The sequence below is a fragment of the Oncorhynchus keta genome, chromosome 11 (genome assembly GCF_023373465.1).
Source record: "Oncorhynchus keta strain PuntledgeMale-10-30-2019 chromosome 11, Oket_V2, whole genome shotgun sequence".
NCBI lineage: Eukaryota > Metazoa > Chordata > Actinopteri > Salmoniformes > Salmonidae > Oncorhynchus > Oncorhynchus keta.
Genome location: NC_068431.1, coordinates 36867239 through 37078149, shown reverse-complemented (window position 1 = coordinate 37078149; position 210911 = coordinate 36867239). Strand labels below are relative to the sequence as shown.

The 210911-nt window shown below is 42.3% G+C and overlaps 8 protein-coding genes and 1 pseudogene across 17 annotated transcripts in view; 6 read left to right on the top strand and 3 right to left on the bottom strand.

Moving 5' to 3' along the window:
• Nucleotides 1–3197: 3197 nt before the first annotated feature.
• Nucleotides 3198–8542, bottom strand: gltpd2b (glycolipid transfer protein domain containing 2b). Its single transcript, XM_035780446.2, has 4 exons — nucleotides 7866–8542; nucleotides 4362–4420; nucleotides 4021–4199; nucleotides 3198–3836 (listed from the first exon to the last, which is right to left on the bottom strand). Exons 1-4 carry the CDS (start codon nucleotides 7933–7935, stop codon nucleotides 3209–3211), a joined length of 936 nt encoding a protein of 311 aa, XP_035636339.1. The 5' UTR covers nucleotides 7936–8542; the 3' UTR covers nucleotides 3198–3208.
• Nucleotides 8543–18787: 10245 nt separating this feature from the next.
• LOC118390753 (acetylcholine receptor subunit epsilon-like) lies at nucleotides 18788–31415 on the top strand (annotated as a pseudogene).
• Nucleotides 31416–34179: 2764 nt separating this feature from the next.
• LOC118390166 (phospholipase D2-like) lies at nucleotides 34180–73290 on the top strand. 5 transcript variants are annotated; one of them, XM_035780442.2, is made up of 25 exons: nucleotides 34186–34331; nucleotides 34437–34515; nucleotides 38348–38501; nucleotides 38654–38784; nucleotides 38914–39056; nucleotides 39227–39320; nucleotides 39595–39660; nucleotides 39747–39805; nucleotides 39928–40173; nucleotides 41455–41598; nucleotides 41703–41786; nucleotides 42155–42233; nucleotides 42732–42842; nucleotides 43079–43288; nucleotides 43412–43595; nucleotides 43720–43838; nucleotides 53854–53970; nucleotides 54073–54177; nucleotides 54845–54933; nucleotides 55177–55290; nucleotides 63423–63469; nucleotides 65082–65216; nucleotides 68612–68765; nucleotides 69431–69548; nucleotides 69703–73290. In XM_035780442.2, exons 3-25 carry the CDS (start codon nucleotides 38360–38362, stop codon nucleotides 69925–69927), a joined length of 2916 nt encoding a protein of 971 aa, XP_035636335.1. In that variant the 5' UTR covers nucleotides 34186–34331; nucleotides 34437–34515; nucleotides 38348–38359; the 3' UTR covers nucleotides 69928–73290. The 5 variants fall into 5 exon arrangements, with proteins under 5 accessions (XP_035636334.1, XP_035636335.1, XP_035636337.1 ...); XM_035780441.2 differs by having other exon boundaries at nucleotides 34180–34515; XM_035780444.2 differs by lacking the exon at nucleotides 34437–34515.
• Nucleotides 73291–73419: 129 nt separating this feature from the next.
• LOC118390164 (misshapen-like kinase 1) lies at nucleotides 73420–137579 on the top strand. 6 transcript variants are annotated; one of them, XM_052457056.1, is made up of 32 exons: nucleotides 73420–74502; nucleotides 87200–87265; nucleotides 88670–88852; nucleotides 89051–89161; nucleotides 89316–89406; nucleotides 92468–92598; nucleotides 92679–92733; nucleotides 96297–96375; nucleotides 97937–98112; nucleotides 103362–103431; nucleotides 103627–103840; nucleotides 111689–111796; nucleotides 112404–112490; nucleotides 112889–113068; nucleotides 113362–113532; nucleotides 114104–114253; nucleotides 119317–119396; nucleotides 119895–119998; nucleotides 120133–120233; nucleotides 120559–120582; nucleotides 120723–120874; nucleotides 121794–121914; nucleotides 122095–122211; nucleotides 122310–122424; nucleotides 122711–122866; nucleotides 123010–123153; nucleotides 125149–125283; nucleotides 125463–125563; nucleotides 125720–125869; nucleotides 128269–128428; nucleotides 128520–128659; nucleotides 128758–137579. In XM_052457056.1, the coding sequence occupies exons 1-32, from the start codon at nucleotides 74446–74448 to the stop codon at nucleotides 128839–128841; spliced, it is 3813 nt and encodes a 1270-aa protein (XP_052313016.1). In that variant the 5' UTR covers nucleotides 73420–74445; the 3' UTR covers nucleotides 128842–137579. The 6 variants fall into 6 exon arrangements, with proteins under 6 accessions (XP_052313016.1, XP_052313013.1, XP_052313015.1 ...); XM_052457053.1 differs by having other exon boundaries at nucleotides 113996–114253; XM_052457057.1 differs by lacking the exon at nucleotides 73420–74502 and adding an exon at nucleotides 74900–75065 and having other exon boundaries at nucleotides 113996–114253.
• Nucleotides 137580–138336: 757 nt separating this feature from the next.
• LOC118390163 (guanine nucleotide-binding protein G(I)/G(S)/G(T) subunit beta-2) lies at nucleotides 138337–152798 on the bottom strand. Its single transcript, XM_035780432.2, has 10 exons — nucleotides 151984–152798; nucleotides 143518–143621; nucleotides 142860–142898; nucleotides 142514–142620; nucleotides 142320–142383; nucleotides 141743–141905; nucleotides 141226–141292; nucleotides 140225–140426; nucleotides 139800–140016; nucleotides 138337–139551 (listed from the first exon to the last, which is right to left on the bottom strand). The coding sequence occupies exons 2-10, from the start codon at nucleotides 143572–143574 to the stop codon at nucleotides 139445–139447; spliced, it is 1023 nt and encodes a 340-aa protein (XP_035636325.2). The 5' UTR covers nucleotides 143575–143621; nucleotides 151984–152798; the 3' UTR covers nucleotides 138337–139444.
• A 10622-nt stretch (nucleotides 152799–163420) lies between these two features.
• LOC118390162 (zinc finger protein 467-like) lies at nucleotides 163421–166336 on the top strand. The gene is made up of 2 exons (XM_035780430.2): nucleotides 163421–165387; nucleotides 165487–166336. The coding sequence occupies exons 1-2, from the start codon at nucleotides 164763–164765 to the stop codon at nucleotides 166224–166226; spliced, it is 1365 nt and encodes a 454-aa protein (XP_035636323.1). The 5' UTR covers nucleotides 163421–164762; the 3' UTR covers nucleotides 166227–166336.
• A 3197-nt stretch (nucleotides 166337–169533) lies between these two features.
• LOC118390161 (solute carrier family 12 member 9-like) lies at nucleotides 169534–179767 on the top strand. Its single transcript, XM_035780428.2, has 14 exons — nucleotides 169534–169850; nucleotides 170269–170532; nucleotides 170766–170900; nucleotides 171448–171585; nucleotides 171777–172076; nucleotides 172288–172395; nucleotides 172837–172948; nucleotides 174057–174214; nucleotides 174334–174416; nucleotides 174514–174638; nucleotides 174815–175007; nucleotides 176603–176777; nucleotides 177054–177200; nucleotides 177416–179767. The coding sequence occupies exons 2-14, from the start codon at nucleotides 170331–170333 to the stop codon at nucleotides 178264–178266; spliced, it is 2727 nt and encodes a 908-aa protein (XP_035636321.1). The 5' UTR covers nucleotides 169534–169850; nucleotides 170269–170330; the 3' UTR covers nucleotides 178267–179767.
• A 128-nt stretch (nucleotides 179768–179895) lies between these two features.
• On the bottom strand, nucleotides 179896–185101 carry LOC118390748 (inactive hydroxysteroid dehydrogenase-like protein 1). Its single transcript, XM_052457052.1, has 4 exons — nucleotides 184925–185101; nucleotides 184188–184234; nucleotides 183986–184061; nucleotides 179896–183867 (listed from the first exon to the last, which is right to left on the bottom strand). The coding sequence occupies exons 1-4, from the start codon at nucleotides 184989–184991 to the stop codon at nucleotides 183653–183655; spliced, it is 405 nt and encodes a 134-aa protein (XP_052313012.1). The 5' UTR covers nucleotides 184992–185101; the 3' UTR covers nucleotides 179896–183652.
• Nucleotides 185102–201932: 16831 nt separating this feature from the next.
• The window catches only part of LOC118390746 (retinal guanylyl cyclase 2-like), a 26290-nt gene continuing 17311 nt past the window's right edge, over nucleotides 201933–210911 (top strand). Inside the window, exons 1-11 of the mRNA XM_052457051.1 lie at nucleotides 201933–202969; nucleotides 203394–203692; nucleotides 204098–204467; nucleotides 204586–204664; nucleotides 204793–204907; nucleotides 205140–205259; nucleotides 205489–205572; nucleotides 205699–205875; nucleotides 205976–206132; nucleotides 206858–207007; nucleotides 207153–207301. Of these exons, the coding sequence (XP_052313011.1) occupies nucleotides 202159–202969; nucleotides 203394–203692; nucleotides 204098–204467; nucleotides 204586–204664; nucleotides 204793–204907; nucleotides 205140–205259; nucleotides 205489–205572; nucleotides 205699–205875; nucleotides 205976–206132; nucleotides 206858–207007; nucleotides 207153–207301 (2511 nt within the window). The 5' untranslated portion in view covers nucleotides 201933–202158. The remainder of the gene's footprint in view (nucleotides 202970–203393; nucleotides 203693–204097; nucleotides 204468–204585; nucleotides 204665–204792; nucleotides 204908–205139; nucleotides 205260–205488; nucleotides 205573–205698; nucleotides 205876–205975; nucleotides 206133–206857; nucleotides 207008–207152; nucleotides 207302–210911) is intronic.

The following is a 210911-nucleotide window of genomic DNA, read 5'->3' as shown; positions in this document are numbered from 1 at the left end:
GATACAAACTGGTTTTGTATAAAGTTGAATCTGCCCAATAGAGTGAGGCTCTGGGGAAGTAAGGGAGTCAAGCGGTGCCATCGGGCAGATGTTATGTAATCTTATGTAATTTTATTCACCATGACAATCCCTAGGCAGCTACTTCAACACTCATGTATCTTGCTTTCTGCTCTCCTCTGGCAGACTGCGGCCACCTTCCAAGCCTGATCTCTTGACTTGACATCTCGCCAAGTACCCCGAGCATAAATACCTTTCATGGAAGACTTTGGCCGGTACTGTAGATCACCTGCGTTACACTGTATAATATTAACCTCGAGACAAATCAACCAAAACCACTACATTTTTGCACTTTCTTCATAAGAAGTACAAGATACGTAAATGTGCTAGAGTCCGACAATCTGTTCTATGATTGGACAGCGCTTCGTGTTGTTAATATGGCATAGTGGTTCTGACGCATTCGCTCTGACCACTTTACAAGATTACTACAGAATTTGACTCTCTCTCCCTCCTCCAATCTATCCTTTTTGCGATTGGGATCCAGTGGAGGACAATAGGAAGAGAGAGCAATGATTACATAGCATTAGAGGCATTTGTGGGTTTAAATAGTGTGATCAAGTGTAACGCAAGCGGCTGATATACCAGGCACGCACCAGCTTTCCTGCTCTCTCACACATTAGGCTTGCATCCACCTGTGCTCATTAAAATGTTTATGGAACTCCATACTCAATGTCATGAATAATATATAAATATTGTATCTAACCATAACATTACTGTACGACAGAGGTTCATCTAACTCGTTTTTTTAAATGACAGTATATTAAAAAGATATATTTGTAGGTAAAAAAGTCATTGTAGTTTTCATTGAAATATCTCTTAAAATGGTGGCATTATGCCATTCGCAGCATGTATGTCCAAGTGAAGGGAGGGTAAATTCTTGTGGTGTAGAAGTGATTACGTCACAAATGTTCATATAAATGACTTTGCCACGAACTGTTATTAGCATTCGGGGTTCAGTGAAACTGATGTGCATATGTAGTACACTATGACCTCTGGTGGATATACTGTAGTACTGCAACATAAGATCAAAAGCCCCGGATATAACACGTTTGCCTGATGAATCTTAACAGAATTCTTCCGCTGCACTAGTTCGCTACAAAGTTCAGTCATGCTGCAAACACCGAGTTTCTAAAACCCAGAGGTGCAACATTGCGAAACTTCCGGGAACGCTTGTGAAACAGACCATGTCCGGGGTTTGAGAAGTAAAACATGATTCCTTAGTTGTTAATTTTCTCGAAATCTGAAGGCACAACCTAGATTTGAGCCAATGTCTTAAGCAGTTGAACACGTGTTTACTCCAACCTCGTGTTAGTGTCAAACTGACATTTTAATTTCTGTAAAAAACAACTGTATCTCGAAGGAGTGCCTTTGATTAGACGGCCTGGACTTGCGCAGTTCGGCGTGAGACGAACGTTAGGCCCGATGACATTGTCGCCATGACATCTTTGCTGCAATCATTGAAGTCATTTGTGTTGTTTTCAAAATGGAGCATGTTACAAAAAAAACAAAGTCATCAGCTAATGGATAATCTCTAAACAATCAGAGTATCAAAGCCAGACGAATTTTCAAAACGTTGCGCATGTGTTCTGGCTCTGGCCCAAACCATTGGTTTCTGGGACCAATCAGATGGTCTAGAACGGGGCCCACGGATCAATTTCCAACCAAATAAAATCATCAGTTTCTCTCAATGCACTCAATTAGCCCAGGTAAACTAACATATTTCAGGTTGGTAAATTAGTCTAGCCAGCTATCTAAACTTGTAGTAATCATGGTCGAATTACCAACTAGGGGGCCCCACTGGATTTTGTTAGTCACTAAGTCAGATATCATATATAAAATTTAAAAAACGCTATGACAAAATGTGTAGAATTGCAGGGAATTTGCTTTAAAAAAGAAATGTATCTCTGCCCCATGGCAAAATGTGTAGAATTGCAGGGAATTTGCTTTAAAACATCATTTTATCTCTGCCCCATGGCAAAATGTGTAGAATTGCAGGGAATTTGCTTTAAAACAAACTTTCTCTCCTCTAGCTGTTTTGCTCACACGCCCTAAGAAGATTTGACATAGGATCCCCCAAAAGGTTAGGGCTGTTTCTGACTGCATGTTTGGGAATGGATGTCGACACGCAGACCAGGGAGCCACTGCAGCACCCCATGATGAGTTCAGATGTTTTGTGGCCCCCACCCCCATAAAAGTCACCCATCCCTGGTCTAGAACGTATTTCCATTCTCAAAATTGTACGGGAGGTACTCAGATCCAGACTCAAAAATATTACTTCTGCAGTGTCAATTTTGTAGTAATGCATACGTACTTAAACCATAACTACAACAGTAGCTAAGATCAGTGAATCACTGCATTGTAAATGTCGTTTTGAGAACCCTGAATAAAGTCCATCTGATGTGTCCAGCAGCCCTAGAAGATCTTCACAAATGATCCCATATAAAATGATTTACATAATCACGATGTGGGGCATGGACAAAGTCCTTTGCCTTGTGATTGGCCTTTGATTCAATGATGGCAATGCTGAATTACACATCAACATACAACAACACACCAATCACTGACCTATGGAATTATATTGGCAACATCTTCAGAATTTACAACAATACATGATACGTTACTTGTTTTTCAACCAGTCTATGGTCTTCCAAAACCATAACAAGTCCAGTGCGTGATCTCACACAGACAAACAGGGACATAACAATGACTTATCAATTGTACAATGAAGACATTTAGCTTCAGTTGATTGTTTTCTCCAGCACTTTGGTCATATGGCCCCTAATACAAATTGGCCCTTTTGGTAAACTCTGTTGAGAGCACTCACTCATGATTATTTGAGCAGCTCATTGGTCTTGCACACATGTGAACTTTAACCTGATAAAAGATAGTACAGCATATGGAACAAGACACCAGGGGATAGACTGTAAGACCTAATTCATGCTATTATGCAAACCCGAACAGTAATGTGCTGGTTTTGCTATTCTATTTTCACATTGTCCTTACCAGTATAATTCCAACCATGACGGATACGTAACCTGGCCAGCACAGTACAGCTCAGCTCAGCCTGGCTCGGCTCAGTAGTGTGAAAAGAGTGTGACTGTAATGTCCAGATGTGGCTGGTCCCTCAGAAACAGCCCCCCCCCCTCTTCTCCTACGGCAGGTCCAGCATGCCATGCTCCTCCAGGACCCCCTGAGTTCTGTCATACACCTCTCCGATGGCCCGGACCACCCTGTTCAGCACCACGCTGGCCTCTTCCTGGTTCGTCACACACACCAGCCTGTAGAAGAAACTCCGCTCAGGCATGGCGATGAAGGCTATCTCCGCTGCCCTGCGTACAAACCAGGAGTGGTGGTGGGCCAGGGTGTGCTGATAAGCCTCACGGCAGAGCTCTGAGGGGCTCCGCAGCCGGCCGCCCACAGGCCCCTCCCCCAGCTTTTCCAGGAAGACCTGCAGCCACAACAGGGCCCGGTGCAGCCGGAGCAGAGTACGACACCCAGATTCTGTCATCTGCTGGAAGTCTACCAGGCCCCGGCTCAACTCAGTGTGGATCATAGAGCGCAAAGACAGGTAGGTACTGCTTGGTGCTGCCACTGAGGCCTCTGTCTCCTCCTGTCCACCACCATGCGCTCTGGTACCAGACACCAACCCCAAGGCTAGGCCCACTTCTCCCTCATCACTGCTACCTGCCTCCCGCAGGGTCAGGTCACGGATTATGGAAGTTTTGGCTTCAATCTCCTGAGATATGAGTCCAACCATCGGTCCAAGAGCCTCCATGAACCTGTCACAGAGGATGGAGCAGGAGGAGGAGAGAAGCAATCAACAACCACACAGAGCCCAAATAATCCACATCTCTGTTTAGAGTTCATTCAGCGGATGTGAATGTCCCTTCTATTCAGCCAGTGAGTGTATTGACTGGCTGGAGTCTGGTCTCTGTGTCTGCAAGTCCTGTTTGATGGGCTTACTTGATAAGCTCGTCCCAACTAGCCAGATAAGGCTGCAGCAGCACGTCGTTGGTGGGTGCCGGCGCAGCCAGCAGGTGAGACAACAGCTCCGACACCTGGAACTTCTGACCGGGACACACCTCCAGTATGGCCCCGTCCTCATCACTATCAGCCTCACTGCCATTGGACAGATGGCGAGGCTGGGCATGGGGGAAGAGGAGTGGGAAAGGGAGAGGAGAGGTTCATGTGAGTAAATTTGGTGGTCCCTATTAAGTTCATTCCAATAAAATCCAGCTGTGAAAATAGGTTTAGAATAAGGTTGTAATTGCATTTTACCATAGTTCTATCTCTTGTTGACTTACACTGTTTATCTGAATGTAACCTTTAAGACAAGAGTCCCACTGGTAATCCAAACTTCCTTCTGTAAAGAGAAAGAAAACTGCTAATAAGATACAATGTTTTCAAAGATCAGGGGAAAATGTGTTAACTCATCTCTATGTCAATAAAGTGGGAGGAGAGGTAGCTATGGTCTGCTAAAGAATGCACTCAGAAACATTACCAGCACTTTATTCTACTGCACTGTATCCACTGGCATGTACTTGGTATTTGTAACCAACTAGTACAAAATTGTGCCAATTTGTACATGTTTTGAATCCCAAAGAATCAAACATTTAATGTACATGTGTAGGTTATTACACGATAATGATCATTAACCATTATCATTAGTAATTTCTAAGTTAATACCTGGTCATTTTTTTACTCTAAAATAAAGTGCAAACAAAATATGTAATCCTTCAGAATAGTCACAAAACCTCACTCGGCTCTGTTAGACAGACATCATTTATAATCATTAAGTTATATGACAGTCCTTCTTTTAGAACATTCTACCAAGCTGTCACACACGGTCATGACCTCAGGGGCAAGGTGCGCCCAATGGGAGTAATAAAGGCTAATTAGATCACTCATGCATTCCATCTCATATCATGAGACTGACATCTATGATAATGGGAGATGCATGACAATAGGCTACCCTGTTGATTTAAATAACATACATCATACAATTGATTATTGCAAACTTGTGTATAACAAATGTTGAATTCACATACATCCTTGCAGCATAAACACACACCAGCAGTCAACTTCTTGTAAACGGAATGTTTCTTTCTCTATTTCAATACCTTTGTTGAGTGCATGTTTTCCTCACTGCAACTAAAGGTATAGTGCTTTATGAAGTTAGAAGAGAAGACAAGCTTGCCCTGATTATGGTGTAGAGTAGCAAGATGTGTTGGTATGTGGTATAGAGAGCAGCAGGGCCGGCTCCAGGCATAAGCGACATAAGCGGCAGTTTAGGGACCCGGCCACTAGGGGGCCCCCGACCCAAAAACGTATAATATAGTGCCTTCAGAAACTAGTCACACCCACTTTTCATTTTACACATTTTGTTGCCTTACAGCCTGAATTTCAAATGGATTATATTTAGATTGTGTCACTGATCTACACACAATAACCCATAATGTCTAAGTGGAATTGTTTCTAGAAATGTTTACAAATTAATAAAAAATGAAAAGCTGAAATTTCTTGTGTCAATAAGTATTCAACCCCTTTGTTATGGCAAGCCTAAATAAGTTCAGGAGTAAGAATGTGCTTAACACGTCACATTGCATGGACTCACTCTGTGTGCAATAATAGTGTCTGTACCACACACAAACAATTATCTGTACCTCAGTCAAGCAGTGAATTTCAAACACAGATTCAACCACAAAGACCAGGGAGGTTTTCCAATGGAAGGGCCCCTATTGGTAGATGGGTAAAAAAATAAGCTGATATTGAATATCCCTTTAAGCATGGTGAAGTTATTTTATTTTTTAATTTTTAATTTTACCCCCTTTTTCATGGTATCCAATTCTTAGTAGCTACTATCTTGTCTCATCGCTACAACTCCTGCACGGGCTCTGGAGAGACGACAGTTGAAAGTCATGCGTCCTCCGATACACAACCCAACCAAGCCGCACTGCTTCTTAACACAGCGCGCAACCAACCCGGAAGCCAGCCGCACCAATGTGTCGGAGGAAACACCGTGCCCAATTCAGTTGCCAGAGAGGAAGGAAACCACTCAGGGATTTTACCATGAGGCCAATGGTGATTTTAAAACGGTTACAGAGTTTAATGGCTGTGATAGAAGAGAACGGAGGATGGATCAACAACATTGTAGTTACTCCGCAATACTAACATAAATTATTTCAAACCTGCATCCTGTTTGCAATAAGGCACCAAAGTAATACTGCAAAGAATTGTCCTGCCATCAAAGCGTTATGTTTGGTGCAAATCCAACACTACGTCACTGAGTACCACTTAATATTTTCACGGATGGTGGTGGCTGCATCATGTTATGGGTATGCTCGTGATTGTTTGGATAGAAATAAACAGAATAGAGTTAAACACAGGCAAAATCATAGAGGAAAACTTGGTTCAGGCTGCTTTCCAGACACAGGGAGACAAATTCACATTTCATCAGGACAAGGCATAATAGACACTGGAGTTGCTTACCAAGACGACATTTAATGTTCCTGAGTCGCTTACAGTTTTGACTTAAATCAGTTTGAAAATCTATGGTAATGATCAACAACCAACTTAACAGAGCTTGAATAATTTTTTATAAAAATGGGCAAATATTGTACAATTCAAGTGTGCAAAGCTCTTAGAGACCCAGAAAGACTCACAGCTGTGATCACTGCCAAAGGTGATTGTAACATTTATTGACTCGAGGGGTTGAATACTTATCTAATCAAGATACATTCGTTTTTTTTCCATTAATAAAAAAAATACATTCTTCCACTTTGGCATTAGAGTATTTTATGTAGATCGTTGTCAAAAATGACAATTCAAATCAATTTTCATCTCACTTTGTAACACAACAAAATGTGGAAAAAGTCAAGGGGTGTGAATACTTTCTGAAGTTAGGAACTTGGTCGGGGTCTCAAACTTACTTTTGAGAGAATAGTAGAATACACAAGATGCTATTTTGAAATTTGCTTGTGCATCAGCAGTTTTTATCTGGTTTTGTCAGTCGCTGACAGTCACTCAATCAGCTTACAATTTTTAGATTGGGAAATTAATCTAACCAGCTATTATGGTCATAAATCAAATGGGCATGCAGGGCATGAGCCCAGGGGCCCTGACCTCCATTGATTTTGTTAGTTGCTCATCATTAACATGGTATACTTCTTGGCAAAATGTGTAGAATTGCAGACAATTTGCTGTAGAACTGGACATTCTCTCTGTCCCATGGAAAAATGAGTAGAATTGCAAGAAAGTTTTTATAAAATTGTTAAATGTCTCTCACCCCATGACATACTGTGCAGCATTACTGCAAACTTGATTTTAAACTGCAACAACTTGTCTACTCCCCATGGCAAAATGTGTAAAATTGAAGGAAATGTACTTTAAAACAAAACAAATCTATCTCCGCAGTCAAGAGGGGGACCACTCAAATGTTAGGAGGGCCACTCAAATGTTTTGCCCGTGAGGTGGGGGGCCCCCAACCAAATCACACTTAGGGCTCCTAAAAGGCTAGGGCCGGCCCTAGACCTTAGCCTAACCACAACAAGAGGAAAACAAACTTCTATAGATTCCCAGGTCAACAGACACCGTGTGATATTATTCTATATATTCAAACAAATGAGGCATGTGTAAATCAACAAAGCTACACTATATGGCTAACACATGGAATGTTTACTGTACAGGCCACATGCTCAGCCACTCAAAGACAGTCACATACTGCTAGCTCGAGTCACAGTAACACACATTCTCTAAAACACACACACAGCCTCCCCTCGGTGTTAGCTTGAGACAAATATGTTACTCACGGAGCCACATGGAGCCGAGGAAGAACAGTAGAACCACGATGGCCAAAGCCGCCTTGCCCTTTATCCCCATGCCGACTGCCTGTATGTGACTCAGCCTAGTCCTCTCTGTCCCCTCTCCCCCTTGATAAGCTACTATGTCTGCCAGCTTCTATCTATCCATACCGTTGCCTCTGCCTCGTGAGTGAGTTCTCTGGCCTTCTCTTCTTGAACGGCTCCCACTGTGTCTTTCTCAGTCTTTCTATTGACCCCTTTACCTCTGACCCACCCTGTCTTCCTAAGTCTGTCACCCTCCCCCTCTAACCACCAGACAAAAGTTGCTTTTGTCTCTGCTCTTGTGCCTCACTGCTTTAAGTGGCCACACCCATGACACTAATTCTATCAATCTTTAACTTTTAATCTTAAATTTTTGCTGTTGCAGTTCTCTCCTCTATTTCAAATTCAACTCTCTTGCTCCTGCTCTGCTCTGTCCGCTCTGTCTTTCTTTGACTTTGTTCCAGTCCTTCTTTCCTGGCTCCCTCTCTTTTGTTTACCAAACTGTTGATCTCTCTGTGTCAGTCTCCAACCTTGTTGCTCAATGGAAGGGTCCAGAGGTTAGCTGTGTTCAGTCAGCCACTGGCTGATTAAGCAAGCTGGTCTGTCCCACCGACCAACCCGACCGACAGTAACCCCCTCACTCTCTCCAAACTCATAATCTGTTCATTTTCGAAGCAATACCCATACTCCACACCATCTTATACAAACAAGACTTCTCTCATCACCCCCTTGAAAAAAAAATACAATCCCACTTCCAGGCTTGCCAAATTTCTAACAGCATACCAGTTAGCAATGAGCAATTGGCAGGCCTGCAGCCCTCCAAATTAATAACGGTGTGTGGTCAGGAGATTTGCTCAGCTGCTTTACTGGTGCGGCGTCAGCTACTAGATGCAAATGAACCCATCAGAGATGAAAATCCATCCATCAGAGATGCAAATCAGGTCATAAGTGGCAAACTCTGTTCAACTGCTGGTGGTAGGACTTGATGGTCATCTGCTTTAAGGCAAATCAGGTAGTCTAGCAGTTAGGGCATTGGGGCAGTAAGCGAAAGGTCGTTCTTTTGAATACCCAAGCCGACAATGTGAAAAATCTGTCGAAGGCACTTTACCCTAGTTTTCTCCAGGGGCGCCGTACTACTATGGCTGACCCTGTAAAACAACATTTCACCGCACATTTTGTTTTTTATTATTATTATTTATTTCACCTTTATTTAACCAGGTAGGCAAGTTGAGAACAAGTTCTCATTTACAATTGCGACCTGGCCAAGATAAAGCAAAGCAGTTCGACAAATACAACGACACAGAGTTACACATGGAGTAAAACAAACACAGTCAATATTACAGTAGAAACAAGTCTATATACGATGTGAGCAAATGAGGTGAGATAAGGGAGGTAAAGGCAAAAAAAAAGGCCATGGTGGCGAAGTAAATACAATATAGCAAGTAAAACACTGGAATTGTAGATTTGCAGTGGAAGAATGTGCAAAGTATAAATAAAAATAATGGGGTGCAAAGGAGCAAAATAAATACATAAAATAAATACAGAAGGGAAAGAGGTAGTTGTTTGGGCTAAATTATAGGTGGGCTATGTACAGGTGCAGTAATCTGTGAGCTGCTCTGACAGCTGGTGCTTAAAGCTAGTGAGGGAGATAAGTGTTTCCAGTTTCAGAGATTTTTGTAGTTCGTTCCAGTCATTGGCAGCAGAGAACTGGAAGGAGAGGCGGCCAAAGAAATAATTAGTTTTGGGGGTGACCAGAGAGATATACCTGCTGGAGCGCGTGCTACAGGTGGGTGATGCTATGGTGACCAGCGAGTTGAGATAAGGGGGGACTTTACCTAGCAGAGTCTTGTAGATGACATGGAGCCAGTGGGTTTGGCGACGAGTACGAAGCGAGGGCCAGCCAACGAGAGTGTACAGGTCGCAATGGTGGGTAGTATATGGGGCTTTGGTGACAAAACGGATGGCACTGTGATAGACTGCATCCAATTTGTTGAGTAGGGTATTGGAGGCTATTTTGTAAATGACATCGCCGAAGTCGAGGATTGGTAGGATGGTGAGTTTTACAAGGGTATGTTTGGCAGCATGAGTGAAGGATGCTTTGTTGCGAAATAGGAAGCCAATTCTAGATTTAACTTTGGATTGGAGATGTTTGATGTGGGTCTGGAAGGAGAGTTTACAGTCTTACTAGATATTTGTAGTTGTCCACGTATTCTAAGTCAGAGCCGTCAAGAGTAGTGATGTTGGACGGGCGGGCAGGTGCAGGCAGCGATCGGTTGAAGAGCATGCATTTAGTTTTACTTGTATTTAAGAGAAATTGGAGGCCACGGAAGGAGAGTAAGGCATTGAAGCTTGCCAGGAGGGTTGTTAACACAGTGTCCAAAGAAGGGCCTGAAGTATACAGAATGGTATCGTCTGCGTAGAGGTGGATCAGAGACTCACCGGCAGCAAGATCAACATCAATTATGTACACAGAGAAGAGAGTCGGTCCAAGAATTGAACCCTGTGGCACCCCCATAGAGACTGCCAGAGGTCTGGACAGCAGACCCTCCGATTTGATACACTGAACTCTATCAGAGAAGAAGTTGGAGAACCAGGCGAGGCAATCATTTGAAAAACCAAGGCTGTCGAGTCTGCCGATGAGGATGTGATGATTGACAGAGTCGAAAGACTTGGCCAGATCAATGATTACGGCTGCACAGTAATGTTTCTTATCGATGGCAGTTAAGATATCGTTTAGGACCTTGAGCGTGGCTGAGGTGCACCTATGACCAGCTCTGAAACCAGATTGCATAGCAGAGAAGGTATGGTGAGATTCGAAATGGTCGGTAATCTGTTTGTTGACTTGGCTTTCGAAGACCTTAGAAAGGCAGGGTAGGATAGATATAGGTCTGTAGCAGTTTGGGTCAAGAGTGTCCCCCCCTTTGAAGAGGGGGATGACCGCAGCTGCTTTCCAATCTTTGGGAATCTCAAACGACACGAAAGAGAAGTTGAACAGGCTAGTAATAGGGGTGGCAACAATTTCGGCAGATCATTTTAGAAAGAAAGGGTCCAGATTGTCTAGCCCGGCTGATTTGTAGGGGTCCCGATTTTGCAGCTCTTTCAGAACATCAGCTGACTGGATTTGGGAGAAGGAGAAATGGGGAAGGCTTGGGCGAGTTTCTGTGGGGGGTGCAGTGCTGTTGACCGGGATAGGGGTAGCCAGGTGGAAAGCATGGCCAGCCGTAGAAAAATGCTTATTGAAATTCTCCATTATAGTGGATTTATCAGTGGTGACAGTGTTTCCTACCTTCAGTGTGATGGGCAGCTGGGAGGAGGTGTTCTTATTCTCCATGGACTTTACAGTGTCCCAGAACTTTTTTGAGTTAGTGTTGCAGGAAGCAAATTTCTGCTTGAAAAAGCTTGCCTTGGCTTTTCTAACTGCCTGTGTATAATGGTTTCTAGCTTCCCTGAAAAGCTGCATATCACGGGGGCTGTTCGATGCTAATGCAGAACGCCATAGGATGTTTTTGTGTTGGTTAAGGGCAGTCAGGTCTGGGGAGAACCAAGGGCTATATCTGTTCCTGGTTCTAAGTTTCTTGAATGGGGCATGCTGATTTAAGATGGTTAGGAAGGCATTTAAATAAAATAACCAGGCATCCTCTACTGACGGGATGAGATCAATATCCTTCCAGGAAACCCCGGCCAGGTCGATTAGAAAGGCCTGCTCGCTGAAGTGTTTCAGGGAGCATTTGACAGTGATGAGTGGAGGTCGTTTGACCGCTGACCCATTACGGATGCAGGCAATGAGGCAGTGATCGCTGAGATCTTGGTTGAAGACAGCAGAGGTGTATTTAGAGGGCAAGTTGGTTAGGATGATATCTATGAGGGTGCCTGTGTTTATGGCTTTGGGGTGGTACCTGGTAGGTTCATTGATAATTTGTGTGAGATAGAGGGCATCAAGCTTAGATTGTAGGATGGCTGGGGTGTTAAGCATGTTCCAGTTTAGGTCGCCTAGCAGCACGAGCTCAGAAGATAGATGTAGGGCAATCAGTTCACATATGGTGTCCAGAGCACAGCTGGGGGCAGAGGGTGTTCTATAGCAGGCGGCAATGGAGAGAGACTTGTTTTTAGAGAGGTGGATTTTTAAAAGTAGAAGTTCAAATTGTTTGGGTACAGACCTGGATAGTAGAACAGAACTCTGCAGGCTATCTTTGCAGTAAATTGCAACATCGCCCCCTTTGACAGAGGAGGAGTAGGATAAGGCTAAAAGCAATGAGAATTGGTCGTCTAGAACGTCTGGAACAGAGAGTAAAAGGAGGTTTCTGGGGGCGATAATATAGTTTCAAGGCATAATGTACAGATAAAGGTATGGTAGGATGTGAATACAGTGGAGGTAAACCTAGGTATTGAGTGATGATGAGAGAGATATTGTCTCTAGAAACATAATTGAAACCAGGAGATGTCATCGCATGTGTGGGTGGTGGAACTAATAGGTTGGACAAGGTATAGTGAGCAGGACTAGAGGCTCTACAGTGAAATAAGCCAATAAACACTAACCAGAACAGCAATGGACAAGGCATATTGACATTAAGGAGAGGCATGCTTAGTCGAGTGATCAAAAGGGTCCAGTGAGTAGTGAGGTTGGTTGGGGTCACGGCGATTCAGACAGCTAGCCGGGCCATCGGTAGTTAGCTAGCATAGGATGGAGGTCTGTTTTTAGCCACCTCGTTTCCGTCGGTAGGATTAGTGGGGTTCCGTGTGATAGAGGATATCAATCCAATTCGCAAATTAAAAAAAACAAAACAGATATAGTTATAGAGGCCCAAGAAAATAGAAAAATATATATCCGGTGTATGTGACAAAAACATATCATAGCAAGCGCCATGCTTTTCATGCTGTGTAAGAGTCGGAGGAACACAACAACTGCAGAAGTCACAGTTCAGTAGATAAAGGTCAGGTCATGCTATGTTGTAAATATGTTGTTTGTTGTTCCTGTCTGTTGCTTATTTATCATCCAATGTGGACTGTATACTGTACATACTCTGACATGAGCCCAAATCAATACATTGCAAATAAAGGAAAGCCGCAGGTTCACTCAGATGTTTTCACTGTCATGGTGTTAACCAAAACCCACACAATAGGAGGTTCCTGCCATAGACGTTGTATATTGTATTGGATATTAACAGGAATTAATCTGTCCTAAATAATATTGCGTAAACATTTTCAGTCAACCTGCAGTAGGTTTTCCTGCAATTTATTGAATAGAGGAGTTTGTCAATGAATCTGCAAAGTCTTCCCTGCCCATTTATGTCAAAGGGAAGTGAAAAAATATCAAATATATGGAAGAGCGCAATCTGGTTCTCACAAAGAGAAGACTCTTTGCATCTGAAAGAAACATTTAGCTCTAAGCCCCTTATTCCGGAATCAGGTTTCGATGTCTTTATCCACCATTGTTGCAACAACAACAAAAATATTCCCTTTTCACCAACACTTCTGCTAAATGACAATTCTTCCATGGAATTTATGGTTTGCAAAAAAGGAATATGGCTAACCCGGATTTACATCAGCATAAAGGATGGTTGCATTACGTTGGCAAGACCCTGGCAAGACATTGCTAACTTGCTATTATCTTCTATTATTGAAAAAAACAAGAGAACTTGTATGATATATTGATCAGTAAACAGGGTTCTGTGTGGGTGGGGGGAGGGAATGTTGGGTATTTTATTTTATGCCTTGTCTTTAGTCCTAACCGTTGTCTCTTGTTTTCTTTACCATAAAACAAATACAAATGTAGCCACACAACATTTAAACAGTAGCAGTATTTGAAAAAGATCAAACAAACGTATAGTTCAGTTGGTAAAGCATGGCTTGCAATGCCAATATAGTGGGTTAGATTCCCGGGACCACCCATCTATAATGTAGGCATGTATGACTGTCAGTTGCTCTGGATAAAAGCATATGCTAAATATACAGTATTCTTATACAGTAGAAAAGCTCTTTCACCACACCATATTGCCTATGTGACTAGCAGCATAAATGTTGCTTCCTAGGTTGGTGATTGGCTGTAGACCAACAGTATCTTGAAGTATGTTGACGTCAGATATTACCCTGAAAAACCCTGATGACACATCATGTAGATATCTGAGATGCATATGAGATCTGAGATGCATGGGTTGATAAATTACTTGGGAATGGAGGAAATACTGTAGGTGTTCCATTATCACAATTACTGATCGACTTTGGTTATTTTCAGTGGCTGTGGTGCTGTTGAGGTGGAGGAGGGGCAGAGACATTGGACTCAAGACTGTGGACTAATCACATTCATGTGATCAGGGGGGGAGGGGTTCTGCATAATTGTGCTTTTGTTGGAGGAGAGAAAAGGGAAAGCAAGGGCATTCATTAGGGAACGATGTAAGGGGAGGAGGGGTTGGTCATGTGAAGCATTTAGCCTACTACTTACCCTAAAGGAAGACAGCAATTGAGATAAGCCTTAAGTGGTGATGGTGTGTGTGTGTGTGTGTGTGTGTGTGTGTGTGTGTGTGTGTGTGTGTGTGTGTGTGTGTGTGTGTGTGTGTGTGTGTGTGTGTGTGTGTGTGTGTGTCAGAGAGTGAGAAGATCAAAATGTTTTTATTTATAAAGCCCTTTTTTACATCAGCAGTTGTCACAAAATGCTTATACAGAAACCCAGCCTAGAGAGAGAGCGTGTGAGAGAGGGCAATCAAAGTTTAAATATATTTTAGGCTGTTCAAACATTGAAATGGGCAATGTTACATGGGACATGTGTCCTGCTCTATGGCTTTAATTTGTGTGAAGTCTGCCATTGACCGTACGATAGGTATCGGTCTCCCAGACACAGAGGTTCCGGTTACCTCAATGGAGCACATCTTGTCACATCTGCTCCTGCCACGCCCTCTAGTGCTCATCCGGTGTCTCCTTGACCTGCCGCCATTCCCCCAGTGCTCTCTCCCTCTCTCTGTGTGTGTGAGATTGTGTGGGAAGAGACAGGTGTGCTGGAGTCAGAGCAGATCCCCACCAGCTGAAACCTGTTCCATAATCAAGACCTCTACAAATACTCCGTCCTGCCACTTCCACACTGCCAGATCGTAATCTCTGCCCAGTCAGTCCATGTTTGATAACATCGTTATCAAATATCAACAACAATTGTATGCTGATATGATTGGATTCTTACCACTCCAAGCATTTTGCGTACATAGGCCATAACAGTGCGCAAATAGGCTGGGACTAGAAACCTGGCATTTCTAACACCAGGCAGGTAAATGTCTAATAGAAAAGAAGGGGCTTAGCTGTGGTAGGCACCGAAGGCTGGAAGTATCTTCATCCCTCCGTCCGTTCCCGTTTGTAAATTAGACTCATAAAAAGCTTCACAACAATGTTGCTAATAGTCCATGGAGATCCAAGGAATGAATGGTAAAATAGAAAATAGTAGAATAGAGAGAATACCGCTGCCAGACACTATCAGCAGAAGAGACTGCCGAGAGTAAGAGTGTAGCCTGTTTGCCAAATAGCCAGCGGAGAGAAAGGATATGACACACCATATAAAACACAAGTCACTGCACAGGTGTAACCCAAACAATAATACCTCATACAATAATAAGGATTATAGCGACTCATATGCAACAAACAATAAATAACACAGTCATCAACAAATGATTTGCAGCAGTCTATCTCCGTCCCTCCATCCATTCCCATTTGTAAATTAGCCCCACAAAAAGCTTCACAACAATGTTGACTCCATGGACATCCAAGGAATGAACGGTCCCAACAGGTTCCAAGCACTCCGAAAAACAAACAAGACATGCAGAGTTGCACATACAGTCAAATCTGCCGCGCCAACCTAGGGCTTTCACACACAGCCGGAAGAGCCATATTTACTTCATCCTTCCTGACAACTGGTGCACTCTTAAAGTGTCAGCGCACAGTGAAGGCTCCGTGCAGGATTTCTCCACAACTTAATTAGGGAAGGGGGGATTCATGGTAACACGTATGACAGGCACTGAAGTGCAATAGCCTAAGAAGTCATTAGATTAGCTTTTATAACACATAAACCAATATACATCTATACAGGTTTTAAAAAAATTAAATACAAGTCATCATGTATTACAATGAAATACTGAATGAATGCATAATTTCTAAATAATCCTTCATCTGTTAAAGGTAAATGAAAAGCCTACTAAAATGTGCAGTTTTGTCACACAACACAATGCCACAGATGTCTCAAGTTGAGGGAGAGTGCAATTGGCATGCTGAATGCAGGAATGTCCACCAAAGCTGTTGTCATGAATCTACACACAATACCTCACGATGACCAAGCAAAAACAGGTTTTTAGACATTTTTGCAAATCTATTAAACATAAAAAGTATTCAGACCCTTTACTCGGGACTTTGTTGAAGCAACTTTGACAGCGATTACAGCCCCGAGTCTTCTTTGATATGATGCTACAAGCTTGGCACACCTGTATTTGGGGAGTTTCTCCCATTCTTCTCTGCAGATCCTCTCAAGCTCTGTCAGGTTGGATGGGGAGCATCGTTGAACAGCTATTTCCAGGTCTCTCTAGAGATGTTACACAAACAACAAGTGTGCCGTTAAATTGGCAAAAAACACACACATTTCTCTCCACAGGGCCATAGGGTGAGACAGGGATGCAGCTTAAGCCCCACCCTCTTTAATATATTTATCAATGAATTGTTGAGGGCACTAAACAGTCTGCAGCACCCGACCTCACCCTAATAGAATCTGAAGTCAAATGTCTACTGTTTGCTGATGATCTGGTGCTTCTGTCACCAACTAAGGAGGGCCTACAGCAGCACCTAGCTCTTCTGCACAGATTCTTTCAGACCTGGGCCCTGACAGTAAATCTCAGTAAGACAAAAATAATGGTGTTCCAAAAAAAGGTCAAGTTGCCAGGACCACAAATACAAATTCCATCTAGATACCGTTGCCCTAGAGCACACACAAAAATGATACATACCTCTGCCTAGACATCAGCGCCACAGGTAACTCCCACAAAGCTGTGAATGAGCTGAGAGACAAGGCAAGAACGGCCTTCTATGCCATCAAAAGGAACATAAAATTCGACATACCAATTAGGATCTGGCTAAAAATACTTGAATCAGTTGTAGAACCCATTGGCCTTTATGGTTGTGAGGTCTGGGGTTAACCAAGAATTCACAAAATGGGACAAACACCAAATTGAGACTCTGCATGCAGAATTCTGCAAAAATATTCTCTGCATACAACTTAAAACACCAAATAATGCATGCAGAGCAGAATTAGGCCGATACTGACTAATTATCAAAATCCAGAAAAGAGCCGTTTAATTCCACAACCACCTAAAAGGAAGGCGTACCTTCCATAACAAAGCCATCACCATAGAGATGAACCTGGAGAAGATTCCCCGAAGCAAGCTGGTCCTGGGGCTCTGTTCAAAAACACAAACAGAACCCACAGAGACCCAGGACAGCAACATAACCAAATCATGAGAAAACAAAAAGTAATTACTTGACACATTGGAAAGAATTAACAAAATAACTGAGCAAACTAGAATGTTATTTGGCCCTAAAGAGAGAGTACACAGTGGCAGAAAACCTGACCACTGTGACTGACACAAAACGTAAGGAAAACTTTGACTATGTACAGACTCAGTGAGCATAACCTTGCTATTGCGAAAGGCCATTGTAGGCAGACCTGGCTCTCAAGAGAAGACAGGCTATGTGCCTACTGCCCACAAAATGAGCTGGAAACTGATCTGCACTTCCTAACCTCCTGCCAAATGTATGACCATATTAGAAACACATATTTCCCTCAGATTAAACAGGTCCACAAAGAATTCATAAAACAAACCCAATTTTGATAAACTCCCATATCTACTGGGTGAAATACCACAGTGTGCCATCACAGCAGCAAAGTGTGTGACCTGTTGCCACAAGGGCAACCAGTGAAGAACAAACACCATTGTAAATACAACCCATATTTATGTTTATTTATTTCCCTTTTGTACTTTAACTATTTCCACATCGTTACAACACTGTATATAGAAATAATGACATTTGAAATGTCTTTATTATTTTGTGACTTCTGTGAGTGTAATATTTACTGTTCAGTTTTATTGTTTATTTTCCTTTACTTGCTTTGGCAATGTTAACATATCTTTCCCATGCCAATAACGCCCTTGAATTGAATTGTTAAATCGGGTTCAAGTCTGGGCTCTGGCTGGGCCACTCAAGGACATTTAGAGACTTGTCCCGAAGCCACTCCTACATTGTCTTGGCTGTGTACTACCTGTTGGAAGGTGAACCATCACCCCAGTCTGAGGTCTTGAGCACTCTAGAGCAGGTTTTCATCAAGGATCTCTCTGTACTTTGCTCCATTCATCTTTCCCTCGATCCAGACTTGTCTCCCAGTCCCTGCTGCTGAAAAATATCCCCACAGCATGATGCTGCCACCACCATGCTTCACCGTAGGGATGATGCCATGTTTCCTCCAGACGTGACACTTGGCATTCAGGCCAAAGAGTTCAATCTTGTTTTCATCAGACCAGAGAATCTTGTTTCCCATGGTGTGAGAGTCCTTTAAGATGCCTTTTGGAAAAATCCAAGCAGGCTGTCATGTGCCTTTTACAAAGGGGTGGCTTCTGTCTGGCCACTCTACCATAAAAGCCTGATTGAAGCTCTTAAAGAGACAGTGTAAAATGTTAAATATAATACATCTCAATAGGTAGTGCTTTTACACAATGAAGAAACCTAAAATTCCACAAATGACTTTGTAATTTCCATGACAGGTTTTTGTATCAACATTTCAGCTTTGTACAATTAACAAATGTGTTTATGTAACAGTACAACTTTAAACCGTCCCCTCGCCCATACCCGGGCGCGAACCAGGGACCTTCTGCACACAACGACAACAGTCACCCTCGAAGCATCGTTACCCATCGCTCCTCAAAAGCCGCGGCCCTTGCAGAGCAAGGGGAACTACTACTTCGAGGTCTCAGAGCAAGTGACGTAACCGATTGAAACGCTATTTAGCGCACACCGCTAACTAAGCTAGCCGTTTCACATCCGTTACATTTACAGGGTTAAATATGAGTTTCTAGAGCACAACATGTGCTTCAAAAGTATCTAGAATTCATATAGCTCAATATGCTAGGCTATATCTCAATCAATACTTTGTTATTCTGGTGCGCTTAGATTTGATGTTTTACGATTGACTTTAAATTGGGAGCACCAGTGGTATCATTGAGCCCTGCACACACGTTTTCAGTTGTGTTTTCCGGCATATTGTTGGGCTACTCATAGTTTTAAACTCGCTGACATATCAAACAGAAACATCACCTTCATAATCGGTGTCATCACCACCCAATAGCATAATGATAATTATTATGGACGACCAGAATGTCGACAGAATTGAGCGGTTTCCGGCTGCTGTCTAACCCGAGCCGTGGGTGTAGCAACAGCAGGAGAAGCGAAGCGAGGGGTAGCGGGATAAGGCAGGCTACGAGACTTTCGGAAATAATAGCTTTCTCTTTCTTTAAGTTTGTACAATACTCAAATCTGGAACTGGAAGTAAAGATCGGTTAACTTTGCGATGGCAACGCACTCCCTTTGGACTTGTTTGGTTGCAACTGTAGGTTTACTCTGGGGTGTGACAGTACTGGGTAAGTGTTTATATTGATAGGTTTTTCTCACGGTCAGGAACACTGCTCTTGGCAGTTGCACCTCTCGATGTATACTATTCATCAGTGGTGTAAAGTACTTTAGTAAAAATAGTACTACTTACGTAGTTTTTTGGGGGTATCTGTACTTTACTATATTTTTGTCAACTTTTACTTCTACATTCCTAAAGAAAATAATGTACTTTTTACTCCATACATTTTTCCTGACACCCTCGTTACATTTTGAATGATTAAGAGGACAAGATAATGGTCCAATTCACGCACTTAACAAGAACGTCCCTGGTCATCTGTACTGCCTCTGATCTGGCTGATTCACTAAATACGTGTGTATGGTACGTGTGACATTTTAGTATGTAGTTCTGTCCTTGTCTATTCATGTTATGTAATCATGTCAAGTTTCATGTTTTATGTGGACTACAGGAAGTGTAGTTGCTACTTCCGCGACAGCATTATTTTTCTTTGTATCATTACGACACACATGTTGGTTCTATAGTTCCTGCGATGCAGGTGGCATTTTGTTTTTATAGGCGCTGCGAAAACGTTTAAAACATTGTTACAACTTTTGGTGTTAAAGGCGCTACATGGTCAACGTGATGTCTGCATTGGCCATGCAGGATTAATGGTGATATGGCCTCTGCAGAAGTTAAGGCATCCATACTTCTTGCGCTTCGCGGAACAACGCAGAGTTGTTGTGAAGGAAGTGAGTTTGTGTTTATAGAGGATCTCCCGCACTCGCATATCAACCCATTTTTTAAAATGCAGAGGAGCTGAAGGGGGCCCTCAGCATTATTACACATTTTGAGAGACGCATGGCTATGCGTTACGGAGCTCAATTTGGCCTCTGCGTGCCTCTGGAGGCTTCGCAATTGTCACACAATCCATATGGCGCCTCTGAACATTTTCGGATCCTGCATAAACGGTCTCTTATAGAGTTTACACATCCAATAAACTGCACCACACCACTAGTGATTCAGGATTCATCTCTATAGACATCCAGCGAATTACTGGCTAAACAAAATGACAAGACATTCTGAAATGTTGGAGTCCGTTTCCGGATGCTTGACACAGGAGCTCAGCCAAGATGGCACGTTGTAAAAAGGCTGCACCGTTTTCTCACCCGAGTCTCCTCATTGCCCCACAGCGAAATTATCCTACAGTTAGGCTATTGTTTACATGTGTATTTCACACTGTTGAGGTCAAACTCAGAGTATAATGCTTGTATGGATGTCAACTCCCAACACATATTAATGTCATCGTCATTAATCAACTGCATTACAGTTAAACTACTTTGACTACCACCACCTACTTCGGAATGCTAGCTATGCTACCCGTTTATATGAATAGAGCCAACTTCAAAATGTTATGCAGTGGAAACAGTCAAATGTATCCAAATCCTATTTTAGTGACCACATTGTGGGCCTGTTACAATACATCAATCATGACAGATTTGACAAATATCTGCTTTGTTAGATCAGATTAGTTGAATGTGCGCCAATCCAGCGTTCTTCAATGCCATGGTCTGCATTCCAATGACCTTTTTACAACATCTATCCCCATAACCTCCCAGATATCTTTCCAGGAGTTCAAACTCATTATCGTGTCTTTGAAATCCCTACACAAGGTATCATAAAGATGTTTTTATTTGTGAACCTGTTCGTCAGGGTTCTCCATGTTTGTTGTGAAGGAAGGGAATTTGTGTTTATACAGGATATACCTCCCCCACCTACTGAACACTAATCATGTCAATGCAGATCTATGCAGAGACCTCCTCATTGTTAAAACATGTGGGAGGCGTATGGCATCGCCACCACAAGCCTCTGGAGGCTCCGCAATTGCTTCACAATCTCCACCTGGAGCCTCTGATCCACATTGCCAGATCATCAAGCATAAATGGGCTTTTATGGTTGACACAGGGTGGCTCTAGCCTTGTGGGCGCCCTAAGTGAGATTTGGTTGGGGAGGATTTCGAACTTGTACCTTGTGTATTAATATCTAACGCTCAACTTCTAGCTGCAAGGGGCCCTAAGCGACTGCTTATGCCTGGAGCCAGCCGTGGGTTGACATGCCTAGATGTTAATCATGTAAATTGAAAATGGTTAATTGGGTGCTTTTAGCAAATCGGTCACTGATTATTCAAGTTCATTTGGCCTTTCAAGTGTTGAATCCTTTGAAATAGTATGCTTTATAGTCCCTATGGGTTGTATGCCATCCATATTTCATAATATCATGGTTCCCTTCCTTCCTTCCGCAGTGAGTTGTAATGAGGAATCAAAGCTGATTGGGGACCTGTTCAGAGGCTACAACAAGAGTATTTGTCCAGCAGTGCACCCCACAGACAAGGTGGAGGTGCAGGTCAAGCTGATTCTCACCAACATCATCTCCCTGGTGAGAGACAGACCACACCTGCTGCAGCATAACAATACAGCACACATACATTAGATGCCAGTACAAAAATGTATGCACTGTACTGTAAGTCACTCTGGATAAGAGCTTCTGCTAAAGGATTCAAATGTAAAACCAAACATATTACACACATCACACTGCTGCACCCCAACAACACAATACACATTCTGTATGGATGACATATACTGTCGGGGTGGCAGGGTAGCCTAGTGGTAAGAGCGTTGGACTAGTAACCAGAAGGTTGCAAGTTCAAATCCCAGAGCTGACAAGGTGCAAATCTGTCGTTCTGCCCCTGAACAGGAAGTTAACCCACTGTTCCTAGGATGTCATTGAAAATAATAATTTGTTCTTAACGTGCCTAGTTAAATAAAGGTTAAAAAACAGTTCTGCACTACAGTACTATCACATGTCAAACTGAAATAGACAAATGTCTTCATCAGACAATCATATTATCTCCTCTGAAAGGGAAGAGAAAGGGAAGAGACTAATGTCTGGATTGTGAGTGTTTCTCTCACCAATCTTATCAATTCATTTATCATTTATTTCTTGCACACTTTGACTAGATTCTGTTTTTTCCTTTCTCCTACTTTGAGTTTTTTCCATCTCAATGCTCTCTTCTCCCTCACTCGTCTGTTTTCTCCTCTGTTCCTCCCCCTCTCTTGTCTCTCCTCCCACAGCAATGGAATGTTATTCGCCTAGCCTGGAACACCTCTGTGTATTTTGGCATTGAAGTTATCCATGTGCCTTACAACACAGTATGGCTCCCTGAGATCGTCCTTGAGAACAAGTGAGCCAGTAGAGGGCTTTCATATTTTTCCTCATTCTGATTTCCCCCCCTTTTCTGGCTCTGTTTTGCTTGAACTCTCCTCATCGCACCCTACCCTTTCACCTCCTTTCTTCCCCTCCTCTCTTCCCCCTCTGCAGCATTGATGGCAAGTTTGATGTGGCCTACTATGCCAATGTGTTGATCTATTCCAGTAGCTACATGTACTGGCTGCCTCCAGCGATCTACCGCAGCACGTATAGAGATCACCTACTTCCCCTTTGACTACCAGAACTGCACCTTAGTCTTCAGGTCCCAGAGATACAGTGCAAATGAGTTTGAAATCATACTGGCTGTTGACGGAGAGACCAACAAGCCTATTGAGTGGGTGGACATTGATCCTGAGGCCTTCACTGGCAATACACACTAATGTTGCAACATCTTGTTTTTATGATTTTCCAAATCAAATCGTATTTGTCACATGCGCCAAATACAACGGGTGTAGACCTTACCGTGAAATGCTTACTTACAAGCCCTTAATTAACCAACAATGCAGTTATGAAAATATTTACTAAAAAAAAAAGTATGTTTGTGGTGGTAAATAGGATAGTCTTGAACTGTTTATTTTCCAGTGATTGCACGTTGGTCAATAGAACGGATGGTATAGGCGTTACACGCTCACCGATGAATTCTCACAAGGCACCCTGATCTGCGCCCCATGTATCTCCTTATTTTCTTCATGCGAATGACTAGGATTTGGGCCTTTATATATCCTTCACGTCAGATTATATAGCATTATATCCTTCACGTCAGACTCATTAAAGAAAAAGCTTTGTCTAGTTCGAGGTGAGTAATCGCTGTTCTGATATCCAGAAGCTCTTTTCGGTCATAAGAGACGGTAGCATCAACAAATAAGTTACAAACAATGCAGAAAAACACACAAAATTGCACAATTGGTTAGGAGCCTGTAAAACGGCAGGCATCTCCTCAGGCACCATTCTTTAAATAAATTATATTTCAAAATCTACCTCCCACCACTACTCAGGTCCTGCATGTGTGACACAAATACTGAATATACAACTTTGTAGTTTCTCAAAAGCAATATGTATGACTCCAACACCATAAAGTTTGCTGAGGACATGACGGTGGTAGGGCTGATCGGCGACGAGGCTGCCTATAGGGAGAATGTCAGACCTGGCAGTGTGGTGCCAGGACAACAACCTCTTCCTCAATGTCAGCAAGACAAAGGAGCTGATTGTGGAAAGGAGGTGCGAACATGCCACATCCACATTGGGGCTGTAGAGGAGCGGGTTGAAAGCTTCAAGTTCCTCGGTGTCCACATCACTAAGGAATTATCATGGTCCACTCACCAACACAGTCGTGAAGAGGGCATGACAATGCCTCTTCCCCCTCAGGAGGCTGAAAAGATTTGGCATGGTCCCTCAGATCTTCAGTTCTACAGCTACACCATTGAATGGCTGCATCACTGCTTGGTATGGTAACTGCATGGCATCTGATCTCAAGGCACTACAGAAGTTAGTGCATATGGCCCAGTATATCACTGGGGCCAAGCACCCTGCCATCCAGGACCTCTATACCAGGCGGTGTCAGAGGAAGGCCAAAAATTGTCAAAGACTCCTTCCAACCAAGCCACAGACTGTTCTCTCTTCTTCCGCATGACAAGCGGTACCAGTGCACCAAGTCTGGAACCAACAGAATCTAAACAGCTTCTAACCCCAAGCCATTAGACTGCTAATCAAATGGCTACCCTGACTACCTGTGCTGACTTTTTTTTTTTTTTTTTCTTCCGCATGACAAGCACTAAGTCTCTGCACTAACTCTCTTGCAGTGACTACACACACATACTGGACTCTACCCACACACTAACCCATACTTACGCTGACATCCCAACACACACACACACACACACACACACACACACATTCACACTCACCAAGTACGCTGCTGCCACTATTTATTTATCCTGTTGCCTAGTCACTTTACCTATATGTACATAGCTACCTCAATTACCCCGTACCCCTGCACACAGACTCGGTACTGGTACTCCTTGTGTAGAGCCATGTTATATTTACTCTTTATTGTTATTCACTGTGTATTTATTCCTCATGTCACTTTATATTTGACTTTCTTTTTCTAATCTGAAGTACATGGTTGGAAAAGGACCTGTAAATTAGCATTTCATTGTTAGTTGTGGTGGAATTATTCTACTCAAAGAGACTTAGATTTCCTCAAAACAATTGAACTTCATTATTTAATGACTGCAGTAATAGAACATTAACAATCACCCAATGTTGTAGTGTTAAAGCCCAAATAAACAGGATTCGGTTAGAACTATTTATAGTCTTTCTGAGTGTTTGTGACAAGGAACAGAAATTATACAAAGGTACATTGTGCTCTCATGCAACATACATCAAGATTTACATGGCGCTAAATATCTGTCTAGTTCATTTACTACTTGTTTATACAGAAATACTAATGCAACCTAGAATACTACATCCTTAAATAAACTGGACATTGGTTCTCCCTGTTACCAATAGACAGACACTAATCATGGAATGGAATGCAGTCTTTAGGTTCTCACCAAGCCATCGTAAATCTGAGGATTCTCTCTTCACACAGACACATGAGTCCTAAGAACCCTATTATGTTGCCTCTAGAAAAAAGACAATGTTTTTTAATATAGGAATACATTCTAATGTAAAAGTAATGTGATTAACTTAATGTTGTAATTCTAAGACATTGTCTAAACCTGTTGACGAAGCATGTGACATAACATTTGATTTGATTAACTGTAAACAATTGACAACCCATCAACAGGTCAAATCCTAATGAAATGGCTTCTATTGATCCCAGTGTGTCTGTTTCCACCCTGTTAGAGAACGTGGGCCATAAAGCACAGCCCAGCCAGGAAGCTGATCAACTCACGCTACACTCCTGATGACCTGGAGTACCAGGAGATCTCCTTCAACCTGGTCATCCAGAGAGAACCTCTATTCTACATCATCAACATCATCCTGCCCTGCTCACTCATCTCCCTGGTCGTCCTGGCCTACCTCCTACCTGCACAGGGTAGGTTGCAACACTGCTGCTGATTGGTCAGTGGTGTAACTTAAGGATACAGGAAGATGATACAGTATGCCATCAACAACTGATGTTAGCAGTTGTTCTGTTAGTGTTACAAGTGTTTTTTCCAATATTGACTATTAAATCAAATGATTTATATTTAAAGCAGCTATCAGCAGTTGAAACAGTAAAGCGTCCTCCCTGCTGTTTTGGAGCTGGAGCTGTCCAACAAAAGTTTTTTTTGCTCAGAACACTTGGTGGGCCAAATAAAACCATCTGTATATTATGTCTGTTGTCGTCTGATTATGGGAAAAGCACTGCACTCCCGTCTGTACCCATCTGATTCTCTGTTGTCCTCTTCATAGATTGGGGACAGAAGTTGACTGTGTCCATCTCTGTCCTGCTGGCTCAGACTGTCTTCCTATTTCTTATTGCACAGAAGGACCCTGAGACATCTCTCAATGTCCCACTCATTAGCAAGTGAGTTAGAATGTACCTGGGTGTGTTTGTATGAGGATTCTGTGTGAGAGACTCCATATAATAGTCACTGCATTCCTTTCTCAGCTTCAAATTCATGCCCTCATTAATGGGATTCTTCAGTCTCTTTCTTACTGCCTTCCTCCATACAATCCCCTCTACATCAACATCGGTCTGTTCTTCTCTTCCAGGTACCTGATCTTTGTCATGTCTGTGACCACACTCATCGCCACCAACCAAATCGTGGTGGGTACATCTCCCTCCGCAGTCCCAATACCCACACCATGTCCCACACAGCACGTATGTATACATTGAAACGCAAAATGATTTGTTTAACCACAAATGGGTGCTAAGTGGCATAACAAAATCCAGGTCCAGTACTTGTGTGGGTTTGAAAGTTAAATACTTTATTGCATAGGCCAAGTCATGATTAAAATACAGTGCATTCTGAAAGTATTCAGACCCCGTAACTTTTTCCACATTATACATTTATGGATTTTCTCCACAATGACAAAGCAAAACAGGTTTTTAGATTTCTTTGCCAATTTATTAAAAATAAAAACAAATACCTGATTTACATAAGTATTCTGACCCGAAATTGAGCTCAGGTGCATCCTGTTTCCATTGACAATTTGGAAAGGCATACACCTTTCTATATAAGATCCTTATAGCTCCAAGACAGGATTGTGTCTAGGCACAGACCTGGGGAAGGGTACCAAAAAATGGCTGCAGCATTGAAGAACACAGTGGCCTCCATCATTCTTAAATGGAAGAAGTTTGAAACCACCAAGACTTTTCCTACAGCTGGCCAAACTGAGCAACCCGGGGAGAAGGGCCAGGGAGGTGACCGAGAACCCAATGGTCACTCTGACAGAGCTCTGTGGCGATGGGAGAACCTTTCAGAAGGGCAACCATCTCTGCAGCACTCCACCAATCAGGCCTTTATGGTAGTGGCCAGACGGACGCCACTCGTTAGTAAAAGGCATATGACAGCCCGCTTGGAGTTTGCCAAAAGGCACCTAAAGGACTCTCAGAACATGAGAAACAAGATTCTCTGGTCTGATGAAACCAAGATTGAACCCTTAGGCCTGAATGCCAAGCATCACATCTGGAGGAAACCTGACACCATTCCTACGGTGAAGCGTGATAGTGGTAGCATCATGCTGTGAGGATGCTATTCAGCGGCAGGGACTGAGAGACCAGTCAGGATCGAGGGAAAGATGAATGGAGCAAAGTACAGAGATCCTTAATGAAAACCTGCTCTAGAGCGCTCAGGACCTCAGACTGGGGTGAAGGTTCACCTTCCAACAAGACAACGACCCTAAGCACACAGTCAAGGCAACGCAGGAGTGGCTTCGGGACAAGTCTCTGAATGTCCTTGATTGGCCCAGCCAGAGCCCTGACTTGAACCCGATCAATCTCTAGAGAGCCCTGAAAATAGCTGTGCAGCGACGCTCCCCATCCAACCTGACCAAGCTTTTGAGGCTCTGCAGAGAAGAATGGGAGAACCTACCCAAATAAAGGTGTACCAAGCTTGTAGTGTCAACCTACAAGAAGACTCAAGGTTGTAATGGCTGCCAAAGGGGCTTCAAAGTACTAAAGGGTCTGAATACTTATGTAAATGTGATATTTCAGGGTTTTTTTGTCAAAAAATCTGTTTTTGCTTTGTCATTATGGGGTAGTGTGTGTGTAGATTGAGGGGAAAAAATAATGTTATCCATTTTAGAATAAGGGTGTAACTTAACAAAATGTGGAAAAAGTCAAGGAGTCGGAATACTTTCTGAATGCACTGTATACCAACGCATATCGGCTAACAGTTGTTTGTTCACCCGTACCCAATTTCTAATAACCACCCGCAAACGCCGACTATGTGATAAAGTGAATCTTTCATCCGCAACCAACCCTAACCCCAAATATAGAAAATGCTCTGTCCAGTCAGATGGCAGAATCATTTTTTGACAGGCCTTTTTAGATTGGCATATGTTTCTGATAATAAGTTTCTACATTTTGGTAGGCTATTTGTTAATCCACTTGTGTATTATTAGATACAGGTGGCTTCTCTTCTGTACTTTGACCTAGAAGAGTAAATATACCCCATGCTCACCAGAATAAGTTGATAGAATGAATGCTTCAAATCAGTTGACATGGCAAAGCTCTCATCTCTGCTTCTCTCATGTGGCAAAGACATGTATTAGGGGCCAGGGAGAAGATGCAATAAAACAAATCTGTTTAAGGAAATGAAAAGCTGTTAAAACGACCCAACATGGTTGAAATACTATCAGCTTTTATGATTCTTATAAAGATAGCACCTTTACACACTGTTCTGGTCCTTCTATTAATTTTCAACTCCATTTCACAGCTTTTCTCTGACTGAATTAAACTCATATTGTCCCTTTTGCCTCAGTGCTTCAATGTTCAACTTTTTAAGCCTAAATTCCCAAAAGCATTTGACAATTGCCGTGTTATTAGCACGCTACAGTTGGGCCCTAAAGCTTCGGGTAAATACTAACGTCAGATAGAACAACCTTAGTGTCGCCTATAGATATGAATTGCACAAGAATTATACATTTTTTTGAATGCCTTGTTTTTTCTTTATTCAATACTATAACGAACCGATATGACAATAAGATCCTACTTTGTCAGAATGAATTTTACTTTTTTGTTTTAATCCACCTTTCCTCTCCCCTGTTTAGCTCTTCCTGGAGCTTGTTCCTCAATTCCTGGGCATGGCCCCTCTGGTGGATAATGCAGAGGCGGGAGTGAGGGAGCGACGGCGTAGCTCGTTCTTCGGCCTGATGCAGAGAGCGGAGGAGTATGTGCTGAAACAACCACGCAGCGAGATGGTGATTGACAAACAGAGAGGCATGGCCTCACACGATCATTTGGTAAGATTAGAGATACCGGTAGGGAGGGAAGAAAGGATAGCCCATGGGGGGGGGTACAACATTTGTTTTGGTGTTATGGAACCCATTAGCAGTTGTGCCAAACAACATTTGACACAGGTACGTGCACAGATGGGGCTCTACCTGTACAGAGCACATGCCCCTTTGCCCTTCCAGTCTCCAAAGTGCCCTTTTCAGTGGTGTTATAATTTCCCCCCAAATGTTTATTTTTTTAAATGTTAAAGTTCTGTCGTGGTTGTTCTGAACCTATTGTCAGCAAGTCCTCATTAAATGATCATCTATGCTTCAGAACCAACAAATTGCGCATCTTAATTGTTGCCCAATGACTTCATAAACTTTGGAGCATAAAGCAGGGCATGTTAGTGGTGCACGCGTCAGCTGGTTGTTCACCCGGCCGCAATTGCTAATAACACATCTACAACCACCCAACTATGTGTAATAAAGTGGAAATCTAAGAACCGACCCTAACCCGCAAATATAGAAAATGCATGGTAGGCTAGAGATGGCAGAATTTTTTGGGGGGGGGAGATCTTTTTTCCTGATTTTAGAGATGTTTCTGCTTCTAATTTCCAACATTATGGAAGGCTATTTGTTAGTCAACTTGTCTATCATTAGATACAGGTGGCTTCTCTTCTGTCATTATGTTGCCCGAAGAGTAAATAAACCCTTGCCAGAATGTTATAAATCGATAGAATGAATGCTTCAATCTAGTTGACTTCGGTAAAGTTCTCTCTGTCATCTCTGCTTCTTTCGTGGAGCAAAGAAGTTAAGAGATCTGGGAGAAAATGCAATAACTCAAAAATCAGGAAAGATTTTCTGTGCAACATTTCCAAATGACATCAGTTTACCCGGTTGTAAGGGAAGCTGTGAAAACGACCCAACATTTTTCTGATAAGATTTCATTTCGGCTTCGATGCATATATTGTGATTGAAATAATATCAGCTTTTATGATACTGATAAAGATAGGTACTGTTTATAGGTGCTAACTGTGCATTCACATTCTCTAAAGATGAAAAAAGATTTAGTTTCTATTTAACCCTTCTGAACAGTAGGCTTCAGTTCCCTCAACATTAACTTTTTCTGCCCGTTCCCAAATGCATTTGGCGATTGGCGTGTTGGCTATTTGGCGCGTGTACAGTTAGGCCTTAAAGTTTAGGCTAATGCACGAATGCAGATAGCCTAAAATAATGAAAGAAAAACCTCAATCTGTTTTTCGCTTTGTCATTATGGGGAATTGTGTGTAGATAATGAAAAATGTATATTTAATACATTTTAGAATACGGCTGTAATGTTACAAAATGTGGAAAAGGTCAAGGGGTCTGAATACTTCCCGACTGTACTGTACTGCTTACTTATTAGTCTTTTTGGCAGTAGATGACTGAAAATGGCATCGTCTTGATACCAGGTCCTCCTATTTGAAAAATATTTAAAACTGTTTTGTTTTACCCTAACCATTTCTTGTTACACGTGTGTATTCTATTTTTTGGTAAGCCATGTGACATGAACATGCCAAAATAAATAAACAGTTTGAGGCAAAGCAGTTGTGATTTAATTCAGTAAGTCTGCTGTGGGCTTTGCTTGGTTAGAACAAAATGAAGAAGCCAGATCTCAGTTTCAGCCCTCACACTGCCTTAGGATGAAGTGCAGGTCTCCTATACCCTATAGAATTCTTGTCTGTCTAGTATCTCACTGTATGGTGATGTATATGTGACACAGGTCTTTACTGATGGATATAATGCAATTTGTAATGTAAGAAGACCATAATACTCTCAGAATATTAGATTTAGCTAGTTACTTTATTTTACACACGATACATTTACATGTTTAATGAATTGTTCTGTTTAACTTGTACCAAATAATGATACAATGAACCAGACACTTAATTCAAAGTTAAACTGAGGCCTTGCTTTCCTTTCTGCCCAATTGGTGCCTCATTTATAAAATGTTATATAATTAAACAATTCATTTTTGTATACAATTAAAACACTTATGCTGCTGATGTTGGCATACACAAATCATCACGATCCACAATGTGTTTGTTTTACATTATGTCATTGGATATGGAGTTTTAGCATCAAGAGGATGTGTTGGATGGTACATAGTCAGCAAAAACATTGGAGATTCAAACCATTGCTGGAACGTACTGTGTTTTACTGTTAGTATTTTATGTTGTTATTAATACTGTGAAAATTAAATAAATACTTTTTTAAAATCAAAAGACTTGTGGTCATTGTTGAGAGGGTGCACATACAATATGTAGCTATTAAATCTTGAAATGGCCGTTTTTTAAATATAAGACAATGTTGAAGACTAAGGTTAATGCAGACCGCCTCAACACTGCGTGACTGATTTCCAAGGCTTCGCTAGAATCATTTGTCCAGCCCTTTGGGAACCCAAGCACAGTTTAATTTCCCAAGGATGATTAAATGGAGCGATAGCACAGCATGCTACCATGCAACAGAACAGTTTGAAGGCAGTTTTAATATTAAAGTCAAAGTAAACATTTCAACACCAGACAGCAGCAACAATTCCACATGCAAGTACGGCTGTATTGCTTCATTTAGTCTACTACTGTCATGGTTACATTTTTGTTTCACTGTAGAGTATTATTTAAACCTTTCGAGGCATATTAATGGGAAGCGGTGTCTGATCAAGGAGTGTAGTGTGTACGGTGCAAGTAGTCTACGTGTTTGCATATAGGGGTAGCCTACATTCTACTTGATCACCCCACTATAATTATGCTACTTTTGAGTGAATCAGAATCGGCTACACACCTTCAAGATCACATTTTGATGTTGCTTTGGGCAAGAAATTAGGTTTAATATAACAAAAGATTTTGTGGTCTTTCTATTGTGTCTATACATTTGTTTATGTATTTAGAATATTACAATGTAATTTGAGATTAAAATCTCTTTAGGTTCAACACAATTGACTGTTTCTACTGAGTGTAGAGGGTCTGACTCTGACCACTATGACTAGACAATGTCTGACTCTGACCACTATGACTAGACAATGTCTGACTCTGACCACTATGACTAGACAATGTCTGACTCTGACCACTATGACTAGACAAATGACCACTATGACTGACTCTGACCACTATGACTCGACAATGTCTGACTCTGACCACTATGACTAGACAATGTCTGACTCTGACCACTATGACTAGACAATGTCTGACTCTGACCACTATGACTAGACAATGTCTGACTCTGACCACTATGACTCGACAATGTCTGACTCTGACCACTATGACTAGACAATGTCTGACTCTGACCACTATGACTAGACAATGTCTGACTCTGACCACTATGACTCGACAATGTCTGACTCTGACCACTATGACTCGACAATGTCTGACTCTGACCACTATGACTAGACAATGTCTGACTCTGACCACTATGACTAGACAATGTCTGACTCTGACCACTATGACTCGACAATGTCTGACTCTGACCACTATGACTAGACAATGTCTGACTCTGACCACTATGACTAGACAATGTCTGACTCTGACCACTATGACTCGACAATGTCTGACTCTGACCACTATGACTAGACAATGTCTGACTCTGACCACTATGACTAGACAATGTCTGACTCTGACCACTATGACTAGACAATGTCTGACTCTGACCACTATGACTCGACAATGTCTGCTGACTCACCCAAAGATCTTCTTTGTCCTCAATTGGGAGAAAATAACATTTCAATTCAATGTCTGAGTTAATCTCTGTTCTTCAACTCCAGAGACTATGCCTCAGCACTGTGGAGTGTAAGCACTTGGACAACTCTATAACTTCTGTGTATCCATCCATGTCAATGTCAAAACTCTCATGCATGTGTTTAATTTGAAAGTGTGAGAGAGCTGATAATGAATCTAACATACAAACTTTGATACAACAAAACTGTTCTTGATTAAAAAAAGTGGCACATAGTGTATTTTAAACACTGACCCAATTCCCCTGCAGTAGGTACTACAAGGTCCAATTCAATTATCTCTGAGTGAAAACAAAGATATTACTACCCCAATATTGGAACCTCTCATAGACTTAAAAAGCAATAGGTAATCTTTAGGACGTGTTCCTCCACAGCTAGGAAGGGATTTACAGCAGCTGTAGGGGTATCTAGTCTCCTTAATCATTTTAAATGTAACCTTAATTTAACTAGGCAAGTCAGTTAAGAACAAATTCTTATTTACAATGACAGCCTACACCGGACACCGCTGGGCCAATTGTGCGCTGCCCTATGGGACTCCCAATCACAGTGATGCAGCCTGGATTTGAACCAGGGATTGCAGTGACACCTCTTGCACTGAGTGCCTTAGACTGCTGCACCACTCAGGAACCATGTGCTCCAAACATTCCTCTGGTTTGGCTTCTGGACCAAAGCCCCAGTTGAGACATGTCCCTTTTGTCTCAGTTCAACAGTACTCGTTCATTTTGTGTGAATGAGGAGGAGGAATGTCTTGAGCCAGCAAAACCAGATCTGCCAGAGCCAGCAAAACCAGATCTGCCAGAGCCAGCAAAACCAGACCTGCCAGAGCCCGCAAAACCAGACCTGCCAGAGCCAGCAAAACCAGATCTGCCAGAGCCAGCAAAACCAGATCTGCCAGAGCCAGCAAAACCAGATCTGCCAGAGCCAGCAAAACCAGACCTTCCATATCCAGCAAAACTAAATCTGCCATATCCAGCATATCTGGTTTGCAGCTGGTTACACTTCAAATAAAGTAATCTCTTCTATTGAGAAAATCTCAAGCAACAAAGACGTTTGACAATTAAAAACCAATGAAAATCATATAAACCAGACCAAACTCTTATAATTTAGTTGTTGATTGTTAGTTCTCAATTTTATATTTGAATTTTAATAGAAGAAATGTTTTGATTCCAGGCTGTATCACAACTGGCCGTAATTGGGAGTCCCATAGAGCTGCTCACCATTGGCCCAACGTCGTCTGGGTTTGGCCAGTGTAGGTCTTCATTGTAAATAAGAATTTGTTCTTAACTGACTTGCCTAGTTAAATAAAGGTTAACTACTGTTGTGCTGCTGACTGTACAATCCGTCTTCAACTGGAGTGCTGCTACCTGCTACGTCAGGCACTATGCGACATTTTCTTTGACAATGGAATAACTAGGTAATGTGAAAGAAAAGGGTATACGTTGTTGATACATTGATGCAATGTTTACCTGGACAAGTCATCGCGCACTATTGTATCATCAGACTATTTGTGCTTCTGTAGCGGATATTCTCGGTGAATGATTTCAGGAATATATCCTACCATGCAGCCGGAAGGAACATTTACATGTGCATGGTTTAGAGTAAGTACTGTATCGCTTTCCGTCTCTCTTTTACGTCAAAACTACTGATAAGTTTTCTAGGGCGAAGGGAGTAGGAAGAAAAACGAAGATCTTTTTGTTCAAGGATATGGAATTTGACCCTCGTCTTCCTGATCTTTTCTATGTGATGCTTTAGTAAGTAGCTACGCCTCTACTAAAACGAATATCCTCTTGTGATTCTATACCACTATAAAGGGAACTATCGTGATTTAGACAGTTTAAAACATCACGGATGCAGAATACTAATAAGGCCTATGCGACATTTTAACGGGATACTTTATTATAGTTTCAGATTGCCAATTCTGTCTGCGCCTTCGTTCTCCAACCTGGTATCATACACTAGAAGTAATATAGTAAATGAAAAGGATCGGCCACTCATTAGTATAATATGTTATGTTTGGTATGGTTACATAAGACCAAAGGTTACTTACAGGAGTAGTTCACTATTTTACAACTTGATGTTAAATGGTTCCTCACTCTAAAAGTAGTCTATGGGCCAGGGGAAACTGTATTCCATGGTTCAGTTCTTTAAACAGCCACTACAAACTTCAGCTAACTTTAGCCACCACAAGTTAATCAATTGAAGTGATGTGGGTATGTGAGTCAAATCGCCTTTAAGTAATATAAAACTAGTTGATTTCCAGTGTTTTGGACATTCTTATTTTTTTTAATAAACATGCTCATATGGCCCCATCACTTCCATTGATTGTTAGCTTGTGGCTAAGGTAAGCTGAAGTTTGTAGTGGCTTTTTAAATAACTGTACCGTGCAATCTACTCTCTCGGCCCATAGACTACTTTCAGGGTGGGGAACCCTCTAACATCAGTTTTCCTTAAGGCAAAAACAAAAGGAGGGTGATTGGGTGGGTGTATAACATGAATATCTAGCAACCCAAAGTTGCGTGTTCAAATCTCATCACAGACAACTTTAGTATTTTAAATAATTAGCAGCTTTGGAACTACTTACTACATTTTTGCAACTACATAGCATGTCAGGTTAAAGGGTAAGATGAGCTAACTCCTAACCTTAACCACAGCAACAACTAATTGGAATTCTTAACATATCATACATATTGCAAATTCATGTCATACGAATTGTAATTTGTAACATATACGGTGTCCACCCACTCTGCCCAGAGTTGGTGAAAATGTGCATTGGTGATGACATTTCACTTCCTTATGCTATTAAATAAATTTTACCAAGACAAATATGGTTCTAAATCTTTCAGTGGAGTTTTCTCAAACATATCACATTATATCGAAAAGTCAGATTTCATAACCTAATACATCTGCTAATTAGCACTGAGCTCTATTGAAAGAGTGGTGGAGTTCTCTCACCCGAAACTTATGAGGATTTAACATTTTGTGGTCATCGTCAACCAAGTTGTTCCGCGGGTCGCAAATAGCATAATTAGCATGACACGAGCTGAATTAAATTTTAAAAGGCTCTGTTGACATTTCAGAGATACCTTTGCTTTTGTAAGAAGTCTTGGAAAAAGAACAAAAATGTTGCATTAATATGAAGAGCATATACTAAAATATCAAAATACATGTTGTATCACAATCTATATCTATCTTACCTCTATTGATTTATGTCATCCTCATTTGAGAAGAAAGATGTTGAGTTCAATGGTGAGCCTGTCAGGTAACCTTCTTTCTCGGACAGCATCCAGCCTAGATGATGCAATACTATTTCTCCGATTTTTGCCACTTTGTCTCTGGTCTCCTTTGAGTTTAGTCACCCTATTGTTGACAATCCTACAAAGGTAAAAACGGCAGTAAGTTTTGAATGGATTATGATAGAGACATGAGGTTTGGACCATTGGTTTCTTAGGCCATTATCTACACAATTAACATATTATTTCACTCATTGGTCAAAATATGTTTTTGATTGTACACCTTATATCAGGGATCATCAACTAGATTCAGCTGCGGGCAGTTTATTTTTTCTTGAGCAGATGGTCAGAGGCCAAAACATAATTACAAATCATTTGTAGAATGCAAATTGACCACAAGAAACCAGACCAGATATAATATTTGATTGAAACATAATAATTTCAAACCTTGCTTACATTTATATACAATCATATATGCCTCTTTATTATGCGTGGCAATACATGAACAGATTTCCAAACTTAAAATCATTAGGAGCTGATTTCCTGGTGTTTTCAGTCTTATGTCCAACAATAAAAAATCTCAGAAAACTTGGGGGGCCAAATAAAACCTGGACCGCCAGTTGGGGAACCTGCTCTATATCATACAAAACGTGATGATAGAAATCCACAAATTAATACATACAATACGAAACGTAACATATGCTAATTTGAACGTCCCCGATTTTCATTTACTATGTTACGTCTACCCCTGAGTCCCACTCACATGCCAAGATGTTCCGTTTTTTCTAGAGCGCTTTGGAACTTATATTTAACTGCAGGGGGAATGGGTGGAGGCTATGGAAAATAGAATGATGGCTTCAGTGGGGAAATCTATAGTCGGCAATAGGCCTATCATTTTGTCATTTGAATGACTGACTGGCTAGACAGTAGATATTTTCTAGAGAAAGTGGATTATGGTGTAATAAATTAAGCAAATATCTGGCTGATTGTAGATTTTGATTACATGGTAGTTTGTTTTGCAATCATTTTGGAGCCACCAAATTGGCAGAAATCCATGGATTTAAATGCTTTTTGTGTTTCCTTGTGCTGTAAATGTTTTCTTTTTGTTGTTCTGCAATTGCCATTTATCCATAGATGCCAAGATGCTACCTAGAGAAAGCAATAGAGTGAACTTTGGGATTGTAATTTGCTGTGCAGTGTCCAGTGTGCACACTTAATAACATTTCTCCCCTCATGTTTTGGTGTGTTGACCCATCCACAATTCAGAAATGTTTCCCTCCAAATGAAAACAACAAATGTTTCTTTATCCATGACTCAGAATAAGCCTACAGCACAAACTCACCAATGGGTATAGATTTATGCTGGGAATTAGGAACCACTGTAGGGTGCCCTAGCGACAGTCCCTATGGTGAGACTTGTACAGCTTACTAGAATCTGTCCTGCATTACAGCAAAGGCAATGTAGATACAGTACCAAGACCACTGTCAGAGCTAGGCTGATACTCTGCATAGTAAGAGACGTGGAGACAGTGATGCACATTTTGTCAATGCATTGCTCTCTCTCTCTCGATTTTGTTTCACCTTGGACTTGGTTGCCCTGGAAACAAAATCTACTCATCCAATCAGATCCCTCTTCCCACACGCATTTGCACAGACCCTTCTCTCTCATTGTGTGTGCTCCCTCCAAGACTTCTTATGTGTCACACCGCTGATGATAAAACCAGGTATACACCACCAACACACGATTGTACTTTTTGATGCTGTTATCATGTCATTTGTTCCTCTTCAGATGGTGTGGTGGTGTGTGGTGTGTGTGATCGGTGTTATCTGGTTCACTGCAGTGTCTGAGGCACTTGAGAGGTCCCAGGATTATATTTAGACATGTGAAGCCCCAGTCTCTCCTAGTTCATAGATCAGTTCTCCCCACTATTTATAGTCATCTGTGTTAGGTGGCCTTTAATGTAATGTACTTCATAGATAACGTGTCTGAAAATATTCTCGGCCTTATTGACACAGGCCTGCAATTAGTCTGAATGGCTGTCATTGCATTGTACAGTTCCACTATTGTCAAGTATTTTCTATGTAATACAGTAAATTCAGCTAGATTAAGGTTTTTTTCTGGATACTATAGCGAGATGTTTGAAAGATTATGGTGATGGAATGTGATTCATATTTAGTGGATTTTTTCTTTGTGATGAAAGGGATAGAGCACAATGGCCAGTCCAGCACCAGCATGCTGCAATACCCCTCCATGTCCAGATGGGGGAGCGGCGGAGGCCCAAAAGACAAAGCACTTCATCACGGACGACTGTGAGCTGAGCAAGGAAGAGCTGGATGGCCTCATGAGGGAAGGAGGTGAGGACACAGACCCTAGTTGTTGATGTAGCCTATAATGTTTTATTCCCTCCATCCAAATACCTTTTACATCACATTAGACTGATAAGACTTCAGTAGTGGTATTGAATTATTCTGTAATAGATTGCCTGTGTCATCTGATCTCCCCACAGAGGAAAGTCGTCCCTTCCTGGTGGTCCATCATCTGCTTGATGTGAAGGAGGCAGGTGTGCCTGTGTTACTGCCTGGGACTCCAGTCATCTGCAGAGTGGACAGCACCGAGAGATACACTACGCGCTCCAAGGTGTGTGTGTGTGTACATAGTGTTTATTCATGCGTCTGTATATTATATGCACACCTGTACCTTTCCACATGAGCACATGTTTACATTATGTGTCGGCTACACAAGTCAATGGTATGTTTTCTCTTCCAGGTCCGTGTGTGCACTCTGTACACTGTGAAGCTGACCCATGGCAAGTTCACCTGGACGGTTAAAAGGAAGTACAAGCACTTCCAGGAGCTGCACCGTGACCTCTACAAGCACAAGATGATGGCCCACTTCCTGCCTCTGGGAAGGTCCGACTCAGAGCACCAATCAGAACTCAGACATGAAAATCAACCCATCATCTGTGCTAAGAATAATTTGTTTAGAGGGGATGTACTTCAAATCAGAGTGAAGGCCTGTTGTGATTTTGGTACGAGTTAAAGCAGTAAAACGTTTAGAATATTAAAATGTTTCTTTTTAGATTTGCAGCCCAGAGAGCGCAACTGAGGGCTATGACAGAGGAGATGCCAAGTCTACACGGGACTGAGAGGATGAGACGAACATCCAGCAAACCGGTATCACTCTTACAACCATGGAACCACACATACTGTATACAAAAAGACAGACACTGATAAACACCATGGTATACATGCAGACAGAGAGCCACACATCACTCAGTCTTACATCTACATAGTTGTAGATAATTCCGGCCACACAAAAAACGAGGGATCAATCTTGTGACTTTTTAAAATCATTATCAGGGGTTCTTCTGTCTATCTGACCATTTGATTTGTTGACATTTGATAATGTAGGTCCAGTCTGTTCTGATTTCTGATCTCTCTGTTATAGAAATACCTTGAGGAATACCTAAACGGCCTTCTGGAGAATTCCTTTTGTAAGAACTATCACGGCATGGTGAGTTAAGATGGCACACACATACACCAATTACCATTCATTGTCAAACAGTGATTATAGCGCATCCTATCTTGTTCTGATTCCAGCTGGAATTCCTTGATGTCAGTGCTCTCTCCTTTGTCAGTGAGCTTGGACCCAAAGGCCTGTAAGCACTATTAATAGTCTATGAGAGTGTGTGTGATGTTATATGAAAAAGAGACGGTGTTATTCAGTATATTTTAATGTGACTGATTCTATGTCTGTGTGAGTGATGTCATTGTGTTTCAGGGAGGGTTCCATCTTCAAAAGGTCAGGAGGTCACCGTATCCAGGGGTTGAACTGTATTGGTCATCACCAGTTCTGCTTTCGCTGGTCAAAGCGCTGGCTGGTGGTCAAGGACACCTTCCTGCTCTATATGAACCGGGAAAATGGGGTCGTCTGCTTCGTACTGGTCTTTGACCCGGAGTTCAAAGTTCAAGTGGGTCGTGCATATACTGACACCAAGTATGGGGTTTGCATTCAGAACTTCACCAGGTAAGTTCATAGTGGAATCCAAAATATGATTACTTTTTGACAGACACTCAAAAGTGTACCCTCAAATAGACACTTGTATTCCTAACTGTTTTTCTTATTTATGAGTCAATTCCTAGCTGTTTGTGTATTTGTGCGGGCAAGTATTGTCTCGCTGTGTAAACTCGTGTATGTGTATTCTCGGGATGGGCATTTGAAATTATTTCATTATTCAAATAATGCCATTATATTTTTTCGGATATCCGGATAGTCGAAATACATGTTTTTAAATAATTATGATAAATGTTTTACTTTAATGGAAACTCAAGAGAGAGAGAGTTGGTGCGCTGTGCACGGAGGGAGAGAGAAAATAGCCAAACCGACTAGTTGACAAACTATCTATCAGACCGTCTGGTATGGCCTGTCTTGACTACATCAAATTGTTGTGAAATAGCTAGCTACTGCAGCCAGATAAGTTAGCCAGCTAGCTAGCTAAAGTAGCAAAGCTAATAGAGGCTATTTTGCTGCACTCCCCAACAACTGTTGGGGAGTTGTCTACAACAACTCCATTCATATGAAACCACAGCCTACCTGTTGGTTCATCATTATAGCCTACTCCTTTTCATTTAGCCTTTTTATTTCCATAAGTTTAATTCCATTTTGCATTGGTTAGAAATCGCCCACTTCACTTGCTACACTTGGAGCCTCTGAATGTAGCTCCGCTTTGTTTGACTGACAATAACAACAAGCTACATGTGTGAAACCATAGACATTAAAACCAGTGTGAAACGTGTGTAAGCTACCGGTTTGTCTTTTTTATGCGGCACACTCATAAAATGGATGTTTTATTACCATTTTGGCTGTAATGGTCTATTCTTGTAGGCCGCCGAGTGGCGCAGCTGTCAAAGGCACTGCATCTCAGTGCTAGAGGTGTCACTATAGACCCTGGTTAGATCCCGAGCTGTATCACAACCGGCCATGATCGGGAGTCCCATAGGACGGCGCACAATTGGCCCAGCGTCGTCTGGGTTAGGGGAGGGTTTGGCTGGGAGAGGCCGTCATTGTAGAATAAGAATTTGTTCTTAACTGACTTGCCTAGTTAAATAAAGGTTAAATTTAAAAAAAGATTTTGCAATATCAGATCATTTAATTTTGAACAAAGCCTTAAAAAATAATAATAGACAAAGCCTTTTTATAAAAAATGATTACTCTCCCAAGTAATCGAATAATAACATCTGTTCGGATATTCAAATAACCGTGCCCATCCCTATTGTGTTCTTACATGAGTGTTTTTTCTGTGTGTAGGAATCTGGTCATCAAATGTAACAGCTACAGACAGGCTCACTGGTGGAGCCATGAGATCAATAGGCTGGCTGAGCCCTGTGAATTCCTCCAGGTCCAACGCTTTGGGGGCTTTGCCCCGCCACGGGAGAACACACTCACTAAATGGTCAGATGTTGCTTCCAATTAGATGATAATGTGGTATGTGTACATGCTGTATACACCCTTAACTTAAATGTAATGTCTCTGTTTATGAATTGGTCATATTAAAGGTATGTAAATGGAAGTGGCTACTTTGCAGACCTGGCTGATGCTCTGGAGCAGGCCAAGGAGGAGATCTTCATCACAGACTGGTGGTGAGAAGCAGAGCTAGCACCATATAAATATATTTGAACATTCTATTATTATACAGTGTATCTCTATGGCTAGTAAGCCTACTGTGTGTTCCAAGACTTGTACTGATGTAAGCACAGTGCTCTCCATAATTATAGAGAGTGGTTATCCAGAGCCATATACATTATACTGTAGAAAATGGCTCTGCCGTGAGCTAAATAAGAGCAGACAGCCAACAAAACAAGTATTTGATCTCAGTATCAACGGAGATCACTGTTTCCAACATGTATTAGGTTTGTTTCGAATTAGTCTGTAAATAGCAGGACACAGTGTAAATATGTACATGGTTAACATTGCATGGTGAATATGTCTTTCCCTCCCTCCCTCCCAGGCTCAGCCCAGAGGTTTTCCTGAAGAGGCCAGCTACAGACACATACTGGCGCCTGGACCAGATCCTCAAACGCAAAGCAGTACGAATCTACTTCCCAACTTTCTCCTTTTTAGTCTCCCTTTTACCTCTCCTCCCTCCTCTCCTCTGAATGCACTGAAGGTTAATCCCTCCTTTCCTCATCCTTTCCACCTTCTGTGTAGCCTGGCAAAAGCGTACCTCATGACCACACAGCTGTGACCCACTGGTCTGAAAAGGAGGCTGCCTGTTAATGAAATCTTGATTGGTTGGTTGGTTCTCTGGGATATATTTTTTTTTCCTGGGGGGGTTGAGATTGTTTGGTTTGAAAATCAAACAGTTGTAATGGAAGGGGGTGGCACTCTGGGGATGTGTGTGCCTGTGGGCGTTTGAGTGAGAAAGACACTGAGGAGACCCAACCAGTAACAGCACAGCCCCCTTCATTATCAACGCATCGTGCCGACAACATCAAAACAGCCTTTCCAGACTCTGAAGTCAGAAGGACTTTGGTATCAGCCAGACTACCTTCTGTGTATATCCATCCTTCCTTTTCTCTGTGCAGGAACAAGGTGTCAAAGTATGTGTGCTCCTGTACAAGGAGGTGGAAATGGCCCTGGGCATCAACAGTGGCCACAGCAAGAGGACACTGATGGACATGCACGCCAACATCAAGGTCTGTCTGAGACGCTCCAATCTCTGCTCTGCAGTCAGGTGGTGCTTTACACCTGAAAAACCAATCCACATAGCTGGCTCTTAGTCCTAACATTGTAGCACAGCGTCACACTAAACAGAGGAATCATACACATCCTCATGCTTTCATTACTATGTTATGTTAATCTGGGTATTTTAATTTAAATTCAAAACTTTATTAGATTTGTGTCCTTAGCTTCCCTAACATCTTCCTAATAGGTGATGCGACACCCCAACCACATGTCCGCGGTGGTGTTTCTGTGGGCCCATCATGAGAAGATGGTGGCCATTGACCAATCAGTGGCTTTTGTGGGAGGCTTGGACCTGGCCTTTGGGAGGTGGGACGACAGTCAGTACCGGTTGACTGATACGGAGACAACCAATCATATCTCTGAAGAAGAACCAAAAGCTCCACTGGCTGAGCCAGAAGTGAGACACCTCAAGACAAAGTCAAGATTATCTTGTGTTGTTCTGTTCTGGTAATCCATAGTTCAGTGTTACCTGGTGTTGAGCGGTGACTTCATTACCAGACTGTCCTACTTTGCCCCCTAGGCAGCTGATTCGGGTGACCAGGTGGATGGGTCAGACTTGGCCCAGGATCCAAAGCCTACAGAGCCAGAGGAGGTCAAGGAGGTCAACCATGTGGACCTGAAGAACAACACCCAGTTGTGGCTTGGCAAGGACTACAGCAACTTCATTAGGAAGGACTGGGTCCAACTGGACCGCCCATTCGAAGGTACAGTATGCACACACGATAGCTCAATTCATAACCCCCCCCTATTACTCCCGCACTCACTAACACACATGTACAACACACCCAAGAGGGCTCATTCTTAAATGTAAAGTCCTTTGTTCCCCAGACAACATTGACCGCACTGAGGTGCCCCGTATGCCGTGGCGTGACTTGTCTGCTGCACTCCACGGCAAAGCTGCCAGGGATGTGGCCCGCCACTTCATCCAGCGCTGGAACTTTGCCAAGGTCAGAACCCAAATAAGAGGTTCCTAAGGATCTTTCTTTCATGACTTTACTTTGATGTGCATTCAGAAAGTATTCAGACCCCTTGACCTTTTTCCACATTTTGTTATGTTACAGCCTTATTCTAAAATGGATTCAATTGTTTCCCCCCTCATCAATCTACACACAATACCCCATAATGACAAAGCAAAAACAGTTTGTCCCCCTTTGTCCCCCTTGTGATCTCCAATTGTCCCATCGCTGCAATTTCCGTAAAGACTCTGGAGAGGCAAAGGTTGAGAGCCATGTATCCTCCAAAACACAACTTTGCCAAGCCGCACTGCTCACTAAACCCAGATGCCAGCCACACCAATGTGTCGGAGGAAACAACGCACAACTGGCGACCGAAGTCAGCGTGCATGTGCCCGACCCACCACAAGGAGTCAATAGAGCACGATGGGACAAGGACATCCCTGCCAAACCCTCCCCTAACCCGGACGATGCTGGGCCAATTGTGCGCCGCCCTACTGGACTCCCAATCACGGCCAGTTGTGATTCAGCCTGGAATTGAACCAGGGTCTGTATTGACGCCTCTGAGATGCAGTGCCTAAGACCACTGCGTCACTCGGGAGCCCATCAAATGCCAGTCCTACATTTTCCAACAAAACATAGCTATCTACCTAACGTCACAGAGTTTCTAAACGCAGAGGCGCAACATCGCGAGACTTACGGGAACGCTTGCGAAACAATCAGACCAAGCCAGGGTTTGGGGTTTGAGAAGTCAATGAGAGAAGTGAAATATTCTTCCTTAGCAGTTTATTTTCTCGAAATCTAAAGGCACAACTGAGATTCCAGTAGTTGAACATTTTATTGTACCAATCTCGTGAAAGGGACAAACTGACATGTTTTCATTTGTCAAAAATAACTTTATCGAAGGAGTGCCCTTACAAAAAAGATTGCAGTTTTGAAACTGCAGTAAAATGCATTCGACTGTGGTATTTTGGACTGCAACGTTACTGCAGTAACAAAAAACCTGTTATTTGGACGCAGTAGTTGGGGCATTCTGCAGTTATACTGCACTCTTACTGCAATCTTTTTTCGTTCGGGTGCCTTCGATTTCACGGCCTGCAAATGCGTATTTCAGCGCTAGACCCGATGATGTGTTTCTACAACATGAGCATAGCTAGAAAACTTCGCCATGACGTCGCCTATAAGTGTGATCAGGGATTTCTATTGGAGAAGCAGTTTTAGCCTATCTTCATACTGTACTGTCTTTGCTAACGTACATCAGTTCAAAACCAACACCACATTTTGGGCAAACGGTCACGCTGTTACCTTAGAATGCAAACAATGGTCTTTTGCAACACTAGCTGGCTAGCTAATCCATAGTCCAAGCTAGCCATATTTCACTGAAACAAATGCACATGTATACAGTGCAGTTGGGCACTCCATTGTGCAAATGGATGCTTACTAGCATCAGAAAAACTCACCAGTTTCGAGTTTCTAGAATAGATTCCAATACCCACCTTCTCCTTTCTTCTTAACATTTTATCCAAATCTGTGCTGATCAACAGTGCCAAACGAACAACTCTGCCATTTGACCATCTTGATTTTATATGCAGATCTGATTTGGATGCTGGACAAGCCCATGTCCAGCATCTCTACCTGTGTGAAGCTAGCCACAATAGATGAATTTGCGGGTTGCATTCAAAATAAAAAAACAACTATTGAAAGTGAATTTAAACGGATACAAGTAGTGTAATCATGCCATATTTCGACTAGTTAATGCTAAACAATAACGGAATGTTATATAAATACAACAGAAGACAATCATTCAAATCGGTTGAAATTGCACTGGATGTATTAGACTTTAGAATTGCTTTGGGAGCATACTTACAGTTGAAGTCGGATGTTTACATACACTTAGGTTGGAGTCATTAACACTAGTTTTAGATCCACTCCACAAATTTCTTGTCAATTAGAGCTCCCCCTCTATACTGCCCCCGTTGGAGAAAGTGCGTGCCCATAGTAAACTGAATATTTGTTCCCAAAATTGCTAATATATGCATATAAAAATTATTATTGAATAGAAAACACTCTAAAGTTTCTAAAACCGTTAAAATTGTGTCTGTATGTAAAGCAGAACTCTCAGGGCAGCCTTTCTCCCAAACTCTCTCTTGTGAAGAGAAAAGTTGGGTCAACTTTGACGTCATGGCCCCCACCCTTCCCAGGCAGCTACCGATCCAGGAACAGTCTCTATCTCTTCAGCACGATGTCTGCTTTCAAATCATTGTGAGAATCCCACAATGAATCCCCCCTTAAAATATTTAGATGCACTATTGTAAAGTGGCTGTTCCACTGATGTCATAAAGTGAATGCACCATTTGTAAGTCGCCCGTTTGCTAAATGACTTAAATGTAAATGTAATGTAAAATGTTTGGCGGGCGAAATTGCTTGTGTCCCTCTGAAAAACATGCACTCTATTGCGCGCGGCCGATTTGGAGTACGTATTTTTCCATGATCCAGCATTTGAAGCCGGTTTGTCTGTTAGCGCTGCTCTTTGTTCTACATGCTAAAAACATCATCATAAAGCTTGATTTTGCACATCATTTGACCAGTTTAATCGACATATAATATGTAAATTGGAAGTTTTGATGCGCAAGAGTGCTGGACCAGAAGTCATTTTTGACGCATTTCAACTGAAGCTGTTAGCATATGCTAATACAGGGACACACAACCTGAAACCAAACGATGTATTGGGTAAGTATGACTCCTTCTACGTCTTCTGATGGAAGAACATCAAAGGTAAAGGAATATTTATGTGGTTATTTGGGGTTTCTGTGGACTCCAAACGTAGAGGAGACATACTGCTAATATCTGAGCGCCGACTCATAGTATAGCCCAGTGAACGATGTCTGTAACGTTAAAAATAAATGTAATACAGCGGTTGCATTAAGAAGAAGTGATATCTTTATAAATATATGTAGAACATGTATATTTAGTCATGTTTATTGCTTGTTATCTGACGTTATCTGTCGGAGCTATCATCATTTCTCCGGACATTTGAGTAGAATTTATTTTTTTGAAATGTCGTCAACTGAGATTTATGGATATAAATGGCATATTATTGAAAAAAAAAATGTACTGTGTAACATGTAATATTACTGTCATCTGATGAAGATTTTCAAAAGGTTAGTGAATTATTTATTTTTTAATCCTACTTTTAAATTTAATTTTTTCTGGGACAAAATGGCCGCCGCTTGCCTTTTGTTTCGGTGGTGATCTAATATAAATATGTGCTATGTTTTCGCCGTAAAACATTTTAGAAATCTGATAAAAATTATCTTTCATTTGAGCCATTGGACTTGTTAATGTGTGGAGGTTAAATATTTTTAGGAATATTTTTGCGTTCCATGTGCCACCTTCCAGCTGAACGTGGGGGGGGTGTTCCCAAATTGGAACCCTAGTCCCCTTCTGGTTAACAAACTATAGTTTTGGCAAGTCAGTTAGGACATCTACAATTTTTCCAACAATTGTTTACAGGCAGATTATTTAAATTATAATTCATTGTGTCACAATTCCAGTGGGTCAGAAGTTTACATACACACGTTGACTGTGCCTTTAAACAGCTTGGAAAATTCCAGAAAATTCCAGAAAATGACGTCATGGCTTAGAAGCTTCTGATGGGCTAATTGACATAATTTGAGTCAATTGGAGGTGTACCTGTGGATGTATTTCAAGACCTACCTTCAAACTCAGTGCCTCTTTGCTTGACATCATGGGAAAATCAAAAGAAATCAGCCAAAAAATTGTAGACCTCCACAAGTCTGGTTCATCCTTGGGAGCAATTTCCAAATGCATGAAGGTACCACGTTCATCTGTAATGACATCTGAAATGTCCACCGGTCTGATGAAACAAAAATAGAACTGTTTGGCCATAGTGACCATTGTTATGTTTGGAGGAAAAAGGGGGAGGCTTGTAAGCCGAAGAACACCATCCCAACCGTGAAGCACGGGGATGGCAGCATCATGTTGTGGGGGTGCTTTGCTGCAGGAAGGACTGGTGCACTTCACAAAATAGATGGCATCATGAGGAAGTAAAATTATGTGGATATATTAAAGCAACATCTCAAGACATCAGTCAGGAAGTTGAAGCTTCGTCGCAAATGGGTCTTCCAAATGGACAATGACCACAAGCATACTTCCAAAGTTGTGGAAAATGGCTTAAGGACAACAAAGTCAAGGTATTGGAGTGGCCATCACAAAGCCCTGACCTCATCCTATAGAACATTTGTGGGCAGAACTGAAAGTGTGTGCGAGCAAGGATGCCTCCAAACCTGACTCAGTTACACCAGCTCTGTCAAGAAGAATGGGCCACAATTCACCCAATTTATTGTGGGAAGCTTGTGGAAGGCTACCTGAAACGTTTGTCCCAGGTTAAACAATTTAAAGGCAATGCTACCATATACACATTGAGTGCATGTAAACTTCTGACCCACTGGGTGTGATGAAAGAAATAAATACTTCTCTCTACTATTATTCTGACATTTCACATTCTTAAAATAAAGTGGTGATCCTAACTGACCTAAGACAGGGAATTTTTACTAGTATTAAATGTCAGGAATTGTGAAAACATGAGTTTAAATGTATTTGCTAAGGTGTATGTAAATTTCCGACTTCAACTGTATATGCACTGTACAGCCTAACCCTATGGATGTTGCACTCACGTAATGGAGTATCCACCTACTCAGTGACCCTCACAGAACACAACCGTGTAGAGTTTACATCAAATATGAGTGTTTTCACTCTTATTGTGGGACTCTAAACATCAGTGTTTAGAATCTGATGATCAAATGAACCACATTAGCTCACCAGTCAACCTACTGACGCAGCTTTAAGTGTACATGGGAATATCTTTGTTTAGTCTCAATGGCTGAATTATACAACCGTCAATTACAACCGTCAATTACTTAAAACCGTTTTCCTTTACTGTGCTTTCAATGGGCATTGAGTCATTTTACAATGTAAGACTGTCACAGTCAATTGAGCTATTCATCTTCGGAAAACTGCAGACAATTACTGTTGACTGTCCATGGTAAATTCTAAACATAACTGATTTGAGCTATTAGAGGGCAGCAGACCAGGGTTTAAATCAGCAACCCTTGCAGGTATGCAAGCACACCATCTGTGCCATTAAGGCCAATACCTTTTGGCCAAATTTAAAGGTTAAAATAGCTAAATTCTTTCTTCACGTTGTTGAAATGTTGTATAATGCACCTTTTTAAAGCTGCAATATGTAATAAAAGTTAGTTATAGATCTGTCATTCTCATTAAAAGCAAGTCTAAGAAGCGGTAGATATGTTCTATGTGCGCTATTTCTATGCTTCCCATTTTGTTTTTGCGTCTTACTTTCAGGTTTGCACACCGGCTTCAAACAGCGGAAAAACTTTTTTTTCACAGCAGTTTAGATGGTACAATGATTCTCTACACTATACTTTCTTGTTTTGTCACAAACTGAAATTAGGCAAACTGTTAGAATTTTAGCAACCGGGAAAGGGTGGCGCGATTTCTACATAGTGCACCTCTAACAGAAAATCACCTTCCGGTGTAAAAACAATTGGAATTAAAAACAGATTCAGTTAAAGGAGAAGTAGGCATTGGTCTGAAGCTGAAAAAGAAAGGAAATTCACATGAGCAACACAATACCTACTCCACCCATGCTCTACCAAGGTTTTCCAGCACTTACCTTTGACCTACTACAGTAGCTATGTTTGTCTATACATACTACTTCAAACGATGTATATGCAGGTTGTTTAGGATTCAAACCTTCTCAAACAGCCTAATTCATACTCTTCAGAGGAATAATGAACTTTACAGTATCCTGCTATTAAAATAGTGTGTGTGTGTGTGTGTGTGTGTGTGTGTGTGTGTGTGTGTGTGTGTGTGTGTGTGTGTGTGTACCAGTCAAAAGTTTGGACACACCTACTCATTCCATTTTTTTATTTTTTTTAAACAACTATTTTATGCATTGTAGAATAATAGTAAAGATGTCAAAACTATGACACAACACATGGAATTATGTAGTAACCAAAAAAGTTTTAAACAAATGAAAATATATTTAAGATTCTTCAAATAGCCACCCTTTGCCTTGATGACAGCTTTGTACACTCTTGGCATTCTCACAACCAGCTTCATGAGGTAGTTACCTGGATTGCATTTCAAATAACAGGTGTGCCTTGTTAAGTTTAATTTGTGGAATTTCTTTCCTTCTTAATGCATTTGAGCCAATCAGATGTGTTGTGACAAGGTAGGGGTGGTATACAGAAGATGGCCCTATTTGGTAAAAGACCATGTCCATATTATGGCAAGAACAGCTCAAATAAGCAAAGAGAAACTACAGTCCATCATTACTATAAGACATGAAGGTCAGTCAATCTGGAAAATGAAACGCTATGATGAAACTGGCTCTCATGAGAACCACCACAGGAAAGGAAGATCCAGAGTTAGCTCTGCTGCAGAGGATAAGGTCATTAGAGTTACCAGCTTCAGAAATTGCAGCCCAAATAAATGCTTCACAAAGTTCAAGTAACAGACACATCTCAACATCAACTGTTCAGAGGAGACTGCGTGAAATCAGGCCTTCATGTTCGAATTGCTGCAAAGAAACCACTATTAAAGGACACCAATAAAAAGAAGATACTTGCTTGGGCCAAGAAACACGCGCAATGGAAATCTGTCCTTTTGGTCTGATGAGTCCAAATTTGAGATTTTGGTTCCAACCGCTGTGTCTTTGTGAGACGCAGAGTAGGTGAACGGATGATCTCCGCCTATGTGATTCCCACCGTGAAGCATGGAGGAGGAGGTGTGATGGTGTGGGGTGCTTTGCTGGTGACACTGTCTGATTTATTTAGAATTCAAGGCACACTTAACCAGCATGGCTACCACAGCATTCTGCAGCGATACGCCATCCCATCTGGTATGCGCTTAGTAAGACTTATCATTTGTTTTCAACAGGACAATGACCCAACACACCTCCAGGCTGTGTATGGCCTATTTGACCAAGAAGGAGAGTGATGGAGTGCTGCATTAGATGACCTGGCCCCCACAATTGCATGAACTCATCCCAATTGAGATGGTTTGAGATGAGTTGGACCGCAAAGTGAAAGAAAAGCAGCCAATAAAACAGGACCATGTTTGCAAAACATGTATTTGAGCTTATGTCAATATTACACAGGTACACTGACGGTAACAGAATTCAGGAATCGAGACAGGCTCTATAGACCTCTATATATGAGTGACTTTGACCCCACCACTTGTTATGTTGGGCACCTATTGACCAAAAAAACATGTTATGAAATATATATTTTTCTCAATGTTATGCATTGCTAAAATAAAGGTTTATGGAAATACAGGTAGGTACCACATTACTACAAGACAAACAGCTCGCTCAATCAAGCATGATGGTCGTTTTAAACGTGAGCTTGTCTGAGATGTCGGACTCAACGACAGTTGCTATCCATTGAAGCACTGCGATTGGTTGCCCAAAATTATGGGGCACGGCTTAGCAAAGGGTCAATTGCATGGCTTCAATATGGAAATATATTGTTAAACATAGCACTTTGAACCAGTGACGTCGGTGGCTGGGTGAGCACAGTTTTTTTTTTTTGAAACTTTTTTTTTTAACCTTTATTTAACCAGGCAAGTCAGTTAAGAACACATTCTCATTTTCAATGACGGCCTGGGAACAGTGGGTTAACTGCCTGTTCAGGGGCAGAACGACAGATTTGTACTTTGTCAGCTCGGGGGTTTGAACTCGCAACCTTCCGGTTACTAGTCCAACGCTCTAACCACTAGGCTACCCTGCCTGTTAATGATCAAAGCCAGATTTACTCACAAATAAACCTTGACGAAGCCCATGTTCACTATACAACACATGGCTCCAACAACCAGAGTGACATATGCTATTAACCGAAACTGGCAAACAATTTTCACCAAATGTAAATACCAATGTAGCCAAAATACACAAGTGACAGCCTCCGTTGATGGCATATTTCATATAATCTGACATAATTACAAACTGCTCAACTCAGCCATGTAGCATCCACAGTTACAACTGATATGTGGCACTAAAATAACAATATGGACAGATTTCATCGGAATAACTCGCAAAGCAAACTCCATAGCCTTTCACAATGGATTTACAAATCTTCCAATGTGCCGCGCTCGCAAATACACACACATATAGAAGTGTTAGAACGTTTATTATATATGAACAATCAAAATGACTGAAATGTAATTCTAGCTTGATATACAACATCCCTTTGGATGCATTTGATTTATTCTCATGATTCAACAGTAGCCCAACCCTCAAGGGAAAATGCATTAAGGCCTATGTTTACTTGTAAAGCCCGTTCGTCTGGTGAACCTCTCGTGACAGCGTTGTAGAAGTCACAGCAGAACCCCATGTCCGTTATTTTATTTTGAATGCACACACCAGGCCCACGGCCGTAGGGGAGGCCTCCTTCGATTCCATTTTCACACTGACACAAAAAGTCATACACAGCTAGCAGTTGGGGTGGTTGCCTTGCCTGTCATGAATAAAGTCAAATATTGTTTGCTGTATGTTGCCTCTGTCTGGTCTTAACTTTTATTATAGTTGACTTCCACTCCTCGAACCCTCCAAACAGCCGTTACATTACTCCAACTTGGAAAATAGTTTGAGGCGCAATGATGCAGTATGGTAGTGTCTATTTGTCATGTTGTAAAACAATGGCTAGCCGGAGCTCGTCTGAGCAGTCTGCTGTGAATGCCCTCGCCTGCTGGTAATTAATGCTGATTGTTTTTTTGGTTCTGCCCACTATAGTGCTGTCTGGGTAGAACATGATGTTGAGGCCCATTACTGTCTTAATTGTCACCACCACACACACGCGGACACAGTTGCTTCCATTGAAGGTATTTCTTTATGTGTGGTAATCCAAATGACTTGTGATTTTAATTGCAGATGCACGCACAACACTAAAAAAACACTGTAAACTCGGTCTCCAGCCAAATTGACATATTTTGTCGACGACTAAAAACACTCTAAACTAGAGTGGGCGGAGACAGAGTCGATGTCCCTTCAAACTCGCTGATTTGCTGGAAGGGCCTTTTTACACAGATTGTTTTGTCAATTACCAGTGACTGGAGTCAGGAAAGGCCGTGTGGGTCAAGGATTTCAATGGATTTCAATGGCTGGAAAGAAAGGCATGAGTACCTTGGCTCCGTTCCTGAGGTTTTGATGCATTTTAGCCAAATATTTTGATTTTGAGCATAAAAAAACACCAGAACCATTGAGAAAAAAACATAACATTGAATTGTTTTTTATTTGGCTTTTCATAACAGCTTTTTTATTAGATTGTCACGGGGTAAGCACTGCCTCCCCTGACCGCACATCACTGATTCACACTGATATAGGGGCTAGCTAGGCCTTCTGTAAATTGCATTATGTCTGAACCATGGACATGCCAAACTTTGTCAATTAGCAAGATTTAAATTCACCGTTAATAAGGCTTTAAAAGAGTTCATCATTAGAGTCAAATTCCTCACCACCCCCCAAAAAATTGTTTTAGATAGGCTATGTCTACAAAATGGGGGGAAACCAGTAATTGTTTGATGTTTCTAAATACGAGATTCACCGGCTGTGTCAGGGCTGGATAGGCTGCGCTTCCGCTCTCAAAATCCATGCCATTACCAACGGCATTACCTTTAAGACCTGTCTTTTGGTGGGTATTAAAACCTCCCTTTGGTGCTGCATGAAATGGTGACTTTTAGCTTGTCTTTAAGGACACACCTCATATTGTCACCCCTCCCACCTGATTTTAGACAGGTAAATTGCGGAACCTGGAGTAAGTGGTGGAAAATGCCAGTGCGAGAGTTTTTAAATGACGAGATTGCAAACTAACGTGCGTTTAACACTTGCGCCTCCTTAGCGCCAGCCGAAAAGAGCCTCTAGGGTTATGTGAGAGAGACATCTTATTGTCTTTGCTTTGTCTGCCTGCAGATCTTTAAGTACAAGAACATCCGAGGCAAGTTCTTCCCTTGCCTTCTGCCCAAGTCTCACAGTACTGCTGATACACTGCCATTCACTGTGCCTGGCTCCGGGAAGGCCTCTGTGCAGGTACACATTCTCACCCAGACACATACATGCTCACAGAGAAATGCCTGTCTTTTTACCACCAATTGTTCATTTATTTTCATTATTCTCCTCTCTTTCTCTCAGGTGTTGCGTTCTGTGGATCGCTGGTCAGCCGGCACTTGTGAGAGCTCTATCCTCAATGCCTACATTCATACCATCGAGAACAGCGAACACTACATCTACATCGAGGTAACTCTGCTACCAGCACATTACGTACATTACATACACATTATTTCATTGCACTCATTTACCAGACTCATAACCACACTACTTCTATGCCATATCCATCCTCTCTACCTGTTTGTTTTTTTGTTACGCAAGACAGTGCCCTGGCCTCCCCCACAGTCTTGAGACTGTCTGTACTGAAGTCAACAGCTCAAGGTTGAGATAATGACCACCCTCATGTGCCTCCACAGTCCACATGATCCTAGTGCTATCAAGTCCAATTGAAAGCATAGATTTTCAAATGAGATGAATAGTCCAATGAGGTGTTTGTTTTTAAATATGCAAATGAGATGAATAGTTCAATGATAAATATGCATTGTTTCCATATCTCTTTTAACTGGAAATGGTTGTTTTAATAATGGGACACAAGGGTTAGAAAGATGTATTTTCTCCCAACCTTGCTTTATTTCCCTGCCTATTCCTGTCTCTCTAACAGTGTCATGTGGGTTTTATTTGCTGTTCTATGTGAGCAGCTTGAAGTCTGAATGCTTTAAACAGCAATGTCCCTTCCTGGTCACAAGTCCAGCTCCCTACCCATCACACCCCACAGCATCAAACAGAGACCAGAGCCATATATGCACGGCTCTGACAGAGATTCCATCTGTCCCTCTCTCTACCTCTCTGCTCTCAGAACCAGTTCTTCATCAGCTGTGCTGACGGGAAAAACGTGCACAATGGCATTGGTGACGCGATCGTGAAGAGGATCCTACGTGCACACAGGTGTGGTTCTACCACCATGTCTGTCTGAGTTGAATCTGTCAACACAGCTTGGTTTACTGTATAACATGATATTACTGGACTGTTTTATACATGTTTGTCTGTTGATTATCTGTTTCTATAAGTAAAGTTAAATTATCATGATTCAATATTTTTTATGTTACAAATACATTGTTGCCAATAGTTTCTTTCTATATAACTCTCTCCTTTGCTACCCCATTCCATAACTCTCTTGTTGTTCCTCAGTGAGCAGAAGAAATACAGGGTGTTTGTGGTGGTGCCCCTGCTGCCTGGGTTTGAAGGAGACATCAGTGAGGGAGGTGGGAATGCCATCCAAGCTATACTACACTTCACTTACAGGTCAGAACCCTCCCTTATGGGCCTACGCACACACACACACACAGACACACACAGACACACACAGACACACACAGACACACAGACACACAGACACACAGAGTACCCAGAAAACTTAGGGTTGTATCATTCTCCCCCCCAAAAAATGTCATGAAATATCCTTGGAATGTTCTAACATTCACTAAAATATTGTGCACAACATCTGTAACAGCCACCACAGAACAGTCCCCTAAACATTCTCATTAGGTTTCCAGGTAATGTAATAACACAATGTACCAGTCATGTTTTCCGAGCAAACAAAATTGGTTCTGTGACATTCGTTAGGTTGCGGCAAATGTTCTCATTAGACAAAAACTGTCCAGTTGTGCTGAAGATCATACACTGAGTGTCCAAAACATTATGAACACCTGCTCTTTCCATGGCATAGACTGGCCAGGTGAAAGCTATGATTCCTTATTGATGTCACTTGTTAAATCCACTTCAATCAGTGTAATGAAGGGGAGGAGACAGATTGAAGAAGAATGTTTGAGCCTTGAGACAATTGAGACATGGATTGTGTACGTGTGCCATTCAGAGGGTGAATGGGTAAAACAAAAGATTTTAAGTGCCTTTTGAAAGGGATATGGTTGTAGATGCCAGGCGCACCAGTTTGTGTCAAGAACTGCAACGCTGCTGGGTTTTTTGTTTTTCACACAACAGTTTTCCATGCAACTCAATAATAGGAAGGCGTTCTTAATGTTTTGTACACTCAGTGTACAATACTTGTATAAAACATTCACCTGATGTTGCAAAAACGTTCCCAGAATACATTTTGTCTGTTCTTTCACTAGGTTGTGTGAACAGTCTGGTGGGGACATCCCAAAATATATGTTTCCAAAACACAAACAACTGGCCAGTTGTGTGGGTGATTGTACAATGTTTATTTTAGGGTGCACAGGACATTGCCTTAATGTTGACAGAACACCTGGTCTAAGTTCTTTGAAGGTTCCCAGAACATTTCATTAAGTTATGTGAGTTGTCTGGGATGTTGCAAGAAAATTATTTTGATATTCACGAAGGTTACATTCCCACAATGTTCCAAAATGTCCAAATAAGTCAGTTTTTACGATGTTCATAGCTCATTTTGTTAAGGTTTAACATAATATTCCATTGTTCACACAATATACATTTACCTCTTGGAGGTCTGCAGGACATTTCAAGAACATTTATAAAATGTTATATTTAAGTTTGATCTAATAATACCACAACATGCTCAGCATGCAAATGTGTAGCTCCTTAAAGCCGATTTGAATACATCCCCATTATGTTTCTCTCCAGATTTTATGGCAATTCGCATTTGAGGACTATATTGTAGGCAATGGCGTGTATTTATGGATGCCAAGGCAAGCCAGGCTTCCCCCACCAAAATATACCTTTTTTTTTTTTAATTAGTAAATAATAATAATTTTTTCTCTGTGTGTTTCATAATTTTCCTTCATTTTGCAAGAGGCTGAATGTATCTCACTAGAAAGCATCCAAGTGAGCGAAACTGTGCCCCTCTCTCTCTCTGATGCTGTCTGGTCCAAACGAGTATGACATTGAAGGCAAGGGAAGCCAGTGAGTATCTGGCTTCCTTTTGACAAAAAAAAGTGAATGGTCCTGGCGTACTGAAAAAAAAGTGTCAAGGAAAGCCAGCTTGGACTTGGTGTAACTGAGCATATGTCATTGACTGAACTTGAATTGTTGAATCTTGTTGTGTTGTTGTCCTCCGGTGGCTAGCCAGCTAGATAAAATTGTCCCTTTCCTAAGTTAGCCATGGATGGAGATGGGGATTTGGATGTGTGGTTTTACTTAATTCTCCGTATTGACCAATGATTATAACTGCAATTCTGATCCAACCATTAATTCATACATTGTTGTGCCCCTGGCCTGAGAGGATAGAAGTTCAATTTGTAGCTCGATGTAGATGGCTAATGTTGACTAGCTAATATTGACCATGAATGGAAGTTAGGCTAGCAAGCAAGCATTTTTGCCAGTGTTAGGGTCTAAATAAACACAGTAAAAACTCATGGAAGATTAGTAAATCTCAAACCAAGTTTATTCACCCACCGTGTCATACAGCTGCATGAGACAAAGACATATTCAAACAAGCACTGATATTTAACCCTTCCACCTGAATCTCCTCCTTACACCTCTGAACAGCCAATACACCTCTGTTGCTAGACAGAACTTTGATATCTGTTCTTCCTCACCTCATCTGACCTGACCTCGGCCCCAAATTCCTCACTCCTCCCCATAGGATCCCTGATGTCTAACAATAACATATTCTGACAGAATGCAAACGTTCTTCATCCCCCTCTCTGTGACATGAATAAGGATATTTCATATTTTCAAGTTTAGAAGTCAGAACCCTTCCCCAGATAGCCTAGGACAACAAAAACTAAAAGTGTGTACTATATGACAGTGATAGACTGTTTCTTCAACATAAGAGTGGAAGCCATCATCCATTGGCGTTTCTCTACAAGTAGGGTGTCAACATGTTTTTGTACTTGCACAAACTCACACGCACACATAAATCAGAACCATGGACGAGCCACATCATATTTAGCTTACGTTGATTGGACTGTTTTTGGTTTCTTTTTAGTTGTCACTGTATTAGACTAAGCAGAGGTGATTTGATGATGTTGAAATGGTGCTGGAATATTGGAGGCAGCTCCTGTTTTCTTTCCGTCTTGCGGTTAACTCTCTGTGGTTATAAATCAATAGTTGTTTAGTGGTCCGAAAATGTTGGAAGCATTAACTTGCTTGACCATGCTGTAGGTCATCTAACTGTCTGTTACTGTACATGAAATATGCTTTTGTGGACAGAGGTTGCTATCTGTTTTTGTGTTAAAACGAAGGTGTAGTTGAATTCTGCTACAGTGTCTTCTTATTGTCTCGACCTTTAGATCATGGTCGGAAGACATGAATTAACAGATTATAGAGCAAACAACCCAATTATCACAACACATAGCGTGGCAAGAAAAAGTATGTGAACTCTTTGGAAATACCTGGAGTTCTACATGAATTGATAATAAGATTTGATCTGATCATCTAGGTCACAACAATAGACACAGTCTGCTTAAACTAATAACACAAACAATTATACGTTTTCATGTCTTTATTGAACACACCGTGTAAACATTCACAGTGCAGGGTGGAAAAAGTATGTGAACCCTTGGATTTAATAACAGGTTGACCCTCCTTTGGCAGCAATAACCTCAACCAAATGTTTTCTGTAGTTGCGGATCAGACCTGCACAAAGGTCAGAAGGAATTTTGGACCATTCCTCTTTACAAAACAGTTTCAGTTCAGCATTCTTGGGATGTTTGGTGTGAACTGCTCTCTTGAGGTCATGCCACATCTCAATTGGGTTGAGGTCAGGACTCTGACTGGGCCACTCCAGAAGGCGTATTTTCCTCTGTTGAAGCCATTCTGTTGTTGATTTACTTCTGTGTTTTGTGTTGTTGTCCAGTTGCATCCCCCAATTTTTGTTGAGCTTCAATTGGCGGACAGATAGCCTTACATTCTCCTGCAAAATGTCTTGGTAAACTTGGGAATTAATTATTCCGTCGACGATAGTAAGCTGTCCAGGCTCTGAGGCAGCAAAGCAGCCCCAAACCATGATGCTCCCTCCACCATACTTTACAGTTGGGATGAGGTTTTGATGTTGGTGTGCTGTGCCTTTTTTTCTCCACACATACTGTTGTGTGTTCCTTCCAAACAACTCAACTTTAGTTTCATCTGTCCACAGAATATTTTGCCAGTAGCGCTGTGAAACATCCAGGTGCACTTTTGCAAACTTCAGAATGTTTTTTTGGACAGCAGTGGCTTCTTCCGTGGTGTCCTCCCATGAACACCATTCTTGTTTAGTGTTTTACCTAGCGTAGACTCGTCAACGGAGATGTTAGCATGTTCCAGAGATTTCTTTAAGTCTTTAGCTGACACTCTAGGAGTCTTCTTAACCTCATTGAGCATTCTGCGCTGTGCTCTTGTAGTCATCTTTGCAGGATGGCCACTCCTAGAGAGAGTAGCAACAGTGCAGAACTTTCTCTGTTTATAGACAATTTGTCTTATCGTGGACTGATGAGCATCAAGGCTTTTAGAGATACTTTTGTAACCCTTTCCAGCTTCATGCAAGTCAACAATTCTTAATCGTAGGTCTTCTGAGATTTATTTTGTTCCAGGCATGGTTCACATCAGGCAATGCTTCTTGTGAAACGCAAACTCAAATTTTGTGAGTGTTTTTTATCGGGCAAGGCGGCTCTAAATAGCATCTCATTGATTGGACTCCAGGTTAGTTGACTCCTGACTCCAATTAGCTTTTGGAGAAGTCATTAGCCTTGGGGTTCACATACTTTTTACAACCTACACTGTGAAGGTTTAAATTATGTATTCAATATAGACAAGAAAAATACAATAATTTGTGTGTTATTAGTTTAAGCACACAATGTTTGTCTTGTTGTGACTTCGATGAAGATCAAATTTGATGAGAAATGTATGCAGAAAGGTTTCACATACTTTTTCTTGCCACTGTAGGATCACTACAAGGTGATAGACACACTGCATTTTTTTATGCAGTGTGAACAGCATTCAATCATACTAACACAACCATATGTTTTACACTTGATATGTTGACAATCTGCACATGTGGGGTTTGAACCTGCAATGTTTGGTTCCCAAGGCAGGTCTTTTACGGCCCTCCATTTCCTATAGTCCATGATATGCTCCTTTGTCTTGCTCACATTGAGGGAGGGGTTGCCAGGTCTTTGTCTCATCGTCGTCAGTGATCAGGCCTACCACCGTTGTGTCGTTAGCAAACTTAATGATGGTGTTGGAGTGGTGTACGGCCACACATTCGTGGCTGAACAGGGAGTACTGGAGGGGACTAAGAATGAACCCATGAAGTCCACAATCCAGTTGCAGAGGGAAGTGTTCAGTCCCAGGGTCCTTAGTTTGGAGGTGTTGAACGCTGATCTGTAGTCAATGAACAGCATTCACATAGGTATTTCTCTTGTCCAGGTGGGAGAGGGCAGTGTGGAGTGTTATAGAGATTGCATAGACTGTGGATCTGTTGGGGTGGTATTCGAATTGAAGTGGGTCCAGGGTGTTGATGTGAGCCTTTCAAAGCATTTCATGGCTACAGATATGAGCGCTGTGGGGCGATACCTTGGCGTTCTTGGGCACAGGAACTATGGTGGACTGCTTGAAACATGTAGGTATAGATTCAAAGCGAGCATACAGTGGTTGCTCCACAAAGTTTTGAGATTATGCTGCGGTATTTAGAGGTAATTTGTGGTTTAGTATGGTACCCTGCATCACCACTTCATTTCTTCAGACCAGACCGCTCCACCACACTGGGTAGCACAGAGCAACACTCTAATAATGGCGCTGACTAGGGAATCGTTCCAGCTGTTCTTAGTGCCAGTCTGCACGTTCAAACTAAAACAATGTAACTAATAATGGCATCTTTATGCTTTCGTTAATAAAATAATGATAAAAATACTATTTCAAAATGCCAATGTTTATTTAGTTATGGGATCCATAACAAATTACTATGGGACTAAATATCACTGAATTACATAAATATCCTCCAATCCTCTATATGTCGGAGAGTCACGTCATGTTTATTTTTCGATATACTGTAGTCCTACCGTTAGCGACATGAGTCTAACTAGTGTTGAGTAATGTGCTGTTAAAAGTGGTGTAGGTCTTATTTATTTAAAGAGCCGATTGAAGTTAGAAGCAATAGGATACAACTATTTTAGCACTGTTTTGCACTGCTCTGAGAAAAGCATGGGGACTGGTCTTGATAAATTAATGAGATTTTTTATTTTGACAATTTCCATTTGGGTCTTGGTTAGACTACAATTAGGGTGTAGAAATGTTATGCTCTTAGTGTAACCTTTTATTTACCTAGGCAAGTCAGTTAAGAACAAATTATTATTTACAAGGACAGCCTACTCCTTCCTCCCCATCGGGTAATTGAACCCCGGTCTCCCGTGTACCCGCACGACACGGAGATTCTTTAGCTAAATAGCCAAGTAATGTAGCCTACTCCCGACCGTCATGTTATACAGCGCCATATTTTCCGTTCCACAGAGTTTTTAAAAATTTTCTTTAGAATAGAAACTCCATAATATTAATCAAATGAATTAAGCTACATTTCTTAAAATCCGTCCCATATACTAATTTAAAATAGTTTTTAAATTCTCTAGTACAGCCACTATTGAAGGCTATCAAATGCTTCTAAAAGATGCCCTCTGGTGGTCAAACTAGCACTAACAAGCATTAATGGTACCAGTGGTTGTCACTTAAATAACTTGCCATAGAATTCTGTGGCACCACGCAAACTATGCTGCAGTACGCTGCAACTTTAAGGACGAAGCACACAAGATCCTCCTGTGTAGTTCTGGGCTGATTCCTCACCATTCTCATGAACATTGCAACTCCACGAGGTGAGATCTTGCATGGAGCCCCAGGTCGAGGGAGATTGACAGTTCTTTTGTGTTTCTTCCATTTGCGAATAATCGCACCAACTGTTGTCACCTTCTCACCAAGCTGCTTGGCGATGGTCTTGTAGCCCATTCCAGCCTTGTGTAGGTCTACAATCTTGTCCCTGACATCCTCTGAGAGCTCTTTGGTCTTGACCATGGTGGAGAGTTTGGAATCTGATTGATTGATTACTTCTGTGGACGGGTGTCTTTTATACAGGTAACAAACTGAGATTAGGAGCACTCCCTTTAAGAGTGTTCTCCTAATCTCAGCTCATTACCTGTATAAAAGACACCTGGGAGCCAGAAATCTTTCTGATTGAGAGAGGGTCAAATACTTATTTACCTAATTTAAAATGCAAATCAATTTATAACATTTTTGACAAATGCGTTTTTCTGTTTTTTTGTTGTTGTTATTCTGTCTCACTGTTCAAATAAACCTACCATTAAAATTATAGACTGATAATTTCTTTGTCAGTGGGCAAACGTACAAAATCAGCAGGGGATCAAATACTTTTTTCCCTCACTCTATATTCCAATTGGCTTTCTTATGCTTTAAGGATGTACATATTTGTATGCTGAGAATGTTGTTGTAATAGTAGGTAAAAACTTAAATACAACATTTTCTAAATGTTCTTGAAACGTCCTGTGGACCTCCAAGAGGTAAATGCATTCGTGATCATCAATGGACTATTATTTTAAACTTTAAACAAATATGATATAAACGTCATAAAAACATACTTTTTGGGAAGTTGTGCAACATTGTGGGAATGTTCTGTGCAGCCTATATGAACATTGCAAGAATATTCTTGCAACATCCCAGACATCTCCCATAACTTAATTAAATGTTCTGGGAAACTAAAAACCTTAGACCAGGTGTTCTTTCAACATTTTTACAACATTCTAGGATTTTTCTGTGCAACCCAATTTTAACATTGTAATGAATGTCATCACAACTGAGCATATTTTCTGTTTTAGGAATGTGTCTCTTGTAATATACCCACACTGTACCCACACAACCAAATTAAATGTTCTGGGAACCATTTAAAGAACCCAGAACGGCTGTTCTGTCAACATTCTTGCAACAACAAAGGAATGTTTTGTGCACTATGATACAAACATTTTCTGAATGGACAGTTTTTTTTTTTGTTCCCAAAATGCTATCTAGTGTCATGTTACCACAACCTAAATAAATATTCTGGGAGCCTTTAAAGAACAGATGAAATGTGTGCTAGGAACATTCTTGCAACATCAGGTGAATATTTTTTGTACCCTAAATGAAACATTGTAGAATCAGCCACACAAGCTGGAAAGTTTTTGTGTTTTGGTAACATATATTTTGGGATGTCTCCACAATGTTTTCACCTGACTGTAAATGTGTTCTAAGAACGTTCTTGCAACATCAGGCAAACGTTTTATACACATTCTATAGTCATCAGTTTTGTGTTATGAGAACATTGCAGAACTTTCACAGAACCAATTTTGTTTTACTGCATAGACACTAAGACATAATCACTTAGGTCATACTGTATGATGTTAAAACATTTCATTTTGTAGTGATTTTGTTTTTTAGACAACTGAGATTGTTGTTTTGATGCTATAAGTAATATGTATTTGTCACAGGACCATGTGCCGTGGAGAGTACTCCATACTGATGAGATTGAGAGAACGTGAGTTTTCTTTCCAATTCAACCTAATATCTGTCATCTCTGATAACATTTCTGCTTGTCTTTTTCTCTTATGTTTGGCTTATCCTCCCGCTAACTGAAAACTCATAGGTACACTACATGGCCAAAAGTATGTGGACACCTGCTTGTCGAACATCTCATTCCAAAATCATGGGCATTAATATGAAGTTGGTCCCCCTTTTGCTGCTATAACAGCTTCCACTCTTCTGGGAAGGCTTTCCACTAGATGTTGGAACATTGCTGCGGGGACTTGCTTCCATTCAGCTACAAGAGCATTAGTGAGGTCGGGCACTGATGTTAAGCTCACAGTCGGCGTTCCAATTCATCCCAAAGGTGTTCGATGGGGTTGAAGTCTGTGCTGGCCAGTCAAGTTCTTCCACACCGATCTCAACAAAACCATTTCTATATGGACAGCATTATCATGCTGAAACAGGAAAGGGTCTTCCCCAAACCGTTGCCAAAAAGTTGGAAGCACAGAATTGTCTAGATCAGGGGTGGGCAACTCCAGTCCTCGAGGGCCTGATTGGTGTCACACCTTTTCTCTATCCCTAGCAAACACAGCTGATTAATCAAATTGCATTTTAACCTGAAGATCATGATTAGGTGATTATTGGAGTCACGTGTATTAGCTAGGGTAAAACTGTGACACCGAGGACTGGAATTGCCCACACCTGGTCTAGATGTTTCATTATTCGTCCTGCACCAAACTTTACAGTTGGCACTATGCATTCGGGCAGGTAGCGTTCTCCTGGCATCCGCCAAACCCAGATTCATCCATCGGACTGCCATATGGTGCATTGTGATTCATCACTCCAGAGAACGCGTTTCCACTCCTCCAGTCCAATGGCGATGAGCTTTACACCACTCAAGCCGACGCTCGGCATTGTGCATGATGATCTTAGGCTTGTTTGCGGCTGCTTGGCCATGGAAACCCATTTCATGAAGCTCCCGACGAACAGTTTTTGTGTTGACGTTGCTTCCAGAGGCAGTTTGGAACGCGGTAGTAAGTGTTGCAACCGAATGCAGACAATTTTTACGCACCACACGCTTCAGCACTCGGCAGTTCCGTTCTGTGACCTTGTGTGGCCTACCACTTCACGGCTGAGCCGTTGTTGCTCCTAGACATTTCCATTGCACAATAACAGCACTCACAGTTGACCGGGGCAGCTCTAGCAGGGCAGAAATTTGACGAACTGACTTGTTGAAAAGGGGTATTCTATGACGGTGCAACATTGAAAGGCACTGAGCTCTTCAGTATGGGCCATTTTACTGCCAAAGTTTATCTATGGAGATTGCATAGTTGTGTGCTTGATTTTTTTATACACCTGTCAGCAACAGATGTGGCTGAAATAGCGGATTCTACTAATTTTGAAGGGGTGACCACATTATTTTTGTGCATCTGCCTTTACTATCTATACTAACTATAGTATAGTTCTCCATTCTCCTCATACTTAATCAGTTCATCCTCTTTTCCGATAATGCCATGTGTCTTCTCATGTTTAAATTGTGCTCCCGTTTCCTTAGCGTTCATTTTTTCATTGGCTTCAGCTGTATGCCAGTGTGCCAACCAACCAGTGTGTCCCCCTCCCCCCAGTTGAGAACCAGTGGAGCAAGTACATCACCCTGTGTGGCCTGCGCACGCACTCCCAGATCTCCCAGTCCCTGGTCACAGAGCTCATCTACGTACACAGCAAGACCCTCATAGCTGATGACCGTCGCTACATCATCGGTGAGTCACCATCATCACAGCCATACTTGAGACAGATTCAGAGATGAGATGACACATAATTGTGTCTGGAATGGCACCTTATTCCTTATATAATGAAGTCATTTTGCTCTTGACAAAATGAGTGTACTAAATAGGGGTTAGGGTGCCATTTCCAATGCTGGCTGTGACTCATTGCTGGGATCAATCACAGGCTGCTAATTACTGCCTCTGCATAATAATCACAAGATGAAAAAACATGCTGCTATATATACATCCATCCTGGACTTAAGGGGAGGGTGAGGGAGGGGAACTTAAAAGGCACCACCCTCATTAAAGATTAATGCGATCTTTAATGATATCATTATACAATATGTTATGGTTTGTAGTAGGATGTTTATACACATACACTCCACACTGTGTAATGTCCCTCCCTTTTGTTCGCCACCCACTGAAACTCTTCATCTGGCATCCCACTGCTAAGCTAAGCTTCCCCTAAAGTAAATTGAATTAAATTGCCAAAATGATATAGCCTATTTAGCCTACTCCTATCTATACAGAAATAAATAGAATCATTCAAAAAAGGCTAGTACACCAGTAAGGATGATTTTGGAGGATCGGAGAATCATGAGCTTCTTAAAAATAAAAAGCTGTTGTTGTTTTAAATCGCATAGCCTGTCGGAAGGGCCTCTAATTTGGGCAGCGCATTTGGCAAATACCAAATAGATGATTATTGAATTGCGAATGTCAGTGAACGAGAAGCCCAGCCAGGCATATCGCAATATTTCAAATTACAATTGTGGGAAAACATAGTTTGGAAAACAAATGGCTATTCCTGTAAAGAGAAGACAATGAAAATACTCTCAATCTGTCTTTTAGTTATACAAATTCACAACTTAATTGAGCGAACATTAGCCTATCTTATTGCCAGCAGCGTAGCATCGGCCATATCCCCAGTGAGTGTGCATATTCACTGTCTTTATTATTGGGTTAGTGGCACTTTGTTTTTGGACAGTATTTGGTCTCTCCTTTTTGTTGGCCTATTAGAATGTTGCAGACAACATCATTTTTATTGATCTATTTGTCAGTTAGCAGATTATTGTATTTTAAAAGATTATACTTATGTCTCCAGTCAAATAAAGTACAGTAGAATTGCATGAAATGTGTTTATAAAAGGCCACATTTCTTCTGTGAAAAGAAATGGTAAGAAATATATATATTATAAACTGGGTGGTTTGAGCCCTGAATGCTGATTTGGCTGACAGCCGTGGTATATCAGACCGTATAAAACGGGTATGACAAAACATTTTCTTTTTACTGCTCTAATTACGTTGGTAACCAGTGTATAATAGCAATAAGGAATCTTGGGCGTTATAGGGCCAATATACCACGGCTAAGGTCTGTACCCAGGCACTCGGTTTTGCGTTGTGCCTAAGAACAGGCCTTAAACGTGGTATATTGGCAATATACTACACCTCCTCGGGCCTTATTACTTAAATATACCCTCGTCTAGGCCTATTCCCCACACGCTGCTTTGAACAGTCTTTTTGCGAACAGTGTTTGAGTTATATTATTTGGCTAAATTATGACTATCCAATCTGCTCATCACATTAGGAATAGTAGGCCATCTTACATAAGTCTGCAAATGTGATGATGCATGGAATGCTTTATTATAAAGGTGCATTTTTATGGTGAAAATTAGCTTCCCCAAACTTGAGACTCGTAGCGCATATGCACTGGAACAACCACGTCATTTCAACGTGGACAATGCGATTTCAACCTTTTATCAACCCACTCAAAAAGACAACCAGAAGTATGTTTAATTCCCAATGTACCTTTGTCACTATATGCTTTCAACCATCTAAAAGCACTACCAAATCCAATGGAAAAACAATGTTAGATTTTTGGTTTAGTTGTCATATAAATGTGTTATCACTGCACTTTCAACCATTTAAAAGCACAACAAAGTTCAAATTGGAAATCAGTGTCATATATTTTGTATTTATACAATAACTTTATGTATTATCACTCTGCTTCATCTAATAGCACCACCAAATGACCTGGATTGCAGTTGAAGTTACATTAAAAGTACATAGTGGATGTGATCAGTGCTGTTTGAGATTCTGTGCAGATTATAGCAATTGTTTCTGGAAGCTGTGCTGAATAATTTTCCCCCCATGTGAGCCAGTCCCCCAGCCATTTGAATTTCAGCCAATGAGCTTCCTTCAGCCCCTCACCATTTCCCCATATGTGACAGCAAAGTGCTATTTAACTACTGGCTAAAAGTATACAAAAGTACCGGGGCATCTCTTTAAAGAATAGGACTAGATAAAATAAAATAAAATGCACAAACGTTTTGAGTCGATTGCTATCCTTTAACATTTGCTCTGTTAAACCTACCCTTTGGAATTAGTTTAATTACAACAGTGAAGTTACATTTACATTTAGTTATTAAGAGACTTCTCTCACCTTATGACATCCAGTCATTCTAGTGCAATGAGAAGCACATTGGTAGTAGTCTGTGACAAATTGGGGAGCCAAAGTTACAGAAGGGCTGGGCTTTGTTAAAAGTGCCCTTGTTTGGGTGTAGGGCCTGGATGGAAGACCAAGCACCATGGTCGCAGATAGCTATAGATAATCAACTTTCCAGTAGGAGTTATAGTAAGAGATCTCTCAATAATCATTCTTGCAATAGCACATTGGTAGTAGTCTGTGACAAATCAAAGTTAAGAAGGGCTGGGCTTTGTTAAAATCCTGGATGGAAGACCAAACGGATAGCTATAGATAATCAACTTTCCAGTAGGAGGTGCTGCGCAGCCTATAGTTTTCTTCTGATAGTGGATATAATGTTGAAGATCTGACGTTGTTTCAAAGGTACAAACTAAACATATTTCATACAAGGTTTGTCTATGTTGAAAATGGGTTACCATGATAACATAATCCTGTGGTTGAAATTTCACCCTCAAAACAAGTTTACTTTGATTACTTTTTTCAAATCTAATGTATTTTCCAAGTAGATTTCATGTCACAATAGAGAGAGTAAATTACATTAAAACAAAGTTTATTCAACCACGTTGTGCCAAGTGGGATGTTCCATACTATGATATGATTACAATTACACTGGGACTGGGTAGGGTAATTATGGTGCTCCTCTCAGCTAGATAAGAGTCCTTGACACAGGAAAAGGGTTTTGTAAACAGTGTTTTTTGTTAACCTTCTATCTTCCCCAACTTGGTATTAAGAAAGTTTGCTGCTATCAACTCACATGCTTACAATAAAGTAAGTCGCTGCAGAATCTATGGCCAACATCACTGATATAAGTACTGTTACTACACTCTCCGGTTTGCTCTCTCTTTCTGGGTCTCTCTCTTTCCTCTCCGATTTCTATTCCCTACACTCTCTGTGCTCCCTCCATCCAGGCTCGGCCAACATCAATGACCGCAGTATGCTGGGCAGCCGGGACAGTGAGCTGGCTTTGCTGGTGGAGGATGAGGAGAGGGTCCCCTCCGTAATGGGAGGAGAGGAGTACCAGGCCGGACCCCTCACTTTAGCACTGCGCAAAGAGTGTTTCAGGTCAGGACTATGGAAAATATGACAGTAGGGTCGATACTCTTCTGCACTCTCTGGGATTTTACATTAAATTAGTTCACTGATAGAGGTTCACTGAGTTTGAGGGGTATATACATGATATAGCTGGGGTGAACCTGGATGTGTTTGGACTTGAAAGGGTTATCCCTTCTGCAGAAGTCAATCACTTCTCAGGAGATGAACAACTCCCACAGTCATTCTTATGTTAGTGAGGGAGGGGGTAACCAAGGTCCCTACACTGACATACTAATAACGCTGACTCCACTACTAGTAGATGGATCTATTGATTAGTAATTGTTGGCATTTGTGATGCCCTAAAACTGTCCCTTGGAGTCCTAGACAGAGTATGGATACACTTCACAGAGCTTGCCTGAAGCCTATTATGCCAGCAGAGCTATTAGTTTTGGCTCGAATCAGCAGCTACCAAGTATATCCTCTAGTTTCCAAGGGAACCATCTCAGATGACAATCGTGCGCAAGCGTGGTCTTCATTCTCTGTATGAAGGAATTCTGTTTTATTTTTTTAAATATGAATTTGTGCACCAACCTTCACTCAGCTACTGTATTACAAACTGTCACTCTATCAACAGTTTGAATGTGCAGTTAACGTAGCTGCTTGGCAGTAACTGACTCTGTGCATGTGCTTCCCAGGGTGCTTTTAGGAGCTGATTCTGACCCCAAGATCGATATTGATGACCCAATCAGCGACCGTTTTTTCTTGTTGGGATGGAACGCGGCGGCAAAACTGAATGCTAAGATTTATGGCAAGGTATACATGTAAATTAATACGACTAAAAGCTATGTTTGGATCTCTTTTTCATGTGCATCGTTATTAGTCTCTCTTTCCCTTTAACCTCCCTCCCTGTCCTCTGCTGCTCACCTTTCCCCTTGACTGTTACTTTCCTTCCCTTTACCTGGAACAGGTCTTCCGCTGCCTCCCCTGCAACTCTGTCCACAGCATGAGGGAGCTGAAGGAGCATTCAGGCCTGGAGCGCCTGTGTGACACAGACCCTCAGCAGGCTAAAGAGGAGCTGGAGGCCATCAGGGGGCTACTGGTCCACTTCCCCCTCAACTTCCTGTCAGAGGAGAGTCTGCTCCCCCCACTGGGCAGCAAAGAGGGCATGGCTCCTACGGGACTCTGGACATAAGAGTACCAGGCTACCAGCCACAAGAGCCAGGATGACACTGAAATATCCCAGTAAAGAAGGGGAGCGCTTTATAGATTTTATCATCTTTGCCAGATACCACTCCTTTATTAATAAAAAGATTGGAACAAAATGTATTCTAAACTGACCTAGCTCAAAAACACTAACTGATGTATCTTCGAAGAATGCAATTAGATGCAAGATATTTACATACTGTAGCTGTTGATACAGAGTGGATTTTAACTCTGTTAAAACGGTCAAACATTTCAAAACAAACCAGATGATAATGTATCCCAGGGTTCCCCAATTGGCGGCTCACAGGTCATTTTATTTGGCCCCCCATGTTTTCTGAGCAAATAAATAAATAAAAAATATATTTTTTGGGGGACACAAAAGACTGTAAAAACACCAGCAAATCAGCTCAGTGATTTTAATTTTGGAATCTGTTCCAAGGTATTCCCACGCATAATGGAGAGATATCCACAGTGTATAAAACATTAGGAACGCCTGCTCTTTCCATGACAGACTGACCAGGTGAAAGGCAGATTTAAAGGAGGATTTTTTAGCCTTGAGACAATTGAGACATAGATTGTGTGTACCATTCAGAGGAGGAATGGGCAACTGCCTTTGAACGGGGTATGATAGGGGCCAGGTGCACCGGTTTGAGTGTGTCAAGAACAGCAAAGCTGCTGGTTTTTTGATGTTCAACAGTTTCCTGTGTGTATCAATAATGGCGTCCAGCCAACTTGACACAACTGGGAAGCATTGGAGTCAACATGGGCCAGCATCCCTGTGGAACACTTTCGACACCTTGTAGAGTCCATGCCCCGATGAATTGAGGCTTTTCTGAGGGGCAAAAGGGGGTGCAACTCAATATTGGGAATGTGTTCCTAATGTTTTGTGCACTCAGTGAATGTGATTGTATACAAATGTAGGCAAGGTTTAAATTGATTATGTTTTTGTCTAATGTTATATCTGTTTGGGCATCTTGTGGTCAATTTGCTGTCTACAAATGATTTTGAATTATGTTCCGGCCCCCTGATCATCCACTCAAGAAAAGAACGGCCCGTGGCTGAATTTAGTTTATCCCTGATGTATACTAACGCATTTTAAGCCTTTCCTGTGCTCCAAGTGACTTTGAGACATGGCTATTTGAAGGATTACCACTGTTTTAATGTCACATGTACATTTTTATAAGGCTGAATCATTGCCACACTCAACTAACCAAATGTGTTTGTTAATATAATACTGAACCTGAGTATTTCTTTTTTTAAAGGTCTTAGGTACGAGTCTGCCAATACATAACATAACAGGAACAGAATGCCACTGTATGAGGCAGGAGGAGGAATGGAGATCAGAAGTCAAGAGTCTCAGATGATTTAGGAACATTGCGTACATTTATTGTTGCAAGGTTGTGGGTGGATAGCTCCTCTCTCTCTCTCTCTCAGCCTCTCTCTCCCCCTGCCTCTTTCTCTCTCTGCCTCTCGCTTCCACTCTCCATGCAGTGCCAGCAAATTTGTCAGAACATTTGTGGTTGTTATGGTGACGGTTATAAAGAGCTGACTAGATTGTGGCCGAAAGAGGAAAGGACAGATGAGCGATAGTCTGAATCAGACAGAGGTATATGACAAAATGGAAGACAAGGTGGCCTAGCAAATTCTGTAAAAGGAGGGTCATTGGATTTGCAAGATAGGCAATGACAAAAGAGGAAGACCAAGGACCATGAGGGGCATGGGGCGAATAGAGGGGAATGAGAGAAATATATTCAGGGGGTGCTCCTGGCGTGCTTTAATTGTTGAGTCTTTTTGTCGTCACCATGGCAACCAAGTGAATTAGGGTAGTGGGTTCGATTCCCGGGACCACCCATACGTAGAATGTATGCACACATGACTGTAAGTCGCTTTGGATAAAAGCGTCTGCTAAATGGCATATATTATTATTATTATTATTACCCTGTTGTCAGTGGTCCAGAACATTCCACTATATTTTGAAAAAGGGGAGCAAAGAAAAAAAATGTTTTTGTAAAGCACAGTTTCTAATCTTGGATGGAATGAGTCATTTTTTGACAGTTTTAATCAAGGAAAAGGTGACTAACTGAAATAGTAACATTTATTTAGTGATACTGCTTATACCACCACCACTACTACAGGTGCGTTTAGCAACTCGGATGTGTTTACATACACTAGCGTTGTTTTCAATTGCATTGGGTTGCACAAAAACAGTTGGTGGTAAGCCAGAAGTTAAATACAATTCCATTTCAACTTACTGTGGATATGTGTAGGATAGTTGGTAATTATTACAGGGGGAAATTGAGACAAAATATCTAAAGTGTTGTATTATTAAACAGACTTTCCATATGTGGGTCTGTTGTAGACCCACTTCCTCTCTGCTTACCTCATGTCAAAAGAAAAGTCCACCACAAATTATTCATTTTTTGTCCACATATGGAGCATGTGCAGGACTTTTTAATTTTGACATGAGGTAAGCAGAGAGGAAGTGGGTCTACAACAGACCCACATTTGGAAAGTCTGTTTAATAATACAACACTTTAGATATTTTGTCTCAAATCCCCCCTCTCATAATGACCAACTGTCGTGCCCACTGGCACAGTAAGTTGAACTGGAATTGTATTTAACTTCTGAATTCCCACATACTGTTTCTGTTAATTATATTCACCATACTACTTTATGTTGAAAGAAGGGGAGTTGTAGCTCTTTAACATTTGAATAACATTTATATGACTTTTAGTATTTTCTACTTATTTATGTACACCTAACTTTCACTGTATTTTAACATTTTAATGTGCATTAAATGTATGTATGCTTGCAACCTGGACTCAGGGGTAGACGTAACATAGTAATCGAAAATCTGGGATGCTCAAATTAGTATATTTTACATTTGGTATGGAATGCATTAATTTGTGGATGTCCATTTCATATGTTACGAATTCCAAGTTGTTGTGGCTAATGTTAGCTAAGTGGCACTCACCCTCCTTTCATATTTGCTTTATTAAGTTACATGTCTTATGTAACCATATTAAACATAACATATCCCATAGGGCTGCGCACAATTGGTCCCAGCATCGTCCGGGTTTGGCCGCAATTGTAAATAAGAATTTGTTCTTAACTGATTTGCCTAGTAAAATAAATGTTAAATTAAATTTAGAAAAATATACCAGTGCAACGAGTGTCCCGGATTTTCGTTTACTTTGTTACGTCTAGACTACGAGACCAGCCTGATCACTTAATTATTAGAATAACTAGGGTATAGTCGATAGGCTTTTATTTTTCAAAATTGTCATCTGTACGAATGTAGCTATCTTTTAACATTTAATAAATATTTTTACAAGTTGTAATGTGAACAGTATTAGTTAATTTGCCTCTGGTTTTTGAGTCATGTCAATCCATGTGTGATTGTCCCAGTCAGACAGGTAGGCTAGCCTACAGGCCAAGGCAGCTTCAGTAGTATGTATGTTTACTGATCATCTCTCAGGTAATTTGTCCCCGATGCAGTACCGTAGCACTCTTCGGGGTAGGGAGTGGGAAGAGAGAGAAAAAAAAGAGTAGAGAGGAAGGGTGTTGTGTGTGTGTATAGATGCACACTTGCTGTAAAGGGACGTCATAGCCGATCACACAGACGAACAGGGCTAACGTTACCAAAACATGGCGATGAAATAGTTTATGGACTATATGTCGGGGAATTACTTGGATGTTATCAACTATACTCTTAACTAAAGTATATATTTAGAAGTACGTAACCAGCTCAAATTCGTACAATTGGATCCGTACAGAAACTGCATTTTTCACCGTCGGTACAGGCAGTGTAAGGCGCGATCTGTGTCAACGCGAAAGGAGTGAAAGTTTGTGTTCAGATATCGAATGTCGGACATTCGACGTAGCTAGCTGGCTACATATGATCTACTGACCGCGCCATTTGCTTGCAACGTCATTTGTGGAACATTAAATCTCTGCAGGACGCGAATTACGGCCAGCAAGAATGCAAGCTTATTCAAAATAAATGTTATTTTTGATTTGTGCGTGGGTAGCTAGCTAGATAACGTTAACAGCTCTGCTGCAGACCACCTTCGTATTATTGCGCTGTTATTATTTAGCCAACAGCTAGCTACCTAGCCAGGTAACTTAGCTAGCTACTTATTCTAACTTTTGTTTAATCTCACAAACATAATTGTATTGTGTAGTTAAACATTCAAAGTATATGTAGATGACCACCTCGTTCGAATTGTCATGCAACATATACGTATTAATATTGCCAAAATGAACGCATAGAGTGCAGCACAATATTGGGTCTCTAACGCAATGGGACTAGCTTGCTAGCTAACTGCATTTCGCCTTGCCGATTTTGCGTCTGGTTGTTTATGTTAGCAAGTCAAGTCTCATAAGGTACCCCCATATCTGTCTGCACGGGACCTGACAGTGCAGGACACCGCTTAATTAAACATTGGGCCACCTGGATTTTCTACCCGCTGCTACTTTTTAAAACTAATTTACTACTTTTGCCAGTATGTCCGAAAACGCCCCCACACGAAGCTTGGATGACATCGACCTCGCAGCTTTGAGGGTAAGTACGGCGCGTGCCAGAGCTTCATTGATGATTGTCATTTTTGGAAACTTACACGAGTACTTTTCAGTTTTGATGAGCTTCCATCTAGCAAACGTTCTATTTAGGTTAAATGGCCAGTTGTGGGTAAAACATGTGTTTTAGCTTTGACTGACGATAATCTTATTAGCAAGCAAGCACTATTAGTATTTGCTGAGGGAGAGGCTGTACTGACACGCCTAGCGCCTAAACTGATGACGTTTGTCGCGCAGCAAGAGTTGAGTGGAGACGTACGGGTTCGGTCAGTCGTCTAAAACTGTCCACGCCAAACTTGGTGCAAAACCACGCCCACGAGAAATATAGCAACATTTAAAACCGCGCTGATTGGTCAGAGTTCGGTTGTTCACTGTGACGAGGTAAAGGCGCGCGAGAGACGGAGGAAGTAGAGACAGAATCCCCACCAAAACATTTCCAGCCTTACCTTGCTTTTCCCGAATTTGTGTAGGAAGTTGCATTGAACTATGTAGATTTTTTTTTGTGTGAGTGATTGCAGCCAGTCTTGGATAGTTGCGTTGTTTTTGGAGGTAGGTAAACTGTGCAGAGTTGTATTACATTTTTGTTATTTGAATGCTCTGCAGACAAGTGTTATCAATCAATCAAATGTATTTATAAAGCCCTTTTTACATCAGCCAATGTCACAAAGTGCTATACGGAAACCCAGCCTAAAACCGCAAGCAAATGCAGATGTAGAATCACATGTGTAGGACTTACTCCGTAGAATGCAGGAACCTATGAAGAAACCTAGAGAGGAACCAGGCTCTAAGGGGTGGCCAGTCCTCTTCTGGCTGTGCCGGGTGGAGATTATAACAGTACATGAAACTATCATTTTGAAAACAAAACATGAATTCTTTCAGTGAAATACGAGACCGTTACGTATTTTATCTAACAGGTGGCAACCCTAAGTCTAAATATTGCTATTATATTGCACAACCTTCAATGTTATGTCATAATTATGTAAAATTTGGGCCAATGAATTACGTTCTTTGTTAGTGTAACAGTATAACTTTAGACTGTCCCTTCGCCCATACCCGGGCGCGAACCAGGGACCCTCTGCACACATCAACAACAGTCACCAACGAAGCATCGTTACCCATCGCTCCACAAAAGCTGCGGCCCTTGCAGAGCAAGGGGAACTACTACTTCAAGGTCTCAGAGCAAGTGACGTCACCGATTGAAACGCTGTTTAGCGCGCACCGCTAACTAAGCTAGCCGTTTCACATCCGTTACATTAGGAAGAAATGGTCTTCACACAGTTCTCAATGAGCCAGGCGGTCCAAACTGCTGCATATATACCCTGACGCGAATGCGCTTTTGTTAAATCATCACCCGTTTGGCAAAGTAGGCTGCAATGCAGAACAAGATAGTTAATCTAGTAATATCATCAACCATGTGTAGTTAACTAGTGATTATGTTAAGATTGATTGTTTTTCATAAGATAAGTTTAATGCTAGCTAGCAACTTGGCTTGGCAACTTGGCTCCTTGCTGTACTCACGGAACAGATGTTCAGCCTGCCACGCAGTCTCCTCGTGGATTGCAATATAATCGACGTCCAATAATGCAGATTACCGATTGTTATGAAAACTTGAAATCGTCTCTAATTAATCGACCGTGCCGATTATTCGGTCGACCTCTACTCTCAACTGTTCTGAAACACATCAGTGCGCTGTTGAATTGGCGCCTTTTCCTAGAGCATGTTGCTTTGTGTATAATAACAAAGTTAACCAGTATATTGGTGTTGAGAACGATGCAGGGGAGGCAGCAGCAGAATGAGATGAGAACACAGCCCGTGCCTTATTTTCTAAGAAATGTGAGGAGAGAGGAAACCCAAACTTAATTAGGTCTATAATCCATAGCCTAACTGTTAAATGTGCCTGTTTATAAATCATCAATATATCTACAGAAATAAGACAACCTGCTTCTGTTGCCTGTTTGAGTATTTGTTTAATAGCCTACTGATTCCGTGAACACCAACCCTCACGCAATGACATATCAAGTAAACAAATTTTGATTAGCTGTGATAAAGGCTTTACACTTCTTTTTTTCATTAGAACAGACTCTGGTAATATTTATAATTTATTTAGTGTTTACACTTCCAAATTGTCAATTATTATAATAATAACACTCATTTTTCTTGATCTCATTATTATAATAATAATTGTCATTATCATTAGTAGGCTTAGTATAGAAGCCTTGTATAACCGCATTGAGCTGTAGGCCTAAGAGCACATCCTGTTTAGTCTTAATACCGTAACTTACTTAGGCCTTTATTTCAATACTTCTATAGGCTACTGTATCAATCAATCATTCATTCATTAATGTCATCACACAGCATTATGAGTCTTTCATGATTTGAAATGCAATCAAGCGTTTGTTTTAAAATAAAGCAAGCCTAGAATAATGAGCTTAAACAAGAATAAACCGTTCCATTTAGAAAATTGCATTCACGAATGAATGCTACTGTTTTAAGTCTGCTGTAATAAAGGCTTAACAAAAAAAATGTTACAACAGACTCTCTAGTATGCTTATACTTTATTTAGTGTTTACATTGTTCAAAACGATCAGAGAAATTATATTGTAATCTATACAGCACCTGTTTGACACACACAACATGCACACAGTGCTTGCTCCTTACCTTCTTTTTCTTGATCTCTAGTATTTTCCACAACTAGTCACATTTATTCCACACATCTGACTTTCCCTTTACCTCCTAAGCAACCTGTAAATATTCCCCTTTTTTTAGTTTATTTGTCATGTCCTCTGCATCCATTTGACTGTCACATTCAGAGTTTGTTATAACAAATTTATTGATGTAGGGCGATTTCGGGAGCCATCAGCCACTAAATAATATAATAATACCCGTAGGAAAGGTTTTCATCTTTAGCACACAATCTGTTGGTACTATACGATTAGAATGGTTCAAAATATATGTAAAATAGCACAATTTTAAAAATAAATGGCCCATGGAAACCAACTGAGGGTGGTCTATGGTGATAGGTGGGATGGGCTGAGAATGGCTAAGGGGTGGGGTTAAAGAGTTTATGTTTGGTAATTTATTATTATGTGATTGCTTTATATAAAAGTACCATGTACAGTACCAGTTAAAAGTTTAGACACACTTGCTCATTCAAGGGGTTTTCTTTATTTTTACTTTTTTTTTGCATTGTAGATTTAATAGTGACAATATCAAAACCATGAACTAACACACATGGAATCATGTAGTAAACAAAAAAGTGTTAAGAAAATGTAAATATATTCAGATTCTTCAAAGTAGCCACCCTTTGCCTTTGACAGCTTGGCATTCTTTGACAGCTTGACCACTTATTGGCTGCTTTTCCTTCATTCTGCGGTCCAACTCATCCCAAGCCATCTCATTTGGGTTGAGGTCGGGTGATTGTGGAAGCCAGGTCATCTGATGCAGCACTCCATCAATCTCCTTCTTGGTCAAATAGCCCTTACACAGCCTGGAGGTGTGTTGGGTTATTGTCCTGTTGAAAAACAAATGATGGTCCCACTAAGTGCAAACCAGATGGGATGGCGTATCGCTGCAGAGTGCTGTGGTAGCCATGCTGGTTAAGTGTGGCTTGAATTCTAAATAAGTAACCGACAGTGTCACCAGCAATGCACCTTGAGTGGAACAGCGGTCTAAGGCACTGCACCTCGGTGCGAGAGGCGTCACTACAGACCCTGGTTCGATTCCAGGCTGTATCAAAACCAGCCGTAATTGGGAGTCCCATAGGGCGGCTCACAATTGGCCCAGCATCGTCCGGCTTAGGGTTTGGCTGGGGTAGGCCGTTATGTAAATAAGAATCTGTTCTTAATTGACTTTCCAAGTAAAATAAAGGTTAAATAAAACCATCACACCTCCTACTCCATGCTTCACGATCGGAACCACACATGCAGAGATAATCCGTTCACCTGCTCTGCATCTCACAAAGACATGGCCGTGAGAACCAAAAATCTCAAATTTGGCGTCATCAGACCAAAGGACATATTTCCACTGGTCTAATGTTAGTTGCTCATGTTTCTTGGCCCAAGCAAGTCTCTTCTTCTTATTGGTGTTCTTTAGTAGTGGTTTCTTTGCAGCAATTTGACCATGAAGGCCTGATTCACGCAGTCTCCTCTGAACAGTTGATGTTGAGATGTATCTGTTACTTGAACTCTGAAGCATTTCTGCTGCATTCTGAGGTGCAGTTAACTCTAATGAACGTATCCTCTGCAGCAGAGCTAACCCTGGGTCTTCCTTTTCTGTGGTAGTGCTCATGAGAGCCAGTTTCATCATAGCGCTTGATGGTTTTTCGACTCCACTTGAAGAAACTTTCAAAGTTCTTGAAAGTTTCCTGATTAACTGACTTTCATCTCATGAAGTAATGACGAACTGTTGTTTCTGCTTATTTGAGCTGCTCTTGCCATAATATGGACTTAGTCCTATTTGGTAAAATACCATCTTCTGTATACCACCCCTACCTTGTCACAACACAACTGATTGGCTCAAACTTATTAAGAAGGAAAGAAATTCCACATTAAACTTTTAACAAGGCACACCTGTTAATTGAAATGCATTCCAGGTGAATACCTCATGAAGCTGGTTGAGAGAATGCCAAGAGTGTACAAAGCTGCCATCAAGGCAAAGGGTGGCTACTTTAAAGAATCTCAAATGTATTTCGATTTGTTTAACACTTTTTTTGCTTACTGCATGATTCCATACGTGTTATTTCATAGTTTTGATGTCGTCACTATTATTCTACAATGTAGAAAATAGTCAAAACAAAAACCCTTGAATGAGTAGGGGTGTCCAAACTTTTGACTGGTACTGGACATACATGGGCAATATTGATGGAACTTATTTGGCTGATATTGTGCTTTTCAATCAAATTCTGGCTACGGGTGGGATAATGTGGATTTGATTGGATAGAGTTTGAGCTGTCTGATAATTGAGATTTGTTTGACAGTATTTGGTGAAACGGGTGAAAAATACATGCACTTTCAGAATTGTTTGGCGACCTGCTTTTAGCTTACGATCAACCTGTTGGAGACCCCTGATCTAGCTTCTTCCATCTCCTTACTGCGGCAAGCAGGAGCGGAGTATACGCTGCCCCGTGTTGTTGGCTTGCAGCGCAAAATCTCCCCCATTGAGCAGGGTAGACTGGAACACGGTGACATCCAGATGGTTACCTACCAATAATATTACAAATGATTTATTGTGTAGGCTGCAATCCTACTCTAAATAAAACAAAGTGGGGTGGAACAAGTTGGACATGGTGACTAGGGCTGTTACGGTGACTTTATTATTATTATTGCGTGTCATGAAGGCAGTCAAATTCCGCGTGACTGTTTAGTCACGGTAATTAGGCTTCTCCAAGCTCTGATGCTGCTGATGGTCATTAGTAGCCTACCAAACGTGCTAACTGCTTGGTACTCAGCAAACCATGGTCTCTCTAACCTCTCTGACATCAATGCAAATGTAATCGAAAATCTAACCAAACACTTAATGAGAGCCCATGAGCTCATGTTGTGCAACATTTCAATAGGCTTTGCAATTGCTTGAGGCCTATTATATTTATTTCTCAACTTCCCTAATATTAAGCACATTGCTTATCTTTACAACAGCAGTATAGCCTACTTGACTGGCATGAAAATGAACCACAGGAAAAGTGTCCTCCATTCGCTATTGTAGTGCATAGATGTATTTTTTCCTCTGCCCCTGTTTTCGAGACAGGTGCATGATTAATGGTCCATTCTAAATCAAAACAAATTTCACACATTATTTAGTATATGTAAATACACGATTAAATCAAGAATAGTCTGATGGGTAACAATATTAGGCTATCACTTGTGAATTATACATAATCACTTGTGAATGGTGCCCCGCATAAGGCAAGAAACAATGCCTTTTTTGTGCAACTTTTTTAAATCATAGTCATGCACCTCATGTAGCCTCGTCCATACGCCTATATGTTTTGATAAGGTTTGTATCACAACTAAAGATGCCAAATAACTTCTTAATTTTAAGCACATTAAGCCACTTTACAACGGGTGTAGAGCCTAACTGGCATACATAAGTAGTGCGTGAGTTTCAAGTTTATAGAAGGTAATTTTCACCATAAAAATGCACCTTCATAAGCATAATCACATTTGCGGTCACTTCTGATAATGGTGTTTTCCCGCTAATGGAACATTTGTGCTTATAGCCTACTGCTGTGTGCAAATTGCTGCGCTTATAATGTGAAGAAATAAACTATTAGGTTATCAACATTGCATCAAACATTTTTGGGGATGCTAGTGGATGTATTCATTTGGGATCTATCGCATCCCACAACTGTCCCAGACTTTGTTTGGAATATTTCTTTGTTTGGAATACTTTTGTACTATGGGGATCTTAGTGCTTTTTCTGTTCGTTAGGCCGACTCATCTTGTTGGCTGAAAAAGTAAATGTGGACAGTTCTTCCAATATCTTCAATATGCACCTCGGAATTGGATAAGGACGTGCGCAGCTGCGTCGCCGATGTGTCTGTCTTCACTTGTAGCCTGTGAGAAAGACCTGATCACGTGATGAAGAGCCATGTGAGTGAGAGGTGCTTCGGAGCATGCAGCACCCAGAGAGGAGTGGGTGTTGTATGCTATAATTATTATATTTAGCCCAAGGGTACAACGGACACTAGCCGCAAAAGGCATGGATTTTTTTAGTGAGCATTACGGCCACACAAAGGGGATGCCGCCTGGAAATTCAAGGCATTATCAAGTGCTTGTCAAATTGGGAATGGGAGACTGATGAAGTGTGTACAGCCTGTGTAAAAAAAATATATATATATTTTTTGAAAAAATCAAAGCCGAGCTCATGCCTTTTCATGCAACTTTTTTCAAATCCTCATTAGTAGCATCATGCGGCCTTGCAATGTATTAAAAATCAAAACGATATAGCCCAACGTTTGTAGAACTGAAGTTAGATTGGTAATGTGAAATGAAGCATATAGGGTACCTATTTCTTTGTTAACCTCTCAACACAGAATAGCCGCACTCCCTCAAGTCATTTGGAGAAAATATCCTTTCTATTTTATTCAGCTTTGTTCAATTGTATTCTTCATACTATAAAATAATATATAACAATCCATGGAATTCTAAGCAAATCTTGTCTGCTTAGTGTAGCACACAGCCATATGGCATAGCTAGATCAGGACCTAGCTAGATCAGGACCTAACATAAGGACAACTCAGTGTGCTATTCTTTTCTTCTGAAATAGACTACATTTTCTTCATATCATGCTTCTTTATACCTGTCTAAAATAAATAAAGGCTTTATTGTGAAGGTGTAGGCTTTATTACATGGATTTATTATACTTTTTAAAACACTAAGATCCAACGGCTTTTACAATTAGAAGTTAAACATAAAGGATAAACAAATCCAGATTTTCAGTCGCTGACTTTCCAGGACCAGATACCTTTTAAGGTATCTGTAAAATGAGATGAATTTGTAATGTGGGCCATCATTTGAGGTTGGCCATTCTAATACCATGATCTGGTGTCAGTATATCATCAAACAAAGACTAAGGAGAATCTAACAGGGTGGAGTATAGTTTGATAAAGGGACATTTTAATATCTCTCACCAATACACTCTAGCAATTTCAGTACAACGAGTTACAGACCAGACCTCTCCAGGCAATGCTATTTAATTCTCCATTTTGAGAGAGGGCTCTAAGAGGGATGATTCACTTGAGCTTATTGTTTGATAGCTGTCCTTATAACACCCACTCTGCCTGCTGCACATTACACACACACATAAACACACGCATTCACATAGCAAGTAGAACCTACAGTAGGCTAGTAATAGTGCATGACTATGACTTCTCTTTATGCAGAAGACTCAGATTATACTGGTGTAGTTAGTAGAATAGGCTAAATTCTTCATGACCCAGCATCAGAAAATGTCAGGTGGTCTGACAAGTGTCAACACGCATTGAATCGACGCTTACCTTCAACTCCCAAATCTGTTCCTGGCTATTTGTTGACCGACCGGCCCCCTTACAGACACCGTTGTTGTGTTTCTTATTTGACGTTTTGGTAGTGCGAGTCTAAAGGCCTCATTATTTGTGGTTATGATGGGCTTACTTGTCCAGGGAGAGAGAGAGATGGTTTTCTCTAGGTAAGTACACAGACATTAGGGGAGTCTTCTGACGCACAAAGATCCAACAGCATTGTCAATGGATGGAGTTTGCACTTCTGCACCCAAGTTAAGTTGACGGAAGTGAAGTTACCAGTTGGTCCACAGTGTGTTGCTCTGTCTGTGATCAGTGTTGACAGTTTGTTGCTGGTACAGCCCTCTGCACTCCTTAGCTTTAATACAGCTCCACCCTCCCCCTCAATCTCTTTTTCTTCCCTCTCTTCTCACTCTGCGTTGGACGTGGGCGATGCTGCCATCTCTCTCTCCTCCCTCTGGATGATTGCATTAGCCTCCTCTATTCCATCGTTCCCTGTCATTTCATTCATTTCCTCTATTTTGAACACTTGTACTCAAGAGCTTTTACTCCAACCCTTTTGTCAGTCTGTTGATCCTGCTTCTCCTGCTCCTAGTGCTCCTCTTACACACAGCATGGATGCACTAATTGGACCGTTTGTCATTCCCACTCTTTATTTCATATTTTTCTCTCAAACCCTTAGCCCTAATGCTCGTATGTATGTATGTATGTATGTATGTATGTATGTATGTATGTATGTATGTATGTATGTATGTATGTATGTATGTATGTATGTATGTATGTATGTATGTATGTATGTATGTATGTATGTATGTATGTATGTATGTATGTATGTATGTATGTATGTATGTATGTATGTATGTATGTATGTATGTATGTATGTATGTATGTATGTATGTATGTATGTATGTATGTATGTATGTATGTATGTATGTATGTATGTATGCCTTATTCTCTTGTACACCTCTCTCACCTCTCCTTGTATGATTTCTCTCTGTTAATTAAAGACAAACACTGGAAAAAGTCAGGAATTGACAGACCCATTATTGAAACAATATGAAAGCAGGATGGTCACGCTGTACATTTCCAACCGAAACCAGCAGCAGGCCCACCGTCCAAAGATCCTACACAGGCCATATTGAATCACATGGTGAAAGTAGAACTGGGTGTTTCTCTCTTTTTTTTTTCCAGGGAAAAAAAGCAATGACTTATTTTAATATTTCGTTTGAAGTAGCCATAATGAACGTCACCTGTGGTTTTTATCTTATGGTGGGGAAATAAATAGAAAATTAAATTACTCCCTTCCCTATAACAATAGTTGGATGATGACTAGCTTTTATGTGGCTCAAAAGATCTCAATATCTCTCTGGCCTCCTTATTTGTGGGGTCAAGGCCTACAGTGCCTTCAAAAAGTATTCATACACCGTAAAACTCAATCATGTCATCATGAAGTGCTTTGAGAAGTTAGTCAAGGATCATATCACCTCCACCTTACCTGTCACCATAGACCTACTTCAATTTGCTTACCGCCCCAATAGATCCACAGACGATGCAATCGCCATCACACTGCACACTGCCCTGTCCCATCTGGACAAGAGGAATACCTATGTAAGAGTGCTGTTCATTGACTACAGCTCAGCATTCAACACCATAGTACCCTCCAACCTTATCATCAAGCTGGAGGCCCTGGGTCTCAACCCCACCCTGTGCAATTAGGTCCTGGACTTCCTGACGGGCCGCCCCCAGGTGGTGAAGGTAGGAAACATCTCCACTTCGCTGATCCTCAACACGGGCTCCACAAGGGTGTGTGCTCAGCTCCCTCCTGTACTCCTTGTTCACCAATGACTGCGTGGCCATGCACGCTTCCAACTCAATCATCAAGTTTGCAGACGACACAACAGTTGTAGGCTTGATTACCAACAACGACGAGACAGCCTACAGGGAGGAGGTGAGGGCACTCAGTGTGGTGTCAGCAAAACAACCTCTCACTCAATCTCAACAAAACAAAGGAGATGATTGTGGGCTTCAGGAAACAGCAGAGGGAGCACCCCCCTATCCATATCGATGGGACAGCAGTGGAGAAGGTGGACAATTTTGACTTCCTCTGCTTACGCACCACGGACAAACTGAAATGGTCCACACACAGAGACCATATGGCGAAGCAGGCACAACAGCGCCTCTTCCCTCATGAGGCTGAAGACATATGGCTTGTCACCTAAAACCCTCACAAACTTTTACAGATGCACAATTGAGAGCATCCTGTCGGGCTGTATCACCGCCTGGTACGGCAACTGTACCACCCACAACAGCAAGGCTCTCCAGGGGGTAGTGCGGTCTGCACAACGCATCACCGGGGCAAACTACCTGCCCTCCAGGACACCTACAACACCCGATGTCACAGGAAGGCCAAAATAATCATCAATGACAACAACCACCCAAGATACTGCTTGTTCACCCCGCTACCATCCAGAAGGCAAGGTCAATACAGGTACATCAAAGCTGGGACCGAGAGACTGAAAAACAGCTTCTATCTCAAGGCCACCAGACTTTTAAATATCCATCGCTAACACATACAGACTTGAAATCATTGGCCACTTTAATAAATGGATCTCTAGTCACTTTAATAATGTTTACATATCTTGCATTACTCATCTCATATGTGTATACTGTACTTTATACCATCTGTTGCATCTTGCCTGTGCCGATCTGTCATTGCTCATCCATATATTTACATGTTAATATTCAAATCCTTTACTTAGATTTGTGTGTTTATGTAGTTGTGGAATTGTTAGATTACGTTAGATATTGCTGCACTGTTGGAACTAGATGCACAAGCATTTCACTACACTCACAATAACATCTGCGAAACCATGTGTATGTGACCAATAAAATTGGATTTGATTTGATACCCCTTTACCTATTCCACATTTTGTTCTATTACAGCCGGAATCTATTTTATAAAATATATGTATTTTCTCTCACACATGTATACACAGTACCCCATAATGACAAAATGAGATATATTTGTAGATCTATTGAAATCTATTAAATGTTGGCAGCGATTGCAGCTGTGAGTCTTTCTGGGTAAGTCTCTAAGAGCTTTTCACACCTGGATTGTGCAACATTTAGCCATTTTTTTTATTACTCTTTTTTTTTTTTTAAATTCAAGCTCTGTCAAATTGGTTGTTGATCATTCCTAGACAACCATTTTCAAATCGTGCCATAGATTTACATCAAAACTGTGTTGTATTGGATTTGCCACAAACATAACACTTTGTATTCAGGACAAAAAGTTCATTGCTTTGATATGTTTTTTGCAGTATTACTTTGTGCCCTGTTGTAAACAGGATGCATGTTTTGGAATATTTTTATTATGTACAGGCTTCCCTTTCACTCTGTCAATTAGGTTAGTATTTTGGATTAACTACAATGTTGTTGATCAATCCTCAGTTTAAAGTCTGGAACTGTTTTAAAGTCACCATTGGCCTTACAATGAAGTCCCTGAGTGCTTTCCTTCCTCTCCAAAGGATGTATCTTTGTAGTGACTGGCTGTATTGATACGTCATCCAAAGTGTAATTAATAACTTTACCGTATTCAATGTCTTTTAAAAGTTCTTAGCCATCTACTAATAGGTGCCCTTCTTTGTGAGGCATTGGAAAATCTTACAGGTCTTTGTGGTTGAATCTTTATTTGAAATTCACTGCTCGACTGAGGGACCTTACAATTATCTGTATGTGTGGGGTACAGAGATGATTATGTTAACACTATTGTTGCACACAGTGAGTCCATGCAACTTATTATGTGACTTTTTAAGGACATTTTTACTCCTGAGCTTATTTAGGTTAGGTTGGCCCTCGCTACATATTCTTCGCCAGACCCACTGGCTCCAGGTCATCTACAAGTCCATGCTAGGTAAAGCTCCGCCTTATCTCGGTTCACTGGCCACGATGGCAACACCCATCCGTAGCACGCGCTCCAGCAGGTGTATCTCACTGATCGTCCCTAAAGCCAACACCTCATTTGGCCGCCTTTCGTTCCAGTTCTCTGCTGCCTGTGACTGGAACGAATTGCAAAAATCGCTGAAGTTGGAGACTTTTATCTCCCTCACCAACTTCAAACATCTGCTATCTGAGCAGCTAACCGATCGCTGCAGCTGTACATAGTCTATTGGTAAATAGCCCACCCATTTTCACCTACCTCATCCCCACACTGTTTTTATTTATTTACTTTTCTGCTCTTTTGCACACAATATCTCTACCTGTACATGACCATCTGATCATTTATCACTCCAGTGTTAATCTGCAAAATTGCAAATGAGAACTTGTTCTCAACTAGCCTACCTGGTTAAATAAAGGTGAAATAAATAAATAAAGGTTTGTCATAACAAAGAGGTTGAATACTTATTGACTCAAGACATTTCAGCTTTTCATTTTTTCTTAATTTGTTAAAATCGCAAAAAACATCATTCCACTTTGACTGCGTGTGTGTGTGTGGGCCAGTAACAAATCGCAATTGAATCCATTTTAAATTCAGGCTGTAACACATAGAGGTGTATGAATACTTTCTGAAAGCACTCCATGTGCTCACCATGTCTGTCTCGGCATCTTGTCTCCAAGTCTGTCTGGCCTGGTGGTCTGTTGTGTCTCTGTCTGACAATCTTAATGAATCTGTCCATCTTTTTTCCAGGACCCAGCAGGGATCTTTGAGCTGGTGGAGGTGGTTGGCAATGGGACCTATGGACAGGTGTACAAGGTAAGAAAAGACGTATGGATGGGGCTTGGATCAGCAATCCAGCGTAGTTGAGAGACACTGAACCACCGAGCCAATTTAAGCTTATATTGATGCTGTCTGAATGTCTCCCCTTATCAAACCCTTGTTGTGGTAGTAAGTCTGAGATTAGGCCAGATTAATGCAGCTGTGCTGGACCACGCTGAGGCTGTCAGTCTGAGGAGCCGAGAAGACTGGTAGTAGTAATAAGAAGATGGAGAGAACTGAAAAGTAGAGATTAAGAGAAAATGTGGTGAAACAACATACAGCATAATCACTCTCAAAACAGATTAAACCAGGGCAGAGTTCCTTTAACTATTAGAGAATTTTGCTCAAAGTTAAGATGTATTTTTAGAGCTGACATCTGCTGTGCTAGCCTTCAGTTTCTTGTTTTGATTGATTGACCAGTTAAGACAGGGGTTCTCAAACTTTTTGGGGCCTGGAACCCCTTTTGTGATAGCAAATTAATCATTGACCCCCCTCATAATCATAACACAACTCGAGTGAGCTAAAAATTGCATACAACAAGTTCTACTATGACTTTGGCAGGGCATGACCGGACAAACCAAGTCTCGGGCCCTTGGAAGGAACTTTTTTTAGCAACATTTTCGAAAATAGTATTTAGCCGTTTTCAAGATTTCCCCCTCCACCTGCAAACATTTTTAGGGGAATACAATAAGTATTAAGTAAAAAAAAAAAGGTGTAATTGGTGGAGTACTGTGAATACCAATATCCCTATGAGCCTCCCAGGCCCATTGCCCACCCAGGGTTAAGAGCATACATTTTGATTAAAGGAGCTATATGTCCTATTTTTGCATTTTAATTTCAGAAAATGTCCTTAATATACCTACAGTAATAGTGGAATGATGGTGTTTCACAATATTTCCCCCCCCAAAATGCTATTGGGTACACACATAATTGCATTCTAATGATGCATCCTTCTTATTGGTGTGTGTTTTCTAGCCCCAGTCAATTTGACAAAGAGACAGCCCATCTTTTGTTGACCAATAAGAAGGCTGCACCATTTTGTCTGTGCCCAAGAAGATTTTTTTGTGGAAAATAATCTGTGAAACACTATCAGTCCACTATTACTGTAGATATATTGAAGACATTTTCTGAAATTACAATGCAAAAATATGACATACTATCTTTAATATTATTATATTGTATTACAGCGTATATACTTATTCCATGGATCCCTTGGCCAAAATTAGTTTAATCTGTTAATTAGTTTAATCTGTTAGTAATATACATAAAAAAAGCAATGAAAAAAAAAATATATATATATTTATTTTGAGATCTGGCCGCGGACCTCCTGCAGTACCTCCGCAGACACCACTTTAAGAACCCCTGAGTTAAGATGATCAAGTCTACTCTGCCTTTATTCAGGGGCGTCATGTTAAGACGGGCCAGCTGGCTGCCATCAAGGTAATGGACGTGACAGAGGAAGAAGAGGAAGAGATCAAAGCTGAGATCAACATGCTGAAGAAGTACAGCCATCACCGCAATATTGCCACCTACTACGGAGCTTTCGTCAAGAAGAGCCCACCTGGACATGATGACCATCTCTGGGTCAGTGTGATGGTTGTGTTGTGGTGGTATAATCTGAGGGAGAGCTTCATTATTTAATGGGCTGTCTCTGATATCCATGAATGGCTTAATGCACAGAAACAATATTATGATTACTGCAGGCAGCATTATTTATTACAGTGAACATTGCAATATGTCTGTGTGTATTTATGCGTGCTAAATTCCGTCCTGTCTGTATAGCTGGTGATGGAGTTCTGTGGGGCGGGCTCTGTGACAGACCTAGTGAAGAACACCAAGGGTAACTCTCTGAAGGAGGACTGGATCGCTTACATCTGCAGAGAAATCCTCAGGGTGAGAAACCACACTGCACCCAACCGTAGAACCATTACACAGCAGTCTTTAGGCCAAGCACCCGCGTAAATACCTACAGTGGAAAAGCACCGTTAGACTCCCTCCAGAGGGCGTCGAACCCCTGACTGAACTCTGACCTCTCTTTGATACCCAGGGCCTCTCGCACCTCCACCAACACAAGGTCATCCACAGAGACATCAAGGGACAGAACGTGCTGCTGACGGAGAACGCAGAGGTCAAACTCGGTGAGAGGATGGATGCTAAACTGTTCATGTGCTTGCTCTTCTGCTTCCTGTGTGTTATCTACATGGTTTATATGTACAGTGTGTGGGCTTGTTGTGATGAATATGTAATCCTGAGCTCTATACTATCAATCTAGTTTGAGGAGTTAGTGAGGTAACTTTGGTCAACTCTGAGTTCAACTCAGGATAACCGGGACCACACAATTGGCTCACCTTTTAGCCAGGTACATTTCTATGGCAATGAATCCTTCAGATGTAATCTGGTCCGCGGCAGGCTAACTCAGGGCTAACTACATTTATACTGAATGTAGTGTCTGAGCAGCGAGTTAAGGACAAATTAAATCAGATTCCCTCCCTCTCAGATTACGTCATCATCCCCTTCACCTGAACAGCTTCTACCCCCAAGCCATAAGACTGATACGTAGTTAGGTACAGTAGTGCAAAAAAGTATTTAGTCAGCCACCAATTGTGCAAGTTCTACCACTTACAAAGATGAGAGGCCTGTAATTTTCATCATAGGTACACTTCAACTATGACAGACAAAATGAGAGAGAAAAAAATCCAGAAAATCACATTTTAGGATTTTTAATGAATTTATTTGCAAATTATGGTGGAAAATAAGTATTTGGTCAATAACAAAAGTTTATCTCAATACTTTGTTATATACCCTTTGTTGGCAATGACAGAGGTCAAATGTTTTCTGTAAGTCTTCACAAGGTTTTCACACACTGCTGCTGGTATTTTGGCCCATTCCTCCATGCAGATCTCATCTAGAGCAGTGATGTTTTGGGGCTGTTGCTGGGCAAGATGGACTTTCAACTCCCTCCAAAGATTTTCTATGGGGTGGAGATCTGGAGACTGGCTTGGCCACTCCAGGACCTTGAAATGCTTCTTACGAAGCCACTCCTTCGATGCCCGGTCGGTGTGTTTGGGATCATTGTCATGCTGAAAGACCCAGCCATGTTTCATCTTCAATGCCCTTGCTGATGGTAGGAGGTTTTCACTCAAAAGCTCACGATACATGGCCCCATTCATTCTTTCCTTTACACGGATCAGTCATCCTGGTCCCTTTGCAGAAAAACAGCCCCAAAGCATGATGTTTCCACCCCCATGCTTCACAGTAGGTATGGTGTTCTTTGGATGCAACTCAGCATTCTTTGTCCTCCAAACACGACGAGTTGAGTTTTTACCCAAAGATTATATTTTGGTTTCATCTGACCATATGACATTCTCCCAATCGTCTTCTGGATCATCCAAATGCTCTCTAGCAAACTTCAGACGGGCCTGGACATGTACTGGCTTAAGCAGGGGGACACGTCTGGCACTGCAGGATTTGAGTCCCTGGCGGTGTAGTGTGTGGTAGGCTTTGTTACTTTGGTCCCAGCTCTCTGCAGGTCATTCACTAGGTCCCCCCCGTGTGGTTCTGGGATTTTTGCTCACCGTTCTTGTGATCATTTTGACCCCACGTGAGATCTTGCGTGGAGCCCCAGATCGAGGGAGATTATCAGTGGTCTTGTATGTCTTCCATTTCCTAATAATTGCTCCCACAGTTGATTTCTTCAAACCAAGCTGCTTACCTATTGCAGATACAGTCTTCCCAGCCTGGTGCAGGTCTACAATTTTGTTTCTGGTGTCCTTTGACAGCTCTTTGGTCTTGGCCATAATGGAGTTTGGAGTGTGACTGTTTGAGGTTGTGGACAGGGGTCTTTTTATACTGATAACAAGTTCAAACAGGTGCCATTAATGCAGGTAACGAGTGGAGGACAGAGGAGCCTCTTAAATAAGTTACAGGTCTGTGAGAGCCAGAAATCTTGCTTGTTTGTAGGTGACTAATACTTATTTTCCACCATAATTTGCAAATAAATTCATTAAAAATCCTACAATGTGATTTTCTGGATTTTTGTCTTCTCATTTTGTCTGTCATAGTTGAAGTGTACCTATGAAGGAAATTACAGGCCTCTCATCTTTTTAAGTGGGAGAACTTGCACAATTGGTGGCTGACTAAATACTTTTTTGCCCCACTGTATATACTTACCAATAGCTACTCGCACAATCTACATTGACCCTTTTTGCACTCTTTTGACTCATCCAAAAGCTGTTGCAGTTTATCTATCCTATTGACTAGTCACTTTATACTCTTCTATATGTTCATGTCTACCTCAATAACCTTGTACCCCTGCACATTGACTTGGTACTGGTACCCTGTGTTTATGCCTTGTGTTATTATTTTTCTATTATTTCTCTTCTTCTCTCTGCATTGTTGGGAAGGGCCCGTAAGTAATTATTTCACTCTTAGTCTAGATATGTTGTTTACGAAGCATGTAACGAATACAATTTGATTACATTTTTATACATTTGATTTTGATTTGAGGAACACAACTGATTAAATATTTTATTAATCAAACGTGTTTTTGTGTGTAGAGAAATACCTATCACATTGCACATTTAGTAATGACAAATGCACGTCACGCACAGAAACTTTTGTTTGACTTAATACAATTATTTTATCAATAGGAGTGGGGAACAAGGTGCTCATATATTGATAACCACATCAAAACACACCAAAGTAATAAAATAAGGATGCAATTTCTAAAAGTTTCTTTCACACGATAGCCTGCTGAATTTGCAAGATACATTTTCTTTAAATATAAATGTGGCACTGACTCAATGAAGAGTTTGGCATTCAACTAGCCATGTGCGACATGCACACGCAGTTACAAGCCTGCTAGAGGCAGGCGGTCAAGCAATATCCACCGTTCTAGTACGGATGAAGCCTGAGCTGGAATGGGAAGCTAACTGAAGCTGGCTTTAGAAAACCCTGAGTAGATCTAGCTTGCAGGGGGTATACCCCTCTGCTCTTTGAGCCTGTAAGTTACCCTCCAGTGTGTGTTTACAGCAGCTTTCCTCAGTCTAAACATTGACTCACCCCCAGGCACTCTATGCATTTGTATTATTTCTTTATCTACAACTTAACTAAATCAAGACTTGAAGCAAAGTCAAAAAAGAGAATAGTTGCTAATATTCTACTATTAATACTGACTTCTGTCCTCTCCACTGTGGCCAGTGGACTTTGGGGTGAGTGCTCAGCTGGACAGAACTGTGGGGCGCAGGAACACCTTCATCGGTACGCCTTATTGGATGGCCCCTGAGGTCATCGCCTGTGACGAGAACCCTGACTCCACCTATGACTACAGGGTAATGACCCCTTTCCATCCTAAGGTGTGTCTATGTTTGTGTTTGAGTGTGGCTACTAATTCTCACTGGTGTGTCCACAGAGTGATATCTGGTCCCTGGGGATCACAGCCATAGAGACGGCAGAGGGGGCTCCTCGTAAGTACAGTACAGTGAGCCCACACACACATCTGACTCCACTTTATTACCCTATTCATCTTCATCACACACAACACACACACACACACACACACACAGCCACGAAACAGCTTTATCTCCAGCTCTCAAGAACACATTCCGCATAACATAAACCTGCAGTAGAGAGATTGAATAATCTTCCTCCTGTCTCATTACTGGCCCGTAAATCAAGCCCCGTGTTTAAGAGGTGGCTCATTCACCACTGTGCTGCTCATGTAAGATACGAGGTGGGGGGGGCTATTGATCTGTGGCGCTAGATTGCCTACTCTATATCAAATCGCAAAGCACTACTACAAGCACATACAGTGCCTTCAGAAAGTATTTGTACCCCTTGACTTATTCCACATTTTGTGTTAGACTGAAAATGTATCAAATATATTTATGTTCTCGCCCATCTACACACAATACCTCGTAATGACAGTGAAAATGTTTTTGGAAATTTTAGCTAATTTATTGAAATGAAATGCAGATATCTAATTTACATAATTATTCCCCTTTGCTATGACACTCCAAATTGAGCTTCGGTGCATCCAATTTCCTTTCATCTTCCTTGAGATGTGACTACAACTTCACCCACCTGTGCCAATTCAATTGTTTGGACATGATTTAGAAAGAAACACACCTGTCTATATAAGGTCCTACAGTTGACAGTGCATGTCAGAGCAGAGACTATACCATATACCAAGTTCAAGAAACTGTCTGTAGATCTCAGAGAGAATTGTGATGAGGCATATCTGGGGAAGGGTATAAAACAATTTCTGGAGTGCTGAAAATATCCAAGAGCAGAGTGGTCTCCATCATTGGGAAATTGAAAAAATATGGTACTACCAACACTGCCTAGAGCTGGCTGTCCAACCAAACTGCGCAACTGGACAAGAAGGAACTTAATAACCACTCTGACAGAACTACGGAGTTTTTGGGCTGAGATGGGAGAGCCTGCCAGAAGGACAACTGTCTCTACAGCATTTCACCAAGCTAGGCCCCACCCACTTGGGAGACTTGCCCACCCACTGGGGAGCAAGGCCCAGCATTTCAGAATTTGTTTTTCCCCACAAAATGGCTTTATTACAGACATGAATACTTGTCATTTTCATCAGCTGTCTGGGTGGCTGGTCTCAGACGATCCCGCAGGTGAAGAAGCCTGATGTGGAGTTCCTGGGCTGACGTGGTACATGTAGTCTACGGTTGTGATGCCGGTTGGATGTAATACCAAAATCTCTAAAACAATGTTGGAGGAGGCTTATGGAAGAGAAATTAACATGACATTTTCTGGCAACAGCTCTGGTGGTCATTCCTGCAGTCAGCATGCCAATTGCATGCTCCCTCAACTTGAGACATCTGTGGCATTGGGTTGTGTGACACAACTGCACATTTTAGAGTGGCCTTTTATTGCCCCCAGCACAAGGTACACCTGTGTAATGATCATGCTGTTTAATGAGCTTGATATGCCACATCAGTCAGGTGGATGGATTATCTTGGCAAAGGAGAAATGCTCACTATCTGGGATGTAAACTAATTTGTTCAGTATAATACATTTTGAATTCAGGCTGTAACACAACAAAATGTTGAATAATTCAAGGGGTATGAATACTTTCTAAAGGCACTGTATCACTGCACACTGCTCCCACTGTAGGCAGCTTTGAAGGGGGGGGGGGTGCCTAACTGAAGGAGTCTCTCTCAGAAGCCTGGTGCTCCTGCCGTTGCTGTACCCACCTAGTATGCGTGACATAGCCCATGGGTCGTTCAATGAAATTAGTGTTTTTTTGTGTCCCTTTTGATATTTTAAGAGTGTGCACAAATATTTCATTTTAAACGCCTGTGATATTAAATGAAGAGCCCTCTAATATGGAGCACATGAAAATGAAGACTTGCTAAAATGAAGCATTTTGACATAACCCTGTGTGAACACTTTGTGACTTCAAGGAAGATTTTAACCCATTTCCGTTTCACCATCATTGTAAAGCCCTAGTTATGTTGCATTGACAAGGTCATTTCTGGCAATTATTATTTATTTACTGTTATTATTGGTTCCTTTTAAGGTCAACCCTGTTAAGTGAACTGAATACAGTTTAATATGGTGAAACTATTCCTTAAAATATTTTTTTTAATCCAAACAGCATTTTAACATCTTATGCTCAAACCCTAGTGTAAAAGCAGGTGAGCTGGCTCTACTCTTTTTGACCAGGTTCTGGTGTTTTGTGGTGGAAAACTGAGCATGTCAAGCATAACCTGTCAGCCCTGTTATCCATAGCTAGACAGGCTAGAAATGTTTTGATTTCATTTATGAAGCTTGCATTCAATTTCCCCTCGCTGTTGCATACAAGCTTCCATTCCCCCTGTCTCAAGGGGATTTATGGCATATTTTTTTGTTTGTAATATCTTTTACCAGATCTAATGTGTTATTCTTCTACATTCATTTCACATTTCCACAAACTTCAAAGTGTTTCCTTTCAAATGGTATCAGGAATACGCATATCCTTGCTTCAGGTCCTGAGCTACAGGCAGTTAGATTTGGGTATGTCATTTTAGTCAAATATTTTTTTTTAAAAAGGGTCCGATCCCTAAATATAAATCGCCAACCCCGTTACTTTACTTGGCACTTAATAGGCACTTACTATAGTAATTTAGTTTATTTAACCTCTTGAGATGGGAAAACAAATTGGTGTGGTGTGCCGTCATTAATTATGCAACATGGACTTACATTCTCACTAATACTGTGTTAGTTTCTACTGGTTACTGTGGGATACTACTGGCTAATTGTCGTTTTTCAAAACCTTACCAAACCACCCTGTGGTCTGACATGAGCAGACTAGTTTCACTAATTTGAACAAACCGACATACATTCCAGATGTGCAAAACAGGTGAAACGTGCCCCCCGTCTGTCTGTACAGGTGTCAAATTTAAGTTCCCACAGATGCACATACAAAAAATATACAGCACAACCCTTATACATGTCGAGAGAAAGGAATGGCCAACTTAAACTGGTCATGTAATCATTGTGTCATCACAAGGTTCTGCAATAAAACCCACTGAATGCCTTGGGCAGTATCAGAAGTACTGCCAGTGTATGCATTCTAGAATGCATTTTATTGTTGAGCTGATAACCTAACCAGACAGGTTTTGCTAGCTACACTGGGAAGACAAGGAGTAACAGTGTTGCTCAAACAAGACAATGGGGCAATAGGTGTGAGGGAACAAAGAAAGGATAAGGATTGGGATTAGGAAGACCACAGATGTTGACTGGGAGTAGCTAGGCTATTAGTGTCACAATTCTCTGCATAGAATTATGTGCTCCATGACAAGTGTATACTGTATAGTAATATACTACTGGTATTTATACTGTATAGTAATATACTACTGGTATTTATACGGTATAGTAATACACTACTGGTATTTATATTGTATAGTAATATACTACTGGTATTTAAATTCCGTTTTGATTTAAATGCTTGGTAGGTATAATACCAATCCATAATACCTTTTCCCCATACCTCTCGCTCTCCCCCCTCTCTCTCCACCTCCAGCTCTGTGTGATATGCACCCAATGAGAGCTCTGTTCCTCATCCCGAGGAACCCCCCTCCCAAACTCAAGTCCAAGAAGTGGTGAGTGTGCTGTTTAGATTCTGCTGTTGTTTTTTCTGAAACGTCAGTTTTATTTTAGGACATAGCTATTGTGTCTTGACTCCCCTCATCCCTTCCTCTGCAGTGATTCCTTCCTTACCCTAGCCCTGCTGCGCTTTACGGAACTATTTACATCCAACACCAGCTGGCCATGGATTCCTTTCATACACTGTACTTCCCACTGGAAGTACAGAGATGTGAGAAATGTTATCACTCAGACTAAATCAACATTAGGACTGTAGTGGTCATGACATTTTCTCAGTTGGTTATTGTCATGCAAAAGCCTGCCAGTCTCACGGTAATTAACATAAACACGTTTAGTATTTCCAGGCCTCAACACATACAAGCCGCTCATTAAAACGTAGTATAATGGTATAATATATCAATTGAATGTACACCAACACAATAAATCCATGATTTCTTTTTATTCATGTCTAAAGAAACATTATGATATGAGGAAAATGTATTTCAGAAGAACAGAATATGAGTTGGCCTACTGTAGGCGTATGTTATTTGGCAATGCTCCTGCTTTAGGCTTGTTCATTTAGCTGACAAGCTATTCTTATGTCCCGTGGCATTATATTATTTTATTTTATAGTAAGAAGAATATAATTGAACTTAGCTGAATAAAGTAGAAAGGATATTTTTACCATTTACAGAGCAAGTGTGCATATGAAGTGGCTATGTTGAGCATAAAAGTGATACTTTGAAACAAGTCCTAGATTTAGAGTGAATTGTCAACTTTAGTTGTGAATGATACAGACCTTTTAGAATACCTTAGAAATCCAAACATATATGGGCTGCATGATGCTACTATAGGCTACTGATGGTTTGAGAAAGTAGCAAAAACAGCTTGCGCTCTCTGTTCCTTGCCTCATCAGTCAGTTAACATGACCTTCATGAATTCTGAAACCTTTATGTGCTTATTTTGATTACATACATGCTTCAAAATTCACAAAAGGATCTCATAGAACTCATCTAAGCCTGTGTTTACCACAGGCCTTATTTTTGGTGTTTATCCCCCCAAAAAATGATTATTTCGCCATTTTAATTCCCACATAGCAATGGCTGAACGAACCAGAGGAAACTCATTTACGTTTTTTTAGGACTACAAACTGTGGAGCTCTATTAGTCCAGTAGTCACCAACCGGTCGATATCCAAGGCATTCCAAGTTGATCACCAAACGTTTCTGTACAAAGCCCAATGATAAAAGCCTTGCGTTCCCATGAAAATACCAGTGAAAGATCTACCTAAAGGAGCACTGTTGTACATTGCCACTTTAAATGAATGGACACGGACTGTCTTTCTGTCTCTATTTCACTCTCCCACGCACACAGACCTTTCCTGTTCTTCTTCTCTTTTTCTGAACACTCTTCTTGGGATAGTTTTCATTCCCAATTACATGTGACCTACAGGAGATACCAGGCCTCCTAAAAGTCCCACTCACACCAGCTGTCCCATCTCTGTCCACCAAACAGATGTTACTCATTATCCTCCTCTGCCTCACCTGACTCTGACACTCATTACCCCCCCCCCCTTCAGGTCTAAGAAGTTTATAGATTTTATTGAGGGCTGCCTGGTGAAGACGTACACCAGCCGGCCGTCCACAGAGCAGCTCCTGAAGCACTCGTTCATCCGGGACCAGCCCACAGAGCGCCAAGTCCGCATCCAGCTCAAAGACCACATTGACCGCACACGCAAGAAGAGGGGAGAGAAAGGTGAGAGAGGGAAGGGCCGGCCTGAAACTGACTGAGGCCTCTGTAATTTGGGTTGAGCTATTTTGTGTTTTCCATATAATGGTTGTTGGAGACTGAGGGTGGGGTGTATTTTTGATTGGAGGGTGGGGGTGAGGTATATTATGGAGGGTGAGGTGTATTATGGTATGGAGGGTGAGAGTGGGGTATATTATGGAGGGTGAGGTGTATTATGGTATGTGGGGTATATTATGGAGGGTGAGGTGTATTATGGTATGTGGGGTATATTATGGTATGTGGGGTGTATTATGGTATGTGGGGTGTATTATGGTATGTGGGGTGTATTATGGTATGGAGGGTGGGGTGTATTATGGTATGGAGGGTGGGGTGTATTATGGTATGGAGGGTGGGGTGTATTATGGTATGGAGGGTGGGGTGTATTATGGTATGGAGGGTGGGGTGTATTATGGTATGGAGGGTGGGGTGTATTATGGTATGGAGGGTGAGGTGTATTATGGTATGGAGGGTGAGGTGTATTATGGTATGGAGGGTGGGGTGTATTATGGTATGGGGGTGGGGTGTATTATGGTATGGGGGTGGGGTGTATTATGGTATGGGGGTGGGGTGTATTATGGTATGGGGGGTGGGGTGTATTATGGTATGGGGGGTGAGGTGTATTATGGTATGGAGGGTGGGATGTATTGTGGTTTGGCGGGTGAGGGTGGGATGTATTGTGGTTTGGAGGGTGAGGGTGGGATGTATTGTGGTTTGGAGTGTGGGATGTATTGTGGTTTGGAGGGTGAGATGTATTGTGGTTTGGAGGGTGAGGGTGGGATGTATTTTGGTTTGGATGTATTATGGTATGGAGGGTGGGATGTATTATGTTATGGAGGGTGCGGTGTATTATGGGTGGGGGAGTGTGGGGTGTATTATGGTATGGAGGGTGGGGTGTATTATGGTATGGAGGGTGCGGTGTATTATGGTGTGGGGGTATGGAGTGTGGGGTGTATTATGGTATGGAGGGTGGGGTGTATTATGGAGGGTGGGGTGTATGGTATGGAGGGTGGGGTGTATTATGGTATGGAGGGTATTATGGATGGAGGGTGGGGTGTATTATGGTATGGAGGGTGGGGTGTATTATGGTATGGAGGGTATATTTATGGGGTGGGGTATATTATGGAGGGTGAGGGTGGGGTGTATTATGGTATGGGGTGGGTGGAGGTGTATTATGGTATGGAGGGTGGGGTGTATTATGGTATGGAGGGTGAGGGTGGGGTTGGTTTTGGGGGGGGGGGGTTGGTGTATTATGGTATGGAGGGTGGGGTGTATTATGGTATGGAGGGTGGGGTGTATTATGGTATGGAGGGTGAGGTGTATTATGGTATGGGGGTAAGGGTGTATTATGGTATGGAGGGTGGGGTGTATTATGGTATGGAGGGTGAGGTGTATTATGGTATGGAGGGTGGGGTGTATTATGATATGGAGGGTGAGGTGTATTATGGTATGGGGGTAAGGGTGTATTATGGTATGGAGGGTGGGGTGTATTATGGTATGGAGGGTGAGGTGTATTATGGTATGGAGGGTGAGGGTAGGATGTATTGTGGTTTGGGGGGTGAGGGTGGGATGTATTGTGGTTTGGAGGGTGAGGGTGGGATGTATTGTGGTTTGGAGGGTGAGGGTGGGATGTATTGTGGTTTGGAGGGTGAGGGTGGAATGTATTGTGGTTTGGAGGGTGAGGGTGGGATGTATTGTGGTTTGGAGGGTGAGGGTGGGATGTATTGTGGTTTGGAGGGTGAGGGTGGATGTATTATGGTTTGGAGGGTGAGGGTGGGATGTATTATGGTTTGGAGGGTGAGTGATGTATTATGGTTTGGAGGGTGGGGTGTATTATGGTTTGGAGGTGAGGGTGGATTATGGTTTGGAGGGTGAGGTGTATTATGGTTTTGGAGGGTGAGTGTATTATGGGATGGAGGGTTGTGGTATATTATGGAGGGTGAGGGTGGGATGTATTATGGTATGGAGGGTGAGGGGGATGTATTATGGTATGGAGGGTGGGGTGTATTATGGTATGGAGGGTGCAGTGTATTATGGTATGGGGGAGGGTGGGGTGTATTATGGTATGGAGGGTGGGGTGTATTATGGTATGGAGGGTGAGGTGTATTATGGTATGGAGGGTGGGGTGTATTATGGTATGGGGGTAAGGGTGGGGTGTATTATGGTATGGGGGTAAGGGTGGGGTGTATTATGGTATGGAGTAAGGGTGTATTATGGTATGGAGGGTGGGGTGTATTATGGTATGGAGGGTGAGGTGTATTATGGTATGGAGGGTGAGGTGTATTATGGTGTGGGGGTAAGTGTGGGGTATATTATGGTATGGAGGGTGGGGTGTATTATGATATGGAGGGTGAGGTGTATTATGGTATGGGGGTAAGGGTGTATTATGGTATGGAGGGTGGGGTGTATTATGGTATGGAGGGTGAGGTGTATTATGGTATGGAGGGTGAGGGTAGGATGTATTGTGGTTTGGGGGTGAGGGTGGGATGTATTGTGGTTTGGAGGGTGAGGGTGGAATGTATTGTGGTTTGGAGGGTGAGGGTGGAATGTATTGTGGTTTGGAGGGTGAGGGTGGGATGTATTATGGTTTGGAGGGTGAGTGAGGGTGGGATGTATTATGGTTTGGAGGCTGAGGTGTATTATGGTATGGAGGGTGAGGTGTATTATGGTATGGAGGGTGAAGTGTATTATGGTATGGAGGGTGGGGTGTATTATGGTATGGAGGGTGAGAGTGGGGTATATTATGGAGGGTGAGAGTGGGATGTATTATGGTATGGGGGGTGGGGTGTATTATGGTATGGAGGGTGGGGTGTATTATGGTATGGAGGGTGGGGTGTATTATGGTATGGAGGGTGGGGTGTATTATGGTATGGAGGGTGGGTGTATTATGGTATGGAGGGTGGGGTGTATTATGGTATGGAGGGTGGGGTGTATTATGGTATGGGGGTAAGGGTGGGGTGTATTATGGTATGGGGTTAAGGGTGGGGTGTATTATGGTATGGGGGTAAGGGTGGGGTGTATTATGGTATGGGGGTAAGGGTGGGGTGTATTATGATATGGGGGTAAGGGTGTATTATGGTATGGAGGGTGAGAGTGGGGTATATTATGGAGAGTGAGGGTGGGGTGTATTATGGTATGGAGGGTGGGGTGTATTATGGTATGGAGGGTGGGGGTGTATTATGGTATGGAGGTTAGGGTGTATTATGGAGGGTGGGGTGTATTATGGTATGGAGGGTGAGGTGTATTATGGTTTGGAGGGTGAGGGTGGGATGTATTGTGGTTTGGAGGGTGAGGGTGGGATGTATTGTGGTTTGGAGGGTGAGGGTGGGATGTATTGTGGTTTGGAGGGTGAGGGTGGGATGTATTGTGGTTTGGAGGGTGAGGGTGGATGTATTATGGTTTGGGGGTGAGACTGGGATGTATTATGGTATGGAGGGTGAGAGTGGGATGTATTATGGTTTGGAGGGTGAGGGTGGGATGTATTATGGTTTGGAGGGTGAGGGTGGGATGTATTATGGTTTGGAGGGTGAGGTGGGATGTATTATGGTTTGGAGGGTGAGAGTGGGATGTATTATGGTTTGGAGGGTGAGAGTGGGATGTATTATGGTATGGAGGGTGAGGGTGGGATGTATTATGGTTTGGAGGGTGAGGGTGGGATGTATTATGGTTTGGAGGGTGAGAGTGGGATGTATTATGGTTTGGAGGGTGAGGGTGGGATGTATTATGGTTTGGAGGGTGGGATGTATTATGGTCATTGTTTGCAGTACTATAGTGCATTCTGCAAAATATTTAGAGCCCTTCATTTTTTCCACATTTTGTTACGTTTCAGCCTTATTGTAAAATGGATCAAATATTTTTTTCCACTCATCAATCTACAAGCAATACCCCATAATGACAAGGAAAAAACTATATAATACATTATTTACCTAACTATTCAGACCCTTTGTTATGAGACTCGCAATTGAGCTCAGGTGCATCCTGTTTCCATTGATCATCCTTGAGATGTTTATACAACTTGATTGGAGTCCACTTGTGGTAAATTCCATTGATTGGACATGATTTGGAAAGGCACACACCTGTCTATATAAGGTCCCATAGTTGACAGTGCATGTCAGCAAAACACAAGTCGTGAGGTCAAAGGAATTGTCTGTAGAGCTCAGAGATAGGATTGTGCACAGTATAAAAACATTTCTGCAGCATTGAAAGTCCTTCAAGAACACAGTGGCTTCCCATCATTTTTAAATGGAAGAAGTTTGGAAACACCAAGACTCTTCCTAGGCCAGATGGAAGCCACTCCTCATTAAAAGGCACATGACAGCCTGCTTGGAGTTTGCCAAAATGCACCTAAAGGACTCTCAGACCATGTGAAACAAGATACTCTGGTCTGATGAAACCAAGATTGAGCTATTTGGCCTGAAAGCAAATTGTCACATCTGGAGGAAACCTGGCACCATCCCTACGGTGAAGCGTGGTGATGGCAGCATCATGCTGTGGGGATGTTTTTCAGCGGCAGGGACTGGGAGACCAGTCAGGATTGAGTGAAAGATGATTGGAGCAAAGTACAGAGATATCCTTGATGAAAACCTGCTCCAGAGCACTCAGGATCTCAGACTGTGGAAAAGGTCCACCTTCCAACAGGACAACGACCCTCAGCACACAGCCAAGACAATGCAGGAGTGGCTTCGGGACCCGTCTCTGAATGTCCTTGAGTGGCCCAACCAGAGCCTGGACTTGAACCCGATTGAACAGCACTGGAGAGACCTGAAAATAGCTCTGCAGCGACACTCCCCATCCAACCTGACAGAGCTTGAGAGGATTTGCAGAGAAGAATGGGAGAAACTCCCCAAATACAGGTGTGCCAAGCTTGTAGCGTCATAGCCAAGAAGACGCAATGCTATAATCGTTGCCAAAGGTGCTTCAACAACGTACTTAGTAAAGGGTATACTTACGTAAATGTGATATATTTCGGGTATTATAAAAAAAAAAAAAAATTGCAAACATTTCTAAAAACATGTTTTTGCTTTGTAATTATGGGGTATTGTGAGTAGATTGAGGCGAGGGGAAAACATGATTTAATCCATTATTGAATCATTTTGTAACGAATGTAAGAATGTAACGTAACAATATGGGAAAAATCAAGGGGTCTGAATACTTTCCGAATGCACTGTAGATGCTATGCGTTCTCACTTCTGTTCTCACTCTTACTGTCTTTGTTTCAGAGGAGACAGAGTATGAGTACAGTGGCAGTGATGAGGAGGATGAGAACCGTGGGGAAGACGGAGAGTCCAGGTAACACAACACTACCCCAACAACGTTACTACCCCAAGCAATACTGCAGTAATATAAGACCACATTGCCCTGAGATGAATGACACAATCTCCTGCTTCTCTACTATGATCTTTCCATCACCTCATCCTGCTATATGTCTCTGTCTCTCTGCATCGTCCTCTCTAACCCTTCCACCTCTCTCTCTCTGTCCTCTAGTACCTCCATTCTGAATGTGCCTGGTGAGTCGACGTTGAGGCGGGACTTCCTGCGTCTGCAGCAGGAGAACAAGGAGCGATCAGAGGCTCTGAAGAGACAGCAGGCCCAGCTGGCCGCCCAGCGCCGAGACCCAGAGGAACACAAAAGACAGCTGCTGCACGACCGACAGAAACGCATCGAGGAGCAGAAAGAACAGCGCCGCCGCCTGGAAGAGGTAATACACACAGGCCTTATATCAATTACATTTGCTCACCTCTTGCGCCCTCTCTCCTCCGTCCTCTCTCACCTCCTGCGCCCTCTCTCCTGCGCCCTCTCTCCTCCGTCCTCTCTCACCTCCTGCGCCCTCTCTCCTCCGTCCTCTCTCACCTCCTGTGCCCTCTCTCCTCCGTCCTCTCACCTCCTGCGCCCTCTTCTCCGTCCTCTCATCTCCTGCGCCCTCTCTCCTGCATCCTCTCTCACCTCCTGCGCCCTCTCTCCTGCATCCTCTCTCACCTCCTGCGCCCTCTCTCCTCCGTCCTCTCTCACCTCCTGCGCCCTCTCTCCTCCGTCCTCTCTCACCTCCTGCGCCCTCTCTCCTCCGTCCTCTCTCACCTCCTGCGCCCTCTCTCCTCCGTCCTCTCTCACCTCCTGCGCCCTCTCTCCTCCGTCTTCTCTCACCTCCTGCGCCCTCTCTCCTCCGTCCTCTCTCACCTCCTGCGCCCTCTCTCCTCCGTCCTCTCTCACCTCCTGCGCCCTCTCTCCTCCGTCCTCTCTCACCTCCTGCACCCTCTCTCCTCCGTCCTCTCTCACCTCCTGCGCCCTCTCTCCTCCGTCCTCTCATCTCCTGCGCCCTCTCTCCTCCGTCCTCTCTCACCTCCTGCGCCCTCTCTCCTGCATCCTCTCTCACCTCCTGCGCCCTCTCTCCTGCGTCCTCTCTCACCTCCTGCGCCCTCTCTCCTGCGTCCTCTCTCACCTCCTGCGCCCTCTCTCCTCCGTCCTCTCTCACCTCCTGCGCCCTCTCTCCTCCGTCCTCTCTCACCTCCTGCGCCTTCTCTCCTGCATCCTCTCTCACCTCCTGCGCCCTCTCTCCTGCATCCTCTCTCACCTCCTGCGCCCTCTCTCCAGCATCCTCTCTCACCTCCTGTGCCCTCTCTCCTGCATCCTCTCTCACCTCCTACGCCCTCTGTCCTCCGGCATCCTCTCTCACCTCCTGCGCCCTCTCTCCTCCTTTTGAAAAAGGTCAAAGTTAATCGAGGAGAGTTGGTGAGAAGAGGGAAAGTGGACAAATGCACTCGTATGAAATGACTTTTACAGGGGTGGATCCCAAAATAAATGTGTGAAGTGCTAAAAACTAATTTAGTTAGTTGTGCAAGACATTTTATCAATAAAAGGAGGCTATCGAGGAGGGTAGGACTGTCTTCTGTTTGTCTACTAACAAATTTACACACACCTCAACCACTTATCGGTTTCTGAGTCACGGAGGAGAGAGGACGGAGGACTGGCTTTTGCCCAAATGAGAGCACTCCACTGACACATGGTCACAAAAAACCACAGCCTTATCAACTGCGGCTAGTGTTCTTTAGCAGGTTCAAGTAAACCACAATTTTACCCTTTGAGGTAAAACCAGTGACCAACATGGTTCAGCTGACTTTATTCTAACTTACAGAGAATGAATCATCACAAGCTTTTATACAGCTATTTATGTCACCCCAAGTCTCTAAGGTTTTCACAGTAGCCAGGTTTACTGAGCTTGTACTAGGATGTTATGTATATTGCCAAAACACACTGTACAGTGTTTTTGAAGATGCCATAATACAGCAGGATATGAAGCTTGCTAATTTAGCAAGTTGGTACTGCCAGGTAGCCTTGTGGTTAGAGCGTTGGGCCAGTAACCGAAAGGTTGCTGGATCGAATCACTGAGCTGACAAGGTAAAAATCTGTCGTTCTGCCCCTGAACAAGGCAGTTAACCCACAGTCCCCCAGTAGGCCGTCATTGTAAATAAGAATTTGTTCTTAACTGACTTGCCTAGTTAAATAAAAGTTCAATTAAAAGGCTATCTATATTGCCATTTTTTTATTATAATTAATATTATAATAAATAATTGTACATAATTTCTGTGCCAACTAAAATAATTCAACTGGATTTAAATCTCAAATGTTTTTATTCACCACATGCAGTAGATGGGAATTGATTATCACAAGGTCAGGTATCAACTTTTCTTCAGGGAGAGAAAACATTTTTTTATCGCTGAATGTCCTCTGGAGATAGTTCATTAATTGGCAACAACAAAAGAGAAGAACAGCATCTTAAATGTAAAACATGTCGTTAGCAAGTTATATCTTGTTTTAATACAACAATGAGGAAGCCTCTCTTAAGGGAGATGTTTTAATAGGGAGGATGTATTGTCTTTTCAGAAGGCGGCTTAAATCTATTCAGGGCGATGCCAATTAAAGTGGTGCTCCAGAGCTGTTGTATAATTTCAGCCAGTAGTTTTGAAAGTAGTGCTCACAAACCAAAACGGATCCCTGAAAATTGTAGACAATTGTGTACTACGTCATGCAATTCGTATGATATGTTACGAATGGGAATTTGTACAAGTATGTTAAGAATTTGTAAGTGCTGAAGATCCCGGACTGCATCTTTAACCCTTTAGCCCTATTCTCAACTGGCTGGCAGAGCATGTTTTGACAATGGATTTCGAAGTGGATATGAAAAGAAACTTCACGTTAACTTAATTGGTCAACTCCCCCAGCCCCACTGCATCAAAAAAACATACTTTGTATATTTTTGGATTGCTGCAGTTCAGTGTTGTGGCACTGTAACTTTGCTCACTCGGGGCTGTAAGAACTCTGTCACAAAATATATGGGATAAGAGGCAGGAATTCAGTTGATGAGGGATTAATATTGCACCATTCCTGTTAGTAGAGACCTTGAAGAGTAGTCATATGAAAAGAAATTAAAATGTAAAAAGCCTAAAAAGTAAGAATTTTGTAAAAATGTGCTCAACCAGGCGGTTGTCACTATGTAATAAAAGAGAACTGCACTTTGTCATACATTATTATCTCAAAATGTCTGAATATGTGGGAAACAAGGTGGAAGAACCTGGATCATTTGAAATATAGAATTCCTTTGGAGGCACACTGTAACATACACAACCTGAAAACCCATTCATTTCAATGTAATTGAATATTGATGTTTGAACATAAATTACCATAATTTGTATTATTTTTTTATATAAATCCACATTTACCAAATCTTACCCATCTATAAACTCTATTTAAGCAGACCTAAAGTATGTTTTTTAAATATTGTTGAGATGAGTAAAATCAAATGTATTTTTATAGCCCTTCTTACATCAGCTGATGTCACAAAGTGCTCTACAAAAACCCAGCCTAAAACCCCAAACAGCAAGCAATACAGGTGTAGAAGCACGGTGGCTAGGAAAAACTCCCTAGAAAGGCCGGAACCTAGGAATAAACCTAGAGAGGAACCAGGTTATAAGGAGTGGCCAGTCCTCTTCTGGCTGTGCCGGGTAGAGATTATAACAGTACATGACCAATATGTTCAAATGTTCATAGATGATAATAATCACAGTAGTTGTTGAGGGTGCAACAAGTCAGCACCTCAGGAGTAAATGGCAGTTGGATTTCATTGCCGATCATTAAGAGTATCTCTACCGCTCTGTCTCTAGAGAGTTGAAAACAGCAGGTCTGGGACAGAGCACATCCGGTGAACAGGTCAAGGTTCCATAGCCGCAGGCAGAACAATTGAAACTGGAGCAGCAGCACGGCCAGGGGGACTGGGGACAGCAAGGAGTCATCATGCCAGGTAGTCCTGGGACATGGTCCTAGGGCCCAGGCCAGTTGAAACTGGAGCAGCAGCACGGCCAGGTGGACTGGGGACAGCAAGGAGTCATCATGCCAGGTAGTCCTGAGGCATGATCCTAGTGCTCAGGTCCTCCGAGAGAGAGAAAGAACGAGAGAGAGAATTAGAGAGAGAGAGAGAACCCATTACATGGGTTTCTGTACAGCACTTTGTGACATCAGCTGATGTAAGAAGGGCTTCATAAATACATTTGATTGAATGCATTTCAATTCACAGGTGTGCCTTGTTGAAAGTTGATTTGTGGAATTTCTTAATGCAATTGAACCAATCTGTTGTGTTGTGACAAGGTATACAGAAGATAGCATATTTGGTAAAATACCAAGTCCATATTATGTCAAGAACAGCTCAAATAAGCAAAGAGAAACGACAGTCCATCATTACCTTAAGACATGAAGGTCAGTCAATCCGGAATTTCAAGAACTTTAAAAGTTTCTTCACGAGCAGTAGCAAAAGCCATCAAGCGCTATGATGAAACTGGCTCTCATGGGGACCGCCACAGGAAAGGAAGACCCAGAGTTACCTCTGCTGCAGAGGATAAATTCATTAGAGTTACCAGCCTCAGAAATTGCAGCCCAAATAAATGCTTCACAGAGTTCAAGTAACAGACACATAATATAATAATAATATATGCCATTTAGCGGACGCTTTTATCCAAAGCGACTTACAGTCATGTGTGCATACATTCTACGTATGGGTGGTCCCGGGAATTGAACCCACTACCCTGGCGTTACAAGCGCCATGCTCTACCAACTGAGCTACAGAAGGACCACATCAACTGTTCAGAGGAGACTGTGAATCAGGCCTTCAATGTCGAATTGCTTCAAAGAAACCACTACTAAAGGACACCAATAAGAAGAAGAGACTTGCTTGGGCCAAGAAACACGAGCAATGGATATTAGACTGGTGTAAATCTGTCCTTTTGGTCTGATGAGTCCAAATTTGAGATTTTTGGTCCCAACTGCTGTGTCTATGTGAGACGCAGAGTAGGTGAACGGATGATCTCTGCATCTGTGGTTCCCACCGTGAAGCATGGAGGAGGAGGTGTGGGGATGCTTTCCTGGTGACACTGTTTGTGATTTATTTAGAATTCAAGGCACACTTAACCAGCATGGCTACCACAGCATTCTGCAGCAATATGCCACCCCATCTGGTTTGCGCTTAGTGGGACGGTAATTTGTTGTTCAACAGGACAATGACCCAAAACACACCTCCAGGCTGTGTAAGGACTATTTGACCAAGAAGGAGAGTGATGGAGTGCTGCATCAGATGACCTGGCCTCCACAATCACCCGGCCTCAACCCAATTGAGATGGTTTGGGATGAGTTGGACCACAGAGTGAAGGAAAAGCAGCCAACAAGTTCTCGGCATATGTGGGAACTTCTTCAAGACTGTTGGAAAAGCATTCCAGGTGACACCTCATGAAACTGGTTGAGAGAATGCCAAGAGTGTGTCATCAAGGCAAAGGGCGGCTACTTTGAAGAATCTCATGATTTGATTTAACACTTTTTTTTGGTTACTACATGATTCCATATGTGTTATTTCATAGTTTTGATGTCTTCACTATTATTGTACAATGTAGAAAATAGTAAAAATAAAGAACCCAATGTGGTTACTAAAGTCCGATTTGGCAGTTTTCACTGCATGACATTTAGAAGTTTATTTTCAGGTTTAGAAGAAGTGACTACTAAATGCTAACTCTCGTTCGTATAAGCTGGTAGCATAGGCAGCATACAGTGGTGGTAGTCAGTCGTTTTTAACTAATACAGTTACATTTACATTTAAGTCATTTAGTAGACGCTCTTATCCAGAGCGACTTACAAATTGGTGCATTCACCTTATGACATCCAGTGGAACAGCCACTTTACAATAGTGCATCTAAATCTTTTAAGTGGGGGGTGAGAAGGATTACTTTATCCTATCCTAGGTATTCCTTAAAGAGGTGGGGTTTCAGGTGTCTCCGGAAGGTGGTGATTGACTCCGCTGTCCTGGCGTCGTGAGGGAGTTTGTTCCACCATTGGGGAGCCAGAGCAGCGAACAGTTTTGACTGGGCTGAGCGGGAACTGTACTTCCTCAGTGGTAGGGAGGCGAGCAGGCCAGAGGTGGATGAATGCAGTGCCCTTGTTTGGGTGTAGGGCCTGATCAGAGCCTGGAGGTACTGAGGTGCCGTTCCCCTCACAGCTCCGTAGGCAAGCACCATGGTCTTGTAGCGGATGCGAGCTTCAACTGGAAGCCAGTGGAGAGAGCGGAGGAGCGGGGTGACGTGAGAGAACTTGGGAAGGTTGAACACCAGACGGGCTGCGGCGTTCTGGATGAGTTGTAGGGGTTTAATGGCACAGACAGGGAGCCCAGCCAACAGCGAGTTGCAGTAATCCAGACGGGAGATGACAAGTGCCTGGATTAGGACCTGCGCCGCTTCCTGTGTGAGGCAGGGTCGTACTCTGCGGATGTTGTAGAGCATGAACCTACAGGAACGGGCCACCGCCTTGATGTTAGTTGAGAACGACAGGGTGTTGTCCAGGATCACGCCAAGGTTCTTAGCGCTCTGGGAGGAGGACACAATGGAGTTGTCAACCGTGATGGCGAGATCATGGAACGGGCAGTCCTTCCCCGGGAGGAAGAGCAGCTCCGTCTTGCCGAGGTTCAGCTTGAGGTGGTGATCCGTCATCCACACTGATATGTCTGCCAGACATGCAGAGATGCGATTCGCCACCTGGTCATCAGAAGGGGGAAAGGAGAAGATTAATTGTGTGTCGTCTGCATAGCAATGATAGGAAAGACCATGTGAGGTTATGACAGAGCCAAGTGACTTGGTGTATAGCGAGAATAGGTGAGGGCCTAGAACAGAGCCCTGGGGGACACCAGCGCGTGGTGAGGAGACAGATTCTCGCCACGCCACCTGGTAGGAGCGACCTGTCAGGTAGGACGCAATCCAAGCGTGGGCCGCGCCGGAGATGCCCAACTCTGAGAGGGTGGAGAGGAGGATCTGATGGTTCACAGTATCGAAGGCAGCCGATAGGTCTAGAAGGATGAGAGCAGAGGAGAGAGAGTTAGCTTTAGCAGTGCGGAGCGCCTCCGTGATACAGAGAAGAGCAGTCTCAGTTGAATGACTAGTCTTGAAACCTGACTGATTTGGATCAAGAAGGTCATTCTGAGAGAGATAGCGGGAGAGCTGGCCAAGGACGGCACGTTCAAGAGTTTTGGAGAGAAAGGAAAGAAGGGATACTGGTCTGTAGTTGTTGACATCGGAGGGATCGAGTGTAGGTTTTTTCAGAAGGGGTGCAACTCTCGCTCTCTTGAAGACGGAAGGGACGTAGCCAGCGGTCAGGGATGAGTTGATGAGCGAGGTGAGGTAAGTTGATTGGTGACGATGACATGAACATGCCTAAAGGTTGCAAGATCGAATCCCTGAGCTGACATGGTAAACATCTGTCGTTCTGCCCCTGAACAAAGCAGTTAACTGACTGGCCTAGTTAAATAAAGGTAAAAAAAATAAATAAAAAGGAACGGTCATTCGAACTCCACCACAACAATGGAATTGCCATGGAAACACGTGGGAGAAAGATACTGAACAGCAGTATCAGCAAAATTAGCATACGTTTAGGCTATTGTTTGTTTCACACAATGTTGTGGTAAAAATTTGAGTATAATGTTTGCATATGGATGTCAATCCCAACACATGTTCATGTCATCAATCAACAGCAATACAGTTGAAAACGACTAACTACTACCACTGAATTCTGTATGCTAACTAGCTTATATGAACCAGAGTCAGTGTTTCGCTGGCATTTACCGCATCTATGGCATTGCTGGTATGGCTGTATTTTGAAAAAAACATTGATAGTTCCTATTTGAGTTCTTAGTAGTAGGAATTTCAGTTAAAACATTTTTTAATTTTATTTTTTAATAAGAATAGACCGGTAAATGTTTAAAAGAACAACTGGCCAAGTGTTTGAATAAGGGAGCAGGTCAGTCTCAGAAGATGAGCAGAGCTGCAGTGGCTGGCGGTACATGTGTGACTCACAACCAACATCTCCCCCTCCTCCTCCCGCTCTTTCTCTCTCGCTTGCGCTTTCACACCTTTTATTTCCTCTCACAGTGGAGGGAAAAAACGAACGGTTTATCCATTATAACCACAACATAATATAAAAAGTGGCTTCCACACTCATTTCTCTCCCTTTCTCCTGTCATCCCTCTCAGCAACAGAGAAAGGAGCGAGAGATGGTGAGACAGCAAGAAAAGGGCCCCCATCGGAGACTTGACGATATCAGGAGGGAGGAGGATAGGAGGCTGGCCGAGAGGGAGCAGGTAACCAACCATGAGAAGCGTAGGAGCACAATCAGCCAATTGTGGAGAGGTGTGGGCGTAGCCTACTCTGCAGGCCACTCTGGCTGTGGAATGTCCGTGAGCTGGTTGCCATGGCAGCAGGGATCTAAATTAGAGTATTTATACAGAGACTAGTTTTCTGTGGGTGAGCTCAGTTTCTGCGTCTCCCTCTTGCTTCGTTTCTGCTCTACCTTAGTAACAATGTGACTGCCATTATATCACAGTCAACCTACGTTTTATAATCAATTCTCATAGTCTCCTTTTCTCCATAAACCATTTAACTCTCCTACCATTGCCCGTTTCTAAGCGATAACTAACCTGCATCGAGTCCTAAATGAAGAAGCGATGCAATTTATATGGATTTGTATTGTAGAGGCTAACAGTCAAACTACAAAAGCTAGTACCTTTTTGCAGTAGCTTTTAGTTAACCTGTAGAATTTTAAAGCCATGACAAATCACTAAGGCTGTGTACTAACTAGTGTATGTCAGTCATAATTTCCCCCCTACATCGTGGTCTATTTATATCTATCCTCTTCTTCTTCATTGTCTTTCCTTTCCCTCTTCACCCCTCCTCCACCTCTCTCTTCAGGAGTTCATAAGACATAAGTTAGAGGAGGAACAGCGGCAGTTAGAAATCCTTCAGCAGCAGCTGCTTCAGGAGCAGGCACTGCTCATGGTAACTCTCTTCCTTCCTTTATCCTGCAGTCACCTCCTCTCCTCAGCCCTAGTCTACCCCTACCTCTGCCTGCAGGGCATACTGCTCACCCTCCTCCTCCTACTGGCACTTCACACCTCTCACCAATAGAGGCGCCAAGCACTCCAGTTTGATGGTTTGCACTAACATACTGAATTTTGCTTCTTCATTTTACGAAAACATTTCTTGAGAGAACTAGAGGATCATTGAGAGAACTCTGAGAATAAGGCCCTTGTCTATGTGTACCCTGCATGATGTCCCCATCTTTGTATGTAGGATTGTGTCTGTTTTGGGGGGCATGTCAAAGGGGTGTGTTTTGTGTACTGGCCATGCTCAGGCCTAGAAAAGTCTGCTTTGACCGTATCATGGTGTGTGTGCAGGAGTACAAGCGTAAGCAGCTGGAGGAGCAGAGGCAGTCTGAGCGTCTGCAGAGGCAGCTGCAGCAGGAGCATGCCTACCTGGTGTCTCTGCAGCAGCAGCAACAGGACAAGAAGCCCCAGCCCCTCTACCACTACAGCAAGAACGTGGAGCCCAACAATAAGCCTGCATGGGCCCGAGAGGTACAATAATGCCACACGGATATGAACAGTGGAACATGCTATAACTTCAACTTAAATAACCCTATCGACCACACCTTTCATTAAATAGGGTTTTATAACCTAGAGTAATAAATACCAGAGGGATATATTTAGCAATTATCCTGTAACAAGCTAGCATCAAGCAGTTATGCAGTATCACCTTAAGTGTCATCTTTTTTCCTGAAAGTTGAAAATCTGTGATGGGCTTTCTCCCTCCCTGTCCCCGTCACTTCTCCCTTTATTTCCTTCCATTTTCCTCTTTTCCTCTGTCTCAGGTGGAGGAGCGCAGTAAGCTCAACAGGCAGGGCTCCCCCAAAATCTGCAACACTGTCTCTGACACTGCCATCCAATCCCGCTCTGACTCCATCAGCCAATCCGGAGGGGGCCAGGCTTCTCAGACCCCGCCTATGCAGCGGCCTGTTGAGCCTCAGGGGGGACAGGGCAAGGTGTGTGTTGGTGTTTGTTCATCTGGGAATATATTTGTGTGTACTTTATTAATATGTTTCCATTGTTACAATATAGTGTGGACATGTTGTTGAAATACTGGTTTATCACAATGGAGACAAAGTTGAGAGAAAAATGAGATGTTCTTTCCTTCCCCCGTGTCTTTTTCCTTGGACTGCATTAACCCTTGTCTAATAATGTTTATTTTACCTTTATTTATTTTCAATCTTCTTTTCCTTCCTTTTCTCCCCTCTCCTCCTCCTGGACCCACCTTTTCCCTTCTTATTGCTTTCATATTGTCTTATTTCCCAAATTTCATAAAATGGCAAAAATCCCTAAATGCCCTGCACAATCCTCCCTCCTATCACTCTATTTTGCTTGCTCTCACTACCTGACCCTGCCCTCTCCTCCACCTCCATACTTACTTCCTCCGTTCCCTCCTTCCTCACTGCTGCACCGCTGCAGTTCCAGATGGCCCACTTGGTCCCGCTGAAGCCCTACGCTGCCCCTGTCCCCCGCTCCCAGTCCCTGTGTGACCAGCCCACTAAGACCATGTCCGCCTTCCCCACCCAGGATCCCTCCCCCACCCCCCGCCCCGTCCACTCCAGGGAGCTGGTCCGACAGAACTCTGATCCCACCTCCGAGAGCCCCGCCCCACAGCCTCGCAAAAGGGAGGACCGCGGCCCCTGGATCCGCCTGCCAGAGATCGAACAGCCGCCCAAGGTGAGAGGCCATCTGCTGGGTTTTAGTCTTTTAGATATATTGTACCAATCAAAGGTTTGGACACACCTACTCATTCAAGGTTTATTTGTTATTTTTTACTATTTTCTACATTGTAGAATAATAGTGAAGACATCAAAACTATGAAATAACACATGTGGAATCATGTAGTAAGAAAAAAAAGTGTTAAACAAATCAAAATATATTTTGTATTTGAGAATCTTTAAAGTAGCCACCCTTTGCCTTGACAGCTTTTCACACTCTTGGCATTCTCTCAACCAGCTTCATGATGTATTCGCCTGGAATGTATTTCAATAAACAAGTGTGCTTTGTTAAAAGTTCATTTGTGGAATTGATTTCCTTCTTAATGCGTTTCAGCCAATCAGTGTTGTGACAAGTTAGGGTTGGTATACAGAAGATAGCCCTATTTGGTAAAAGACCATGTCCATATTACGGCAAGAACAGCTCAAATAAGCAAAGAGAATCGACAGTCCGTCATTCCTACAAGACATAAATATCAGTCAATCTGGAACATTTTAAGAACTTTCCATGTTTATTCAAGTGCAGTCACAAAAGCCATCAAGCGCTATGATGAAGCGATCTCATGAGGACCGCCACAGGAAAGGAAGACCCAGAGTTACCTCTGCTGCAGAGGATACTTTTATTAGTTTTAACTGCACCTCAGATTGCAGCCCAAATAAATGCTTCACAGAGTTCAAGTAACAGACATATCTCAACATCAACTGTTCAGAGGAGACTGCGTGAATCAGGCCTTAATGGTTGAATTGCTACAAAGAAACCACCATTAAAGGACACCAATAAGACGAGGACGCAGAGTAGGTGAACGGATGATCTCCACATGTGTGGTTCCCACCGTGAAGAATGGAGTAGGGTGATGGTTTGGAGGTGCTTTGTTCATGATACTGTGTGACTTATTTGGCACACTTAACCAGCATGGTTACCACAACATTCTGCTGCAATCCGCCACCCCATCTGGATTGCGCTTAGTCCCACAATCATTTGTTTTTCAACAGGGTAATAACCCAACACACCTCCAGGCTGTGCAAGGGCTGTTTGACCAAGAAGGAGAGTGATGGAGTGCTGCATCAGATGACCTGGCCTCCACAATCACCCGACCTCAACCCAATTAAGATGGTTTGGGATGAGTTGGACCGCAGAGTGAAGCAAAAGCAGCCAACAAGTGCTCAGCATATGTGGGAACTCCTTCAAGACTGTTGGAAAAGCATTCCTTAGGAAGCTGGTTGAGAGTATGCCAAGAGTGCACAACTGTCATCAATGCAAAGGGTGGCTACTTTGAAGAATCTAAAATATATTTTGATTGAACACTTTTTTAGGTTACTACATGATTCAATACGTGTTATTTCATAGTGTTGATGTCTTCACTATTATTCTACAATGTAGAAAATAGTACAAATAAAGAAAAACCCTTGAATGATTAGGTGTGTCAAATTTGACTGGTACTGTATATTTACAAAATATATTTGGGGAATGAAAATGATGCAGACAATTACATTGATGAGAGGTACAACCTATCTGAAATATTAAAGCTGATTTACCTGAAAATTGCAGATGTACTTAATGTTTTGTACAACTAGTGTACATGTGTCAGAGGCCAATGGAACGCAGGGATAGAAGGACTTCGCATTGGAGCACATTAGCAAATCAGATTTAACAAAGTGGATATTCGTCATCCGTCATGATTGATGTATTGCAACAGGCCAACAATGTGGTCACTAAAGTCAGATTTGGCAGTTTTCCCTGCATAACATTTAGAAGTTTCTTTTCAGGTTTAGAAGAAGTGACAACTAAATGCTAACTCTCGTTTGTATAAGCTGGTAGCATAGGCAGCATACAGTGGTGGTAGTCAGTCGTTTTTAACTAATGCAGTTGATTGGTGACGGTGACTTGAACATGCATCTATACATGCGGTAAAGAGGTCAATCGAAATCTACCAAAACAATGGAATTGCCATGGAAATACGTGGGAGAAAGATCCCACATCTCCTTCTTGCCCCCCAGCAAAATTAGTCTACGTTTAGGTTATTGTTTGTGTGTTTCACACAATGTTGAGGTAACAATTTGAGTATAATGGATGTCAACCCCAACACATGTTCATGTTTAAAACTTTTTGTTTACTACATGATTCCATATGTGTTATTTCATAGTTTTGATGTCATCACTATTATTCTACAATGCCTTTTTAAAGTCTTCGGAAGCCAAGTGAACAAACAGATCATCGTCCATCTCTAATCCCGCCGTACCTTCTCCACTATGCAATCCGGTTTCCGAGCTGGTCACGGGTGCACCTCAGCCACGCTGAAGGTCCTAAACGATATCATAACTAACATAGATTTTTAAAAAACAGTACTGTGCAGCTTTCTTCACCGACCTGGCCAGGGCTTTCGACTCTGTCAATCACTGTATTCTTATCGACAGACTCAACAGCCTTGGTTTCTCTAATGATTGCCTCGCCTGGTTCACTAACTACTTCTCAAACCGAGTTCAGTGTGTCAAATTGGAGGGCCTGTTGTCTGGACCTCTGGCAGTCTATGGGGGTGCCACAGGGTTCAATTCTTGGGCCGACTCTTTTCTCTGTATTTATCAATGATTTCGCTCTTGCTGCTGGTGATTCTCTGTTCCACCTCTACGCAGACGACACCAGTCTGTATAATTCTGGCCCTTTTTTGGACACTGTGTTGACAAACCTTCAGACGAGCTTCAATGCCATACAACACTCCTTCCTTGGCCTCCAACTGCTCTTAAATGCTAGTAAAACCAAATGCTTGCTTTTCAACCGCTCGCTGCCCGCACCCGCCCGGCTGACTTGCATCACTACTCTGGACGGTTCTGACTTATAATATGTGGACAACAACAAATACCTAGGTGTCTTGTTAGACTGTAAACTCTCCTTCCAGAGTCACATTAAGCATCTCTAATCCAAAATTAAATCTAGAATCGGCTTCCTATTTCGCAACAATCCCTCCTTCGCTCTAGCTGCCAAACATACCCTCGTAAAACTGACTATCGGCGATGTCATTGACTTCGGCGATGTCATTTACAAAATAGCCTCCAACACTCTACTCAGCAAATTGGATGTAGTCTATCACAGTGCCATCCATTTTGTCACCAAAGCCCCATATACTACCCACCATTGCGACCTGTATGCTCTCATTGGCTGGCCCTCGCTTCATATTTGTCGCCAAACCCACTGGCTCCAGGTCATCCATAAGTCTTTGCTAGGTAAAGCCCCTCCTTATCTCAGCTCACTGGTCACTATAGCAACAACCACCTGTAGCACACGCTCCAGCAGGTATATTTCACTGGTCATCCCCATATCCAACACCGCATTTAGGCCGCCTTTCCTTCCAGTTCTCTGCGGCCAATCACTGGAACGAATGACAAAAATCAATGAAGTTGGAGAGTTACAGCTCCCTCAATAACTTTAAGCGTCAGCTGTCAGAGCAGCTCACAGATCATCTGTAAATAGCCCATCCAACCAACTACCTACCGCATCCCCATATGTTTTAGTTTTTTTCTGCTCTTTTGCACACCAGTATTTATACTTGCAGATCCTCATCTGCACATCTATCACTCCAGTGTTAATTGTAATTGCTTTGCCTCTGTGGCCTATTTCTTTGCCTTACCTCCTTACTTAATTTGCACACACTGTATACAGATTGACACTACATTTGTTTATCCCATGTGCAACTCTGTGTTGTTTTTGTCACACTGCTTTGCTTTATCTTGGCCAGGTTGCAGTTGTAATTGAGAACTTGTTCTCAACTGGCCTACCTGGTTAAATAAAGTTTAAATAAAAAGTACAAATAAAGAAAAACCCTTGAATGTTTACGTGTGTCCAAACTTTGGACTGGTTCTGTATATACAAAAGTATGTGGACACCCCTTAAAATTTGTGGATTCGGCTGTTTTAGCCACACCTGTTACTGACCTGTATAGAATCAAGCGCACAGCCATGCTGTCTCCATATACAAACATTGACAGTAGAATGGCCTTACTGAAGAGCTCAATGACTTTCAACATCGCACCATCATGGAATGCCACCTTTCCAACAAGTCAGTGTGTCAAATTCCTGCCCTGTTAAATCTGCCCCGGTCAACTGTAAGTGTTGTTATTGTGAAGTGGAACTGTCTAGCAGCAACAACGGCTCAGCCGTGAAGTGGTAGGTCACACAAGCTCACAGAATGGAACCGTCGAATGCTGAAGCGTGTGGTGTGTAAAAATTGTCTGTCCTCGGTTGCAACACTTACTACCGAGTTCCAAACTGCCTCTGGAAGCAACGTCAGCACAAAAACTGTTCGTCGGGAGCTTCCAAGCCTAAGATCACAATGCCAAGCGTCTGCTGGAGTGGTATAAATCTCACCACCATTGGACTCTGGAGTAGTGGAAACCCAATCTTTGGATTGATGAATCATGCTTTACTATCTGGCAGTTTAACAGCCAAATCTGGGTTTGGCGGATGCCAGGAGAATGCACCATTTTATGGCTCTGGCTAGGCCCCTAGTTCCAGTGAAGGGAAATCTTAATGCTACAGCATACAATGACATTCTAAACGATTCTGTGCTTCCAATTTTGTGGCAACAGTTTGGGAAAGGCCCTTTCCTGTTTCAGCATGACAATGTCCCCGTGCACAAAGCGAGGTCCATACAGAAATGGTTTGTTGAGATCGGTGTGGAAGAACTTGACTGGCCTGCACAGAGCCCAGACCTCAACCCCATCGAACACCTTTGGAATGAATTGGAATGCAGACTGCGTGGTCTGGCACTGCGGGGAAGCAAGTCCCTTCAGCAATGTTCCAACATCTAGTGGAAAGCCTTCCCAGAAGAGTGGAGGCTGTTATAGCAGCAATGTTCCAACATCTAGTGGAAAGCCTTCCCAGAAGAGTGGAAGCTGTTATAGCAGCAAAGTGGCTACCAAGTTCATATTAATGCCCATGATTTTGGAATGAGATGTTCGACGAGCAGGTGTTCACATACTTTTGGTCATATAGTGTATTTAGTCATGTCGGATATCTCTCTATCTTTCGCAGATTCCCCAGAGGACAGCCTCCATTGCCACAGCTCTCAACACCAACCTATCGTCTGGCATCAGGCATCCAGTCAGAGCCAGGTAACTCAGACGGACAAATCTAAGCTACTCTCATTCTAATTCCGGCTCCTAGAACCAAATCTCCCGCTACTTGATTTAGGTTTTGGCGGCAAACACTTTCCAATCGGTCTTAAAGAAGTCCATACCTCCCTCTGCCAAAGCCTGTTCCCAGTCTCTCCCTCCCTCTTCAGAAAGGGCACGTGTTTATTCCTATTTTATGCACTACATGCTAGCGTCGAGGTATCTGGTGACGTTTTCGATGAAACTATTTAGCGGGCAAGCAGTGTTTAGAGAATTAAACAACCTAAACAACACTCAGAAATCATGCACCAAACAGAAAGTTTTACTCCCTGTCTCACTCATGAGCTCATTTGGCAATACATTCACATTTTAAACACGTGTCAGAAGACTATTCTGATTCCAATCATGACCCATGGATGATGGTAGATCATGACAGAGTTATGATATTCACCTCTTGAGGTTTTAATAACTAATAATCTTATCTCTTCCTTGTAACAGCAACCCAGACCTCAGCCGCAATGACCGCTGGGAGAGAGGAGATAGCATGAACCTCGTATCCAATCTACCCCAGACTGGCTCTCTGGAGAGGCACCGGATACTCAGTGAGTCTATCACATTCTCTGTGATTCTGCTTATCTATCTCCTTCTCTTTCTGTTGATTCCTCTTATGGAATGAAAACAAGTCCCAGCAATGATGTTAGCAATTCCATGTTAACATTCAGAATGTTGGTTTCAGGCTCCTCCAAAATAGACTCCCCCATACTAGGCCATGACGGGCGCATGGCGGGGCACAAGCCAGGGGAGTCTCGCACGTCGTCCCGCCCCAGTCGCCCTGCTGTAAGTACCCCTCACCTGTAGAACACCCTCACTGTGAACACTGCATGAAGGATATTCAGACACTTTACACACCCTTCCCATTTGTCAGCTGTTCACACGCATCTTCTTTTCAGCTTATCACATTTTAAATGAGTTTTCACTGACTATTCTGCACTATTGTAACACCTGCACTCACTCCCCAACCCTACAGCGGATCTTTTACTGGATATTGACTCCTACACTAACAGCTTCTCTTTTTTTCATATCCTATTCTCTGCACTTTTCTTTTTCTCTCTTCCTACACCGCTCACTTCCCTGTTTGTCCACTGCTTCTTCCAATGCACAGAGTTACAAGAGAGCTATAGGAGAGGTTAGTATCTGTGTGTGTGCTGTGATACACATGTATTGGCTTCATTATGTCAGGCTGCTGTGTTAAGTTACACATGCCTGTCATAGTCCTAGTATGCTGGCAAAACCTGTCGTCTGTGTGTCGTGTATGTGTGTGTTCAGGACCATGGGCTGTATGCTAAGGAGCGTCCTGAGGAGCAGCCCAGACCTCCGGTTAAGGCCAACGACTACTCCTCATCCTCAGAAGGCAGTGAGAGCAGTGAGGAGAGTGAGAGTGGAGAGGGGAATGAGGAGGAGGACAGCCCTACAGACCGGTCAGTACCAGGGTGGGAGAACACACACACTGACAAACAGGAAGGAGAAAAAAGGGGAGACGGCTTCTCGTGTGAATAATGATATTGAAAGGGGAGACGGCTTCTCGTGTGAATAATGACATTGAAAGGGGAGACGGCTTCTCGTGTGAATAATGACATTGAAAGGGGAGGCGGCTTCTCGTGTAAATAATGATATTGAAAGGGGAGACGGCTTCTCGTGTGAATAATGATATTGAAAGGAGAGACGGCTTCTCGTGTGAATAATGACATTGAAAGGGGAGACGGCTTCTCGTGTGAATAATGACATTGAAAGGGGAGGCGGCTTCTCGTGTAAATAATGATATTGAAAGGGGAGGCGGCTTCTTGTGTAAATAATTACATTGAAAGGGGAGGCGGCCTCTCGTGTGAATAATGATATTGAAAGGAGAGACTGCTTCTCGTGTAAATAATGATATTGAAAGGGGAGGAGGCTTCTCGTGTGAATAATGACATTGAAAGGAGAGACGGCTTCTCGTGTAAATAATGATATTGAAAGGGGAGGCGGCTTCTTGTGTAAATAATTACATTGAAAGGGGAGGCGGCTTCTCGTGTGAATAATGATATTGAAAGGAGAGACGGCTTCTCGTGTAAATAATAATATTGAAAGGGGAGGTGGCTTCTTGTGTAAATAATTACATTGAAAGGGGAGGCGGCTTCTCATGTGAATAATGATATTGAAAGGGGAGGCGGCTTCTTGTGTAAATAATTACATTGAAAGGAGAGACGTCATTATTCACACAAGAAGCCATCGAAAGACCATTTTTACCCTCTTTATACCGCCACTCTCACCTTCCCTTCTTTCATTTTCCTGTCTACTTCATATCCTCTGCTGTTCTGTCATTTTCCTTCCTCCTTGACATCCTCTCCTGTCTGTCTTTAGTCCCCGGGATGCCGACACTGACTCGGTCAACACCATGGTGGTTCATGAGGAGGAGGAGGGCGAGGGAGGGGAGGAGGGGCAGGCTGGAGTCTACAGGGACCAGACCATGCTGGTGCAGAGGGTGAGTTATGTCTTTCAGGAAGTAGCCTACTGGACTAGAGAGAAGTCATCTGTATTAAACACACATATGTATACATGCATATGTGTGGAGTTGTGTAAATGTGTGTGGTTGGTCAGGTTACTCTTTATGTAGGAGGTTGTGTTGGGCCATTGTGACTGGTTTGTCCCCGTTGCCTGGCAGACACCAGAGAAGCGGAGCCACAATGGATACACCAACCTGCCTGATGTGGTGCAGCCCTCCCACTCCCCCACTGACTCCGCCTCCCACTCCTCCCCTGGGAAAGACTCTGTCTATGATGTGAGTCTCTCTGACTGTCTCCCTGAATACAAGTACAATCATGGACATGGTTCTCTGCCCAAAACTCCATTCTCTCCCTTCCTTCCTGTTTCCTCCAGTATCAGTCCAGGGGTCTAGTCAAGGCGTCAAGTGGCAAGTCCTCCTTCACCACCTTTGTTGACCTGGGCATGTACCAACCACCAGGTGACACTGCGGATGCCATCTCTGTGGGCAGTAAGTACAGACAGAATGTCTCATTATCAAGAGGTTAAATGAGGTTCCCCTATACACCCTCAATTCCTTAGTTCCCTATTCTAGTCTCTAGCTTCATTACTCGGCTCACAATCCAGCATCTTTTACTTTACTGCTGTTAGTAAATCTGAGTCAATGAAATGTCTCACAGCAGGAGGGCAGCATTTGCCCACAGTAGCTTGATTCAATATCTGTCCCTTAAGGAAGTTTTCTCTCCTCTTCCCTCTAAACTTTGCCTGCTTCTCTGCCTCCCTCCTGCTGTGTCCAGGCCTGGGCTCCAGGTTTGAGCAGCTGAAGATGGAGGTGAGGAAAGGCTCCATGGTGAATGTGAACCCCACCAACACACGCCCCCACAGCGACACCCCCGAGATCCGCAAGTACAAGAAGAGGTTCAACTCTGAGATCCTCTGTGCTGCTCTCTGGGGTGAGACAGACGGCATGCTGGTCTAAGCTATAGCCAACACTGTAATCATGTTATTCCATCCACCATGAGCATATTTTACATATTTCCTGTAGGTCCTGATTGTTTGCATTTTGGGAATATTTGTATCTGTGTGTGATTCCCAGGTGTGAACCTGCTGGTGGGGACGGAGAACGGTCTGAAGCTGCTGGACCGTAGTGGTCAGGGGAAGGTCTACCCCCTCATCAATTCCCGCAGGTTTCAACAAATGGATGTCCTGGAGGGACTGAACCTGCTCATCACCATATCAGGTGATTAGTACTGCTCAGCACTTGAACAACACTCTGCGCTCACCTGGGGTCCGTTCAGGATTGTCACAAAATCTTCAGATAGAATCTGTTAGCTCTACATTTGGCCTTTTTATCTGCAACGTTCTGAACGTTTCATTTCAACTGAATACACCCGTGGCTAGTTAAGAATCATATCACCTCCACCTTACCTGTCACCATAGACCTACTTCAATTTGCTTACCGCCCCAATAGATCCACAGACGATGCAATCACCATCACACTGCACACTGCCCTGTCCCTTCTGGACAAGAGGAATACCTATGTAAGAGTGCTGTTCATTGACTATAGCTCAGCATTCAACACCATAGTACCCTCCAAGCTCATCATTAAGCTAGAGGCCCTGGGTCTCAACCCCGCCCTGTGCAACTGGGTCTTGGACTTCCTGACGGGCCGCCCCCAGGTGGTGAAGGTAGGAAACAACACCTCCACTTCACTGATCCTCAACACGGGCCCCCTACTGTACTCCCTGTTCACCCATGACTGCGTGGCCATGCACGCCTCCAACTCAATCATCAAGTTTGCAGACGACACAACCATAGTAGGCCTGATTACCAACAATGACGAGACCGCCTACAGGGAGGAGGTGAGGGCCCTGGCAGAGTGGTGCCAGGAAAATAACCTCTCCCTCAATGTCAACAAAGTGAAGGAGCTGATCATGGACCTCAGGAAACAGCAGAGGGAGCACCCCCCTCTCCACATCGTCAGGACCGCAGTGGAGAAGGTGGAAAGCTTCAAGTTCCTTGGCGTACACGTCACTGACGATCTGAAATGGTCCACCCACACAGACTTGTGTGGGGGGCAGCAGCGTAGCCTAGTGGTTAGAGCGTTGGACTAGTAACCGCAAGGTTGCGAGTTCAAACCCCCGAGCTAACAAGGTACAAATCTGTCGTTCTGCCCCTGAACAGGCAGTTAACCCACTGTTCCCAGGCCGTCATTGAAAATAAGAATATGTTCTTAACTGACTTGCCTGGTTAAATAAAGGTAAAAAAAATAAAAAATAAATTAAAAAAACGGTGCCTCTACAACCTCAGAGGAGGCTGAATAAATTTAGCTTGGCTCCTAAGACCCTCACAAACTTTTAGAGATGCACCATTGAGATCGTCCTATCGGGCTGTATCATCACTTGGTATGGAAACTGCACCACCCGCAACCGCAGGGCTCTCCAGAGGGTGGTGCAGTCTGCACAACGCATCACCAGGGGCAACTACCTGCCCTCCAGGACACCTACAGCACCCGATGTCACAGGAAGGCCAAAAAGATAATCGAGGACAACAACCACCCGAGCCACTGCCTGTTCACCCAGCTATCATCCAGAAGGCGAGGTCAGTACAGGTGCACAAAGCTGGGACCGAGAGACTGAAAAACAGCTTCTATCTCAAGGCCATCAGACTGTTAAATAGTCATCACTACCACACGGTTACTCAACCCTGCTCCTTAGAGGCTGCTGCCCTATGTATATAAACATGGAATCACTGGTCACTTCAATAATGGAACACTGGTCTCTTTAATAATGAAACACTGGTTACTTTAATAATGTTTACATACTGCTTTATTCGTCTCATATGTATATACTGTATTTTAGTCAATGCCACTCAGACATTGCTCGTCCTAATATTTATATATTTCTTAATTCCATTATTTTACATTTAGATTTGTGTGTATTGTTGTGAATTGTTAGATATTACTGCACTGTTAGAGCTGTGAACAAAAACATTTCACGACACCCGCAATAACATCTGCTAAGTATGTGTATGTGACCAATAAAATTAGATTTGATTTGACAAGGACCTGTGCATCACAAACTCCATCTGTTGCTGCTCAGCCCCTTTTCTTATCCACTGTATAACGTGTGTGTGTGTGTGTGTGTGTGTGTGTGTGTGTGTGTGTGTGTGTGTGTGTGTGTGTGTGTGTGTGTGTGTGTGTGTGTGTGTGTGTGTGTGTGTGTGTCCGTCCCAGGTAAGAAGAACAAGGTGCGTGTGTACTACCTGGCCTGGCTGAGGAACAAGATCCTCCACAATGACCCGGAGGTGGAGAAGAAGCAGGGCTGGACCACTGTAGGGGAGATGGAGGGATGTGTCCACTACAAAGTGGGTGAGTAAAGGAAGGGAGGAGACGGAGTAACAGTGATGTGACCCGTTATTGAACCGTGTATCTATTATCAATGCATTTTCCAACCATGTATATTTACACAAATGTTTTTTTCCTTTTTGGTAGTGTTTATTTGTGGTAATATATAAAGGCTCTAATCCCGCTTTGTTGTTTGTGTCTAGTGAAATATGAGAGGATCAAGTTCTTGGTGATAGCTATGAAGAATGCGGTTGAGGTATATGCCTGGGCACCCAAGCCTTATCACAAATTCATGGCCTTCAAGGTAGGTCTCACTTTTCCTGCCTTATTGTTCTGAGTGCCAGGTGTTCTATTTCCCCTCAGCCAGTCAACCAGAACAACATTCAAACCCCCTTATGTTCTCCCTCTTTCTCCTCTCGCTTTCCATCTCCCATCTCTCTCTCTCTCTACTCTCCTCTAGTCCTTTGGTGACCTGCCCCACAGGCCCCAGTTGGTAGACCTCACAGTGGAGGAAGGTCAGAGGTTGAAAGTCATCTATGGCTCCATTGCTGGCTTCCACGCCATCGATGTTGACTCTGGGAACAACTATGACATCTACATCCCAGTGCATGTAAGTGGATAAGTTTCTCGTGACACCACACATAGATAAACAGGGCCAGACAGAAACTATGGGGGCAGAATATCCTTAAGCCCCCACAAGTTCTTCCAAATCAGATTAGAATACATTCACACCTAAAATAGCTACAGAACATGAATAATAACCTGTTTTATTGAGTAGATGCCCAAACTTGACAGGTATTGATGTAAAAACCTCCTCCACAGTTTTCACCCACTTCTTGCTTGCTATACATTTTTGTCACTTCACAGCAGTGTGGAAGTACTGGAGCCCAATTTTTCATGACTTCTGACTCGACCATTGGTGACTGACTCGCCTTTTTGTGACTTGTATTTTCACTTGGACTGAGTATGCTACTAGGATAAGCAGAATATTAGCAGAACTGTGTGCGCAGAGCAGCAAGGCTTCTGTTCTCTAGCAGTGGGAAGGACGCGCCACAGTCTACATCAGCTGGTGAGCTGCTGCGATGCAAAGCAATGAGTGTGGGCAGACAGGCAAGGCAGGCTCTGTCCCCGTAACCACCAGACTACTATTTAGCTTTGCCTGGTTAAGAAACACCAACTGCTTTATGAAATTGAAAACCATAGTATTGAGTTGAAGAGTAAAACAGTCTAGCTATTTCTCTCTCCCCTTGAGCATAGAAAAGTAGGCTCTTTGAATTTGTCGTCTCACTCTACCCTTCTAATTTCCCCCCTGCAACCTATAGCTAGGTTCTAACTAGTCTTAAGATTTCAATCTGCATTAAAAAACCTACACAAATATCAGTGGGCGATTTACAAAAAAGTAACAGAGCCTGTTACAATTATTGCAATAGTCTGGTCAATCTGACAGGAGCAATAGCCAATTCCATCTGGAGAACATTCATCCATTACTAACTTGACATAACTATTGAACATTACATTAAAATAAAATGTGTGAGCCTGTGTACGAATTACTTATTTGTCTCATAGTCTATTGCATATTGCAGCCATTTATCACCATTGGGCAACAGGAGGTAAATCTTGCGTTACCTCAATGCTCACATTAAAATCTTCCCACCATCCCGCCACTAGTTGTTGCTGGGAACATTTCTTCTACTACATCTGAGCTAAATCAGTAGAGGCGCGAATCTCTAGCAACAGACGAGCATCGAGCCATCAGTACGAGTGTGCAAACAGCAGTAACCAACTACCAAACCCCGAATCATTAATTTTGCTTTCCAAAGTTTTTCAGCAGATGGTGCAAAGAGTGTGGCGCAATGTCAAATATGTAACAGAAAAATAGAGAAGATCGGAACCACTTCGAACTTCAAAACTCAGACCCAGTGATTCAGACTTGAGCACTTAGACCAGGACTCAAACACTGAGACTCAAGACTTCAGCCATAGGGACTAGTGACTCGACTATTGGTGACTCGGACTTAGCCGTAGGGACTCTCGTGACTTGACTATTGGTGACTCGGAATTAGCCATAGGGACGAGTGACTCGACTATTGGTGACTCGGAATTAGCCATAGGGACTCTCGTGACTCGACTATTGGTGACTCGGAATTAGCCATAGGGACTCTCGTGACTCGACTATTGGTGACTCGGAATTAGGCATAGGGATGAGTGACTCGACTATTGGTGACTCGGAATTAGCCATAGGGACTCTCGTGACTCGACTATTGGTGACTCGGACTTAGCCATAGGGACGAGTGACTCGACTATTGGTGACTCGGAATTAGCCGTAGGGACTCGTGACTCGACTATTGGTGACTCGGACTTAGAGCCGTGAGGGACTAGTGACTCGGACTTAGCCGTAGGGACTTGTGGTGATTTGTGACTCGGACTTAGCCGTAGGGACTTGTGTCTCGACTATTGGTGACTCGGACTTAGCCATAGGGACGAGTGACTCGACTATTGGTGACTCGGACTTAGCCGTAGGGACTCGTGACTCGACTATTGGTGACTAGGACTTAGCCGTAGGGACTCGTGACTCGACTATTGGTGATTTGGACTGAGCCGTAGGGACTAGTGACTCGGCTAATGGTGATTTGGACTGAGCCGTAGGGACTAGTGACTCGGCTATTGGTGATTTGGACTTAGCCGTAGGGACTGGTGACTCGGCTATTTGTGATTTGGACTTAGCCGTAGGGACTTGTGACTCGGCTATTGGTGATTTGGACTTAGCCGTAGGGACTGGTGACTCGGCTATTGGTGATTTGGACTTAGCCGTAGGGACTGGTGACTCGGCTATTTGTGATTTGGACTTAGCCGTAGGGACTGGTGACTCGGCTATTTGTGATTTGGACTTAGCCGTAGGGACTAGTGACTCGACTACAACACTGCTTCATAGACTCTTATTCAGAACGAGAATCAGTGCATTTAACTGTTAGGTCAAAAAATATTATACTCCTTCACTCTGTTTGTCCAGATCCAGTGCCAGATCATGCCCCATGCCATCGTGTTCCTGCCCAGCTCGGACGGAATGGAGATGCTGCTGTGCTACGAGGACGAGGGCGTCTATGTAAACACCTACGGACGCATCATCAAAGATGTGGTGCTTCAGTGGGGCGAGATGCCCACCTCCGTTGGTATGGCACATGTGTACAAACACATACACACTACACTTCCTCTTAAAGTTGCTGTGTTCTGAGTTATCTCCCTCTCTTTCTCTCTGTTCAGCCCATATCTGCTCTAACCAGATCATGGGCTGGGGAGAGAAGGCCATAGAGATCCGTGCTGTAGAGACGGGCCACTTGGACGGAGTCTTCATGCACAAGAGAGCCCAGAGGCTCAAGTTCCTCTGTGAGAGGAATGACAAGGTGGGTCACACACTCACACAAACAGGTACGCACACACATGGATTCAGAAATGTACCCGATGTATATGTGTGGTTGTAATCTTCTGTTTTGCATCTCAGGTGTTCTTTGCTTCGGTGCGCTCCGGGGGCAGCAGCCAGGTCTACTTCATGACCCTGAACAGGAACTGCATCATGAACTGGTGAAACAACATTGTCCCATACAACTATGTCCCGTAGTCAGTCAGTGTATGGAAACCACCAGGCCAAGCGAAAGACACTCAACCCCCCCCCATACGAGGACAAACCACACAGTCAGACTCAACACAAACACATCACACACATACAGCTCACACAAGCCTACTCTAAATCCATTCCAGCCTAAAGTCTTCACAACAAAGCCTCTCACCTGCCACCTGCTGACTCCCCTAAACTGACTGAGCTCCCTCTGAAATGGTAGCTAACTATGAGACATCACCACAGGATTCTCATGTAATATCATCTCTACTCTACTGTGTATATATACCTGTCCTGTATTATTGTACCTCAGTCACTTGGTGGACCTGTGTTTAGTCGTAACTACTGTAGTTAGTTCCTTCTTATGTTAAAAACATTCCTTACTGGTGAAATACATTTGGAAGAAGGCAAGATTGAACCAATATAAGTCAAGATTGAATTGTAAATAGCCAGTATCTAACATGTTCACATGGAAGAGAACATGGGTAGATTGAAGTCACTGGCAGACCTGTATATTACACCTCCATTTGGGGTGTTACCATGGACCTGATATATACTGTACTGGCACACCCTAGAGGTTTGAAGTATTGTTGCAACACTTCACCATAGAAGCTCACTCACTATGCTAAGCTTCTGATTCCCTATGACATCATTATTCAACTCATTGTTTAAAAATAAGAAGTGTCGTTTGATTAAAACTTGATTTAATGTTTGTTATTTTGATGTTTTTTGGGATGTAGGTTTAACAAAACCTCCTAGGAAGATGGACTATCTATGATGTGAACATGCTATTGTTCTATTCCTTAGTAAATGCAGAGAAGTTAAAGAGAACACACTACTGTGCTCTAGCTATACACCTTCTATTCCTTTTATTATACCCTTGCTACATCTCGGGGATGGGACTTCCTCACCGTTTAGGAGGCTTTCTAACTGGCTTTAGATATTTCTACCTTTGTTTCTTGTCAATATCGCTTATATCGCTACAAAGATTTGATATCTGTACGGTTTCTGTATTTGGTATTAGCCTAACTGGTATTCTTACTTTTATCTCTACTGTTATATTGCCGTTATATTGCAATATATATGCTGTTCTAGTGCAGTTCTTGTTTGGAGAAGGGAGTTCAGTTAATTTGTTGTGTGTAAAATATACCAGTGGAGGGGAGTGAGGTGACTTGTTAAGATGTGGGGGTAGAGGGGTGATGAAGTATGAAGGCTTTGACGTCACAGTAATAAAGAGGACATAGAGGAAGAGGGAGAGATGTAGTTGTAAGAATATTATAATGGAAGTCAGGTTTTCTTCATCTTGCGGATGTTATCCAGTTTAATATAGTTCCCTTTTCTCTTACTAGATCTACTCTTTCCGCAACCTACGTTTTTAATGTATTTTATGTTCATTGGTATGGATTTGGGTATGTGTGTTTGTATGCAAAGGTGTGTGTGAGCGTTTATAGGGATGGGGCTGCAGTGGATAATACTGAACTGTTATTGTGGTTTCAAGCAATAGCTGTGTGGTTCTTGAGCCAGTATTGAACTTCACTGAGTGATGCTTTAGCAGTCCCAGTTTTGTGGCATCTTTGGCTCTGCAATACTGTACTAGAGGACTCAAACTCATTAGGGACTTTTATGTATCATACTAAACTGGTAGTAAGACAAAAATAAGGCAACAAGTTGTTGAATCTATTGGTATTGTTGTTTTCCCTACCAAAATTCACAATACTTCTCTGAACATACTATGAATCTACTTTGATTCTTTAAGAGATCAGGGGAAATGCTTAAGCTTGTGGGTATTTTATGTACTTTACTCTAAATGGATTCTATATATTATAAATATATTTAGTATAGAAGCAAATATTATTAACACCTACTCATTCAAGGGTTTTTCTTTATTTTTACTATTTTCTACATTGTAGAATAGTAGTGAAGACAAACTATTAAATAATACATATGGAATCATGTAGTAACCAAAATAGTGTTTTAAAAAAAATCCAAATATATTTGTAGCCACCCTTTGCATTGATTACAGCTTTGCACACTCTTGGCATTCCCTTGACCAGCTTTACCTTGAATGCTTTTCTAACGGTCTTGAAAGAGTTCCCACATATGCTGAGCACTTGTTGGCTGCTTTTCCTTCACTCTGTGGTCCAATTCATCCCAAACCATCTCGAATGGGTGGAGTTTGGATGATTGTGGAGGCCAGGTCACCTGATGCAGCACTCCATCACTCTCCCTCTTGGTCAAATTGCCCGTACACAGCCTGGAGGTGTGTTGTGTCATAGTCATGTTGAACAACAAATGATAAGCGCAAACCAGATGGGATGGCGTATCGCTGCAGAATGCTGTGGTAGCCATGATGGTTAAATGTGCCTTGAATTCTAAATAAATCAGACAGTGTCACCAGCAAAGCACCATCACACCACCTCCTCCATGCTTCACGGTGGGAACCACACATGGGGTGATCATCTGTTCACCTACTCTGCGTCTCACAATGACACAGCGGTTGGAACCAAAGAATCTCAAATTTGGACTCATCAGATCAAAGGACAGATTTCCACCGGTCTAATGTCCATTGCTCATGTTTCTTGGCCCACGCAAGTTTCTTCTTCTTATTGGTGTCCTTTAGTAGTGGTTTCTTTGCAGCAATCCGAACATGAACGCCTGATTTCACGCAGTCTTCTCTGAATAGTTGATGTGTTTGTTACTTGAACTCTGTAAAGCATTTATTTGGGCTGCAATTTCTGATGTGCAGTTAACTCTAATGAACTCATCCTCTGCAGCAGAGGTAACTCTGAAGCTGGTTGAGAGAATGCAAAGCTGTCATCAAGGCAAAGGGTGGCTACTTTCAAGAACTTACATCTAAAATATATTTTAATTTAACACTTTTTTGGGTTACTAAACTCAGCAAAAAAAGAAACGTCCTCTCACTGTCAACTGCATTTATTTTGAGCAAACTTAACATGTGTAAATATTTGTATGAACATAACAAGATTCAACAACTGTTCAGGGGCAGAACGACAGATTTGTACCTTGTCAGCTCGGGGGTTTGAACTTGCAACCTTCCGGTTACTAGTCCAACTCTCTACCCACTAGCCGCCCCATCTAGTGTGGCCACCAGCTGCATTAAGTACTGCAGTGCATGTCCTCCTCATGGACTGCACCAGATTTGCCAGTTCTTGCTGTGAGATGTTACCCCACCGGGAACCTGCAAGTTCCGGGACATTTCTGGGGGGAATGGCCCTAGCCCTCACCCGCCGATCCAACAGGTCCCAGACGTGCTCAATGGGATTGAGATCCGGGCTCTTCGCTGGCCATGGCAGAACACTGACATTCCTGTCTTGCAAGAATTCACGCACATAAATAGCAGTATGGCTGGTGGCATTGTCATGCTGGAGGATCATGTCAGGATGAGCCTGCAGGAAGGATACCACATGAAGGAGGAGGATGTCTTCCCTGTAACGCACAGCGTTGAGATTGCCTGCAATGACAACGAGCTCGGTCCGATGATGCTTTGACACACCGCCCCAGACCATGACGGACCCTCCACCTCCAAATATATCCTGCTCCAGAGTGCAAGCCTCAGTGTAATGCTCATTCCTTCGACAATAAACGCGAATCCGACCTTCACCCCTGGTGAGACATAACCGCGACTCATTTGTGAAGAGCACTTTTTGCCAGTCTTGTCTGGTCCAGTGACTGTGGGTTTTGGCCCCTAGGCGACTTTGTTTCTGGCGAGGACCTGCCTTACAACAAGCCTACAAGCCCTCAGTCCAGCCTCTCTCAGCCTACTGCGGACAGTCTGAGCACTCTGTACCTGATGCCATCCTGTACCTGTACCTGTGATGCCATCCTGTACCTGTCCCGCAGGTGTGATGTTCGGTTGTACCGATTCTGTGTAGGTGTTGTTACACATGGTCTGGCACTGCGAGGACGATCAGCTGTCCGTCCTGTCTCCCTGTAGCGCTGTCTTCGGCATCACACAGTATGGACATTGCAATTTATTGCCCTGGCCGCATCTGCAGTCCTCATGCATCCTTGCAGCATGCCTAAGGCACGTTCACGTGGATGAGCAGGGACCCTGGGCATCTTTCTTTTGTTTGTTCTTTTAGAATCAGTAGAAAGGCCTCTAGTGTCCTGAGTTTTCATAACTGTGACCTTAATTGCCTACCGTCTGTAAGCTGTTAGTGTCTTAACGACAGTTCCACAGGTGCCTGTTCATTAATTGTTTATGGTTCATTGAACAAGCATGGTAAACCGTGTTTAAACTCTACAATGAAGATCTGTTATTTTGATTTTTATGAATTATCTTTGAAAGACAGTCCTGAAAAGGGGCCTTTCATTTTTTTGCTGAGTTTATATGATTCCATATGTGTTATTTCATCGTTATGTCTTCACTATTATTCTACAATGTAGAAAATAGTAAAAATAAAAACCCTTGAATGAGTAGGTGTGTCCAAACTTTTGACTGGTACTGTATATTAAAATGGAGAGTACGGAACAGAATCGATTGTAAATGGATGAAAGCACTTAGTACAGTTAAAATGTCTATATTTTACTCTGAGCATGCTTGCATGCACATGTATGAGCAATTCCTCCTGTATCACAATTCAGTATCAATTCTTATATTAGTTTCCCCCGAGCCTACTTTATTGAATATCAGCTGTGTGACATTGTGACTATCTCACGTTTTTACACACTCTACAAGTATCTCTGACAGTCATGTAAATGGTCCTCCTATCTTAGTAAGCCAAACTGCCATGTTTACAGTTTAAGCAGTGCCTTGGAGTAGGGAAGAGACTGGGTGATGAGGGTTAAAGGGGGGTAGTGAATATGACCCTCCACTCGCTCTTATAACTGAACTCCAGGAAGAAGAGGTTATACTGAAGGACAGTTTACAATAATAAATAGTTGCCTCCTTTGTTACTGGTGTCCTGTGCCAATGAAGTGCACTTACATAGAAACCAGAACATCCCTATATGACTCAACTACTTTTACATTTGTAACATTGTCAACGACTATAGATTTGATTCTGTAATAACCTCAATGTTTGCCTACTGCTTTTTAAATGTAATAGACTCTCAGCAGTTACAGTGACTGTAGATCTGTTGCCATCATGTGGAGTTAGTGTAGAGGAAATATTACACATGTAGTCTGTAGGCATTTTCTATAGAATTTTAATCAACATTTCATTTCAGTGAAGTATTAAATGCATACAATATCATTGTATGACCCATTCATGTAACTACAATATTGGCACAGGACAAATGTGCAGTTCATGGCAGCAAACCTACCCAATTTGGAATTTTGAAAATGATTATATGCCTATAAAGATACATTTTGTCAGAGGTTGGTGTGATAGTCCTCTAGACAGTGGGAGGGGGGCCAATATACCATATTAAAAGCCATAGGAGTATTCCACATTTGTTGAGAATAATTTGATAGTATTTTATACGTTCAAATGAAACTTAAGCCAGTGACCTGGGATGTGATGTTCGAGGCGCTTGAAACGGAGATAAAGATGCAGGTTTTTCTTGAGTGATCAGATATGTGGACTGGGTGAGATGCAGTGGGAAATTAACTAACTTTAATATATTCTGAAAGGACTATTTTATTAAAGCATATGTAAATTATATTGAGAGACTAAGTGAATGTACATTATAAAACAGATTTGTATAAAATACTTTACGGTCTGGTATATGAATTAATCTAAGCACAATGTATTCTAATTTACAGCACAGAGAGCAAACTATAAATGTGTGTGTCTACATAAGTGTGTGGACTGTCTTTGTGGGTGTGACGCATGAGCGTGATGGTGGAGCTGTATGTATTTCCAGTGGAAGTGCAGATTCCCCTTGATACTGCCTAACTAGTAGTCATACTGTTGGTTGAGAGGAAGGGAGGGACCAGTCTGATATTGAGGACATGTAATGTCATTGTGAGATGGGGGAATAGTCAACTGAGACAGAAAGGTTGGTGAATGGAGAGGGTCAACAGTTGTCATTAACTTTTTATTGTCCAATCTAAATTCATTATCAGTCAAGTGTAGTGTTACGACGAAGTTCTAACAGTAAAATGGGCTTGTTTAATGTTTCAGCCCCACAGAACATCGGTATATCACAAAGGCTGTCCTTGCCATATCAAATGTTGTGATGTTTCTCCTTCATAAGCAATATGAGCGTTAAGAACAGATGAAGTTCAATTCTCTGCTGTCTGTCTGTGAGACTTGTGGGAGGGTGTTTGTCGTGGCCTTTGGCAGACTGAATCTAAGCTGGACTGTTTGTCCTTGTCTTGTTAGTGAAGGAGATACCCGTCTGTTGTTTAATAAAAAAAAATGTGGGGTCTTAATCACAAGAAAATATACCTTCTAATCCACAGTCTGCATAATACTCATACATCACTTTAACAGTTATGATGCTTGTCTAGTTTTGCATTCATTCCTTTAATCCAGTTATTGCCTTTTGATGAACTATAAGGTGGATCATAAGGCTGTGTTTACACAGGCAGCTCAATTCAGTTCTTTTGTCAATTTCCCTTCGCTAAGTCCCGCCCCAGAATTTTGGGCAAGCAATCGCAGCAATGGATAGCAACTGTCGTCGAGGCCTAGCCAGTGTTGCCAATTTAGTCACTTTGTCGCTATGTGTAGCGATTTATTTTTGTTTTAAAAATGCAGCCTGAAAGGGTCCCTTCAGTGACTTATTGGGAAGAGGCTAGCGACAATTCAGTTACTTTTAATTTCAGGCTGCATTTGGTGTTTTGCCACCGAGTTTCCGAGCTAATTTCCCCCGTAAATTCTGAGTTGGAGAACACAGGCAGAGAAGCACAATGGGAGGGCCCGTGTGCCGTGGGTTAAAACTACATTGGGGGCTGCAGCGAGGCAAATCTGTGCTGTGACGTCGAAGCGGCACATTAATGCCAGTGAGGGGAGTGGAGGAAAAACGTAGTTTCCTGAAATGCAGAGCCTGTTGGAGCATTAATCTGAAATTATACTTTTGTTCCATTGTTTGTTAGATCAACTGGTTGGCTAGCCAAGGTTAGCTCTGTCGCACTAGGCCGTTTTAAACTGCAATGTTCTTAGCCTTAGGCTAAAATCTTCCTTAGCCCTGGGCTAAGGAGCGGTGTGAACGCATCTATTGACAACCTAACGTAATATAACTTGTTTTCTCAATGTTTGTGAGCTAGCGAAATGATCCATGCTATTAATACAACTCCCATCTGCTGTTGACATCAGGATATGATTTGAGAGCACTAACAAGTTAACTCCAAAAGTGGTTAGTAGCTTTGACTGCATGCTGACAGTGAATTCAGAGAGCCATTCAGTGGCTAACCACACTAGCTTCAAACCAGTGGAAGCTGCTGAGGGGAGGACTGCTCATAATAATGGCTGGAACGGATTTTTTTTTTACCAGGTTCCCGTAAAGCAATTATAATGACAGTCCACTACAACATACCCAAGAGATTCCTGATTTGCCAGGGGTAGTCTGTTTTAATTTAATTGTTGTGTATTAAAACAGTTTGACATCATTGCGAGGGGATTTCACCAGTGGTTGACAAGGGAATTGGGCTTCCAGGGAAAATGTTGTCAGGTTGTAACAGTAACCAAGGGGGGAAGAGCTTAACGTGGGTAAATTATTTATATATCTGAGACCCATCTGATATTTTCCCCAATGTGTAAACAACAAAAACACATTTGAATCTGATCTTTTGACTTCCGATTTATACCACATCCACATGTGGATCTCAATCATGATATAATTCTGATGTTCCATATGTGACCTGTCTGGATGATTAGATTTAGTTTTTTTGCACATTACCTGCCATTACCATGACAACCACCGCTACATTTAAAGGAACAGTGACAGAAATAAGCATTGCATCTGTGTGTTACATCAGTGGAAAAAGACTATACGGACACTCCTGACCTGCAAAACAATATTTAATTGAAACATTTGTTAAAATGAGGTAAGGGTCGGTTAGATTTTGGCTTCTACGATGTTTGGGGTTTTAGGCTGGGTTTCTGTATAGCACTTTGACATCTGTTGATGTGAAAAGGGCTTTATAAATACATTTGATTGATTACAGGTCAGGAATATCCTTATAGCCTCTCCCACATCCGTGTGAATGCAAAAATCTGATATGTGCACATGTAAAACAGTGTGGACAGTCAGAAGAAAAAAATCTGAATTGTGTTCTTAGGGTGGCTGTGTAAACACAGCCCAAATGAAGGATTATACACTGTTCTCATTTGGGTGGGTTTTCTGCTTCTGTGTAGTAAGTGTTTTAGGCATACTGTCTCTGAGCCTCTGCCTGTTGCTATGGAGGCAATGACCTGCTTCACCCAATGTAGTCACACTTTAATCAAGACACTATTCACAGATATATAGTCAGACTGTACAAACTCTTGGATCTCCTTGTAGAATAACATTTAAAGTATGAATGGAGTTGTGATTTTTAATAGATGCTTGTTGTTGGAAATAGGACCGGTGAAGGTCGGAAAGCTGATATCTTTGGATGGGTCTATAATCTCTCATCCTTTTTCAGTTAAGAAATTAAATGTCTTTACAATGTTTAGTGTTTCTGTTTTTGAGGGGTTAACTCCAGATTGTATTTCATAGACTGATGAACTTTCAAGACTATGTTGAATGGACTCATGAGTCTGTAAAAGTCTTAATGCCGAGTTGTTTGAAAAATAAAACTACATTGATCTAATCTTAAAATTGTTTGTATTACTGTGCCTTTATTCATAGTTCATGTTTTACACCCAATGAAAGAATGGGCTAAGCATGTGTTGTATAATTGACCTCCAGTCTTCTATAAGGAGTTCCTACCATCATGCAGGCATTCACTCCAACCAACACATTTACCAGGCTTGGGTCCCCCAAACTCTGTCATGGGGCCCTCCCTGGGTGCATTTTTTTTCTCCCTATCACTACGCAGCTAATTCAAATAATCTAAGCTTGATGTGTTGGTGATTTGAATCAGCTGTGTAGTGCTCCGGCACAAAACTAAACGTGCAACCAGGGGTGGGCCCCAGGACAGAGTTTGGGAAACCATGCTAATCAACCATATCCCTGAAGTGAACATGTACACTCCCCCTTGTGGAATTAGGGAATAGACTGGTGTAAAGAACATGGTGAACTCCCTTGGTCTTGCATGCACCAATCCAATCCCTTTAAAATCCATCTGTGGGAGTGAACGCTCCTGGAAGAAGGGTAGAGAATCGTATACAAACCATGAATACATCTGACTATTCTAAAAAAATGACCTGACACTATATTATGAATCAGTTTGTTTCGAAACTGGAACAGAAATCTGGGCGTCAGGTAGGTTTCATAAAGGTTCAAATTGGTTCATCAAAGCATTTCAAATTCACTGTTTGTTTTGTGCTAAAAATGATCCCCATATCTCCCTTAAACTAGCATGCATCATTTTAAACACGCAATGCTAAAAAAGAAAGTACACACAACTAGCCGAAACTGGCAAGAGGCTACGTGTATTTATTAATAGTATGTACAATGTATACCATCATAAAGTTGACATAATATATTGACAAAGTCAAAGTATGAATATTGCCCCTGCTTATTTGAGAGTTGTCTCTTGATAATCCATTTCTCACTCATCTTGTGAATCTCTCATTTTATTGATTTCATTTAGTTTAATTTCATTATTCTCTATTAATTATCCTTAAAGTGTATCTGAGGCACACAGGGAAAACATGAATAAAATAAGCATAAAAAAAGAAAAAAAAACATCAAAACCAAAACTATCATATTTACTTATGTGGGTGTACATATCTATAAAAACAGTAACTACATGATAGCATTTTGTTTGAGCCAGGAGAAACTTTAAGAATTGATGGTTTATCTTGATTTTCCTTTAACAGTGTCACTGGAAAGTCGGCTCTATCTCCCTGTCTGTAGTCTCTCGAGTGTTAATGGATTCACTTATTCTCTTGCTTTTCCAGCCCATCAGTCTATTCCCTCTACTGTCACTTTTGTCACCCTGTCACAGAGACACACATCTACTGTAGCACAGAAAATCCATTTTAGGGGTATTTGGGACTGAGTAAACAAATGAAAAACAGAATTGTCCAATAACTACCTCTCCCCCATTTAGCTCAAGGGATAGAGTTTCTCTCAGAAATAAACATGTACTGTATATATGTGTGTGTGTGTGTGCATGTATGTGCGTGTTTTAGTTTAGCAGATGTGAGGATTTTATTGAATTTGGTCACATCTTTTACGGTGGTTCCAATGACATATGGTACTCGAGTGTGTGCTGTGTACATATCAGTTGTGGGTAGTGTTGGCATTTGTTTGTAATTCTGGTGGACTCTTCCTGCATACAATGGGATTGGTAACATGTCAAATTGCAAGTGGCATGTGTGTCTGTGTAAACTCATACCTAATTGGCGTTATATATATATTATGTACAATGTTTCAATGTGTATGTGCACATCTTTACGTACAGTGTGAATACAGTGTGCAAACTATGTGTACCAAAATGTGAAATGTGAATACTTTGTATGATCAATAATGTGTGTGTGTGTGTGTGTGTGCACGCGCATGGCTCAGGTAACTTGTCAGTTCCAGATCTTGAGGAAGCTGTCCCAGGACCCAGTGGCCACAGCCATGCCATCATCAGTCACGCCTAGACAGCTCACACGATTGTCATGGCCAGCTAACACTCCTGACACAGGGAGGGACAAACAAATGGCATAGTTAGCCATCTTATCAATACCCCTTAACACAGGGATCCCTTAGTGGAGAGTTGAATTAAACTTTACTGAGATCAGCTTGTGAATTGAAGTATAACATTTCAATAAAATCAGAAGATATACCATTGTCTTTTCTGATATCAGTCATTGGTCTGATGAATAGTCAGAAACAACAATGGCTGCCACCTAAATGACAGCCACTCCCTAATACTCCACTGACCTGCTCGATCTCCCTTCATGGCGTCCCAGATGTTGCAGTTGAAGTCGTCGTAGCCGGCCAGTAGCAGCCGTCCGGATCTGGAGAAGGCCACGGAGGTAATGCCACAGATGATGTTGTCGTGAGAGTACAGGCTGAGTTCCTGGTCGGCGCGCAGGTCAAACAGCCTGCAGGTGGCGTCGTCGGAGCCGGTGGCAAAGGCGCTGCCGTTGGGAAAGAACTGGGGAGGGAGGAGAGAGGGAGGGACAGACATGGTAGATCAGCTAGCCATGTACCTAGCATTAGGTACATTAAACACTAGCATTAGCTAGTGCAGCTAACATGAAGGACTTTGGGTACAGTGACATGTCTATGGTATCCTGGCTTAATGCCATGACATGAACCAGAAAGCAGGTCACCAGTGGCCCCCAGCTTTTCAGCACACTCACACAGACTGCGTTGATGTCAGACTCATGGCCCGTGAACGTCTGTCGGCACATGCTGTCCCTGATGTCCCACAGCTTAATGGACGCGTCACAGGCTCCGGACACAAAGGTGCGGAAGTCTGGGGACAGAGACAGGCTCATGACGTCACCGCTGTGGCCCGAAAACACTGTGGTCTGCTGGCTGGTCTCGATGTCCCACAGCGCACTGGGGGAGAGAACAGAACAGGGACCCACTGGATTTAACAGCTGTTATTAGACCATTTTAAGTGTAAGTTTGGGTTAGCTCATAGCTAGTACCAGTATAGACCAGGGATGGGCAACTGGCCCTTTTGTAGGCCCGTGGACCAATTTTACACCAAGAAAATATATACAGTACCAGTAAAAACTTTGGACACACCTGCTCATTCAAGTGTTTATTTTTACATTGTAGAATAATAATTGAAGATGTCAAATCTATGAAATAACACATATGGAATCATGTAGTAACCAAAGAAGTGTTAAACATATCAAAATATATTTATATGATGTCTTCACTATTATTCTACAATGTAGAAAATAGTACAAATAAAGAAAAAACCCAGGAATGAGTAGATGTGTCCAAACTTTTGACTGGTACTGTATATCTTTTTTGTAACTCAGGTCGGGGTCTCAACTTACTGTTGAGAGTTAGAATAATAGAATACACAAGGTCAATTGGGACATGTGGTTGTGGCCATGCGCAATTAGCCCATGTCAGCAAAAACAAATGAGCTGGCCCGCTAGACTAATTTACCAATCTAAACTTGTAGTAAGAATGATTGAATTACCGACCGTGGTGGGACTAATTGATCAACGGTTATCATATAAAAACTGCAAACACCTTCCTCTACCCTATGGAAAAATGTGTAGGAATTGCAGGAAAAAGTAGCTTCGCTTTCACGAGGGGGACGCTAAAATGTGGGAGATATAGTATATTTATATTTGCATTCTCCATCAGCCTTGGTAACTAATCCATCAGGACTCACCAGGTAGTGTCTCCTGAGCTTGTGATGATTTGATTGTCATCGATGAAACGGCAACAGGACAGGTAACCTGTAGCACAAATAAAAACATCTATTAGAACACTGACTGCAGCATATCAATGCATGTTACTCCTACAGAGACTTAACTACAACAATACTCATGCTACAGAATGTGACTCATTTGAAGCCACAGGTGAGCTAGCACTGTAACGCAGCTAAGGGACATTCTAGCGGATGTCTCAGGTCGTTATAATTGTGTTGCTCTGTGACTAATTAGCCATGTGAATTAAAGTCATCCTTGTTTGGAACCTGGGGCTCACCGAGGGACAGGTAGGAATACACAACTGAACTGCATACACAACCATATGTAGTGCCACAGGGGAAGTTAAGAGTCAGGGAGGTTCAAATAAAATCACATAACCTATCTAAGACACTTCCATGATTTCTCAAAGGAAAATGAAAACAAAATCCCTCAAGCTTTTTGTCACATAGGTATTTGTGTGTAGTAGTGCTTCTTCACCTGTGTGTCCGGGTAATTCCCTGCTGACCCTGACGTTGCCCTCACGGGTCTTCAAGCAGTAGATGGAGCAAATGTTGTCCAGACCTCCACAGGCCACGTAGTTACCAGAGGGGGCATATGCACAGGTCATCACCCAGGAGGAGCGCAGGGGGATAGCATGCATCTGGGGGGGGATAAGAGTTGGTCACTGTGTGTCACAGAATAAAGGCATGGCCATGGAGAAGGAGAGTAGCATCTCAACTGGGGCCAGGCATGAGTCCTGCTCCAAGTCCAAATCCAGACACAGCAGAAGTAGCACAATAATAGTCCATCGTGCTTCCCCTATACTGAATTGTGGGGGTCTTTTCTGGGTGCCGTTGCATAATGTCATTTACAATGTTTGAATGTCAAAGTGACTCTGGGTGGTTATGATGTAAGCAGATTATGAGATGAGTCAAACACACATTCCTAGTAAAGGAAGGTCTTTAGTATGCTCCCATTTAACTTCCAATTCCTGAAGGCAGACAGTGAGTCAACTTAGTCAGGCCTCTCGGGGAGATTGTTGTTGTTATTATTGTTATTTGGGTGCAGCTCTCACCTTGTTAGTGGTGTAGCTGTCCCAGATGATCAGTTTTCCATCTTGAGAGGCGCTGACCAGGAGTCTGTGGAGACAAAGAGGTAGAACCATTGTATTATACCTACTCTAAACAAGCACAGCTTGTACCACCATGAGTGAGAGTGTAAAGAGAGAGGGATACGCCCCCTAAGGGGTTGGCATAACGTTACACCCACCTAGAGTCTGTGCCCCAGTGCATGGCATAGATCTTAGCCAGGTGGCCACGAAGAGTGCGCCTCGTCCGCATCTGAATCCTCCCCACTGGATCCAGACCTGCTGTTATCTGGTTGACACACAAACACACAGAAAAGTATTGTGAAGACAAGTTCATCACAGGGTTAATGTGGCAATGTAATGTACTGTAGGCTATATTGTATGTCGGTTAAGGCATTGATAAACACTTTTATTGACCGTGTTCGGGGCTTCCAGACACAAGACACATCTATACCAATCATACTGTCTTTTATGTGGCGATGTGTTTATAATCATGTTGTCTTTTATGTGGGCATGTGTGCTACTTACCTGTGTTAGGGTTGAGTCCCCACATGCTTTCCTGGCATCCTAAGAGACAGAGAAACAGAGAGTGGTTAGACAAGCATTAGCACTCTCCCTCAATCTTACCCAGGTCAACCCCACACCTCTCCATATGGTTCATTAGGCCAACTCCCTTTTCCACCATCCCCCTTCTCTCCTAAACCCAATGGTTTTACTGCTTTCATTGAGATCATAAAGCATCAGAGTAGGACTGCTGATCTAGGTTCAGGTCCTTCTGTCCATATCCTGTAATCTCATTCTTTATGATCTACAGTAAAAGGTAAAACTGATCCTAGATCAGCACTCCAAGGCTCTGGGACTTTGTAAATGTGGGCCCAGATCATTGACATTCTGGCTTCGTTTACACAGCCACACCAATTCTGATATTTTGCCCAATTATTGGCAAAAGAGCTGAACTGATTGGTCAAAAGACCAATTAGCAAAAAAAGATCACAATTGGGCTGTGTTCCGCTGCTCAGACGTTGCTGACGCATGCCTGATCTTACTTCGTCTGGATAGGTATTTTATGTGTCAGCTAACAACATCATATGTATAGTAATCTAGTGCCCGACTTCAGTGCACATTGATAAGACACGCAACCATTGGTTGATGCATGCAACGTGTGAGCAGGAGAACGCGGCCATACTCTTATCTGGTTCCTAAGTTGTTCCGCCTCCTGACGCAGCTGCTCCAGCTCGCTCATTTTGGATCCCTGGCCTCGACGATATCCTCTGTCACTCAAACAGTCACCTGGTGGGAACAAAGGATGGAAAATAGGATGAAAGGTGAAACTTAAAACATTCATGCAGATTACCAGGAGAGTGATAGAATTCAAAGTTAGGATTCCGTCGAAGAGAAGAAACGTCAAAATAGAATGATTGACAGTGCCTGCGTCAGAACAAACCAATCATCTGCTTGTAATGTAATGACATAGCATGCGTATCAGGTTGAATGATTTGATTGCAGTGTTATCATGGTGAGTAATTGACTCAAACTACATCAGAGGTCTTGTGGTCCTCTGCTGGTCTCATCCTGATCAATGGGTGTGATCTCATCATAATCATTTTGGCATATTTCACCCGGAGGCTAGTTGTTTTACACCATCACAAACATGGCTGCGGAGCGGCAGCTAGATTGAGTAAATTGGGTGTATAAATTGTAAAATAATACTTAATTCAGTATTTTAAGAGCATGGTTTACCAACATAGCACATGTAAAATATGGAAAGCTTGTAATCTGTATGTTTATGGTTGTACAGCCCTGTCTGGTTTATCAGTGGAGAATAATCTCTAATCTGGTATAATCTGAGAAAGCGCCTCATCATTTAATGGGCTCTCTGATATCCACAAACGACTTAATGCACAGAAACAAGATTAGGATTACTGCAGGCAGCATTTGTTATTTATTACAGACACATTGAACAACCATTGGTTGATGCATGCAATGTGTGTTAAAGCAGTTTTGAATCTCTATTTAGCATAGCTGTCATTCAAAGAATTTGGCAGTGGAATTTTTCCATAACTACCATGTTATTGCCTGTTTCTTACTATATTTTACATCGACGTGTTAATGATTCAACATTCCAACGATTATGGTCAATTCTGGTGGACACAAAAATGTCAATTTGTTCAATCTGCCGTATCAAAACTAATGTTTTTCTCTTTAACAGCCTCACGTACTAGTGATCTATGTTGTTCACACATTACATTTACAAAATGAAGGCATACTGTGCTCTGAAAACTCTTTTACAGCAGGATCTGGATCACCTAGTGAAATATCCTCCTGAAAATGGCTGATACTAGCATTATAACAAACTACATTTCCAAATGTTAGACAAGCGTTTCCCAAACTCGGTCCTGGGGACCCCAAGGGGTGTACGTTTTGGTTGTTGCCCAAGCACTACACAGCGCCACAGGACCGAGTTTGGGAAACACTGCACTAGACCAGCAGTTGAAGTCGGAAGTTTACATACACCTTAACCAAATAAATTTAAACTCAGTTTTTCACAATTCCTGAAATGTAATACTAGTAAACATTCCCTGTCTTAGGTCAGTTAGAATCACCACTTTATTTTAAGTATGTGAAATGTCAGAATATTTCAGCTTTTATTATTTTATTTCATCACATTCCCAGTGGGTCAGAAGTTTACATACACTCAATTAGTATTTGGTAGCATTGCCTTCAAATTGTTGAACTTGGGTCAAACGTTTCAGGTAGCCTTCCACAAGCTTCCCACAATAAGTTGGGTGAATTTTGGCCCATTCCTCCTGACAGAGCTGCTGTAACTGAGTCAGGTTTGTCGGCCTCCTTGCTCGCACATGCTTTTTCAGTTCTGCCCACAAATTTTCTATGGGATTGAGGTCAGGGATTTTTGATGGCCACTCCAATACCTTGACTTTGTTATCCTTAAGCCATTTTGCCATAACTTTAAAAATATGCTTGGGGTCATTGCCCATTTGGAAGACCCATTTGTGACCAAGCTTTAACTTCCTGACTGATGTCTTGAGATGTTGCTTCAATGTATCCACATAATCTTCCATCCTCATGGTGCCATCTATTTTGTGAAGTGCACCAGTCCCTCCTGCAGCAAAGCACCTCCACAACATGATGCTGCCACCTGTGCTTCACGGTTGGGATGGTGTTCTTCGGCTTGCAAGCCTCCCCCCTTTTCCTCCAAACATAACAATGGTCATTATGGCCAAAAAGTTCTATTTTTTTTTTCATAAGACCAGAGGACATTTCTCTAAAAAGTACAATCAGCAAGGAAGAACCAGTGGCTTCTTCCTTGCAGAGCGGCCTTTCAGGTTGTGTCAATATAGGACTTGTTTTACTGTGGATAAAGATACTTTTGTACCTGTTTCCTTCAGCATCTTCACAAGGTCCTTTGCTGTTGTTCTGGGATTGATATACTCTTTTCGCACCAAAGTACGTTCATCTCTAGGAGACAGAATGCGTCTCCTTCCTGAGCGGTCTGACGGCTGCGTGGTCCCATGGTGTTTATACTTGCATACTATTGTTTATACAGATGAACATGGTACCTTCAGGCGTTTGGAAATTGCTCCCAAGGATGAACCAGACTTGTGGAGGTCTACCATTGTTTTCTGAGGTCTTGGCTGATTTATTTTTATTTTCCCATGATGTCAAGCAAAGAGGCACTGACTTTGAAGGTAGGCCTTGAAATACATCCACAGGTACACCTCCAATTGACTCAGATTATGTCAAGTAGCCTATCAGAAGCTTCTAAAGCTATGACATAATTTTATGGAATTTTCCAAGCTGTTTAAAGGCACAGTCAACTTAGTGTATGTAAACTTCTGACCCACTGGAATTGTGATACAGTGAAAAGTGAAATAAATAAGTGAAATAATCTGTCTGTAAACAATTCTTGGAAAAATTACTTGTGTCATGCACAAAGTAGATGTCCTACCCGACTAGCCAAACTATAGTTGGTTAACAAGAGATTTGTTGAGTGGTTGAAAAACTAGTTTTAATGACTCCAACCTAAGTGTATGTCAATTCCGACTTCAACTGTATATTGTTACCATCACATTGTTACCATTACTGTCATATGTATATACTGTGTTCTAGTCAAGGCTCATCCTATATAACTACTGCTGTACACATGTTTTATATTCATATACGGTCCATACGCTCTACAGTACACACCATTATATACATATACAGTACCGGTCAAATGTTTGAGCTCTCATTCAAGGGCTTTTCTTTATATTTTCTACATTGTAGAATAATAGTGAAGACAAAAAAACAAAACAAAAACTATGAAATAACACATATAGAATCATGTAGTAACCAAAACTGTTAAACAAATCAAAATATATTTTTGATTTTAGATCCTTCAAAGTAGCCACCTTTGCACACTCTGGGCATTCTCTCAGCCAGCTTCACCTGGAATGCTTTTCCAACAGTCTTGAAGGAGTTGCCACAAATACTGAGCACTTGTTGGCTGCTTTTCCTTCACTCTGCAATCCAATTCATCCCAAACCATCTCAATTGGGTTGAGGTCGGGTGATTGTGGAGGCCAGGTCATCTGATTCACCACTCCATCACTCTCCCTCCTGGTCAAATAGCCCTTACACAGCCTGGAGGTGTGTTGCGTCATTGTCTTGTTGAAAACAAATTATAGTTCCACTAAGCGCAAACCAGATGGGCTTGCATATCTCTGTAGAATGCTGTGGTAGCCATGCTGGTTAAGTGTGCCTTGAATTCTAAATAAATCACACAGTGTCACCAGCAAAGCACCCCCACACCTCCTCCTCCATGCTTCACGGTGGGAACCACACGTGGAGATCATCCATTCACCTACTCTGCATTTCACAAAGACACAGGGGTTGGAACCAAAAATCTCACATTAGGATTCTTCAGACCAAAGGACAGATTTCCACCGGTCTAATGTCCATTACTCGTGTTTCTTGGCCCAAGCAAGTCTCTTCTTCTTCTTATCGGTATCATTTAGTAGTGGTTTCTTTGCAGCAATTTGACCATGAAGGCCTGATTCACGCCGTCTCCTTTGAATAGTTGATGTTGCGATGTGTCTGTTACTTGAAATCTGAAGCATTTATTTGGGCTGCAATTTCAGATGTGCAGTTAACTCTAATGAACTTTTTCCTCTGCAGCAGAGTCCGAATCAGGGTCTTCCTTTCCTGTGGCGGTCCTCATGAGAGCCAGTTTCATCGGGGCAGCAGGGTAGCCTAGTGGTTAGAGCGTTGGACTAGTAAAGGTTGCAAGTTCGAATCCCCGACCTGACAAGGTACAAATCTGTCCTCCTGCCCCTGAACAGGCAGTTAATCCACTGTTCCTAGGCCGTCATTGAAAATAAGAATTTGTTCTTAACTAACTTGCCTAGTTAAATAAAGGTTACATTTAAATTAAAAAAATTGCGCTTGATGTTTTTTGCGACTGCAATCCAAAGTTCTTGACATTTTCCGGAATGACTGACCTTCATGTCTTCAAGTAATGGACTGTCGTTTCTCATCGCTTATTTGAGCTGTTCTTGCCATCATATGGACTTGGTCTTTTACCAAATAGGGCCATCTTCTGTATACCAACCCTACCTTGTCACAACAAAACTGATTGGCTCAAATGCATTAAGAGGGAAATAAATTCCACAAAGTAACTTTTAAAAAGGCACACCTGTTAATTGAAATGCATTCCAGGTGACTACCTCATGAAGCTGGTTGAGAGAATGCCAAGCGTGTACAAAGCTGTCATCATGGCATATAGAATCTCAAATATAAAATATATTTTGATTTGTTTTACACTTTTGGTTACTACATGATTCCATGTATGTTATTTCATAGTTTTGATGTCTTCACCATTATTATACAATGTAGAAAATTGTAGAAAATAAAGAAAAACTAGCTGTCCAGAATTTAGACTGGTACTGTATATATACACTATATATACAAAAGTATGTGTTGTATGTGTTGACCCCGTTCAAAATTAGCCACACCCGTTACTGACAGGTGTATACAATCAAGCATACAGCCATGCAATCTCCATAGACAAACATTGTCAGTAGAATGGCCTTACTGAAGAGCTCAGTGACTTACTGAAGAGCTCAACGTGGCACCATCATAGCATGCCACCTTTCCAACAAATCAGTTCTGCACATTTCTACCCTGCTGGAGCTGCCCCGGTCAACTGCAAGTGCTGTTATTCTGAGGTGGAAATTTCTAGGAGCAACAATGGCTCAGCCGCAAAGTGGTAGGCCACACAAGCTCACAGTACAGGACCGTCAAGTGCTGAAGCGTGTAAAAATTGTCTGTCCTCGTTTGCAACACTCACTACCGAGTTCCAAACTGCCTCTGGAAGCAACATCAGCACAAGAGCTGTTAGCAGGGAGCTTCATGAAATGGGTTTCCATGGCCGAGAAGCCGCACACAAGCCTAAGATCACCATGCGCAATGTCAAGCATTGGCTGGAGCGGTGTAAAGCTCGCCGCCATTGAACTCTGGAGCAGTGGAAATGCGTTCTCTGGAGTGATGAATCACGCTTCACCATCTGAATGCATAGTGACAGCTGTAAAGTTTGGTGGAGGAGAAAATGGAAAGGATGTATTCAACTGAAATGTGTTTTCCGCATTTGACCCAACCCTTCTGAATCTGAGAGGTGCTTAAATCGTCATCCATGTCTTCGGCGCCCGGGGATAATGGTCTGGGGCTGTTATTATGTTTTGGGCTAGGCACCTTAGTTCCAGTGAAGGGAAATGTTAACACTACAGCATACAACGTCATTCTAGGCCATTCTGTGCATCCAAATTTGTGGCAACAGTTTGGGAAAAGCCCTTTCATGTTTCAGCATGACAATGCCCCTGTGCACAAAGCGGAGTCCATACAGAAATGGTTTGTTGAGATCAGTGTGAAAGAACTTGACTGGGCTGCACAGAACACTGACCTCAACCCCATCGAACGTCTTTGGGATGAATTGGAACACTGACTGTGAGCCAGGCCTAATCGCCCAACATCAATGGAATTAGAAATTGGACCCAGGGGTAATAAGTAATCCTCCCATCTACATCCAACCCCACAAGAGAAAGAAAGAGAGAGAGAGGTTTCACATTCAAATTCTATCCCAAATTGGGCACAAGTATTTACATGAGTTGGTGGGCCTATTCAAATCCGTTAGACACCGATGAAATACCTCTAACCATTCTACTCTGTTTTGCACATTAGATTTGCATCACTGTCAATACTATACCTCTGTTGGTGGCAGTGCACCGGTACTTGGAAAACACAGATATTAAAAAAGAACATGCATTCACAGACAGGTAGACTGCCTGTATCAGGTAGTATCACAGGTAGACTGTAGACTGCATGTATCAGGTAGTATCACAGGTAGACTGTAGACTGCATGTATCAGGTAGTGTTCACAGGTAGACTGCATGTATCAGGTAGTATCACAGGTAGACTGTAGACTGCATGTATCAGGTAGTATCCCAGGTAGACTGTAGACTGCATGTATCAGGTAGTGTTCACAGGTAGACTGCATGTATCAGGTAGTATCACAGGTAGACTGTAGACTGCATGTATCAGGTAGTATCACAGGTAGACTGTATGTATCAGGTAGTGTTCATAGGTAGACTGCATGTATCAGGTAGTATCACAGGTAGACTGTAGACTGCATGTATCAGGTAGTATCACAGGTAGACTGTCGACTGCATGTATCAGGTAGTGGTCATAGGTAGACTGCATGTATCAGGTAGTGTTCACAGGTCGACTGTAGACTGCATGTATCAGGTAGTGTTCACAGGTAGACTGTAAACTGCATGTATCAGGTAGTGTTCACATTTTTCATATATTCCTCTAATCCCAGTGCCTCATATTTAGTTAGCATCACCTAACACTCACATCACATGTTCCATGTTATTAAAGGCTTCCAACTTCACATGCACAAACAACCAGAAACATCCACACCATCGCCATCTACTAGGCTAGGGAGACGAGCAATTAGCTGGGTCATTGTTCCCTGGGGGAACCTCCAACCAGATGGATCACACAGCACTAATGGAAGGCGACAGGAGGAAATGAGTGGGTCACAGTCTCCTGGCACAGCTGCTCATTTAGCCAATAAAGCACTAAGGGGGGTGGTGGTGGTGCATCATCACCAGACACCAGGGTGGGAGAGGAGAGGAGTGGGCATCATAAAATGTGATGAGACGCAATCGCCCATTGACATCATCAAATGCCCCATTTTTGGTTTCCTCCTTTCCACATGCTTTCTTAGACTTTGTTATCACAATGCAATTCACCTCACCAGGTAGTAATCAAACCAATCCCATGTTGTCTGGACACAAATTCCTGTTCCTAACCCTTCCCCAAGAACATCACTGTATGAAATGACTTCTGGTAGAATTGAAGTGTTGAACATCAAGGTTGTTCTTGATGCTGTGGACTAAAGGCATCATTTACATAAATTAGTGTTGTAAGCCTATTGCAGATGTACAACAATTGTAAAATACACAGCAGACAAGACCTTAAAGTGCCCCATCTAGGCCAGGATGTGTTCCACACAGTGAATTCTCTGGGAATGCAATGCTATATTTTAACGCTCACTTTAATCTGTATATGTAATAATTGTTCAAATGGTGCTGCTGTAGCCAATCTTATTCCAATCCACATGTGCACAGGGCCCTGGACGCCCATCACAAAGAGACAGATTGTTACAGAAGGCCAGATGATGGAACACTGCTGAATAGGGATGATGATTTATTGTACCGAACAACCCACGTGTCCAGTGCTTAGAATATGTGGGCTAAAATGTAACCATAATAGCTATTTAAGCCTTTTCTCTAAGACCAGAGATAACCAATGATAATTGACCTAAACTAGGGGTCAAAGACATGCTTCTGCTTTGGAAGAATTATGCAAAATGACAATGTGGCCACACCCCTTGTGTTCATGCACAGTAAATGATAGGCCTACTGGTCTATTGGGTTGATATTTCACAGAGAACCAAGACTGGTAAACTCATATTAAGCACATTATATTAGCGTCATTGGATTGACGTTCGGTATAATTTTCTAGAAATCTAAACAAATTCCTTGCATTGAATGTGAAATCCATTTTAAGGTCAGATAGCAGCACAGACACTGTTATACAGCCTTCCCTGATCAACAAATAGGTTGCCTACATCGGCCTTGCGGCGCAACTCAGTCGGCTACTCCCTCACTGCAAGCAACAGTAGCCTAGGCTACCTACAAATGTATAGAGCTACTTGACATAGGTAGCAGTAACTTGATGAATGTAAGGCCCTAATTCGATTATTATAGCAGTGAGCCATGGGCATTCACGGTTAATGGCACTGACACCCTTGCAACCCTGGCATTTTTCGAAGCCGCTAAATATGCAAACGCTTAAGGGGTTTTCTATTAATATAGGTTATCGTAATAATGTACAGCAAGTTATGCTATACGCGTATATAAAACAATTTGTACAGTGGGGATGTTTGTCCATATGTATATATTTACCAAAAAATACAGATGAAAAACTATTTCATCGAAATGATGAGCATAGTCATGAATAGGCCCATCATCATCCAGCCATCTTACATCCAAGACAATTCTGACAGCATTTTATAATGGATGGCTGGCTACCTGTTAGTTAATGCTTCCGATGAGGTTGCTGGTCTTTCTCGAAAAAAATATCTGGATGCAATGTTTCAAAAAGGCTGGGGGTGTTTATTGGCCCCTTTTTTCTTTAGAAAACAAAATAGGGACAAAAATATGTAGATATTTTCAATATCCTCTCTTCTCCTTGTCTTCTAGATTCTTGCTCAGAGTATCTCCAATGTAGGCTGTACAAATAAAATAAATATTAAAGATCGAAGTACAGAGACACCATATCTCCGTTTGATTGGACCTCTTGAAAAGATGAGATCTGCTGTTGTGTTCCCGTTTCCTCTTCAGAATGGTTTGCTTTTCTACGCCCGAGACCTTCATAAACTCGAAAACATCTTTGTTGGAGCGAGTTGAACACAATTGCAGTCTGTCCACGCATCAAAGAAAATGCACTGAACCTTATGAAATTAATAAATGGGTTTTCTATGCTCCGCTTTTCTCTTGATTGTATTTTTCTTGATCCTCGCTTCCTTCCTCCCTTGCTAGTTCGCGGATCTCTTCCTCCTCCCTCTCTCCTCTCACTCCCTCGCTTCGTAATGACCGCCGCCTCCTCGTCAAAAATGAATTATTAAATAAATTGCAAAACAGAGGCTTAAACTCTTGAGAGAAAAATATAAATACAATTTTAAAAAGGCTATCTTGCCGGAGGTACAGGAAACCCACCCATCGGTACACAAATAAATAAATAAAATAATAGCATGCAATAATGTATATTCACATGAGGTGTTATTTTATTTGTATCTCTAAATTGCAGAATTCTAATACATCTAACACAATAACGTAGTTTCAGATTAAATCTGAGTTTGCTAACGTTAGATCTCATAAACACGATTCAACCACACCCATTTCGGGCTGTACCATTTTAGAACCCCCCTCTGGTGTCTACTGGATACGGGTGGGATGACTGTCAGAAGGTCCTCGGCCTACTGCAGATTTAGATCATCACAGGGTCGCATTTGTCTCCTCTATGATAACCCTTTCGCGTCTTAGATATTGACTAATCAGACTATCTCTCACTGCAGTGTGCGATTATAGCGTTAACTACTTCCACTAGCCTATAGGAAAATGGCTGCCCACCCACCAATAACCAAATAACTGTTGAAGTTGCTCCAATGGGCCTCAACTCATCACTCAGCATAGCCGATTTCTTACTTCTTCCCCTTCACTTTTTGATTAAACTACTTGTGTAATTAATACGTCAGAGTAGCTTAATTACTCTGGAGATGTAACTAAGGGTTCCTTTAATTATTTTTTAAATAATTAACAGATGTGTGTGTGTGAGAGAGAGAAAGTGCAAGGCCATAGGCCGGTGAGAGCTGCTGGGGTTTTATCAAGCCATGGTTTTATATTCATGATAGGGAGTAATCTGCTAATTTCGAAATCCTCTGTCTGTCACATTTTTTATATATTTTTTGCTTTATTTACTGTCATTGACTGTGTGAACATTACAGTGTAATAGAGAGGTCAGAGGCCTGTGCGTACACGCACACACCACACAAACACACACAATACAGAATACACACGTCATTTGCATAATAATTATATTCTTATGGGCTATATAATGCATTTTTAAACTGTCATTGAACTGTATACACTTTAGAGTATGATAGAGAGACAGAGAGGTGTGCACATGCACACACACACAGAGACACAAGCACGCACGCACACAAACAAACACAATATGCATAATCATTATATCCTTATATTGTAATGCATTTGTAAGACAGGAGTAAACTAGAAACAAGCAGCTGGTTCTAAATGGCCATATAGGCCTGATAAATATATTCTATGGTTTAACTGGAGTAGAGCATTGTTCAAAATTGGACCAAACAAACCAATCATTCTTATTTATAATAATGACCCCAGGGTAGGGGGAAACCTAGGCCTTCGATCAGTCAAAATTGCTGTTTCTTCAAAGAAAGACAAAAAAAAAGATTGGACTTTCTGAGAGAATGCATTTTAATCAACAAAAAAAGCTCTTAATTTCTATATAAGTATGCTTACTCCCAGCTAAAACAATATTTTTTTTTGGGGGGGGGGGCTTACCCCAGAAACCCAGTGACTGGTTTTGGTTGAATTGGTGTCGAGACCTGCCATAGTCTGTGGATAGGTGAATGATCAACACACATCTAAAGGGAATGCATGGTTTGCTTTCTTTGACACTTTGTGTGTCAGTGCATTCCAAAAAGTAATTGGAAAAGCTGAAGGTGTGCTTTGAAGTTCAACATAATACAGTAGACTACCTTCTTTGGGTCTGGTTGCAGTGCACTCTGTTTCAGACAAAGGGGTTATAAGGCTTGGACATGCAAGTTAGTGAAACAGCAAGGCAGCAATATTAGAGGCAGGGACAAGCATCATCCCCCTACACAAAGTAAGGCAATGGTACATCCCACCTGCCCTGTCCCTCTGCAGGCCCCATAAGGGACTGTAGTAAATGAGGATAGGTTGCCTAGCAACAGCAAGGGTTTGAGCAAAGAGAAGGACACAAGGAGCCATACATCCACAGATTGAAAAGACGCATGCATGTACATATTATACGTGCCACTAAAAATGTCTTACTTGAACTACTCATAAGCATACATCTTCAGATTTTTTAGTTCCAATAGGGGTTCCCCTTAATCAGAGCAAAGTCCACACATAGCCCTTTTCTGCAGTCAAATGACCTTTAGTGGCCTCATGGGTGGAATGTCATTCATATTTTTCATAATTTCATAAGGAATAAACATGTATTTATTTTTAATGCTGGAAATCCAGTGTTTCTATGTCAAACAGTTTTGTTACATTTCAGTCTCTTGTGATGTATATACAGTGTAATATTGGCATGCAAACTCAAAATTAAATATATTTCAACTCTGCAGTGCATTCGGAAAGTATTCAGACCCCTTGACCTTTTCCACATTTTGTTACGTTACAGCCTTACTCTAAAATGGATTAAATATTTTTTCCCCTCATCAATCTACACCCCTCTGCCCCATAATGACAAAGCAAAAACAGGTTTTTATTAAAAAGCAAAAACAATTACATAAATGTTTAATTACATAAGTATTCGAACCCTTTGCTATGAGACTCAAAATTCATCTCAGGTGCATCCTGTTTCCATTGATCATCCTTGAGATGTTTCTACAACTTGATTGGAGTCCATCTGTGGTAAATTAAATTGATTGAACATGATTTGGAAAGGCACACCCCTATCCCACAGGTAGGTCCCACAGTTGACAGTGCATGTCAGAGCAAAAAACAAACTATGAGGTCAAAGATATTGTCCGTAGAGCCCTGAGACAGGATTGTGTCGAGGCACAGATCTGGGGAACGGTACCAAAACATTTCTGCAGCATTGAAGGTCCCCAAGAACACAGTGGTCTCCCTCATTCTTAAATGGAAGAAGTTTGGAACCACCAGGACTCTTCCGAGTGCTGGCAGCCTGGCCAAACTGAGCAATCAGGGAAGAAGGGCCTTGGTCAAGAAGGTGACCAAGAACCTGATGGTCACTCTGACAGAGCTCCAGAGTTTCTCTGTGGAGATGGGAGAACCTTTCAGAAGGACAACCATCTCTGCAGCACTCCACCAATCAGGCCGTTATGGTAGAGTGGCCAAACGGAAGCCACTCCTCAGTAAAAGGCACACGACAATCCTCTTGGAGTTTGCCAAAAGGCACCTAAAGGGCTCTCAGACATTGAGAAACAAAATTCTCTGGTCTGAAGAAACCAACATTTAACTCTTTGGCCTGAATGACAAGCGTCATGTTCGGAGGAAACCTGACGGTGAAGCATGGTGGTTGCAGCATCATGCTGTAGGGATGTTTTTCAGTGGCAGGAACTGGAAGACTAGTAAGGCTGGAGGGAAAAATGAATGGAGCAAAGTACAGAGAGAAAATGAAAACCTTCTCCAGAGAGCTCAAGACCTCAGACTGGGGTGAAGGTTCACCTTCCAACAGGACAACAACCCTAAGCACACAGCCATAACAACGCAGGAGTGGCTTTGGGACAAGTCTCTAAATGTCTTTGAGTGGCCCAGCCAGAGCCCGGAGAGACCTGAAATAATCTCTGGAGAGACCTGAAAATAGCTGTGCAGCGAGGCTCCCCATCCATCCTGACAGAGTTTAAGAGAATCTCCAGAGAAGAATGGGAGAAACTCCCCAAATGCAGGTGTGCCAAGCTTGTAGCATCATACCCTGGAAGACTCGAGGCTGTAATTGGTGCCAAATGTGATTTAACAAAGTACTGAGTAAAGGGTCTGAATATTTATGTAAATGTGACATTTCCGTTTTTTATGATTAATAGATTTGCAAAACTTTTGAAAAACCTGTTTTTGCGTTGTCATTATGGGGTATTGTGTGTAGATTGGTGAGAAAGAAAAACCATTTTAATCCGTTTTAGAATAAGGCTGTAATGTAACAAAATGGTGCAAACGTCAAGGGGTCTGAATACTTTTCGAATGCTCTGTATATGGTACAGGTGTCATCTTTTATTTTAAGCCCATAACCACATGTGTGAGGTGTACACTTTTGTTTCAAAGTAGATTTGTTTGAGGCTACCAGGAAACACTCTGTGTGAGCCTGATTTAGCCCACAACATATGCTTTACGTAAAAAGGCATGGTTAGCTGGAGTAAATTCCAAAACTGGGTGACCACTCTTATCTTTGGACCATAAAGCTTTTCCTGATTAAACCTTTAGATAAACACAACTGTGCATTTTGCGCTCCATTTTTTGCATGCAAGAAATGTCCGAAGTCCAAGAGGCTGATTTGATGTTCAATTCTTTGCTTTAACAGTGGGTGGCAGTGGAACATTTAACAAAACATAGAGACCACAATTGTCCTAAAATATAATGTGTTCCCATTTTAAGAGAATGTCACCTACTAGTCCTTGGAGCCGTTGTTGGGTCACATCAATATGAAGCTTTGTTCCCAAGGACACTGAATGCAAGGTTATGATAGGAATGGCCGTGCCATGTATTTAGAGAGTTGGGCCAACTTTTAGAATTTAGAATATTGTTCTAGTTCTAGACATTCAGTTAAATATCATTGATTAAATATTCCTCATGTGATTTAAATGGGGAGCTAACATGGCTGCCATACAGTGTTGAAGTGTAATGTGTTGGATTCTGGCTAAACTTTGAACATTGATATATTAAAGACATGAAAGATCAGACGCATAGTATATAAAGGATAGATCTGTAGAAAGGTCAGGTCAGATCTCCTGAAGGGAGAAATAATGGTTATATTATCATGTTACCCTCTTCCTGTGGAACCATAAGATGTAAGGATTGGAGAGAAGGAGGAGTGTCTAAAGTGGAGTATATATACTTGTGATGATGGGAACATGTCTTTGTCTGAATTACAGCTGTAACGACCCTTTGGGAAGAATTAAACTTGGTTAAGCTTCTCTAATGTCCGTGAGTTATTTACTCTGAAAAATAAGAACCTAACACATGTAAATGTATCATAAAGCAGAAACTGCATTGGCCCAGCTTTCTAAATATATGGCTCTGGGAATGGCTAATTCCAAAACAAATGAATAGAGTCATTATGTCGGCACCAACGATGTTAGGATGAAACAGTCAGAGATCACCAAGCGCAACATAGCTTCTGCGTGCATATCAGCTAGAAAGATGTGTCGGCATCGAGTAATTGTCTCTGGCCCCCTCCCAGTTAGGGGGAGTGATGAGCTCTACAGCAGAGTCTCACAACTCAATCGCTGGTTGAAAATTGTTTTCTGCCCCTCCCAAAAGATAGAATTTGTAGATAATTGGCCCTCTTTCTGGGACTCACCCACAAACAGGACCAAGCCTGGCCTGCTGAGGAGTGACGGACTCCATCCTAGCTGGAGGGGTGCTCTCATCTTATCTACCAACATAGACAGGGCTCTAACTCCTCTAGCTCCACAATGAAATAGGGTGCAGGCCAGGCAGCAGGCTGTTAGCCAGCCTGCCAGCATAGTGGAGTCTGCCACTAGCACAGTCAGTGTAGTCAGCTCAGCTATCACCATTGAGACCGTGTCTGTGCCTCGAACTAGGTTGGGCAAAACTAAACATGGCGGTGTTCGCCTTAGCAATCTCACTAGGATAAAGACCACCTCCATTCCAGTCATTACTGAAAGAGATTATGATACCTCACATCTCAAAATAGGGCTACTTAATGTTAGATCCCTTACTTCAAAGGCAATTATAGTCAATGAACTAATCACTGATCATAATCTTGATGTGATTGGCCTGACAGAAACATGGCTTAAGCCTGATGAATTTACTGTTTTAAATGAGGCCTCACCTCCTGGCTACACTAGTGACCATATCCCTCGTGCATCCCGCAAAGGCGGAGGTGTTGCTAACATTTACGATAGCAAATTTCAATTTACAAAAAAAAATGACGTTTTCGTCTTTTGAGCTTCTAGTCATGAAATCTATGCAGCCTACTCAATCACTTTTAGCTACTGTTTACAGGCCTCCTGGGCCATATACAGTGTTTCTCACTGAGTTCCCTGAATTCCTATCGGACCTTGTAGTCATAGCAGATAATATTCTAATCTTTGGTGACTTTAATATTCACATGGAAAAGTCCACAGACACACTCCAAAAGGCTTTCGGAGCCATCATCGACTCAGTGGGTTTTGTCCAACATGTCTCTGGACCCACTCACTGTCACAGTCATACGCTGGACCTAGTTTTGTCCCATGGAATAAATGTTGTGGATCTTAATGTTTTTCCTCATAATCCTGGACTATCGGACCACCATTTTATTACGTTTGCAATTGCAACAAATAGTCTGCTCAGACCCCAACCAAGGACCATCAAAAGTTGTGCTATAAATTCACAGACAACACAAAGATTCCTTGATGCCCTTCCAGACTCCCTCTGCCTACCCAAGGACGCCAGAGGACAAAAATCAGTTAACCACCTAACTGAGGATCTCAATTTAATCTTGCGCAATACCCTAGATGCAGTTGCACCCCTAAAAACTAAAAACATTTCTCATAAGAAACTAGCTCCCTGGTACACAGAAAATACCCGAGCTCTGAAGCAAGCTTCCAGAAAATTGGAACGGAAATGGCGCCACACCAAACTGGAAGTCTTCCGACTAGCTTGGAAAGATGGTACCGTGCAGTACCGAAGAGCCCTTACTGCTGCTCGATCATCCTATTTTTCAAACTTAATTGAGGAAGATAAGAACAATCCGAAATTCCTTTTTGATACTGTCGCAAAGCTAACTAAAAAGCAGCATTCCCCAAGAGAGGATGACTTTCACTTTAGCAGTGATAAATTCATGAACTTCTTTGAGGAAAAGATTATGATTATTAGAAAGCAAATTACGGACTCCTCTTTAAACCTGCATATTCCTCCAAACCTCAGTTGTCCTGAGTCTGCACAACTCTGCCAGGACCTAGGATCAAGAGAGACGCTCAAGTGTTTTAGTACTTTATCTCTTGACACAATGATGAAAATAATCATGGCCTCTAAACCTTCAAGCTGCATACTGGACCCTATTCCAACTAAACTACTGAAAGAGCTGCTTCCTGTGCTTGGCCCTCCTATGTTGAACATAATAAATGGCTCTCTATCCACTGGATGTGTACCAAACTCACTAAAAGTGGCAGTAATAAAGCCTCTCTTGAAAAAGCCAAACCTTGACCCAGAAAATATAAAAAACTATCGGCCTATATCGAATCTTCCATTCCTCTCAAAAATTTTAGAGAAGGCTATTGCGCAGCAACTCACTGCTTTCCTGAAGACAAACAATGTATACGAAATGCTTCAGTCTGGTTTTAGACCCCATCATAGCACTGAGACGGCACTTGTGAAGGTGGTAAATTACATTTTAATGGCATCTGTCCTCGTGCTCCTAGACCTTAGTGCTGCTTTTGATACCATCGATCACCACATTCTTTTGGAGAGATTGGAAACCCAAATTGGTCTACACGGACATGTTCTGGCCTAGTTCAGATCTTATCTGTCGGAAAGATATCAGTTTGTCTCTGTGAATGGTTTGTCCTCTGACAAATCAACTGTAAATTTCGGTGTTCCTCAAGGTTCCGTTTTAGGACCACTATTGTTTTCACTATACATTTTACCTCTTGGGGATGTTATTCGAAAACATAATGTTAACTTTCACTGCTATGCGGATGACACACAGCTGTACATTTCAATGAAACATGGTGAAGCCCCAAAATTGCCCTCGCTAGAAGCATGTGTTTCAGACATAAGGAAGTGGATGGCTGCAAACGTTCTACTATTAAACTCGGACAAAACAGGGATGCTTGTTCTAGGTCCCAAGAAACAAAGAGATCTTCTGTTGAATCTGAGAATTAATCTTAATGGTTGTACAGTCGTCTCAAATAAAACTGTGAAGGACCTCGGCGTTACTCTGGACCCTGATCTCTCTTTTGAAGAACATATCAAGACCATTTCAAAAACAGCTTTTTTCCCATCTACGTAATATTGCAAAAATCAGAAACTTTCTGTCCAAAAATGATGCAGAAAAATTAATCCATGCTTTTGTCACTTCTAGGTTAGACTACTGCAATGCTCTACTTTCCGGCTACCCGGATAAAGCACTAAATAAACTTCAGTTAGTGCTAAATACGGCTGCTAGAATCCTGACTAGAACCAAAAAATTTGATCATATTACTCCAGTGCTAGCCTCTCTACACTGGCTTCCTGTCAAAGCAAGGGCTGATTTTAAGGTTTTACTGCTAACCTACAAAGCATTACATGGGCTTGCTCCTACCTATCTCTCTGATTTGGTCCAGCCGTACATACCTACACGTACGCTACGGTCACAAGACGCAGGCCTCCTAATTGTCCCTAGAATTTCTAAGCAAACAGCTGGAGGCAGGGCTTTCTCCTATAAAGCTCCATTTTTATGGAACGGTCTGCCTACCCATGTCAGAGAAGCAAACTCGGTCTCAACCTTTAAGTCTTTACTGAAGACTCATCTCTTCAGTGGGTCATATGATTGAGTGTAGTCTGGCCCAGGAGTGGGAAGGTGAACGGAAAGGCTCTGGAGCAACGAACCGCCCTTGCTGTCTCTGCCTGGCCGGTTCCCCTCTTCCACTGGGATTCTCTGCCTCTAACCCTATTACAGGGGCTGAGTCACTGGCTTACTGGGGCTCTCTCATGCCGTCCCTGCAGGGGGTGCGTCACCTGAGTGGGTTGATTCACTGTTGTGGTCATCCTGTCTGGGTAGCGCCCCCCCCACTTGGGCTGTGCCATGGCGGAGATCTTTGTGGGCTATACTTGGCCTTGTCTCAGGATGGTAAGTTGGTGGTTGAAGATATCCCTCTAGTGGTGTGGGGGCTGTGCTTTGGCAAAGTGGGTGGGGTTATATCCTTCCTGTTTGGCCCTGTCCGGGGGTGTCCTCGGATGGGGCCACAGTGTCTCCTGTCCCCTCCTGTCTCAGCCTCCAGTATTTATGCTGCAGTAGTTTGTGTCGGGGGGCTAGGGTCAGTTTGTTATATCTGGAGTACTTCTCCTGTCCTATTCGGTGTCCTGCGTGAATCTAAGTGTGCGTTCTCTAATTCTCTCCTTCTTTCTTTCTCTCTCTCGGAGGACCTGAGCCCTAGGACCATGCCCCAGGACTACCTGACATGATGACTCCTTGCTGTCCCCAGTCCACCTGGCCATGCTGCTGCTCCAGTTTCAACTGACCTGAGCCCTAGGACCATGCCCCAGGACTACCTGACATGATGACTCCTTGCTGTCCCCAGTCCACCTGGCCATGCTGCTGCTCCAGTTTCAACTGTTCTGCCTTACTATTATTCGACCATGCTGGTCATTTATGAACATTTGAACATCTTGGCCATGTTATGTTATAATCTCCACCCGGCACAGCCAGAAGAGGACGGGCCACCCCACATATGCTCTCTCTAATTCTCTCTTTCTTTCTCTCTCTCGGAGGACCTGAGCCCTAGGACCGTGCCCCAGGACTAGCTGACATGATGACTCCTTGCTGTCCCCGGTCCACCTGACTGTGCTGCTGCTCCAGTTTCAACTGTTCTGCCTTGTTATTATTCGACCATGCTGGTCATTTATGAACATTTGAACATCTTGGCCATGTTCTGTTATAATCTCCACCCGGCACAGCCAGAAGAGGACTGGCCACCCCACATAGCCTGGTTCTGCTCTAGGTTTCTTCCTAGGTTTTGGCCTTTCTAGGGAGTTTTTCCTAGCCACCGTGCTTCTACACCTGCATTGCTTGCTGTTTGGGGTTTTAGGCTGGGTTTCTGTACAGCACTTTGAGATATCAGCTGATGTACGAAGGGCTATATAAATACATTTTATTTGATTATTGGCCACATAGTTATTTAACAACGATCTGGAAAATTGTGACCTTAAAAAGAAGCAATATTGAAGAATACCATTAATTTATTGTCATGTTTGGAAGCCATTGTCACCTGGAGGGATTAAAAAACATGATATGAGAGTGTCATAGTCCATCAAATAATGTTTCTATGTGATATTCGAGGAGCTAGCTAGTTATGTTAGGTGCATTTGGGCTTTTTTGAAAGGATATAGAGAATCTCACCTATCATTCTAGACTCGTAACATCTGACCCTCTGTCAGTACTAGACCTATCCTATACTATCCCCTATTTTAGCTGTCTCTCTATGCTGTTATGCAAGTAATGCTGGTTAAAATGACTGTATGGTCATTGCACAACATGGGGTCTGTCTGCCCTCTGCTAGAACTACAAGGCCCACAGAGCTCCTCCTCCACTGTACCTCATTTGACGCCATAACTAAGCGACACACAAAAGTTGATGCATGGTGAGGCGTGCCAAATACATCTCATTATTGTAATCATTATTTGAATATTCGATGAGGGTTGTTGACCTCAACTGCTTGTATTCAATGGAGAGAGTTGCTATGTTACTAGCCTCATTTCCTAATATGCATTTCATAATATGCATAGCCATCTCGAGATAACTGTTATAAAGTGTTTTTTCTCAAAGTTGCCGGGATGACACGTGTCCTACTTATATCAGTACACTCTTAACAATTAAAAAATTAGGACATTTCTATTTGATCAAATAAATCTCACTTAGCAAATAGGGCTCCTGAGTGGTGCAGTGGTCTAAGACACTGCATCTCATTGCTAGAGGTGTCACTACAGACCCTGGTTTGATTCAAGGCTGTATCGCAACCGGTCGTGATTGGGAGTCTCATAGGGCAGTGCACAATTGTCCGGGTTAAGATTTGATCGGGGTAGGCCGTCATTGTAAATAAGAACTTGTTCTTAACTGACTTGCCTAGTTAAATAAAGGTTAAGTAAATAAAAAAATCATCCATTCATTTTTTTATTGACCAAATTCGACACTCATTGACCTCCCTACAAAAACTCCTTGCTTGGTGGGAGAAACAACGAAAAACCGCCACCTGCTGGAGGGAGAGAGAATTTCCACCGAGTTGGGCGTCTCTCTTCCACTTCATCTCTGGGTGAGCTTGCAAACAAGAAGTCCAAGAAACAGGATATAATCATAGATACAACAATGAGCCAGATATTTCACCGGATGAAATATGTGAAACATCTGGTCGGCATTTCAACTCCCTACCAAATATGGTGATGAGAGGAAGCCCAGTGTCAAAAAAGAGAGAGAAAAAAGGAAGCCCAGTGGCAAGCAGTGGAAGAAGATGTGGCGAAATGGGATCTTGGCGGACATTCTGCAAATGAATTGATGAAACATTTGATCTCCACACAGTTTTCTGTTTCCAAGAGTAGAATCTGTAACAAAGTGGACTGAGTTTTGTAGACCTTAACATTTGTTTCTAAAAATGGCATTGTTTAGAAGGAGCGCAAGAGCGAATTGAGTTATTGCAAACACGCACTTCACAGCGTAGGCGTTCCCCAACGGAAATATTCAAATAAATGCGAGAACGCACAAATAGGACCTCGCTAGCTCGTGCTTGGCTCTGCCCACCCCCTTGCTTGTTCTGCCCACTATGATTAATTTGCTCCCATTTGAAACAATAGGCTCTGGTCAATTATAAAAATGGGTTTAGTTATCAAAATAGATAGACTTTGCTACGCTATTAGCCTCATCGACTGTGCCGTCGGGCACCAGATTGATATAACATATGACGTGGTTAGCTGTATGCGTCAGCAACGCCTGGGAAGAGGAACGCGCCCATAATCTGCGCAGAAATGTTTTGGGGTCTTCAGGAAGGAACGGTTGAAACATTGCAGGGATTAGGCCTACTGGCCGCAAATGTTCCCTCTCCCAGCCCCCCGAGCCTGTGCAGGGATGTGATATCGATCGGTATGTGACTGAAGGAGTGGGATGCGCTATTATTTAATTTAGTTTTTTTATATGTAATTTTTCCTGGAATATTTTTTCCCCCAAGTTCACTACTCCGTACAGTAGGTGGCGGAAATACAGTTAATAGTTGTGGACCACAATTTGTAGTCTGCCTGGTTGCCATAAAACCTCAGAGAAGAAGAAAGGTGAGCTAGCAAAACATTTAACACAAGTTATTACCACGTTTTTGAGTAAGAACATCCGAGAAACAAGTTGACTCAATGTATGAGTAATTGAGTTGTTCAGTTTGTTTGATTTAAACACTCTTTAAAATGACTGTCACTCGTGTATCATGCCAGAGCGGCTAGCGGGACATTTAAACTTTAGCTAGCTAAGTAGCGGAGTTACGTAGCTAACGCAGTTGCTAGCTAGCTACCTTGCTTACAAAACAAGGACTGAATCCTGAGCCTCTTGTTGTAGCTTGCTTATTAGAACTGTTGGGAAACGTCCCATCTAGCTAATCACTACCATGAGTCTGACGATGGAGGCCAGTGTCTCTTTCCTCCAATATGAACTTGCATCGACCATCGAACGGGCAGTAAGGTGTGCTGTTGAAACGGTTTTAAAGGAAACTGCCAGGGTAGTCGGTATCAAAATGACCGCAGCTCGGACTGCTGCTGCTGAGTCTCATCGTGAGAACCAAAGTTTGAGAGAGAGACTTGAGCTATCGGAGGGTGAACTCAACGCTGTACGGTACTACATGACAGCAGCCGAGAACAACATCAAACAGTGTTTACTCCTTAATCACAACCATCCTAGATCAGGTACATTAGGTCCTGGTACGGGGAGTCCATCAAGCATGCTGAACAGGGGCACGACCCGTGTGCCCAATTCGTTTCGAGCCTCATCCACACGATCCCAGTTTTCGAAGTCACTCCCGAGTGTAGGTCTTTGCTTACCAACAGTGCAGCATGAATGGCCCAGGAGCAGCACAAGCTTGAGAGGAATACAGACATCCTCCTCAACTGTCTCTTGCTCCAATTCTTCACTAACATCCAAAGCGCCACACGTAGAGGTTGAAAGCTCACCTCAACACACTGAGGAGGATACAGAGGATCAATTCTACATCACGGATGATGGAGTTGTAGAGAAAGGTAGGCTTACGCCGGACACAGACATCAATACTTGCATGCGTTCAATAAGTGAAAAGTCTCCTGCTCACTGGTCATGATGATGTCATTCATCTCTTTCAGAGTACAAAGTCAGGGCAAGTGGATTAGAGGACTCTAGAAGAATTCCACAAGAGCAGGAGGGGGATACAGTGGCAGTAGAGGTCCCTCACAGAACCTCTATTACCAACTTTGAATTTGAGATGGGTCCGAGTCACCCAGCAGGCAATGTGAATGACCTGGGCCTGATCCAGGTGCTGGATGAGGTGCAAGAAGTCAAAGGAACAGTTAAAATTGAAAACGACCCTGAGTTACCTAGTATGCTGGAGTCACACCTCCCTGAATCATCACAACTGCCACCACAGATGCCAACTCACATCGATAATCATGACAATGATGGTAACTTCATGGGCTTTGTCCCACCTATTGTAGAAGGCCCTGGTCTTGTTGGGGATTTTGAAGTCAGAAGGGAGAGCTCAGATAAGGTGCATCGTTGCAACGTGTGTGGCCGGGGCTTCCGTCGCTTCTACTGTCTGAAGACACACCAGCGCATTCACACGGGTGAGAGGCCATATCCTTGCAGGTATTGCGAGAAGCGTTTCCGCCACCTGGACAGTCTGCATAAGCACCAGCGCATCCACACTGGGGAGAGGCCCTACCGCTGTGCCCAGTGTGGCTGCTGTTTCAGGGAGCTGGGCCAGCTCAAGAAGCACAGGCTGACCCACTCACCTTCTCCCACCACACCCCACCCATCACCGTCCTTACTTCAAGCAGGGCCCTCCTACACATGGCCACACCACCACTCACAGTCCCTGGATTCTTGATCAGGATGGATTTGGTACACATTCATACACACACATTTGACAAATGTGATTATTTGTGTTAAGGTCATCCTAATCAGAAGTTAATATTATTAAATTGACAATGTAGACAAGCTGATTGTGTGTAGAGTCATATTTATTCTCTTTTCTACTTGTTCACTATTTCCTTCATTGGCATGGCATCTATGTTGTCATAGATATGAGAGGTTTGCAGATTCCACCTGGAAAGGTTCATACAGCCATTTTGCATCAAGGGTTGATTTCCATTTACTTTAAAAATATATTTTTTTTGTATAAAATGGAAATACAGAATACATGAGCTGAGTTGGGATCACAATGCAGAAATCATTAGTGTGTTTTTGTTGGTATCACATCGCTATTATCAACAGTTTAATGCCATAAATAGCCCATAACAGGGAAGTGATATGCATTTTAAATTATTATTCTGGTGTATTGTTTTTATATGGAACTGTGTGAGTTAGCCTGTTCATTTTGAACAGCAATGCATTTACATAAAGTTTTTGACAATTTACCAATAAAAAGTGACACTTTCACAGTATTATTTGATTAATTTTGTTTAACCTCTTTGGGATATGTGTTTCCCCCCCTGCGGGATGGTTGAGCTAATGTGATTAGCATGAGGTTTAAAGTAACAAAAACAAATCCTAGGACATAGACATACAGTTGAAGTCTGAAGCTTACATACACCTTTCCCAAATACATTTTAAACTCAGTTTTTCCACAATTCCTGACATTTAATCCTAGTAAAAATTAATTGTCTTAGGTCAGTTAGGATCACCACTTTATTTTAAGAATGTGAAATGTCAAAATAATAGTGATTTATTTCAGCTTTTATTTCTTTCATCACATTCCCAGTGGGTCAGAAGTTTACATGCACTCAATTAGAATTTTGTATCGTTGCCTTTAAATTGTTTAATTGGGTCAAACTTTTCAGGTAGCCTTCCTCAAGCTTCCCACAATACGTTGGGTGAATTTTGGGCCATTCCCCCTGACAGAGCTGGTGTAACTGAGTCAGGTTTGTAGGCATTGCTCGCACACGCATTTTCAGTTCTGCCCACAAATTTTCTATAGGATTGAGGTCAGGGCTTTGTGATGGCCATTCCGATACCTTGACTTTGTTGTCCTTAAGCCATTTTGCCACAACTTTGGAAGTATGCTTGGGGTCATTGTCCATTTGGAAGACCCATTTGCGACCAAGCTTTAACTTCGTGACTGATGTCTTCAGATGTTGCTTCAATATATCCACGTAATTTTCCTGCCTCATGATGCCATCTATTTTGTGAAGGACACCAGTCCCTCCTGCAGCAAAGCACCCCCACAACATGATGCTGCCACCCCCGTACTTCACGGTTGGGATGGTGTTCTTCGGCATGCAAGCCTCCCCCTTTTTTACATTTACATTTAAGTCATTTAGCAGACGCTCTTATCCAGAGCGACTTACAAATTGGTGCATTACCTTATGACATCCTCCAAACATGATGGTCATAATGGCCAAACAGTTCTATTTTTTGTTTCATCAGACCAGAGGACCCTTCTCCAAAAAGTACGATCTTTGTCCCCATGTGCAGTTGCAAACCGTAGTCTGGCTTTTTAATGGAGGTTTTGGAGCAGTGGCTTCTTCCTTGCTGAGCGGACATTTAGGTTATGTTGATGTAGGACTCGTTTTACTGTGGATATAGATACTTTTGTACCTGTTTCCTCCAGCATCTTCACAAGGTCCTTTGCTGTTGTTCTGGGATTGATTTGCACTTTTTACACCAAAGTACGTTCATCTCTAGGAGACAGAATGTCTCCTTCCTGAGCGCTATAACGGCTGCGTGGTCCCATGGTGTTTATACCTGTGTACTATTGTTTGTATAGATGAACGTGCTACCTTCAGGCGTTTGGAAATTGCTCCCAAGGATGAACCAGACTTGTGGAGGTCTAGAATTTAACTTAACTTTAACTTAACTAATTTCTTTTGATTTTCCCATGATATCAAACAAAGAGGCACTGAGTTTGAAGGTATGCCTTGAAATACATCCACAGATACACCTCCAATTGACTCAAATTATGTCAATTAGCCTATCAGAAGCTTCTAAAGCCACGACATTCTTTTATGGAATTTTTCAAGCTGTTTAAAGGCACAGTCAACTTAGTGTATGAAAACTTCTGACCCACTGGAGATATGATACTGAGTTATAAGTGAAATAATCTGTCTGTAAACAATTTTTTGGAAAAATTACTTGTGTCATGGACAAAGTAGATTTCCTAACCGACTTGCCAAAGCTATAGTTTGTTATCAAGACATTTGTTGAGTGGTTGAAAAACTAATGACTCCAACCTAAGTGTATGTAAACTTCCGACTTCAACTGTATCTGATATGGGCAGAAATCTTAAATTCTTGTTAATCTTACTGTCCTGTACAATTTACAGTAGCTATTACAGTGAAAGAATACCCTGCAATTGTTTGAGGAGAGTACAAAATTCTGAACTTTGAAAATGTAATAATAAACCAAATAGGCACAACATTTTGAACAGATATGCAATGGTTCATTGGATCAGTCTAAAACGTTACACATACACTGCTGCCATCTAGTGGCCAAAACCTAAATGGGGTGGAATAATACATTAGGACCTTTCTCTTGCATTTCAAAGATGATGGTACAATATATTTTAACAGATCTAATGTGTTTATATTCTCCTACATTAATTTCACATTTCCACAAATGTCAATGTGTTTCCTTTCAAATGGTATCAAGAATATGCATATCCTTGCTTCGGGTCCTGAGCTGCAGGCAGTTAGATTTGGGTATGTCATTTTAGGTGAAAATTGAGGGAAAAGGGTCAGATCCTTTTGAAAAACAACATCTGAAAGGGACCCAAGACACCAAGTTTATTCATAAACTTAAATATAGTTATTACAATATTTTCTACAGATCACAAGATACAGAGAACTATACACCCCACCGTTGCTGTCTGGCTTTGCTCATCTGGGGCCCTGTGTTTTGTACAATCGTGACTAAACACAGGGCCCCAGATGAGAATTACACCCAAAATTTAAGCAGTTGTCTATGGATGGTGGTGGACCATCTGACATAAGAAAAAGGGTACCATGTGATTAATAAAACTAAAGATTAAAATCCAAGCATGTCACATGATTGCACAAAACACAGGGCTCTAATCATTCATGACATATATTTGTGGTATTTTCACCCTCCCCTTTTTGACAGTCACATGAACAGTTTATACTGTCCCGTGACCTGCACCGAACAAATAGAGGCGGCAAGTAGACAGAATCATATCTGCAAGCTGCTCAATGTCTATGGGCATATATAGAATACATATGTACATTTGCATTACATCTGTTTAGATTTAGGCATTTCTGTTTAATATCTTATGCGCTATTGGATAATATGTATGTCGCCTATGCTACCTATGGCCATTCGTTTTCAAATCTACTAAAATCAACTATTAACTAACAAAACACGCATGTGTTAATGCTGTTAAATTACGTCATCATTTAGCTGTGAACTAATAAGCGGGTAGTCTCAGAGACAGAGGCCGACTGAGGAGATTTTTAACAAGCGGAAGTGCGCGCGCTGATTTCTTGCTGACGGAGTTTAGGTGAGTTTCTGTTTTCATCTGGCTATACCTACCATACGGTATTATCGCAAAGCAAACAACACGATAAACAAATGTTTTATCATTAGTCGAACTACAAGTTTACGGAATTGCGAGGTTGAATTGTAGAATGACCTCGCTGAGAACCGCTGTGTATCGCCGCTTCACTTCCCCTTTGTGGATACATGAAATTAAACATCAATTTGATTCAATCGCGCAACTCTTAACGTTGCATGACCTTGAAGCATCATGTTTAATGAGAATGTCTGATGCTTTTCTGGTGGCTCATAGTTTTATTTAAAACCCTCCGCTCGCCCCTTCTTTTTGTTGTTGTAAATATAAAGCCATACTGTGTTTTCACGAATATGTCCTATTGTCAGCGTTGCTACGAACTTATACAAATAATGACTCCATTTAACAGGGTTACAAAAGGTTCAGGGGACGTCTGAACCATCTCAAAACAAAACGCTTCTGCTGAAAGCCATGTCTAATGAACACACACCCCTCCTCGCCCATGGGGTATGTGGTCTATCAGCAGACAATGCAGTGTGTGGCATAGGGGCGTCAGAGGGCACTGGGGAGGCCAGCACTCCTAATGCTGTACCTCGAAAACTCAACACCTTCTTTGGGGTGATGGTGCCCACTGTCCTCTCCATGTTTAGCATTGTCCTCTTCCTCAGAACTGGTGAGTGCAGCATCTAGATGTCAGACAACTACAAATATAGGCTGTGAATGTGGAATTTATTTACAGTGCGATGCGCAGTGATGCTTGCTGATGGTCAGAAACTGCTGTTGGCTTCACGCTTTGCTAGATTATTTTTTTAAAGTGTGTGTAACTGTGCATGCATGTGAATGCATTAGGTTAATATATTGTGGTCCTGTAACAAGACTAATAATGTGTAATGATGTCTCCTATAGGGTTTGTGGTTGGTCATGCAGGGCTCTTGCAGGGTCTTGTGATGCTGCTTGTAGCCTACACCATTATCTCCCTCACCATCTTGTCCATCTGTGCTATTTCCACCAACGGTGCTGTGCAGGGAGGTGGGGCCTATTGTATCCTTAACACCGGTTTGTTCTCACCCCCCCAAAACATTCTTTTTTTTTAGCAAGTGTTTCTTATTCCTCTTAAGTATTAGTGCAGTTTAAAACAGCTATGCTTTTACAATTCAATCTTGATGCCACAGTCTTTACAGTAATTCTAGACCATATCTTTAAGGGAAATTTCACCACGATTTGAACATTTTCATAATCTCCAACACCAACCCAAGATTGTGAAAATGGTGGGATTCTATGTTTTGTAGTCAAAGATAACTGTTTCTGATGACATTTGGACACGGTAAAGACATGGTGGACCCCAAGAAGAGTAGCTACTGCATGTTCAACAGCTAATGGGGATCCTAATAAACTAAATTAAACTTTTGGGGGGGCCCTGGAGGTAGGTGCACCGGGCCCCGGAATGCATTAGTCCAGCCCTGTGTGCATCATATGATTTAACCAACTGAGCAGGTTGCTATGCTGACTTTTGCCTGCTCATAGTTTTAAAACCAAATGATTCACTCCAGATCAGTGATATTTAACCCCTTGACCTATTGTCTGCCAGTCATGATTAGTCGATCTTTGGGCCCAGAGTTTGGAGGAAGCATTGGCCTCATGTTCTTCCTAGCCAAAGTATGTGCATGTGGAGTGTATGTGCTTGGTCTGGTAGAGGCACTACTTGACATATTTGGTCAGGATCCAGGTTAGTTTTGACATTCTATAATTAACAGCCCAATACTTATAATTCCTAGCATGCATGCCATGTTTTGTGGTACTGCTTTTAAAAAATCTGCATGTTTCTTAGAAGGTTGGTGCCTCATGCATTCAAAGGAGTCATTCCACCATGTGTCCATCTGACATCTTATCAACTTCTATGTCCCACTTCCACCTCAGCGTCCTCCTCTGCGTTTCGAGTGCTTCCCCAGGGCTACTGGTACACAGTGCTGTACTCTTCCATAGTTCTCCTGCTGGTTCTGATGGTGTGCCTAGTGGGCGCCCACATCTTCGCCCGCACCTCCTTCCTCATCCTGCTGGTGGTGACCATCTCCCTTCTGTCCATCTACATCAGCCCCCTGGCGCAGACCACGCCCCTAAAGTTCCTCATCACCCACCAGGGCCCTGGCAACCAGACCCTCACCTACAATGCCAGCTACACAGGCTTCAACGGCACCACGCTGAAGGACAACCTGGGCTGTGAGTACTGGCTGCCTGGGGTCAAAGGTCAGGGGGGGACGGTGTGATAGTACTTAGGTACACTGTATAGGGAACAGCGTGCTATTTCAGATGCATTCTAGTTATAGTAAGCCTTGATAGGGAAGTTGAACTGGATGTGTAAAAAGTTGTTAGTTTTATGGTTTGAGAGAGCTGTTGTAGAAATAGTGTTCTTCCTCTTTCTTATCCTTAGCGGGCTACACTGTGGACTACAGCACTGGTAAAGTCATGTCATTCGCCACCGTGTTCGCTGTCATGTTCACCAGCTGCACCGGAATCATGGCCGGAGCCAACATGTCAGGTACTGTCCACACACATTAAAACTCATGCCAGCTGGTGGATATTACAACTACAAATAGTTGTCATTAACAACTTTCCATATGCATTCTGAATCAAGGTAATGGAATCTTTTAGTTCCAGGGCAAATCCACGGTAACCAATTACCCTGAGTAAGTTAATTTGTTAGATATTACTGCATTGTCAAAGTAGAAGCACAAGCATTTCGCTACATCTGCACAGTTGTACAATTTTCTATGGAAATTGTTGAAAGTAGTCTTGTGTTTTGTTCAACTTGGAAATCAGTGTGTTTTTGTTTGGTATACATTTTAAAGTGATAAATCTGAGTCTTCGCATAATTGTGTTACCATGGAATTGCCCTCCATTACTTCACATCTCATTTAAGCTTCATGTAGACTCAAACTTGACATGTTCCACCATCTTCCCCTCAATCTGTTGTCTGTAGGAGAGCTGAAGAACCCCAGTGCTGCCATTCCCAAAGGCACCATTATTGCAGTCCTCTACACCTTCATAGTCTATGTCCTGCTCTTCATCCTGGCCAGCTCCACATGTGAAAGGTCTGAATTGATGGGCTGTTATTGAGGCTTGGAATGGTTGGAACTCTGTCACCTATCTAATTTTCTCATAATTTAATACCTGCATATTAATCATACTGAAACAACACTTCAAAGTCCTGCTACTCATGCCAGGAATATAGTATATGCATATGATAAGTATGTGTGTATAGAAAACACTCTGAAGTCTCTAAAACCGGTTAAATCGTGTCTGTGGCTATACCATAACGTGTTTAGGAGTAAAAATCCCTCAAAACTGTTCACCAAAAACACAAAAAAATATCAATCCGCCAGTCAATGTATTGTCTAAGGCGACAGAAAATAAATGAGGATACCCTGTAAACTCCTACAGCTTCCACACGATGTCGCCAGTACTGGCATTTCCAGTCTGCTTTATCCTTGGTTAGATGACGTTTTGGCCCTTCCTGTTTTAGGCTCACCACAGGATGTTGTGAAATTAAAAACATGGACGCTGATTTCAAGACTTGCTGCTATCGAATACAGATCGCCCTGTGATCAATTTGATAGATTATTAACATTTATTAATACCTAAAGTTGGTTTAGAAAAGTAGTTTGGAGTGATTTGTAAAAGTTTATAGGCAACTTTTGTAATTTTAAAAAGTGACGTTGCGTCTTGTAAAATGGAATATTCCTGGATCAGACCGGTCTAAGGAAAACGACATTTTGGCTATACAATGACGGATTTAATCGGGAGAAACACCCAATTGTGATGTTTATGGGATATATAGGAGTGCCAAGAAAGAAGCTCGTCAAAGGTAATGAATGTTTTATATTTTATTTCTGCGTTTTGGGTAGCGCCGGCTACCGCAAAATCTGTTGTTTTGTTGACGGTCTGGTATTCTGGGGGGTGCGTGCTATCAGAACTTCTCATGCTTTCGCCGAAAAGCATTTTACAAATCTGACTCGGTGGCTAGATTCACAACGAGTGTAGCTTTAATTCAGTACCTTGCATGTGTGTTTTAATGAAAGTTTGAGTTTTATGAAAAACTATAGGTGGCGCTCTAAAATTTCTGCTGATTTGGTCCCGCCACAGGAACACTCCTCCATAAGAAGTTTTAATACAGCCAACTAATGAATGTCTTTTGTTTAGGACCCTGTTGGCTCAGGATTACGGGTTCTTCCAGCGTATAAACATCTGGCCTCCATTTGTCACCATCGGGATCTATTGTTCTGCCCTGTCAGCAGCCATGTGCTCTCTGATTGGGGCGTCCCGGATCCTCCACGCCCTCGCACTGGACCAACTCTTTGGTAAGATGTTGTTGAACAAGTTTCACATTAAAAGACAGGCTATTTCTGCAACAGAGTAAATAACATTTTTTTGTTTAATATAAAATAAGGAGCATGCTTTGATGTTGTGTTACCTGTAGGTTTTCCATTGGCTCCTGCTGCTATCACATCCAGCTCGGGCAACCCATGGGTGGCAGTGCTCTACACCTGGGGGTTGGCACAGGTGAGGAGAAGCGATGGGTGTATCGTATTTAGCTATGCAGTACTACTTTTAATATTCTACAGCCTCTGAGACTTGTGTCTTTGGTGTGACTGTGTAGTGTGTGGTGTTTGCAGGCCAGCTTAATGCCATAGCTGGCCTGGTGACAGTATTCTACCTGCTGGCCTATGCTGCTGTCGACCTGGCCTGTCTGGCTCTGGAGTGGGCATCGGCCCCCAACTTCAGGTAATCAAACACTAGCATCATGCTGTACAATCTGTTACAAAAAAACAAGACATTGACCTCATTGTGTGATGATGCTGTCCTTAGTGAAGTAGTGTTTAACTAGAATACTTTTGACCATCAATGTCCAGTTTTCACCCATCTTTCACCTGTTTTACCTGTCTCCCTGTCTTCACCAGGCCCACTTTCCAGGTGTTCTCCTGGCACACATGTCTGCTGGGCATCCTAAGCTGTCTGGTGATGATGTTCGTCATTAACCCGGTCTACTCCTCAGCCAGCATCGTCCTCCTCTTACTGCTGTTGCTTTTCCTGCACTACAGATCACCAACCAGCAGCTGGGGATACATCAGCCAGGCTCTCATCTTTCATCAGGTACCCACACCACACACACAGACTTGTGCCAGTACATACAAACACACACTTACAGTGGGGCAAAAAAGTAGGAAACAGCGTAGAAAAATATTTTGCATCAGAAAATGAAAATCTGTTTTCTAAATTGGACAAGTTCAGGTAGTTCTTCCCCATTGCAAAATATTTTCTCTACTGAACACGACCCAGGAACTGGCCCATACAGTGGGGCAAAAAAGTATTTAGTCAGCCACCAATTGTGCAAGTTCTCCCTCTTAAAAAGATGGTAGAGGCCTGGCATTTCCATCATAGGTACACTTCAACTATGACAGATGAAATGAGAAGAAAAAAAATCCAGAAAATCACATTGTAGGATTTTTTATGAATTTATTTGCAAATTATGGTGGAAAATAAGTATTTGGTCAATAACAAAAGTTTCTCAATACTTTGTTATATACCCTTTGTTGGCTTCACACACTGTTGCTGGTATTTTGGCCCATTCCTCCATGCAGATCTCCTCTAGAGCACTGATGTTTTGGGGCTGTTGCTGGACAACACGGACTTTCAACTCCCTCCAAAGATTTTCTATGGGGTTGAGATCTGGAGAATGGCTAGGCCATTCCAGGACCTTGAAATGCTTCTTACGAAGCCACTCCTTTGTTGCCCAGGCGGTGTGTTTGGGATCATTGTCATGCTGAAAGACCCAGCCACGTTTCATCTTCAATGCCCTTGCTGATGGTAGGCTTTGTTACTTTGGTCCCAGCTCTCTGCAGGTCATTCACTAGGTCCCCCCGTGTGGTTCTGGGATTTTTGCTCACCGTTCTTGTGATCATTTTGACCCCACGGGGTGAGATCTTGCGTGGAGCCCCAGATCAAGGGAGATTATCAGTGGTCTTGTAGGTCTTCCATTTCCTAATAATTGCTCCCACAGTTGATTTCTTCAAACCAAGCTACTTACTTATAGTAGATTCAGTCTTCCCAGCCTGGTGTAGGTCTAAAATTTTGTTTCTGGTGTCTTTTGACAGCTCTTTGGTCTTGGCCATAGTGGAGTTTGGAGTGTGACTGTTTGAGGTTGTGGACAGGTGTCTTTTATACTGATAACAAGTTCAAACAGGTGCCATTAATACAGGTAACAAGTGGAGGACAGAGAGGCCTCTTAAAGAAGAAGTTACAGGTCTGTGAAAGACAGAAATCTTGCTTGTTTGTCGGTGACCAAATACTTATTTTCCACCATAATTTGCAAATAAATTCATTAAATCCTACAATGTGATTTTCTGGAGAGAAAAAAAAATCTCATTTTGTCTGTCATAGTTGAAGTGTACCTATGATGAAAATTACAGGCCTCATCTTTTTAAGTGGGAGAACTTGCACAATTTGGTGGCTGACTAAATACTTTTTTGCCCCACTGTATGGGCCAGTTCCTGGGTCGTGTTCAGTAGAGAAAATATTTTGCAATGGGGAAGAACTACCTGAACTTGTCCAATTTAGAAAACAGATTTTCATTTTCTGATGCAAAATATTTTTCTACGCTGTTTCCTACTTAACAGGACCCTGGGGTGTGTCACTGCTGTCATGCTTGACGCTTTGAATCTGGTTTCCACCCATTCCACCTCCTGTAGGTGCGTAAGTATCTGCTGATGCTGGACGTGAGGAAGGACCATGTGAAGTTCTGGAGGCCCCAGGTGTTGTTGATGGTGGCCAACCCTCGCTCCTCCTGCCAGCTCATCAACTTTGTCAACCAGTTGAAGAAGGGCGGGCTGTTTGTTCTGGGACACGTGAAGCTGGGAGATCTGGGTAATATTATATGGATGGTGACGGGAGTTCTGGTGCCAGCGGAATCGTGATTGACTTAAAATAAATGCTTGTCATGTTTATGACCACATGAAACCTAAAGCTTCTACTATTTGATACAAAAATGAGTAATCTACAGTAAGTGTGATATTCCTAGAAATATGACATTTCTATTCATAGACAATTCATTGAACATTTTATGGAAACTAGTCAGGCTCTTCTTTTGTTTGGGAATCAAGGCAGTCCAGTCACTCGGCCAGCCTCTCATCTGTGTTTCAGACACCCTGCCCTCTGACCCTGTCCAGCAGCAGTATAACTTCTGGCTGAGTCTGGTGGATAAGCTGGGGGTGAAGGCCTTCGTGGATCTGACTCTGTCCGCCTCTGTGAGGCAGGGAACACAGCATCTGCTCCGTATCACCGGCCTGGGTGAGTTACATATCCTCCTGCTTACCATTCTGGGTCGTATTGTTGTCCTGTTGATTTCTCCTCTTCACACACAACGGTGTCGGGAAGAGTATTGACACGACATATTCATTATAATATTACTACTTTGGAAAATGGAACATAAAACAGTTTTACCTGTCAAGCAATATACATTTTTAGTGCATTTGATTACCCTCCTCCACTCTTATCTTTTCAAGGCGGCATGAAGCCCAACACTCTGGTCTTGGGGTTCTACGACAGTTGCACCCCTGAGGACTACTTCCTCCAAGACCCTGCCTTCTGTGAGTCAAAAGGGTCTGGAGGGGATGATTTTGGGGTGGATCTGCCCTCTCTGCAAGCCCACTTCCCCCCGGTCCGCCATGTGGAGAGCCCACGCTGGCTCACGTCAGAGGAGTATGTGGGAATCATCTCGGATGCCATCAAGATGAGTAAGAACGTGTGTCTGGGCCGCTATTTCTTCCAGCTGCAGGGAGAGGGCATGGGGACCAAGATGGACGGGGCCGCGAGGATCATCGACGTGTGGCCCCTCAACCTGCTGCAGCCGAGCAGTACGTCTGCAGCCTCCGTGGACGTGTGCAGTCTCTTCCTGCTGCAGATGGCGTGTGTTCTCAACATGGCCAGCCGATGGCGCCATGCCAGAATGAGAATATTCCTGTGTGTGGAGGCAGAGTCCAGCGACCAGGGTTGGGTGGTTAAAGAGGAGACCTACCAGGAGCTGTTGAGGAAGCTGAGGATCAGGGCATCCATCAAGATAGTGCCCTGGGACTCTGTGGTGCAGCTCTACAGACAGAAACAGACACAGGACCCAGAGCTGGAGGGTTTGACGAAGCCGGCCCAGGCCCTTTCAGAGGACTTCCAGTCTGCAGTCAACAGGATGCTGATGGAGCACAGTGCTGAGGCTGCTGTCCGCTTCCTGTATTTACCACGCCCCCCTGCTCACTCCAGCCAATCACACACATATCTCAGTCAGCTGGAAGCTGTGACTTATGGTTTAGGCCCAACCCTCTTGATTCATGGTCTCACCCCAGTCACGTGCACTGAGCTTTGAGTGTGTCACTCTGTGTTTATAGGATCAAAATGTCATGTAATTAACTTCATCCTGAACATGATAGAAAGGGCAGTCTAAATGCTTACAATATGAGCTACTTTACATAACATACTTTTTAGTTAGAAAATAAACACACAGGCACACTACACAACGGGACCTATAAGTATAGTTCTGTTCCCTGGGCATGTAGTTTCACACCTTGTATTGTAACTCATTGACACATCCACTCGTTTCTCAAATGAACACATTCAACACCTAGTCAGTCACAGTGGTACCTACCTACTTTCTGTAATATATTTATTTGTTAACTGTAATTTAATGGAGTACTTGTCTCATGCCTTTGTGTTGGTTGGGTAATAATATAAATATAGCAGATGTAGTTTTCATAAAGAACTTCCGCTCTGGAATTGACCGTGTGGCCTGAGAGTGTCACTGATTCAGTGTGAGTGAATGTTACATGTCAGTAGATCAAATGATCTGTTCTGCGGCACAGGACCAAAGAAGAATCATATGATAGGTTGAATGGTGATGGAGGGAAAATGGATTCTGAAATACAGAAAGGGGAACATATGCTAACTAGCTATGGAAATTAGAATTTTGGGTTCTTTTTTGTTATTTGATGCTGGTACAATCACTTTCCATTGATCCCTTTTCCCAGTGTATTCCTCTTCAGATTGTGACCCAGTTTGGGTGAGCTCACGAGTGTCTTTTGACCAAATGATCTCTTAGGATTTTGGGTCACTCACCAAATGGTCGTGCTTGAAATGCTGCTTCTTCGGACTACTATGTGGTCCATGATGGAACATGAATTCAAACTTCCTGAAACCGCTATGAAATACATTAGTGCCTAATGCTTGACAATATTGTCATAATACACCAGCATTAAGCCACTGGCAGGCAGACTAAATATGGATTGCTGATGTATTTAGTCTAATTTATAATGCATCACCCTTCTACCAAATGCTAAGGATCATGCCATTCATTTGTTACTTGGGAAAATGATTTATATTTTTATGCTGTCTTGCTATGCTTTTCTTATGTACAGATTTGGAAACAATGTTACTGCAAGGAGTTTGGTATCTATGAAAACTTTTTCCTAATTTAGAGGCATGTAGTTGGCGCTATATGAAAGCTTACACATTTCACAACTTGTGGTGGGATGTTTGTGCTTAAGCAGAAATAGTTTCCTCTTTACAGTCCTATGAAGTTACTGTATATTTCTGACTCTGCTCAGAATCCATGTACTGTTCTCAGGTTGTGCCACAGTCTGTTGTCTAGAGTTTGTGGACTGATCAGTGAGTGCCAGACAGGCTGCTTGTGAGTTAATAAGGACTCTGTCCAAGCAAATGACGCAATAGAAAATGTCAAAAACCAAAGTAATTACATTAAACATGCGTTTTTATAACATACTGTTTCCTTTACACATATGTTACTCAGTAACAACAAGTTGACAGTCATTTGTGAATGGGTTGGCAAAAGGCAATAAAATAAACAAAAGTAATTGTCTTTATTTATTTCTAAGAAAATCGAGATCACAAAAATGTGACGGTTGATACCAAAAATTGTACTCTGTTAAAAGTCCAAATCAACCAGAACATGCATATGTTCAAGCATTCAGTTATGTTGTAGTCTATATCCCTAATAAGTATATAGCTAATATATGTACTGTAGAAGCCTGTTTGAGAGTCTCCCACAGAGCATACTCTGCTGCACTCAGGCTATATAGTTCATGATGGATTTGGGGTCAGCTTGTTTACATCAACATTACACAATCTCTTTCCTATAAACAATACATTTCAATGGCAGTCAATGGGAAAAACAGTAACATTGATCAATTAGTTCTCTACATATGAAGTAAAACTTCTCATATCAATTTCCAATATGACCTCTTTAAAGCACCACCAACGTTTCAGTAGCAACCTCCTTTGCACTCCTTAGTCCTCTTTGCTTGCTGAAAGTTCTGTCATTTCATCAATTTTCTTCTCCATGCTCTGTGCAAATGTCTGCTTCACACAGTAGGATGAAAGGCGTAGCCAATCAGGAAAGAAAATGGACGGAGCAATGTTCTGTGAGATGGCAAAGAGTAACCGAGTCAGGTTTGTAGGCCTCCTTGCTCACACACACTTTCTGGTCTGCCCAAAATTTTTCTATAGGATGAGGTCAGGGCTTTGTGATGGCCATTCCAATACCTTGACTTTGTTGTCCTTAAGCCATTTTGCCACAACTTTGGAAGTATGCTTGGGGTCATTGTCCATTTGGAAGAGCCTTTTGCGACCAAGCTTTAACTTCCTGACTGATGTCTTGAGATGTTGCTTCAATACATTCACATAATTTTCCTGCCTCCTGATGCCATCTATTTTGTGAAGTGCACCAGTCCCTCCTGCAGCAAAGCACCCCCACAACATGATGCTGCCACCACCATGCTTCATGATTGGGATGGTGTTCTTCGCCTTGCAAGCATCTCTCCTTTTTCCTCCAAACATAACAATGGTCATTATGGCCAAACAGTTCTATTTTTGTTTCATCAGACCAGAGGACCTTTCTCCAAAAAGTATGATCTTTGTCCCCATGTGCAGTTGCAAACTGTAGTCTGGCTTTTTTATGGCGGTTTTGGAGCAGTGGCTTCTTCCTTGCTGAGTGGCCTTTCAGGTTATGTCGATACAGGACTATGGATATAGATACTTTTGTACCTGTTTCCTCCAGCATCTTCACAAGGTCCTTTGCTGTTGACCTTGAATTGATTTGCACTGTTCGCACCAAATACGTTAATCTCTAGGAGACAGAACGCATCTTCTTCCTGAGCGGTATGACAGCTGCGTGGTCCCATGGTGTTTATACCCGCGTACTATTGTTTGTACAGATGAACGTGGTATCTTCAGGCGTTTGGAAATTGCTCCAAAGGATGAACCAGACTTGTGGGGGTCTACAATTTTTTATGATGTCTTGGCTGATTTATTTTGATTTTCCCATGATGTCAAGCAAAGAGGCACTGAGTTTGAAGGAAATACATCCACAGGTACACCTCCAATTGACTCAAATGATGCTAATTAGCCTATCAGAAGCTTCTAAAGCCGTGACATTGTTTTCAGGAATTTTCCAAGCTGTTTAAAGGCACAGTCAACTTAGTGTATGTAAACTTCTGACCCACTGGAATTGTGATACAGTGAATTATAAGTGAAATAATCTGTCTGTAAACAATTGTTGGAAAATGTACTTATCAAGCACAAAGTAGATGTCCTAACAGACTTACCAAAACTATAGTTTGTTAAACAGGACATTTGTGGAGTGGTTGAAAAACAAGTTTTAATGACTCCAACCCAAGTGTATGTAAACTTCCGACTTCAACTGTATACATAGACCATTAATGTGAGTTTGGGGGGGGTGAATCTTACCTGCTCAGGGTTGGGAATGTTCAGGAAATGTACCAACTTGTCAGAATAGTTCATGCCTACATTGTTAACTGTAAATGAGGAGTGTCAGAATATATTTCTATGTAACTGATTATTACATTTCACTACTAACATCCATTGAAAGAGAGAAAAGCTACAGTGCCTTGAGAAAGTATTCACACCCCTTGATTTTTCATTTTTTTGTTGTGTTACAGCCTGAATTTAAAATGGATTAAATTGAGATGTGTTGTCACTGGCCTACACACAACACCCCATAACGTCAAAGTGGAATTATGTTTTTAGAAATGTTTACAAATTCATTAAAAATTAAAATCTGAAATGTCTCAAGTCAATAAGTATTCAACCCCTTTGTAATGACAAGCCTAAATAAGTTCAGGAGTAAGAATGTGCTTAACAAGTCATAATAGGTTGCACGGGCTCTGTGTGAAATAATAGTGTTTAACATGATTTTGAATGACTACCTCATCCCTATACCCCACAAATACAATTATCTGTAAATTCCCTCAGTTGAGCAGTGAATTTAGAACAACAGATTCAACCACAAAGACCGGGGAGCTTTTCATAATGACTCACAAAGAAGGGCACCTATTGGTAGATGGGTGAACATTTTTAAAAAGCAGACATTGAATATCCCTTAGAGGATGGTGAAGTTATTAATTACACTTTGGATGGTGTATCAATACACCCATTCACTACAAAAATACAGGCGTCCTTCCTAACTCCATTGCTGGAGACAAAGGAAACAGCTCAGAGATTTCACTATGAGGCCAATGGTGACTTTAAAACAAGTTACAGAGTTTAAGGAGCTGTGATAGGAGAAAACTGAGGATGGATCAACAACATTGTACTTTTTCCACAATACTAACTTAAATGAGAGTGAAAAGAAGGAAGCCTGTACAGAATAAAAATATTACAAAGCATGCATCCTGTTTGCAATAAGGCACTAAAGTAAAACTGCAAAACATGTTGCAAAGAAATGAACTTTTTGTCCTTAATACAAAGTGTTGTTTGGGGTAAATCCAACAACACATCACTCAGTACCACTATTCACATTTTCAAGCATCATGGTGGCTGCATCATGTTATGGGTATGCTTATCATTGGCAAAGAATAGGGAGTTATTTTATGGGAAACAAATAAACAGAATAGAGCTAAGCACAGGCAAAATCCTAGAGGAAAACCTGGTTCATTCTGCTTTCCAACAGACACTGGGAGACAAATTCACCTTTCAGCAGGACAACAACCTCAAACACACTTGAGTTGCTTACCTAAACGACATTACATTTACATTACATTTAAGTCATTTAGCAGACGCTCTTATCCAGAGCGACTTACAAATTGGTGCATTCACCTTATGACATCCAGTGGAACAGTCACTTTACAATAGTGCATCTAAATCTTAAAGGGGGTGAGAAGGATTACTTATCCTATCCTAGGTATTCCTTAAAGAGGTGGGGTTTCAGGTGTCTCCGGAAGGTGGTGATTGACTCCGCTGTCCTGGCGTCGTGAGGGGGTTTGTTCCACCATTGAATACTCATGAGTGGCCTAGTTACGGTTTTGACTTAAAATCGGCTTGAGAATCTATGGCAAGACTTGAAAATGGCTGTCCAGCAATAATCAACAATCAACGTGACAGAACTTGAAGAATTTTAAAAATGTGCAAATATTTTACATTCCAGGTGAGCAAAGCTCTTAAGAGATTTTACCCAGAAAAACGAAATGTTATAATCGCTGCCAATGGTGATTCTAATATGTATTGACTCAGGGGTGTGAATACTTATGTAAATGAGATATTTCTGTATTTTATTTTCAATACATTTGCAAACATTTTTAAAAACATGTTTTCACTTTGTCATAATGGTGTATTGTGTTTTTTCAAATCAATTTTGAATTCAGGCTGTAACACTACAAAATGTGGGGGTATAAATACTTTCTGAAGGCACTGTATGTTGACGGTAATAAGAGCACATTCTACATTTAATTGTTGACTAGCTTTAGTTCCTTTCTCATTTCCTGATTGTCGTCCCCTTTTTGACTCCTTGTTCTCTTCCTCCTATATATCATTGCCATAGGTTCCCTACCCAGGATGCCTATGTCCAGGTCCCGTAGTGCCTCAGCTATAGCAGGGTAGATGTCATGGCCCTCTGTGAAGTCTGTCTGGATGATCTGGGTCTGGAGTCCATGTTGGCTCTCTGGAACAAACATATTGACATACAATTTCATATAAAGGGACAATTACATTTGCATATTGATCTTTTGTACCTCAACTCTTCATTTAATTCTGTTTTTCAATCTCAGCCCTTCACTCACCAATCTCCTTGGCGACAATGTGGAGTTTATCTTTTGACCGGCTGACCAGTACAATGTCCAGACCTCTTCTGGCCAACTGTAGTGTCCAGGAAGAAAGGCAACTGTTACGTGAGAAAACACTCATTTTACAAAGCACTTGAATTACATGCTTATGCATGCTTCAATCTCGTCTGTACACAGGCGAGAATCAGTAAAGACTCACCTCATTTGCGTAAGCTTTGCCAATCCCTGCGGTAGCCCCTGTGACAACTGTAGAAAGGAGATCATGGTCAGAATTAGTTAGTCCGCAGACTTCCATAATTACATATTACTACTATTGTTGTGTCTCCTCATCCTCTGCAGTGAGAGGTCTCTGAGAGAGGTCAGTTCGGACACTGGGTATGACTGCAGGATGGAGGAACATTCCTTTCTTTCACAATGCTGGCAGGAATGCTGCTATCCTGGTCTGCTCGGTGGAAGCATACTATCGTTTGTCATCAGATACTTGTAAAATTGTTTTATAGTGGCCATTATCAAGCACTGGCAACAACTTTTCTCCAACTGATGCCAAAAATGTAAAAAGATGTGCTGCAATAACCAACAGGAAAGTTATGTTTCCAAATGAGTTTAGAATTAATCTCCAATCTAAATGTATATAATTTTTACAATTCATTTAGCAACAGGTTTACAATTCATCTAGGTTTAAAGTGAAAACTAAACGTAGATTATAGGAATGATGTAATTTAATAGATAAACCTTGATTTAACCCAGTTTAATGTTGGTTTAACCCACCCTCAGTCTACTGTAGTAATTTGTTTTTATCTTGTAGAGAATGTCTAAAGAATCATGTAAAATAGCCATCACTATGACTAAAAAGAGAATGCATTTATTTTCATAAATAAACAAATATCAGTCTACTGTAAAAATAGCTTCCTTTACATAACATGTAGCCTGCCTTACCTGCCCATTGTCCATATGCCTTTAAATCAGTTTGCCAAACTTTTGACAGCACATACACCAGGACCATTTCAGCATGTAATACAGCACTGTGAAGCAACCTATGAACACCAATCCCCTCGCAAGCATCGAGTCTGATACAGTATCCATGTCTGGGCAAATTTCACTCACACTTCAGCAGACAGTTCTTCAAAAATATGAACTTTGGCTGGTTTTATAGTAGAAATGAACATGCTTACTTAGACATACAACGTGCAACGCTCCGCCCAAGAATCTTGATCTAATCGGCGCATTGGTCAGGAATATTTCCTGGTGCATCATCTCAGCAAATCAATAGTCAAAAGCAGTATGACGCTTTTCCGCACCGTAATCATCGTCCTCCACAAGAGCAATACCAAAGAGGAAAATGCGAAGCGAGAGGTTTTACTCTGGCCCAAAAATGCCCAATTAATTTCATTGTGCTTATTTTGGACCTGAGTTTGTCGCCTGCCTTCCAGCATTTGGGACAATGACTCCCATTGTTAGGGCGGAGACATGGTCATATTGTCATTATATATAGAGCTCTGGCTATACAAATACTACAGTTTATAGCTTCCTGTGAAAATCAGTGTAACTGCAAAAATATACTTAAGTATCGAAAGTAAAAGTAGAAATAATTTCAAATGTCTTATTTTAGGTAAACCAAAAGGCACGATTTTCTTATTTTTTTTAAACTTTATAGATAGCCAGGGGCACACTCCAACAATCAGACATAATTGATGAGTGAATCATTTGTGTTTAGTGAGTCCGCCAGATCAGAGCCAGTAGGGATGACCGGGGATGTTATTTTGATAAATGCATGAATTTGACAATTTTCCTGTCCTGCATTCAAAATGTAAGGAGTAGGCTAATTTGAGTTGTCAGGGAAAATGTATGGAGTAAAAAGCACATTGTTTTCTTTATGAATGCAGTCAGGGTTGAGTAGGTTACTTTCTAAATGTAATCCGTTACGTTACCTGTCCAAAATTGTAATCAGTAACGTAATTTTGGGATGACCCCAAACTCAGTAAAGTAATCTTATTACATTCCATTACTTTTAGATTACTTTCCTCTTAAGCAAGCATTAGAAGAAGACAAAAATGTATGTTACACATTTAAATACATCTTTTGCAGGATAAATCAATGTTAAAGTTTACATAGCTGGCCATATATGGATGTTAAAATGTACTTTATGGGTTGGTTATGTGGCTTCTTCTAACCCATCACTTTCTACTACATATAATAATATGATTAAATTCTATCTTTAAATTAAAACCAAAGTCTATCAGAATTCCAGTCATTCCAATAAATGTTATAAGGGGTAACAGGGGTAACAGTCAGTCTCTCAGAGAGTTGGGAATGTAGAGGCTATGGCACATGGTCTTTGGAACATTAATTAATGCCTCATTCATTATCACTTGCAAAAGGAAATCATATTGATTGTAATTACTCATGGAAATATTACACAAATTATATTGTACAAAGACAGTAAATTGCTAGGCTTCATTATTGTCCATTTTTCCTCAGTTGTCTGCATGCTACTCAAGTAAAATATTAATAAATCCCGAAGTTATCATTTGTGTTCTGAGACCAATCATGAGTTTCTGAATATCAGGGGGGAGGAGATTAACATGTTTTTGTGGCAGATGATGGGTTCAGGAATCATATCACAGACAGTCTATAATCAGGTGGCCATTTATGAACACTACTCCTATACACAGATGGTGGAACCTCCATTCCAGTCTTATTACACCTGACTAGTGTTCTGAGAATGGTCATATTTTTGGCCTGACTGTCTATATACAGCCATGTTATAACTCAATCATACATAACTGACACCTGGTGGTGGCACTTTAAATAGCCTTCACATCAGAACTAACAGGACGTCACCACGATTTTTAGCACAGGATTATTAGTTTATTATGGATTTAAAGGCATCTACATTTCATCTGCACGCTTATTACGGCTACCCCTCTTGGATGTAATAAATATCAAAGACTCAAACCATCTGCCTCCCGAGTCTGCATCTGGGTCTCGCCTTGTGCCCTTATAGGTACATACTTATATTGCAATGTACAGCCTTACCTATGGATCTTGGGTCCACGAAATAGGGTATCAGCCTACTCAGTGCCAGATTACAATTGTAAAGTGTTTTCACAAATATTATTGTGCTCTTATTGTGCGACTTTAACTTTCACCTAACAATTCAGTCTATTGTGCACAATGTTCAGCCTAATTTATGGATCTTTGGTCCATGAAATGGAGTTCTCAGTGACACTCACAGAGCACAACTGTGAAGAATTTTCACAAATATTAGCATCATAGCTCTTACTGCGCGACTCTGAAACCACTGAAATTAGCAACATTAAGCTCATAAATCAACCTATGTGTATTAGACATTCATATTGCAATGTACAGCCTGATACCCCATTTCATTGACCCAAGATTCATAGCTAAGGCTGTACATTGCAATAGGAATGTCCAAATCGCACAATAGGCTGAATAGTGAGGTGATTTCCCTCAGTTAAAGTCCCGCAATAAACGCTGTAAATATCATTGCGGTAAAGTGAGTAGACACCGCAAAAAGCAGTCAAGTCATCTGCGCTTCAGTCTCCTGAATTTGGGTCCCCGAATACACACCACTTTACGATATCACGTGTTTTCTGGTAGGGAACTCAGTTGGATGTACTCTCATGCACAGATAGAGATGATAGTTACAACTAATTCATAAAAATTATACCAAATCGCTTCATTCATTTTCGCACCTTATCAAAAACAACTTTATCACGGGTAGAGTGAGGCTGCAGAATCCTAAAGCGGATGCTATTTAGCAAATATGAAATTGTGAAAGCAAGATGTGTTTAGTCATGACATACAGTTGAAGTCGGAAGTTTACATACACCTTAGCCAAATACATTAAAACTCAGGTTTTCCCTGTCTTAGGTCAGTTAGGATCACCACTTTATTTCAAGAATGTGAAATGTCAGAATAATAGTAGAGAGGATGATTTATTTCAACTTTCATTTCTTTCATCACATTCCCAGTGGGTCAGAAGTTTACATGCACCCAATTACTATTTGGGAGCATTGCCTTTAAATTGTTTAACTTGGGTAAATCGTTTCAGGTAGCCTTCCACAAGCTTCCCACAATAAGTTGGGTGAATTTTGGCCCATTCCTCCTGACAGAGCTGGTGTAACTGAGTCAGGTATGTCGGCCTCCTTGCTCGCACACTCTTTTTCAGTTCTGCCCACAAATTTTCTATAGGATTGAGGTCAGGGCTTTGTGATGGCCACTCCAATGCCTTGACTTTGTTGTCCTTAAGGCCATTTTGCCACAACTTTGGAAGTATGCTTGGGGTCATTGTCCATTTGTAAGACCCATTTGCGACCAAGCTTTAACTTCGTGACTGATGTCTTGAGATGTTGCTTCTATATATCTACATAATTTTCCTGACTCCTGATGCCATTTAGTTTGTGAAGTGCACCAGTCCCTCCTGCAGCAAAGCATAATTTTGCATGCCCAATTTTTCAGTTTTTGATTTGTTAAAAAGGTTTGAAATATCCAATAAATGTTGTTCCACTTCATGATTGTGTCCCACTTGTTGTTGATTCTTCACAAAAAAATACAGTTTTATATCTTTATGTTTGAAGCCTGAAATGTGGCAAAAGGTCGCAAAGTTCAAGGGGGCCGAATACTTTCGCAAGGCATTGTATGTGAAATAATTTGTCTGTAAACAATTGTTGGAAAAATTACTTGTGTCATGCAAAGTAGATGTCCTAACCGACTTGTCAAAACTATAGTTTGTTAACAAGACATTTGTGGAGTGGTTGAAAAACAAGTTTTAATGACTCCAACCTAAGTGTATGTAAACTTCCGACTTCAACTGTACAAACACAGTATACAGACAGACACAGACAGCCATCTTCACAGCCAGATCTAAGTGAGCTTGATAGGTTTTCCTTTGTTTTTATTTGTATATCATGAAAGAGATGTTTTTTTAAAGCTTTGATGTTACGCTCGTCGAAATGATCGGACCAAGGTACAGCGTGGTAGGCGTACATTTTATCTTTATTAAAAATGAACACCTAAAATCCAACAAAAGGAAACCGAACGTAACGTTCGGTAGGCTACACAGAGCTGTATAAAAACAACATCCCACAAAACTAAGGTGGCAAAACAGGCTGCCTAAGTATGATTCCCAATCAGAGACAACAATAGACAGCTGTCCCTGATTGAGAAGCATACCCGGCCAAAACATAGAAACAAAGAACATAGAGTTTCCCACCCAAGTCACACCCTGACCAACCAAACATAGAGAATAAAAATATCTCTACGGTCAGGGCGTGACAGTTGAATAACAAACTTTAACTAGTCCTATCCCCACATTCTTTATCTTTTTAATAATAATTTAAGAAAAGTTGTTATATTACTGTGACCTTTGATGACCCCATGTCAAAAGAAATCCCATAGCTTTTTATCTATGCTGGTTGTTAGCTTGCATAACTGATATTTGTATAATTGTAAGGGACACTTCATGTTTTATGGATAATATTTACATTTACAGAGTGGGTGAGCTCCATTCCTGACAGACTGATCAGATTCAATTTTAGCCCCAGAACTTGATCACATTCAATCAGTCTTGTAGGCTGTTTCATAGGTAAAGCTCCTTGCAGGCAGATTAGCAGGCAGTGCATTATGTATATCATCAAGATTGGGTGCGCTCTATTCCTGGCAGGATGATCAGATTCAATAGTAGCCTCAGAGGCTTATAAATCAGCCTCCAGTATTTAAGTTATAAGTTATGTCTCAGTCCCATTTGACTCCTATAATCATATAGGATAGGTTCCAAAATCTGCTAGGATTTTCTTTTGGATTCTAATAGGATAGGATTTTTAATAGGATTTTTGGACTCGGGCAGAATCCTGATTTATTAGCCTGTCAGGAATAGCACTCACCCACTGTAAATCAAAATATTATCCACAAAACATGAAGTGTTATATACATATCAGTTATGCACGCTAACAACCAGCATAGATAACAAGCAAGCTTGCTTGCTAGCTCACAAGACTAGCCAAGTTAGCTGCTTTATTCTTTGCATGCGATTGGTTGTGGCCTTTGGTTCAGCACCAAGCCTGGAAGACAGGGCTGTCTGTCAGGCATCATTCAGGGCTTAAATGTCACACGAGTGCATAGTGATCAACGCAGCCACAGGGCTACTTGATGAAGTGCATATGAATGAAGGATGCATGGTACTTTTGATTATCTCTTAATCTCCACACAGAGACCTGTTTTATTCGCGCCCATCTCAGGGAACTAATCGATTGCGGAGGACGAGACTAATTCATTGCGGAGGCCGCGGGGATGGCACAGTCCAGGAAGAAAGGGAGTGTGGCTGCACAATGCACTTCTCTCTCCAGAATGCGCCCTCTCCCGCTAATTTGTGCACGTTCATTGTTTCATAACTTCAACGTGTGAATTGTTTGCGTTTGATTGTTAGTGTCTATCAATTCCCCATTACATACGCCTAAATCACCAGTATTCCTATCATTTCTAATCTACAATGTTTGTTTGGTTATGGTAATGTCTGTTAATGCATTCATAATACTATTATTCTAGATTTTACCATTCTCATTGTCGGACTGGACATGTTGTTTGCAGAACGCACAATCTATGCTACACTTTTGATAAACACGCTTTGGTTTTATTCCATTTACGAGTTTTGTCAATTTAGTCATTGTCTTTTGTTTGGAGCCTCCTGTCAATGTGGAGTAAGGATGCGCACATGATTATGCATAGAAGTAGGCCTATAGGCTGCCTGGTCTGCGTGCAAATGTAGGCATATAAATGTTCCCATTTGGGGATCTGATGGTATTTCTGATTGGCTTAATGCACAACCACTAATGAGCTCTGGAGCTTGTTAGAGTAATGTTTTCTTCACCTCAAACAGCAAGCAAACAAAGTCTGTTTTTACATCCATTGAGAATGACAATAATTCCTCAATGTATTTGAAAAATCTTTCCAGCTCTTTCCCTTTCGATAACCACTCAGTATGAAAGGGAAAATTGTCATGCTCTGATCCAGTGGAAGCATCATAAAATAGGCCTACCTGATTACTTCTTACCCCTTGAACAAATAGCCTACAGCTTTGTCTGTCCCGGGTCCCAATGTTGCAAGCAGCTTTAGGCTGGACCCAAGTTAATAGTTGATATGTTTTAAGTTCGTCGTAGACAGGCCATGCATAGACAATGTGATATTTATTTTTATCAGGATATTTTCTACCTGCAGGCTGAAATGTTTTTATTTATTGGTTTTATAGGCTATTTTTTTACAAACTGTTATTGGCAATGGCAGTAGAAGTAACTTTTTACGTTTGTATCATTTTCATTTAGATTTGGACAGAATTTTGATTAATCACAATTTGAGATACGAATACATTATTATACATTAAATTAATCTGTTCCATGAAAATGTGCATATGAAAACCATAACTCGCACACATATCGGTAGAAATGGTAAGATGGATGGCATTCAACATGAGAAAGTTTACCCACTCCTTGTGTAGCCTATTACCGGCAACTTCAGGAGAGTAATGGCAGAATCTACAAAAGCCAGTAGGAGCAGGAGGAGAATGGTCAGGACAGCTTAAGTTCTCCCTCTTATGGTTATCTTGATCTCTGGCTCCCTCTTGAGTAATTTGTGTGTAATTTCATCAAACAGTGAGCTTAAAGTGTCAGACAAGCTCAATAGTTTATTTTATTAAAACACATAGGGTATTGTCTATATAAGGAAAAATAGACGTTTCACATTTTCGACCAATCAATTTGTTGAAACAGACGAAGTGCTGATGGCTTGACTGCTTTTTGCGAGTGTCGGCTCACTTGACCGCAGTGTAAATATCACAGTAGCCTCTAGCCAGTAAGCAAAAACTATTTAACACTCCAAGCAACTTTTCTTCTAAAACATAGCTATTACACAGTTGAATAATGCAACCAAACCATATTACACTCTTGAATAATGCCACAATTCACAAGCATGTGCAGATAATTAAAGGGTTTATTTTCTCCTCCGTACACATTAGCTGACAATACACAGCTAACTCCTGCTAGTCAAGCAGTCAAGCAAAGAAACATAAAAAATACAGTTGAGATTTAAAGGTACAGTGACAATTTCAGAATGTTACAGGCTGTTTTTACAATTTCAGGTAAAAACTCAATAAAACAAGTCCTAAAAATAAGGAAAATGTATGTACATTTAAGCTGTTTCAAAAACATTTCTCTGCTGTTGCAATTTGTACTGTAAGAGTGTTGGCTCAACAATACAATTCTGTTTACACTGTCCTGCTTAGAGGGCGGTAATTGTCAGGCGAGTGTCATGCGCTACTTCCGGAGGTGGTGGTTGAGACGTGACACGTTTGCAAGTTTACATTGCAGTAATATGTGTGTATATGTGTGTATTTTTGCACAAAGTCTACTAATTGTGAAGTCCCTCTAAGTTTGTTTCACAAAACCTATATTTATGGAGTGAGACCAGGCAGCTGGCTGACCCACTTGATTTCAGCAGCCTGCTCCACTCTGCTCTGCCCTGAAACACTCATCTGGATTTATGCAACAGGCCCCTGGAAGTCCTGGCTGTACTCACCTTATGGTGACCTTAATACAGATACACTGGTTCTGCCTATTTAATCTTGCTGGGAAACAGTATCGACCTCTGATTTACTCTTAAACTTACGAAGAAGTACTGAATCTTTAGATGCCAATTGTGTCCCGATGATGCCTTGAACATGAATGTAGGTCCCTAGACCCTCATTGTGACCCTTTAACAGCTAAACAATTTCCCTGTAGTTCTACTTCAACATTGCATGTCAGTATATAATTGCATTGTTACTTAACTGTATAATGTTCAACCTACATAATGAAGTACGCAAACTCACTCAAACAATCACATGTGGTTTTAGCCTGCTTATTCGTTGTCGAGTCATTCCTCATAACCTACATATGCCGTATCTTAATTTGGTCATCCATTTGTTGCAGGAATTTTCCTGCAGCAGGAAATGCACATTTGCAGTCTATTCAAGCTTTAAAAAGATTCTAAAGTTTGTCATTTGATTTGCCCTCAAATGCATAGCTCCTAGAATAGCTCCTATTACTTCATTGAGATCTTTGATGGAGTCACCCGATCAATATGAGGGGGGATGGGTGATGGGGGCTGTCTGCCGTGTACCTAAGCTGCTTTCGTGTTCCTTCTTTCTGCAGGTCTGCTTAATAGCAGCCAATTGATTAATTCAATTTGACTTAAAGCTTAGAGAAAAGGAGAGAAGACGAAAAGAGAAGGCAGTCCAAGACAGATCATCCAAGGATTTTTGTAACCAAACCTATTGTCAATTGACCATGCCTTTGCCTACTACCACTCGTCAGCTTTTTTCTGTTCTCTGATTTTAAAGAGCGTTGCCTTCCAATATCACTTTGCACTATTTGCTATGACTTCACTTTGTGATGCAGATGGATGTGTGTAGAGTGTAGATGGATGTGTGTAGAGTGTAGATGGATGTGTGTAGAGTGCATTGGTACTCTCATTGCCCTCGATGATCTGACTTTACAGTGCTATTACGAGACTGTATGAAGACCAAATTACACTTTGACCAGAGGCTCTTCATGTGTCAAAAGAGTGTGTTCTCTCCTTGCCCTTCGGTCCTGGGTGCTCTCTCTGTTGTAGCTATAGCGAAAGGGTCAGTGTCAGGGCTTTGCTATCTGTGGGAGGCTCTATCCCTAAGAGTAACCTTGCTTTGAGGCGATCTCTGTCAGTGCTGTCAGCCTGTCTCACATACTGCTAAGAGGCTTGCAGGTAGTGGCCCAGTTTAGCAGGACCCCATCGGACTAATCTTATTAGGTCAACATGACTCAATCAATTGCTAGACAGAAGAGCACACAGTCATACAGACCATGTGGTTAGCACATGACAGGTGACACTTGTGATCATACAATCACAAAGCTGTGTGAGAGCATTCTCATGATATGTGTGTGTATGTGTGCGTGTGAGATTTTTTTCCTCTAAGAAGCAGTCAATCACAGTCCAATAAACGGTGCCATTCACCCCACCCCTCTGGTGTTCCAGGAAATCCAGCTGTATTGCAGGCCATTTCCAGGTAGCCATGTACCTACCATGTACATTGCTGCATCTGTGGACTGGCCTGTGTCAAAATAATGAAATGTATTTTCAGCCCACTATGGGGTCGAACCATCCCACTCGGCAAATACTGGTTGAATCAACAAAAAAATCCATGTCATTTCAACCCTAGTTGGATTTGAAAACTAATCAACGTCAGGGAATTTCATATTATTTTCACCCAAGTTTTTACCTAAATCCAATGACATGGTGATTTTTAATTTTTTTCAAGTTGAATTCATGACAACTCAACCAAATGTAAATCCAAACTAGACGTTGAACTGACATCTGTGCCCAGTGAGATATGTCTGTTTACTGACGGCTTTATCACTGTCACCTCCTTGAACATTGTCCTCTATATATAATGGCATATTATGAGAGGATTCTCACAAAACATCCTCTCGTACTAAATACCACTTAAACAATACTAAAGCTCTCTACCTGTACCTTGCATATAAGCTGTTTTTCTTCCCTTAAGCCCCCCTCTCATCCTCAGTTGTCTCCTCTCTGCCATTATTCTGTAACCACCTGTAAATGGCACTCAGACATCACATGAACAATAGATTAAATAAACAATGAATAAAACCAATGGCAAACTGTGTGATAGTGTAACAAAAGGATGCAATCAAGATCTTAAAGTAATTGATTTGGTGTGATGACAAAGGAAGCTATACTTATCCATTTCAGGAAGTGAAATCCCCTTCACTATGTCTCACAGCCAATCCAATGGAGCGGTTGGGCGGAGCTAAAGAACTCCTCCGTCCTCCTCTCCTCTCCTCCAGTGAACCGGAAACGGTTGGTGGTTGCCATATGTAGGAGAGTGTCAATCATTTTTTCTCTAGTGGAGGATGCTCAGGTGTATCATACCGCGGAAGAGTTTTGAAATCCACACACCCCCTTTGAAATAGCTGTTTTTTTAATTTAAATACGCTACTTTTCTTTTTATCAATAAAATGTCTAGCATAACTATACATTTCTTTACACGTATATTTTGGGATTTCACCTCTGTAAATGTAAATTGCCTGATGATGTGCTAGTGGCGAAGTAGTCTCATTTCATACAAGCACATTTGTTTCTACATTTCCTCTCCTCGCCTCTTCTCCCCGATTACTTTTGACCTTTTTTAAAAGGAGGCAAGGAGAGGACAGAGGAGACGATGCAAGGAATCGAGGAAATCAAATTGAGGTTCTCCCCATGAGATTTGTTTTAGCATGCAATGTCTGTGTCCCTTTACCTTCTCACCACCTGATCAGTCTAACCACTAATGGCCATGTCCAGGTTTACGTTGGGTTATGGCAGCAGTCTGCACTGTTCGTCATAATGACGAAGACATATGTCGCATAATCCAAAACACGTAAGCATGCAAGCTTTCCTGCCTGAACCAACACTTTGTAGAAGATGCAGAGCGGTGCACAGGACATCTAACAGCTTTCCTGCTTGAACCAACACTTTGTAGAAGTTGCAGAGCGGTGCACAGGACATCTAACAGCTTTCCTGCTTGAACCAACACTTTGTAGAAGTTGCAGAGCGGTGCACAGGACATCTAACAGCTTTCCTGCTTGAACCAACACTTTGTAGAAGATGCAGAGCGGTGCACAGGACATCTAACAGCTTTCCTGCTTGAACCAACACTTTGTAGAAGTTGCAGAGCGGTGCACAGGACATCTAACAGCTTTCCTGCCTGAACCAACACTTCGTAGAAGTTGCAGAGCGGTGCACAGGACATCTAACAGCTTTCCTGCCTGAACCAACACTTTGTAGAAGATGCACAGCTGTGCACAGGACATCTAACAGCTTTCCTGCCTGAACCAACACTTTGTAGAAGTTGCAGAGCGGTGCACAGGACATCTAACAGCTTTCCTGCCTGAACCAACACTTTGTAGAAGATGCACAGCTGTGCACAGGACATCTAACAGCTTTCCTGCCTGAACCAACACTTTGTAGAAGATGCACAGCTGTGCACAGGACATCTAACAGCTTTCCTGCCTGAACCAACACTTTGTAGAAGATGCACAGCTGTGCACAGGACATCTAACAGCTTTCCTGCCTGAACCAACACTTTGTAGAAGATGCACAGCTGTGCACAGGACATCTAACAGCTTTCCTGCCTGAACCAACACTTTGTAGAAGATGCACAGCTGTGCACAGGACATCTAACAGCTTTCCTGCCTGAACCAACACTTTGTAGAAGATGCACAGCTGTGCACAGGACATCTAACAGCTTTCCTGCCTGAATAAAACTTGAATAAAACTTCCATTGTTACTCTGGCGTTGGTGGAAGTCACATTGTTTGTTACCTTTGAGCTCTAAGTTCTTGTAATAAAATAACATTTGTTGTGTGACCTTGGGATAGGTAGAACACATTCCCTTACTTTCACCCTCTTTCCCTTCCTTTCTGATCCCTTCTTGCTTTCCCTCCCCACAAGCCTTAACTGCACTCTCAGGGCTCCAACACTGTTACTTATGGATTAAAAGCTAAAGCCAGTTGAGAAGTCAAAGCTTCCCTGTCCCCCAGCCCTTCCCTACCCTTCACCTACTCTCTTTCACCAAGTATCAGTCTATCTATTTGTTACCAGACTGGGTGAATCTTACCCTTCTTCTCACATCCTGATTAGTCCCTTGCTCCAAGGTTTGGGGCAGGTCCCAGTCCAAAATAGGGGTAGTGACCACAAGGACTAAATTACAGGAAGCCTGTGGATTTGTTTTTAACAGGAGGATTCTACAAACAAGAGGAAATATGTAAAAAAAAAAAAAAACCTTACTTGGATTACTATTTATTTTCAATTTTCATGCCAAGAAACTTGCACCTGCTCTACTGCTGAGTGTCAATCTGCTCATCACCTGGATTCCTACCATTCAAAGACAGAGAGCATTGGTATGGCACTATAGACAAACTACTCCAGGTCAGCAACACTTCCAATCAATATGATTTAGTTTTATTATGTTTCAGTACGAGGTAGCTAGTGTTTCCATTTCAGAACATTCCAACCTAACTTTTATGCTGTTGTGCTGTTTTATGTGGTCAGTGGTTGAAATACTTACAAATTACTTAGAACTTTTCAGGATACATTTTGTGACATTTTTGGGCCCACCTGCACAAGTGTGTGATCAGCATAGGTGTATGGCCAATATCAGCTATGAAAGCTGCAGTGATATCAGGATAGCTGTATTACACCCTAGATTAACATTTCAGATTCATAGAGGAATTTGTTTTTGATTGATTCAATAATCCTAGAGTCACAGCATCACATTTTAGTTGTAAGATCAGTAAATGTCCCCAAGAGACATTGTGCTGGATTTTACATTCTATATGTATCCAGAATTTCTTTCTTATAATTTTTTTCATAGCTTAAGTCCTCACAGCTAATGTCTCTCAATTGAAATCAATGGATTTCAAGTCATAATTTGATTAATATACAACAAACATTTTATATGATGCTTGTGACATCCCTGTAAATTGTACCAGCTTATTAGCAGCTTCTTAGCTATTACCATTATTAGCTTTTTAACAATAGCCATGTAGCTTAGCTACTGTTTGTACACTGTGTGTTCACTGTATGTGCTGGCCAGGGTTGAGGTTAATTCCATTTCAATTCCAGTCAATTCAGGAAGTACACTGAAATTCCAATTCTAATTCTCTTTAATGTTTTTTTAATACGGAAAATGTGTAATTGTAATTTGGTTTAATTTCTGAATTGACTGGAATTGAACCCAACCCTGATGCTACCTGCAACTCACAATAAACTATAACTTTATCATGTTGTACACTCACCAAACTCAGAACAGGTCATGTTTTATCATGTCAGCAACTGAGGGTCAACCATCCATTTCATGAATTTACATTTTTGTCTTTTAGCAGAAACTCTTATCCAGAGTGACTTAAAGGAGGAATTAAGGTTAAGTGCCACATTCAAGGGCACATCAACTATTTTCTTTACCTAGTCGGCTCAGGGATTCGAACCGGCAACCTTTTGATTACTGGCCTAACCTATCCAACCTGTCCACATCATTTGCACATAGCTGTGTGTAGAGTTAAGGAAAGTGGGACAGTAAGCCTACACTTTTGCTGCTTAACCAATATACTACATACATAACACACTTTTAGCAAATAACACATTTAGTTTGAGCACTTTCATTTGAGAAATTAGCACATTTAGTTTGAAATTAGCACTTTTAGTTTGAAAGTGAGAGGGCATGGGTCAAGGTGTGGGGACAGTTACTCAGTCAGGGTTAGGGGTCAATTCCATTTAAATTCAGGAAGTATTCAGTTGAGGAAGTAAACTGAAATTCCAATTCCTATTTTCTTCAATATATTTTCTGTTTACTTCCTGAATGTTCTGGATTTAAAATAAATTGACCCCAACCCTTAACTGCACAGTTCCATTGACAGGACATGTGCTAATAAAAGGTCAGTGACGATCAAATCAAAGATGGTCTTCCAATTCCAGTCATGTCTGGAGATATGTGAGATAGAGATATGAGATATGTGAGATAGAGATATGTGAGATAGAGGCCCCCGCGGTGAGATAGAGGCCCCCGCGGTGAAGGAGAGGCTGACCAAGAGGTCACAGGGAGCGAGTGACTTCAGAGAAAGCGATAGGAACACGGAAGACAGATTTAGAGCCACGTTACATGGCCCCCACCTGTCACAGCCTCATAGCAGCTAATCTGATTTCCATTTGCATGTCATGAAAGCTGACATTGCAAAGAGCTGGCATTGATTCAGCTATGGTTTCAGGGCACCCTGGTCTGAAGAGACAGATGGACAGGGACTGAGCTCCTCCAACATCACATAACATTCTTATTTAATAAGGATGATTTTTGTCCAAACATGTTGAGGCAGTTTTGAGAGTTTCGTGCTACAACACTGTCAGTCTTGTTCACCGGTGATTTGTCTTACATCATTACTTCATATGTATCATTACTTCATACTTCATACAGTTGTCCAAAAGCAGTTGGTAATTTTTTTTCTTGACATTGTCAAGCATAAATTGGTAACTTATTTTCTAATTTGGCACACAGAACCTAGATGCCATGAGTAACTTGGCCAAAAAGAATGGCACAAAATTCAGTATGTATGCCAATGGTACATTTTTTAAAGTTGTGAGAAAAGCTAAGGGATCGTGTTAAGAGTTATTGATAAATCAGGATTTAAGATTTTACGTGTCCAAATCAACTTCAAATCAACATTTGCCTGATGGCCCAAAATGGATTATTACGCTGCTCTATGGTTCGGCTACATACTGTCAATTTGGAAAGAATTCAGACCCCTTGACCGTTTCCACATTTGTTTACATTTACATTTAAGTCATTTAGCAGACGCTCTTACCTTACAGTCTTATTCTAAAATTGATTAAATTATTTTATTTTTCTCATCAATCTACACACAATACCCCATAATGACAAAGCATAAAAACAGGTTTTTAGACATTTTTGCAAATTTATAAAAACTAAAACCAAAATTCTTTACTTACATAAATATTCTGACTGCTATGAGACTCGAAATTGAGCTCAGGTGCATCCTGTTTCCATTGATCATCATTGAGATGTTTCTACAACTTGACTGGAGTCCACCTGTGGTAAAGTCAATTGATTGGACATGATTTTGAAAGGCACACACATGTCTATCTATATAAGGTCCCACAGTTGACAGTGCATGTCAGAGCAAAACCAAGCCATGAGGTCGAAGGAATTTTCCATAGAGCTACGAGACAGGATTGTGTCGAGGCACAGATCTGGAGAAGGGTACGAAAAAATGTCTGCAGCATTGAAGGTCCCCAAGAACACAGTGGCCTCCATCATCTTAAATGGAAGAAGTTTGGAACTTTTCCTAGAGCTGGCCGCCCGGCCAAACTGAGCAAATTGAGGGAGAAGGGCCTTGGTCAGGGAGGTGACCAAGAAGCCGATGGTCACTCTGACAGAACTCCAGAGTTCCTCTGTAGACATGAGAGAACCTTCCAGAAGTCCAACCATCTCTGCAGCACTCCACCAATTAGGCCTTTATGGTAGAGTGGCCAGAGAGAAGCCACTCCTCAGTAAAAGGAACATGACAGCCCTCTTGGAATTTGCCAAAAGGCACCTTAAAGACTCTCAGAACATGAAAAACAAGATTCTTTGATCTGATGAAACAAAATTTAACTCTTTGACCTGAACACCAAGCTTTATGTCTGGAGGAAACCTGTCACCTTCCCCACGGTGAAGCATGGTGGTGGCAGCATCATGCTGTGGGAATATTTTTCAGCGGCAGGGACTGGGAGACTAGTCAGGATTGAGGGAAAGATGAATGGAGCAAAGTACAGAGATCATCCTTGATGAAAACTTTCTCCAGAGCGCTGATGACCTAAGACTAGGGTGAAGGTTCACCTTCCAACAGGACAACGACCCTAAGCACACAGCCAAGACTACGCAGGAGTTTCTTCGGGATAAGTCTTTGAATGTCCTTGAGTGACCCAGCCAGAGCCCGGACTTGAACCCGATCAAACATCTCTGGAGACACCTGAAAATAGCTGCGCAGTGACGCTCCCCATCCAACCTGACATAACTTGAGAGGATCTGCAGAGAAGAATGTGAGAAACTCCCCAAATACAGGTGTGCCAAGCTTGTAGCGTCATACCCAGGAAGACTGTAAGGCTGTAATCGCTGGCAAAGGTGTTTCATCAAAGTACTGAGTAAAGGGTCTGGAAACTTTTGTAAATGAGATATTTCCGTTACATTTTTTTTTTGCTTTGTCATTATGGGATATTGTGTGTAGATTGATGAGGGGGAAAAATGATTTAATTAATTTTAGTAACAAATGTGGAAAAAGTCGAGGGGTCTGAATACTTTCCGAATACACTGTACTTTAGTCTGAGAATGCCATCATTGAAGTTGTTTGTGGTGAAGTCAAAATGAGGGTTGGTGTACAAAACAAAGTCATCAGCAAATTGATTTTCTCTAACCAATCAGAATATCAAAGCCAATTACACATTTTCAAAATGCAGTTGTACCCACGTGTGTCATGATTCTGGCCCAATGCATTGGTTTCTGGCACCAATTCCATTCTAGAAATCATCAGGGAGGTACTCAGATCTAGACTCATTGCAAAGAAGAACATTGCAGAGAAGAACAATGAACTTCTTTGACTATGTAACATTAAAGCTTAAAATAATAAGTCAAAATCTTCTTCTCATGGACTAAAAGTCAGATTCACTCCAAATCTGGTCTTAGGACACATCACAATAGTCCCTAAAGAGTTTGAGAAAATAATGATAATAATAATAATAATGATGCACTCAAAGATGCCCAAACTGTACCAGAAGATGCATATTAGCACATACACTAATATGCTAAAATATGTTAAAAAGATCAAAATAAATCTTCTCCTCATGAACCATACGTCAAATTCCCTCCAGATGTTGTATTTAGACTCGTGATTGCACATAGAGGAAGGTAGTTTCTACATGATAGGGTGCCTGCTTTGTTATTCAACTTGCTTTGTTATCTTGCGTACTTTCTGTTATCCTGTGAACCCTCTTCATTGCTCCTGGCAGCTATATTTTAATATGTTATGTAATAAACCTATATTAATGGTAATATAGTTCAAGTCCAATTATTATAGAAACAATGCATTTCTGAGCCTCTGGTGACACTGTAGCTCACCAACAAAAACAGAGTTTTGTCCTAGAAAATTGAGACAGTAAATAATACATGTGTCAATATTCTAATTTTGTTCTCTCTCTCCCTCCCTCTTTCTGATATATTCCATGGAAGCAGTAATGGCTGGGAGTCCAGTGGTGACCTTCCCAGCTCTGGGTTAGTGCCCTACAGAGCGCTAGGGGGGGTCAGAACACACACACACACACACACACACACACACACACACACACACACACACACACACACACACACACACACACACACACACACACACACACACACACACACACACACACACACACACACACACACACACACACACACTCCCCTCCCTCACACTCTTCCACACACGCAAACTCCCTCACTTCCAACCCTCCACTCCCCATCTGTGGTGTCTGACTAGATAGAAGCCCTGTAGGAGAATGGCAACTCACAGAAACTCTAGTTTTCTCATCAACCTCTCCCACCACCCACGATGGACACAAAATCCCTCAATGAGGGAGAGAAGGAGACAAAGAAGGACAGAGGATACAGACCCATTGAACAGTACAACCCCCACATCTAAATCTGCAGTGCTACGCTCCAGAAGCTGGTGGGGCAACTGGCTTATGTTGCCCCTGCTGATGGCCACCTATCTACCGTGTGAGGCCTGGGGCGCCACTTTCACTGTGGCCGTAGTTGGGCCCTGGACATGTGACCCTATGTACTCCAAAGCCCTCCCTGACCTGGCTGCCCGCCTGGCCACCGCCCGCCTCAACAAGGACCCCTACACTAAGAAAGGCTACTGGTACGACTATACTCTGGTCAATGAGGACTGTAAAACATCCCGCGCTCTGGCCCGCTTCACCTCTCTGGAAGGATATGGCTCAGCTTTTCTCGGCCCTACTAACCCAGGCTACTGCTCTTCGGCTGCCCTGTTTGCGAAAAACTGGAATAAGCCCCTTTTTTCCTGGGGCTGCCTGAAACCCAACATGGAGGATGGACAGTATCCCACCTTTCATCGGCCACTGCCTCTGTCCTCCCGGGTTCTGTTTTCTATGCTGCGGTACTTCCGCTGGGCCCACGTAGTCATTGTGACGTCAGAGGATGACCTGTGGGAGGCTACGGGACACGAACTGGCGGCCTCTCTGAGGGCCCTGGGCCTGCCGGTCAGCACTGTGGTCACCATGGAGCCTGACAAAGATGGGCCCACAAAAGCCTTGAAAAGGATACGGGAGTTAGACCGTGTCAGAGGTGTGTATGCGCATTTGTGTTTGTTTGTTTGTTTATGTGTGTGTGTGTATTTGTTTAAGTGTGTGTGTGTTTGTGCATGCGTGCATTCTTGTGTGTGTGGTAAAAGGTGAGAGGAAAGATACACAACATCACTGACTAACTGTCATCTATTCCATTGTATGACACTGCCACACTGCAATGACTAATAATTGTCTCTACTATTTCCTTCTTCTGTCCCCTATCTCTGACTTTACTAACTTTTTACTCTCCTCCTCCTCCTCCTCCTCCTCCTCCTCCTCCTCCTCCTCCTCCTCTTTTCCTCCACCTCCTCCTCCTCCTCCTCCTCCTCCTCCTCCTCCTCCTCCTCTTTTCCTCCTCCTCTTCTCCACCTCCTCCTCTTCTCTTCTCCTCTCCAACTCCCTCTCCCCTGCCTCTGCCTCTGCAGTGGTCATTATGTGTATGCACTCAGCTTTGATCGGTGGTGTGGCCCAGTATCAGCTCCTAACCTCTGCCTTGAATATACACATGATAGATCGAGGCTACGTTTTTATCCCCTACGACACCCTCACATACTCACTGCCCAAGGGCACAAACTTTAATACCCTGACCAATGACAGCTTGTTGAGAAAAGCCTACGACGCAGTTCTCACAATCACCATGGATTCTGGCGAGAATACTTTCTATCAGCGCTTCAAAGATGCTCAGGAGAAATTTGAGATCCGCACCAGCACTCCACCAGAGCAGGTGAGACATCCCAGAACACAGCTCCTGGGATATTCATCTAGTCATCATTAGTCACACATGCCATGGACATGCAGTACTGTAGCAAGCACCTTTGGATGAACAACAGTCCTCTTGAGTTTTAGTTCTTCACAAACAGTTTACCTATAGGTCTTTGGACCTCTCCAGCCTTAAAACCAAATACATATGAATGTTGTTGGATTGTTTCATTATTGATGATAATGACCAGTGGTTTGTCAGTGTTGTACCACTGTCTTAGTAATGGTATGTTCCTCTATTTCTGTACTCCTTGCCTAACATCATCAAAACCCTTAGTGCCAGTCTAAAGAGTCTACAGACAGAGTCTTCCATAACAGTCGGTCAGATAAATGACTTATACATTGTCCCCACTCTTCTCCCCTGACGTAGGTGTCTCCATTTTTCGGCACCATCTACAACATGATATATTACATGGCCTATGCAGTAGAGAAGAGTCGGATGGCAGCGGGGCGCTGGGTGGATGGGGAAACCATGCTCGAGAGCGATGGAGGAGTCAAATTTGAGGGCTTCAACCAGCACATCTCATCCGACAAAGATGGGTTGGGGATGCTGGCTCGCTACGTGGTCCTGGACTCAGACGGGGGAGACAAACTCTACATGACACACACTCTGGAGGCCCCCCACACCCTTGGCAAATTTGGGGCGGTCAAGTACAATGGGCGCTCCATCCACTTTGCAGGCAGTAGCCCCAGCACAGACTCCCGTTGCTGGTTCAGTCCATACATCACCTGCGGTGGGGGTAGGTAGTCTAGCGTTGGGGTCAGTGATGTACCAGTAGCCTATGGTAAAATGAGGTCTGTGTTCCCTCAAGCTATTTCTCTTCATAACTCTTTCTCGATCCCCCTCTCTGCCTTTAGGAATGGATGCGGGTACTATTCTCTTTCTGTTTGTCCTGTTCTGTGGGTTGGTTGGAGGTGGAGCTGCCTTCTATATGAAGTAAGTTAAGCTTAAACACAGAGAGGAGTGTCCCAATCAGTGGCCAATTTTGTCTTCTGCATTGAACAAACTTTTGATTGTAAATGAGGTTGCTGATGTTTTGGGGTCTTCCCTTTGTGTCTGACCAGGAGAGGTGGCCAGATTGGAATCAGCTTTGGAGGATCAGGGGAAGGAGAAGGGTCCTTAAAAGTAGTCTTGAATCTGAATGACCTGATTTTCATCAATACCCAGACCAGCACAAGGGTCAGCTTGATGCCTATCATACCATAAAAGGATTATAGCCTAAATACTGTATTTGTATGTGTGTGTGAGTTTTTCTGTTTAAAGTCCCTTATCTTTGATGGACTGTCTATTCTGAAGCCATTGTAACCTCTCCTCTCCTCTCCTCTCCTCTCCTCTCCTCTCCTCTCCTCTCCTCTCCTCCTCCTCTCCTCTCCTCTCCTCTCCTCTCCTCTCCTCTCCTCTCTCTGAGTAGAAGCTGAATGAGGACAGTATGATGAAGAGTCAGCTGGATGTGAAGACGCCTCGCCACTCAGTGTCAGGACGCAGCTACTTTGCCTCCACCCCTGACAGCTCCAACGTCGCCGTCTTCAAGGTGGGTCACATGTTAATGTGGTGAATCTACTTTCAAACACAGACAGCAATCCAATATTCCAATGTGTGATGTGCTGCATGTAAGAAATAACACCCAATGTTGCTAATTTTGCCTGTCTTGGTGACAAACAGTTATAAACAAATACATCTCTGTTTGGTGTCCCTGTCCCTAGCTTTCGGGGTTTTCCAGATAAACATTTGCTAATACCTTTGTATTATGTATTCACTAGGGTGACTGGGTGTGGTTGAAGAGATGTCCCAATGGAAACACTGTGTCTAGTGTCAGTAATAGCACAAAAACTATTTTCACAAAGGTGAGTGAGTGACTGACTGAGTGAGTTAGTTAGTCAAAACAGCAAGACATTGAAGCGCTGTCTGAACGCTGCACTGTTCCTCTGTCATAACCTACTTCTCCTCTCTAACCTCTCCCCCTCTCTCAGCTCAGGGACATGCGGCATGAGAATCTCAACCTGTTCCTAGGCCTGTTCCTAGACTCAGGGATATTTGGTATTGTGACAGAGCACTGTACCAGGGGCAGCTTGGAGGACCTTCTCAACAACGAGGAAATGCGTCTCGACTGGATGTTCAAGTCCTCCCTGTTGATGGATCTGATCAGGGTAAGGAGGAAAACAACTCTCACATTCATAGACATTTCTGACCATATCTCTCTCCTCGTTGTTTACACTGTCCTCAATCTTTTCTGACCCTCCCTCCCAGGGAATGAAGTACCTGCACAACCGGGATGTCATCCACGGGCGCCTGAAGTCCCGAAACTGTGTGGTGGACGGACGCTTTGTGCTAAAGGTGACTGAGTACGGCTTCAACGAGATCGTATCCACCCAGAGCATCAACTTTGACAAAGGCAGGCCTGAGGGTAAGTCCATGGGGACATGAGTACTCAACATATCAGAGACAGCAAATCATCCTCATCCAAGTAATTACAAGAACCAAAGACACTTGTTCATTTATCCCTCTAGTCAGGATGTGTGTGAAAAACATTTAATCTAAACCGCTACTTTTGTGCCCTAACTCCCTGGTCCACCTAACAGATCACTTAATCCAACCCTCCACTATTGTCCCCTAACTCCCCAGTCCACCTAACAGATCACTTAATCCAACCCTGCACTATTGTCCCCTAACTCCCCAGTCCACCTAACATATCACTTAATCCAACCCTCCACTATTGTCCCCTAACTCCCTGGTCCACCTAACAGATCACTTAATCCAACCCTCCACTCTTGTCCCCTAACTCCATGGTCCACCTAACAGATCACTTAATCCAACCCTCCACTATTGTCCCCTAACTCCCTGGTCCACCTAACAGATCACTTAATCCAACCCTCCACTCTTGTCCCCTAACTCCCCAGTCCACCTAACAGATCACTTAATCCAACCCTCCATTATTGTCCCCTAACTCCCCAGTCCACCTAACAGATCACTTAATCCAACCCTCCAATCTTGTCCCCTAACTCCCCAGTCCACCTAACAGATCACTTAATCCAACCCTCCACTCTTGTCCCCTAACTCCCCAGTCCACCTAACAGATCACTTAATCCAACCCTCCACTCTTGTCCCCTAACTCCCTGGTCCACCTAACAGATCAGCTGTGGGTGGCTCCAGAGCTGCTAAGGAACTCCAAGCTGATGAAGAGGGGAACGTTCCAAGGAGACGTCTACAGCTTCGCCATCATTATGCAGGAGGTCATCGCCCGCTGTGCTCCCTTCTGCATGCTGGACATGCCTCCCAAGGGTTAGACCTCCAATCAAACAGTACCACCATACATGGGGCTAGTTGTGTCAGATGTAAAACCTAATACAGCAGGAATGGCCTCCATGCCAATGTGAACAATACAATTATTGGAGAGTATAGGTGTGTGTGTGTGTGTGTTTGACAGAGATCCTCAGTAAGTTGATATCCCCCCCACCACTGTGTCGGCCCACTGTGTCAGTGGATGAGGCTCCACTAGAGGTGATCCAGGTCATGAAACAGGCCTGGAGTGAGGAGCCAGACAAGAGACCCACCTTCGAGGAGATATTCAAACAGGTAGCCTACTTTACTTTTCTAAAAAACAGTTTTTTGCTTTGTCATTATGGAGTATTGTGTCTAGATTGGTGAGGGGGGGGGGACAATTTAATACATTGTAGAATATTGCTGCAACGTAACACAATGTGGAAAATATCAAGGGGTCTGAATACTTTCTGAAAGGCACTGTATACACATACACATGCAGTGGGGCAAACAAGTATTTAGTCAGACCCCAATTGTGCAAGTTCTCCCACTTAAAAAGATGAGAGAGTCCTGTAATTTTCATCATAGGTACACTATGACAAAATGAGAGAAAAAATCCAGAAAATCACATTGTACGATTTCTATGAATTTATTTGCAAATTATGGTGGAAAATAAGTATTTGGTCAATAACAAAAGTTTAACTCAATACTTTGTTATATACCCTTTGTAATGACAGAGGTCAAACGTTTTCTGTAAGTCTTCACAAGGTTTTCACACACTGTTGCTGGTATTTTGGCCCATTCCTCCATGCAGATCTCCTCTAGAGCAGTGATGTTTTGGGGCTGTTGCTGGACAACACGGACTTTCAACTCCCTCCGAAGATTTTCTATGGGGTTGAGATCTGAAGACTGGCTAGGCCACTCCAGGACCTTTGTTGCCCGGGCGGTGTGTTTGGGATCATTGTCATGCTGAAAGACCCAGCCACGTTTCATCTTCAATGCCCTTGCTGATGGAAGGAGATTTTCACTCAAAATCTCATGATACATGGCCCCATTCATGCTTTCCTTTACACGGATCAGTCGTCCTGGTCCCTTTGCAGAAAAACAGCCCCAAAGAATGATGTTTCCACCCCCATGCTTCACAGTAGTTATGGTGTTCTTTGGATGCAACTCAGCATTCTTTGTCCTCCAAACACGACGAGTTGAGTTTTTACCCAAAAGTTATATTTTGGTTTCATCTTTCCATATGACATTGTCCCAATCTTCTTCTGGATCATCCAAATGCTAGCAAACTTCAGACGGGCCTGGACATGTACTGGCTTAAGCAGGGGGACACGTCTGGCACTGCAGGATTTGAGTCCCTGGCGGCGTAGTGTCTTACTGATGGTAGACTTTGTTACTTTGGTCCCAGCTCTCTGCAGGTCATTCACTAGGTCCCCCCGTGTGGTTCTGGGATTTTTTTCTCACCGTTCTTGTGATCATTTTGACGCCACGGGGTGAGATCTTGCGTGGAGCCCCAGATCGAGGGAGATTATTGTATGTCTTCCATTTCCTAATAATTGCTCCCACAGTTGATTTCTTCAAACCAAGCTGCTTACCTATTGCAGATTCAGTCTTCCCAGCCTGGTGCAGGTCTACAATTTTGTTTCTGGTGTCCTTTGACAGCTCTTTGGTCTTGGCCATAGTGGAGTTTGGAGTGTGACTGTTTGAGGTTGTGGACAGGTGTCTTTTATAATGATAACAAGTTCAAACAGGTGCCATTAATACAGGTAATGAGTGGATGGCAGAGGATCCTCTTAAAGAAGAAGTTACAGGTCTGTGAGAGTCAGCCACAACTTTTTTGCCCCACTGTACATACAGTACATTGTTATGGAATATGTCAGGTAGTTTAGACAGCACACTCCAGCTCACTATCACTTCCAGACTCCATTCCCCCAGGGGGCAGCAGCAACTTGTCCAACTTGTCCAAGTGTATGTATATGCACATCAGGTTCCATCACTTAAGGTGATGGTTGGTTGGTTTGGTGGAGATAATGCCTTTAGTTTGGTTTTAATTCTTTACTTTGGGCATGCCGTTTGTAGTTTTCCTTTTTGTGTATATTTATTTTTGTCACCATCTGTACCAATCAATAATCTATTTGGACTGGCTGACCAAGAGGTCAAGAGGGACAGAGCTGGTCCTGGACCAAGATAAGATTGCTGCCTCCCTGGGAACATGTACACCTAGATTCATACACAGATTTTTCACATATATGCACATCTTAAGTTAGGTTACAGACCAGTTAACTAGGCCTTAAACCCCTACACTTAGAGAGAGCAACAATATTAGTATGCTAGTTAATAGTTTTCGTAACAACATTTTGTAGAAGAATGGTGTAATATGCTATTGTTAAGGACACCATGCCACTTCCTCCCGATTCGGACCATACCTGGCGCGAACTCGGGACCTCTTCCTTACTAGCACACGTGACTGTCCTCGCTTAGCCGATTGCTCCACCTCAAAATCTAGCTCATGAGGGGATCGAAGCCGGACACATAAGGCTGAGGAATAAGTTTCACACATCCCCATGTGCTACAGTATGATACATGTCTAATTCATTAGGTTATTCATTGACAATATTACCTGTGAAGGTTGAAGCACCACCTACTCTTTTGTAGTTGGTAGGAAACAATAAATAGCTACAGTTATACAGGGTAGGTCCTTGCCTGTTGCCCTGGGCCAGACCTTAAAAATACATATTTTCCAGGACGTTCAAAAGGCATATTTTCTCGATGTTGAAAAATATATATTTTCCGGACATTGAAATCAGGTTCATTTTCAGATCTGAATGAAAGTTGAAAATATGTCATTTATAGACGTCTATATTGTTCCAAATCCAGACCGGACAAAATCTGAACCAAAAATGTATGTCCGTGGACGTTGAAATCAAGTCCTGTCTGGACCGCACCAAATCTGAACCAAACATAGACATCCTATGATTGGTTCAGATTTTGTATGGACCAGACCAAAAACCAATGTCCATGGATGTCCAGACTGTACCAAAAAAAGATGTCCAAAAGGCATGGTGTCGGACCGTGCTTACTGAGGTGTAGCCTAGTGTTGCCTGAAATATAATTTTATGAATGTCCATCTATATGGTAAGCCTACTGTTTGTAAAACACAAAAAATTACAAAAAAAAGATGTCGGCTCGTGCTTACTGGGGTGTAGCCTACCATGTCAACCGCAAAGAAATTTGATGAATGCCCATCAATGTGGTAGGCCCACCATTTGTAAAACAGGCCGTTGTGTTGGCATTATTAGTCCTGAATCCTGTGAATAATCCGTTTGGCTATTTAAACTCTGAATATCAGCTACCCAACTTCATCAGGAGGTATCGTGTCGCTATTTGCAATGTGTTTATATGGCAGGAAAGGCAGAAGTATTTTCTTTTTCGCTATGATCAGCTTGTTAGAAATGGACGGATAAAAACGTGAACCCACTGTTCATGACAATGGGGTGAAACTCCTGGACAACGGTTGTGATTGTCCATTCCATAATATCCATTTTACATTGACCTGCTCTGTTTTTCTGATATGTTGTTTAACATGACAGCGCATTTCTTTATCGATTGGGTGCCATTTTGGTTAGGTTATTTGAAAAAAGTATATATATTATAATGCCATCACATTACACTGTCACACATTTTATCTCCAGCCTGTAGGCTACAGAAAAGGCCACATACTCTTTCTACCATATCTGCTACATGATTTATGTTAGATAGTTTCTTTGATGGAACGTTGGTGGTGTGCCTCAGCGCTGCGTTTCTCCCACAGCACCCTGCCCCGACCTTTGACAAAATTGGCTTTTTTTTTTAACTAGGCAAGTCAGTTAAGAACAAATTCTTATTTTCAATGACAGCCTAGGAACAGTGGGTTAACTGCCTG

Coding starts and splice junctions, on each gene's coding strand:
- gltpd2b (XM_035780446.2), bottom strand. CDS start 7,935: ATGGGGATAAAGGGCAAGGCGGCTTTGGCCATCGTGGTTCTACTGTTC. Junction 4,200..4,361: donor GTTACATTCAGATAAACAGT/GTAAGTCAACAA, acceptor CCCCATGCCCAG/CCTCGCCATCTGTCCAATGG. Junction 3,837..4,020: donor AGTTGGGACGAGCTTATCAA/GTAAGCCCATCA, acceptor CCTCTGTGACAG/GTTCATGGAGGCTCTTGGAC.
- LOC118390166 (XM_035780441.2), top strand. CDS start 38,360: ATGGCCAGTCCAGCACCAGCATGCTGCAATACCCCTCCATGTCCAGAT. Junction 55,291..63,422: donor ATACTACACTTCACTTACAG/GTCAGAACCCTC, acceptor TATTTGTCACAG/GACCATGTGCCGTGGAGAGT. Junction 63,470..65,081: donor ACTGATGAGATTGAGAGAAC/GTGAGTTTTCTT, acceptor CCCTCCCCCCAG/TTGAGAACCAGTGGAGCAAG.
- LOC118390164 (XM_052457053.1), top strand. CDS start 74,446: ATGTCCGAAAACGCCCCCACACGAAGCTTGGATGACATCGACCTCGCA. Junction 88,853..89,050: donor GACATGATGACCATCTCTGG/GTCAGTGTGATG, acceptor CTGTCTGTATAG/CTGGTGATGGAGTTCTGTGG. Junction 128,429..128,519: donor CGAGATGCCCACCTCCGTTG/GTATGGCACATG, acceptor CTCTCTGTTCAG/CCCATATCTGCTCTAACCAG.
- LOC118390163 (XM_035780432.2), bottom strand. CDS start 143,574: ATGAGCGAGCTGGAGCAGCTGCGTCAGGAGGCGGAACAACTTAGGAAC. Junction 140,427..141,225: donor AGCTCAGGAGACACTACCTG/GTGAGTCCTGAT, acceptor TCTCTCCCCCAG/TGCGCTGTGGGACATCGAGA. Junction 140,017..140,224: donor CTGACATCAACGCAGTCTGT/GTGAGTGTGCTG, acceptor CTCCCTCCCCAG/TTCTTTCCCAACGGCAGCGC.
- LOC118390162 (XM_035780430.2), top strand. CDS start 164,763: ATGAGTCTGACGATGGAGGCCAGTGTCTCTTTCCTCCAATATGAACTT. Junction 165,388..165,486: donor TGATGGAGTTGTAGAGAAAG/GTAGGCTTACGC, acceptor CATCTCTTTCAG/AGTACAAAGTCAGGGCAAGT.
- LOC118390161 (XM_035780428.2), top strand. CDS start 170,331: ATGTCTAATGAACACACACCCCTCCTCGCCCATGGGGTATGTGGTCTA. Junction 174,215..174,333: donor CGCACTGGACCAACTCTTTG/GTAAGATGTTGT, acceptor TGTTACCTGTAG/GTTTTCCATTGGCTCCTGCT. Junction 174,417..174,513: donor ACACCTGGGGGTTGGCACAG/GTGAGGAGAAGC, acceptor GTGACTGTGTAG/TGTGTGGTGTTTGCAGGCCA.
- LOC118390748 (XM_052457052.1), bottom strand. CDS start 184,991: ATGGTCCTGGTGTATGTGCTGTCAAAAGTTTGGCAAACTGATTTAAAG. Junction 184,235..184,924: donor GGCATATGGACAATGGGCAG/GTAAGGCAGGCT, acceptor TCCTTTCTACAG/TTGTCACAGGGGCTACCGCA. Junction 183,868..183,985: donor CATTGTCGCCAAGGAGATTG/GTGAGTGAAGGG, acceptor TGTTTGTTCCAG/AGAGCCAACATGGACTCCAG.